General features: G+C 37.6%; 7 protein-coding genes across 14 annotated transcripts; 5 read left to right on the top strand and 2 right to left on the bottom strand.

The window, feature by feature from the left end:
• The first annotated feature begins 39,213 nt into the window (after positions 1–39,213).
• Positions 39,214–170,484, top strand: LOC122835809 (polypeptide N-acetylgalactosaminyltransferase 18-like). 3 transcript variants are annotated; one of them, XM_044125173.1, is made up of 11 exons: positions 39,214–39,690; positions 110,563–110,770; positions 110,842–111,008; positions 115,666–115,852; positions 121,860–122,057; positions 123,790–123,904; positions 131,130–131,315; positions 132,915–133,052; positions 140,764–140,859; positions 157,618–157,782; positions 169,045–170,484. In XM_044125173.1, the coding sequence occupies exons 1-11, from the start codon at positions 39,438–39,440 to the stop codon at positions 169,189–169,191; spliced, it is 1,860 nt and encodes a 619-aa protein (XP_043981108.1). In that variant the 5' UTR covers positions 39,214–39,437; the 3' UTR covers positions 169,192–170,484. The 3 variants fall into 3 exon arrangements, with proteins under 3 accessions (XP_043981108.1, XP_043981107.1, XP_043981109.1); XM_044125172.1 differs by having other exon boundaries at positions 157,615–157,782; XM_044125174.1 differs by lacking the exon at positions 39,214–39,690 and adding an exon at positions 104,075–104,220 and having other exon boundaries at positions 157,615–157,782.
• Positions 170,485–182,053: 11,569 nt separating this feature from the next.
• On the top strand, positions 182,054–183,929 carry LOC122835422 (protein preY, mitochondrial-like). The gene is made up of 2 exons (XM_044124489.1): positions 182,054–182,349; positions 183,212–183,929. Exons 1-2 carry the CDS (start codon positions 182,147–182,149, stop codon positions 183,351–183,353), a joined length of 345 nt encoding a protein of 114 aa, XP_043980424.1. The 5' UTR covers positions 182,054–182,146; the 3' UTR covers positions 183,354–183,929.
• Positions 183,447–183,929, top strand: LOC122835423 (phosphatidylinositol N-acetylglucosaminyltransferase subunit Y-like). The gene has a single exon (XM_044124490.1). It carries the CDS (start codon positions 183,447–183,449, stop codon positions 183,657–183,659), a length of 213 nt encoding a protein of 70 aa, XP_043980425.1. The 3' UTR covers positions 183,660–183,929.
• A 55-nt stretch (positions 183,930–183,984) lies between these two features.
• On the bottom strand, positions 183,985–186,120 carry si:ch211-176l24.4. The gene is made up of 2 exons (XM_044124488.1): positions 185,716–186,120; positions 183,985–184,500 (listed from the first exon to the last, which is right to left on the bottom strand). The coding sequence occupies exons 1-2, from the start codon at positions 185,956–185,958 to the stop codon at positions 184,354–184,356; spliced, it is 390 nt and encodes a 129-aa protein (XP_043980423.1). The 5' UTR covers positions 185,959–186,120; the 3' UTR covers positions 183,985–184,353.
• Positions 186,121–189,324: 3,204 nt separating this feature from the next.
• LOC122835405 (parathyroid hormone-like) lies at positions 189,325–196,888 on the top strand. Of its 3 annotated transcripts, XR_006371304.1 has the most exons (4): positions 189,325–189,348; positions 195,388–195,691; positions 195,876–195,973; positions 196,092–196,220. XR_006371304.1 is itself a non-coding variant. In XM_044124465.1 (2 exons), exons 1-2 carry the CDS (start codon positions 195,891–195,893, stop codon positions 196,333–196,335), a joined length of 327 nt encoding a protein of 108 aa, XP_043980400.1. In that variant the 5' UTR covers positions 195,825–195,890; the 3' UTR covers positions 196,336–196,888. The 3 variants fall into 3 exon arrangements, 1 of the variants encoding a protein (XP_043980400.1); XR_006371303.1 differs by lacking the exon at positions 189,325–189,348 and having other exon boundaries at positions 193,419–195,691; XM_044124465.1 differs by lacking the exons at positions 189,325–189,348; positions 195,388–195,691 and having other exon boundaries at positions 195,825–195,973; positions 196,092–196,888.
• A 2,462-nt stretch (positions 196,889–199,350) lies between these two features.
• On the top strand, positions 199,351–211,262 carry LOC122834944 (BTB/POZ domain-containing protein 10-like). Its single transcript, XM_044123523.1, has 8 exons — positions 199,351–199,673; positions 202,900–203,168; positions 203,260–203,575; positions 203,862–203,964; positions 206,894–207,014; positions 208,771–208,968; positions 209,438–209,548; positions 210,200–211,262. Exons 1-8 carry the CDS (start codon positions 199,546–199,548, stop codon positions 210,655–210,657), a joined length of 1,704 nt encoding a protein of 567 aa, XP_043979458.1. The 5' UTR covers positions 199,351–199,545; the 3' UTR covers positions 210,658–211,262.
• Positions 211,263–212,763: 1,501 nt separating this feature from the next.
• arntl1a (aryl hydrocarbon receptor nuclear translocator-like 1a) lies at positions 212,764–239,081 on the bottom strand. Of its 4 annotated transcripts, none has more exons than XM_044123520.1 (21): positions 238,940–239,075; positions 234,068–234,232; positions 232,000–232,181; positions 231,032–231,095; positions 229,236–229,383; positions 228,991–229,011; positions 228,804–228,836; positions 227,821–227,850; positions 227,262–227,419; positions 226,235–226,314; positions 226,054–226,146; positions 224,998–225,115; positions 224,463–224,612; positions 222,264–222,510; positions 221,246–221,352; positions 221,008–221,158; positions 220,833–220,912; positions 220,609–220,717; positions 217,583–217,676; positions 216,791–216,884; positions 212,764–216,699 (listed from the first exon to the last, which is right to left on the bottom strand). In XM_044123520.1, exons 4-21 carry the CDS (start codon positions 231,075–231,077, stop codon positions 216,542–216,544), a joined length of 1,917 nt encoding a protein of 638 aa, XP_043979455.1. In that variant the 5' UTR covers positions 231,078–231,095; positions 232,000–232,181; positions 234,068–234,232; positions 238,940–239,075; the 3' UTR covers positions 212,764–216,541. The 4 variants fall into 4 exon arrangements, with proteins under 4 accessions (XP_043979455.1, XP_043979456.1, XP_043979454.1 ...); XM_044123521.1 differs by having other exon boundaries at positions 232,000–232,175; XM_044123519.1 differs by lacking the exon at positions 234,068–234,232 and having other exon boundaries at positions 238,940–239,081.
• Between the last annotated feature and the right edge of the window lie 2,006 nt (positions 239,082–241,087).

The raw sequence follows: 241,087 nt of genomic DNA, 5'->3' as shown, positions 1-241,087 counted from the left end.
TTGGAACAATGTAGCTTTGACTGCTTGAATGATATCTGTTTTGCAAAAGAGTGAGGAATATGTGTGAATTCAATGAGAAAAGGCAAATTCATTTGCAAGAGGCGTCTTCTGGTCTGCTGGGTTTGTGATAACTGAATACAGCCCATTTCCTTAAGCAGATCTAAACAATCAAGAAAATCTGTAATTGGGGAAGTAACAAATATCCTATTATTCCGTTTCTGCTGACACAGTTTCACTGCTATTCACACAACAGTGACCTGTGTGAATTAAAAGTATGTGAGGTAAATCTTGCTAACGATATTAGCTTGATTTTGCTTTCATATATTTATTTTTTATTATTCTTGGCCACTTTAACCAATTTTATGAACTGCACCCATATAACTTAAAAGAGAATGTCAAATGACATTAATGAGGTTGTGTGCAGAAGTCACAAGAAATGAACAGGTTTTGTAAAATAAAGCTATCGATGCAAGTAGAGATCCGGAACCCGTACGAGTTGAGGCGGAAATGACGTCAGCAGAGATGCTGGAGGAGGAAGTGGACACTGAGAAGGAAGCGGAAGCTCGAGATGTTTGGACTTCTGTGGTGCCGTTTGTTGAGCTTCTGAGGAGGAATGCTGAGATGTGGATTTGTTGGTGTTGCTTGGCTGAGAGACTCTGGAAGTCCGCCGTGATCCGGGAGGCTCCTAACGCTCTGATGGAGGCCTACGAGCCGGCGTTGGAATGACGTCACCGGAGATGTTGGAGGAGGAAACAGACGCTGAAGAAAAGCGTGGGCGTGACCCAGCTCCCGAACTTAACACATTAACTGCATTTAATTAAAAGCAAAAATGTATTTCATTTTAACAATAATCAAGTCAGTGGCTCCAATGGGGGAAGAGACAGTCAATTTCAGCTGCAGATGGCCAGGTGTACTTTCCACTGAAAAATTAAAACAAATAAATACACACTAGTGTGGATATTTTTGTTCAATTCAAACATGACAACAGCCTACCCAAAATGGCATTTGTGTGAACTTCTTTTATAACTGGAGCAGTTCGCAAGCTCAATTATGCTTCTGTACACACATAAACATGTCCATCTATTTGTAATGTTAGGTGTCACTGCCTTCATCCTTTAATTGCAGTGAAGTTTGCATTGTTGCTAGTCGTAGCTAGTAGAGGGCAGCGCTAAGTTAGCTTCCCTATTCAGAGAAAAGCTTCAAATAACAGCAAAACTGACGATGATTGAGTACAGATAACACTGGTTTAATATATCTTCAGAACTCGAAACAAGAGGAGGTGTAGTGAATAGATAGAGCTATTACTTTTGACCAAAAAGTACATTTGGCATGTGGATATAGAAACGTTTTCTCATGGTCTTCTTCTAGGAGCTGTATGGCAAAACCCTCAGTTTGTTGTGTCTTTTAGAACTGGCACTGGTCTCAATAATTAGTGTACAAATCTGTTTATCTAGGCCACTGGTGTCAAACTCCAGTCCTGGAGGGCCACTGCCCTGCAACTTCTAGATGTGCCTCTGCTGCACCACACCTGAATAGAATAATTAGGTCATTAGCAAGGCTCTGGAGAACTGATCTACACTAGGAGGATGTAATTCATTCCAGTGTTTTGTACCTGTGGCACATCTAAAAACTGCAGGACAGCGGCTCTTGAGGACTGGAGTTTGACACCCCTGGTGTATAGCTTCCTAACAGCAAAGACCTAAATATTTTTTGCTGAAACTGCACAGAACAAGTCAAACAGGTGTCATATGAATTCTGTCTGAGGCACAAGCAGAGAGCTAACATCAAACTGAACCTAACAAAGCTACACTGAGTCGAACCCCTGCTGGCAGCTCAGGAGCTGACAGTCCATCCTGGGAAAGAAAGTGCTGTCAGACACAAGTCACAAATGTGACGACCGTTTTGTCACATTTTGTTTTGCGATCACTTTAGATTTCTTGACCACAAGACATGCAGAGGACAGAGTGCTGTTTGCTTGGCACTCAACATGTCAAAACTTTCTCACGCAGAGTTTTAACAATCAGAAAAATAACTAGGCCCACACAAAGAGACACATTTAGCATGGCCTATAAACATGTCAGGGTTCTCTCAGGTGGCTCTGTGGAGGAGAACGCTCTCTTCACTGTCACTATCAGAGATCTCAGCTCCCGAATTCTCCTCAATAACCTGGAGGTGGAAGGAACCCTCAGGCTAATGAGAGATTGTTGCTGTTGAAAAAACTTTGAGACAGGTTTGGTGTACGCATCTGCCTATCAAGCAAGAGATAGCAGGTTTTTTTAGTTTTATAACATAAAACTAAGATAAGATATATACTAAGATATATAAATAAATATATGTATATATAAATATAATAAAATTAGAATGGAAAAGAAATATACTTTATTGTTCATCAGTGTGGAAATTCAGATCTGCCAGCTGCAAAGTCATATGCAAAAGTGAAGGAAGCTGTGTGATTCACACAGGTAAAATATAGTAACAAAAGTAAGAAATGGAGACGGTAGAGTCAGGACAGGTCTGGAACATAAGTAAAAAATATTGCAGTTATTAAAAATAGCATACTCAGGTTCAAAGAAACAGGTAGCTGGATAGGATCATTTTTCTAGATTTCTTGTGTTCAAGGTGATAATTAAAAACGTGTACATGACATAGCAGCAAAATAAAAGTGTGAGGAAAAAATAGCGACACCCCTTTCAAACAACAATAGAAAAATCTTTATTAGTATTTTTATAATTGCTGGCTTTTTGCTTGTTTCTGCTGCCATTTTCACTATTTATTTTTGATGATGAGCTCCAAGTATTAGTAGTTGGAAGCACTCTCTGCCGACACCCTAATATTTTGCTTCAACTGCAGATTCTCCATGTCTTCAGAGAAAGATGTACACTTTAAGCTTTGATACTACATGTAGGTTCTTTATTTCTTGAACAGATAATGATTAATGTGCTTTTTGTGTGTCCTGGATGTGTAGGGGTGTTTCCATGTTTGGTAATAGTGTTTATAATATGCCATATTGCCAGTCAAGGCTTTGTGCTTGGGCCAAATGTTCAGTTAGTGAAGTGGATAATTATCTAGTAGCATCATAATCATTACTTGTGGGAAGCTGAAGCAATTACTGGGTGAATTTTCTGAGAAGGTTTTATGTTTGACAAAAGGCATTCTCTGCTACAACTGGCCTACTTTTTAAGAGTCTGTTACTGAATAAAGCTAGCAATGTTGCTCCATTTGCCTTTTCAGCTGATGTGATTTCGTTCAATGAATTTGCTTTTTCAGGCTGAAAAAAACCCAAGAGCTTATGGATTTTAAGAGTTTCCAAGCCCCAACCTTTTGCAAACTAAACAGAGTACAGGGGAGTCAGACTATATATATCCATCCATCCATCCAGCCATCCATTTTCTGTTCACCCTTGTCCCAAATGGGGTCAGGAGGGTTGCTGGTGTATGTCTCCAGCTATGTTCCAGGCGAGAGGCAGGGTTCATCCTGGACAGGTCGCCAGTCTGTCGCAGACTATATATAAATATAATTTTACTTGAGACATACTTGGAAATTTACTTTTTAGGACATTGGAATCTTTTAAACTTAAGCAGAAATATGGGTATTAGGACAGCTGAACACGAGTTTCGCTTTTTCAAAGTCAATACAATTAATGATTCAGTATTTTGATTCTGAAAATACTGAATAATTTTGATTAACTAAAAAGTGCTTCACTTACATACTATTTTGAGGTTATTTCAAGGATCACACACGCAGTCAGAATAATATGTATATAAAAGTTTTATTTTCTTCTAACAGATTTGGTGGATTTAAAGTTGGACTGTAGAGAAAGTGTGTTTCATTGATGGTGAAATTTGTTATTAAGGTTTTTTGTTTTTTTTTACTTCACATGACCTGGAATTTCAAACATTTTTTTTGTGGACTGTGATTTTATGTAGATGAGCTTGCATTTCACACACTCTACATCTGACTGAAAGAGCTGAAACAAAAGATTCCTGCCACCCACTGATAGTCACACTTGACCAAAATGTCATCTCTCTGAAACACTACTCTGTCAGGCCTGAAGTCACAACTGCTTTGTTCAGTCAAAAATATGGCTTTTCTGTTAAAAAAAAATAACTAAATAAATAAATCCCAGCCTTTTGCTGAGGTTTAAGAGGCTTAAAATCTTCAGAAGATGAAGGGAGATGAAAAAGTGCGAGGTGAACCCTCAGAGTCACACAGGGTTAGAGAGATGAAAAAACACAATTGAGGTAAAACTCTGAAACCGAATCCTTGTCTCAAGCAACAGCAAATAAAATAAAAACTCAACTGTGAAAAGTTTAAAGTATAGTCTCAAAGAAACATTTTTTCTCCCCATCCATTCTCCCCGCTGTGCTCCAGAGCTTCACCTCAACTGACAGCTCTTTCTTTTGAAGTGACATCTTGGAGCCGAGTAACCATTTCCGTCTCTTTTCTGTTCTGTTTATTTGTTCCTGCTTCCCTTTCAGCCTCGCCATTACTTTCCGGTCCCTTATTTGCGGCGCCCATTCTCTGCAGCTTTCTACCGGTTTCTCCCCGGTAAATGTAGGAGCGTGTCATGCAGAGTGCAGGGCGTTATCAGCATCTGCTCTTGGTGTCATTATGGAGCCCAGCAGCTGAATGACAAACAGACTCTTTACTATTCTATGAGCACATGGAGCTCATGTACTCTGATCTGCTGCAGACCATATAAATGCTGCAATAATTGTAGATGGTTCAAGGTTGGCATTGCCGTAACACCTTGGGTAATAAAAAGTCGCTAACAAATTAAACTTTTATTGCAAATGTAATAATCCAACACAGAAGAAATGACACATATCTGGACTTAAATTTAAGGGCATTTTTTAAGAAGGTTAAAGTGATCAAGACTTTAAAAAAATAAATAAATAAAAGTTGATGGCGCCAAACTCACTGACCTTCTCCAGTAATTCCTATAAAATAAATGCAACCCAAGCAATTTTGGTAATTGAAACTCTCCGTTCAGAAGACTCTAGATAAGTAATCTTTCTTTTTCCCTGGGTTGTAAACATGACATGGCAGAGACGCACTTATCCACACTTCTAAGTGCCAAAATGCCGCTGGGATTTTTACTGTAATTCACTTTTTATTTAAAGATAGTGTCAATTCACAACACATGCCATCTCAGGCACTTAACAGGCAAACAAGAAAAGTCAATTTGATCCAATAAGACGTCCATTCCAATTGATCTTAGTTATCAAACAATGCGGTCAAGTTCGTGTCATTAATAGTGATGGGTTTCCTGCTTCATACAGTCAGCTCTTTTGGCACCCAAATAAGATTATCATCTGTAGCTTCCAACTGTTGTACTACTACTGATATAACTTATTAAAAAATCAATTAAACAGCTGCAGCTGATCCAGAATGCTTCAGCTCGCATTCTCACTAAAACAAGGAAGACGGAGCAGATCACTCCAGTTCTTAAGTCCTCACAATGGCTCCCTGTAGCTCAGAGAACGGACTTTAAAATGCTGTTGTCAGTTTCTAAATCTCTGAAAGGTTTAGCACCACAATACATGAAAGATCTACTGTTGTATCAACCTTCCAAACCACTCAGGTCTACTGGTTCTGGTCACCAGAGATATTTATACACAAAAGCAAAGTTTAAAAAAGAAACCAAATTTATTTCAGGCTAAGGTTGGGGAAAAAAAAATTCTCCTTCGATTTTAGTCTTGCATCTCAGACTGAATTTAAATAGTTCATTTGGAAATAAAAAAGAAGAATCAGAAGCCTGAATCTAATTGTCTTCTATTCATTTCAAGAAGACGCGTTTGACACTGCAGGGGCCACCACTCTGTACATGACGATCGGCATATTTTTAGTCTCGTTAAAGGATAGAGACAGCAACTCTACCCCACCCAACAATGTCTGAAGCTATTAAACGGGGTTTCCCCTAAATAACTACAAATGAGGAGATCAGGAAGGCAGAGACAGGTCTTTTCGACTGTCAAAAGAATCAAGAAATGGAGGATTTTGCTTTACGTGGCAATTACTTTTTATACAGGGAGAGATTTATTTAGTCTTTTCCCTTAAATCAAATTGTAATACAAAAACTGCACTCTGCATTGACTCTGATTATCTTGTTTGATATAAAAATAAAAAGTTAAAACAAAAGAGATCTGGAAGGAAGAAAACCTGTCTGTGAAGATGAATTGTACTGACTGCACAGATACACCACAGACAGCAACAACATGATGACTGCAAAGTAAAACAATAGATTACTCAGAATCTGCATCTACAATTGAATGCATGACTAACTCGTACCTAAAAAATGAATGACTTTCTTGGTCTTAAATGTAATTTATGTGTGAATTTGCGCTTGCATAAACATGCAAAATTATATTTTAAAGACTTAAAACCCAATGAAACACACAAGACTACCTTTACTTGAACGTCTCAACGTGTCACCACAGGTAGAAGCCAAAAACTGCTTTTATATTTATCAACTGCTGAATCTCTTTTCTGCAACTTCTTGTGGAGTCTCAATCATTTTAAATTCCTCAGATTCAGAAAAGTTTGTATAACTTGATATTTTGCAAGGTTATATTCTCTGCAGTATTTCAGCTTCCAAATCAAGCACCTGATTGATAGTGGAACAGCATAGAGCAGCATAATTGAAGGAGATGTTTCTGGATACAAGGAACTGAGTACAAAGCTGTTTTTTTTCTTTCTTTGACCCAGTAACTTATCAAAACCTCAAAAAAGGTTAAACTTTTTGACTATAACCTCAACTACCATCACCGTCTTCAAGTCAGTATTCAGTGAATGTACCTCTATCTGCAATCATGACATGTAGTGTGTGTGGATGTGTCTCAATCATGTTTTTTCACATCTATGTAAACAGGAGACACAACATGGAGGATCCTCTTAATGACTAGTGACTAAGTGTAAAAACACAGGAGCAAGAAACAGGAGAGTCTGAATAAGTTAACATGGAAGAGCTGTGAGAGAGGCTGAACTGAGGCACTGAGGGAGAATAGCTGGGGACTTTGCATAGAAACAAAGTAAACACAACAAAGGAACACAAGGGAAATAATTGAACAAGATGACAAGATGAACTGAAACTGGAAAAACATGTGGATGATACAATAACCACAAAGCAGAGCGTGAGTAAACAAAATAATCTACTAAAATACAGCATAATACACAATGGCACTGAAATCAGTCACATAGTTCATGGTGTTGATACAAAATAGTTATTGTTAATAAAGTCCTCATAGTTCCGCTTATTGTCAAATATAAATGTACAGAATAATTGTTGTAATGTGTATGTTTCTTTGATCAAATTGTCCCATAAATTTGTAATTAATAATCCATTACTTTTTGTTTCTTTGGTGCCTATGCACATGCTTAAATGTTTTCCCCTTTCTAGTGTATTTACAAATCAAAATAATAATTCAATTAAAATATTTAACATTAAATAAGTGTTTGCATATGCTCATTCTTGTAAGTTACTGACCTGATTCAACAGAAGTCCAACCAGTACTCTCCCAATAATTAAATTGGAGATCAACTGAAGTGAATATGTTATAAATACACCTGTTTCTGGAAAGTCTGTTTACTGGTTAATCACTACTCCTGATATTCTTGTCATCTTGTTCAAAAGCATCAACATGCCAACAATAACAACATACTTTGCACACAAACACAGTTACATTAAGTCATGTGATTACCACCGCTTACGTTATATATTTTCAAACAGCTATGCCATATCAAAGTTTTAACACCACAATGTAGGTTGTCATATTGTTTCTAAGGAAACAGTGTAACGCTAGACGCAGTAATTAAACCCGCAACCATCAGCAGCCTTGCTTTTCTAGTAATGAATTCCCTCCTTTCAGGTGAATTGGACTGTCAACGTTAATGTGAATCCGGCGAAAACAGAGAAGAATGCTGGACAAAGAGAGCGAGAACGCCCACAGACTCAGTATAGGTGAATGCTGAACGCTCGGTGCCGAGTCATTGAGACTGAGAAAGGAGCTAAGCACAATCAACTCAAATGTGACAGCAAAGGCAACCCATAAACTTAGTGCTACTTTTAGAAAGTCCCTCAAGTGCAGTTCAGCCCCTTGATTAGGCAACCAATAACACATAATCATGCCCCTGGGATCCTGCACCTGTGCTAAGGGAGCAAGGAAAATAAGGACGTCACTGCAAGTCAAATGGAAAGTTACTGATCACTGCTTGAAACATTTTTTTAATACCTGGTTATATAAGATGCATTTATTTTAGCTGAAACAGATTTCTTTGAAGAAGTTTAAAAGGGCTAAATTTCCAAGGACAGTGAGGCTCACATTTTTCTTTGTATTTACCGGTCTCTTTGAACCCAAGTGCATTTGGCACAAAAAGTGATTGTTAACGCTCAAGTGTGAAACATGTATATTAATGTACAGTACTCATAGAAAGTACGCTCTCCCTTGAATGTTTCAACCTGCTTATTGCTTTTATAAATCAATCATAATGAACAGAATTCATTTTTTTTCTTTTTTTTTTTTTTACAAAATTTAATAACACACCCCTTAACATTAAAGCGAAAACAGATGTCTACAAAATGACAATTAAGTAAAAATATTCCACATAATAATGGGTTGCATAAATATTCTCCCCTTTTAAGGCGACTTACCTCATTTAACAGAGGTGTATACAATTTCAGGAAGCCTGAAAACAATACAACACTCCAAACGAATCAGAGAAAACATTATTGAAAGTCATCAGTCCAGTCCTGAAGGAACTGAACATTTCTTGGCTTTCAATTTAATCTTCCATCAGGAAATGGAAGGAATAAGGAACAATTCTTAGAACCATTTCTGTTAGTCTGCTGCTGAATGACTACATGTATTTAGGGTTTTCCTTCATCGTCATAGGGAAGATAAATCCCCATATTTTTATCACATCCTCCAGGTTTAAATCTCAGTGCTGCTCATACCTGCTACTAACAGAGAGCATTCAGAGTAACAGTCGAGGAAAACGAGGGCTGAACTTGCTTGGGAATATTTCCTCTGACAAGCTGAGGTTAGTGCCAAGAGACTCTGAAAAGCAATCAGTTTGCATGCTATTGCAGAAAGAGCACTGCACTCCGAAGTCATTGCATCCACCTATAGGCGGCTTGTGTGTGAATCAGAGTGTTTAAGGCATAATACAGTATGATGAGGAAACATTTTTAGCCACGCATGCTTCAGAGCTGCACCCTCAATCTGCTGGTACACTGTAATTTCCAAAACAGAATCCGAATGTTGTTTCCAATAATGTAACCAAAATAAAAGTGAAATATTTCACCAAAGTGGAATATTTATAAAAGTATTATAAGATTTGATAGTGCCAGTTGAGGCTTTTCTTCTCTTGTTTTATATAAATGTAGAAACTAGATCATTTCAAACATCATTTCTATGATTTGTATGGTTGACTGAATGAGGAATGTGCTTTTTATATGAGTTCATCAGATATAAATTCCTCAAGAGGGTATAGTGGTAGACAAGTGAAAATTGCCTTCACTTCTTATTTTATATTTCAACTCATGTTAGCAAAAAGCCTGATGTGCTTAATTCCAATCTTTGCTCAACCGGACATTTAATCAGTGCAGTAATAAAGCAATGTGGGTGAAAATAGCAGAAATATCCCTGCTAAAAAAGAAAAACATGTAGGCGAGCTATTACTCAACTCAAACTTTTCAATTAATATTCCCCACTCTAAATAAATACACATAAATACGAAGATGCACCTCACATTTATATTGGAATTACTGCATAAAAACCATTAATAATCTGTGAGAACTGTGATCCTGCTGTTGCCTTTATTTGAACAAGAAGGACTTTATGTCTTTTTTAAATGTATATAGTACTTATGTGTACTAATAGTTCAATATTTTGGAAGACCTCACAGCTTTTACATTACAATTTCTTGTTTCCTGCAGAGCTGCACAATGTATTGTCAATTTATTCCTATCGCATTATCATTGTGCACAACATGCAGTAGTTATGAGATTACTTCAGTTTAATTTTTAAATAGTTTTGCTAAAGCCAGGTTTTAGCAAATAAATAAAAAAGCAGTCCTTTCAATAGACTGGGTTCTAGGTTGTACATGACACAGTTTAAAGACTTTCAGTGGCACTGAAGCCAGAAGCAGGACATTTTTGAAAATGATCAAAACATTTTTTCAGCTCAACCCTATAGCACCCCAGAGTGGAAATACCAACATGGGATGATCTGTTCCCTGCTTTCAAGCATCACCTAAAAATCCCCCCCATCATGTGCTGCATTTAGAAAGAGTTAGAGGCGTTAGAGGCTCTGAGAGAGGCGGGAAAAGAAAGCAATGAAGAGATCAAATCCAGACAAACCTCTTCAGTTCTGGAGGCAAACTAATCCTGGAGATGTTTTCCACCTGAAGGCTGGCTGGAGAAGACAACTAGACCCTGTTGAACTGTCTTTCAATTTACAAATAAAAACTACTTTTACCACTCCTGACAACTTGTGTGAGTCAGTGGCTGCTGAATAGTGATATTGGGGAAGAAAACATTTTAAACATATTAAAATGGAGCACTTTTTTCTATCTCAAATTGAAAAAGAGAAAGCCACCTTTCATCCCTGTCACCTCACTCCCATTGATTCCCTGTCCTGGTTAAGCATTTGCAGCATCTGTCTTCCAGACAGATTACTGAAAGATATCCCGTACCAGCACACCACAATGTGACTTGGGGGTCATTTTTAATTTCAAAGCAGTGTGGAACAAAAAAACTTTGCCAATCCCAAGACTGACAACAGCAAATTACCCTCTCTGACATCTACTCCATCAGCTCCCAACCCAACAAAAGCACATTGTACCCTTAGAGTATTTATGCTTTTTTTATATATATATATAAATGGCTTTCATTCTTCAACTTCAAAACTTTAAGTGCCTGAGAAAAAACAAAATTCATCCAATAAAATCCTGACCTTTCACTTGTTGCCTTTGAGTTCGAGCAGCCACATTGGGACCTAAGATGTTTGTTCAGTTTTGTGTTGTTCATTTTCTGACGGCGTCTCTGTACATGTGAGATACATAGCTGACAGTCAAACTTGGAACATTTTCAAATATGTGATGAATCTTTTAGTCACACTGCACATTGTACTGCATCTCATTTATTTTGATAAAGTCATTCTGTAAAGAGCTTTTTGTTTCCTAGCACATAAACCTGTGATTCCTCAGAAATCACACATGATATCCAAGCAGTAAGGATGTCATTTTTTTGCCTTTGAGTAAGATATTGCAACATCTTGGTCTTGGTGAGTTTAGGGAGATGATGAGACTTCTCTGCTGCAGTATTGTTAGAATCTACTTTTAGTGTTTTTTTGTAGATAACATGTATTCTTGTCACTGTTGGGACAACACAGGTTAAGATAATACAGCAAAAGAGGGCCATCAAAAAGTAGCTGTCAACAGTCTTTGCTAAATGGGACACATAAATGGAGCAGAGCTTTTGGTAACGTTACACCTGAGGCAAAGGCACACAGCTATATTTAGGTATTTACAAAGTTTTTATTTTATTTTTTATTTGTCATATTTATGGGAAAACACATTTCCCTGGTTTTAAGTTTTGAGTAGAAAAGAGGGTGACTCTAGATTCCTGGCAGAATCAGTATGAGACGAGGAGAAATGTGCAGTAGACACAGTTTACAATGGAAACACGAAAAGGTGTGATAGTATTTCATGAAATGTCTTTGTCTATACAGAAATGATTGTGAAATATTCAGTCTACATCAGTGCATTTTGAAAAAAATAGCTAATTCTAAAAAAAAATTCTCAATTAAAATATAAAACTAAGCTAAAAAGCAGACAAGATGAAGTAAATATTGCTTGACTTTGATGTTTAACATATTATGAATTCCTGAACAGCGCCAGAGCATTCAAATCCTTCACTCTAAAAGCAGTCCCTGTCAGCTTGACTGTCTTGTTTTTCTTTCATCAGAATTATTTGTGACTTTTTAAAAGTCTCCAGATTTGAATGGAGTCAAGAAGGTGATATCGCTCTATGTCTCTCTATATTACATTCTCTTTTCCTTTTTCTTCCTCACAAAACAGATTCAGCCTCAGGTCACACCCTGACTATAAATCTCTGCACAAGTCAAGGACAGCAACTAATTAAAATTAGAACTGGGAATGTTTGCTGTCACGCAAAAGGATCTGTGGGTCTGTATGTTGAAGCAGTGCTTCATAATAAACACTCTCAAAAGCAGCTTGTGAAGATGAAGAGGTTGTCTTATAATGTAATAAACGGTCTGCTCAGTGTCAGTGAATGGTTGGAAACCCTTCACAATGGTTTATGGTGTTTTGTTCTGTTGACATTCTGTCATCAATGTCCTTGAAGAGCTTGAGCCTTTGTGTTTTGCTAAGAAGGCTTTAAAGTTAGACGACAAAAGAGACACAGCATTTAGATGTTGAGACATATAGTCTTTAGAGACTGAAAGGGATGGCTCCTTAGCTGTAACTTAAAATAAATGCAAATTATTAAACGACTGTCCACCGCAAGCTACAGCATTGTGAGGCAACAGATCCCAAATTCATTTCAGTCCTGCAATGTACAATCCTATGTAAACCACAGTACCGGTAAATAACAGGAGGATCTCTATAACTTGAAATATCATTGAATCTCATTGTCAGTAGTTTCATTCAAACTCATATAACTGGCTTAATAAAACAAGTTAAAGATACTAAAGTGAAATCAGCATCTCCATAAAGCTGGTCAGCAGAGAGATGTGTGAGGTGTTGTTTGGATTTGATAAAGCACTTTGGAATAAAATTAGCAGATTATCCCTAACAATCTTGCACTGGTCACACTTAACACTGGTCCATAAGAATCCTGGATTATAAGGTGCTCTGAACAGGAGAACCACATTGCCAGCAAGTTTGTCCGTCAACAAATGACTGCAATCAAATTGAAATGTTTCAAACTTAAATGACGATTCATGCTAAAAGACTGCTAGCAAGTTCATTTGGCAAATGGATTAGCTTGAGAAGTTTGTAAACAGACGCAGCTTATTGATGACTGTTGCTGATAGTGCTGAGTCAGGTACATTGTTACAAATACTCTGCTTGTCTAAAGTAATGCACTGTCAGAGCATCACATTAGCATACTTAAACAAGTCAACCTGGTGTTAGAGAAGCACGTTACAGCAGAAACTACTTGGGATAAACTGCTACTGCAAAGTGCAATAAATACAAAAGGCTGCAACATCCAGAAAATCACAAGTGAGTAAGAACAGTCTTAAATAGATACAGTACTAATGTAAACCATGTAATGCTCATGAAATGTGATGAGATGTCTTCCGCTCCTACATTCAGTGCAGAGCTGAGACAGTGTTGGTTCTCTACAGAGTAGGTGTGCATCACAACTGGCTAAATTTGATCTCAGTATAATTTTCAACTCTTAAAAACATGTTCTAAAAATGTTAAAGACTATGTAATTTTGTAGAACTAAAAAACTCAGACTTTTCATTGACATCTTTTTAGTTGGGGGTTTAATAGTCGCTTCATGTCAAAGCCCTGCAGACAATTCCAGTAAATGCTAAAGCTGAAAAGTTCAGTTTGTGTTTATAGTCTGAATTTCTCCATCTCTCTGTACTCACTAATTCATAAAAGAAGACAAACATCCAGGCAGAGCACATTACCACTCTTATTTCATGTGTTTTGTAATATATGCAGAGACTCAACTGACACTGAAATACTTTTTAATGAGGACAATAATGAGTTTCATTAATTACCTCATTAACATGCCAAATGTGTCATGTTTGGCATTCGGAGACATCGGGCCGCTCAGGTGATGCTGTGAAACTCTTCCTGCAAGTGGAAGCTCAAAGGTCACATTATTGACAGAGCAAAAGCAGAAAGCTGCTGTGATATCTGAAATCAATGTCTCCGTGTTAGGAACACAAATATTTCATATCAAGTTTACTGAGCATATTTCTCATTTGCCAAAGCTTGAGAGGAATTTTACACAGTTTGTTCAAGTTCTGTATTTTTTTTTTTTTTTTTCATTTTTTGCTTTCAGAATCGCTGCAAGGTTTATTTCTGTACATTTCATCAGTCTCCTTTGGTAATGTTTCACCTTTTAACTGTTGAAACAGGATCTGATTGATGATTCTTGCTTTCCTGTTCTACTTGTGGGGAGTATCTGTCTGGCGTTTCAGTACGTTCATTCCCTCACAAGAAAGATGGGGAATTAAAGATTATTTTTTTACTAATCTTTGGCAAACACTTTCTCTTTGGGTGTGGTTGCAAACTGTTAATGTGTCATTTTCAGTGACGTTGTTGTTAAATATGTCTTCTTTTGTTCAGGTTGTAGGTGTAGGATCAGACTTCAAACACATGAAAAGCTGAAACTCTCCACTTGTGAAAATAAATCTCCTTGGGACTCAGACAACAAGTCTGAGTGCTGCACTGCCAGATAGGACACAATAAAAACAAACAACAAACAAGAATGGCTGATAATCCTTCACTGATAATTACAATGACAGGAGGAATTTGTATTTTTAAAATAAAGGTATGAATTCAACCTTCAACCTCATTTCTCTGACAATACGACACAGGACTCCCTGAATATTATTTTCATCTGACCGGTTAGACTTTGTCCTTTGAGCTGCAACCCTTTGGGTTTTTTTTAACTGGTCAAAGTAGCCATCTGTATTTTCCACAACCCCAGCTTCTGCAGTGGTTTTGATTTCATAACTTCCAGAAATGACTGCACTGTCAGAACAGCAGGAACATCTGATGTTGAAAGTACGGGTGAGAACTACTCATTAAAACATGCTGAGTTGGTGCCTACTGCCTGTCTGTATTGACTGTGGAGAAAACGCAAAACAGAACAATCTGTCAGGTTCCATGTCTGAGTCTCTGTGTTGTCCTGTCTATTCCCTTGATTAGTTCCCAGGTGTGTCTCGTCCCCTGATTACCTCATGTGTATTTAGTGTCACCTGTGTCTCTGTGTCTTTGTCGGGTCCTACGTCTTTCTACGTCTCTACACGTCCTATGTTGTCACAGTGAGTTATTGTTCTTTGGCATAACCAGTTGCTACCGGCGTTGAGCCCAGGAATTAGCTCAGCCGTGCTGCCTGTAGACATTTTGGACTGTTTCCTCATTAAAATCACCACTTCATCTGAACCTGGGTCTCTAGCGTCTGCCTCACCTCCTCATACATCGTAAAACATGACACAATCAGGGAATTACGACAGAAAACATACAATAAATAATGCTCCCTTCCTTTTATTTGATTTTGCGGTCCCTGTCTTTTGAACAGGCACTATCAAACATCTTCACACAGATACACAAACATTTGTTAATCTTTTTGTCAAATCATTTAGAAGTTATCCATGAATAATATTATAGCCACGGAAAGCATCAATAAAAGTGAGAATAAACCTTTCTAAATAGGAAAGTTATTCTGTTTAAAACTAAAACCAATATCATTTAAACTAGCTATACAGAAAAGCTGCATGTGGAGATTTTCTTTTTACTTTCTTTAAAATCATGAGCTCTGATTACTTCTCATGGTTTTTGGGTGTATTGATTTGTAGTTTTGTTATGGGTTATTTATGGTTCATACTTTTTGCATTTCTAGTTTTTTTTTGGTTGATCTATTTTTCTAAGTTACCTTCCTAAATAGTTCATGTTGTGTTTAGTTCATTCTAGTTTGAATCCCTGACTTAAACAGGGACTTAACCTGCTGTTCTTGTTGTGTTGCTCCCTTTGGCTCCAGTTCCTCTGTTCAGCTATTATGCTATTATTATCCCAGCCATCGACCCCATTGAACTCACCTGCGTTTTCCCATCATAGTTATGTCACTCACCTGCTCCACCAGCTTTTTAGGTTCATGGCTTTCCAATTGTTCTTTGCTAGATTCTCTGTTCTGCTTAGTTCAGTTCAGGTCTGTTTCTTGACAAGTCTATTTTAGTTTGTTTCTTTGCTTTTGGTCATTTGTTGTTTTGAGAAAACAGATCTATCTCATGGCACTCTTCAGCATTTATCTGCAGTGTAATTCTGGCACTTTCCACAGTGCCAAAGTTGATCCAATTATGTTCGGCACAACCAGATCAGGCGTTGTGGTGTTGGCAGCATTTGGTTTTGTGTGTGAGCTGCATTCATAACAACTCAGCAGGGAATGTTTTCTAATTTTCACCCTGCAAGTATATTTTTTATTACCTCACGTCACCTTAATACAAAGTGAAAAGCTGTCGTTTCTTTTTTCTTAAAGAGTTTTGAAGATTTATTTGAACGACAAGTTGTGGCTAAACATTGTTAAACGGAACAATAAAAAACTTCAAATTGAAACTTAAAATAACCCAGTCAATATTTTTTTTAAATATATAATTTAAAGTGTACCAACTTTTCAATCAGATTGATTAAACACTAATTACAAATAAAAATACATTAAGCAAACGTTTTTATTCATATTTTTCTTTTCAAATTTCTTACAAAGTATAACTTAAGAAAATACTGTGAATAACCGTCTAAAATGGTTGGATGCTGTGTGATTTAAAAACAAGCTACACTTGCATGTCAAATGTAGTGACTTATTTGTTACCTTCAGCTATCATGCATTAGAATTAATTTATGTTGTGTTTATTGCTTAGGGAGCAGCTTATGATCTTCTGCATGAGTGCATAGCCAGCAGACGTGGTCACCTACTCAAACTCAATGTCTAGATTTACCACCAAATTACAGCGTACACATCTGACAGGCTGAGTTGATCAAATCAGTGACCTTCACATTTTATTTTGTGTGTACTCCTGTGTGTGTGGGTGTGTGTGAGAATGAGGGATTTCATGAGTGAATGCCAGACTGGAATAATAAAAATGTTCCCTCTCAGAAAATGAAGTACTTGTCTGTATCTAACTTAATCTTACTGTCCAAGATTCATAAACTTTGCTGTGCATTTGGCACATAGCAAAACTTAAGAAACATGAAATATGCAAATATATGCATAGCAAAATTACTTATAGTTTCATGGCATTGCTCTGTATATATCCAATTTAAATTTGCTTTTAATTTTTGAGATTTTAAAGTGACTCAAAATGAATTTTCTTCCAATCATAGGTTTATTGTGATTTGTAAAGCTAGTACCATTAAATCCCGAAACTCTACTTCTATCATTCATAGATCGGTGGTTCTTATGAATGATACCCAGGCCCAATACAGGCAGCATTAGAAACGGGGCCATTAACATCCATTGTGAATGTTTTTGTTTTGTTTTGTAGATGAAGAACTCCCAGTAAGTATAGTTATACATCATGTTTTCTATAAGTAGAAATACTCCCAACAGTTTAAATCATTACATAAGGATGACATGCCTTTTATATTTGTGTATAAAAAGCACAAATATCTTTTTATATTTGGATGAATTAAACACTTGGGTGACAGATTTTTAATTTAATGCGGCAATTAGTCGTTTATGTCTCAATAAAAGAAAGTATATATGTTCTACCCAAGACCAGAGCTGAACATGTCACATCTGTGTAAATATACCCAAAAATTAGTTATACTTTGCTCTTTTTTGTATGTTGTGTTGCCCCTCCACTCATTCCTTCACATTCTTTAATTGTTATGTCGTTATTGAAACATCTTCTATCCGTCTAATTTTTATTTTTAATATTAGGAGGTCTTCGTCAACCCCTGTTCTCAGACAGGTTGATGTGGAAGCATTCCCATCTGTTCTTGCTTGTGGTGAGTGACTTTACTGTAATGCATGGGTGAACTGGCCAATGGGGAGCAGGAAGAAATGATTGAATTTGGTCTGTTTGCAGAACTTCCCTTGATAGAAATGTTTCCTGATCAACTTACATTGCAATTTATTTTACAATAGACGGAGAAATAGGCAGAGCTCTAAGATAATGACAAAAATGTCCCTACTAGGATTTCATGGTCCATTAATGACAATTTCTGTGGAAATTTTTTAAGTGATTGCTGAACACAGCTACAGCTCTGATTTCAGACTGATAGGCTGAGAGGTAGAAGTAGTTTCAATATGCATCCTGCATAGTTCATGTAATTAGAGCTTTGTTCATTTTATGGATTTTCTCTTTTTCTTTTAGACTGGAAGGTTTACTTACTGTCTATGTTATTAGGAATAACTTGAGGCCTTGCTAGTTTTGGGTTCAGCCCTTTTCCCCTTTGACTGAAGTCAGGTCAAATTTACTGCTGCTGTAGCCCGTCTGTTTTAAAGTTTGGCATGTTTTGCTTTCAGAGAGCTGCATACTTTAGCGTACCCAGTGGTTGACAGAGCAACTGTTGCTTTTCTTATCCTGAGCCAGTGAGGCAATTCTCCTCTGACCTCTGACATCAAAAAGACGTTGCTTACTCAAGACATCTGAATTCACTGAATTGCTACTCGGAGACTGGATGATTGAACCACCAAAAGAAGATGCATACCCGATAAAGTGGTTTATATATGTATATTAAAAAAAAGCTTATTTGATCTCTTACAGCCTCAAGTTGTGCTTGGTTACTGGTGTGAAATAATAAATCCCATTTAGAAATATTTGTACTTCTATAGTCTTGAGCAGTGACGTGTGATCAGCTGAGGCAAGTGAATCAGAGCCTCACCTGTTTTCTCATTTTCCCGTTCAAATGCTCAGAAACGAAGCCAGTGAGGCAGCAGCGAGTTGAGCCTCACCTGGTATTGATCAACCTCTCGTTTACTGCACTGGCTGCCATTCTCTGGTAGCCTGTTCCTCCTGTCTGTACGTCGCCAATAAAATGGTTAAAAACATTTAATATATGAACTGATTTTTCATAACTTAGCTTATATAATATAATGTATAGTGCTTTTTGTCACCAACTGTGTGTGTAACGTGTTCCGTGTGCTGAGGAGCGATCAGAAACGGCAGAGTACAGATTCGAGGTGAGGCAGGCAGTTCTCTTGTCTCATGGCAGGGGGCGCTCATGATCCCAGACATTGTGACTCCAGAGATGCAGAGTAAGAGAATAACAATGAACTAGCCATGGTGCTAGCCATACAGTAAAGTGTTTTGATATATTTATAGTTTTCTCCTCGTACCACAGCAATCACTTATTAATAATCGCAAAATAAACCTTAAGCCTAAAACCATACTACTGCAACAGGCTGAATGTTCTGCTCTCTGTGTGGGAAATATTTCAGTGGGTTTTTTAGGGACGTTGTTGTCAGTTGCTATGGCAACGAGTCTGCGCGTAGTCTGGACAATGCAGAGAGCGAGAAAGTTGTGGTTTTGAAATGTACTTCAATAGTTTTTTCCCTTTGTTGTGGAGCACAGCACAAAAAGATATTATCTATAAGTCCAAGATTGATTGAGTTAACGGAATTATTCTACGGCGGCAGCGCGGCTTTGCATGACATGTAGAAGAATAGTATTTTTGCCCTCCAGCTTTGTCCGCATGCGTGGAATTTTCTTATGCAAACGATAACATGCAGGCGTTCTATATTTGTAAATATGATTAAGTCAGTGCCTCACCAGCTTTGCACCTCACAGCACGTCACTGGTCTTGAGAGGTGTGTTTTTGAAGACTGATGAGACTGTTGAAGTCTCAGTCATGTATCGCTGAAAAAGTTTAATCACATAAATTTGAAATGTCCAAAAGAAATGTGTTGTTGGCCATAGTGCTATTAATGGTTTATTTTTAGATGTTAAAGTTAAAGTAGCAATCACAGTGAGCGTGTGCCAAGGCATGACGAGACCTGTACGTTGATGTTTGGAGACAACCCCATCATCACTGTCATACTGGTGAGACTATTTTTAAGGACACTGCCACCCATGTTCCATATACTTATACAGTAGTTTTACTGGCATAAACTGTCACTGGGCCAAATTGAGAAAGTATGAAATTGCATCATGTAGAATGATTGGAAAATTTTTGAAAAGTTTTTGAAAGTTTTATTTCCAGAATTTATTCTTTATATGAATCTGGCTTCAGCTAGAAAAAAAGAGATAATTTTTCTCCTTTATTCTCCTCCTCGGAAATGTATTGCTGTCACAAAGGAAAAATTGTTTTTGAAGACTATTAAAAACTGTTACTACAATTATCACATTTATGTAATTTAATTATCACATTCGTACAATATTTATACAATATACATATCAGGTTTGTGCAACATAATTATCATGTTCTGTATGTACTTCGTACCTTGATCCTGCTATAATGCAGATAAGATACATCATAAGTTCTCTGTTCAAACCCATTTCTAAAACAGCAAAAAAGAAGAGAATGCTATTCATGCCATTCAAAACTACTTACATCAGTTAAACTAAAATTAAACACGTGGGTTGGTTAAAGTAGTTGGTAATCATCACCAAAAAACATTATTTTACATTTTTCTTGTTATTCAACAAGCACACAAACTGCCATACATAAATTGTCCTAGAGGGGGCAGGAGAGAGCTTATTCACCAGAAACATGACAAGCAGAATAGTAATATCAGTCTACCAACTATCAATTATATATTTATATTTGTGGGGATATTGTACAAGAATCACAAATAAAACAATTCTAACAAGCCTGATTTTCTTTTATTTTGTGACCTGTGACAAGCATTATATTAATATTGTTCTACCAGCAGACTTTCAGTCACAAATTACAGTAAACTTGTTTTGTATACCAGCTTTACCGTTCCTGACATAGACTTAGACTGCCTCTTTTTAAGGTCCTGTTTACACCTTCTAATAACCCAACATGAACCTGAGCAGGCATTTGCACTGAACCCAAAATATATAATGCCTATATTTTTGCTTCTTTGCTGACTGGCTGTCTGTAGTAATAAACAGCAATTCCTTGTGTACATTGCTGTTGCTGACCTCCATAGCAAAGACTCTGTGGGTCAGAGTGATGACATTAGCAGAGATTTGTGGGGATATTGGCTCCTCAAAGGCCACTGAAGGTCTTGGAATCAAATCTCAAACCTCGGTTTTATCTGTTAAAGTCAGCTTTAGCAGGAGATAAAAGCTAACATTTTTGGTTGTCAAGTAAATTAAATGCTTGAGTGAGTGTCCCAGTGGATTACATTTAGAAATGTTCACAAGAGTGCGTGCTTCAAAGATATTGCAAATAATTTGAGTCATTAACTAGTCAGATATTATATCCTGTTCCCCACAAAGATTAAGATGCCTTTTGAGTGTCTTACTCAAAAATGTCCATACATCCATTTTCTCTGGAAGTCAGATCTGGAAATGGTCCATCTGTAGTCCCCTTGCAATGGGAAATTCTACTGATTTATTTAAGCCTTATCACAAGGCTGATAACAATTTGGAATAAATGCATTTCTTAGTATTTTGTACAATAAAGTACTGTGGGAACAACTTCACAAATAGAGTATGTACAGTGCTATGTATTTTACTGTATGCTACAAACTGATTGTTAATGCAGCTGCCTTTACTGTACACAGTCAGAATTGATGGGAAACCACTGATTTAGGAAATCAGAGGTCTACAGAAGTTCTTCCAATGGACTTAAAACTCAGAATTTCTTACCATGCAAAACACCATTATCCTCCAAGTATTCACAGAAACACAACGATAGATTTATTCTGAGATAAGTAACTTAAACAATTATGTTTGTTTGGGGTTTTTTTTTAGCACTAATTAAGAATTACCCGTTTTTGGTGAAAAAACATGCCATTAACATAATTTGTCTTTTTAGTCATCATATTTAATTAGAATGATGCTTTCAGAGGTTTCCCGCTGAGACTTGTTTATGAGATTAAAAGTGCCTCTTGAAAATAACAACTTTTAGGCATGTATTAAGCATACTTTTTATTAAGCCTACATTTATTAAAATGTTTAGTTTTATTGGTCTGGTGTAATATTTTTTCATTCGGACATTCATTATGTGGAAATATATGTTTAAACATCCACATTCTTATTTTACTTGTAAAGCTGTTGAAGAGAAAATGCACCTCTGACTTTTTGCTAAAATTGCATATGAAGTAGGAAGAATATAATAAATCGATTCCTTTGTGTTCTTGAACTTCCTTTACACTCCAAAGAAATCCCAGATCTGAAAAGGCACACATTTTCCCTTTCAAATACAAAGCATCAAACTCCATATTAAACTCTCAGTTTTAAACTTTGGGTGGTGTTACACCACATCTTACGAAAGATAAAAATGTCAGTCAGGACAGATAAGGAGAGAAGTGATCCGCCACAAAAAAACCGGTTCCCTTCCACATCAAAAGAAACAACTCTTGCGGTTGAAGCATCTGTCAAGCATGCCTCCGGGATTCCTTCTAGGGACTTTGCAACATAAAAAAAGATCTTGGCACAGACCTGGGACACACTTCAGCAGTAATGTCTCTTGTCTCGCAGTAAAGTGCTTGAGGATGTGTCTAGCTGTGAGATGACTAAGTCATTATGTGCAGCTCCTTTTGGTACAATCAGGATTTCAAGGTAATGGGAAACTTTTGAAAAGAGAAAAATTTCGAAGTAGGTGCTGTATTTAGACATTGTTCATCTGATTTATTTGGCATACTCAAGAGAATGTCTTTATTTATGGTTAAAACCCCCCCAAAAAACACAGGATCTTTGAAATGGTCAGCTTGATCTTCACATCATTAATGGATTTTTGATTTGCTGTCTTCTGAGACTAGAAACATCAATAAATGTCGTTAATGAGCTACATCCCTGGGAGTGCCTCTCTTTATCTAGAAGCCCATTGATGGTGAATGAAGAGCAGAAATGAAAGTAGCAAGAGTTTTAAAAACAGATGGCGAGGGAGAGAGCGCTTTAAGGCGAACTCAGTCAGCCTTTCTCCAAGGCTCTAAAGTGCATCTCCTCTGACACACAGCGGCTGTCATTGTCAGAGCCTGGGGAGCTGAACAAGGGACCGTCACGTTTCTTACTGAAAATAAAGAGAATCAGAGCGGCGTAATCATTTGTGTGTCTGATGAGGATGGTGTGGCAAGGAGAAAGAAAAAGAAATCACATGTTCAGCATTTCCAAGAAAGACCCATGAGTTAAGATGAGTTAGACAGTTTTTACGCAGTGAAAGTGTGAGGAACAGAAAGAAAAATCTGCAGGGGTCAACACTGGGCTCAGCCAGCTGTGACATATTCTGAATGAAATTCCACAAGGGATTAAGCCCAGTGCCGTGCAAATGAGTTACGGGTTGTCTGGGGTTTGCTGCAGCATTCACTGAAGATTCTGCAGTCGGGAGATGTGACTCAGCTCTTTTGGTGGCTTTACTGAAGGTGTCTCACTACAATTGTGTGAAAACTTGAGAGAAGACAGAAAAGAGGCAGTCCAAAACTTGCAGGAACAATAGTAATTAGAATATATAAAGTCCCACTGGAGGCAAGAAGGAGCCTGGAGGAGACTGGTCACAAACAGAAGTGTCTGATAAAGACTAGAAATGGGCAAGACTGTAGGAAGAATGAACAACAACAAAAAATACATACCAAATTAATAAGAAATACATAACCGCAGGTCACAAGACAACTTAGAAACTGCCACGATGACTCTGGAAACAATTAAAGACACCAGGAATAGCAAGGTTAAACATTGAATATTGAACAGAAAAAAATCTTTTGAATGATCTTTCTGCAGCATAGGGCGAACACCGGGCTGCATCCTCACTTGACCAGAAGACAGGGAGATGATTCATAGGAGAACTGGTTATGCAGAGGAAGGAGTCAGGATTTTATTTTATGAAGGGGGAGGCGATCGAGCAGGGGTGCAGAGCATCCACAGATCTGGTAGTTGGCTGCTTGCTTGTGAGTCGTGATCGGTTTGCTCTATAGGTTCCTTGGTCGGAAGAGAGGGACAGTTTGAGGGTGGACAGGCAGCTGAGGACCGGAGGTGAGCCCAACAACCAGCTCACCGATCTGTGGATATGACAGGAACAGGGAAAACAAGTAAAAGACTAAATAAACCAACAGCTGCAACTCAGGATAGAACCCACACCAACACAGAGCACAAACACAAAATAAATGGAAAATCCGTCATCCCCTAACATTCTTCAAGTTTTGTAGAGGTTTATAAGCTGAGGACTGTGATTGGATACAGAGCACAAAGAACCATCAGTTCATCAGAATGTAGGATGAAGGCAAGATGTTCCAGTTCATTGTGGGTTGCTGGAACTGATCTGGACCCGATCTGGACCCTGGTGAAGTTTCCAGGGTTCAGATCAACAGGAAGGCATGGTTCCCTTGCTCCTTTGGTTTCTCTGGATCCTAGTCCCTGTAGTTTGCTGACGTCTGCCCAGTGGGATGGGGACTCTGTAGGGCAGGGGTGTCAAGCTCCAGTCCTCAAGGGCCGCTGTCCTGCAACTTTTAGATGTGCCTCTGCTGCACTACCTGAATAGAATAATCAGGTCATTAAGGCTCTGGAGAACAGATCTACACAAGGAGGAGGTAATTAAGCCGTTTCATTCCAGCGTTTTTTTGTACCTGTGGCACATCTAAAAACTGCAGGACAGCGGCCCTTGAGGACTGGAGTTTGACACTTGTTGCTCTTTCCCAGTCCAGGGAGGTTTTACTGATGGTGCCAGCTGTAAGAGTGACCAGGATCCTGGCTTAGCCAACACTGGGGTAAGTAGTTGTGGAGTTGGTTCAGGGGTGCATTGCACCACTCCTCCTGTGCCTCTTTAGCCTTGGAGCTGCTACTCCAGTGCAGGATGAGTTTACACGTGTCTAAACACATTTTTATGCTGGTGCATCCATACAAAGAGACATAGTCTTGTGTTGATTCACTTTAAAGTACTTCCCACAAAAGCACTATTTCATTATAATCAATTCATCATCCTTTTTTTTCCCTTTGTTTACTTCTGATTTGTGGTTGTGACGTGTAAATGATAAAAGTTTTCATCTCCTCTCTTTGTCTCTGATTGCTACAGGAAACAAAAACTCAGAAACGTTTGTTTCTGTGCTTTTGAGATAGTCTTAAGTAGAATTTGGAGATAGTCCTACTTAATTTTGTTTTAAAAATAATGTCCATGGCATCACTTTCACACAGTGTCTCTCAGGGCGGTGGGAAAAGAAGTACTATTGCTATTTCTATAAATTTTTTATTTTTTATTTTTTTTTAAATCTGGTCCAGAGCCAAATTTAGAGCAGAAAAGCTAAGTGTAATCTATCTCACAAAAACCGAAAATGATAGCAGAGTTATTGTACTTAAATAATATATTAATCATAACCTTCCAACAGAAACTACAATAAAATTAGCCATCCATTTGAGAAGTACAAATACATTGCTTCACTAAAATGTCACTTTTGAAATACACATGAATACACTAAAACTAAGCTTTCTAAAGATTTTACATATAATTTTTTTCATTTTCTTTGTTCATTTTTATGTAACTGGAGTAGAAATGATGATTCTGTCGACAAGCACAGAGGCCATCTGTAACAATGACTTTATATTCAAGTCTAGGAGTGACAACCTTAGAGGTCTGTATTTATTCAGTGGTAAATTATCTTTGAAGCTCTGTGTGTGTTAATTGTAAGGAGTAAAAATTGGATCCATTTTAGATATCTACTCTTATATCTGTGGTTTGAAGCATATTTAGGTTTGAAGGAAGAATGTTCTGTTACAGCTGGAAGAACATACTTAGTGCCCAAGAGAGTGCTACTGCTAGAAGTAATTTAACGCCTGGGCAGGGCTGTAGCACTAAAAAAAAAGAAACTGTAAATTGAAATACGATGGCATGAGGTGAACTAATAGCATAATATATAACACATTTAAACTGAAGTATGCATTCAGAAATATCAATCCATCAACGCATTTGTTGATGGACTTTATTGCTAACTTGTATTGTTAGAAAATATATTTTTAAGATCCGAGCTCAAGTTAAGCATAGTGTTTATAAACGCTGTGGGAATTGAGGCTATAAAGGTCAGATCTCCGGGTGCTCTGCCCCAAAGCATTTTTATTTCAGAAAATCCATCTTTGCTTTCAGTTGTCATAGGGTGCAGAGAAGATTTGGAGACCGTTTAACAGAACACCACAAGGCTTGTTTTGAGGTCGCTCTGTGACATTTATGAGAAAAAGTCGCCACGACAGCGAGACTGATTCTTTAAAGGTAAAAGCTAAAGACGGCTACTTCTTCACGCTAGTCAGATTATATCCACAGGACCCAGTACTACCAGACAGATTCAGAAATAAGGATGAATGCGAGGAAGGTTTGTGCAGGTAAGCACTCTACAGCTAGGATGAGGAGGAGAGTGAGGGGTGACATGCATAACAACACAAATTTGTACAGCAGCACAGCACAGATAAACATATTCACATAGATTCATGGTAATACAGCCACAAGCCAAGCATATCTGTATCTAATACATTCTGAGCAAATGCACAGCAGCGGCAACGAAAAATGGCAAAAAATAAATGAAAGAAAGGAAGACACAAAACAGAGGATAGAATGTATTTCTATCAACAGTTAATGAAATTTGTTCCATCTAAAGTAAAACTGCCACATCATGGTTTTATGTTGCTGCCAATAGTAGTAATGCTGCCATTTGTTATGTTCAGATATACAACACATTCTACAAGATGTTTTTTTTGTTGTTTTTTTTTTTAAAAAGCCTTGAAATAAAAATATCTTTTATTGCACTTGTGCCAAAATTCTTAGTTCCCCTTACAATTTTTTAATCTAGGCTTCATATCTATATATTTTGTATATAGATTTCAAATAATAAACGTTTGAATGAATGCAAATGGTGCGTGCATGTTCACTTCAGAGCTAGTCATTTAGGAGATTAGAGTAGGAAATCAGACTACATTTATCAGAGTCATGAGATAAAGATAAGTGAGATGTATAGACTGATTATTCAGTAATTAATTTAAGTCATCTTACTCATACATTCTTTGAACTTGCGCTCTGGTGTTGAATGAATGTTATTAGGCCATGTCAACATGTCCACAAGAGTTAATGAGGGTTAAAAGCTTAAATTAGTCCTCCTTAGTTTTAACAAAAGATAAGAAGCATCTTCTAGGCATTTTCCTTCAGCTGTACATTTCATGACTGCCTTCTCAAAGCTTTGAATTCATTTCTCCCCGTTTCTGAAGCCCTGTCCACACAGTTTTGCTTTTTTTTCTGAAACAGGTTGTTATTTGTTACAGTTGTGTCCATATGAAACCATTTTCAGTCATGCTTTCATCCACCCGGTAAACAGAGAACTCTCCCAGACCAGTAAGTGGCGCTAAACATGGCAAGCAGACAAAACATGCGTGGTGTCTTTTGTAGAGCTGGAGAACCACCACGAACATGTATTATACCATTATACTGTGGAAGTCAGCAGAAAAAGACGAAATAATGATTTGAGTCTTGTTTTATTCTCAATGTCTTCCACTCAAAACCAAAAGTAAAAGGCAGGACAACCGTCACAATAAAAGTATACCTTCGGGTGTGAAATATATACATTGATTACGCCACACAAGCCCCCCCCTGAGCACAATGTCCCAAACACAAAAACACATAACATGCGAAACAACATCACAAGTACGCAAAATAAAACACACACAAAGGAAAAACTAAACAGCAGCGGCAAACTTAACAATAGAAATACCTAACGGTAATGACTAGGGAGTTTAATAAGTCGGCTGCCACGGCTTCTTTTCACAGGATCAGGGGTTGAAACTGAAAGAGGCTCTCCAGATCGACTGCTAGCAAACTGTCCACCTGAGGTGGACAAACCAGCTGTAAGGAGAAGACCCGGAAGAGTGGCTAAAGAAACTGGGGGACGACCACGGCGAGGCGGCTGAGCCAACTCAACTGAGTCCCCTGGTAACATATGAGCTGGCTTCAAACGGTCCACCGAAATACTCTCCTGATTTCACCTCAACTCCACCAAAAGATCCTTAGGTCCCCTCTCCAAAACACAGAACGAACCATCGTAAGGAGGCTGAAGTGGCGATTGGTGTGAGTCATGACGGATAAATAAATACTCACCAGACATGGGGTCCCTTAGCACAAACACCTGTGGAAGGCAGTGATGTGATGCCAAGATCTAGATTCCCCATTTAGAACTGTTCTACTCCACTGGGAAACAATCAAACCCGCTGGACCCAGAAGGAATTCCCCAGGTACCTCAAAGGCTGGCCCAGGACCAACTCAGCTGAAGAAAACCCCAGGTCCTCTTTTGGAGGCCCAACAAAACCCAAGGCAGGTGATCTATCCAGCTATTATCCACCAATGACTCCACAATACCATTGTGGTGGTTTTGTATGACTTGTATGGAGTTACAGGTCAGGTTAGAGGTTGGGCTAATGCTTAAGGATTTTCACAAAAGATGCGTTTTTGCTGTCCACATGAAAAGACAAGGGTGAAATTTTCACTCTGGAATCCATTTTTAAAAAATGCTTTGGGCCTTTTGAAGTGTTGTTTTCTTGTGGACAAAGATCACAAAGAGTTAAAAAGCTCTTAGAAAATAAACATCAGTTTGTAGATGGAGTCTGATTATGAAGGACTCACAAAGTATTTTTTGTGGACGCAACTCCATTGTTTGAACTGCAACACAGACACCTAATCTAGAGGAGGTGACAGACAGCGTTGTTGGACTTTATCACATATTTCTGCATCTCACCCCACTAATCAGCCATATGGTGGTTGGCAACCACTGCACTACATTTTGTGATGATTTATGAGTTGCTTTACCAATTCACCTTCATCAAAACAAACTCAAGAAAAAAAGAAGATGGAATTAATTAAAATAGTTTACTTCTCAAACATTGTTAGCTGAATTCAGTGTTCTAGACCAAACAGCTTTAAATTCTTTTAATGAAATTTTTAAAAAGAAATAAGGATGGTAAACCCTGATTTTTTTTACTTTTATTTATTTATTTTTTTTTTTTTGTGGCAAACTAACTATTTCTTCATCTTGCTTTGTCTTCCTTAAAATCTCGGGGGCGTTCTTCAGTTTGTGCACCATCTGTGTGTATTAGACACTGAAATACCTGATGAAACATTGTCATAATATTACTATGCCTCAAAACATATTTGTACAAATTCAGCCAAGACAACATCAGAACGATTCGAACATCAAAACTGGTTTTGGAATGAACAAAGCAGGCGCATAATGATGACTTTCCTAAAACCTATGTATCTGTCAGATAGGTCAATCAATTTAAAATTACTATGACATTTCTAAGAGTAGAGTAGTTTTTTTATCCACACAGATTTATGGCAGAAAATTTACGTGTCATGATTCTGGTATCTGGATGTGAGTTTGTGTCTTTCCCCAGAGGATCTCTTTTGGAAGGAGTGGTTGGCCTGCTGTATCTGCCTGCAGCTACCTCACTATGGAGACAAAGAGAGCTGTTAGACAGCCAGGTGAAGATGATCATCAGGCGATCATCTTCGCCTGATGATCAGCCTTTCTGTTAGCGCCAGATCCATTGTGTTCCTTTTCTTTAAATATCTCTTTCATCCTTGGAAGAAAGCAGTTAAGTTGGTTCGCTTAAATTTTTAACTCAACTAAACATGTCTTCCATGTTGAAGACTTTGTTTATCTCAGTATTTGTCTTTCACCAACTGCTCCTCTTCCCTTCCATATGCTGCTGAACCACTGACTTGGAAGTCACTCTCAGTTTTTCATGACATTGTGTTAGTAGCTTTAACTTTATCATTCTGCGTCCCTTTAGTGGTTCTGGATGTGGGTCAGGAAATCCTCAGGAAACACGATACGATGGCCACAAAAAGTTCAAAGCCTCTTTGCAGTTTGCAAAGGGATACTTGCGAAAATATTATGAAGCATGTATGCTTGTGAACCTGTGCATATCATTTTGAAACTTCACAAATTCAAATTTGCACTCCCAATTCTATTTTAGACAAATCATTACAGTTGCTTGTGGCATAAACAAAGACGTTTAAACTTAATGACATACATGGTGAGTTTGAGCTGAAGTTTTGAGATTATCAGGTCACTGACATGAGATTCAAGGAGGGATGAAGTAAAAGACAAGGATTTCTTTCTGTTTTTCTTGAAGCTTTTTTATTTCTTTGCCCTTCCTGTGACTGAGCATCTTTTAGTTCCTGCTTGTCAAGTCTGTAGTTGCTTATATTTTTTTAGATTTTACACTGTCATTGTGCATGTCACCATGGCGACTGCCTATTCTTTCCATTAGCTCGGCCTTCAATGAAGATGGCATGCTTACCTTGAAGGTATCTTATATTTCAAAAGCTACAGCAAGGGTTTTTACCTTATTCAACAGCAAATTGAACAATATTTTTTTGAAAAAATGTTAATGGCAAGATGTCAAGCATATGGAAAATAAACAATTTAGCCTTACACATCATTTTTAGTTGCTATGGACCAAACAGTTTTTTATTTTATTTGTTTTTTTAGAATAATTTGCCAACTTCAAGTCAGCAGAGACATCTTTAAATATATATATTTTTCTACTTTTGACTTTTTTCTGTGCAATCAAACATTGGGTCATTCAATAGAAGCAGGCATTCGTCAAGGAGATGAAGATCTTCTGGAGCCACAAAGTTAGGTTTCAAATAGGAAGTATTTCTGTCAGCAGATACTCTGTCCAACCTGAGCCATTCAGCTTTGGGTTGTCTCATCGTGGTTTAAGGGGAAACATCTGGTTTGTGAGTTTTGCAAGTTATTTTAACCAATTCATCAAACCCCACCACTGTCAGTTTTCAGTATTTCCTCTCTGTCAATTGTCTTTTAATTATTTGCAAAGACGGTACACATCCTGTGCTAGCATCAGGCATTTCCCACCTAAAGGTTAATAAAATTGATGTTCATCTGCTTTGGAATATCAATGTCAGATGTGTGCTGGTAAGTTGGTCTCCATCTCAAGTATTAAATCTAAAGTATTAGTTTTAATTTCTGCCTCTTTGAGACATAAAAACAGACTGTCAAATGAGAAAGCATCCTATGATATTCCTGGACTGTAACTTCCCTGATTTCGAAAAGAGCTGGTAATAATAATTTGCTCTGACTGAGCTCAACAGATGGGTCTGGTTGTTGATTTGGGATGTATTGATTTAATGTGTTAAATAGTGCTTTGCTTTAAGTTTTGAAGTTAATTAAAAGTGTGAAAACACTCTGCCTCAAGGGCACTATGTAGTTAAATAAACAGCGTCAACAACTTTAAAAACAAGAATTAAAACAAAAAAACTTGCAGCAATGTAGAGAAATTTAATTTTTTATAATTTTGGTTTAATTTTAAGGGAATCATCACATTACATATTTGAACAACAGAGTAAAATGTTGTATGACTCAGGGAAGAAATAATGAGAAAATGCTGTGGAAAATAATTTTAAGACCCAAAAGAGAAACGGGTCAAAGAAAAGCAAAGTTTGACAGACTGAGACAAGAACAAACATGGCCAATCGAGATATGATGAAAGTACATTAACAAAAATCCCATTTCATATACAAAACTCACTGCCTAGCACCCATGCTAGAGAGTTAAATACCTTTCTAAAGCAAGTCTAATATCACACCTTTTAATGCTACTTCATTCATAAGTAAGATTCATAGGGGTAAAATTTGACAGGGTTTGCACAGCTGGTATTATTTTATGGTCTAGTCAAAATAATTCACATGTGCAGTTGCACACCTGTGCATGCATGCTGTTTTGGTAATGGAACAAAAGATAATTATTAAATATGCCCCGAGTCTTACTCTGTGAATAACCTGAGAGCCTAAAAGGACCATTGAATCCTTAGCAAACCTCCTGTTCATCTTGAACTGGTATTTAGAAGCAAAATGCATTTGATGTAAAGTGCAGCAAGTTATGAAGTTTTCTATTCAGCAGATTCAGAAATAACATGTTTAAACACAAAACTGCACATTTATAGCTCCGATAAAGTGAGACCTTTCGCCAAGCTCTGATAGTCAAACCCAGATGCTAATGAAAGAAAAGCCAACGTCCTAAAGTAAAGAAAAGGTTTGATATTTTCATCGTCCAACCTTCATGGTTCAGTTCTTCTTTGTCATTCATCTGAGCTTATAAGGTTATTAGCTTGCTGCACAGGGGGCTGCAGCTCTCATCCTTTCTACAAACTGATTTAATTAAGCCCTTGTTGCACTCGGGCATGGCCCCACATAATCAGCTCTATATTGTCGGAGCAATTCAGAGAAATGGCATCCGCTGCTATGAAACTGAGATGTCATGCCAAAATGGAAAGGAAATTTTGACAGTTCCTCCTCCGCAATTATCTTTCATTTCACCAGATCCAGATCTGCGCTGCAGCAAAAGCTCCTGCTTTTCAGCAAACTTATCAACAAAATTACATGACTGTATCTCACACTGCATCAGGTAAAATCAGCCAGCTGCATGTGGTTCTGTGACATAGGGACCAACCTATAGGGACCCAAACCAAATTTTATCTGTATCATTAAATCACTGCAAAATGTCCTAAATATGTTTCTCAAAGGGCATGCGGAAAGGTACTTGAAAGATGTGGACAGTGAATTAAAAAAAAAAAAAAAAGAAAAGAAAAAAAGCATTTCTATGAGTTTTTGCACATCTGCAATAGATGAATATTAAGATAAGCAAGCTAAAACTAAATGTAAAAGTAACCTTTTAAAGATTGTGTCGGTCTTAAAACATACATTCTTCCTAAGATAGACTCAATTGCTGCCTTCAGTGTGGATAGCAACTGAATTTATTTTCATTCTTATAGCCATTACCATCAAATGAAAAGACATATAAACTTGTTGAGAGGGCGTGTTTGCCCACTACCTATATGTAAAATCCTGGAAAATACTCGTTACAAGTGAAACTGAACGACGTTTGGAACAGCTGTGATGCCTCTCTCACAAAGGAAGCCTAGTAAAAACTCCAGCAAACCGACTCAATCGAAGTTATCTAACTTCACTTCTAAGGTGAGCTCTGAAGCTAGCTGTTGCGAGTCAATGGAGGAAAAATTGAGTTGAAAGAGGGAAATAAGACGGTTGAGACTGGTTCAGAGGCAATACTGGCTGCAATTGCAAACTTGAAATCAGATTTCTCCTCCAAACTGGATGGTATTTTATCAGCAATAGAGAATGTTAAAAAAGGATATCTGCGGCAGAGGACAACGCCACCAGTCTACAAGCTAAGGTCCAGGTCCTCGAAAATAAAAATAAAGAACTCGAAGGAAAAGTGTTGGACTTGGAGACCAGATCGCGACGATCTAACCTGAGACTAGTTAACCTTCCTGAGGGCGGGAGGAGGACGCTGCGCCTTTCTGGAAAACTGGCTACCGGAGGCTCTGCTTTTGATGTCATTCTGGAAAGAGTTGCCAGAAAAGCACATCTAACACCGCTGCACCAAGGACTCTTATTATGAAGTTCTTAAACTACAGGGATAAAGCAACTGTGATAAGAGCTGCCAGGACGAAGGACAGATCCTATTCAAGAACCATCCGGTGAGATTTTTGAGACAACAACGCCATGGGGATACGATACGGCATGATTCCTGCTCGACTGCTGGTGACACACAAGCAGTCTCGGATCTTTAACCAACCAGCTGAAGCAGAGAACTTTGTAAGGACTCTGAAAACAGAAAGTGGACCTGGGTGAGACAATGACATCAATACATCGCAGTAAAAAGGGATGGACAATTACAATACCTAAAGTTAAGTAAAATAAGTCAGAATTAAAAATTTGTTTATTATATTCCTGTTTGCTATCCCAGAGGCTCATTGGCATAAGAGGGAAATATTCACACAGTCGGCTGATCCTCACTGTGGACCAGCCTTCAGCTGTTAGATGGGTACCAGAGTACTAAAAGGGGGAGGAGGGTGGGCAACAGAGTTGAAAAGGGTTTACTGTTCAGTGTTCATCATTACCCTGGGTATAGCTTTTAACATTCAAATGTTCTCGGTTTCTATGTTTTTAAACAATTTGAAAATAATAGGAAGCCCATTGAGTGTTATACAGTATGTCTGGTGGATTAAGAATTAAAGTGTCTTCTTGGAACTGCAGAGGATTACAGAAACTAAAAAAAGTTAAGCAGATAATGACTAGGGTGAAATCTATGCACTCTGATATTGTGTTATTTCAGGAAACTCACCTGCTGTCTGGACAGGAGGCAAGGATTGGCAGGAGGTGGCAGGGCAGCATATATTCAGCACCTTTTACTTCCCAAGCAAGAGGGGTTATGATTCTGATTCATAAATCCATACCATTCCGTGTGACAAGGGTTATTAGAGACAAGGCTGGGAGGTACATTATTCTGCAGGGCACACTTATCTCAGAAAAAATAAATCTGATAAATATTTATGCCCCAAATGTTGAAAGTTTTTTCAAAATCTTTTTCTTACAATTTCATCTTTGTCTGGCAGCTATATTATAGCAGGAGATTTTAACTGCACAATGAACCCAGAACTGGACAGAAGTTCAGGTACTGACAACTCTCACTCTAAAAGTAGACAAACAATTCAACACTTTATGAAGGAACTTAATTTGATGGATATTTGGAGAGACATGAATCCAAAGAGTTTAAAATTCTCATGTTATTCAAATACACATAAGTCATATTCACGTATCGATTACTTTTTAATTTCTGCCTCTTTGAGACATAAAATAAGAGACTGTCAATACGATAGCATCCTAATTTCTGACCATGCACCAAATCATCTTCTCTATGAGGATTTAAGACTAAGGAGAGACCCTCCTAGGTGGAGATTTAAACAAAAATGGCTCTTGGACCCAGAATTCATATTTTTTGTAGATAATCAAATTAGCATCTATTTTGAAATCAATAGGGATGAAACACCACCCTCTTCAAGGTGGGAAGCCTTCAAGGCCTATATAAGGGGTCAAATAATTAGCTTTACGAGTCATAAGGCAAAACAAACTTATCAAAAAACAAAAGAGTTGGCAGCAGAGATTGAGCGGCTTGAGAGATTATTATCAAACACTATGTCCAAACACCCATAAAAACTTCTGATATTAAGAAAAGCAGCCTCACAACTTTTGCGTCTTTAAGCAGTCGTTCTATGATCAAAAAACCTGGAAAATTATTAGCCTGGCGACTCCGACAATTACAAAATGAGAAAAATATTACCTCAGTTGAAAATAATCAGGAGTTGTTAAAATCAATGAAGTTTTTAAGGTCTTTTTGAAAAACTATACAGCACAAGGAACAAGAGCAAATGTTTTCTTAGGATCTCTCCAAATGACCAATATTTCAGAATTAATGAGTACAGATCTCAGTGCAGCTATAACTAAAGAGGAAATATCTATAGCAATAGATCACTTGAGAACAGGTAAAGCCCCCCAGATGGGCTGCCAACAGAATTTTATAAGAAATTCAACCCCTTTTGACATGTATTTAGACTCATTTGAAAAGGGAATTCTTCCTGCCTCACTAAGAGGAGCCCTGATTACTTTATTACCTAAACCTGGCAAACCTTGCAACAAATGTGAAAATCTAAGACCAATAAGTCTTCTTAATGTCGATTTAAAGATTCTTTGTAAAGTCCTGGCTCGAAGACTGGAGAGAATATTGCCCGAAATAATTAGTTGTGACCAAAATGGGTTTATTGTAGGAAGACAGGGATTTCACAATGTGAGACGAGTGTTGGATATCATTTATAATATGGAAGAAAAAACAGACACTGCTTTGCTATCATTGGATGCCGAAAAGGCCTTTGATAGAGTCGAATGGCCCTATTTATTCGAGATACTGAAAGACAACTTCTGTCGATGGGTTAAACTTTTATACAATGAGCCTTATGCTGAAATAGTAACAAATGGAGTTATCTTTATTATTTATTCTAGCAATAGAACCGTTTGCCATTATGCGGTCCCATAAAACATAACTCAGACATCTAATTAATACAATAGGCCAACAGGAACATAGAATTGCTTTATTTGCTGATGACGTCATCCTTTTTTTAGAAAAACTGAAAGACTCTATTCTAGCCTTGTTAGATCTAATAAATACATTTGGAAAAATATCAGGATATAAAGTAAATAAAGATAAGTCTTCATTAATGTTACTTAATTCAGAAGAAAGAAACAGTGTTGGGAATCCTTTCCAATTCAAAAAGGTAGACTGTTTTACATATTTGGGGATTAGGATAGTACCACATATAAATGACATTGTTGCAGTTAACTATAACCCAATGATAGACTCAATTGCTGCCTCTGTGGATAGATGGAATCACCTACCTTTGTCACTTATAGCACGAATCAATGTCCTTAAATCCAACATAATGCCCAAACTTCTGTATTTGTTTCAGAACATTCCATTGCCACCTCCTGCCACGGCCCTAAAAAACATTTTCATCGCTTTCTGTGGAATAACAGAAACACTTTTGTATCTAGTATGATAGAGGAGGCCTCAGGTGCCCCAATCCACTTTGGTACTACTGGGCAGCTCAATTATGATGTATTATTTTACAGATAAATGTCTCTTGCCATGGGTGACTATTGAAAATTGTTCTGTTCCTCTCCACTACCCCAGTACATTTTCTCAGCAAACGTCAAAATGCTGAAAAAAGACAAAAACCCTATAGTCAGAAATATGATCATTTGGTATCAGGTCAAGAAGTATTTAGGTGATTCCTCCTCTCTATCACGCTTCAGTCCAATATGGGGTAACCAATCCTTCCCTCCAGGTAGGGCAGATCCTGGCTTTAGGAAATGGGCTGAAAAAGGTTTAAAGACAATAGGAGATCTGGAATGCAGATTTTTGATGTCATTTGAAGAGTTAAAGGCCAGGTATGATATCCCAAGCAAACATTATTTTAAATATCTGCAATTTTAGATCATCTCAAAATCAATGTGAGTCCATCCTCTCTGATGTCCACCTTGGAAATTGAAATGAAGACTGATTGCTTTAGAAAAGGAATTATTTCTAAACTATATAGCATGTTAGTGGAGGGATCCTCTGAGTCATCTCTATGGAAGCTCAATGCCTGGAGGGAGGATCTACAGGAGAACTTGCTTTTGGTGAATGGTCACATTCAAAGCTCAAAGTACTGCAATATCATTGGCTGCACAGAAAAGCACTTAATAAATACAATGGTGCCATCCCAGACTTGTGTATTAGATGTGAGAAGAGAAGGAACATTCTTCCATTGCATCTGGAAATGCAAGAAAGTTATACAATTCTGGAGGGAGGTAAAACAAGCTCTAGAGACGATACTAGGTATAAAGCTAGTTCTTGACCCCAAATTGTTCATCCTAGGTTTATATCCTGACAAACATCATATGTCCAGAAAAATTATTACTGCCATGGATTTATGTTTACTACTTGCAAAAAGGGTCATAGCGCTCTCATGGAAGAGTACCAGTAAACCACAATTCATTAAATGGATTACTGAAATATCCACAACCTTACCAATGGAAAAGATTTCTTTCATTATAAAAGGTAAACTATCGCTATTTCAAAATATTTGGGGTCCTTTTATGGAATATATAGAAAACATAGAGAGTTATAGTATTTGGTCTTCTGCAGTGTCCTAAAATAATCTTCTTTATTTGTATAATTGACTACTTTACTTTGAATTGTACATTTGAGCTTGTATTCTCTGAACCATGTACAATACTAAAATAATATGGGCTAACTCCTGGAAAATAGAGAAACCGTTATTGTTGTATTTGTTGTTTCTTCTCAGTTATCTTTTTTTCTCATATATTTTGTATGTAATAAGTGCTGCTCTAAAATATCCTATAAAAACTTGGCATGCAAGGAAAGAAGCTGAATATTGGACATTAACTTAACTACCCTGGACTTTCCTCTGATGTGGGAGCAGACAAACTGTACAGTTGTTGGTCAGAAATAGACTGAAAAAAACAAAACAAAAAAAAAGCAAAGCGCAGAGAGCCTTAATATTTCACATCTAATGCATTATTTACACCCTGGGCAAAGTGGCGGAATATGCAAGGGCGCTCTTGGGTGAATGGCGAGTTTTTCGATTCTGTGCCACGTGTGTGAATCTGCGAGGATGTCTGTCTGATCGGCGGAGCAACGGATGAAAGACAAAGATGAAAGCAGCAGCCTGGAGGGCCTAACTGCAAGATCCATCTGCTAGTGGTGTAAAGCTCTGAAGTTGCTCTTGCTCTCAGGTAATCTCCTTAGGTGGTCAGATCACAAATGTACAGTCAGCGTGTGTGTGCGTGCTGGTGTGTGTGTGTGCGCTCAGGAAAAGTCTCAGGAAGGAGAGCTGTGGATGCAAATGAGAAGGCACACCTTGTCTAATGAAGCCATGAAGGCATAACTTTTGTTTGACAGGACAGAATGATAATTGGTTTACATAAAGAAAAAACATCTTGTCTTGTTGCTTGTCTGTCAGATAATAAAAAAAAAAAAAAACTTTATCAGCCTCTCCCAAGTAAATCAAAACTATATGTCCAAGTCCGAATATTTTTTTCGGTTTTTCATTCAAATATCCTGCATTGTATTTTGTATTTCAAAATGTATAAATGGATTGCATATCAGTGCTAAATCAGAAGGTTCTACTATTAAATAAAAGCTGGGAGAAAATATGCAGATGGCTTTTACTGTAAGCTATTTAGTATGTAGAGATCCAGAATTTTAAATAGAGCACCTAATGACTTATAAAGGTTGATTTCAAAATTAGTAGCTATTGGTGGAGAACCAGCCTAAAAAGGTTAAAAAAAAACTAAGTAAATTGTGTATATTCATTTGTCATTCAAAATATATTTAACTTGTTTTAATTTTCCTAAATAAGACTAAATATGTTTCTGGTGAAAAGTATGTCGATACTTGTGTTAGTTGGGTCTTGAAGCACTTCTGCTGCAATGTGCACCAAGTGAATTTCCCCAAACTCTTGAAAAAACTTTGTTACACAATCTTCTCAAGGCTGCTATACTCTTTGTTGCATGCACTCCTTTTTTTAACTACCACATTTTTCCTTCCACTCAACTTTCCATTACCATGCTCTATGACTGGCCAGCTTCTTTAGCAATGACATTTTATTGCTTCCCATTCAACAGTAGTGAATATGTAAAAGAGAGAAACTAATAAACTTTTCTACAATAAGTTCGCGTAATGAGACGTTCCTGTGCTTTTGCTCTTTCCACAAGCCACCTGTTGCCTTTAAACTCACTCACTGTACTCTGTCTGAACTGCTTCCAGCAGTTCCGTATCTGCTCGGGTCGATTGCATTTCTGCGTCCATACATTACCCTCCTGCCCCTGCGCCTTCATCTGTGAGCTCCAGCTGTGAGTGGGACCGGCAGAAGCCAGCAGATCCCGCCTCCTCTGCTGCGATTGGCCCGACGGGAGGCAACAGGGGGGGATTTGCTGACTTGTGTTTCACATCTTTGCAGCGGCTGAGCGCAGCGTGGCTCTCCGGCTGCACAGCGTGGGCTCTCTCTGAATCATATAGTCAGATGACTTTCATTACGGCCGCGGAACGCAGTTGGAGCATTCTGTCAATGCAGCAGAGAGCGAAGAGCGCGGAGACGAGCTGAGCTGCGCGTTTGGACACATTTATCCCGAGTGCGTCTTCCGCTCGATCCACCTGCCGGCGCGCAGGGAGCCCGTGGAGGGATGTCGCGATGTTGTGCACAAGGAGAACTAAAACTTTGGTGTCAACGTGCGTGATCCTGAGCGGCATGACCAACATCGTGTGCCTGCTGTACGTCGGCTGGATCACCAACTATGTGGCCAACACCGGGGGCAAAGTTGCGGAGATCGGCGGCGGTGGCGGGGAGACGGACAGAAAGTTGGAGGAGGACGGCAAAGGGGAAACGCTGAGGATTATGGAGCGCCTGGAGCGTCTGGAGAGCGTCGTGAACGAGCACATCAAAGGTCAGTGATGTTCCGCTGAGGGTGTGAGCGGGTCAGAAGCAGCTCTGGTGTATAGATGGAGGTGTTTCAAAGAGGCCAGCAGTTTTATCGGCATTTAGATTAACGTTAGAAAAACAACTCGACATGAAACTTTGGTCTGTTCTTGCTTCTTAAGGGAAACTTTGCTGTTTTTTTTTTTGTCAAGTTCTACTATAGAGCTACTTATGTTAATTTTTACTCTTAAATGAAGCCTGTTAAATGTCAACAGTCACTGGCATCTGTTGTAGGTTGCAGCAAATGTACACCCTCATATCACAAAATTTATGAAGACTGTGTGAAGTGGGATTTTTAAGAGGCTGCAGCAGAACTATCCCAATAGAGCCCAGATATCCCTAAAAGTGTTTCATATTAATGCGAGTTAATGATCCCCTGCAGACATTTTTAAAAGGATGTGGAAATGCATCCAATTACCCTTTCCCCCTTTCTGAAAAATCCAGCCAATGGTCGCATAAAGAACTGAAATCTGACAAAAGTCCAATTTGTCTAAAATGATGCTTTAAATGAAAATCTTACCTGCTTGGAGAAACTTTGCCCCTCTGCTTACTGAAGTGAAAATCAGCTTAATGAATTAACTCAGGTTTGCATTTCCATCTGAAGGCAAGAAAGTATAAGGTGGTCTTACATGATATTTGGAATGATAGGAACAAATCTTACCAGCTGGAAAACCATACTAGCCAGGAATAACATTAGAACCACTGAAAGAATGGCTGCCACAGATCCCTTAAGGAATATCCATCCTGAATTCAAATGTACTTGAACCTATGAACTTCAATATTTTCAGTACCAAAACTCACCTATAACTTCTTTAAATTGTATATTGTTTTCTGAAAATGTTGTGAACATACTTTTTTCTATTTATTTAACTTTTGGTCCAAAGCCCACTTAAAGGTATTATTAAACATGACATATTACCCCTATTGTTTGGCGTGTCTTTAGCCCCAGACACGCCAAACTATCGTAACTCAAAGCAAATACAGTCTGGTGTTTATTAATTATTGGAGACTCACTCACATTTCCTTTACCCACAAATTATGACTAGAGGGAGGAAAATTACTTGTTAAAGCGGCTAAGAATTGATCCTGGAAAGGTTGATGGTGGCAGTCATCACCAGCTGTTTTTCTTTTGACTCGGGGGTGAAAACGTAATATGTAGAATTGCACAAAACATTGAATTTGAGTAGTCGTCACTATGTGCAATGCAGCAAAGGATGAGTTGGATTCAGTATTTGGTAGGATGCTACACTTTATAGTAACAAACAATCAGGCAATCACACTGTGCATTTTAATATTATAGCTTGCCAGTTGGACCATCTCCTGTTGCTCTGGTTCTGAGCAGCTGAGATGCTGTAGCTCACGGAGAGTGAAGGAACATTGTGTAATGATAAAGTGTTAGGAACATTTGTGTGGGAATTCTTAGCAGAAGTGTCACAATTAAACATTTTCTTAAAAATTCACAGCCTTAGCTATGCCGTTTTTCATGTTTATTTTTTTGTTTAAAAAAATCATCTTAGTTTTTTTTTTTTGACAATTTGAATTTTATATTTGCCTGTGTAGCTGTTGTCAAAGTCATTTTCTCTTTAGTACAAAGTGTGTTGGCTGTGTTTCTTGCTCATCCATCTCCCAGCAACACTGATACTGTACATGCTGGACCATCCTCCACTTGGAAAATCCTGAGCTCTGGCTTCACTAAGATTAGAACATCAACCTGGGTAAATTGACTTGAGATCATCCTCGTTCGCATTGAGATGCATGTAAAAGTACATTTTATCTCCCACCACTAAAACACGTTTTGTAGCTGTTTGTTAGGAAAACACATTTTGAATTCAGAACTAAATTTTTGCTGCGTTCTGTTTGAGATTGCATTTACAGTGACCTGTTGTGTTAATTCTGCTGACTGAAGAACCAAATTCATTGGTTACTGTCCTACTTTAAAGGACTATTTGTGATTGTGTCACTGGCCCATTTGCAGCAGTCTCTGACCAATTTCTTATCTAAATTCAGAAATCAGACTAGGTCAGTTCAGTTGTCACGCAGAATAGCTTTTTGGGACCCAAACAAGAGCTCAAACTGGTTTGTTTACTGTTGTCAGAAAATGATATTGCACACTGCTAAATTGTTTCAGTTATACATAGGCAGGCATAGTGCTTCCTCCTGGGTCCTTCATGTTTAATTACTCCCCTCCTCAGATCAGCACAGCAACGAGTCAACACAAAATAGGAAGTGGGACAGACTCTTCTTGTATGGACCACTAAATAGGACACAATACTCTAACCGAACGTAGATTTCAGTGAAGAGATGCCCGCTGTGGCAACGGCAACAGGATGAAAGCTCACGTTCTCTGGGGCGAGGTTTATTCTCTAATACTCCAATCATCATAAAGTCATTCATGGGAAAGATAAGAAGCAGAGAAACTTTGTTTATCCAGGATTATTATTATTTTTTTGTTTCAGATTAGCTTGCTGGGAACTGATTCTCAATCAGAAGTAAGACAGTGTCAAGACTCAATTAATACTCTTAGGAGGGAAACATCCTTTCCATGCAGAGGCCACCTTACAAGCATAGAGATCGCTACACTTCAGTGACTTGGTTCATTTGAGCAGCAAATTATGTGTTTCTAGTATAACAATACTCAAGACCTACTTTTTGCCCATTTTTGTTAGTTTTATTCTTTCATCACTTAATGAGTTGGAAGTGTGACGATTTTAAATGCTGAAACTTCACATAAAAGAATCCCTTTTAACAATGCTGGGAAGAATTTAACAGGTGACTCTTTGAGCAGCAGTTTCACAGACAAGATGTCTGTTGATCGAACAGACGCCTCTAAGAGGTATATCTAAATTAAATATTGGTAGATATCTAATTGTTCAGGTTTGGTTCAGTTTGCATCGCTCCTCAGAGATCTTGATCAGAGATAAAAACTCACTGATCATTTGCATAGTTAATTGCAGGCTGAGTTCAGGAGGCCTAACAGATTTTGTATGGATGTTGGGGTTAAAGTGTTGGAGTAAATTTAGCTTTATGAGTGCTTTCCTTACTCTCCTCCACTTCACTCGGCCATTGGAGTCGGTGCCAGATTACATGAGCAGCCAGTGGCTGATGTATTTATACTCTGTTACTGATATAAAAAAACCCGGCTTGACTGCAGCCTTATTATGTAGACGTAGGAGCAGAACAAATGTATTTAATTGACTGCTGTAACTTATGCTCACCAAAACAATGCTCATCAGAGGGATTTTCAGATACTGAATGATTGTTGCATTAACACATTACATGTGATATATGTACCGTATTTTTGGACTATAAGCTGCTACTTTTTTTCCCAATCTTTGAACTATGTGGCTTATAGCCCGGTGCGGCTTTTCTGTGGATTTTTCTTCAACCACTAGGGGGCTCTTTAGCAGGAAGTGAATCATTGGAAGTCAAAATTGGAAATCAAAGAAGAAAGTGCTGATTCTCATTTAGAACAAGCACATGCTAGCAGCAGGCAGGATGGAGAAATGCTTCCAAACTCATAGCCGGCTTCATCTGACTCATTTGTTGTGTGTACTTTGCATTGTGTGCTATGGCCAAAAGAAACCAGCAGACGAGGACCATGGGAGTATTGCAGCCAGCAGGGCAGCTTTATTCTGTTTAAGACAAAAATATATTCAGCACAGCAGTTCTTGGGCTCTGATATCCCCATATACACCTCACCTCTCCCCAGAGCAGCTCGGCGCAAACTGAGACCAAAATGTGTTTAGACCAACCAAATTCTCTTAATTGTTTACAAATGAACTAAAATCTTCATTCATTCAAATGAATTATGAATTTGGGGTGAAATATAACATTTTTTACACACTTGTTACAGATACATATAGTAGCAAACTTGCTCAGGAGACCACTGACATGTGAGATGTACTTCTTTTCTTGTTCTTGGGTGCCTCCCCCACCGCTTTCTGATGCCGCCCTAAGCAACTGCCCATATAGTATAAATGGTTTATAGTGTAAACCATATAAGTGGTTTACACTATAAACCACTTAAATGGTTTATAGTGTAAACCATAAAAGTGGTTTACACTGTAAACCACTTAAATGGTTTATGACATTTTACTGCCATCGGTCTGGCAGTAAAATGTCAAAGATACTCTCTATTTGTTTCTTTTTTATGTAGAAATTGAGTTTCTAATCTAGTAGGTGGGTAAAAAAAGACTCCTCGTTCTTGAAGTGCTTTGTTCTTTTCAGTGACAAATATTTCTTGTCTAATTTGTCTTGCCGGTGGATTGTTTTTATAGCATATTTTTTAGCATTTACACAAATATTTGTCCTTTTAGCTTAAAAATAATTCACTGAAGAAGGGTGATATTATTTTTACAAGTCATTTATAAGGTTTTGTGTGTTGCTCTTCAGATATTAAATATTTCAAAGACCAACAGGAACCAGGGGATTCTGTTGTTGTCGTGTAGAAGTACTAGTCGATGTTGAACAGAAAGCCAGTTTAATCAGAAACCAGATCTCATGGCTCTCCTTCGCTGTATCTGTTGTCTTGGACAGGTGACACCTTCCCCTGTTGCTTCAGAGAACATTTAGCCCTCAGAAATGTGCATATTTCTGCACATCCACAGGTGTTTGTTCCTACACTTCCGGACATGTGCGATGTCCATGATCAAGATAATTAATTCAAAATTATTAATTTCTGGTCACAGTTATTTTTCCGGTAGGGAACTTGTTGGATCAGTTCTCCTTTCCATCCTGCCAACCACACATTTTATTTTTAGAAGTCTTTCTATGAGTCAATGCTAGTTGATCTGTTATGACAGTCTTATGAGGAAGAGGAGTGTGCGTGGTAGGCGTCTGAGGCTCCGTGTGTGAGTCTCGGTGTAAGTTGTGTGTCTCCCATGCCATCAAAGATTCATGTCAGTGGTGTGAGAGCTGCTGTTGATGTTCCCGCCTCCTTATGGAATCTCTGTATTGTTGCATGAGCAATTCAGTTTCTGTTAACATCCTGACATTAGTCAGTTTAGGCTGCCATGACCGTGTAACACACAGGTACTGTGGGAGGAGAAAAAAACCCCTGTCTTCTTCTTTTGTTTGTTTTTGTTTTTTCTCTCCCAGCTGTACTACAGATGCCCAAGGATATTCTGATATAACACAGTTTAGGGGTACACCAGAGGAAGCAATGAAACACAGATCCACACGGATAGCCAGAAGCTGCTGGTTTGTTGAATATTACATTAAAAGTTGCCTGAGTCCCATTGAAGGTTTCAAACCTCTCCCCACCTCCCTTCCATCCACACTCACACCACCAACTTTCAAAGCAGAGTGGCAAGAGAGTTGTCATAAATTTGCAATGAATCCACCTTTACATTCGTCTTTGATCTGTCAAATGCAGGGAGGTGTGACACTCACAATTCTAAACGTGTCACTTTTAGCAGATTGAAGCCAGATGACTTTGTTGCACCTTCTCCACACACTTGCTTCTCTGTCAGTCTCAGATGGCAGCTTACAGTGTTTAAGTTATGCTTCAGCAGCGCTTACAGGTGTTGGCAGGTGACAAAATTAACACACGTTTATGCATTTTCTTCCTAAAGTGCAGTACATTTAAAGCACCAAGGGGGAATTCAACATGTATCAAGTGGATAATTTTGTCCTGATTTTGTTGCTGTTTTGCATGTGCAAGCAGACCAAGCTGGCTCTAACCATTTGATTGCCTTAGGTGAAATTTTGGTTTCAGCTGCACCGACATTCTCCCCACCACCACCATCCCCCTTTCTTATTAAAAATAAAATATGGATCCCTTTAGAAGTTATAACTCATATTATTTTCTGTCTCTATGGAGGTATAAGTAAAAAAAAAAAATCACAGCAATCATGCATGGATTTACATATGTGGCAAAAATGTCCTCCTGTCCAGGAGATTTGTAAAATAGTCTTACCTGTTGCTGAGCAGTTCAAACAGACCATTCAGCTGCAGCAGAGAGACTACTGGACGTGTTTTAATTAATAGCATAAATTAATTAGTAAAGATCATGGAGCTATAAATTAAAGGACATCGCAAAACACTTTTATAGTACCACAGCAGCAGTATATCCAGTATCATGTTTAGGCAATTGAGATTTTCTCAGACTAGATAAGTTAAAATAAAGCAGACCCTCAACATAAAACAACACTGAAGACTGAGAACAACTCTGTAGTTCTCACAAATGACTTCATAAATTTGCCTGTAAATGCTAAATGGTTACTTGACGAACTGAATATTTTTTGGGTTTTATTTGCGGTGTCCTTTGTTTTAACGAGGCTGCTACTTCTCCTTATTTTTATTTTCATCAGGCTTGGACACTGAGAAAAAAAAAACCGAACTCTTTTTCTAAACAGCACATGTGTTCTGCATTTAACCAAAAACTTTTGTCCACTGTTAGTCATTGCATAGAGAAACTGACAGTCAGCTCCATAACAAAGCACAGATGAAGCCTGACAAATTTCTGCTGCAATCTGGGTTTACTTTGACTAGGACTTTAGTGACAGAATGAACAACAGTGTTCCCAGTGTGAGTGAAATACTTTGACTCCCTCTGCCTATTAATTGCCCAAATAAGAGTTTAAGTACAAAATGGCAAACTTAAATACCAGATCAGATGAATTTTGTTTGGACGTGTCCTGCTGTGCTTTCATTTTTCTTTATGTAAAGGAAGCAACCTTCCTATTGAATTGCCTATTGAGGGCACAGAATGTTTCATTTATTTTGCAGTGGAAAAGGTTTGCCTTCAAGTCTGTCGGCCAGGAAGTTTCAGGAAGTCAGCTAAATCGAACAAAGGATTGTTCATTGTGTATGAACAACTTCAGGGCAGATCTCTCACCCAGAAGACAGTGGATCGATGTCTGCAGTCAAATGTTGACTGTTTCTTTTGTCGTTCTTTTTAAAGACTTTTTGAAGAGTTTAATTAAAGGGCATTGAACTGTAATTCTTCCAATACCTATTTTATACAAATTTCAAGAGTTTGTTACTGCTCTGTTTACTTGATGTACATTTGAATGCACATTATATACTGTTTCTGTAAGATGGAGGTAATCCTCAAAAATGTACAAATGAATTTGAGTTAAAAATTATCTGAATTTTATTTTGATATAGTAGAGTAAAATATAATATATGTATAAATGAAACGAAGCATAGGGGGATCACACCTGTGTCAGGTTAGGTGTTGTTACAGCTATACTATGTAACTTATATTTTAAAAAAAAATCAGTTTTTTAAAACACATTTGTTAAATTGTCACTATGTTGTGACGGTATGGTATGAGAAAATCTGTGAAAAATCAAGCCGTTACGCCTCCTCCCTGATCTGCTACAGCGATCTACAAAAATGCTCTGCTGCTGGTGAAAAACAACCAATCAGAGCCAAGAGGAAGGTCTTCTTGACACTTCAATCATGTATGTGCTGCTCAATGTGCTAATGTTGAAGAAACAGCATTTATGCTTCGTCGTCGGTGGCTATGCTAACTAGACTTTGCATTCATGACTCTGCTGATGGAAAGAGACTGTAGCCTGGCAGGGAGAAAAGAGGAAAGTGTGAGCAGTGTGTACACATGAATGATTGACAGCACTAGGCCCCTCCTCCTGACTCACTGATGGTTTTATGACTGAGCAGTGTATTTCTGTATTTAGTCCTGGGAGAACTGGGAGAAGGCAGAGGAGCTGAATTTTTATTCTCAGGTCTGTCTGTGAAAAAAGCCACAGACAGATCTGAGTCTTTGTGAGCCTTTAAGGACCTCACAATTCAGTTCCAGTTCTTTGAATCACTACTGGGTAGAATTACCCATGTTGTAAAATAAAATAGCTTTTTTTGTTGTTTTTGCATTTTGGATAAGCAAAACTAATATCCTGAAATCATTTTCAACTTAGGAGGCTAATCTCACTTGGCAAAATGTAATGGCACACTTTATACTTTAAAATTTCAGCAACTGAGATATTAATTGTAGTTTATCATGGGAGTGTTAAATTGTTAGCCCATCTTCTTCACTGATTTTGGACTTTTTCGACAAGCATCAATATTGATGATAGGAGATTCTTCTCTTTGATGAGATTCAAGCTGCTTTCCACAGAGCAATCAGTGTCTGCAAACAGGCCAATCACACATGAAATGACATGGGCTGATGTTACACCTCAGGCATCTGATGATCCAAAATAAAATCAGGGAAACACTGAATGTGTTTTAAAATCTATCTAAATCTAGCAGGCGACACTCACTACACTCGCGAGTATCACAAAGGTTTCAAGTATCACAAAGGTATTGAGCTTTCTCAGAAAATGCACCATTAGGTGTGGATAAAAGTGGATTATTGTAGCAGATGGTGATGTCTGCTTTATAGAAAATTACTAATTTAATAGCTTGAGGAGAAAAATTACTGCTGTGTATTGAATAGTAAATATGATATTTAGTTGGACAGGCTTTCTGGCAATTGCAGCTTGAATTTAAGGAACAACTTAAAGTTGTGGTATATTGCTTTGTCAACATTTTACAGAGTAATTCATTAGCAGAATGATATTAAGAAAAGTGTACCAGCTGCATATTGCTTTATATTTTCCAAGAAGCACCATTTTTTTCTATGTTTAGATTAACAGGCCTTAAATCTCATCAGGGACCAGTACTGTTATAAAAATCTATAATGCTAGCATTTACAATGGTTGACGTTTTACTATCGGCCACCAGGAGTGCATAAAAATTTTCTATTTGTTTGTTTGTTAAAGCAACATCCTGCACAACACCAATATTAAACATTACAAAAGTATGTTAAAATGCTTTCCATAGGCTACAGGAAAAGGTTAATCAGCAGATCATAATTCATTTTACAACTTGCGACATAATATCCACATTTAGTTTAAAACTAGTTATTGTTATGTCTTCCAGTAGAAGAAGGCTTGGTCAAACTGCTATTTGTAGCTTGTGCAAAAAGATGGAAAAAGCCCTGCATGTTTCATTTCATCCATTGGCCTATTTCATGCATGTTCTCATCAAAACTATTCCTGCTAATATTGTTTGTGTCTACGTCTTGTGAAGCACCAAATTTTTTACAGAACTATTTTGAACTTCCTGTTTTTGGTAAACAATAAAAAGATGATATTTGATTTTGGATGTTATATTTTTATAGCAGCCCTTTTGTTTTTAATTGTGTGGGCAAAAGCAATTAAAAACAAAGTTTCTCTTTTTGCTTCTTTTCACACTTCCTGCAGCAGCTTGCTATATTGCATTTATCATACAGTCAAACTATGCATTTTAGATGACGGCAGTATTGAATTGTTGACATCAGACTGAATATTATAATTGCAAATTGTAGCCACATTTCCCTTGAGATGCACAATATTCTGAATGAGAGTGAAAATTAGAGCTCAAACTAAAATACATGAAAAAGATCAAACTCCTGGAACCCAACATGAAAGATTTTGTTTAATCTCTGAGCCAAATCAGTCAGAACATGCAGCCTTTCTTTGATCAATAAATTCATAAACATAAATATGAAATCCCTCTTAAATCTAAAAAAAGAAAGCAGATTGTGTGCAAATCGGTTTTTCAAACGCAGTCAATATTGGCTATGATTTTTATTTAAAACCAGTCAGATTATGAAACAGTTAGAACCATTACATGGCTTGTGCCGGTTTTCTTTAAACTACTCCAATTCCTTATAATTCAGCCTTTCATCCAGAATAAATCCAGAGCATAAAAAGGTATGATTTTTTAAAATATTTTTTTATGCTCTGGTTTTTCATAATTCATATGATACATTTTTGTTTTGACTTTGGTGTCATAATTGTATGACTTTGTTTAATGGTATTTGTTTATTTTTTTATGCCACCTGTTTATTATGTAAGCTGAAGAATTATGGATAGACTTTTATGCCTATTTTCATTTTTCCATTATAAATAAATCTGTTTACAATGGAGCTAAGAGCCTGTTACCAAATTGTAGGCCCCTAGAGAACAGGGAGTTAAGTGCTTTTTGAAAACCAGTTGACAGCCTCAGTTTTCCACTCAAATGCCATTAAAATCATTGAAGGCACAACATCAAGGGGAAATATTTTAACAAATCCATAAACCTTGTAATCTTTATTAAAAAGTGAGCCAGAAAATTTTACATGAAACAAAAGTAACATGTCCTACACAGAAGTATCATTTTTATCAAAAATACATGTCAATAACAATGTGTCAACAGCAACCTGAAGATATGAAATAAGTCCATAATTTCTCATTTTCTCACTTTTAGCTCACGTTCAGTCAAAGCCACTTTTACTGAGTTGAATTCTGGGGAAGATTTTTTTGTGACTAGGAAAAAGTTATTTTTTCTTACTGGCTTCATTTAACACCCACAAGGTAATCATCACCATATTGTGTCACAAACTGTCAGAATCCACATTTGTCTTTCTCGCCTGGTTGCTCACACCTGCTCAGTATGTTGGAACAGAAACTTCTTGCTCACCATGTCACTTGGATTCAGGCTGTCAGTGCTGCAACGTCAAACTGACAACTGTAATTGGCAAATAATTACGAAGAAATTTGTGTTTTAAAAGCCAATTTTAGCTTCATTACACATATCAAAAACCTTGAAATTTGAAGAAGTCCTGTTATCTGTGTGGCTGTCACTGTGACACATACCATCCAACGAAGTATTGTTACAGATCATGTACATCGTGTCATGGAAGCAGTATTTCCTGGCCTTGTTCAGCACCATAATTCATCCTGTCACAGAGCAGAAACTGTCAAAGTAAGATCTGAGGATTACTACAATGACTTTGTGGTTCTGATTTTTTTTTTCCTCCAAATTCCCTAGATTCCATTGCTGAGATGTGGTGAACAAACATTTTTATCCATTGAGGCTCCTCTTTGCAGCTAACAGGACATGAATGATGCTACTGCTTTAAAGTTTAGTGCCAGATATTACAACCCATCTTCAGGAGCCAGCACTAAAAAGGTCTGCTTAGCAACAATTGACCAACAAACTACCAGTCTGGTGTTCATAATCTTATGCCCATTTAGTGTATAGGTTTTTTGGTTTTGTCGCCTTGTGGTCATATCTTTGGTTCCACTGTTGTCTGTGGGCTTTGGATTTTCTGTGGCTAAGTTTAGTTATGAAAGTTTTATTTTGAGTTCACAATTTGCAGCCTCCTGTGCTGTTGTGTTTGGGTCCTTCTACCACAAAATCATAATACAGAAAATTGTAATAAACAAGGAGGCAGAGAGCTGGTTAATTAGAACTCTTTGAGAAAACAAGTGTGGATTTAATTTCTTTATGAAAGCTACCATAGATCGTAAATCTAATTGGATCTCTAGATTATTTCCATTCAAAAAGACACAATTGTTTATTGAAACTGGGTGTGGGCATTGACAGAGGTCACTTCCAATCTAAATCAAACTAAATCAATCACTGCAGTACTTTCTAATCGCCTGGCTTTAATTGGATGTAAAGCCAATGCTTACATATGCTTACCTATTGAAGTGGTGTTTCTGTTATTGACATTTCCTCCATAAAAAGAGCTGACTTGATAAACACATTGTGTGCAGGTCTGGCCATGATATTAGCTTGTTGAACGTCTTTGAAGAAAAAGCACATCCAATCAGTCCAGCTTATTTTAATGGTTTCCAATTTAGTAGTCCATATTAGCTGTGTATACTGCAGGTGACTTGTTAGAAATGGAAAACATGCCTCTGAGTTCTGTGATGACCAAGGGCGGCGAACACGCTGCTTCATTAAAGAAGAAGCTGTGCTCATGGTGGCAGGTATCCACCCTGTGAGTTCACACGTGCATAAACACACAGCCGCACACTCTGAAGAATCCTCACCACAGAGACTGCGCAAGTAGTAATTAGTGGAGTGTGTCTCACATTTACATGCAGGCTGGATTATAAACAGAATGCACAAAACTTGACACTTTTTAAGTATAAGTAAAATACAAGGAAAGCAAGCTGCTCCAAAGGCCACCAATCCATACACTAGATTCATCCTATAAGAGAGAAATGCTCGGATGTGAATGTTTTTTGCTATGTTGAGCACACAAGCTATGCTGTTTCAGATTTCTTCATTTGCCAGAGTGATTTCCTCACAGTGGCAGGCTACATGATCGCCTCTTCAGATTTCACACACGGTGTGTCCAACAGGGAAACCAGCACTCTGTTTGGTTGCCACTGTCACTCACTGCAGCTAAACTCTGCAGCGTATCGCCCTTAGGCTGCAACATAACATTGAGGAGAGGCTTTCCTCCATGCTGCCCCACAGCTAAATTCTGTCAGCAATGCTTTGGGAGGGCTTTCTGAGACAGTCACCTTCATACAGTTGTCTTCTGGGGGCTGCTGGAAATGCTGCAGACAATTAGTTTTAGTCCTGTTTTTAGAGCGGTGGCTCTGCCATAGATAGAACTCGTCATAAGTAGTTGTTGTTTATTGCTTTATTGGTAATTTAGGGCTTTGATGATTCATTTTAACCACACTTTTTTTTTTAGAGTGAAAGAAATGGCAAATGGCAATAAAGTTTTGGAGAAGTATGTTGGATGTAAGATGTAAAATTATATGAGCTGATTCTTCTTTGCTCAACATAAGGATCAAAATTGTACATACAGATTCAAATTCTTATCAAACACTGGTTGTTAGTCTTTCAGAATCCCTTTTACCCTCCATTCACTTCCTGTATTAATTGCACCTGTTCGAATGTGTTACTTGTATAAGGGACACATTCAATCCATCAGACTCCAAACCTCTGCACCAATGCCAAGACCAGAGAGATGCTTAAGAACATTAGACAACTAGCTGATGTCCTGTGCAAGAAGGCAACAACCACTGGTGTAATTATTAGAAAATGGAAGAAACTCAAGATGACTCGGTCTCCCTCAGACTGGGATGCTCTGCAAGATCATGGAGTATCAGTGGTCATGAGACAGTTGAGAGATCAGTCCAGAGCTACATGGGAGGAACTGGCTAATGAACTGAAGAAGAGAGCTGTAACTACAGTCTCAAAGGCTACCATTAGTTATAAGTCTAGGCCTGCCTGAAGCTTACCAATGGACATCTGGATAATCCAGAGGAGGCATGGGAGAAGGTCATGGGGTCATAGGACACCAAAAGCTACAGAAGATTTTTGGAGGGAGCTGAAACTGCTTTGACCAGTGACGGCTTCAATACCTCAGAGATCTTGGAAAATCTGTATGGAAGAGTTTGCAAAAATTATTTATACATTGTGTGCAAATCTGATCAAGAAATACCGGAAGTATCACGCCTGTAGTTGTGAGAAAATGTGCCTGCACCAACTATTCAGTTCTATTTATATAAAATGTATAAAATGCTTCCAAAATGAAACTGCCACTTCATTGACATTTATAAGATGCTTTTGATGGATGACTATGACAACAGTAATTGCTTTTAAAATATATATATATATATATATATCACCATGTTTCATCAACAAGTATCTTTTTCTGCCATTTTCTTACATATTTTTAATCTTTAAGGTGTACATTGTATATATTATATTTAAATGTGACTTCCTATTGCATTTTTTTCACCCACCAAACCTGTTGCAGATATTTAAACAATTTTCATGATGTGGAGTCCATTATTGTACTAATGCCTTGGCATTAGTACAATAATGGACTCCACATCATGAAAATCACATGCAGAACTGAACAAGGTTACCAACGAGGTCAAGGGAGAAACTCCTGAATCATTTAGATGGCTCACATTCGAAGGATTTTAGCGTAAACATTTTAGAGTTGGACGATGTCTGTGCTCAAGGGAACATTCTGGACTTCAGCTCATATTATAAAGGGATTTTTTATACTCCTGATTGGTGCCAGTGGAGAACTGAATGACTTCACTGGACATAATTAGTTTCTGTCACTCAGTCTGTCAGCTAGCATCACCTCTTCAATCGGCTTCTGTGAAAATTGAGTTTGGACACAACTTCTCTTCCTGTTTTGTTCCTAAGGAGTATTTATTGATTCATTGCTGTCCAGTGCTTCCTGTTTGCCAGCCCAAAAGCAACCCCTGATGAGCCTCTAGCATCTGGTCTGGTTTTGATATTGAGAAGCAAATAAAATTTCAGCTTCACCTGTGTCTGTTTTGTCCCTCCGAATCTATCAACTTTGCTTTATGCAACATGGCGTTCTCTGCATAAAGTCCTACAGACAGCAGGGGAGTTTATAGAGCTCATAGTCTGTAGCTAAATACAAACAAGTCACATGCAGAACTGAACAAGGTTACCAACGAGGTCAAGGGAGAAACTCCTGAATCATTTAGATGGCTAGTGCTAAGTCAGCTGTTACTAACACGGTAACAAGTTGCATAAACACAATGTGCCTTAAGGTTACTCTTTATCACCTTACTGCAGTATTACAAAAAGAGTTCTCACTATCAGAGGGCACCACTGTAAGATAGGAATTGTTAATTTTTGTTTTCTACTCTAACCTAAGTTGCATTAAAACACGTGTGTGTAGAAGAAATAAAGAAGTAAAGGTTTGGTATTGATTCCAAAGGATCATCTGACCCTGTATCCATCCATCCATTATCTGAACACCCTTCTTTCCTAATGGGGTCGGGAGGGTTGCTGGTGCCTATCTCCAGCTGCGTCCCGGGCGAGAGGCGGAGTACACCCTGGACAGGTCGCCAGTCTGTCGCAGGGCACAGACTGGCGACCTTTCCCTGTAGGAAAGTTAAATTGAAATGCTATCAAAAATATTGAAGAGCTGATATAAGGCGTGCAAATTTTTGTTTTATCCTCTTTCATGAGGACACCGGCATGAAATCTGTGTCTCACTTTATGGCTAAAGATCACGTGTTTATAACTGGTCTATTTTGCATATCTACAAACCTAAGAGTGGTATGGATCATTGTTAGAAGGTCTAAGTTAAAATAAACATTAAAATAAAAAATTGTAGAGATTAGTGAATGAAACTAAAATGATTGTTTTTGTTTTAAATCCCTGATGGATCTTTGGCAATTTTTCTGTATCTTAGGGTCTTTTGCTGATGAGAAACAATTTGTATTTTGCCACTTTGCCGTGACCCTTCATAAAGCACGGGCAAGATTCCTCCTTTTCTTTTTGACATGACAGCATGGTAGTTACCAAGGCCATAAAATGGACCCCTAAATATTTTAGCATGGATAAGGGGATGAATAAGACTGGACTGAAATGTCGAAGCATATTATGTCAGCATGACTGAAATGTCCAAAGTGCTATAAATTGTGAGCTGCCGTAATGGTAAACATGGAGGTGATGCAGAAAGCTCTTTAGCACTTAGAATGATTGTAAGCATACAAAGTAATCTCTTAGCCCTGACCCAGATTTAAATGACATAGATTTTCTTTGCATTCAGAGAGTCATCTGAAGAAGCACCTGAGCTCTTCAACCTACTCCGTTCCGCTGCCGCTCACCACTGCTTTCTGTGTGGGATAATCTCCCAGAACGAAACAGCTGCAAGATGCAGAGCTCTGCACTACAAGCCACAAACTCAGCAGGAGTTGTTCCTGAGAGGAGACACTTGCCTTTTGCTTCGAAAAGATTATCTAAAATGAGTTTTCCACCCACTGCCATTCTCTGCCATTTGATGCCTGCAGCAGCCTCTGTGCGCCATCAACTTTCAAAGAAGTGCTTATTATCGAATGTCTTTGGCGTGAAGGATATCCTAAATAGCCATCTTTCACCGCAACTCTTACATCTTTACAGAGGGTCAGATCCAGTTCCACTGGATGGTTGCAGGCTGGAGGACAGGATGACGCTTTCAAATAAATTTAAAGGGCGACCATTTTTGTCAAAACACAATGGTCCTAAGCTACTGTACTCTGACTGCCTCAAATAAAATAAACCTGTTATAAATACTCCTGAACTATTTTATGTGATGAAACCATACTGATCTGAATCTTCACTTAAAATGTGAGATTTGATATGTAGAAATGTATTGCTCAGCTACAACGTAAGTCGAGGGAAGGGTTTCATTTTCTTTTAAAGCAGCTTTAAGTTCCTACATGTGTTTAAGTTCATTCTCATTACCCAGAAATGTCTAATATGCTAAGCTTAGCATGCTGCACAATATTAGAATATCTTGAAATGACTTTCTCAAGTGTGATATATGCCTGTTTCTTTCTTTCACTTCTTCCTACTCCTTGTGACCTTTTAGCATTTTTGACAATGTCATTTGTGTGTAGTGTGAGCTTCAGCTACTGCGAGATTGTGTTCTAGTGACTAAATATTGCAATAGCAATAAAAAACAACAACTTCAGAACTTGTAAAAATACATTGGCCAGCAATGTACACTCCAAGTCCTTTACAATTTCAGTATTACAATAACAATATTCACAATGTCTGTTCTCTACAGATACTCTGGATTCCTCCCACACTTCAAAAACATGACTATTAGTTAGGTTGGTCTCTAAATCACCCTTAGATGAATGTGAATTCATGCTTGTTTGTGGCTCTATATTCCCCTGTAATGGGTTTGTGGCTCCAGGGTGAACTCACCTTTCTCCCAATGATCACTGGAGGTGGGAACCAAACCCTGCACAGCCCTGAAAGTCAGTTTTCGGTTTCAAGGGGGAAAAAAAACCCTGATTTTAAAGAACTCCATTTCCAAAAACAAAACAAGAAAACATTAAACTCAGTCTTTGCGTCATGGCATTTGCGTGCTTTAAGTTTTTTCTGGGGATTTAATTAAAAGTAAAGTCAGTGTGGCGTTTTTCCATTTGTATGTGATGCAGACTGCAGTAATGTTTTATAGCTGCATCTCACTGTTAATCAGCTGGGAATGAACACTGATGGAGGGGAATTCTCCAGAACCTTTCCTTTCATTTAAAAGGTTGGAATATTCAATCAATCACGTTTATTTGTAAACCACATTTCAGCAACACGGCAATTCAAAAATGTTTTACATCGTGAAAACACAAAAATAATCATGTTGTCAACAGTTGCCTGTTGAGAACTTTGCTGTCAGAGCAGAGCAACACCAATCTATTTTATATATAACCTCCATCACACCTTGCCCTGCTGTGGTGTATGAAGGTGCATGACTTTAAATGAACCACACTCCAGCCTTTCTACATAACTCTTTATCTGGTGAGAGATGGTAATGTGATTTCCAGCTACGTCATGCTGCCACAGATTCTCTTGACATGTTGACAAATTTTGAAGCACGAGCATCATAACTCAGGTGCCACATGAAACTCCTGCAGCCCACTGCTGCAAAATGTATGCAAGTATGACTCAAATTACCTAATATCATGTTATTATTGGGTCATTTTGATATTCTGTCACATTCCATGACTAGAACCGTGCATCAGAATCGAAACTTTATCATTTTTAAAGTTGTAGCCATAATAATATTATTTATATTGCATTGATATACTGCGGTGAACTGGCGACCTGTCCAGGGTGTACATCATCTTTTACCCAATGACCGCTGGAAACTTTCACCAGCCCCCCTGTGACCCTGCAAGGATAAACGGGTGTGGAAAACGGATGGATGCAGCTGTTTATGGTTCTCTTCCTACTGTAAGTCCGATCATATTAGTGTATGTTATTTCAGGTAGCCTGTGTTTATTGGCTGTCCCACAGGGGTTGAGTCCCTTGATGGGTTTCTGTGTGACATTCTGTGCCCTGCAGCTGCTCTGCTCCACTGTGGAGATCTCCTGTTGCTGCAGAGCAGCTGCCTCTCAGTTGGACAAACAGCAAACTGCTGGGACATCGAGACTTGGGATGTCTCTCCAATCAGTTTTTTTCCCCTCTCTCTGGTGTTTTTTCCAGCCAGCCATTTTTTAAAACAAGGCATTTCCCTGGGCATTTTCTGCTCTGTATCCTAATTGCATCCGAGTCGGCGTTTGAACTGTGTACTTCTTTTTTTTCACATTAACATTTCTTGTGTTGTTGACAAGGTTTTAATGAGGAGACATTTTGTTCCATGAAACGATAGCAACACCGGAGTGGATGAGGTTACGGCCCTCCTGTGACAGATGAGTTATGGGCTGCCATTTAAAAAAAAAAAAAAATGTAATTACCGCAGTAATTAGCAAAGTAAGCGACCTTAGTAACCTAGTTTGGCATATTTAGTCTCTCATGGTGATTTTAGTGACAGTTTAGGAAGCCCCATGGAGCTTTTTTTATGTGGATATTTTGAAACGAATATTATCAAGAAAGTATTCTACAACATATAAATTGTTAAAATGAAGACAAAAACAATAAGATACATTTATATTACATGTAGTTAAATGAATGTTTTTAGCAAAGGTGGTTCATTGTAGAATATGTAAACATTAAATTGGTCACAGAACCTCGAGCCTCAGCTGTGTTTTATAATTAACAAAACAGACTAACAGATTGAAAAAGGCTGGAAGAATAATCCTACACTGAATGTAAAGTTGCAGATTTTTTTTTTTTTGTCATTATGCTCATTTATACCCAGACTTTGAAAGCCAAACAATTTTTAGCTTTTTATTCGATATGTTTGCAATTCATATCGTCGTACATGAAGCATATTTCAGCTAAAATTAAATTTGGCCAATAAATTTCATATTCACAATATGAATGTGTAGCAGCTGAATAATGTTAAGGAAAACTCTATCTAGCATGGCATTTGCACACAGCCTGATTAATGGCTTTGTCTAAGAGAGTGACTGGGTGACAGAAGCAGAAGAAAAGTTACATCCTCCAGCAGAGTAACTGCAGCTTGAAGCAGCAGAATAACGGTAGCTCAAGCTGTCATATCCAGCTATAACCTTTAACAAAAAGAAATAATTTTAAACCTTCCCTTATGAACCTCGAGCCTCAGCTGGGATTTGAATCAGTATTGGGTCTGATAATACTGATATTAGAACAAATCTGGCAAATCTGTAGGGTCCCATAAATTAAAGTTTTGAATAAGGTAATATTCATGAACATTTCTATGAAGCAGATGTCCATCAGTGATTTTAGATGGCAACATTTTTCTTTTATTAAACCAAAGAAAAGCAATTATTTACAGAATTCCCTGCATGTCCTTTATTTCAACTTATAGCACCAAGTTCATTGTGTTTTACTACATGCTGTAAAACAATATAAGGTTCTACAGCTGCATTATGAATGCTGTTGACGATTTAGACTCCAGTGACTCCTACATCCAACACAGATGAGCTAAATGGCCTGTAGCAGCATAATAACGATAGCTCAACACGACCTAAGCTGCATCTTTAAATGCACTTTATCACATTGAAATGACCCCAAAGCGCTTCATACGACATTCAGTCGTTCACACATTCACACATTCACACATTCACTCGCTGACGATGGCAAGAAACTGGAATTGAAATCCAACTGAATGAACCAAGGTTGCAGTTAGACAAAAGCTGTTCTGGCTGCATGCTGCTTCGTTCATTTCAGCCTGAGAAGCTGTCACTTTCCTGAAGAACTACAATGCAATCTTTCTGCACATATGGGTTTAGCATGACTGGAGTTTTCAAAGAACCTGAACCTGTCTTATAAAAGGCAGATTTATTCCAGAGTGAGGTAAATCAAATTTTTCCACTCCTGACGATGAATAACACAGTACAGGTGCGGTCACCTACAGATGATTGGAAACTTCACAAAAGATCATTAAGCAGGCTGTTCAGAGGGATTTTTACAACATTATATAGTGGTAAATGATTGAAGTCGACTTAGGAGTTTACAGGTGTATTTTTGCTGCTTACCAGTAGTCATACTGCGAGGACTCCGCATAGAAATGGTGAAAGAAGAGATGGAGAACTGGAAAAAGGAAACATAGGGAATAATGGATGGAGAGGAAGAGTAAATAACAAAAGAGTAATAGGAGGAGGGGAAGAAAGAACTAGCAGATTGAAGGAAACGAGATGCTGCAAGAAAGGAGGCATTGAGAGGAGTGAAGTGAACCCTGAGAAGATTCAGAGAGGAGATAAAAGGAAATGAAATGAGAATAAGGAAACTTAAGAAGTGGGTGAGGGGGTTTGAATCCGTCTCTGGAGAATTACCTTTGGGCTTGATGCTCTGGCTCAAAGATAATCAGGTGTTGCAATTCAGTTTCCCCAAGGATGTAGACAGAACATTCAAGAATAATAGACATCCACTATTTTTTTGGGGTCCTTTGCACACAAACATATTGAAATCGGTGTAAACAAGGCTGATGCTGCTTTGTTCATATTCATGTTCCAAATTCCTTAAGGAAAATATGAAAGAGCTTATTATATTACATCCACCTGCAACATACTTAGGTAGGCTAGAGTATTCGCCTGAAGCAGCAGCAAAAGAAGGGAGTCAGTTAGATGTGTTTTTATGTCACAAGGGATTGAAAAAAAATTATCCTGCTCAACCAGCCAAGGAAAACACGCAAACACACGCACAAACATGGTTTACTTTCTCAGCTTAAAAGACCCATTTTCACCTTGGAATTACTCGTGTTTGGATATCAAAACACAATATCCTGTCTGTAGTTTATGTACCTGGAGGCCATTTCATTTGTGGGGCACACTGTACCGTTTTTATGGGGTTTTTTGGTCCTTGTTAGAAATACTCAGGTTTCATAATGAACTTGTGTTGCTTTAATGTTCACTTGTGAGCCTTGAGGAAACATTTCTTTGCCTCTTTCTTCTTTTTCACCTCTTTAATAGAACTAATAAACATTAAAGTTTTTTTTTTTTTTTGCCCGTGTTGAAGCAGAAGTGTTAAAATTTCATGCTTGAATCAGGCAGACCACAGTTTTACAAATGAGGATGCTTCTCTTTCTCTGTACTTATAGTAGAATAGTAAGTTTTTAATAAAAAAAATAAAGAAAACCAGTAAAATGCACAATAGATTCAATCTCAACATTGCTTACTTTGTCTTTTAATTAACTGATGGCCTGTCTGTGTTGTGCCCACCTCTTGTCCAACTACTGCCGGAGATTAGCACCAGCTTACTTCAAACAGACGTTCTTATGTCTTCTTTGGTAAGATACAAGTTCAAATGTTTTATTTTTGTTTTTTTTGTTGTTTTTTTACCTATCTACTCTACAAATTAATTTTCTCTACATGAGTTGCAGTGTGTGTAATATTTAACACAATCTGTCCTTTTACTTCTTGAGCTCGTCCTACACATTAGAAATTCAGAAGCTAATAACTTTTGATGAACTCTAAATCAGCACTGCCACATAAAGAGCTTAGAGCAGTAAAACAATGCTGGCTTAAAGAAGGACGAGTTCATGAAAAAGGCCCGTCTCTGAACCATCATACCAGTCATCCTCACATATGCTGCTGACATTTTCATCAGTTTAAAACGTAGATTAACCTGAGAAGATGATCCATCTCTTCATCTGCTGAACTTGGTGCTGAGGTTCTGTTCAACTGACTCCTGTCAGCATCTGCAATGGTATCCACTTCATCCCCCTGACATAGCCGGACTGCGTGGAGCTGCTCTGGTTTATTTGGATGAAATTGGCCTGTTATTGCTGGGAGGGAGATTTAAAAGAGGATTTCAGGTCATTCGGGTCTTTTAATAAAGTTCCAGAGGAAGAAACTCGAGTCAGATGTGTTGTAGGTAAACAACCAGTCTGTGTCAGAGATGGTGTGTGTATTTGGATTTTACTAGATGCAAGTCCAAAATGAGCAAACTTCAAAAATAATTCATTCGGTTGTGGTTTTCTTTTGGCAAAACTATTGTAGAAAGCAGTGCTGTATATTAGTATGCATTTTTCCTTCTTCTGCCTTTTGTTGAATGCATTTAACCAATAAACACTTTCTGGTTTCTTCAGTAATTGGATAACTCTGGTGCATAATTTGGTAGCATACACAAAACCCATGAGCTTTAGGGGATTGTTGATTCTGTTTTTTTCATTGTCTCCCCACAATGTTGATTATAAGGTTTACAGCTGCTCTTGTTTCTTTAGCCCTTACGTGACAATACATTCAATAAATAAAGTGGTGATAAAATACCAAAAAGCAGATGTACTCCAAAGAACTGGACGGTAGTCCACAGGTTTAAATGTTTGCCAGTAATAGCTCTCTGGTCTGGGCTCAAAAATCCAGCCTCCAGGGTTCTTCAGATCATCTCTGTTACAAGCACTGTGTGTCAGTGCAGTAAGCAGCAAGCTGTGTGCGTCAGATCGAGGGATAGCAAAGACACACTGAAAGAGAGTTGCATGAAATCTGGTTGTCTTGGTAAAGAATAAACTAAAATATATCTTTCCCCCAATTACATTTCAAATTCTTGTTGAGGGCTAATATATTTTTACAATACCAGTGTATTTCCATTTATTCCCGTCAACTGCCATTAAATCCGGTTAATTTCCAATAAAGGTTTCCAGCTTTTCGACTTTGGGGAAATTTGCATCGCCTACAGAGTCATTGCAAAGTACAGGAAAACGGCTAATTACTGACAAAAGCTGTCTTTGAAAACGGCCTGTGTCTGTTTACTATGGATAACTTTTTTTTAATAAAACATAATTTTGCATTCCTCAGGTGACAATTTGATTTTTTTTTTTAGAACCTGCTTGAAATACAATTAGATATCCTTGACTGATTTAAGATAATGTTGGAAAAAAAGACAATCAATTTTAAATAATTCTCCTTGCGATTCAAGGAAGCAGCATGCTGATCGCATTAGTCACATCCTCAGGCTTGTCTGGCTTCAGCCAGACAAAATGAGAAGCTAAATCCTCCTTAGTCACATTTTCTTCCTCTTATGACAGAAACTCAATCTCCTGGTTGAATCGCTCCTTGGAAATCAGAATCCTCTTAATGCTCTTCTTGTATCTCCCATATTGATTCGTCATTCCTGCTTATGTTTTCCATTTTAAACATTTTTGTCAGGTTTTTACCTGACAAAAAAGGACTGGAGGAAGGCCAGGGATTTTTTTGATTTTTTTTTCACATCCAAATGTAATATTTGATTATTGTTTCTTTGCACTTAAAGATATGATTATATTGAAGCATAGATTTTCAGGCATCAGTTCACAGTAAGTTTTAAATACTTGTCACACTTGGTTTTTCTCTCATCAGGATGTAACCACCGTCATGCAGCTCTGGCAGAGCTGGAGAGGAAGTGATGACTGTTAGTTTGTCTTTATCCGTGTCAGATAGGCAAAGAAAAAAAAAAAAGAAGTAATTTTTCAAGTGCTTACTGCTGCCAGAAGATTTGGCGGCCCTGAGAGCCCCCCAAACAGCAGCATAGGAAAACGCTTAACAAAACGAATGTGCCAGAGCAGAGATTCAGACTTCTATTTTGTGGTACTGTCATAGGTGTCTGCTCCTTCAGTTTTTCACATTCTGTCTCCCATTTGCTCCATTGTAGCGCAACATCCATCCATCCATCCATTTTCTAATCACCCTTTGTCCCTAATGGGGTCGGGAGGGTTGCTGGTTCCTATCCCCGGCTAACATTCCGGGTGAGAGGCGGGGTTCACCCTGGACAGGTCGCCAGTCTGTCGCAGGGCAACACAGACACATTCAGGACACACAACCATTCACACACACACTCACACCTAGTGAGAATTTAGAGAGACCAATTAACCTGACAGTCATGTTTTTGGACTGTGGGAGGAAGCCGGAGAACCCGGAGAGAACCCACCATGCACAGGGAGAACATGCAAACTCCATGCAGAAAGACCCCGGGCCGGGAATTGAACCCAGGACCTTCTTGCTGCAAGGCAACAGCTCTACCAACTGCACCACTGTGCAGCCCTAGCGCAACATTGGTGTTCAAAAAATGTTTAAAATGAAACATTTTTCCTTTTAAACATGGCTTAAAGAAAAAAAACATGGCTAAGTTGTCTAAGAATAAGACAAGAACATCATAACATGTAGTAATAAGCATCAATATATTATGCTGCAGCTTAATAAAGCTACTTTTGTTTAGTCACACAGAGGAAAACAAGAGCAATATACTGATTCACATCTGGAGCTTTGACCAGAGCAGCAGGTGCAGAAATGGAAGGATGGAGATGAATTGTCTGCTCACAATAATCTGTTGTTGTTGACAGATGAGTACTTCTTCTTGGTAAAAAGGAAAGCGCCATCTGTGGAGATGATTAAGATGGTGACTCAGCAATTAACCAACAACACAAGCAAAGGCTGAGACAAAAAGATGCATATAGTAAACAGTTTCTTCTAAGATTCATAGGTATCATTTTTGATGGCTCTCTATGTACAGTCTCCAACTAAAATATATAACATATGCTCTTGGAGGATGTTGAATTATTTAGTTTAAATTGAGTGAGAATCAGTATTAGTTTAGAATAGTTTTCCATCGTTTATGTTGGAGGGTTTTCTCTGTGCACAGTACATGTTAAGGTGTGCTTTGTCCTAACATGTTGAAATATGAGTTGTGTAATGAAATCAGACTTACACAGCACTCAGAAATGCTTCGCAATGAAATCAGTCATTTCCATTCACACTCACATGCTGATGAGGGCAAGCCAGTGGATTGTAGCTGACCTGACAGAAACGAGGTTGCTATTTGTCGACATTGTCCTTTCTCATCACCACAAGGTTGGTGAAGTATCTTGCCAAAGGACACAGTGGTAGAAATGGAGAGGACAGGGGCTTGAACCGGCAACCCACTGACTGGAGAGTGAACTCCTTAGAAATTTTTTTTTAAAATACCTTTGATTTATTTTTAGGACTTCTGTGCCTGAATAGAAGCAGAGTAAATGTTTGAAGCGTTGTATATTAGATGTATGTGCGTTATCTTTTCACACACGCCACAAAAAAACACAACTATTGTGTATTCTACATGCTTTCCTCGATGTAAAGTCAGAATAGGCTCTCAAGTTGTAATTACTTCCCGGTTGGCCATCCATTAAACTCTTGGTGTTCAGACTCCATGCTGAGGACATGAATGTTCTTGTTTTAGGTCACTGCTTCGACTCATTTCCATGTTGTTCCGGTTTGTCTCTCAAATAAGTTTCTCTCTGTCGGGGCAGCAAAGTAATACTGTGATTTGCACGACTTGGTGCATGCTAATGTGGTTCGATCTGCTGAAGTGTATCACAGCACTGTATCTAGTTTCCAGACAAATTAATATCTACAGTGTTTAATGTCTGTAGCTTGTTTAGCAACAGCCTTTTTGATTTTGTGCATTAATGAGATTTGCTCTTTCATGACAAATGATTTTCTTTGTTCTCTTATGAAAACAACCATTCCTTTAGTTTGTTTTCTTCAGTGCTCTTGAGCAACATTTCTCTCTTTGTAAAGATCTAGATGATAGCGACTATTTGGCATTCTTAGGACTGCTTTGCTCAGATATTGTCTGACAGAGAGTAGCATGATTTTTCACGTTCATTTTTCTAACACTGAAGATTAAAATCTGGTAATATTCGACCAGATTCCTGTCTCTAAAAACTACCTTTCATTCAGACTTGACCACATGTTACAGTAAGAGGTAGATGAGAAGAAGTTATTCTATGCTGTATAAAATCATGTTTTGTACAAAATTATATTTGAAATAAACAAATTTACTATGTAGCAAATACTTTTTCTCTCTGTGGTAGTAAATAAGATACATTTTTTGAGAAATGATTCGGACACCCTGATGTCCAGCTCAGGTCTCCAAGGTGTTTTAGATGTCTGTGATTCAGCACAACTGATTCAAACTGATTTATAAAGTTCTGCAGAAGCCTGAGAAGGAATCATTATTTGAGGTGCACTAAACCAGGGAAAGAACTAAAACTGTCCTTAATGATACGGATCCATAAGGATTGACTTTGGACACAATTAAAAAACAAGCAAAAAAGAATTATGCAGTGCATTAAAACCATTGTGAAAAAAAAAATCTTTTTCACAGGATGGCAGTTATGCTTCTGACTGTGATGATACTTTGACATTTCCTGTGACATTTTCAGTGGACAGTTTTGATTGGGAGTGGATGGATCGCTTGAAATTCGTCACAGATGGGGAAGCCCTCTCCGGATGAAATTTAATCGCAATAGTGATCCTGTGACTTTCAATTCAACACCTGCATAAATCTCTGTGAGCATCCATTAGCAGGTGATCGTGGAGGGACTCCAAGAGGACTGGAGCCAATCATTTGACACATGAGAGAGTCAATCACTCTGCTGACATGCTAGATGGCAACCATTCACATTCACATTCACACATATTTGAAACTTTAGAGTCAGCAGATTAATCTAAGCTCTTTGGGTGGAACATGCATCATTTGGAAGCAGAAGTCTTAAAAGCCAGAAATGTCAGGAACATTTTAGAACGTTCACTGTGGCGTGCAGGTCTGTAGCTCAAAAAAATGATCTGTATTTCAATGTCTAAAATCAAGAGTCATGTAAAAGTCGTGAAAGAAAACACAGAGGCACCAGGTGTAGTCTTATAATCTTAGCGATCCTGGAGCCATCTTTGGCAGTCATGGCTCCAGTAACTGTTTGGTGTTGTTTCTTTTTCGCATAGCTTCATATGGTTCTGGTACTTAAATCCTAGATTCTAACATTTTCATAATCCAAAATGTTAGGCCAACGGAGTGGTCCCTTATTGTGCTTGACGCAAAACCCGTACTCTTCAACTGTTTTCATCCACATTCAGACATCTCTTTACATGATCGAAAGAAAACTCTTTTTGTATTTTATTAAATATAAAATGGAGGTTGGCACTGGAAATAAGACAATCTTTGTATTTTGCAAAGTTTAAGGCAGTGGCATATTTTAAGTCCCTATCAAGAATCGGCAACATTTATAAATTAAAAGGAAAAATCAATTAACATTCTACGGAAAGGAAAATCATTTATTCAGAAATTTACATGGTGCAACCAATTTAATTTCAATATTTTACTCCTCTGAGAGTTGGCATGGAAGTACAGAGGGGAGCAGAGAAAAAACCTTAGAGCACAAATGAAAATTCTTTGTATGTGTGATGGAAACCTCCAAAGGTCAGTTTAATTTGTGCTGTAAAAGAGACACTAGGGGGTCTCATGCAGGAGCCTTTAATGCAAAAACTCAGCTTTAGACAAGTCAACAATAATCCAAAAAGGAATGTAGATTTTTACTATTGAAGGTCACACACAGGTTATCTGCGAGAAGGTCAAAACTAAACATATAAATGGCTTTAAAAAAAACATTATGTTCTCAGATTAAATGTTATATTGATTTGAATAAAGAAAATCCATGAAAGCTTTTCTTGTCTGTTTTCGTGAAAATTGGCAATCAGTGAAAGTTTTAGTTTTCATTATTTGATTTTGCAGAGGTAATTTTGCTGCTTTCACAGAGACAAAGAGTGCCTGCAAAAAGTATTTAAAAAATGCTCACTTTTTTAGCACCAATAACGACAGACAACTATAAAGAGTACAGGATGCAGCCTTTATAAATTATATCAGTATGCTGGTTTTTGACTATCTGGAACTTTTTTTGTTTGCTAATATTTCCTATGTGGTATTCAGTCCAGGTCTGTGCTGATTTTGATACATTTGTGAAGTAAGCATGGAGCATCTGCTCAGTGATGCTTAACATGGAAAAAGCAATGTGAATTCAGGGCAGATCTACAAGGTTCTGCGAATATCACTGCCACAAAGTGATGGAAAAATCTCCTTAAAATCATGGACTCTACCTTCATCCACAAATTAATTTGACATTTGTAAAAGAATAAATAAATAAATAAAAAATCTGTTATGTTAGTCACGCCAGAATTAATTATCAACACATCACTTTGAACTGCTGTTTATTTGCTTTTTAGCTGATTAAGTCTTATGTTCCAACTTCTTCTAAGAAATCACACGAGCTCTGAGATCCAGGTTCACAGAGTGCAAGTAAGAGAATAAAAAAAACAAAATCAATGGCACTCAGGAGTATCTGTCAAAACTAGTCCCACATTTCCCAAATCTTCTCATCAAGACGATTCTCAAGACTGTGAATGGCAAAACTTTTTTGACAAAAATAAACATGGAGTTTTCTAAAAGCCGTCGATACCTTGAGCAGACCCTGATCTGCATGTTTTATCTGAGACCAAGCAGGTGGTTTTGGCTTAAAATAGAAAAATGAATGTATGAAAACCATCCTCATCTGTGATGCAGATAGTATGAGACATCTTGGTACGCATGACATCATGAGACCTTTGAAATAGTAGGACATCTTAAGCAAATAAAAACTGAATGGGTTTTCACTGGGTCTTTCGGGAGAATAAAATAATCCTAGATCCATTATACAGAAAAACACATAAATCTGTGATGCAATGGAAGAATAGAACAGCATAAATAGACTTTGTTGACCCACAGTGGGGAAATTTAGGCACATCAAGATCAGAAAGTGTCAGAAATATATAAAAACAATTTTTATGATAATAATAATAATATACTGTACAAGTTTATGACAAAAAATACTAGAACATGCATGAGCTGAGTAGAAGACAGAAGTGGTAATAACTTTGCGTCACTGATTTTATAGAAAATTATTTCTCAAAGGGAGATTTTGTTGTCTCCATTAAACAAATATTTTCACATTAAAGATTCATTGTTCACAACTTTTTCTGAAGCGATACTAACTGTTGAGAACGTTGCAGTTCTGCAATATCTAGTAAAACAGATTTGTGTCTGAAGTCTGATCAAACTAGCATGTTTAGGAGCTGTAAGCATTTTCTTTGGGACAATAATTTTTATCTAAACAGTTTTACATCTAATCGCTTGTTATTTTTAGTTGGTTTTAAAAATTCTTCTCCCCACTTCACACGCCACGTAGCAGTAATACAGAAACCTTTCTGTTTGGGGAAAAAAGAGCACTTGACATTTTATAAATCACCAGCTGCATATGACTTTGCCCTCTGCGCTGGTAAGAATGTTTAATCCCTCCTGGGAAACTGAACGTTTTCCACCCATCACTCCCGTGATTCACTCAGTTTATCAAACGACTCCTCTGCAAGTCCTCTCACTCTGTTGCTTTCTGCAGCACTGCTGTCTGCTTTCAGCCCACTCACTCAGTGAGTATATCAGAATGGAGATGTTTTTACACCTCATATTCATTTTTACACCTTTTGACTTATCATGGGGAACAAATTTCTGGCAAGAATAGACTTTGAAACACATGTGGCAAGTGAGATTTAAACTGCTACTTGCTCACTGTGCTTTGCTCAAGTTGGGAGACAAAGTTTGCAAATGAAATGCAAACCTTTTTGTTTGTTATGTGAAAACATGCATTACACACATTTCTATTTACTGGATTCGATGCAATCAAATTGGAGCCGCTGCGTCGGCCGGCGTATGAGGGAAAACAGTGAACAAACTTGCAGTGGCAAGAAAAATCAAAACACAAAGAAATCAAAAATGCCTTAGCTCTGTATGAGAAGAAAATAGAGAAAGATCTTCTGAGATTTCTTCCAATTGGGTACATTTCAATTATCCTTTCAGGTCAGTAGGTCTTAGTCATGTTTATTCTCTGGAGGCACAGAATGGCGGATCTTTCATGTGAAATCTCATCTGAGTGACGTGAGTCAAGCTTGGGACTTAAATTATCTTTAAGTTATTTCCTCTGACAGTTATTCTGAGGTTGTTCTGCCGTAAAGTCTCAGAAAACGGAACCAAACACAGAACAATAAATCCAGTAACTGGAAAGTCTTGATTTTTATTTATTTATTTATTTTTTATTTTCTTCAGTAATAAAAGGTACTTTGTCACAATAGACCAGAGGGCTGAACTGTATTAGGAAACCAGAGTGCTAAAAAGTCAGAGAACATGCAAACTCCATGCAGGCATCAGAGCTAACAACTGATCCACCATGCAGTCAATTTTTGTTATAGAAATAAACACAAACAACTCAAAATGGTTTCCTCCATCCTCCGTCTACTGTGCATGAGCATGTCCACAAAGTTAATTCAATAAGTTGATGTTTCTGGCACGTAAATAATACATCTTAAAACAAGAGTGTGGGCTTCAATATGCGCATGAATTTGAGTGCACAGTTCTGATTTCCTGGAAGGGGGCGCACAGCTTTTGATGCAAGATTGAATAAAAAGGACAAGAAAACAAGTTGACTATATCTGATGTAACACTTGTACAGGTAAACTATTACTTAATGAATTAAGAGTAATCTAATAGTATTATTGAAGTAGTCTTTTTTAATGCTGTTTTTTTAAATTAATTTATATTATCAATATTCCCACAAAAAATTTTTGTTTTTTGCGATGCATATAATTCATACGTAGTTATTTTATCATATTATTTAGTGTTTTTTTTCTGGTACAAAGACGAAAAATAATGAGAGTGATTGAATCCAACCACATCAGGTAGCAGCTGCTGAAGAGATTTGGTTTTCAACAACTGTTAGCAACATCTGTGTTGTACTGCTAATTCAATCTGGAGAGACTCAGACGGAGAAAGACAGCGATTAAAAAGGATTATTGACATGCATGAATTAAAGTTCTTTGGAAGTGAAATGCAGCAGTATGCTGAAATGCTGAGGACATCGAGCTGTGAATTACAATAAGCTCGGATGAGCATTCCCGATGCTGATTAGGAATGTCATCTCCCGGGGCCCGACACTGGTGGTGGAGGTCGGAGAAGGATGCGAGCCTGAAGAGCCGGGAGAGCCGAGGTGGAGAAAGGGTGGAGGTGGGTTGAGAGCAGCTGGATGGGAGGAGATCCTTATCAGTGGAGCTTGGTCGGTGATTGGCCGTGATGTGGTTTGGTCCAACATTGATAGGTCGACGACAATGAGCGAGACGCACTGATTGGATGATGCAGGTGGGGCTAGAGAGTCTTCCAGTATGAATTTATGCCAAGGCTTCATTTGTCTGTCTGTTGAAATGCCACATTCAGTAATATTAAGATAAAGTACTCTGTAATGTTGTGCTTTGTTTGCATTGTAGTTACATTACTTTGGTTTCAATTTAAAAGAAGGGAATTCAATGGTTTGTTTTTTTGTTGTTGTTTATTTCACTCTGACAAAGTTGTAATTTTTATCTTTTCTGAGGTTCAGAAAGAATCCTTGCAGTCAGTTTGAACTTTGAGTGAACTGAACTATCAACATGTTTCCAAAAGGTGAAGTCAGAGAGATGTCTAATGTCAGTTTCCAAACATTTGTCATTTTCTAGTGACATAATGTGGTGACTGGAACATCAAGTGCAAATCTTTTCCATTTTAAGGTTTATTTGTAGAATGATTTAGGAAGTTCAAGTCTGCCTTTCCAGGAACTGTGAAATATATTTTGGCTTTTGAACACATTTAATTTCATCTAGATCTAGAAACATGATGTGAATGTGCTGAAACTTTGTCTGCTTGAATCATCTCCTATACACCACCTATACATGAGTTCTCAGCTGTATCTATTTATTGTATGGTATAAGGCAAGATCATAGCTGATGACAAGAGTGTGTAGGTGTGTGTTTTTGTGCTAAGCTGGGATTCTCAGAGGCATGAATAGGCTCGGCAGGGGTCCCTGCGATCACATCCAGCATGTCAGCTGTCAACATTTCAGCCTCCAAATATCTGTTGATGAGATGGTCTCTGACAGGAAAGTAAGGCAACGAACCTTCATTGGACTGGGAAGATCTTTTTGTGTAAAACATGAGAGGAAAGGGGAGATTCTGTGGAGGAAACGGGAGACAAGGAGGAGAGATCTACTAGAGCTTGAGATGATGATGTGACAAGTGAGACGAAGTAGTGAAAAATGACTGCAGACATGCAGTGCAGGGAAAAAGCGGTTTTCCCCCTTTCAGTTTTCCCCTGTTTTTGCTTCGCTTGTGTATGTTGTAGATCTGCAGACAATAGTTAAGATCAGACAAAGACACCTTGAGTTTAAAAAAAGCAGCTTTTAGATGCTGGATTAACTTATAAAAGAAAGCAAGTAATAAAAGCTGAATCCAGTGTAAAAAACACAATTGTTCCCACTTAATAACTGGTTGTATCACCTGGCGACAGCGGTTGCTATCATCCTTTTAATATACCTGGCAAGGAGTCTTTTTACGTCACTCTGGAGGAATCTCGGCACACTTTTTGTGCACAATTATTTTATTCTTCCTAAACTGGAGGCTTGGAGGTGAGTGTCTGTAAACAAAGTGAAGATACTGCTGTAGAGTCTCTACTGTAAAAAAAAAAAAGGCTTGGCTCATAGCATTTAGAGGTAAAATCTGAACATGCCACACAAACTGTGGATAAAAATAAAAATAAAAAACAATTTGGACTGAAGCATGTATGGGAAGCCACGAGTTCCACAATTCAATCATATTTAAAATTGATATTCATGAATGTGCACTTTTAATTAAAACTGGAGATCCATGCATCAAATTAATAAATCTATCTCATGCTGTAAATTGTGTTAATTATTTTTGCTTTATTGTTCTGCACAGCATCATGAATTTATTTTTTTCCCCTCCACGTTACTGTAGATTTAGTCACTTATGTTCGACCTGACCGTGGATGACGGACCCCACTTTTCTGTAGTCCTAAAGATGAATAATGAGTCACACAGAAGGGAATATGGATTCAAATGATCTAGAACCAAAGGGGAAAACCTGGCAATAAATCTACGAGAGATAAATACAGAAATATAAGAAATAAAACAGAATACGTAGCTAGAAAACTAAATGCAAATCAATAAAACTAAATATGGGAAGACTTGTTAACAGTAACACAAACATAATTAACAAGGAAGCGATAAAAACACTAATGAAACCCAAGGTTCAAACACTCCAGGATCGTAACAATCTCATGTTGTCAGGTTCTGCTTTGATTCTTTTACTCAGGCCACAATCTGACCTGCTTGGTAAACTTGAAACTAGCTTTCAGAAAATACATAGTTTAACAAGAGCGGCAAATATCTTTCTTTCTCATAGTTGTTTTTTCTTTTCTCCTTAATAAACTAAAACAATATATAATAATACATAGTAATATATATATATATATATATATATATATATGTATGTATGTATGTATGTATGTATGTATGTATATATATATATATATATATATATATATATATATATATATATACATACATATATATGTATGTATGTATGTATATATATATATATATACATATATATGTATGTATGTATGTGTATATATATACATACATACATACATATATATGTATGTATGTGTATATATATATATATATATACATATATATATATATATATATATATATATATATATATATATGTATGTATATATATATATATATATATACATATATATATATGGGGTTAGGGTAAGTGTCTATATATATATATATATATATATATATATATATATATATATATATATATATATATATATATATATATATATATATATATATATATATATATATATAAAATGAGATGAATGTAAGAGAGAAACACAACAACAGAAAGACGATGAATAAAAAATAAACAGACTCCCTCGACAGCACTGGCTAATGAAAAAGACTTTCTCTCATGTCTTTGTGCTTTTATGTTTCATCGTTCCTGAGGATACCCTTTGATACTCTTCAATCAATATCTACATTGTGCTGCAAGAGGAGGAGAAACAATAATCTATATTTTATTTGTTATTGACAAATAAAATATAGACAGATGTTCTTTTGTCTGCGTAGAAACCCGATGGAAGCCCTAAGAAAAGTAAAATATAGTTTGGAGCTATGAAAAAAAACATAAAAAAACCATACAGAACAAAACATGACTTGTGTGCAGTCAGTCCCAGATTCAAGTGGTTTTGGAGTAAAGAAAAAAATATTGCTGGTCTTACATGCTGTTTATTCATGTAAACATTTTAGGGATTTTGAAGTCATTTCTTGGACAAGAAATGTGCTTCAAGATTCACAAGATTCAGTATCCAACAAATTTGTGTGCACAGATGAACATTGTTGAATAAGCAATTTACCCATCAAGCTGACAGAAAGTGAGTAGATTAGATATAAAGGATTATTCACAGATTATTTTCAGTGTGAAGGGATTTGGCACGGACTGGTATGACAGAACAATAACCTTAATTGGAACCTACTACATGACCAAATTGTTTTTGTTTACAGAACAGAAAAAAGCATAATAGTGTCATCACTGCCGCCTTGAGATTATTTATTGATATTATGAATATTTTTGATAGTCATATTTTTTAAGCCTATTTCTATTTTGTTCAATAAAATACATACAGTGATCTAAGGAACATGAGTTCCACTGTAAACCAGTTTAAAATCAGAAAATGCTATTTGATGTATATTTGACTGATTTCTATTGGTTGGTAGGAGATTTTTATGGTAAAATAACTTGAGCAAATTTTCATAGAAATAACACAAAAATGTGAAAGGAAAAATTGTGAAGTAACTTTTTATTTAAAGTAGCAAAGCATGAGTTGTTACTAATGCTGCAAAATGAAATATTTACTATGGTATACTTTTATCTATGAAATTTTTCTGTCTTTAGAGCAAATATAACTAAATAACACCTAAAATCTTAATTTTCAAGACATTGTTATGTAGAATATTATTTTACCATTCTGTTCATTATAGAGTAACAAATTAAGCCAATTTTAACTGGTCACTTAGTAAATTAGGCTGTCTGCTCTGGTAGCTTTACAGATATATTTCTTGCAGATTGCTAAATGTAGTTTAAAACTGCACTTCCTTAATAGATGGAGGTGTTTTGTTAGCTTCTATACAATACACTTTTGAGGAACACCATGATGGTAAACCTTGGCTCAGATTCTAGAAACTTTATTTTAAATATTTAATCCAATAAATTGGAAGAATCATAAAGTAGATGTCTGCTAAAAGGACAGAAAGCCAGCAGGTTTTATCTTTTTTTTAGTGTTGGAAGGAAAACGAATACAGAAAAAAAAAACACAAGATAAGTTTACCAGTATCTCAAAACTATGTTGTTGAGCTACTTGATCTATTTTGATAATGTACTGCATAAGGATTCCCAACAGCTTTTGTTTAAAAATACTAAGAAATAGAAATGGGAATCAGCTAATGGGTAACCAGCCATGACGGTCCATGTTTTTCCATCTACTCACTTTCATCTATTTTAAAAAAACAGAAAAGAGGAGGAAGTTTTCATTCCTTGTTCCATCATACTCAGCTGACTGACAGTTCACAGCCATTTTAGAGGGAGAGAGTGAGTGTTACTCTGTTATCTAAGAAAATTACATTTTCTGCTGTTAATAGGAATATGAGTGGCATTTATTGATGATGTTTGCTGCTAGAGATCTTCCCACAGATGAATACTTATGTGTTTTTAAGTCTTTTAATGTTACATGAAGACGTTCCAAACATTTTTGGAAATAGATGAATACGACTCATTATTTTTATTACTCAGGTATCTGGTAGGACTGAATAAAATTATTTTTTTTTCCATAACTTGGTAGGAAGCAGTTATTATTTGCTGCAACAGTTTCATCTCATGGTAAAAAAAAATAAAAATAATTAAAAAATCCAGTACACTGAACCAGGGAATTGATTTGACTGGAAGATGCAGAGGAACAGTGGGAATAGTAAAAAAATAAAATAAAATAAAAACTGGGTTGCACTTTTAACAAGCAGCATATTATCCCTGAGTGAATCACGACCCTTATAAAGAAAAGGTCACATTGCACTTCCTAGCATGTGATTTTTACAGTTTTAGTCTCTGATGATATCGGCAATGGCTGAAATTGTCTCGCTCGATTTGATAGTAAGTAATTTTGTTCAACTTTGGCACCATGAAAATTGGGTGACAATATGCACTCAATGGCCTCTTTATTAGGTACACCTCTAGCTCTGGGTTGGACCCCTGGACACCCTTTAGGATTGGCTTAGTTCTTTGTGACATTGATTCAACAATTTGTCAGAATCAGTTGGCTCCTTATTCACATGGTTGCATCACAATGTAAGTGTCCAGTTCTCCCACATCTCAAACACGCTCCATTTGATCGAGATGGAGTGACTGTGGAGGCTAGTGGAATATGTAACGGCTGTAATTGTGTAGTGTCTCTTTAAAACAGCCGAAGTTATTGCTAGTGATGTCACAAGTATGCGCCACTGCTTCTCTGTAGAGAGCGTGGGAGAAACTTGCTACAGATGTGAGCTTTATCTCCCTAACTCCAGTAACATTACGGGTTGTTTGACCTCTGCTTACTTCATGTTTGATAGCATGAAAGCCGTTTAACTGGGCTTTGAAAGGTTGGTACAGAGTCTGCTTATTAAATGATCCTTTCCCCATTTAGCTTTTTAATGGATGAGGTTGAGGAAGAGTCAGTAAGTTGAATTCATAGATTCTGTTTATTAAGATTAAAATGCAGCTCTGGTCCATTTTCATGCTATCCTTATGGGCTAACACAGCAAAATAGCCCCTAACAACAGTTTCTAATTCCTTTTGTTGATCTCCATCTGTAACCAACAACGATGCCATGTTCAAAGCTCCTCATACTCTCTTCCTTCCCCATTCTAAAACAGTTTGAATTTCAACAAGTCGTCCTTACCAAAGCTAGATCCCTTGCCATGATCACCTGCGTTGTTATTCTTCCTGACCTGAGGTTCTGTACATACTTTTTTAAACTGCATGTTCCTATTAGCACCAGGACTGTGGACTTGTATGGGAGCTTAGTTTACTTTGTCTGTCGTCTGTTGAATGCTGACAAGTCATGAATATGTGTGTTTGTGTGTGGGCACTGGGCCCCTCACCCATCTGTGCCAACCAGATTATTTTTTTGTAATCGTAATCCCTCTGCAGGCAAGCAAATACTGACCCAGTATCTGCTTCTCGGTTCTCATTACTGCACTGTTTTTATTTCTACACACTGCTGTGGAGTTATTTGGCAATCAGAAACATTAAAGCAAGTGGAAATAATGCAAATTAGACCCAAACAATGCGACTAGATTACCTACCATCTGCCTTTTGCATCACCTGATAGAAGTCATTTCTATTGTCACATTTCAAATTGTTTTGTTTATGCATTGTGACATGTCGCATTTCTGATAAACGCATCTAGGCTTCTGTGCAAACACTGTGTGCCGATGACCCATCTATTTTGATTTTCAACATTGAGGCTCCTGAGATTCAGGAGTCTGGAAATGAAATGTTTTTCATGAATGCAGCCTCTCTCCCCGTACATTAGGTTCCCAAGGTCATCCCTGCTTGAATAACACCGTTACTGTGTCGTAGAATAATTTCCTACTTTTTTTCCTCAAGACTTTGAGGGGCTGCTGAAATGCAAACTTTGAAGAAGATGGTGTCAAGCACAGCGAAGCAAATGGTCAAAAGTAGCTCGGCAAACCCTGATGTTGTGTCTGAAGCAGAAAATGTTGATTTTCATTCACCCGAAGTAAAGAAGATGCAGCTGAGATGTCCTTTCAGCAAATAAAGTCAAGAGGCAAAGGCAGCAAAAGTGATTTATTGTACTGCATCTTTGCCTAAGCAACACTGGCTTACTGTTGTTGTAAAAGCTTCTCGACACAAAAATAAAGTCCTGGGTGCGGACCCATCCACACTAACACAGACATGCTCCAATTACTTGCTGGATCTCAAACACATGTAGTCTGCATAAAAGAGCATCATCCATATACTGCCTGTCTTTACTAATCTAGCTGCAAATGCATCACAGGCTTGGTGGAAGTGATTGCAGACAAACCTAATGTGGTTTGTGTCTGGGAAATAATAGCATAAAACCTCCCAACACATGTGTATTCAAAGTCCTGAGGGTGTGTGTTTATTTTCCACTCATTATTTTAGCTTTCATTGTTCACACTCTGGCTGTTAAAAGAAAAAGCTTTCTGCACCGGTTCATATTTAGGCCAAAAATGTGAGAAAAATACCTGAGTTTGATTAAAAGGTGCACACATTACGCATACCCTGAACAGCTAACGGCAAATGTTTAACCACACGCACACACACGCACACACACACGCACACGCCCACACACACGCACACACACACCCAGACGCGCCTACATATACACGCACACACAACATACTGGGCACAGAAACAATGCAGCATAGTTCGTTTTCATGACTAGTGCATGACTTTTCTATTAAGTTTAACTTAAACCAATAAGAGAGTCACATACCTCGACAGGTCCCTACAAAGATGTTGGTTCAACAGCCATACATGCATCTTTTAAGGAATTATATGTTCAGAAGAAAATGCTCACTGAAGCTTGAATGCCATATGTACCGGTAGTTCTCAAATTAAATACTGCAAAAAATGCAAAAGGCTTTTTTCAGCCTTTTTAGATAGTAACACATTACGGATGTGTTGTTTTTAACTAGCATTCATCTTACCAATAAAACGTTTCCTGCAAGTTTTAATTGTGAAAATGAAAAAAAGAAGCTTCTCTTTTCTTTGCCTGTTGTTTTTCTTTTTAAAGCCATCAGCCAGACACATCTCACTAGTTTCAGTTATTTCGAAAGCACCTCCCATTTCTCCTTCTCACCTCAGGGGGTTGTGGGTTGCCATCTGCCCAGGCCAGGCTGCTCTCTACTGGGCTTCCTCGTGTATAACTTCAGGACTGCCCCGCTCCATGTGAGAGGGGCAGAAGAGGTTAATGAGCCATAATAGCCACCTTCTTCACAGTTGAGATGAACTTCTGGGCGTGATTCTGTTGAGAGTCTGGCTTGACAGGTTGCACAAATGCAGTTTTAGAAATAAAGAACATCCTTTGGACCATTTGAAGTGAGAATGGAAGTGTTTGCATTTTTTGTGTTGATGTTGTGTTGATTTAACTCTGCTAAGCTTTGTCCAGTAAAAGAAAGTACAATGAAACAGGAAAACCTGGATGTGAAATAATCTTCAAATTAAACCAGACTGAAGGAGAGAGAAGTACAATTGGTCCATTTTGTACATATCAAAAAGGGTGAAAGACGATTTTGATGTCGGCAGTGTGAGGAAGAAAATAAGAATCTACTGAGGTAAATGAGTAAAGAGCGAGTGCAATGAGACATGCAGCAGACAGGGGCTGTCTTGAAGGCATTAAAGGTGATTGACAGAATTGGAGCTTGTCTGGAAATCCAAGTCAGGGTGTCATGCCACTGAAGAGGAACTAAAGGCTGGAGAGGGAGGATGCTGAGCGCCCACTCAAACACAGGAGGCTGCTGTGTGCTTATCCTTGTCCTGTGAAAGCCTACACATGCATCTCAACTTATCTTCCAGACTCTGTTTGTCTGGGAGTCTGGAGGTAATAGGAGTTGAGGCTGTTTAGAGAGGTTCACATTGAATTTCCTTGATAGTATTTCTTTCACCCCTCCACAGCATTTCCTCATTCTCTTTGATACCATTCACACAACTCTCAATATGCTTTGGCTTTTATTCTGGCCTGAACTACGTTTTTCACATTTTCAGACGGTATAGCATCAAAGTAAATGATGCCCATTTGGTCTGTTCCTGTTTGATCAGGCCACAGCTTGTGTACTGGTATTTTTTCCCTGTGATGTTTCTGATGGCTTTCTTCCCTGTGTGGTCCTGTGATGCCAAAGAGCTTGAAGGCTTGACAGAGGGATTGGCAGCTGAAGAGTGTGTAGCTATCCCCGTTAGGCCCACACTTTGCATGCCTTTCTGCATCTCTCCTTGCTATTAGTTCTGCATACACAGCTCTTTTCTCCAGGGGACAGTCAATTCCACCTGGATATCAAGTTCAAGTATGCTCCTTTTGTAGTCTTTGCAATAACATATAAAAGATAAGCTGCTGGTGAAGTCAGCCTTTAGCTGGCAGTCTCAACTTGTGCCAGGAGACTGAAGCGAAAGGAATTGCCTAATGGTTTATTTGGTGCAAACAGCTGCCGGTGTAATGCCTATGACGACAATTTCTCATGTGGCCTTCAATCTCAGGGTGTTAAAATCTTAGAACAGAAATAAAGTAAGCTTAGATTAACCTTTCAAAGAGGGGGAAAAATAACCTCATAGTTGATGCCTTGATTTTAATCCTGAACATTTTGTCTCGTAGGGGTTCTGTTGAGCCTAAAAAGGCTGGAATCTGCATTCTTCATTTTCTGTATCTGTGCAGTAAAGTCCCATGTTTTACAATTAACCAAACAACATTTTTGTTGCCATCTTACCTTTTTAATTTAATCTCATTAGGCCTGTCACATTAAACAATAAATCAATTAATCGCGTGATAAACTAAAACAAACGTACACATTTTCTTTTGCTTGATTTATCATTTATCTTTTTTTCTCTGTCTTTCTACCAAACATTTTCTTCAGACTGTTGCTTTGTTCTCATCTATCCCATTTTTGGAAATACAATTTTGTCAACAGAGTCTTCATAATTCATTTTATTTGTTGTCTCTGTTGTTTTGTTTATTTATTTTTTTGATATTTAAAATGTTTTCCAGTTTCAATGTTTAAATGATCATCAGATTTTAAAGTTTATTGATCCTTAAGAATGTGCTTTTGCATTGTTTGTCCATTATTACTGTTATATTACTTGAAAATTTTCTCAAAACAACAATATTATCGGTTATCGCAATAGGTTTTGGGACAATAAATCATCTGGCAAAATTTGTTACTGTGACAGGCCTAAATCTCATGCTAGCTAGATCATTTTAGGCCATAAGAAATATTGTTTTGCTAATATTTTATTGCAAGGATCATGTAGCCAGTGTAGTTCTGGCTATGTGATGATTTCTAATTTCATAGAGTTTTCCTGAAGTATTCATACACTTTGAAACTGTTTACATATTAGCAATTTGAAACGGCTCGAATTCAATACGTTCTCACCCAATAGAAAATTTGGTGTGAACACAAGACAATGTTAAGTTTGTAGTTGTCTTCATTTTTAAATACCATATTTGATTTTGATGACAGCTTGATACAAAATGCATTATTTTACCAGCTGGTGAGTCACAAGCTGATGAGGCAGATTGTTACAACCAGCAGGCCCAACCAACGCAACTTAACGTTGCAGCACGGAAGTTATTCAGCTGGGAAAACTTTGACAAAACAGGAGTCTTTGTGAAAGTTTAAAAGATATCTGCTGAAGTGGCACACATTTTTAGTTAGATGAAATCAACGGAGGATTTATTGCAATTGCATTGCAATATGATATCTGCCTGCTATGGCTAAATTAAAAATTACTGATAAGATATTTTCCCAGAAAAATCTAAACTATCATATGAATCCGTAGTTTGTCTGGATGGTAAATATGAAGCACTATAAAGCCACACACAGCCCCTGAAACGAACAAACACATATATAAACAGCCTGTTTACTGTTTTTAACTGTGGAAATAAAGTGTATATAGCCTTATATTTGTGGCTGCATAGCTTTTAATCACAACTGATGTCAGAACTATGATAAAAGGTTGTCAATTTTTCTAAGAGAACATTTTAACTGCTAAACCTCTTGAATAACTAAGACCCAGAGGACCTTTTAGGAATAAAACTACCTAGACTTGAAAGAGTTGTGACATGTTGTAGCCGGTGATATCGCCCTACATATTGCTCCTGGGACTATTTTACAGCGGTTGCATTAGAGTACCTTTAATATGAAATCAGCAAAGTGTAAAAAAACACACAGTATAAAAGGGACAACTGAGAAGCGGCAGTAGGTAGATATCCAATATAGCATCCTGAATGTCAGAATCATAAAACGGTTTTATAGACAAATGAGATAAACTGCTCTGAAAGCGAGTTCCAGTACTGCAATCACAGCAGGCAAACAACAACACAGCAGGAGCCCACTGTCGGCTTCATTAAACGCTCCTCTTGTTCGGTGGATAGAAGTTTGGGATAAACACTCCTGTTTCAATAACCATGCAGAGCCTTTCAGGATTGGTAAGGTCAGTGTCCTCACATGTAGGCGTAGAGAAGCTTCTCTGGTATTGCTTGGAAACCATATCTGCCTTATCTGACAATGTCACTTTGTAACCACGTTGTATTCTTTGTGATTTAGCTAAACATGACTCTCTGATTGGTATAAGTGGGCAAAAACCTGGAACATCTGTCTGTGTGTTTCGAAAAAACAACTCTTGTGTAATTTTTGATTACATATTTTAATCTAACCAACAAAAAGTACAGTTTCAACCAACTATTTGCAGCTGAAGGTCTTTTTCAAGGATTTCTACCATTTCCAGGCTATGAGAAAATAATCCCTGTATTCATTTTATGTAGAATAGACTCCTGAAACACTTTACGCTTTAGAGTTAGCTGGTAGACTATCTGTCACTAGTCTAAAATGCTCCAGCGTGACCCCAGAGAAATACACACTCACAAACACATCACATCTGTTTTGTCTTCTTTGCATTGATTCCTTGTGTGCTATGAAATTAATTTCAGACATTTTTGTCTTTACAGCATTATTTGGACTGGCCCCAGTTTACCTCTCAGACTGTGCACACTCCTTGGCAGCCATTCTAGCATAGAGGAGATTTGTCTTTAAATGTTACTGTGACCTAAACTTTGAAACCACAGGCGACTTCATATTAAATTTTTTTTAATTCTCTGCACTTTTAAAAGATGTTTTACAACTTGGTTTTTACTCCTTGGCATTTAAACCATGCTGCATTGTGATATGCCTGGGCGAGCCTTGACTAATAGCCATGAGAGCTATCACAGTTCTTAAAGGTACAGTCCCACATAAACTTTTAGACACAAAACAAATTGACAAATGCAATTAGGGTTGCCAATGTTCCCTTAAAACACATAGGTATCCTGTCTGTAGAACTGAAGAGGTTTTTCCATGATAAACCAATCCAAATTGCTTTTCATTCTGGATTTTTAAATATGATTGCAAATCTATTTAACCATGACGATGTGGTAAAGTCGCATCTCAGGCGAGAGACTCTGAGTCTCAAGCTGTCTGTTACATTTCTCATCATCACATCAAATTCATCACTTGTGTGTTAGTCATGGGTTGTGTCTCTAAAAGCCTCACAACAGCTCAAGAGTTTTAGAAAAATTACAATAATACATCAAACGTTTAGTGATTCTTAGAATTCTGGGGGAAAAAGCAATGATGGTTATATAAAGCAACCTGAAGAGAATAAAAAACATGATATTATTATAACAGGACTTTATGAAAGATCCGCAGCCAGATTGCTTTGTCAAACACAATGCTGCAAAAAACCTAAGAAAGCACCAATACATCACACACTAATCATTAATCGTTTTTCTTTTTGCTTTGTTTTTTCACACTAAGACAGACTAAACCTTTTCTTGTTTTATGTCAGAAGTATCGAATTTATTTCTGTTTGCTAAATACAATAGTAATAGACAAGATAATTTATGTTCTTCTCCTTCAGATGTGGTAAAGCTGCTTTTTAAACTTTGTGACTTGTTCAGGCATTATGGTTGTCCTTCCATCTCAAAACAATTTGAGACCCATTCCTGCTGATCACATTCCTGTAACTCAGTTATACCTGTAGGCTCCATCTATCTGCAATCACAGATAGATAAAATACCAACAAACAAATAAATATTACTTTTTTTAATCTAGGTATTGAATGCATCAAAACCAGGAACTCATTCTATTTTTAATCTATAGCATTCAACAGCAATAGGGATTGCTATTGTATAATTTAATAACGGTCAGCTGAGATTTAGAGATTATGCTTTGATGCATAATCATTAATATTTTTCTTTTTGGTTTTAAGACTACTTTCTCTGTCAAAAAAAAAATCATACACATTTTCTTCCTCTTAAAAGATGTGAAAGAATTTATGAAAGTCAGAATCACATCAACTCAGCTGAAGTCTGATCGGTTTCTCTCTTTATGTAAAAAAGTATTTTTAGTATTTTTGCAAATTTATCTATGGGGATTAAACTATCATACTACTCCAGTTGTTTATTAATTTATTTCCTGTTGGTTTTAGCCATCTTTCACAGTGTCTGAGTAATCTTTTAAGGCCCTGCAGCTATTAGGATGTTAAACTTTTATAAATATGAAAACATTTCAGTCAACAGATGGGATGTTGAGCAGAGGCTTTATTGGTCAAGGGATTATGTGTGTACTCAGAGCATTCCTCCTCTTGCTCTATGCTTCCTCCGACTTGCTTTCATTGTCCATTAATCCCTGCATCTCTTATTCCGTTCTTCCTCCTCCATTTCCAGCTCACCTCATTTCTTTCAATCTCTCGCCTCCTTCCAGTTGCAGCCTTTGGCTCACTGCCTCGTTCATGCCACCGGTAGGTCACAGCTGACAGATGGCAAGATTGCAAGGGCTGGGGCTATAGGATGGCAGGCAGAATGAAAAAAGACGTCTCCCATACACTACATGACTCAAGGCTGAGGCTCATTTTTACCCTTTATTTATGTGGGGCCGGCTGACAGAGAGCTCTGTCTGCATCCGGGCAAAACCTTCACGTCTTTTGCTTTGGAAGTGCTGTGACATTTTTGATTCTGTTATGCTATTTTCAGACGAGAGGGCACTTGACATATTCTGGGAAGGTACAGTACATTCAGGCAGTCTTGTTTTTGTTGTTGTTTTACAAAGTTTGACAGGCTTCTGAGGAATATCAAAAACACCTTAAGAATTTTCTCTTCTGCTCTGACGAGGCCTTCGTCATGTAGCTGTCTTAGATCAAATAGAATCCCTGCTTTCACTTTTTTTGCTTAGTTATTATGAAAATCATCCACACACACACATGCATCCTTTGATACAATCTGTCTCAATAAAATGCATGTTAGCAACCCTGTAAATGTTTCTTCCTGACAGAATACTCATGATTTATGGCATCACTGCCTTTGCCTCAGTGTTTGTTTCAGTGAAGTGCAGAAGTATTTACGCAGCTTGAACATTTACACATTTTGTCGCATTGTAATCTGAAATGCCAATGCCTGCTAAAAGTAGCAGATAACGGTACAGAAGAGAGAAGTCAATATAATTAAGAAACATTTTTCAAAACTGGGACATATTTTAATCTTACCAACATAGTTCTTCTGCTCTCACCCAAGATCTCAGTAAAGTGGTTCAAAATTTGTGGTTTTTATGTGAAGAAATGTGAAAAACTTCATGGAATATGAAAAGATTTTGACACCACATTCATCAATGGATGCATTTTGACATTTTTGCATTAACTCTTCATGCAGAGTATTGTCAGCAGCAATAACACCAGTGCTGCAATCTTGCTAAGCTTTGAATCACAAATTTTTACACCGAGCTACGAGGCCCTGCTCTTAACTCTATCTCCTCCCACCATTCCCCTGCCCATCAGCTGTACTCTCACCCAAAGGCACAAAGCAGCCCAGTCAGGCAGGCATAATCCAGCCCTAACCCAGCTCAACACCCGACTACCCCATAAACCATAATCTGTCTGTCCCATACACACCAGCAGCAAACATTTGCATGCAGCTTTCTGAGGGAGGAACTTTGTAAAAGAATTGTATTCTTAAAAATAAGACATTAGCCCATGTTTCATAGTTTTCACCTTTTTTATGCATCTCTTGCACTTCATAATCAATGGGGTTAAAGGTTTGATGTTCTTGGAAGGATATATATCATGTTTTCTTTTTTTATTATTTACAAACCTAGCACTGCATTTTATTTATCTACCTAATTGCAGTACAACCGCTTTATCTATATATATTTGTATAATACATAAAATGTACAGAGAGCATTGTAAATGTTAGTACCACCTTCATAATTATGATGTTTTGGAACTGCTGCTGCTACAAGCTTGAGTCGGCATGCAGAGCTTAACTAGCAGTGCTGCGTTCAGGAAATCTTAAAGAGGTTAGGTGAACAAAACAGCTTTTACTGAGTTTTAGTTGCAGTGACAAGAATATAATTGTACTGGTCTTTGCTCTGATGTTGGAAGACTTAAAAATATAGATGAATGGCAATAACATTTTTAAAACATTCAAATAGGATATTAGAGTGATTTTTGGATTGAACATATTTCAACAGAGAAAACACATTTGCAGGCTTTTCATCTACAACGCTAATGTCTTTGTAAATATGGCCCTGAAAATGGGACATTTTTAAGGGTTAAATGCTGTAAAGGACCTGAACCCTTCCCCTTCATCACAGAAGCAATTAGGACGGCGTAGCTCCTGACGGGAATGTTAAAATGTAAGGTTAGGTTAAAGCCTCAAGGAAAATTGGGTGAAATGAGCTTAGGTCAAAACTATTTACTAACATTTGTCATTTCAGTCCAGTCATCAAATCTCTATTAAAGGGAGCAGGGACAATTTTCATAAACCTGCGTTACTACTGAACTATAAACTAACCTTAGGAAATGTTACTTGGAGATAATGGTGATAATTTTCACCCAAACAAAAGAAAAATCTGAGTTTACTGGATGAAACAACACAGATTATCTTCTTAACAGTGACTGTTTCTATTACCAAATAGTACAATTAATATTACTATTAATTGTTTGTAAACTACTGTATATTACCTTTGACCCATAATAAACTTGGGACTCGGTTGTAATCAGTTATAATATACTTTTCTTCTTAACCAAAACAAGAGCAGAAAGAAAATATTAGCATCATGAACAACTATTACACTGTCCATTTTATTTTCTTATCTTCATTTCAAATAATGCATACGTTTGAAAACGTTACTTTCAAATAAAGTTCCAATAAAATTCCTTCTGATATTTTCACAGTATTTTCCATATCTTTATAGTCTTTTTTTGTTTATGCATACATACACACATCTTGCACAAGTTTTAAGTTACCCAGCTCAATTGCACATTTCTTCAGTTATGAATATGCTATTTGTTTGAATATGTTTTATATTTGCCTCATACATTATACTCTAGTATTATTTCTCTGTTCCTATATTTTTACTGTGGTTGAATCTGAATGCTTCCATTTACCTATATTCTATTTCTATTTTTTATTGGAAATACTGTATATATATAAACTATATTGCATACTATAATGCCTTTTAATAAAAAAAAAATATATATATATATTTAATGCAGCTTCAGACTCTCCTATTTGAACTTTGTAAGTTCATTGGTTGGTCAAACTTTGAGAACCGACTGTGATCTTTCCTGTAATTTTAAAATATAATTTCCGTAACAACAGTCCTGTCCAACACACAGCACTAACAATTTTACACTATTTGTAAAACCCAAGCAAAAATATTTCCTGTAGTTACACTGTTCGGACAAATTGTCCAATGGAAAGGCAATTACAGTTTTATCTTTGATCCAGCCTTGATAACAAAAAGCATTAGACTGCAGCAGCTGAGGATCTGCTGATGTTGCCAGGTGCGGATCATAAATACACCAGCAGGCCTGTTAAGGCAGCTAGGACTGAGAGCCAGGGTTTGAGTTTACACATGTGGAAGGCTTGAGCGTCCTACTGCATCATTTGCCTTGATGTGTTGCGTCACAGGGCTTCTAGCATCCCGTCTCCGAGTGAACACACACACACAGCCACATACTGTACCGAACTTCATTTGGTATCAGAGGTACACTTGTTAATTAAGTCAGCTGGAGGAGGGTGGCAGGATGTCAGTGTCAGCCAATCTATAACGCTGCATGAGACTGAAACCTGGCAGATGATGAGGAGCAAAAGAGAAAGTAGCTCAGTGTGTTTTCATGCTGCAGTTTTATTTGGGAGAGAGCCAACTTTCTTCATCAAAATGAGTGGGATTTTGAGGTAGTAGAAGAAAATAAGAATGTTTCCTCAAGTTGCTCATTGGTGTGCAAAACCACTGCTTATTAAGGAGGAATTTCTTGCTCCAATTTACTTTTATAGGTTTATCCAGCCAATTAGCCATCCACCCTCTTGTCTACATGTACTTATCAGTCCAGAGTCACAGAGGTGATGGCTCCAGTGGCCATTGGGCAAAAGATGGTGCAACCCAGTGCATCAAAGGCCAAAATGGAAACCCACAACCAACCATGCACACGCTTATACCTAAGGACAATTAAGAGAGTCCAATTAACGTAAAATTCATGTCTTTGGGCTGCGGGAGGACACAATCAGAGAGAAGCAGCACATCCCATGCAGATAAACCTGGTTTGGATTTGGACCTCCTTGATTCATGGCAACTGTGCTAATGACTGCTCCAATGTGCATCCCCAGTTTTAATGCTATGGAAAAATAAAAATCCTTCCACTCAGACATTGCAGTGAATGCAAGTTAATACTTATGTAAGAGGCAAGTGAATGGCTCCTGCAGTTAGATAAGTTACTTTCATCCTGCCTTGATTTAAAAGATAGTTTGGCAGTTATTGTACCACTTATAGTCAATGGCAATGATTTATCCTGATAGGACTTTGGATTTATATGATCTAAGATGTCTGCAAAAACACAAAGCAGTCAGTAAATCTAAAATTCCTTCCTGCCTGAAGTGTTTTATTCACTGTTGATTTCAGAAGCTCATCATTGCATTTGACAAATATGAATGAATGCAATTATTGTTTGATGTTAAGTTGTATAGCTGGACTATTTATTGTAACTGTATGTTCAGCAAATAATTTACTGACTTCTTTGGGGAGTTTGTAGAGCATTAAAAATGTCTCCTTTTAAATTCAGTTGATTTGTAGATATAGGAAACCCTTGATTCCACCCTTGTTGCCAGTACACATGCACTATTCAGGACTGGAGCGCATCAACAGTGACACAGAAAGACATGACAGGACTTGATATTCCTCAAAATCCGCTTCATGCACGCAGTGTTAGATCTTTGAAGCTGCTGTTTTTTGATATGCCAACACACGTGACAAGATAGGAAACAGTTTGAGAAGCGGTTAAATAGCAGGAACTGCAAAATTCTTAACACTAAAAACCAGTCAGTGTTCGTGAGTCAAACATAGCTGGTGAGTTGCAAACCATATTCTTATTAGTTTGCAGGGAAAGTAGATCTATGTGAATAAACTGTTCCCCTGAAGAAATGTTCCTCTTTTTAGCTTCTTGAGAGCTTGAGGCCAGCATAGCATGCAGTGCAGTTAGAAGATCCAAGCATAAGAATTTTTTAACGTCAAGGATGGAAAAGAAAGTGCTGAGGCCAAAGCATAACTACAACAGGAGCAGTGGGACTGACCCAGTGGGGTGACTGTATGCTAGGAGTGCAGACGATGAGTCAGAGATGTGAGATAGTTTACTGGAAGGTCTTTAAAGTGTCGCTAGAGTTCAGAGTCTTCAGGAGTTGTTCCAGTTTTTGCATGAATACCTAAATCTGGGGTAACACTTTAAAATCGCTGAGGAATTATATTATTTATTCAATCTGGGTAAGCTGTAGCCAAACATTTTTTTGACGTGCAAAACTAGTAGGGACACACCAAAATAATCACATCTGTAATTTCAGCAAAGGAGGGCTAAAGTGGCAGAATGTAACTTTTATTAAAAAAAAGTGTTTGTTTTTTGTTGTTTGTTTTTTACTGTCACTGTCATGAAAAGATCAAGCTCCTTCCTGACCTACTAATGTTGACTGACGAAACGCAACACTCCCAGTCAAAAACAACCAATCATAGCCTTTCAATCATGCTCACTCATTGCTCCAGGGAAACTTTTGGGTTCATCTGACATTATCGGTGGCCATGCAAACTAAACTGAGAATTCACGACTGGCTCTGCTGCAGCTGTGATGTGACTACATGAAGCAATTTAAACGTTTGTAATTTATGCTCAGCAACTTTTTTTTAAGTGCATTTGAAAATCAGCAAGCGCCTCAGGACTTGACGGAATTTCACTTACTTGCAACTCTGTCAGGACTAATAGGGAGAGATACATATGAGAGGTGGGACCATTTATGAAAGCTTTTACTCTCTATCTGATGAGAGTAAATGTTGTCAGTAGAAGAAAAAACAAAAGTCTTGGTAGTGTTAAATAAGGGAGAGTGGGAGGACAGATGCATAGTGACATAGTGAGAGGCAGAGCCACTCTGCTCGCAACAGGAAGACTCAACTGGCTGGCAGTGCAAGAAGTCGCTTCGTTACTATCAATTCATTTTCTCAGATATACAGGAGAGCATTGTTGTTGTCCTCCTCAGCATTTTCTTACTCTTTCACTTACTTTTTCAGAAAAGAAAGTCCATGCAGTTTGATTTTTTTTATTTATTTATTGTCCTTTGCAGCAAAGCACCTTGTTACACGCAGTGTTAAGTGGTGCTTACAGAAGAACTTGGTATACTTGAGATTAACCAATGTTTTTCAGTCGAGTGCTTCTGAACACCTCAAATCTCTTAAAACCTCTTAATATCAGCTAAATAGCAAAAGCAAAAGGTGGCTCTGCCCTGTGGCACTCCTAAATAAACTAACCTGTCCAAGCCGAGACCTCTCCACCTCACCGACGAGCGCTAAATGTGATCCGGCAGCGAACATGAATAATATATGAATTCTTATGGAGCTGTGGTGATGCTCTATGTCTGCGAGAGCATTGTGTATTGACTGTCCAGTCACATCCTCTCCTCCTGCTATTGTAACTGCTGAGGTTATCTGTGTCTGAGCTCCCCCCAGGTCAACACATTATCTAAATGATTTAATATCACTGCAGCCGCCTCGAACAGCTCCTGTCATTGTGCAGTGCAGCGTGGAAACAAAGCTCTGTAGGATGAGTGCTGAATACCTAATTGTGTTTTTATTTTTTTTTCTTTGAACGAAAGTTATCACCAATGATCATAAACACACACACTCACCGAGATACACAGGTTAGTAAGAGAACAAGCTTCAGAACAAAGTGTGAAATAGCTCATTAAACAAAGTTTGGAAAGATTTTTTATTTTTATTTTTTTTTTACTCTGATTGTGTCAAACAAATATCAGTCAGGTTCGGCTCAAACTACAGAGGATAACTTAAGCATCTTCTCTTCTCTCTTTTCTTTTTCATTAGATTCCTTTTTGTATTGATTTAATTCGCAGCGCAGCAGCCAGGAGAAGAGCCTCTTTGTTGTTGGGTTTTCAAGACGGTGGACACAATCCAGGATTTCACACAAAGTCTAAAAACATCTAAAATACTTTTCAAGTAATTTCTATATCTGGAGAAAGGAAAAAATAGAGGACGACAGGTGTATGTGTTGGTTGGATATATCTATCAAGTTTTCTTTCCTTGTCATTTTGACGTAGGAATGTTTATGAATCTCAAGTCTCATTTATAAAAAATACAATCAAATGCTTTCTGACTGCATATATGCAGAAAATAATTATATGCACATTTATTGTCTTACTCTTTAGCTTCAGCATCAACATCCTTTTTTACAATTACTCAGACTACATTAAAGTGAGATTGCTAATTGCTAAGTGCTGTAAATGTTTGAAGCTCGGACTAATTGCCCGAGGTTTTCAGGTTTGAGGTTTTTATGTGTACTTTAATAGTGCCTCTAATACCTACTTTTACTTAACAAAAAGTGCAGGACAGTCCTTGATCAAAAAGATTATTTCCAGTTCTAATTTGCAATTGCAACTTTAAGACTCAAAATTAGCATAAAACTGCAGTCCAAACAACTCCCAAATGCAAAATCATATCCTTGCTAACAGCAGTAAAGTCCATATTGATGCTGCTGATGCTATCATATGCTGGGCTCCAATGGTAGAAATGTCAAATGACCCTTCTCTGGTAATTCTAGTGTTAAACACCTTTCATATTTGCAAGATAACATAAGGCTGAGCAACATAAATCACTGTTAAGCTCTACAACCCAAGCAAAATAAAATCACAATGTTACAGTTTTGGGGAACAAAAAGGCTTTCAGCTGGGTTTTTTTATTATTTTATTTTATTTTTTATTTTTTTATAAACCTCCAGAGTCAACAAAACAAACACCTGAAGCAAACCGTTCCACAGTTTAGGAGCCACAGACTGAAAGTCCCTCAGTTTTCAGCCATGTACTTTGTCATATATTTTTTTAAATGTGTTTTTTTTTTTTTTTTTTTTTTTATTAAACATGAATGAGAAACAACTGATGTGTAAGTAAAGGTCTAATGAGGAGTCAAAGTAGCTCCTAGATTTTTAATTGGATTTAGTTGCTGGACCTTAATTGATTTTAAACTGCAGGTGACCATGAGCTATTATCAAAATCTTTATCTTGTTTGAGCTTAAAATCAAAAAATAGCTGAAGAGCCAATCACTAACCCAAGATAAACATAAGGACAAGGGCAGGTTATCTAGCGGATGCGGTTTCAAAGGTAAACACAACTAGATGTCCTCTTCATCGATGTGATAAGAGATATTAAAAAAGGACAAAATAATGCCAGCTAGTGGAAGAATGTGAAAAGGAAAAATTAAGGGTTTCAGGGCTGACTCTTGCAGATCTTAGCTGGTTTCCTACAGCTTTGTTCTAGTAATTTCCTGAGAAAAGGCGGCTTGGAAACAGGAACAAAGTTGCAAATGTTGTTCTTACTGTGAGGAGAGACAGTTTGTCCATCATTCATCATATTTGTGAAAAATAGTTGAGACTGCAAACATATTGTAAATAATGAAGGACACGTTCTCCTTGCTCACAGATGAAGTTGCAGAAATTCCACTAGTGTACATTTAGAGAGGATCACATGAGTCGCAGCTCAAATTAATGATTTGAATAGCTGCTGAGAACTAAAGGAAAACGATCTGCCTGAGCACAGCAGGGGAGTTGGTGGATGTGGTTAAAACTAGGACAGAGCAGGACAGGATAGAAGCAAGCTCCAGCCATCCTGAGGAAACTGATTTAAGTAACAAAAACACTAATATCCTTCTCATCTAAACATGCAGATAAGGCCATCTTCATTACTTCATTGTTGATACCCTAAACGTGTTCTGAAGGAGCTTTTAGACTCTCTCAGTCTTTTTGATTCTGGTGGTTTCCACCAGTGACACAATGCTGCCCCGAGTATTTTCCTCTTCGTTTTCCTCCTCACTAGCCCAAGGCTCCCTCCGTCTCACACTCAGAGACACAGCATACACACAAACAGTGGAGAAGCGGTCCAATGACCCGCAGTGGCTGTCAGATATTGCCCGTGTCTCTCATGCCGATGAATCAGAGAGAAAGAATGTGGAAAGACGGAGACGAGCGAGGAGACAATTTGAGAAGACAAGACTTATTTCTGAGTCGCTGGAACAGAAACTTCTGCGGGCGCTGAAGGAAATCTGTGATGAACAGCATTATACAAGTGTGCTGCTGTCTCAAGCTGGTGATCAGTGAAGATGACAGAGAAACCAACAAAACTGCGGAAAGTCCTTGGAAGAAGAGAGGAATGCGAAACGAAGAAAGGGCAGTCCAGTTGCACAAGTATTGAGTTGAGTGCATTCATAACGAGATGGTATTTTCAGAGAGCCAGTAACAGTCACCTTGTCATTGTGCATTATGTCGCTGCCCAATATCCTTTAAGCGGCTACTTGCATCACTTAGGGAAACAAAAACAAGCTCAGAATGTCCTTCACAACGCTGCTTTGACTCTGGGCATTCACCTTATAGAAATTGATGCGTTCAGTCTGTTTTTGTGTTCCTGTTAGTGAAACTCTGATTCACAATACAGCATTTTTAATAAGCTCAGCCAAAGGCCACATGATTCATTTGGAGTTTTTAAAAAGCTTCTAAATTCATTCAGAAAGATCAATGGGAAGGTGTAAGACTGTCGTTTAATACTTACCTTGAGCAAAAGTTCTACAGTATCACCAAAGGTACACAAAAACTAAACCAATCTATAACTAGGGTCACATTGTACTTTCTCTAGCATATCATTTATGGCTTTTAAGCTAGGAACTTAGTGTGTAGCTTTTCTAGACTTTTAGGTATCTAGTGTGGAACAACAGGAGCCACAAGGTTCTTGTGTCTGCATAGAGAAATCACTTTATGTTTTACACGTTGTCTGTAAGCTACTGAAGTCATGATTATTAAAAAATCACTTTTTGTAGTAACTTGTTTTCGGAGCCAATCATATTTCGTCTTGTTTTATTTATTGCTTGACATAAAGAAATTATGAGGGTTTGAAAACACTTTAACCTACCAAGACGAAATACGATTGACTCCAAGAACAAGTTACCACAAAAAGTGATATTTTTAATAATCATGACTTCAGTAGCTTACAGACAACATGTAAAACATAAAGTTAAGGTTATTCTGCTTGGTGTGGTTTCATTTTGTGGAATATCTTTTTTATTATTATTTTGGAGTAACTTGCCTTTGTAAAAATCTGGATGTTTAGGATTTCCTGCAATAAAATTCAAGCACAAAGTCACAAATAACACGCTCCATGTATTGATTTCCCTCTATAGATTTAAATGGGTTCATAGCACCAGGAATTGAGGACCTCTGTCAAACGTTTTAATAGCCCCCAGGAATTATGCCATATGCTGCCTTAAATTTATCTCCTCATGTGGGAGCTGTTACAGCAATGGGTGTAGCTCATGTTGACATTTTATCAGTCTGATGATGATGATGCTGCGATGGATGCTGTGTTTGCTTCAGCTCAAAGCCGAACTACCAAACAGAAAATCTGATTTGATATTATGATCTGGTTGTGAAGTAAATAAACAAAGATAAATGAATAGTGAATGGTTTCTGTTTTTAGGCAAGTTCATGTTTTTCCTTTTGGGATCATAATGCTGGATGTTTTCTTTTTTTAATAAATTATAATAGAATCAAATTTTATTCTAGTTAATATGATGACAAGTTGCTAAAATAAGTACTTAGAAAATTACATAAAAGATCTTTAGACGGATGGTTTTGGTTTGTGAATTATGAAAATTGAGATCTGAACCTAAGGCTGCTGCTGAGTCTGAGCCGTTTTATCTAATTTAAAAAAACAACAAAGGATTTGCAGATTTGTGTCAGCCAATGGGTAAGTTGCCAAAAGGTACAAAAAGCTGCATTTGCTCTTTTCCAAACAATGTGCAGAGGTATTCTGAAGCAGACTGGGAAATGTATCAGTCACCATGCAAAACCATAGAAAACAAGTAAAAACGTTGATTCTATCCAAAACAAATGAGGCGCTTTCTGTTAGGAAGCAGTCACCATTATTTCAGTTTTTTGATGATGCTACTTTGTAAAATTATTTATCCTATTTAGACAAGTCAACCCTTTGTACAAGAAAGGACTTGCAGTAATTTTCTATATTCTCCTCGTGGTTTGTTGTTATGAGGGCAGAAAAATCACATCAACCTCTAGAAGGTTGCTCAGAAAATATGTATCTTTGAAGAAATGTAAACTGTTTTTATATTTGTTCTTTTATACAAATATAAATTGTTTGTTTACAGAAGGTAAGCATTGCTAGTAAAAGATGAAATGTCAATGCATAGAGATAAGACAGGTGTTCAAACAGCAAGCTGACCTGATACCAGATTCAGCACAAAAGGTGCTATTTTCTATCTCCAGAAGGTGCTACACCTCTATTGTTGTTGTGTGTTTCATTTTACCATAAAGTTATAATTCTTGAGTTTCAAGTTGGAAAAACAAATCAAATATTCCTGGAAGTCAGGAATAGGAAAGGCTGAAGTCCCAAGTTCAATAATGACTGTGTCAGCTGTACAGAGAAAACAGAGGAAGTTATTTATTTTTACTTTTGATGTTTTTTTATGTCATTAAACTAACAATGTTCTTTAGTTTAGAACACAGAGTGGAGAGAAACACATTAAGAACCAGCTGTGTAACGATACATAGAGCTCACAGGACAAGATGGTGCATGATGGTGGTTCACAGGAAGGAGGAAATCAATATTTTGAGAGAAACAAAAACAAATCTCAATTTTTTTTTTTCACAAATAAAGTCGAGGCTGTTCAAATCGCAAACTGTTTTTTTTTTTTTTTTTCAAACCCACTTGCTACAATGTAGGATTTATTTATAAAAAAATTTGTCATGTTCCCTGGGTGGTTGGGTGTTTTGTTTTGTATGTTTTGCCATATTCAATGCTATTCTTTGTAATTATGATTGTTTGTTGTTAGGTAATCCTTTTATATTTAGCATAATAGTATCATCTTATGTCTCTGAAATTAATACATAAATCTCTGTTATATTCTGTCTGAATTCTCATTCTCATTTAGCAAATAAAAATAATGTTAATTCTAAATTGAAACATGAGGAGAATATCCTGATGTACTTTTAGTCAGCAAGAGAAAAAAAGTTGTTTAATTTGATTCACATAAACTTCTAGTTTCAGCGGATATCTACTGTAGCCTTGATACCACCAGTCCTCTTTGTTACCATTTACCTTAAGTTTTGTGAGAGTAAATCTCCTCTCACAAGAAATCTATTGGATTGTTTCTTATAAAATAGATATAATATATTAGATATTAGTGTTTCTTATAATTGACTCTACAAAACACTAGCCGTTTTATTTTTCCTTGTCGACTTCAGGGTCGTTTTTGTCTTTAGTGAACATGCATGTCCGTATGTTTCCATGATTATCTCCCAAAAGCAAAGCACGTTGAGTTGTTAGAGCAAACAGACCAAATGCAAATGTCTTTCCAATCTGTTTTGCTGAATATTTTAAAGGATGGCAGAGCTGCAGTGGCTGATGTATATTTTAAGGACAGAGTTGTTCTAAGGGAAGTAATTTATCTGCCTAAAAATGACATTTCTCTGTCCCTAACTTGCTTATTTCTGTTTACCAGAAGAGCACTTTTGTTTCGTTAAAGGTCACAGAACAGAACGTGGCTGTTGTTTCTTTTTCCTGGAGCAGTTTTTACCGTGTGCCGTTTGCAGAATTTTAATATTTGAAAATATTTCAGTGGAACTAAGAGAAAATAAAAAACAATAGAGAGAATGGTGACAATGCTGAACCTCCTCAGTGAAGTATGTAGAAATCCTCTGCATGTAAATAGTCAACTAAATAGCCACAAGAAAACCTAAAAACAATTTATTCTATTGCTATCTCTTTAAAGGAAAGACAGCTTCTATGTTTACTTTGTGTTATCTGACAAAATATTAATAAAAGAAGAGAAAATATCTTTTTGTTTCCATTTCAGTTAAACATCCCAGAGCCCCATGTTATGTGCTTTTACTGGTGAATTTTTGGATTTCTGGGACTTTAGCCATCAGGTTTGTTCATAAGCTCTAAGCTCTAATTAAATTTAACTTGTTTTGTGAGGTTTCTGTTTTGTCTTGTCCTCGTTGAGAAATGTTTTGAGTGGCTGTCAACAGCAAGACTTCACCGCTTTTAATATAATTAAAGTGCTTTAGCAGACATTTTAATTAAAATCTTCCTTCATTCTGAGGACAGATGTATTGCTCTTACAGAGCTTTTGGTAAAACATAAAGCCTCTAAAATCACAAGTCCTCAACACTTTTCATATTTTAGCTCTTCATAAACTGTTCTAGTGTTTATTGTAAGCAAAACTAACAGCAGGAAAATATCCTAATGCTTAAAAATAACAAGGTCTTTAATATATGTATTAAACTGTGACCATCTGTCTTCTTCAGCAGACTTTTATTCTTTTCAAGCTTAATTGAACTTTGAAGTGAAAGCATAGCCCTGTCTCTGACTAATTTCGAAAAATTTCAGTAAATTGGGGAGAGCAAAGTGACGGTGAGAGCCACGGCGATAGTGTGGGGATGAACAGGAGGGCTGAGCAGAACTGTGGTCAGAAATAAAAAAGCACTTTTTCTTTGCTATATTTAGCAACTTTCCAGCCACCTCTATCAACTTTTTATTAGAAAAAAAACACAAGTGATAAATCTAGTGACTTTTCTCGGTGTCGTTAGACTTTTATGGTGACAACGCTCTGCAGGACTTGCTGCTCTGTCCTGAGCAAGCAGCGACTGCTCCTGCTAGGCCCTCCAGAAATTAGGTTGGCATTTCCCCCTGCGAAATATTTTAAGTGTCATTGTGCAGGATATGCATCACATTAAAAGTGAAAACAGATTACAAACGATTTAGAATGCTTTTCTTTTCCATATGTTTCAAAAAACCTCTTTCTGACCTTTTATCTGCGTTTTAAGATCCTCCGGTTATTTGGATACTTGGAACAACAAACCAGATTTAGCTTCATGAAGTGCAACATTACATGAGATTATTTATCATCCAATACAATCTCCTGCCTCTCAGTATAACTGGCATAATCTACTTTATTTAGTCTCATCATACCAGAGTTGTTTCTTCCCGATTCAGCAGAATGAGAGCCACTGAAGAGACTCAATTATCTCTGATAGTAACCCTCCCATTGTTGTTTAGTTTTTTTTTACCTGTCTCCTCCTTTCTCTTTAAGTAATGTCTTGTACCGCAAAGACATTGTTTCCTTGCTCATTTGCTTGGATGAGACAATGAAATCTTATCAGCTGAGCCGTAACGTAATTAGTGAAGCCGTCTGTTCCAGCAGAGACCAATGTGGACTCACTCAATCTGTATTGATTTCTAAAAGGGAGACGTTTGGAGAATTCAAACTGCAGAGGCGCTGCAATAAGGATTACGTTGCACTGCTTGAGTAAGCCTGGTGAACCTCAGAATGCAAGCTTTGCTTTCATTGACTTCTTTGCTAAGTTTTTGAAAAATCTTTGTATGTGTTTTCTGAATGCTGTGATGCATTATGTTTGTGGGATGGCAGAGGAAAGGAATCAATTTGCCGTCCTCTTTAACACAGGCACATAGAGAGAGAGAGAGAGACACAGGGAATGATTTTTATCTCTGAGACCATCGCGCTGTGAAGACAGCAAGATGAAGAGAAAATGATGGCTGATGGATTTAAAAGGTTGTTAAGAAGGGGAAATGGCTTGCTAATGGAATCTACCGCTCTAATGCTTAATCTGCAGCAGGGCTGACTTTCTATTGGAGAGAAAAGAACACACTGTGTTGCTCAGCATAGTAAACCACGACGTCTGAGTTATCGACACAAGCGAGTACAAATTTAGATAAGTTGAGTCACACAAACAACAGGTGGAAACAATGCAGGACATTTTTTCATATACGTACATGTGTGTGTATGTTCATATACATTTCTGGATTTTTTTTTTTTGTTGTTTTTCTGATAAATCAGTCAAATAATAGCGAATTAGACATCAGTACAGGGGGGGATGTGAGCCATAAACTCAATACAGCAGCTGGGAAAATGAATCTATCTGGGTCTAGATAAAAACTCATTGTGGTTTAAATCTGGATGCCAGTTTCTCTTTTAGGGAACCTGGGCCCGGTTACAAAGAGAAGCAGAATGAATCATTGCTTTCACTTCTAAAATCAGGAGAGATTTTTATTTATTTTTTTCCACTCAGTTGTTTATGATTAAGTGTTTGGCAGATTTTGTTTTTCCCAAAGCAACCTGGAAATGACAAATGAGGACACAACAATATTAATATTATTGTTAATGTACAACACAGTTATGTTTGTTAACTTTATTGTTAATATAATCAGTCTCCTATAGAAAATGGTTCAGGGTAAACACATGCACACATGCCTGCTTTTACGTGCTTTCTGACATCATTTTGTCATGAAAAGCATCGGCGTTAAAACATGAAAATACATTTTCCTTTAAGGATAATAACAGGCTTGTCTGGTTTCATAGAAATTTGCCATTAATCTGCTTGTCAATACTCTCAGCCTTTATAGGTTGGTAAATAGGGTTGTGTTGTTTATTTGAGTCCATGGTTAATGATATTTATATATTTCCAAGCGGGCTGATTTAAACATGTTTATAAAAGTCAGTGATGCCATTACTTGGATTACGTTTTGGGCTCAGAGGAGCTGAGAATGCTAATAAATTGTGGCAAACGCCAGAGATGAAAGTCCATGTTATCATCCTCAGACTTATCCTCCGTCAGTGAATCAGGGATTTTGACAAATCTGTTTCATCTTGTAACATACATGGAGACTGAGCAAGTTTCTGAAGATTTATTTTGGTTGTTCTTTGAACTAAGAGCCTTGTGAGCTTTATTTCTTCTGCATTCAGTAATTAAGATCAGCTTGGCTGAATCTGTTCTGCTTCTGGCTTTGCACAGGACATGGCATTATTTCTAATCCTCTCCTCTCACATTAGGAAAAAGCAAACAGGTAATTGTCTCCCCTAAATCCCTTTAAGAGGAAAGAATACACCCCACTTTTAGTCTGTTTTTCATCTTTGTAAGGTTCCTAAATGCATAATCTATTCTTAAAGACAGTAAATAAGCAGCTTCAGTTCTCTAAAATGTTATAAGGAAGGGACCTTAGCAGGCTTCCTTTCTGACTTTAGATGTGTACGTAAAAGATCAGTACAGTAGACGGCTGTAAAACATTTGGACTGAACAATATATCACTATAGTTGAACGTCCGATTTATGTGGCAATATAATTTTTAGGAGAGTTATTCACTTAGCTGTTTAAACAGCCAAAAGTCACAAAATGATGGAAACACAGATGAGAAAGAGAGAACAGAACAAAATCCATAAGTGGTACTGTAGTGGAAATTTAGAAACTGATGTCAAAATATTTACCATTATCATTATCATCCCAAGATATCCTGCCATCATGCAGCCCCATATCAGATCGGATTGTATGTATTATGAATTTGTCTTGCATTTTTGTCTGGCGGGACATTTCACTGTGAATAAACTAAAAGATTTGAAATTCTTCAACTATAACTTGATGTGGTCAAAATAGTTATTAAATGCATCGTTTTCCCCGTTTTAAATATTTTCTTTTGGACCGTTGACATAAAATTTATACAAACTGCTGGCAACTACTCAAGAACAGAAAATAACAGAGCATATGTAGCACCCTAACTTTATTTATATGAACTCTGCTAGTACAATATGCTGTAAAACAGCCCACACCATCATGTTACCACTTACAAACTTCACTTTTGGCATAATGTTTACGGGGAGGTGCAACGTTAAGAGTTCACGTTTGTTCTGTCTTACATTTTCACAGCATGTTACTGGTTTACCTAAATCTTCTGCAGCAAACTTCAAACAGTGTGTATCATTCTTTTCTTTTGCAGAGGAGTCTTGTGCAGTGAGTGTTCATAGATGCCATTGAGTGTATTGCAGTGAGTTTTGCGACAGCAAGTCTTTTCCTTGAAAGTCTCTTTTCCTACCAATTGTATTACCTGTTCAATACTTTTGAATTTTTATTTTTTAATGAGACACCTTTTTGTAAATCATCAATTAATAGTAAACCAGCGGCTTTTCATTAGCAAATAGCCGCTAGAATGCTTTCTAAATGCTGACAGATTTTAAATATCTTCTTGGCTTTATATGGCTTTTTGCTAATTTGTTTGTATCCAACCAACTTCCTGTGTCTTTTGAATTGTTTACCTTTACCTTCTTTAGTGGACAAGTTTGCTGTGACTTCTTTGCATGCATTGATTACTTGGGTTGTTGTAAATATCTGTGTTGCAACTTTATGTCAATTACCCATTTAGAAATATTTAAACAAAGAAAAATAAATTATTAAACACTTATTTTACCTGTATTGCACTAAGTTTTTTTTATAACTTTCATTAACTAAATTTGGCTTCAGCTATTTTTGTTAGCTTCTCATTTGGCTCTACTGTGGTAAACAATGCAGTTCAATGTTTATTAAGTGACTTTAAGGTGTCCACTGCCAAACAAGCAGTTTGATTTTCTGCACACATGCTGATGTGTTGTGTTTAAATATTTCTACTTTAGGCTCATTTATCCAAAAGGCACCGCTTCAGTCAAGTCACGGTGACATATTGTTTTTAGAGAGTGGAGGTGCGCTCATGTTTCCTAACAAACTCTACCTCTACAGTTTTTATTTCTTACTGTAGTGCCATTGACATTAACATTTAATACGCTAATTGAGACTTTTAAAGTCATAAGGGTGCTAATCATATAAATAATTATGTAAATTTGGTAAGCGCTCCCTCTTTAATCCCATGGTAACAACAAAGGTGAACTCCTCTGTACAAAAAGCTGTTTTTACTCAAAGCCGTTCCATTTTGGCGTTCTTTCTTTGATAAATAATAGGGCTGCAATGTTCTGTAAAACAAGCTTTTGTTTAGTGGAAGTTTCAACAAGACTTAATGAATGACGGTTTCTAAGAATTCATCGTTTTATCTCTGTTCCCTTATGTCAGAAGCAACAGAGAATGGATGCAACAGCACTGATGTTGCTATCTGATTTGACGAAAAGGGACATTTTGTTTCTAAATATTCAGGATTGCAATTGTTCAGCTTTTGTCTAAGATCTAAGACACTTTAACTGGTCAAACCTAGCCTGAATAAAAACCATTCTGAACTGTGCAGATAATCTTTCACACGTTTATGAAACTATAAGTGCCTGTTTATTTAATGATAACCCAGTTTAGCTTTAGCCAGTCCCTTTGCAGCATCCGTTCTACTGTGATCTACATTTAAATTACAATGAATTTACAATCTATTATTTTCACTTTTTGTCTTTGTTACGTTTCAATGGGATGACTGATATAACCTATCAAAGCTTAAAATGGCATGTAAGTACAGATGCTGTGCACATAGGTTTAGATTTGTCATTTTCAGCACATGCAGCATCTATGAATAAAATCACATAAATATGTTTTTGGGCATATTTTGGGCGATAGATGAAAACAAGTTAAAGTCTGGGAAATCAACCCTTTCTGGTGTGTGTTTGTGTCGCTGTTCAAAAAGCAGCTCAAAAGGTGTTGAAGTCCCGCCGGAGAAAAACCCATGAGTTTTTGTTTTGCCCACTTGAGAGCATCACAACGCTTTACAAATGACTCTTGAGGGAGCGTGATGTTCATATGGCATAAAACCGCAAAAAAAAAAAAACAGCAACTGAAGAGCTTCTTTTTGTGACTCATTGCTTGTTGTGTTTTGAAAAGGAGCTGTTGTGCAGTTTAAAGGGGGCTCGGAGTGGGTACAAAAGGCAAATGAATCGCCTGTGTTTTCCCTGATGCCTCTTTAAATACTGAAACACAAAAAGCTTTCGGAGGGAGATAATGTCACAGGGCTTGCAGAGCAAATGAGATTCTCTTCGCGAAAACAAATTCTTTCAAATCCTCGGGTGTGTGTGGGTGTGTGTTTGTGTAGCAAGTGCAAAGCCTGCTGGGATCGGTTCCTGCCATGCAGCAACTGTTTCAGTGCGATCTGACGTGCGACTTGAAAGTGTACGGAGGATGTGCAGAGGTCTAATTGAGCGGTTTGACATCCGCGCTTTGCTGTTTAACAAATCAGCCTCATGTCCCATTTAATGTCTTAAACACTTACAAGCTGTTTGTGTGAATCTGTCCCACACACAAATCAATACATGAATACTTATCGGGATGCAGATTTTATGTGTAGACGAAATGCAAATGCAAGCACTATAGAGTCTACTTCTGGGAAAATCCGATATCTATACTTTCTCTCCGTTGCACTAAGGCCAACATCCTTGTAAGAAAGGAAAGAACTGAGTTAAAGTAAAAGAAGTTCAACTTGCTGGCACTTTCTTCTATCGCACCTCAGACATTTAAAGGCCCAGTTCTCCTCAGAAGATATTTCTAACACTTTGTTTTGAATTGTTCTCAGGTAGTGTGAATATATTTTTTTTACTGTGATTGTTTGTGAGTCAGTGTTTAGTTGGTTGACTGACAGTAAAAGAAAAAAAAAAAAAAGAAGCAAAAACAGATCTGTGGCTCGCAACTACATTCTGCCCTCACACTGTGAGATACTTGGATTTTTTTCACAGCTCAGTGTAGACTTTAAATTTATTTTTAAGGTTTCAGCCTCCTTCTGCATCTTGCTTGTCATCTCGCACTTTATCTCTGTCTCTACCTGCCAATCACAACTCCAGTGACAGCTCAGATGGTGAGCTCCCACAGATCAACCTTTTACCCAGTCAGCGCTTGACGATCAGCAGGGAGCCTGGGGTGTCAAATCAAATCACACAGAAACCACATCTATTCTTGACAAGTAAACCTAAACTGAATGGTATTGTAGGCCTGTAGGCAGAGCTGATGCAGGGAGAACAAAGTTGCATTTATTGCCGCATGAGCTTTGGCAAAAAAATTTAAGCGAGAGTTTGGCTCATCATTTTCACAACTATTCCTTTTCATTTGTATAAGGCATGATGGTTATGCATTTTCATGTCTGAAGTTGTGTGAAAAAAAAAAATCATGAAAGAACAAAGGAAGCACAAAGGAACGGAGAATCCAGGCGGAAGTTGCCAAAGAGAGGCTTTAGTGCCTATCACATTGCATATCACAAAATAGTGATAAGGTTTCAGCTCCAGTTTAAATTCATAAAGTGAAAATTTCAGAGTTTGTCCAATGAGTAGGAAAAAGTCGAGGAGAAAATGCTGTCTAGGAGTAGCTTTCAGATTAAACAAACCCAGCTGCTGGGATCCTGGCAGCAAGGAGATTTCTGTTTTTTGTTTGTTTTGTTTTGTTTAGGCGTTTTTATTACAATCTTGGGTTGTTTTGAATTCCTTAGAAAACTTCTTTTTCATTAGACCAGAATTGCTTGTTTTACTTTAACTCAGTTCTTATTTAGTGATTTCAGTTGTGTATTTCGTGTCTAGTTATTCTTTGTTACTCTGGTTTAATTATGTTTCTTAGGTCTAGTTATTATTTAGTGTTAGATTTATTTCCTAATTCCCTGTGAACTCTCCCTCGCCCCCTGTGTCACTCTCTCTCTCTTGTCACACCTGCAACCTGTTTCTAATCAGCCATCTGTTTCTTGTTCAGTAATCAACCTCTTTAGTGTACATACAACTCATTCTGACTGGATCCTACCATCTAATCCTGTTACTTTTTCTGGTTTGTTTGTTTTTTTTCTTTTTGTTCTGCATTGGATTCTTGTGATATTTTTTTTGTTAGTTTGTCTTTTTTCATTTTTCTATATGATCCATGCTCCCATCTCCAATCTGCATTTTGGTCCAACCTCAAACTCACACAGCATGACAGATTTGTTTAGCGTTTTTTGGGGGCATGCAGAGGAAAACAAAAGCAAAATAGGTACATATCACATTCTTTCAGCATTGTCATCTTTCACAGACTGTGTAGAAGATTCTGATTTCTTTCCTAGTGTTTTTCCCTTTTGTTCTAGGTGAAAGATGTAGGTCACAGAGGTCAAACTCCAGTCCTGAAGGGCCACTGCCCTGTTTGGAAATGACCAGGATATTATTTTTAATATTAATCAAAGTAATTTTATGGAAAGTTGTTTTTATTTCTTGCCACACAGACTTTTCCTTTAAGTGCGGTTGTCTCATCGCATAAAGATGCATTCTTGTAAAAATGTCAAAAATCTTAACCTTAAAAAATGCTATAAGTGTCTTTTTTATATATATATATTTATTTCTTACAACAGTTGTTTTCTTAATGCCTGACTGTTCTACATGTCAGATGTATTACCTCGGAATATACTCTGGTCCAGCATATACTGACATTGTGACATTCCTGATTAAATCTCGCTTTGTGGCACCAAACCTCCTAAACCTAAAGCCCCCGTTTTGCAGTACTAGTTCTTGGTGTTAGTCATGATTAATTCGATCCAGCTGCAGCAGTCATGATTGCCACCACGCCACAGTTCGGGCTCCGGGGTTGAAAGCTGTTTCACAGCGTGCAGCCTCCAACCTGCTGAGCCAGTAGCTTGTCAATTCTTCGTCAAATGACTTGTGGACAAGGTGAAACTCTGTCACCCGGCCTGTTTTGAATCCATTACGTCGTGGGTAGCCTGGACTTGATGCTCCTGGATCTACAGGAGGGATGTGTGTGTGCATGCGTGTAGACAGGGAGCTGTCTTGGTGCCTGAGCTTATAAAAGAGGGTGTCTCTGCAAGCTGATGTGACGGAGCTCAGAGTCGCCGGGTTTACAGATGCCTGGAGATGAATACCTTCTGTCACAACTGCTTTATTCTCCTGTTTTCTTCGTCTCTCGGCCTGCCGTTCCTCCTCTTCGTCACTCCCTCGCACCTCCCTCAGCAACCTGTCGGCACTTTTATTTTGCTGCTCTCCTTGATCCTCCGCCTTTAATTCACTCATTACCATTTTGGTTTTATTTGATTTGTTTGTTTGTTCTTGTGCCTCCGTTTTTAATTATTCAAATAGCATTGACGTCTCATTTATTATGCTCGGCTATATTTTCCGGTCCTTTTGCCAATGAGGAAAGCTGACTTTGTCGAATTATTAAGATTTATTTCCAGGTTTTTCATCTCGGTCTTTTATTTGTGAGGAATTTGCGCGCTCCATGTGTGCTGTGTGTGTCTGGATGTAAATACTGCTGAGTAGACATTGATGTGGAACGCATTTCCCACCCAAGACTAACAGTCCACGGTCACACTGTTTGCTGCCACAATGCAGTCCAGACTGCTGTTAAAGTCGACCATGAGCAAGGTGTTCTTCATCTATAAAAAGTACATTAGATTTTTTTTATTTTCTCTATTTAAAGAAAAATATCAAGGCAACTGTAAAGAACCAGAGGAGGTTACTTATTTATATAGCACAGCTCAGGAAAATATCAGAGTGTACACAGGCACAAAAACTCAAACCAACATACTCTAGATGGGGAAATCAGATTTATAACACTCTGCATGCACATATCTGCAGGCAGTGTTTCTTTTGTAAATCACTGTGCCACTGGAAATGTGCACTCATGAATCAGCCTCATCTAACACTCTTCACACCCACACATTTATTATACAATGCAAAGCACCTCATGAATGCTGATGCAAACACATGAGCTCGCTGATCTGTGATTCTTAATGTTGGATCATACAAAACTGAGATGAAGACCAAGAAAAAGAAGAGAAATGTTTGTGGTTTTTTGTTGTTTTTTTTTCCTTTTTCCCAGGGACATAATTTGAGTTTCTTGTGGCTTAAGTGCATCTTAGAAAGTGCGTGCTTATATCTACTCTGTATTTTGGTAGAAGATGAATGTATGCAGTAGGAAATAATGCTGTTAACTTGAGAGACAAATAAAATGAAAATGATCAGCGTGCATTTTAGTACATCAGATATATATAAAACCACAGTTCCTAAGGTTTGAATGATACCGACTCTTTATTTAGATTTCAAAAAATGTTGCTTGAACAACATTAAAAGAACTAAAGCAGTCTAAATGACCATCTCAACAGAAATTTACAGTTTCCAATTGATCTCTTATAGATGCTGTTGGAAAAAAAAAGTTACTTCAAGTGAGAGGCAAACCAATATTAACATATTCCCAGTTCTTAAAAATAGTTGGGTTCGGATCAGAAATGGCTGATTTAGAGACTTCCTGTTGATCTTTCTAAAATACAGATTTATGCTCCTCAGACTCTCTGTTTGGAAAATTCATCCTCAGATGTTTTTCTTAGTCCAGTTTTGGTTTTCTTTTTCTTTAAGAGAATCTTCTGCTGCTTTGACCTTAGTTTTTCTTTTTTTTCTTCTTTTTTCTTCAAAATCGATCAAATTCCGCTGATATAACCTGCTACCCACAATGCATTTCTAGACTTCCTTATTGGCTGGGGTGCAAAGCAAATTTAAACATAACATTTATTTGTTGCAACAAAGCTATATAAAGTAGTTATTAGGAAAATGTAAAAAAAAATAAAACTATGTCTTTACACTACTGTGACAAATCTTATCTATTACGAGTTTTATTTATTTATTGTATTACATATCAGTCACACTGAATTCAATTAAAAATTTTTTATAGTTGATAAAGTGTCCGATAAACTAGAAAGTGATGAAACAGACTAGAAAAAGCTAAATATCAATATCACTATTAATAAACTCTAATTGACTTTGCAGCAAACTGCTAATAATTAGGGAACTATTTACACCAAGTCTTGTTTTAATGAGGTCTGTTTGAATGTTTTGCATGTAGACATTACTACTTCAGCCTTTACAAGCATTTTGCATGCATTGCAATACGAGTGGAGAAGCAAAACTTAAGTCTTCTGGTTTGCACATTTTACACCAAAAACATTACAATGTGAAATGATTTTTGTACAAAAAAAAAAAGACATGTTTACGTTTAGTAACTGCAAAATATATTATTCTCATTTGATGAGTAGAGATTTTCACTTTCATGTCTGAACACCTATTTCTTCAAACTCTCCTGAAGGTGCAGTACAACGCACACATACGACTTCAACACTTTCCCCCTTGATTCCTCCTGACTTCTACAATGTGCCCTCCAGATATGTGAGGAACTTAATCCTGGTTCACATAAAATAATAATGAAGTTTGTTGGACACATGAAGGCAAAGTTTTTTTGTTTTTTTTCTCAAAAGCACAATGCATCAACTAAAAGCTTCATTAAATATAAATGGCTCATATTAAGTGAAAATGCAGGACAAAATAGAGCAGCTTAGAAGTCCTTAAAACTTTTAGTGATTCGCTATTCAGAGAAATGGAGGACCAGCCATTTGCAGAGCTTTTAGGATTCTGATTATGAGACTGCGAGGGGCCTTCGAGGGAGGTAGCATTTCACACAGGAGAGCATTAAGCACGTCATTGGCAGAGGTGGAAGTGCCTCTCTTCAAACTAATAAAAAAGCCATTGAGCTTAGAAAGGGAAAAGGCATTTTGCAGTCATGGCTGAGGGCAGAAAAACTAAAAAAGAAAAAAGGATGTGAGGTCTGATTTAAGTCTGAACCTTAATATCACATACAAATTAAATTTAAACTTTAGGTTTAATTTATTTCATTCTTAACAGTTACTTAAGCATATCTTTCTAAACAGTTGTTGTTGCTGTTTAATGCACTAGAGTAGTGGTCCCTAACCACCGGGCCGCGGACCGGTACCGGTCCTACCAATTGGTAGAAATAATTAAATATGTCCGTTCTAAGTATTGATTCTGGAGGAGCTTTTATTTAGAAAATCCTAAACCGGATGCTGTCTGTTACGTTTTGCGCGCCAACATGATGCAGAATGAGTAAGAAACAACTTCATCGGCCTCGATCCTTACAACGCGTACCCCCTCTCACCTCCACCCCCGTCCGCAGAAAATTTACGAAGGGTTGACCAGTCCGCTGTACTAAAAAGGTTGGGGACCACTGCACTAGAGAGTTTGCCAGCATGTTGTTCATTAATCTGGTCGGTTTCAATTTAGGCCCACATGCACAAATCTGATATCGGATTTTCAATCATAGTTGCTGACATTGCTGAATATAAGTTTAACTCATATCACCGTCCTGTGAGATTGATTGCTGCTGACTTTTTAAATGCTACGCATTTGTTTTTCATTTGTTTTTATTTTACAAATCAGACTGAATTGAGTACATGCAGATGCATTACTCCCCCTAATGGGAGTAATGTTCACGTATATGTGTCTTGTTGCAGAATTAGAAAGACACGCATCATTTTGGTTCCAGTGTTAGTTGTGCACTGTTGCATACAACAGAAGATTCAAGCTGGCATGAGTTTAAAATGATACTCTTGCTAATTAAATGCAGAAAAAAAAAACAAGCACAGCTGTCACTCCAAACTGCTGGGGTCTTGTGAACGACACAGAAGTACATCACTTAATTTAATTTCTAAGTAGCATTCATGTTAACATTATACTGTACATTTTCAAAGCTTTCATCTTGGCACGTAACATCTGGTCACTGGATCTTGTTGAATCTTATTCCTCTGTGATGCTGTAGCAGTAACAAAATTATGTGTTGCGCTAATGAAATGTATCGGAAGCCAATTCTGCTGTGAACATTATCATTATATCTGTAACTGCATATGAAAAGTAAAGCAGATTTCCAATAACAATTTTATCACTCATGAGATGTGCGTGTGAAAGGTTTTCATGCTGCCTATTGTTACTGTTGGTACTCAACAGATCCATGCAAAAATCCATATAAGTATAATCCTAAACTGCTTATGAGTCAGTGTTGGTTAATTAAAATTGTAACAGGATGAAACTCCTGGACTCTTCATTTTCCCTCAAACCACAAGTGTTCATTATGATGTAGTTCTGGGGAGAGAGGTTGTTGATTTTATGTCTAGTGAACAATTTTTGCATTGATTTTGGCTGCATAATTTGATCTTTTTCCTATAGTGATAACCCATTGTCAGTTTTCTAAAAAGATCAAACAGATTTTTAATTTTAAAGGTCCTAGAAGTCCATGCCATCCTTCTCTCTGGGTCTCCAGGACCTATGGAAGACAAAAAGGCCAGCTGTTCCATCACAGATCCTCACTCATCTGCTTCACCTGGCTGACATGTTCTTGTTTCTTTGCTGTGGTGAAAAGGCACTAAGAGACATTCATTACCAGGGGAAGCAGAAAGTTTTGGATAACTAAAAAGTTCCAGAACAAATCATTAAGAACTTAAGAAGTGTAAATGAGAAAAGCGCTCCAGTTTAAATTTATATTACATGAATTCTTAAGGGTGCCATTAAAAGTTGCAATGAGCTTGTGATTTCATAAAATATCAACCAAAAGAATAAAGCTATGCTTTTAATGTGGGTTCCCCACAGAATAAATGTGCCAAAATTAAAGGATGTATTTGTCCTTAAATTTTTAAGAGGGTATAATGTTGTTTCTACTGAAATAAAATGGCTTTGTGGTTTTTATTCAGTCAGCTTTTCAACACATTTCCTGTGACTGCATCAGTGCTCTTGTGTAAGAGGTTTCCCCGTGTCTTAGTTCTTGAATATTCACTCTCAGATTATCACCTTTTTCCAAAAATAACAAACCACAACATTCAAATTCTTCTAACACTTGCCTGTTTTTTTATTTTTTTATTTCTGCCAATCCCCATGTTTGCTACCAAGTAATGTGCTAGAATATCTCCAGGCTGCTGTTCTCTTTTCATGCTGCTATTTTTAACCAAAGCATGTATAATATTAGAAACTACCTAGTAAGCTCTGTTGGATTTGAAATTAGCTGCTTTCATGGAGGATTTAAGCATTGTTTGTGATTTTATTGTTCTTAATCATGTAAAGTAAACAGCTTACTGCTTCACACATAGCAATGAAAATCAGGCTTGCAGTGCTCATTAAAAAAAAAGAGGTATTACACTGGTCATGTTAGAGTTTTTGTGTACGCCTCTGCACAAATAGACCTGCCAACGTTGTTTGTTGTGACAATGAAATTCCCTGTCACCTCAAATTGCATTTGGGTTTGAACATTTTCCCTCATGTTGCTTACATTATCCCTCAAGCTCTAAGTAAGCAGGTTTTCATGAAAACCACAAAGCCTACTTAACGCTTAGTCAGAATATTATTCTCCCATGGAGGCATCCCTAATAGAGCTGAAAGACATTTATTTTTCCAGTCAGTTCTTAACACTATCTTACAATGCTGAAAAAGGCAGCAGCTTGTATGGACAAATACGTTGTTAAAAACATGTTAAAAACTTTTTCCTTGTGTGTTTCCACAGAAACCCCCCCGAAGGACGGTGAAGAAGCAGCGTCTTCCTCAGACTCTGCCGCAGACCCCGCCGCCTCACTGTTCAATCACTGGGGTCGTGACCTGGGCCCAGAGAGCCGACGCGTCGCGCTCAAAAAGTTCCGTTACTTCGGATACAACGGCTACCTGAGCGACCGCATCTCCCTCACCAGGCCCATTCCAGATTTACGACCGGACGGGTCAGTCCACCTTAAATTGTGCTGTTATTCAGACAGTGAAGCATCTGAATCTCTGTTTTCCTTCTCTTCAGATGCAGAAACATGTCTTATTCGTCAGACCTTCCTCAGCTCAGTGTAATCTTCATCTTTGTCAACGAGGCGCTGTCAGTTTTATTACGCTCCATTCACACGGTCATCCAGAGGACACCGTCCTACCTCCTTAAAGAGATCATACTCGTGGACGACAACAGTAACAGCTGTAAGAATCCTGAACCTCTTTCTTGATCTTCTTTTTGATATGCTCCATTTCAGCAATAACATTGTTTTTTTGGTTTAAAGACAGAATGTCGACTCATTTAAATCTCTGGTCTGCCTGGAGGCCCATTATGCTTCACATAAGAAGATGTCTTGTATTTGGATAACTCTGTTTGGAATGATTTTCTTTGTCCTAAAACCAATTATTGTGAGTTAGCAAAATACACTTTACAGCCTTGCCAATATTTCTTTGCTGACATATGGATTTATTGCACTACTTTATATCCAGCCCGTGTGCTTGTAGTTGCGGATGGTGGAGGATGGGTTATTCTTCCCTCTTGTACTGTTATAACTGGGTAGCCTCAGATTTCCCAGGAGTAACTGGCAGGAATAGCAAATAATGACACAGACCGTCTCCCTCATCCTGATGTTGGAAGGATAAAAATGTGGAAATTTTTGCAAAGAAACATGAGTTTGGACTACTTGGACTGGGAAAAAGATTAATTTCCCCTCTAGAATTGATCATTATTTTCTCATTATACTGTAATTCCAATCTAATTGGTATTCACATAATTAATTGGAGCTGCATGTGGATAGCCACGATGCCTCACAATGTTTTGGTTTGTTGCCCACTATCCTGACTGCCCACACATTCAACACAGTCATCCGTGTCGAAGTGTGGAAGTGGTGCATTAGTAAGAAAGCAGCTACTTTGCAATTAAAAACAAGTATTGTGTCAAAACATTTTTACAAGTACTAAAAGGATAAAAGTGGATTCTAACTTTTACAATACTGCAATTTGTTCACTTCATTTCCTCACAGAGAGTACAAGCCAACCAATTTTCTCAAAGTATTTATTCCTGTGGAGACAATTAAAATCATCTTAACTCCCTAATTTGTTGGTCAGACATAGATTTATGATGCAGAGGAATCAAACATAGTCTGGGCCAGTCCATACCTGGACATTTAGAACCATTTCAATTTGGTGGAGAAGAGGGACAACTAATGACCTCCTTTTTTAAATTGTTTGCTTATTTTTACAGTGGACTAAAAGTAAGCAATGTGTAAAAAGTTAATTCATCCCTTCCTTATTTAAAAACAATGGGGAAAAAAATGTCTGTTCTGAGTAGTAAAAACAGAGTTTGGATAACTCTTTCTCTGAATAAGCTTTCTGTATTTAGTGAAGGTTAACAAGTTAATTAAAAGCAGATTTGGGTGCATCAAAGCCTGTTTTTCAGTAAAAGTCACTGGCTAGTCGTGATCCTATTTACTATGAAATTAAATAGACTGTGGTAAAAGATGACAACTTTGTTCCTAACATTTTCCATTTTACCACAGTTTTAGAATATCTCCAACAAGTTTGCCTTAATTGAAAATAAAATTCTTCCTCTAAATTAACCGCCTGTGCTGGAGTGCCAAATTAGTGTCATTTTTAAATTGCAGCCAGGAGCCGCACAGAATCTGTATAAGGGTGACAAATTGCCTCTGGGGCACACTTAGGACACCCCTTTGGCACTTAGGTTATACAGTATAACAGTGATCCAAAGCACTAAAACAGGGGTCTCAAACTCCAGTCCTCGAGGGCCGCAGTCCTGCAACTCTTAGATGTGCCTCTGCTGCACCACCTGAATAGAATAATTAAGGCTCTGGAAAACTGGTCTACACAAGGTGGAGGTAATTAAGCCATTTCATTCCAGTGTTTTGTACCTGTGGCACATCTAAAAACTGCAGGACTGTGGCCCTCGAGTACTGGAGTTTGAGATCCCTGCACTAAAGCAAGTCCACCTCTGGATGACTGAAAAATAAAATAGTGTTAACAATAATAAAAGATGAATGGCTAAAAAAAAAAAAAAAAAAGAAAGAAAAAACTTTTTTCTAATGCCACAGAATAGTCTTTGTAATCCACAGACGAACTTGCAGTATTCCACTTAGCATTACTGCCAATGCATAATCAAACAGAAACTGATTAAATCCCCCCCAAAGAAATTAAAGACTTTATTGTCACATTAAAATGCAACGATCCAGTCCGTGAGTCCAATTAAGTGCTGGCTTCTTCAGGTAAGCTACTGCAACAAAGTTTTGTATTTCATTTAGTGATTATTGTATTTTCTGCTTTAGGCCATGTGCTAAATTAGGACATGAGTGGGCATTAGCTTCACCAGTAGTGTGTGAAAACATAAAAAAAACTTGCTAAGACAGTTGCAGTCAAGGCCTGGATGTGATGTTCAGTTTCTGGGCCAGTGTTATTAATTGTTCCACGTTCTGTGGAGCATATTGTATTTCATAGCTGCCAAATCTATAATTACTATTATGAGAAATCTGTCTCTGCTACATCGCCTGCAGATTTTATGGGTCTCCCACTGCCCCTCTGTTCTTCTGTAATACAATATATCACGGTTTAGTTATGGTAGCTGCACATAGCTGAATGCTGATTAGTGTAGCAACTGGTGGGATAAATACGTTCATCAATTTCCTCAAATTATTCTCTACTAATTCATTACAAGTATTTATAATTCTCTAAGAAATGTGACTTAATCATCTTGCTTTGCAGTCACTTTCAATTGGATGGTGGTAAGTAACAATCAAGATAGGTGAAGAAAAGTGAGAGCTTAAAAATAAATTCTGCTTATTGATCTACATGGTGTAATTAAGACAAATTAGCTAAGGCTGGTGGAAATGCAAGAGCACTTACTGTGCACTGCCAAGTAAGTAGTAAATTATCAAGGACATTAAAAAACACTTTTGGAATCACAAACCTGTTTGAAAAAGATGCCTTGTTTTTTTTTCTTTTTCTTTTGTGTGTGTGTGTGTGTGTGTGTTGAAAAGCTTTGAGCTGTCAGTATTTTACCAGCAGCGGTCAACAATCCTGGGTCTATGAAAAATAAAGGATTAATTGTCATGGGGGAGTCAAGTGTTCAGAGTACAGCCAATCCCAGTTCATATATTTTCACCTTAAGATGAGTGGTTTAAATGCTGATGTTGCAGTTTCTGGCTTAGCAGCACTAAAATTAATTTGTTTACCAAAAATATAAAGAACTACAAAAGCAGCAATACTAGAAAATGCTAGACATGTTTTTATAATTTTCCAAATCAAAATGCCAGAAATATTTTGATTTGGAGTGTCTTTGGATAAAGTAAATTTGGTCAGGAAAAAGCTCTGATAGCAAAATTATCCACTTATGTCTAGTGATTCATCTCAGTTAAAATATAGTGGACAGGCTCAATATTTTTCACTTAATTCATAAAGTGAAATCAATAAATTATGTACTGATTTCAATCTACGATGTGTCATCCTGCAGTGTGAAACATTTCAAGCATTTTTTGTTTTTGTTTTTGATGATTGCAGCTCACAGGTGATAGAAAAGGGTTTCAGAAATCAGAATATTGTGAAAAAAATGATTGGAGATGCATAGTACCGATCATTAATCAACTAAATGGCCCTCAACTGCAAAAGTTTTACAAACCTGTGCTACACAGGAAAAGGGATGTCCGGTCATTGACGCCTCCTACGTAGGGTAACCTGCAAAATTTCTCTACTAAAGAAGCTTATTGTTTTATAGAGTGCTGTATTTATAAAAAGTTTAGAGGGAAAAAAGCAGAGGTAGGAAAAGTTTCACAAGGAACAAGAGACCACAAAGTGTCATTTTTTCAGATGTAAATTGCTTTACAGGAGAGAGACAGAATCTATGTTGTTTGAAATTCAGTGTGCAGTTTCCAGTCAGTCATGATTTGTGGTACCATGTCCTCTGCTAATGTTGGACACCTGGGTTTTCTGAAGTCCACTGTCAACACCGTCATCTAGCAGGACATTTTAGAGCACGCCATGCCTCCTGCTGAAAAGCTTTATGTTCTCAGAAGATAAATCCTTCTGACGTCATAATAAAATTAATTTGATTTAAAAAAATATATATATATATTTAACATTAACACTCTGGCTTTTTGGTATGCAGTCATCTGTATTTATTACTCCACTCCAATCTACCTTGTGATTTTGAACATCCAACACTTGCCACTGTCTGGCAAGTAAAACTAAACATAGCATTTTATTTTTATTACTATCCAAAATTGTAAGTGATAATTTATTTTTCTGTACCTTTGGCAATGGCAACTCGGAGTTTAAAAATAGAGTGCATTACATTTACAGTTAATCTGAATATTATATGTCTGGGAGTACACGCACACAATGAGGCGATTCCTGTGATACTCCAATCTCTTGCAATGGATCCATGTTACTTCCAGGTCAGAAACACACGGCTGCTCGTTAAGGCAAGGACATTCTGGAGCTTCCAGGCTGATGGTATTAACGAATACAGAGAATATGACAGCGACCATAGCCTGTAGGTACGATTACACTGAAGAATCATAACTAGGAAATGAAAATATTCTGTGGCCAGTGTGTATATGTCTGTGTTTTTCAGTGCCTGTGCATTATGAAAACATGTATGAAAAAAGACCCCAATAATGATGTCAATGACAGTGTTTGTCATCTCTTCTTTAATCTCTGTAGATTGGGGCCGGAAATGTTGTGTTTTAAGATATTTCAGCCAACCTTATGTTTTGGATTTATGCGAGTCAATAAAACCGATCAGATCGGTGTTTAAACAAGGTTCAATAACTTCAGCCTGACGTCAAGGTATGTTTCTGTATTTCTGTCTTTTTAGTGGAGCTGAAGGAGCACTTGCAGAGCTTTGTGGACGAGACAAACGCTCAGCATGGCCCGGGGTTCATCAAAGTGGTCCGCCACGCCAAGCAGGAAGGACTGATCCGGTCCAGAGTCAGCGGATGGAGGGTGGCCACTGCTCCTGTGGTTGCTCTATTCGACGCACACGTAGAATTCAACACTGGATGGTGAGCAGAGGATTTCACGGAAAGGGAAATAAATCATTCTTTGTTTGGCTTAGCCATTCTATTTGAACAAATTGAATCTATTAGAGTTTATTATCTGTAACTGTCCACCTGGATCAGGACAGTCCTATGAATGACTTGACATAAGATTTTTTTCACCTTCCACATTGATGGCTCTTCTGCTCAAAGGGTTGCACAACAGATAAAGATCATGGATGAAACCAAATGTAGCAGAGAAGAAACAGAACATATATTTCAAGGAAACAGTGGGAGATTAGTGGGAGACTTATAGGAGTGGGATAATTTGTCGTACAGGAAACAAAAAGCAAATACGTGATGTTCAGAATAAATTCTTCTTGTTCTGAACGCTTCCTGAGAAGATGGTAGAATAATACCAGCCAACCGTACCAAGACAAGGACGATGACAGAAAGCAGGAATATTTCCTAATGAATCCATTAAAGACTGAATTACAAAGCAGTAGTTAATTACTGCCCCTATTAACATTGCTTATTATGTTTCATCTGTCATGGTGATGAGGCTGCTCAGGCTCTCTAACATTTTAAGTGCCATTTTCTCTTTCCACACAGATTTCATGTCGGTTTCTTTTTACTCTGGCACCATCTTCACCTCGGGGTCCCCCCTTGAAAATACTCTGCTACAACAACAGGGCTTTGTCCATGTTAATCAGTCTGACAGCCCAAAAAATATCACACTCTCATGCTCGAATCAGAGTAACAAGCATGCACACAGTTTGCTCCCAAGCACACTTGTGCAAGCAGAGCAGGCGTTCTCGCTCGCATTACATTATAGTGTCTGGGTTCGATCCAAAAGAGCATTTGTTGGCTGCTGTGTTCCAGATTAGAAAAGAGACACTTACAAGGTTCCTAACCCTGCTACTCTAACACCCACACAAGCCCTTTATCCCTTACTCTCTCCCTCTGTATACGCACCTCTTCATACACACAGATCCCACGCGAACCTCCTACATGGCGCTACTGTGGGGGTTCTGGTCTGTGACTAATGAAATCCTTCTTGGCAGAGACGCAAAAGAGCACAGCTTGATTATAACACTTTTAATATGTCTTTTAAAAAGAAATTGCGCTGAAATATTTATTGGTTTGGTGCCGATTGTCTGCGGATGAGTTGGAGCTGCGTTCGTGCCAGCATTATTAGCAGTCAAACAAACACAGCCGAATACACGCTGAGGAATGAAGAAATGGTGAGCCCTGCCCCTCGAGTTCTTCTTACTTTCATTTTTCTTCCTTTGCTAACAACTTCGTCTTAATCCTTCATCCTCCATGCTCTGAAGCACGCCCACTCCCTCGCAGATTTTGTATTTACTCAGAATTATCACTTTTTGTGGAAATTGAGAAATTGCTGTATAATTAGCCTCCAAGAACTGATTGCCGGATCTTCTAATTATCTTTTTTTCCCCTCATTGTAATTATCTGCAGTGTTGCCTATTCTGAGTCAAACACAAGTAATTACAGGGTGTTTTGTGTCAGAGTGATTGTCTAGCTGTTATCACGCTAATCCTCTATTATCTTCGATGCTTTTATCTGTGACTCTCCTGTCATCTTAACAAATTTTCCTTATGCAAAATAGGATGATAGCACCATGAGATACAATAAGGTGGATGAATATGTGGGGTTGGAAGCAAATCATTGAAAAGAAGGAACTTTGATTAATCTGCATAACTTGGACCTAGTTACCAAAACATCAGTTTTAAACATAATCATAACAACTGGACACTTGCTATTTTTCAAAAAATAGATATTTCAAAGTAATTGTGGTGCCTGTTTTCAGTGGGCCCTTAAAATTGGGTCATAATCCAACAGCAAGTTTTGGAACTCCATGAATCAGCTTTTGTGACGATTTTCAGATAATATTAGTTTGAAAATTGATTGTAAATACATACAGCAGGAAAAAAAATAGGCCATCTTGAAAAAGTTAAAAATGTTTTGCCATTCATTTCAGAAAGCGAAATGTATATTTCTTGATTTGGAGGATAATCAGAGGTTTACAGAGAGTTTTGAGTACATCAGTCAGGAGTTGTTTTTTGTTTTTTTTTCATGGTGATGAATTGACGTGGTCCTGAGCAGCATGGAGGGAAGTGTTGCCAGTGTACCATTTTAATGCAAAAAAAGAAAGTTTAGCAAACTTACACATAATCCTTGCTCGCTCAAGCATGACATTCGTGCCTGTAGAGTCCATAAAATTAACAGTTCAGTGTGTAGCTCATAAAGACGTACTGCAATAGAGTTACAAAGTGACATAACATAGGAGGGTTGTTGTGGGATGGTAGACTAGGGCATCTTGTCAAAGAAAGATATAAAAACCTGTCTGTCACATAGAGAAAGCAGAGAAGTGTCATCTTTGACTTTCAAATTAGCTGTCATCCAGGGACAATCTGATGTCAATGTTTCAAACAGGAATCAAATTGGTTTTGAAACTCTCTGGTTTTAAGTTTGCTGCCTGCAATACGTAATGCGTTACTTTGTCTTTCTAAACTGCCTGTCTGTCTTAGTGTCATGGTGATTGCTGATGGGTGGATGCTAATCATTCATTCTTGTTTTCTTTTCATTAACTTGCTAGGAAATGTTGCATTTGCAAATAGTTGGACAATGATCATTTTACCTCTTCACACTGCGGTTTTTCATTAAAGTCTAAAAAAAATATTCATCTTCAGATTCAAAATAGAATACTTTGATACTCAATATTGTAAAAATCAAGTCCATTATTCTTTTCTAAAACATCAAATAAAGAACAAGAAAGAAGTATGTATAAAAAGTTTAACTGAGCATATTGAAATCCTGGAGTTTAAAAATGGAATATCATGTAGAATTTACCTCAAACTTTAACTTAAAAATAAGATTAAGCTAAAAATGTCAAGCAGATGCAAATTAATTCAAAGACTTTAATTAATTTGACAAAAAAAAAATTTTTGAAAGTTTATCTTTGCAAAAACTTGCTTGAAGACATCATTGCTCTTGGGTAATAAATATAATTCCATTTTCTTTGCAATAAATTGGTTGATAATTAATTGGCATTTACTGAGGCTACGCTTCATTTAAATTAGAGTTTCCCAGAGATTCGAAGCACCAAAGACTTTTAGCATTCAGTAGTGAGGAAACCGTCTTTTTTTTTTCTAAAGCTTTTAAGCCTTTTACGATTTCTTAATGTGGAGGTCTCACTAATTGTTTCCTCATTATTATGTTTTTTTTTCCCCTCTGACTTGCTGAAAATGCTGACCATGTTTCTGTTTTGCTGTGTAGTCGTATAAATATCCATTTCCAGAGATGAGGTTCGTCTGTAAGGAAAAGAAAGAACAACACAGGCGGTTTCCTCTCATCTCTAATCGCAGAACATCAGAGTATTATTAATAATCCGTCCATACTTATTGGCCCTCTGGGTAAATATGTGTAAAAGTCTTTATTTGTTGCAGTGGCAAAGTCTCACAATAATAATAATGCTAAAATTGTGCATCCCCATGTTTTTTTGTTGGACAACATTTTGTCCTGCAATGTAAGACTTCACAGGAATGTACCAATCAGAGAGAGCATCCTGACTCTTCTCTTCTACGCAGCTCAGAGTTTTTTTATTAGAATTATTTAGATCTATTTAGATTACTTAGACTAAAATGACAGTGGAAGAGGTTTTATCCTATATCTGCAAAGCACCTTTTGTGTTAATTTTATGCGTATTTTGGAGAAGGACCCAGTGATTACCTAATTTCCATTCAATCCAAAAAAATGCTATCCGAAATATCCTGATACTTCCTGACACGGCTTCGCCACAGTGGCTATGAGATGATTTCCACATATTCACCTTTATTTTTATGCCTGAGATCTCTGAGTTAAACCTCTGTTATCCAGTAAAGTTACTTCATTTGCTTAGGTAACTTTTTTCCAGACATGCTTTACACACAACCTGCTAAAGCATATATAAACCTCTACCTTAATCCGTACTGTAGTGCAATATTAACTGCTCTTTCCCATTTCTGAGAGAGACTAAAACATGAGACTTGTTTCACACAATGTTTAAGCCCGTTTATTTTATGCATTAAATTTTATAGGAATTATTAGTAGTGTAGTGGGTTACTATCAGTGACCTGGCTTTCTCATTAAACGCATAAACAAGAGTAATTACACTATAAACAGTTAGTTCCCTCAGCAAACATTTAAGTACACTTTGCGTTTTTAAACGACAGCCCTCATCAGCAAGCTCTCCCATAGGACGAAAGATTGAGATTTGTTTCTCCATTTTATTGGCTTCATTCCAGTTTTTCAGTATAAATGTGCAGCGATTTCAGTTCCCTTTTCATTGCCATTGAACATTTGATAAACATTTTATCCATGAGAGAACTGTGTTATCTTGCGAGGTTTAAGCTATTTAAAACTTCTCAGTTGAGGCATGATGAGGCTTTTGGTTTTCCAATGTATCTTTTTTAGTGAAAACCTTTAGGAAATAAAGTGCAGATCTAGTAAAAAGAAGACAAGAAGTGATTTACAGGTTTGCCTTTAATCCTGAATCAAGGTTGAATTTTGCTTCTATAGATGACAGCTGAGCCTGATGCAGAAAACTTGATTACTTGTCTAAAAATGCTGAACATTTTCCCCCATTTTTTTGTGATATCTGTCCTTGTTAAGCTAACTGGACCCGGGTGAATACTAAGTCATCTCACTGTTCCTGCAGATTTGCCTTTGCATCCCAAGCATCCCGTATTATCTGATTGTGACCTGATCCATAAATTTATAATCTCGGCTCTGCTCTTTGAAGTCTGCAGATTTTCCCAGATCCATGTTTGACTCCCGACCTCTTGAACAAGAGTATCAGATTTTCCCCTTGCGCCCTCAAAGGGTTAAACAGGGTTTAGACTGATCTTCCTGGGAATTCATATTCTAGACACCTAACTTATTCCTTTCTCTGATGGCACCCTGCCATCTGTAAGGAGTCAACACCTCACCTCTTGGATTCAGTTATGTTAAAGGTGGATCTGACCTTTCTAATCTAGACTCACTCTGCACTATCGATTCACTGCACACAATAATTACACCATATCGGTTTATGGATATTCAATAATGGTAAGAGTTGTTCTTTTTTTTCCAAAAAATCCTAATAAACATGAAACTGATAAATAAATGGCAAAAAAAATATGAAAGCATTCATGATAAACTTGCTTCAATCTCGTATCGCTTGTAGACAAAGTTTATGTAGAACAAGTGCAGTTGGCTTATTTTGCCCGCTATGACTAAAGTATAGCTGTCAAAAATTAAGTTAGTCACACAATTGTGTGTCTAAAGGTGAATTAATGAGTCCTCACCTAGAAGAAACATTATAAATCACTTGCACAATTCAAGAGCACATCTATCAGGCTCATAAAGTTCAAATTAAGTTTCTCTGTATAAATCCCAGATGTTCTTAAAACTTAATGTTGTGAGACTAAACCAGACCTTTAAAATGTCATAAATCAAAACTGTTACAGATAATGGAGACAATAGGTTCAAACAGCTTTAGAGTTGGTGGGTATTTTTTTTTTTAAATCACTTTAAAATAACATAAAACAAAATTAATTTGTCTCTGTAAGTTGTTTAAATGTTAAGAGCCATTTAGTGGTGCCTAAACACCTGCTTATACAGGGACTGACTGTGGGACACACCTCATTTGAAGAAGAGTGGAAATAAAACAGAGCAATTATTTATGATGTTTATCATTTTGTTTATTCTATTATAAAAATTAAATGTGAATTAAAATGCATTTTTAGCTGTTTTGGGTCAATAAAAAGGGAGGCCAGAAACAGGTTTTGTCTGCTGCTTTTAGAACAGGGGGAGCCGTTCTTCCACTTCAACTATTCAGGTGCCTATTAAAATAATTAGAATCTATTTCCAGCCACCAGCTTTTTTTTTCTCTGTTCATTTACACGCAAAAAATATATTGAAGTTCTAGAACGATCCATTTTGACATTAAACTTTAAATGCTAAACGTTGTCTGTGCTCCGTCGCCTCACAGGGCAGAACCGATCCTGCAGAGAATAAAGGAGGACAGAACCAGATTGGTCTTGCCTTCCTTTGACAACATCAAGTATGACACATTTGAGATTGAGGAGTACCCCCTGTCTGCTCAGGGTTTTGACTGGGAGCTTTGGTGTCGATACCTCAACCCACCAAAGTCCTGGTGGATGCTACGCAACCACACAGCTCCCATCAGGTAAGCAGAAAACGTTCTGTGCATTTCTACTGAGAACATCCCAACAGTATTGGTGGGGGTGGGGGAGGAAACTCTTGGTTGTATTAACAAGTGTTAAGTAGTGATAACTTCCCTTAAAGCATATTGAAGTGTCTTTGATTAGATCACATACTAAACTCAATTTTACGTTATGATGATTGAATTCTAATTCAAAAACACTTTAATCAAAATTCATCATGCATAAGTAGTAACTCACTGAAACAAAATTGCAATATAGAAAAATCATGCAATTTTACAAGGCATTGCAGGCATATTACCAGAAATTCAATAGCTGTGGCCTGTATGATTAATATGGGTTGCAGGGACTGACTTTAGAAATAAACCCCGCAATGAAAGCAAAGTTGCTTACTCACCGATATCTGCAAAAACCTCTGCAGTTTCAAGCAAACAAACATAATGTTTATAGATTATGACAAAAAGACATGTCTTCAATATTATGACCAAGAAAGATGAATAGCCCCAACTATTTACTTGTCTATATGGCAATATGCCTGAGAGCAAGAACCCTCCAGCTGTTTGACAAAGTGTTGTCTGAAACTGTGCCTTACCTGAAAGGAAATAGTTGACTAGCTGATTTTCAGAGTAGAGACAAAAAAGACATTTAGAAATTCTTCCATTATTAATGGAGTGGTGAGAACCCAAATGCAGAATCAAAGCATGCAGTATGCAGCGTAAGAAACATGAAACCAGCCAGAAAGATACCAGAGTGCATGGGAGGATGAGGATGATTTGAGCAGTGGTGATCCAAATTTCAGCTGCTTGTGTCCACAACTTGTGCTTTCAGTCGTGACTTTTATCTGACAACATCGTGTGACACTTAAAGGTAACAAGACCAGTAAATTAGTAGAGTCATGTTTTACACTTGTTAGCTAAGCTATGTTCACTACAACTGGCTGTGGCATCACCCACATTACTGCAGTCAATCCTATTGTTGGTCTTTAAAAATAAAATATTGACCTGAACTGCTTCATTTGAGGCAGATACTGACCCCTGATCCAGAGGGTGCTGTCTTTCTGGTTCAGAGCCATGACCCTCTGACTTTTTATCATGGATTTTTCACATGGCTGCACATTGCTCCGGTGGCAGCTGACTGTCCCTGAAGATGCCAACAGAACTGCATCATCTTGAAAAAGCAAAGTTCTCCACCTCTATTCACAGATAGCTGTGCTATAAAAACGACCATGGTTTATATAAGAGCCGTGATCTCAATGTGATGTTTGATGTTGAAACCTTGCCGTGGGAGCGCTCTCTGTTTGCCAGTCTGTCTATCCTCGGGGAAGAAAAATTCCCCCCAACAAGTTGTTTTTGTCAGTCTGTTGTATTACATATTGATATGAGGAGATGTGTGGGACTGACGGGATGAATACTAATCGGAGTTATTTTTCCACTCCTGTTGTTTCAGTTTGATGTTGATCCCTCCTTTTGACAACTGTGCCGTTTGTTTGTATGATGCCACATAGGTTGAGTTTGACATGCTAAAACATTTCTCCAGAGCTTCGACTATGTAACGTTCTTGGGATAAAAACACAGCTCCTCGGGGTGCGATTTCCAGTGTGGGCTAATTGTGGGTTAGAATACGGATTTTTGTATGTGGGCTTCAGAGAATATTTGCATTTAAGCTCCCCTATTGCTTTGCATTTAAATCAAATTTTTTTCTGACACCTCTCTTTCCTCCGTTTCCTTTCTATTTCAGGAGTCCTGCCCTGATTGGCTGCTTTGTGGTTGACAGAAAATACTTTGAGGAGATCGGCCTGCTCGACGAAGGGATGGAAATTTATGGTGGAGAAAATGTGGAGCTCGGCATCAGAGTAAGACAAATTTCAGCACCCGATGATGTTCATAATATCTGTTGCTTGGTGCCATCTGGAAAAGTGTCTTGCAGCCATTGTCACTGTCTGAATTGAAGTAATCTTAATTGTAGCCTCGTTCCTCCTGCAAAGGCAGACAAATGATCTTTCCTTTGACATAATGGGAGCTTTATCTGTCATCCACGTTTTTCATTTAGCCGGACTCAAGCAAATCGAGCCGATTATTAATTATTTAACTGCAGCAAAATAAAAATGTAACATCAAAGTTTTAAGAGAGTGTTTAAAAGGACAATGATATAATTAAAAATCTATAAAATAAAGTATATTTTACCATGTATTGCCATGAAGGTGCTGTATTTATTTTCAGAATAACACCTGCTTTTAGACTTTTTGATTTTAGATTTATGCATTCACAATATTTATTTAGATATGACTGAGACTGTAAATATCTGCACCATATTTATTGTGTATACTTTTTAATGGATCCTGTAGCTCAGGCAGTTGTCTCAAGTTAGACCCATAAAGATACAAATAATTTTACACGGTTCAAAGGTACAAGCAGACAGCTTTAAACAAATTTTACGTGACGTTGAAGCAGGTAGTCTGATGATGATCTTTTTATGCTACTATATTTTTCAGTTCATCACTACCACCGACTGTGAAATACACTTTCACCATGACAACTGTGTTTGATGTTTCAGTGTTTTTGGGTTTGAAATGCTCACCTTTACTCCTTCAGAGATTATCTTTGTCATGGTAGCCAAACAGCTTAATCCTCATGTCCTTTTATCATAAACTTTACTCACCATGAAATTCTGCTTGTTCATGTGGCGGCTTGCATTGTCAAATTTGAGTTCATTTACTTTGAAGCAGGGACTCTTTATTTGTTGGTGATTTCTTAATTAAATGTGATAAACTAATTTGGGGTTGGTTATGTCGGCTGCAGGAGCTTCACCTCTCTGAAACAAACAAAATTAAAAACGCATAAAATATTCTATATAATTTTGACCGTACTGTGATGGTATTTTATAAATTACTTAAAGGATCATAAGTTTAAAAAAAAAACACAAAAATCCACTCTCACTCTAGTTTACATCAATGGTGGACTCACCCTTAACATGCAACTCCAGTCTGAGCCAACTTTGGTACTCAGTTTTGAGAAATCTTTAAATGCCTCTGTGAAAATGAGAAAATGTATTTGACTTTTTATTATAAAATTCCTGGAATCCCATTGATCCAAATAAACCCCCCTCCAACACCACCACTGTACAGACTAATTATCTGAACACTGATATTAGCATAAATGATTATTTGCTCAGTATCAATTGCAGCCCATGGACAGACATCCTCCCTGCAGGAGAGCTCTCAGTGTTGCAGTCACGACCCTGACAGTGTGTTATGTTATGTTGTGTTATGAGTCAAGTCAGATGTTCCCTCCAGCTGCTGGCTGCTCTGCGCAGAATCCGCTTCTGCCTGTGCGCTAGAATAGGGCTCAGAGTCACGCACAACCCTCTGAAAATAAAAATAAAATAAAAAAATGGTGACAAAAGCAGAAAAGAAATGCTGAGGCTCTTCAAGCTCTTAGTAAACTTACTGCTTACTGTGCTGATCTTCACATGTTTGACATGTAAAATAACGGGTTAGGTTATTCCTCTGTGTCTATGGGCGTTGCAAGAACGCACACTAAATAGCTGACTCAATTACAGGTGGACTGCTTAATACTAATTTATTATCATTTAAATGCCACATCTGACCTAAGCACTGTTATCAACCATGTCCACTGTCTTCTGATGACTATTTCAGCACAATGCACAGCGTCCTGAGGTTTAGATCTTCTTAAACACATATTTTCAACTTGTCAATGAATCTGAGACAAGCCTGGTAATTGAGAGGTCCGCCTCCTCCTTAGAGCCACTTAAAACCTAGGACATAATCCTATATAGTAGATCAGATCTCTAATATATAATAAAACTTCAAAATTCAGGAATTCTGTTTTTAATGGGGAAGCAAATATTTGTCAAATAGGTCATTTTCTTGTACTCTCTTGCTGCAGCATTTTGGACCAGCTGACAGCTTTTATTTTTGGGAGTGGGGGCTTTTAAAGAATCACAATTATTTAATCTTTAAAAATTAAAGACATGGAGTAGTTTTTCTGCGACATTATGGAAAGGTTGTCAACGTTACGCAGGTGAAAGACGGATCTTGAAAGCACCTAGATTTAATTTAGATCAGTCAACTTGCTTCAAACATTACCAGCGGAGGATGCAGCTTTTTGTGGACAGCCCAACAGGATGCACGTGGACACTAATTTGATTTGTACAGGCCAGAGCACATCTCATTGTGAAGAAATTAGCTGCTCGCACTTTGTCCTCTTCTCCATTGTTTGGAAAAGGTGATTCTGTGATTTGCCAATTCTTCTTATAGGAGATATTGATCCTTTTCAACCTTACTAAAGCTGAGATGCTCCAGTCCTTACTCTTTAACAGAATGAAACCCATTGGCAAAAATCTAAACTCACGTTAAAGAAAAAACTGTTGTAGATTTCAACTGAGTTTAATATCATTTTATTTTTTTATGTGTCTGTTGCTGTAATCCATTTAAATGGTTGGTGCAGCATTAGTATTGGCATGCCATGGTCCCACGAAACATGAGATCAAATGAAATTTTAACTTGCCTGTTTTCGCAGAAATATATTATTCATCGCGGCTGTTTTACCAAAACACATCAGGAATGATGGAAAGAATCAATATCTTCATTCTTTTGCTGACTTTGCACCATAACACTGTAAATTGCTCCTCTTTTAGATCAATGATTATGCAAATGAGCGATGATGTTTTGACAGAATCAGTTGTCCTTGTGTCTCAAGGGCTTTTCTCTTATTCTAAATAATTCATCGCGTGTGAAGTTCAGCCCAAGTTTTAAGGCAGAGAACAGCCAGTTTGCTCTATTTCTATCTGTGTCTTACCAACCAGAGGCGCCTTTTGTTATCATTGAGATTTATCCCCCCCACACACACATCATTTCTTATGTTTTTTGCCGAAGCATTCAGTATTTCTGGCCCTATTGTGATAAAAACTGCTTTCATGAAGCTTCATCTGCGCCTCGGCACGTTATGATGCGCATTTAATCCTCATTGTCTCAAGACAGCTTTTCTTTATCGCTACAGGCAGTCTTTGCTTGATATGATTTATAATACGCAACTTCACTTGTTGTTTCATTATCTTCTCATTAAAACTTCTGAAAGTCCATAAGTACAATTTGGTGAACATCAACCAAAAAAAAAAAACGAAGTGGAGGACTAAGAAAACAGTTACGCGTTGTGAATGTTCTGCATGGCTGCTTTCCCCCGGAGGAGCAGATTTTTTGTTTGAAAGAGAAAGAAACAAAGCCCACCACCTTCTATTCATATTTTTATCCCCTCTCTGTAGTTCCCAGTTTATCTCCCTTTGTCACATTTTATTTAATGTTTCACCCAATTTCTCCTTTTTTTTCCCCTCTTGTCTTTTTTTAACATTTGTCTCTATCTCGCTCTGCACACCCACTTTCTCAGACACTGTTTGCTATACTTGAAGAATATCTCCTCATGCTCTAACCCCGTGTTGTAAATCCTGGATGGAGAGACAGCCGAGGTATTTCTGCAAGTGGCATTCACCACCTCAGAGTTTGGCTCTGGTTTTATGCTCCTGTCTGGGCTCTGAGCCAGTACAACAGTTTAGTTATTGCTCTGCAGCAGCTCTTTGCTTTGAATGGACACAGGCAATGAGGCAGCCCTGAAGGAAAGATTTAACACACAAACACTGCAAGGGTTGCTGTACAAATGAACAAAAACATCCATGAAGGTCTGAAAACGCTGAACCTACCAAGAAACACCTTTACAGGAATTCGTATAGGTTTACCTCTTAAATTTGTATGGGTAACAAAGGGACCTTTGCGAAAAATGCTGTAAAAGCAGCTATAAAAGGGACAGTTTTTGGAGAATATTAATTCATGTGTTTTCTAAGCTTGGTTTCTGAAACTGAAGTACTTTCAGTTATCTTTTCCCCATAATCTCTTCAGAGCACCGTTGCCATACATCTACACAGCTCATAAAAACTGTGCAAACTTCTGTCTGACTTCCTGGGGTTTTGTGTGACAGACCAACACAAAGTAGGGCGCTATTGTGAAGTAGAAGAAAAATTATATGTAGATTTAAGAAAAAAAAAAAACATTTGACAAAGTCTGTTGTGCATATTTATTCATCTCCTTTTACTCTTATATCACTAAATAAAATTAAGTGCAGCCAACTGTCTTCAAAAATTACCTAGTAAATTGGTTTTCAGCAGTGTGTTACAGCCACATAGATTCATTAGAGATCTCTAATGGACAATGCTGCAGATAGTTAGGGATAAAGTTATGGAAATATCTAAAGTGGGGTCCACTTACACTTTCAGGTCGAGCAAGGAGAGTATAAATTAGAAAATCATCTGAAAGGAGCATTGTAACTCTGGAGGAGCTGCAGAGATCCAACATCAGGAGACTGAATACGTTGACAGGACAATGATGATTAATTGAAGAGTGACAAGATTGCCTTTTCAGCTTCCCAAAAGCAATGTAGAGCCACACATGCATGTAAAAGAAGGTTTTCGGGTCAGATGAAAAAGAAATTTTACTTTTTGGCTCATAGGCAAACACTAGGTATGCAGGAAAAGTGAATACACCACACACACTGAGGAAAACAGTGCTGGGATCATCATGCTGTGGGGACACTGGCTGGTCAGAGGTTATAGGAAGATGGATCAAGTTAAATACCGTATATTAATACAGCATACTTGTTAAAACATGCAAAAGACATAATAGTGGGTTGAGTCAAGATTGAGATGTTGCTTTAGATAAAAGCATACCCACGTATTAGATTTAAGCTAACAGAGAGCTTTTGGTTAGAAAAATATTTACAAACAGGAAGAATAGCTAACAATGTCAGTTTCTATGTGTGCTTATTGATATCAAAGAAACTTGCTTCTGTAATTGCAGTGAAAATTGTTTTCACATACTATAACATCAGGGGGCAGAATAGATGTGACTCCAGACTTTATTACCCTTTTCTTTGTGAGAAGTTTTGGGGGGGAAATATATAATTTCCCTTCCACTGTACAATTGTGCTGTATATTGTGTTGGTCTAGCACAACAAAAGAACAAAATCTATTGACATTTCTGGCATTTAGTTGACAAAATGTGAAAAATGTCATTACTACTTTTACAAGCCTTTGCACAAAGACATTTAGAGTAAAAATCAGGACAGGAACAAAGCTGGTCGTTCTTTATTTGTTAATCAGGGTGACCTTTCTTTCCTTATTATTAGTTCCCTGAAAGAAAACAGGATGATGACCCCAGCCTTTTTCTGAACGGTTTCCGTTTCTGACAATAAGCATTCTCAGTGTTTGGACAAAATGATTAAGTGCTCTGACATTATGTTGAGGCTGCTACGTCTTTTATAGGGAGGGGTCGCAAATCAGCTATTATCTTTGTGAATAAGAAAAGACAAAGTTGCCAAGTAGCTGTCAACCTCCAAAACTCAAACGACAGCTGATGTGTCATTAGATGAGAAAGTTCAGCCAGGCTTGGAGATGATGGTACCCACAAGAAACTATGACATGCCATTTGAAGAACTAAACCCAAGTATTGAAATTAATTAAGGCTGTGGCTGTGGTACAGTTTTGACATTGTTTTATTTTCCTAATTTAGTATTTGTATCTGGCCAACTGGAGGCTAAAGACAATAAAGTAGTCTTTATGTCTTAAATATTTTTTGGCATATTTACATTGTATGCTCATCTGTTTATTACCCAATTAGGTAATTAAAATTAAAATAACAAATTGTCAAAATATTGGTTTGAGTCTGCCCTGAGAAGCAGCACATTAGGACTAAATTTGTGCTTGTGTTCACTTTCAATCATAAAATCCTAATTGTTCAAACACCTCAGCTGATACATGTTAGTCTAACAGGAAAATATTAATAATCTTTACAATCCAAGTAGATACTAAACCTTACTTGGCTCACAACTAGTAGACCAGTTAATAAGATAATTTTTTTTTATATATATAATTTTATTTATTTGGGAGAAGTTATTTTCATGTAGTTCTCTAGCTCTTTTTATTTTGTTGCAAGAGAAGCATTTACATTTGGTTTGACATATGACCTTTAGTCTGTCCTGTTATTGTCTTCAGTTTTATTTTGAAGTGTAACACTGGTTTCTTTTTGTACCGCTAGTAAATAGATGTGTAAATGAAGACATCTACGGTTGAGGTATAAAAACGTTTCTAAAGGCCGGTCTATACTGTACAAGAACAGATAAATGTGTTCTCTCTCCCAGGACTGGGAGAACTACAGTAAAGGACACCATCCTGTTCCTGTAGTCCTGCTTTGGGAGTTTTCACAGCTTGTCCTTGACACGTCATCTTCTGCTGCGACGGCTATTATAAACAGATGCTGCAATCGGAGGAACGCATGCAGACTCCCAAGAGTTCTGCACTTTACTTTTTATTAAGTTTAGGATATCCTGGCCAGAAACAACTTTGTTCTTGTTCTTTCCACCTTGAGTAAAAGTAGAAATTGCTCTGTTCCTGTAGGTTATGTATTGGCCTTAAGCATATGCTTAAAGTCAGATGAAACTGACTTTAAGCATTTTTATTTTTTTAAGCAAAACATTAACAAGATTTATGTCAATGATAATTACTGACTGACCCTAAATATTATTCAAAATTTGTGCACATGAGGCACAGACACAGGACGTCAGTGTTTTTATAGATGGATTTGATCTGAGTGAGAATTCAGCTTAGATAAATTCCTTCCAAGTTAATTTGTGTTGTACAAACAGGGACTTATATTTACCTTCTTTATAGTTTTTTAAGTAAAAAAAAAAATCTATTATTGAACCTCTGGTGGACTGTACATTCACTCTTATTTTTAATGAACTCTGCATGAAGCTGTCGTAATGTTAGTTCGGCTTTGCTCACATATTTGACAGCTTTCCACTGTCAAGGTGTAGAAAGGTATAAAAAATAGCAACGCACCTAGATGAGCAATCTCAGCATGGTCTTACAGTTCTGTTACGCTTCTGTTAACAGGTTGAGTCAACGCATTCGAGTAGTTAATCTGCTTCTTTCAACTCACTCTGACTTGGCAGGTGCAGAAAACACCTGCTGTTTTTCATTTTGAACTTCCAAACAGCCTCTGATTCTCCCCACAGGTGTGGCAATGTGGGGGCAGCGTGGAGGTCCTGCCCTGCTCCAGGATCGCCCACATCGAGCGTGCTCACAAACCCTACACAGAGAACTTGACAGCCCACGTGCGCCGCAACGCTCTGAGAGTGGCTGAAGTGTGGATGGACCAGTACAGGAGTCACGTCTACATGGCCTGGAACGTTCCACTTCAGGTGAGCAGCTGCTTGGCGTGTCTTTCTCATGTTGTTTGTGGGTGAAAGACTGAGGGTTGGTGCAATGTGTGCATGTGCTTATTGTTTGCATTGAGGAGTCTTCTTGCAACCACACTTAAACCAGATATTTTTTATTTATTTTTTTTTAGTTCTCTCATATGCGAGCCAAGCACTGGCCCATTCCTGAGTGAAGTAACTTTTTCTTACATGATTAATGAATAAAACTTTGAAAAGTGTGATTTATTGACAAAACATTTGGGGACTAAGTTTGCAAAACTTCATGAATTCCATTAGATTATAAAATCTTCCAAACCAAGCCTACTTTTTCTTAATAACATTTGCAATCTTTTTAAAACAAAAAAAGCTTTTTAAAACAAACGGTACAGCACGTTCAGCTTCAAATACATCATCTGAGTCTGTTCGACTAAAACCCTCAATGCAAAGCACAGATTTGTAATGTTTAAAAACTTTCTATATATATTTCTATATATAACCTCTAGACTTTATACAACACAATGAATTCACATCAAATATCCATTTTCTAACTCTTCTAACAATGAATTTACATTCTCAGGCCAATGAGCTGGACCTTAATTTGACATCACAGCTGCCTTAATTCTAACTGACTTAACAAGATGTCTGAAACTGAGATTTTCGTCCCCAAATAGGTTGCAGTTCCCCTCAATTGCTGCATAATTGCTGCCTGCCTCTCAATGGTGTAAATGTCCATTTCCCCCCCACACACTTCCCAGCTGCTGCTATTAACTTCATGTCATCTAAAACAAGTCCCCAACCTTTTCTGTTCCAATGTATGACAAGGCATTTCTGTCCTAACAGCTGCTGCTTACTGGATATTTTCTCTGTTTTGGATAATTGTCTGCAAATCTGAGATTGTTGTGTCTGCAAATCTCAGCAGACCAACAGTTTCTGAACTATTCAGTCCAACAACGGTGCCACATTCAAAGTCACTTAAATCACCTTTTGCCGTGTTACAAATTACTTCAGAAAGTAATTTGTAACATGGCTAGATGCATAAATGCAATAAGTGGGGATTGGTTGATTTGTTATTTGTTTCAGCAAAGCAGCTACCGATCAAAGAGCTTTAATGTTTTATTCAAGAGTAATATGAAAAACGTTTTCTGTCAAAATTGGACTTCAGTTTGCTTTTCTAATTTATGGCGTATGCTGTCAGTTTTTAACTCCATTCTAAAAAATTTAATCAGAAGGTTATCAGAATACTTTATTTGTTAGTTAAGGCCCCTTAACCATCTGCTGTTTAATAGCTTTCAGGCATCATTCTTTCTTTTCTGACAAAAATTGGTCTCTTAAATGAATGCCATCCCACCAGGACTTTCCTCTCCAAACATATATCGTCCTCTTTGGGCTCCTTTATTATTTAAGGCTCTCAAGTTGGCCTCGTAGATCTGCTGCAGAGCTGGAAGGAGCCAGAGGCCCTGAATCCAGCTATGTGATTACTGCAGCATTTCAAATCTAAGGATTGAAGCACATTGTATTTTATTGCATTGCTTGAGGTTGTGGAGTGTTAGTGAAAAGCTAAAAGTGGAAAACTAATGTGCTTGTGTTTACTCCTTCCCCTAGAACTCAGGGATAGACATCGGGGACATTTCTGAGAGGAAGGCCCTGCGGTCCCGACTCAGATGTCGACCGTTCAGCTGGTTCCTCTCCAACATCTACCCAGAGCTGCGCTCGTACAGCGACACTGTTGCTTATGGAGTGGTAAGTTTCCTTTAGCAACCCTGATTTCAGTGAATTATAGTCTGTATGTGAATAATATTTGAGGATACAAAGACTCCCCACAAAACGGTTTCAAAGACTTTTGGATTAAATATCAAGGGAGCACAAAATCACAGCAGTGCACCATAATTTCCCTCCTCCTCAAATCCCAGAGGTTTATATTCAGCTCCTCCAAACAGGAAATGAAGTATTTGGTGCTATTCACATTTATAATGAAAAAGTGGCCATTTTTATTCTTGTTATACATTTAGACTCTAATACTTTCAAATCAGATTTTGTCTTTTCAGAGACCCTTTTTTCAATTAAAGACATTTAATTAAACAGTTTAATTAAATCTATTGGACTCGTACAATTAAAAATGTCCAAATTAATGAGTCTCTGTTACATTCGAGCCTTTTATAAATGGGTTGGCACACTGCCGATGACGCCTATAATTCTCTCTGCAGTCCGCAGGATTCTCAAGTTTTATTTCTGGAGTCTTTGACCATGTTCCACACCACTCAGCACCCAGTATTTTTATCAGTGTTTTTTAATGCCCATACTGTTAATAAAGACTTTTTTTATAGTGATAGTACTCTACAGTGTCGAGTTGAAACCTTGAGCTTTAAGGTTGAGGGTAATCGCAACTTTGGTTTTACGCTGACTTCCTAGGAAAAGAGTTTAGCGGGAATCCAGAAAAGACTATACTTTTTGCTTGTGTGTTTTAGGTGTCAAATAGCCTGGTTGAGAAAATCTTTAATTCACAACAACCTGCCCTCTTATCTGGACCCTCAATAAAGCTGTAAAAATAGCCCAATATTTAATTAATCTCTTATTGCCAGCGAAAATGTTCATTCTGAAAAGCTGAGAAACATCCAATCTTGAAGTTGCCACATCAGTAAATAATTGTTTTAACAGTGGTCTACCACAAATGTTTGCATCCACAAAATAAATGAAAATAAAGTATATTTTTAATTTGAACTTTACCTTTTTAAATTAAGAGTTTCTAGAAACCTTTTCTTTTTTTCAGAATGAGTGACTGAGCTCTGCTTCATGAGATAAAAATAAGGCGTGACACAATAGCCCATTAATCTTAACCCTGACCACTACATCAGACACACACTGTTGTAGCAATATAGTAAAAGAGAAATCCACAAGACGCCTGCAGCAAAGGATGGCTTCTTGTGGACACCAGTTCTCCATAAATCACAACATATCATATGAAAAGTCAATAAAGGTAGTTGCATTAATAACTGGTTTACATCTGTTTGGTTCCTGTAATTGTACCTGCTCCTATAATTACACAGGAACAGATTAGACACGTCTAAAACTGGGGCTGAAAATAGACCTGTAAATAAATGATGACCAAACATGCTATTCAAGCAACAGCAATTAAACTGTAATCTTCACATTCACAACAGGTGGAACGCCTGAAATGACATGTAATCAATGCTGTTCTCCCCAATCTGGATTGCCAGAGAGTGGTATCAGAAGCTTAACAACAGGTTTTATGTCTATTGATTTTGCTCTGCTGATTTCTTCAGTTGTCTGTGTTATGTTTTTTCATCACTGAGAAGTGACAGTTTTTCCTCTGGACGTAAAATATTCCTGACCTGTCTGCTCACAAGATATTTTTATTGCTGTACAAGAATCCTGGTTTTATCTTAATTGTTATAAACTTCACAACAGCTAAAAACCTCTTACTACATGAAAACAGTTCTTAATGCAAGAATAAACTTTTTATTTTAATTTTACCTATTTATCCCATTTTGTCTCTAATGAAAATGTTGTGGGAGGGCAAAAACACTGGTAGGGTTTACATATTAGCAAAAATTAACTGCGTTTGTGCAATCAGACTTTGTTAAATGAAAACTTTTAAAGAACCAAAGGCTTACTACTTCAGGGGCACCTGGAGTCAAGCCTTTGTCCCAAGCAGAAATATGTGTTATAAGTCAAATGCAAATAAGTCTGGTCATAATCATTTTTAGTCTGATTTACTTCAGATGTTGGAGACAAAAAATTTTAGTTATTGTTTATCTGTGTCCATGATGATTTGATATAAATTGTGTACTGAGCTTTTCTAAAGTCTCTTCCTGATCATGGTGTTGAATATCAGCATATCAGTCAGAGACAGGAGGGTGACTTTATAATAGGGGTGCTGATGAAATGAGTCGTAGAAGAGTTGCCTAAATACAAATGTTTATTTTACTGAACAGGTTGCCATGTGGTTTCTTTTTTTTTTTTCTGGCCTTGCATCATTCATGTTCAAACATGCTTTCAGACAATAATGTTTCATCTGGGAGTCATAACTTTAAGTCATCTTTAAATTACCAAACCATTCCTCCACCAAGAAAAAAAAATCATATCCAAATAAAACATTGGCAGGTGAACTTAATATTTGAAAGAGAAAAATATTGGTTTTATACTTTTTGGAGATTTTGTGACCACATACAGCCTTCGGAAATTTTCCAAATAGTCTGTTTTATAAGGTATAAACAAATTGTCTGTAGGTTCTGCCAGTGTTTGGCTGAAATGTTAGAAGTTGAATTTTAAAAGAAATGTTTCCTTTGAGGCTCACTTAGCCTTAGTACCTTTGAGCAAGAAGTTGATTTGCCAACTTATGTGTGGACTTGAACTCTGACATGTGCATGAAATGGAGCAGGAGTAGAAATCCCTCAGGGGATCAATAACGTATCAGATTTTTGTGAATTGCTTTTTGATATGTGACACCAACATGAGACATTATGAGATAGAAAGCTGAGATCAGCCCTCATAAGCTCGAGCACTACGCTGAAACCCCTGCAGGACCATATGTGATATGATTGCAGAGGAGCACAGAGAGACGGTGGGATGCCGTAAGAAATCTGAAGCAGAGATGAAGTCGTGATCTTGGAGCTTTAATGATAACTTGTCTAGAGAAGGAGAAAAAGAGCTCCACCTAGGACAGACATTTGCAGTAAGTGAAGAAATGTCATTTGAACTACCCACTCATCTAAAACTCTGAATTTTGCACTTAGGGGATCTGATTTAGTAGACATTTGATTCATCTCAGAATCTGAATGTGCATATGATGCTGTCCTTTATGAAGAAGACGAAAGGTCATGCCAAAGATTGTGAGGGATTAAACAGGCATTTGTATTCAAATCATCTCTTTTAAAAGGTCACTTGTATGACAGAGTTAAGACGGATCCAACAGACTATTTACCATTCTCTGGATGTAAATAAAAGATTCACAGCAAATCCTATGGAGGGAATCATCGTTTTTACAACTTTTCGTCAGTTCCGTTTGGGGCTGCGTGTATAACTTTGTAAAATGTGTTAAAAAGCACAAAAGGAAAGATGGCAAGCTCAAAACAGGCTGAAACACAGCTGGACACAGGCAAGAACGGATGACAGCATGTTGGGAACTCAAGACTCTTACATGAATGCATTACACAATGGCTATGTCGTAAGAAATTAAAAGCAAAGTCTTCTATTCAAATCAGTTTACAGATACAGCATATCAGCATCCAACCCTGGCATTACATACAGGGGCACTGCCAGGAATCTTGGGTCCCATGACAAAATATTAAATTGGGCCCCTCCCCCCGCAGCTGCTGTTGCAATTTTTTGAGTCTATCTGACCCATCAAAAGTGTCACAATTTTAAAGGCTTGCAACTGCCTTGGTTTCTTTGGTCCAATACTGATAACTAGCACAATATTTAGTGCTCATAAATTTTACATCCAACAGTCTGCATACAGCATGCAAGTAAGTTGCTTACATTTTTTCTATTAGTCTTAGATTACGGAAATGTCATTTTTACTGCTAAGAACAATCTTTGAAAATACAATATGATGAATTTTGTAATTGACAGGGCTCAAATTTTCTTTTTTAATTTTTATGGACAAAAAATAAATAAATAAATTGTGGAGGGCCCCCTGTCGGACAGTGGCCCTTAGAATTGTCATAACTTTCCCCCTCTGTATGGCGCCCCTGATTACATATAATCTGTTTGCATCTGATTGTAATTGACTACTTTGGTGAATGACAATTTGGGACCAATTCCAATTTAAGAGGGTTAAATTCTAGCACCAACAGTAAAGTAGATGTACTTTCTTATCCGTTTCAGACCAGTTGCTCAGTTGTATGTTCTCAGTAAAATCTAGAAACAGTGAATAGAAGCAGCTGAAAGTCTCGCATTTTTGCACATAACTGGTTCATGTGTTACTCCAGATGGTTTAGTTCTGCTAAGTTTGTCGTAACATATCACTACCACTAGAAAGTCACCAAAGCCCATGACTTCTGGTGTTTTGTAGGGAAAGTTCAAGAAGGAAAGTACGTGAAGGAATGTGGATTTGGCTCAGACACAGAGAAAAAGATGTCACTAATGCAGCCAGTTATCCAGGGTCAAAACTTGGAAGAAACATTTAGAAAAAGCAGCTACTAAGAATTTGAATTGAATTTGAGTCAATGAAGTGATCTGTGAAAATACCAGCTGGCAGAGGACACCCAGAAGGCACCGCTCACTGGATCCAGTCATCTCCTATAACCAAACCAAACTTGCAACCATTTCTCCGACAACTCAGTGGGGGCGCTGAGCGTTTCTAAAAGTCACAGCCTGCCTGTGTGTTATATCCTACCACATCCATGCCTTTTTCACCACAGAAGAGCACATTTGAGATGTTGTGGAAAAGACGATTTACATCGTTGATCAAGTCCATGTGGACAAAAGTGTCTGAAAAAGGTTTTCAAAGCCTTTCTGAATCTATGTGGTGGGTGTACATGAATGAGAATGGCAGTCTGAGATTATGCGTGGCAGTATCTGTGCCTCAGCAAATGTTCTCATCATAGCCAAGGTTGGGCCAGTACAGTATTGCTCAGATGTTTTCTTCTTTTTAAAAGCATAAAAGAAATCTGCCTTTCATGCTGCACCTGAGGCCATCTTTTTGTTCCATCACAGGCTTTTCCCAGCTCAATCCACTCTAATAACAAATATCTCATCAGAGTTTGAAACAAGCTGTTGGCAAAAACACGTACTAGTAAGGACAAGGCAGGGAACATAAAGACCAGCAGAATCACATCCTGCTTCCTTTTGATATGTTTTTTTTTTTTCCCCCAGATGTATAATTGATCTGAATGTAAAAGTCTCTTCAGTTCATTTCCCACTTTTTCTTTAATTACACAGCTTTTTAGCAAACTGCTTCTATCATTTAGATTATCTATACACTTGTTTAAGGCAATGGCAAAAATGACACTATTTCTGAAATTAGGGAGAGTCATTTAATATGCCTTCTTTCTTTGTCTGAAAAAGGAAAAAACAAAGCAGAAAATTGTGCCTGAAGGTTTGCTCTGAGCAACAATTGAAGTAATTTGATCAATTAGTTTGCGATCTTTTCTGTGGAGTACAGCCAAGCTAAATGAACAGGCTGCAAATCCAAATGGTGATTTTTCTTTTGAAAAATTTCTGTAGAGCTGCCAAATAAAAAGGTGAAGGTTAGTTGAAAGTGTCTGTGTGACTTTCTGCTAGCAGGCAGTAATTATCCTGCACCGATTCCATTTATTCCCATTTTAGCCACCCACTTAGAGCTTTGTAGTGCACCGTTCTGCCTTAATGGGTTAATTATTTTTGTCAAAGCATTAAAGGACAAAACAAAAGAAAGACAGAGATGCCACAGGAGGCAGTTTTTTTTTCTTTTTTGTGTAATTAAAAAAAGAATAAAAGTAACATCTTAAAGTATAAAGTTTAAAGGAACATTTTTACCCAGATGTTGAGTGTTTGAGAGGATTTCTCTTATTTTTGAGTTTGTCAGGCATGCCTGAGATCAGTCAGTCTGCCTATTCTATATTTATTCATCCATCCATCTTTCCCAGGGGTCTCCAACTCTGGTTTTTAACATCTACTGTACCGCCAAATTTGATGGCATGCTAAAGAGGTTATTCAATCACATGATTTAGATTTGTTAGCGTAGGGTCGCATCTAAAACTTGGAGGACAATAGATCCCAAGGACTGGTGTTGGGGTTTCCTAATATACCCTTTTTGTCTAGCATGTATCCATCTGCTTGTCCATCCATCCTTCCATCTATAAGAAAATTGTCAAAAAGTCACTGAAAATTAAGAGTTATGAATTTCAACATAAAGAACTTGAGGCAGCTCAATCTTATAGAGCAACTGTAACCAGCGAACATGAATAAACTATTAGTGCTGTGGGAAGCTCCCCTGTTGCTGTGCTTTATATAGCAAATTAGATCATGACTGATTGTTTCTCTGTGCCAGGCATCATTTAGAAATTAATAAGGTTCCCAGTGAGGCAACTCATATATAAATGTACGCACAACTTCGTTCTCTTTAGATATAAACACATAGATCATGTTCCTGTACCAAACAGCAGGTTATTTATTAAAGGTATAACTTTTAAATAAACGACTCAAGTTTTTAATATTTTACTCAATCCAGTATTTACTGGAATTGCACGAAATTTAACATCACTTTTTCCAGAATGTATGTATACCGGTGTGCTTTGATTTGTTTTTGTTTTTTGTTTGTTTTTTCACTCTTATTTGCTGCTGAGTTACAAACATTTCTCTACCAAAGGACGAATAAAGAATTTTCCATTACACACGTGGACAAAAATGTTTAATTCCCTCTGATAAAGACCAAAACCCCACAATAGTCACTGAAATAACTTCAGACTGACAAGGGCAATAGAAAATAATTTCAATAGAACAGCTGAAAATTAACCAATGAAAATCAGACCTTGCTTTTGAACTGTTTCAACAAAATAATTTTTTTAAAAGAGTCACGGAAACAGGACTTGGCAAAACTTATGGTACCTTGATAAAAGACTGAAAATAATTTGACTATGGGGCCATGTTAAGCTAATCTGTGTCTACTAATTAGCATAACAGGTGTGTTCAAGCTTTTAATCAGGCAGTCTGTCAATTTAAAGGGTGACAAGGAGTCAGTTTTCTGTTTGGTGACATGGTGTATACCGCACTAAACATAGACGACAGGAAGGAAAGAAAGGAGCTGTTCCAGGAGATCAGAAAAAAAAATGTTAGATCAGAGCCCTGATCAAAATCATGTAGGAATGTAACATCTGGAGGAGGCAAACCTGAGGCAGATGGAGCAGCGTGTCATTTTCTATCTATCCTTACATCGACTCCGTTATACATCTTTTTGGTCACTTTGGCCAAATAGCTCAGTCTTTGTACCATCTTTTCACAAAATGTTCCCCCATAAGGAAATTAGCTTGCACATGTGGGGAGCTGCAAATTTCAGTCAAGCTTGAAGGTGTCAGTTTGGGAGCAAGGACTTCATTTTTGGTTTTTCACAGTGAAATGTATTTATTTGATCCCTTTTGTATTTTATTAAGAAAATTATTTACTTTACTAAGAAAAAGGCACAATAAATTCACAATTTTGCACTTAGTTTTTGCAACTATTGTGCAGGGTGTGTATTTCCATCTGGAACCATTGGTCATATAAATTATTTATATCCTCAAGAAGTAATTCATTAAGCATCAACAGAAATAAGACGTGAAGGTTCTTTACCATTCAAATCAAAAGCAGGACTGTTTTTTGTTTTGACTATTTTTTTTTTACAATTTTGAAATGTACTGATGTTGTCCTCCACAATGCATTCTCCTTTTTAAACATGTTCAAACATTATTACTGTAATTTTTTTTCCCCCTTTTCCTTTTTTTTATTATTTTGATTTTCTTTCTTTTTCCAGTTAAAGAACAGTCTGAGAGATGAGCTATGTTTGGACCAGGGACCAGACTCTGATAACATTCCCATCATGTATCTTTGTCATGGAATGACACCCCAGGTGAGTGAGTTTTTGTTCCCAAGCCTTTCTATTCTCATCTGTCAATTCGATCTCCTGAAACGGCAGCAAACACCGATCACACAGCGATCCAAAGGGAGGTGGTCTGCAGCTGATAGTAGGAGGAACTTCATTGTCCGTGATATTTTGAATAGGGGGTTTAGATTGAGCAACCTTTGCAGAATGTTGCAAGTGATTTCTGAGTAAGGTTTTGGACTCGTCTATCCAGAGAACATTGTTTCAGCAACCTGTGGCAACGTGTGTAAGAGGTCCTCCTAGCACAATAAGAAGTAAAACTTTAAATAGTAATAATTTCAGAGTTTTAAACAAGTAAATCCTCTTTCAAAGTGTTGAAATTAACAGCAAGTGCAAATTTAACCCATTAAAGTAGGAACATATGTTGAGGTGTCCTAATTTGTATCACAGCACAAATTAAGTTTATTACTTATCAGAAACAATTATATTTTTTTAATTCATTTTATGTTTACTTCTTCCTTCCTCAAGGGTTCTTCCTTGAGGACAGCTGAACAAAAAGGCATTAGATTGATTTATTATTGTTCTCTAAGTTTTTCCAGCTCTTTAGTTGGTAAATGGTCGATTGCACTTAACAGCTGGTTACTAAATTAGTTTGTCTGTTGCCTGCTGCCAAAAACAGCCCTGAGGACCAGTAAAGCAAAACGATACTAAAAAGCTGTGGAGTTTCGAGGAAGTGCATATTTGAACTTTATTTTATTTATGTTTTATGGGCCTCCTAGTTCAAGTAAAGTGGTTTAATCTTACATTTGGTCACAGATGATTTGGAGTGGAAAAAGTCACATTGTCATTGTGTGAAAGTTGGCCACTATGGGAATAAAAATTTTTAAATCTAATTCAAACATAGCATATTATTGAATCATCATGATGTGCTTTGGCTTTTTCAGTTCCGTTCAGCCTTTTAGCTCTTCCAGCTGAAGTAGCAGAAAAGTTATGAGGGAGTAAGCGAGGCCAGTCATCTGCTCTATCAGCCCACTGCAGATTTAGACCTCTTAGTTCCAATGTGTGACTCTAGCTGTGCTTATGGCCTGCCTAATGGAGACTTCAGAAAAACAATTTAAAAACCAACCCACGTTTTCATGACTCTTTAATGGCCTGCAGCATAGAGAAAAGAAAACTGTCCATGTTGCATAAATAGTGCTACAAATTAAGATATAGACTTCTATATGTTGCAGGCCTGGTATCTGGAAGAGCTTTGTCTCCTTTGTCAGGAATGTTAATAGCTTTGACCGGCACATTGACATCTGAAACAGCGGTTTGTGCATTAATGTGTCTCTCCTTTCGTTTTGCCTCTCACATGTACTCTACTCTGCATAATCAGCAGGTACTGATAAAGGAATTGACTTGTATTGGTCAATTTTTCCTCCCACTGTCATTGCTGTTTACTTCTTCTATGAATGCATGAAGCATAGTTTCTTAAGCTCCTTGCACTTTCTTTTTTTCCCTCCAGGAACAGCTTCTTTTGAACGACTTTACTTAGTTTGACCCCAAGTAGATTCATACTTGAAATGTTTTCATATCCACCTCATGGATTTGGTTCAGGCTCATTATGAATCGGACAGACAGAAATCCAGTAAATGTATTCAGCCTCTGGCAGAGCAGACTGCCTTCATTCCCAGTTAACTAAGACCTATGGGCCATCTTTGTTCCAGTTCTCTGGGGGACCAGATGACGCATTAATCTTCATCTGACCTATGAGATGATTATGTGTCAAATTTTGAGTGGCTGTTTTGCCAAAACAGCTATAAGGCTTCATTAAAATTGTATTTGAAACCATAAATGTTCTTAATTTTTCTCAACAAACTTAAAATGTTCCAAACATTCAATTTCTTATCAGAGAGCAAGAGAAATAGAAAACAGAAAAGTAAACCCACTTTATTGCAAATAATTTTTTTCTATATACAGTGCATGTCTGAAATATGATCATGCAAAATAGCACTTTTCAGCTCCTGATGAAAATGTGTAAAAAGTCTTAAAATAAGTTTATAATTTGTTGCAGTAGCGCAAGTCTGTTCTCAAGTTTTTGGGGAACTACAACCTTTTATTTTTAGAATTTTCTTTTTAGTGAATGGAGGAATAAACAGATTTTTTTTGTTTGGTTGGTTGTTTGTTAGTTTTTTTTCAATCAATGGAGCCAAAACCTTTGGAAATCTTTTTTTTTAATGGGGAAATCAGAAGGCCATCTGTCATTTTGACAGATTACAATGCACACCCTTGACCACTTTGTGCAAAGGTTCAACTTTATACACAGAATATAGATAACTAAATCAATCAAAAAGAGATCCATTATGAAAATCTGAGCATTGTTAAAGAGTTGTAGAGGCTTTGGAGTGCAGCTGTGACACCTTCAGGTCACAAACCAATGCAGTTGAGTTCACAAAGTTCACTGTTGGGGAACTGGAGCAAAGAGGGTCATCTTGGGGTTTCCAAAGCTCCATAACAACCATTAGGTTTGAGTATACTCCAAAGTAACATCTGGAAAAGTACCACATATCCATGATTAGGTATGGAGGATGATGTGTGATGCTGTGGGCATATTTCTCTTGGGGAGATTTCTTAGAGCTCAAGGTATCCTGAATTACTGGACTTTTTAAATACAAGTATTGTGGCTTCCTCCAGAAAACTGTGAAATGGTCCCTTCTGAGTGTTTTAATTGGATAATCCAAAATATGTGGAGAAATATAGGAATATATTATTATATTCCTTTTGAAAATAATGTGCAATTTGTAAAGTTTTATTGGACAATAATTCATTACAGAACAATATAGGAAATTATGCATATTTCATCTCAAAGATTTATTTGGGTTTGTTTTGTCATAGATCATGCTACTGCAAAAAATAAATAAGTAAATAAATAAATAGAAGAAGAAGAAGAAAAATAATTTATTTCAAGGCTTTTTAGACATCTTTACCATGCACATCAAGGCCGCTGTGTGTTGCATGAGTTCATAAGTGTTTGGACACAAGCTGAGCTCTGCCTCTTCAGTTTGGAAGTTAATATTTTATTTACTGCAAATTAAAAGATCATTTTTACTTATATCTTTGGAAGAATTTCAGTTTATGCGAATGAATTACTAATTCAGCCGCTGCACTCAATCAGGCTTTCAGATAACAAGGATTTCTAGGTTGTTTGAAAGGTGTCAAGATATCTGCAGAATTTCTATTGCACATTATGAAATCATCGAGGGGAACTAATCACTTTAAAAACTCCAGCTCGTTATGGTATATGAATCAGAGGTGCATGCATTAAACTAAGCATGAATGAAACAGGGGGTATTTTTTGAGCCGTACCTTCTGCTATAATAAGAGACGGCTTAGAGTAGAATAAGTAAAATACATCATCCTTTCTGCATTTTCCTCTTTCAGACTGCCACTCCTTCATTTAGCCTAATGAAATTTTCTGCTCCAGTGACAATCTCTGCTTTGACTGACAGGCAGTGAAACAATTGGCAGCCTTATTCTTCATTAAAAACAATACTTTTAAAACCAGAGTTTGTACCACAGAGGTTTAAGCTGAAAGTGTGCAGCTGGCGTAATGCTTCATAGCTGATGTCAAACTCCCTGACAGCTCCTCTGGTGTTTTCACATCTTCACACATTCATTCTTTATTCATGAGGAATACCTTTTAGCAGTTTTACTCTGAACAGTACCAATCCCCATTCTGGTCTTTTTCCCCCTGGTTTTTCCAGTGCTAATGATTACCTCTGAGTTGTCTCTTCTTAGACAGAATGACTGAACAGCTACGTCCAAGCCAGTGCGGTCAGAGCCTCACCTGTCATAATGGAAAAATATAATAATACATAATTTATATTACTATTTTCACCTTGTGGTTTGTACTGTAAAGTATTTATTTTTTATTTAGCTTAACCAATTTTGATTATTTTTTATTCAAAATTGCTGAATTTTCGCATTTTCCCGTTCAAATGCTCAGAAACGAAGCCAGTGAGGCAGCAGCGAGCTGAGCCTCACCTGGTATTGATCAACCTCTCGTTAACTGCACTGGCTGCCATTCTCTGGTAGCCTGTTCCTCATGTCTGTACGTCGCCAATAAAAACATTTAATATATGAACTGATTTTCCATAACTTAGCTTATATAATAAAATGTATAGTGCTTTTTGTCACCAACTGTGTGTGTAACGTGTTCCGTGTGCTGAGAAGCGATCAGAAACGGCAGAGAACAGATTCGAGGTGAGGCAGGCAGTTCTCTTGTCTCATGGCAGGGGGCGCTCATGATCCCAGACATTGTGACTCCACAGATGCAGAGTAAGAGAATAACAACGAGCTAGCCATGGTGCTAGCCATACAGTAAAGTGTATTGATATATTTATAGTTTTCTCCTCGTACCACAGCAATCACTTATTAATAATCTCAAAATAAACATTAATCCTAAAACCATACTACTGCAACAGGCTGAATGTTCTGCTCTCTGTGTGGGAAATATTTCAGTGGGTTTTTTAGGGACGTTGTTGTCAGTTGCTATGGTAACGAGTCTGTGCGTGTGTAGCCTGGACAATGCAGAAAGCGAGAAGACGTGGTTCTGAGTTGTACTTTTAACGATTTTTGCATTTGCTGTGGAGCACAGCACAAAATTAATAATATCTACATTTCCAAGTTTCATTGAGTTAACGAAATTACTGTATCACAGCAGCGCGGCAATGGATGGTATGGATAGTCTTTTTGACCTCCAGCGTTGTCCAAATGCACGAAACTTCCTTATGTAAACAATAACATGCAGGTGGTCTACATTTGTATATCTGATTATGATTAAGTCGGTGCCTCACCAGCTTTGCACCTCACCGCAAGTCACTGGTCCAAGCCGACGGGTGGATATGGGCTTGAATACTTGATGATCCCCTGATCCGCAGTGATGCTTGATTGCTATTCGGTTTCCTTCTCACCCTTTCACATCGATAAGAGGAGAGATGGTTTAAGAGAAAAATCAGATGACGGCAAAAAACTGAAATGAAGCAGAAACAGTGGAGTAGACGACATGTAGTGGGAGTCTCATTGAGGTGCTTTTTAGAAAAGCCTTCTTTAGATGCGCTGTAGCTGTCGCACTCATACTGTTGGTGTCAGATCAGCTTTCTGCAAATGAAAAACCCCAGGGGAACTCTGTTAATCATAGTTTCAGGCTGGAATAATCTGACATACTTAAACCTAAAAAGATTCTGCAAGCCACACATTAAAGTGTGTGTGTGCGCATGCGGGTGTGTGCGTGTGTGTGTGTGTTTTAAATCTGTTCTCCAAGCTGATAACTTTGTGGAATTCTGCGAGGATGCTTTGAAACCTGCAGAAGAAAATCTGACTCATACCTCCACTCTTCCTCAATTGTATCTTTCCTAATTGAAGTTTGCATTTCTAATATTTGGTTTCTGTTGATTGAATCCAGATGAGATTTTTTTTTTTCTTCATCAGCCTAACTAGAAATCTTTTGTGATTAATGACAGGTAAACAGACTTGGATTCTTGAGGGCCTCCAGCAAATATTATCATCACTCACTGATATTAGTTCTAAATAAGAAAGATTTTTCAAAATGTCTCTTATCTTTCTGACTCATCATGTTAACACTTATAAATACCCATTGCTTGTGAGAGTGTGCTTTGATCTTCATTTGGACTAAAACCATAACGACAAAACACAAACAATTAAAGTTTTACATGTTTGTGTTCATGGTTACTAAGTAATTGCACCCTCACACTAAAATGTTAAGGTGGTCATGATTTTGACCTACTTGTGTGAACATGCAAACTTATGAGGGATGTTCACAGTGCTTTGAAAAGGGATTCTTTTTGCTGTTGTCACATTACAGCAACAAACATAATATTTTACGTAAAAGATTATTATTGGGAAGTTCAAGGAAAATGATTGTGTTTTTATGGTATTCAAGTCTGATAAAGAAAAACCTAAAAAGTTCTGCCCAGCTTGCACTGACACCCATGAATAAACCCATGCAAATTTCATTTAGAAGTCATTTAATAAGTAAATAAAATTAATTTGGGTAATTAATCAGAGTTTGCTATACAACATCACAGAGTAAACATTTTGAAGAGCAGGAAAAACTGCAGACAGCAGGGAGAATGCTGTGGTAGTGCTTAAACAGGAGTATGACATGAAACAAGATGCTAAGATTTAAACATCTCCTGGACCACCACTCAATCCATCACCTGAAAATGAAAAGGGTACCGCACAACTGCAACCTACCAAAAGATGGCCGTCCACCTCAGCTGACAGGCTGGGAATGATGAGTATTAATCAAAGAAGCTGCCAAGAGGTTGTAGAGCTGCAGAGATCTGTATCTCAGTTGGGAGAATCTGTCAGCAGTTGTACCCTTGACAAATCAGGCCTTTATGGGAAGAAAAAAACAATTAGACAAAAGAAAGTTAGAAAAAGGCACCATTTATAGATTAACAATACACTAAGCAAACAGATGGAAGATCAATACGTAACTTCATCAGATTAATTTTGCAAGGCATTGTTTATGATTTTATTTGCAAGCCGTTAACACGGCACACATTTTGAATTGTTAGATGCATGGTAAGTTCATAAATGCACTGATCAACTCATTATTTGTTGATTGGAAAACTAGTTTAGAACGAAGCAAAACGTGGGAGTGTGCCTTTGCTGCATTGGAGGAGGTTGTTTACCTTATAACTGCCTGTTTGTAGCTGTAATGTTCAATTTGCCTTTGCGATCAAATATGCAGTGATTGTCTCAGTATGTAACTGAAAAAGAGTCTTAAAAATGTGCAAATGTTTCATGTTTATATACTGAAAAACATAAAAGCTTTTGTGGGTTTGTTTGACACCTGTCTGGAGATGAAATCTTGCTGGTTGATGAACAGGAACAAACTATTTCCACTTTACTTCTTGTGATTTTTAGAAAATGCATCCAATGAACCAGAAGCAAATTTCAGGCCACTTTCAGCAGTATGGATGGTGATATTTCTGACAAACTAATATGGAATTGCTTTTTAACTCACTCAGGTAATAGAAATTTTATCTGTGCCTCAATATTGTCGCAGCTCCTCTAAGAAAATTGGTTCGTGGCTTGATCAATATAGTCTGAAAATTAGACCTTTAAGGTTATTTGTCAGGAAAACACTGTTCCATGTTCCTATATGTGTTTATTTCACAGTTCTTAAGACCAGATAGAAACTTACAAGACCACGGATTGTTTCATCTTTACATGCTTGTTCTAGGAAATGACTATGTCGTAAGGTGTCTGATGCTGATCTCCTATAAAAGCTCCAGACTGAATTGTGTCAGGAAGTGCATTAGCTGGCCTTGGAGCCAGAGAGGCTGAGCAGCGGTAATTTACCAGGATATTGAACTGGTGGGTTCCAGTGCAAATGAACAAGCTGCCAGAAATCTTGTAGCTCCATTTGCTTTATAGGAGGCTAAAACCAAGCAGCTGAACAGGTTTAATATAGCCTTACACTTTGAAACAGTGTTTCTTGGGGTAGAGAGAAGTGTTTCCCCTTTTAGACCATTTTTGTTATAAAGAGTTAGATTTATCATTATACATGCAGACAGGTAGATACTGCTTAAATGGAGTTATTCCAATGGGGAGTCAAGTTTAGTGTTAAGTCTCCAAACTAGAAACTTTTCCTCTTCTTTGAGGAAAAAACCCTAATGACTTTCTAAAAATGTATAGCTGACCAAGACCGACTTGTTTTTGTCTTTTCATTATTTGAGAAAAGAAATCCCAATCACAGCCGCCACCTGGCCATCCAACTCCTCTTTTATTCATACAGAATCTGACTTTAAAAACAAATAACCTTCGTAAAAATCTTTCGTACAGGCTTACTGAGATTTAAAATGAAAAACAGCCCAAGGCATAGCCAGCAGTAAAATATACAAAAACGCAGTTGGTTAATATTTGAACCCTTTAAAATGTACATTTTAGAAAATGGAAATATTTCAGGCGCTGAAGTTATGACTGAAGGGATGAATTTCCAGCCTGACAGCCTCTGCAAGTCCAATATGTTAGTGAGAGATGCAATAAAAACATCTCCTGCGATGTTTATCTACGTGGATATATAGCCACATATTCCTTTCACAACATTTTGTTTACAAATTTACATTGGATGATTTTACATTACAATTCTAAGTACATGGCATTACACCACTGATGTGTACCATCACCCATCTTACAATGTATAGATTCTTTTAGATGACCTAATTGACAAATCAAAGCTAAGGTGTGTGGAGTCCTCTTTGGTTGCCAACTTGGAGTCATGTTGGTAATGCCAAGATTAAGCAGTGCATAGTTGTGAAGTGGGGGAAGAAATATGACATGGTCTTTGTTTTTATTAGCTTGGCATTTTTGCACTTAAAAATGTGAAAACCGTGGCTTGTATTTGGGTTGCCCACCCATAAGATTGTCAGTTTATTTATTTATACACATAGAAAATTTGCATTTGGCCCATTTTTCTTTGTGACATAGCTCAAACTATGTCAGGTTGGACGGAAAGCATCGGTGAAGAAAATGTCTCAAGTTTTGATAAATTCTCAATTTATCAATTTAGATCTGGACTTTGACCAGGCCACTCTAACAATCTCTGCTTGATCACTGCACGGATATATTGACATCTGCATTGGCTGATGTTAGTCAATTGTTCACTTCAGTTTCGCCTCAACAAGTAAAACGAGGCTAATATTAATAATCTTTGTTTTCATCTTTTGCAATTTCTGTTTCAGAATGGAGAAGGGAGGCAGATGTCAATGCAGCATTTTTGGGGCATGTAACAGTGATTCAGTGCAGGATTGTGGGCAATGTCAGCAGCGTGGTTGGTTTTTCACTGTGCTAAGAGGGCAATGAATTATACAAATAATATACATGGATATTGGTAAGTATCATCCAGATCAGTGAGATTAAATATTAATATTGACCCTAATTTTCATAATGGTGCATGGTAGAACAAATTTTTGTCTATCTTGTAAAAGCTCAATAAAGCACATTGAAATCTGTGCCTGTAACTCGACTAAATATTTAGAGGGTGTGCATAATTTTGTTAGACATTATAAATGCAGGTTAACATCTATCCCTCCCCAGCCCTTCTACTCCCTCTAACTCCTTTCATTCAGATCGAGCTCTAATTATGTTCTTGGACATTCTTGTATCCATAATGTTTCTGTTGTCTCCTTGCCATCACAGCAGATGGTCTTTAGGCAAACACCTGCGCTTTGTCTCTCTCGACATTTACAGCTGGCAATAATAAGCTTACCAGCAGCCTCAGACAGGGAAAAGTCACTCTCACAGCAAGAAGCAGCAGCAGCAGCAGCCACTGCTGCTCTGTCTGGCCACATAGGCTCAATTATCTCATTATCTGCAAGGGAGCAGAAAGGCAATGAAGTGTGATGGTGATTTTCATCTTCTTTTCCTTTAACAAAAGTCCAATTCTGTTCCATTTAACAAACGATGAAAATTAAAACCCTGACAGTAGATCAAGCACAAACCCAGAAGGACAAACAAGAAAGATAAGAATGGAAAAATACCCTCATAAAGGTTTCTGTCTAGGAAGAACCAAATAATGCTCCATTACTGCAAGCTAATTTTAATTTAGGAAAGACTGAGGTTTGACCTCACATGGCAAATTCTGCTTTTATTTTGTAGATATACTTTGTTGTAAATATGTCAGCAATAACATTGTACCACTGGTTCTGCTAAGTACATCAAATTAAATATAGGGTATTTTTATTTTGTAAATGCCAGTACGTCAGACAAATCTTAGTGGGTTGGGGGGTTTTTTATACTTTCTTACACATTTACATACCTTTTCTTTGTATTTGGTCACATACGTCCGTTTTGGAAATAGTTCCTTCAGCTTGTCACAGTAGTTTGCTGGAATATAAAGAACTTGTTGCCTCACTCACTCGCGGCGTTTTAGCTGAACTTCTACAAATTTTCTATTAGATTGATTGTGGTTGGTTGAGATGCCCACTGATGCCATTTTGTAACAAATTATCAAGCGCACTTCGGATGGAAGACCTGCTGGCACCTAAGCTTAAATTTTACCTGCAGATGTCTTGAGATGTCGCCTAAACATTTTCTCATAATATCCTTTAATTACAAAAGTGCAAATATCTCTGTAAAAGTTCAGGAGCAAACCATCAGCACAACATGATGCTAACAACTCCATGCTTCACAGATGGGTGGTTCTCTCTGGCTTCCACCATTTTCCTCCGGATGTAACGTTAGTTATTACGGTCAATCACCAGACATGGTCTCCAAAAACTAAGGTCTGTGTCCATGCGTGAATTTGTAAACAGTAATCTTAGTGATATGTTGCTTTGAGTATCCATCTATCCATTCATCCATGGATATTGACAATCTTTTACCAACCTTGGCTTAGCTGTAATTCGACTAAACATTACCTTATCTGAAGTTTCCTTAAAATTCATCCACAGGGTTGTTACCAGTTAATGTTTCCTGCATCGTACCTGGATTTTCCCAAATTGTTTAAAGGCATTGAAATTTTAGTCTTAATGACTTTTATTTTAGGTAGTCAAAAAATGTGCCTTGTGTCTTTATTCAATCCATGTTAATATTTGGTTTCAAAAATATGAAAAGTAAATTACCTGGTTTTTAGTCTGGTAAAAATCAGCCCCTTGCTTTGTTTTGTACAGCGGGTCTGGATCCTCGGTATTGAGAGGTGATTGCTTGCTGGAGGCGTGGACTCTGTCCCAGACAGAGCACCGAAGGGAGAGGAGAACCCAGCAGAACTGCTTAGGCAGGCAATGGCCAGGCTACCTATTTTTACGAACTTGGTTCAGAGTTCTTACAATCTGCTATTTGGGAATCCACAAAAGTCCAAAAGATGCCTCCACTTGATATAAGCTTTTAGGTTTTTTTATTTTCATGATTTTCAATCTCTTTACATTTACCATCATTGGCAGAAATCAATTGTAACTTGTGTAGCTTTTGCAGTTTTTACAGCAGTTGTCATAAATTCTCTGGCTGCAGAGTGAAGCGAGTCTACAGAGAGGTGGAGAATTTGTTTGGAAATAAAACAGCACAGAGCAGGGCTTCTCCAATCCAGTCCTCAGGGGTCGATGTCATGCAACTTTTAGACGGTTTTGCTTCAGCACACCTGAGACAAATAATGAGGTCATTAGCAAGATTCTGGAGAACTTGGCTGCATACTGAGGAGGTAATTCAGCCATTTGATTCAGGTGTGTTGGACCAGAGGCCCATCTAAAAGTCTCAGGACATCAAACCTTCAGACCTGGATTTGAGGACCCCTGTCATAGACGGATGCACTTAAATAATTTTTTGTGATTTTTATAAAATTGTATCTTACTAATACTGATTTCACCTGATTATAATTACCCTTTAGGACCAACGATATAAAACCCTTTTAGACTGACATTTAAAATGGCTTTTTTTTCTGGCCTTGTGAGCAGAAAATGTTTTATATTTAGGAGCACAGTGAGCGTGTGGGAGTGAATACTGAATGCTTTAAAACAGGATATTTACTATGTATACTATATTGCAAGATCAGACTTTTGTTTAAAAAGAACTAAAAGCAAATTCAGGTATTGTTTGACTTTCATGTTGTGGGAGTTGGCAGCACAGTCAATAATAGCAGAAGCCATTGTGGTGCACAGCCTGTGGGGCCAATTTAAGAACTTTTCTTGGTTCAACAACTTAAATGCTCTGTCAGAGCTGTGATGCTGTCAAATCTGAACATGCCTTTGGAGGGTTCAGGCTCCGAATCATCACAGTTTTCTTCAGTATCAAAGCAATCCAGTGATGGCTGTCATTGCAAACAAAAGCTATTAAAAGATAAGTCAGCATAGCTTTGAAGCAGCTTTCCATGTGGTGCTTTTAAATCTTTCTTGATGTTTTTGTGTCTACTGTTCTGAGGAAGATAAAAATTTGTTTTCAAACTGACTCCAACCAGCACGACCTCGGTAGAGCCATCTGGAAGAATAAACTGTGTTTTGTAATCCCTTTCTTGAACACAATGAAAAACACCAATATTGTGTATTTGCCTGAAATCAGGTTGTTCTTTTTCACAACTTTACCTTTTACTGTTACAGCTAAAAATTATTGTAATAAGGGGAATGATTAGAGTTAATGTTAATATTACTAATGTTTTACTATGATTTTAGGGTCTGGGTACTTGCATCTAAAGTTTTAATTCCAAGCCAGCGTAAGTGTTGTTGGGATCCCACAACAGCAAGGCCCGAGTACAAACAAGGAATGTTCATATTTTCATCACACAGTTGCATAATTTTCTATTTTTAAATAAAAAGGTGAACACCAAGGCAGCTGTAAAGGGTGTATTTGTTTTAACAATTCAAGCCCCTTTCACGCTTAAACTGGACTGCTGCTTTCCTCATAGAATTATGCTGCCATCTTTGGAGTAGCGCACACACCTCCAAATTGTACCCGTGATCGAATATGCTACTTGGTGAGAGACCAAAGGATGTATTCAGTGAAAGCTAACAAAATGAACCTGTCGATGGAAAAGCCTTTCCATTGATGAGGTTGGGGAAAGATGCAGAAGCGGCTCCTAGGATTTATAATAAATTTCCTATACGAAGGGCCAGCATCAATAATATAATTCAGGCTGTGTGATTACCTCACATTGATCAGTAAAAATTGTCTATCCTCAAATCCTACCTTATTTTGAATAATTCAGGTATAGCGGAAAGCTTCTATAAAACATCTTTCATTCACCATTAATGGTCTCGACAATTTCAAATAATTTATGCTGACACCTTGACCCTGATGGAGCCCATTGGGCTGAAACTTTAGGATGCATTTCTTTGAAATGGCCTGGAAATCAATGTGTGAATGAGAGATTCTGCTGATTCATCTCCTTCAACTACTTCACCTTAAACCTCAACCCTGTATTGTTGGAAAATATCTTCTGTTTTACACCCAAGCAAACACCGACAAGAATTGCCAGTGCATGACTCTGCAGGTGCTGTTGCACAGTGTAAGCCTGATGCTTGCGAGGTATGGCCACTCGGTTGTAGGAACCATGAAGCAAATGCAACTCTCATAAAATAATTTAAATAGCCTGCTATGTCACATTAACATTATTTTAGGGATGTAATATAATGTTGCACCTCTAAACATTATTTACATTACATTAAAAAATGATGGTTTAAATAAGGTCCAGGACATATTATACAACTTCCTAGACTACAGAAATACAAAAACTAAAAAAAAATCTTCACATCTTTTGCACTTTGACATTAGAGCACCATAAAACCCCCTCGAACAATAAATACTTGTTCAGTCCAATAAATTCCAATTTCTTATAGTCAGTCACCCGAGATTGACCAGAAAGGCCAGATTAGATCATCAAACTGTAAGTCTTTTATGACTGCCGGAAGATTTCCCTTTAATCGAAATGTCATCTGCTCATGTTGGACTTAAGCACCACAAATCCACCTAAAGCTGACAGCTCCTGTGTTGTCCACCCTTGTTAACATGTACATCTGTCAGGGGAGATTGTTATCTGTCAAACAAAGCTCTGGACTAATCTTTCTATTATCAGATGTAAGTCACTGTGACAGGAGAGGAGATGGACGTAAGCTTCCCGTTGGATCTATAGAGAGAAGCAAGCTTAATCATCTGCATCAGCAGCACACATGCATACACCATGAATTAAACCCTTCTTCAAAGTCATTCACACATTCTTAGCAAACTATGCACATTCAAGCAATCAGATTCATTGGTGTGAACTATTGTCTGTCTCAAGGAGTTTTTAAATCCAGGCAGAAAGGTTCTGTGGCTGTTTCACAGTGCAATAATGGCTCCTATCTAGAAAAGTCTTGTTCCTGTAAGACGGTCATCATTCTCATCAATTACCTCCTGTGAGCCCACACACACACTCCGGTGGGAGCACGCACACACACACACACACACACACACACACACACACACACACGCAGTCAGAGTTTCTGTTTGCTCTGTTCTCTGTCACCTTTCTTCTTACTTTTTCACCCCGATTTAAACTTTTTCCACTTGAACAGATTTCATGTTGTCCTTGATCCTTCTCTGTTCTCGTTACTCATCTTTTTTTTTATGGCCGACTCAGCTAGATGCTTCACATATCTCACTTTATTAATGAAAAGCTTTCAAGTTACCTCTCCAGGCTTGAAAAGTGGGTCAACACTTGCATGCATATTGTCTCCTTATGTTTCTTTTTTTCCAGGCATCTAAATATTTTCCCTAACTAATTTTTAGTCTGAACCTACTTTTCTCTGCTCACTCCTCCACCCTTTTACCACTCCTTCTTTTTCCATTCCTTTTTGTTCTTCATCCTAATTAGAAAGGATTCTGGATTTTTGTTTATTTCTCACAACATGAAAAGTGGAAATAATGTGGAGTATGTTGGTTAATTTTGCAGGTGAAAAGAGAAACACACAATTAGCATTCAGAAATTAGCCTACTTTAAGAGAACCTCCTGTGATTAACATTGATGAACCCTAAACCTCTTTAAAAACATGGGTTACTGCAACTTTATTCTTTTGTGCAGTGATGATGGATGTGATCTTGGTTTAATCTGGTGCCTACAATTTAGCAAAATGTATCTTTTGACAAGCAAAGCTACCAAAATTATCCCTTTGTTTTTGCTGAGTAATAATTTGAGCCAACCTGGAATTGATACTGAACTGGATGGTAATTATACATTTCTTTCTTTTTCTCTTTTTTTTTTTTTGTTAAAATTAGGAATCCAGAATGCAAGTAAAACTCTCTGATAATTTGTAGATGATTTTTATTGGTGCACCTAACATTTTACAGGTCTTTTCAAGCAAAGACATTAATGTTTTCCGCCTGCAGGGTCACACAACCAGAAAAAAAAAAAACATCTTTTGGAGAGTTTTGTTAAGCTGCCTTCAACACGTTTGTCCTATAATATAATCGGTGTTCTGAAGGGTCTTGTGTGTCTGTTTAATGTGTTGCCATTTTGTCAAATTTATTGGACTAGTGGCAAAAGATTGACAGCCTGCTCTCACATTGCAAAACTACTTAAATATTAATAAGACATATTTTTCCTGAAGGCCTCTGGCGAGCATTTGCACTGAGTTGAAATGCACTCCTTTATAGAACAGCCCAGATAATGCATATTTTGATATTATGTGCAAACCTGGCCATGATTGCCTGCCTGCCTGCCTGATAAATGCTATGTAGCCACACCTCAGTCGCCCTAATCCTTCACAATAGGGGCTTTACACATACATGCTAAATATCAAATGTGTATTTAAAAACTAATAAAATTTGGACCAGAAAAATGATTTTTTTTAAATGAAAATACAGTATTTTGTCCCTATTAATTACCTCTGGTAAAGGAAAGTTGATCAATTCAAACACATGCCTGTCTGCTAATTTGCATGGTCATTTCTTTCTCTCCCTGACTATGAGAAAGTGTTTCATGCTTTGATTTCACCCCAATCTGACAACTTTGATGGCTTGTGTTTTGGTGTTGGTCATCCTGTGAATTCATGTCTGCAGCTTGTTGAAAAGTCTCCAGCTCAACTTCTGACAGGAGCACGAACAACCCATTGTTGTAGCTCTTTTGTACTGGCTACCTCTCTATTTATTGTAGAAATACATATAAAATTTTACAGTTTTGACGTCATTAGATGGATTTCCTCTCTCCTACCTGTCAGATCATAAAGCTCATCAAATTTGAACCAGGAAAATGAAGTCTCAAATCTAAAAACAGTCTGAGGTTCTGGCAAGCAGGTGTTCTTGGATGTAGCAATAAGCAGGTCAAGGCTTAGAGGAGCTTGTAGGATTACAGTTGTTTTCAAAGATGCCTTCACAGTTTTTATTAATACAGTCATTTTTGCAGTTTATTTTTGCAGTTTTGTAGAAGGTAACTAAAAACACAAACATGTTTTAATATGTTTTCTTTACACTTATCACTGTAGAATAAAATACACTTTTAGCGTTAAACCGAACAAACTTTGCTCACTTCAACTGACTGCCATTTCGTCTCCATTGCATTTTCATCCATAGTTAAACTGAACATTACTTGCTAAATTTTTAACCTGCTCTCAAGCAGCGTTTATTGTGCTCTGTGTCACCATAGATGTCTGACTAACCTGCGAATATGGTTTCCATTATGCCTGAAGTCCATGTTGTGTTGTTTTTACCTTCATGCTGGATTAGCAAAGCTGTGAATCCATGAGCGCCTGTGTATTTCTCTCAGTGCTGTTGCAGGAAATGGGACGGTTAAAATGCACTCAGGCTGCATCCCTGGAGAATAAACCAATGCTCAGCAGGAAAATGTAACTTTATAGCTGAATTATTAATACAAATAGATAATAGATGCTGTAGATGAGCAACAATACTGAATTCTACAAAACTGCAAATTAAAATCGGTGTGTTGAATTTTTTTCTTAGTTTTGCTGCTCGTGCGATATGTCTTTTTTTTTTTCCAATTCACGACATATTTTTTGACCGATGTGGTAAATGTGGTGCAGCTACGTCTCTAAGGAGATGGATATAAATGCCTTTTCAGGTGGGCCTTATTGTTGGGTTTTAGATTTTGAGCAACGAGCGTGACAAATTTCAGAACTGCTGTGTGGGACAACATTTCCCAAGAGTGCTTCCAAAAATGCTTCAAAAAATTCCAAAAATAAAATACGTACGTATTATTTTTATATTTGAAAGGCTTAGAACAATATCCCATAATTAAAAATATGTCCAGCAAAAAGTCCTGCCTCCTGACTCCCAGTCGTGTCTGTCTCCCAGCAGAATGTGTACTTCACCAGCTCCCAGCAGATTCACCTCGGCGTTCTCAGTCCAACCATCGATGACGACGATAACAAGTGTCTGGTGGATGTGAACAGCAGGCCCAGGCTGCTGGAGTGCAGCTACGCAGCCACCAAACACATGAAGCTCACCTGGACTTTTGCTCAGGTGAGTCTCAGCACCAACCCTCAGATTTCTACATGGTTTAAAAAATGTCAGCTCCTTCATTTAAAATGACCACTGTGCTTCATCTGACTGAATTGCTTTCTGGCACTTTGCAAGAAGCTGTTACTTTCGGTTTTCTGTCTGCTTTGCCGAGCAGTGTTAATGCTTTAAATAATTAAATTGGATTCTGGCCTCTTCCTCTCCAATTTGTTTCCGACGCGAGGCGCCCCCCCGGGTTTGTCAGAGCACAGATCATTCATCTGCCGTTTTATGTGACAGGCATTTTAAAAGCACATCTGCCTCCGCTGGATAATGAGCTTCCACACGTCCACGGTTCCCTGGCTTATAATAACCCTCTCTTATTTTATAATCTTCACACTTTTAATGTTGACTTAAAGTGTGACATATTAGTTGAGGGAGCTGGATAATTAGTAACAAGAAGAAATGGCTACATTCGAGCTCCGGGCTTCTTCGGGTTGTTTGCACTTCTGCACATTTTTCTGTATATCTGTGCCTCATTTTTAGTCTCAGACTAAAGGCTTATTTTACAATCATACCAACATTTCATCTCTTCCCCCAACTGAACATCCAGCATCCTCAGAGAATGATACGACCTCACCTTTCTCCAGCGCTTTAGGTCCTTCAGCTTCTGTGGTTTCTGGGCAGACCTGCAGGGGAATCAGCCTCTAATTAGCATCAGTCAGCCTGAATCAGAAAGGTTCTCTCTTTTAATTCACGTTTGGAATCAAAGAACAGAGACCCATTAGGCAAACCCCCACAGGTCTTTTTATTTAAAAGAAAACTCCATTTTCTCCATGAAAAGTTTGAAGAAGTTAAATAACGCCCTGAGATGGAATTAATTCCCAAAGAGCAGATGAAAATTTAGATGTCTAAAAAGTTTAAATGTATAGGAGGAGTGCTACGAACGAATAATGTGAGGTTTGACCACTTTTACCTTTGTAAGTACAAAAAACCTTTCCTTTGATCTTTTTTTTATTATTATCTGATTGGAAGAGCTGGGCCAAATATTGTGGGTTTTTCTTTTTCCTTTTGTTGTTACCAGATGTTATATTTTACCAATAACTACTAAGTTATTTCACATATTTTTAGTTTTGTAAATAGAAAAAGGTTTTGTCATTAAATCAGTTGCGCTTTTATTTTTTTTAATTTATTTTTTTAAATCGAAAACTAAGCTTTAATTCAGTTTTTCTTATTTTTTTTTTAACTTGGAACAAAATGAAAGATTATATAAGAATAGAAAATAAATTCTACTTTCTCCCCTCACGTTTGGCCAATTTGTGTCCTACCAGTCTCCAGTTGACCAGATGTGAAATTGTCAGCATCTCTACAAGGATTCTTTTCATGGTCGTCTTTTTCTTTGCCTTTTTTAAAATTTTGTCATCAATTATTAAACTGGAGTTCTATAATCACCAGTACAATGTAGCCATGGTCAATCACAAGCATAATGCTCAGCCACAATCAGCGATTACCTGGCATACTCTCATTGTGGAAGGCAAGATTTCCTTTAAACATGAATCACAGGGGCGTCACGCAGCGCAGTAGTTGCAGGCGTAGCAGGCGTCCCATACATAGAGGCTACAAACCTTGACCTGGCGGTCCCAAGGTTGACCGCCACGTAGAGGCGGCAAAGACACGCGGTTCCTTTGCCCCTTCCCTCTGCCCCCTTCCTATTGGATTACTGTCAAATAAAGGCCACCAGTCCCAACAAATTATTGAAAGAAAGAAAAACAATCACAAAAGGTCAAACCAGACCAGAGCATTTCAAAGCCAAATTTATTCTGTTTATTTGGAGTCGGTCCTGAATTGCCCTCATCAGGTCAATGTGAAACAAAATCTATGGCTAAACAAATCATTTCTAATTCGGCTTATAAATCTCAGTGCCTTTTCTTTCAAGGAGATCATTGTGGTTCTTGGCTAAATCAGCACACTCATAGCTGTGTGTGTGTGTATGTGTGTGTGTGTGTGTGTAAAATTAAGCATCACTGCCATTTTTAAAGCCCTGTTGCTTTTCATTTCAATAGAATAGGAAGATTCACTGCAAAAAAAGACAAAGAAAATACTGGTTGCATATTTAACAGTGTATCACGCACAATTTGATTACCAGACAGTAAAATATTTTACCACGTGGCCACTATTGTTCCCATGTGCCAAGAATCCCTCAAATGTCTTTATTGTTATGGATAGTAGAACAATTCTGACCAAAGTGATGAGCAATGATTCTATGGTAACTTTAACTAATTAATTACATTTCAGTGTCCAGGCTGGTCACTCCTGCACTATGCTGTCTGCATTAATGTCAGTCAATCCCCTTGACTTCCCAAATTCTTGAAATTGAAAGTGAAACTGACAGGTTGACATGTGCCATGACTAATTTAGTCAATAATTATCCGATCACTTGAGGGCACATGTGCAGTGTTGGAATTTCATTCCCAAGCTTTTAGATTATCCTTACAAAGGCCCTCAGGGGACAAGGGTGAAAAACACAAGACAAAAATCTCGGTTTGGTTTGTTGCGTGCATCAGATACGCTTGGCAGCCCAAACGTAGACTGCTATAGAGCAATGGTTCTCTCAAAATTATTAATATGTACAAACCACTGACCCCAGCATTCTGCATACCCTCACCCGATTTTCAAAACTGTTGTCATAAAATAGTTTTGTATAATAAAAACATTATTTTACAGAGCCCTACAGCTGGTCTTTAGGCTGCAGGTGATGAATAGCAGCTCTGCTTAAAAATGAATGAAGCCTATAGCTAAAAGAAATAGAAGTTGGGTGGATTTCTGCAGACAGAGGAGGAGGAAAGCTAAAAATGGAGATAAATGTTTGATTTAAAAAAATAACAAAATTGTAGTGTGTGGGCATTGAAAAAACAAAACAAAACAAAGGTTTTTGACTGTGATGAAAAAGAAATGAAGCAAGCCAGACCATGGGCAGCATCTGATTTGAAGCATGCAGTCTGAATTATTAATAAATAGATTTTTTTAAATATTAAAGTCAACTTAATTCTAACAGAGCAGATATCAGAAGGGGATATCTGAAAAAAGGGGAAGGAGCCGAGAAAAAATAAATTCAAGGAAACATTACAGAGAGTTGGGTAAATCCTCTAAATTGTACAAACTAGAGTTTACTATTGATATGATGCCCATTGCATCTTAGTTGTTCTGCTTTTATTAGGTTGTTAATGGCCAGAACCTACTCTTTGGACAGCCAGTAAAATGTTTCATTTCACAGAGTTGAGGAGTTTGTCACTATTCATTAGATTTACAAGAGAGTAAAGTAGCAGAGTCAGGGGTGCACCATCAGGCTGACCTACATGGAGCCTAATCAGCAAAAATTGTCTGCTTTCAAACAAAGTCGAAGCGTTTGCGTCAAGTGAAACAGCAGTTTCTATTCTCCTACACTAAATATGAGGCAGCACTTAGCATTTTCCTGCTGCAAATCTGACATCTATTATCAAATATGGCTTAAAGTGCAAAATCAGTGCTCAAGCACACTTTTTTTAAACGATGAACACCAACTCTTGCTTTCTTAACACTGCAAATACAACAGTGGCTAAAATCAGAGGCACTGTTCTTACTGAATATCCATGTCTCCACTCAATCTGTACTGTGACAGTAGTACCACATGGACCGAGCTTTCACTCCTGAGGTTTGACTGGACATCAGGTCAGGTGATATAGAGATCGGGTGGCAGTCATGTGGGAAGATCTGGGTGTGTCGAATTTCTGCATTTATGCGAAGGACAGATGGATTGTGGCTTTGCTTGCAGTAATCTTGGCAGAGCTTCAGTTTGTCCGGGCAAAGACAGACCCGGACTATAAAAAGGATTGGTCTCAAGTTACCAATATACGTACAGATGATGACAGAACGAGATCCTGGACACATCCATGGCCTTAAAGATAGGGAGGGGAACTCAGTCCTCCAGTGGAAGAGTTGCGTCTTTTGAGCATCAAAGGTCTGGTTCAAGAACTGTCAGAAGTTGGGGGTTTTTTCTGTGAACAGGCAGTCATTCCTCTCCCTTTTCTCTACATCCATGCAAAGTATAAGGAACTGCTGCAAAATTGACTTCATACAACTAGCTAGACTTCCTTCTGACCTAATGTTCATACAGTCCTTTAGTCTTCGAGGTATATGACAAGTGGTTTTCTCAAATAGTTCAGGAAGAAATGCGATATATACAGGACATCAATTGAACAGCAAAAATTTTATTTCAAACTGCATCTCTAGCCAGAGTTACCAAATCATGAGGGAATCTTGGCCCAGCTGTAGAAATCTCTGTTGTGTGATCAAAGAAAACACCTGTTTGCATGAAACTTGGTAGCTCATTGTTTTTGGAATATTCCACCAAATATACCAGCAATCAAAAATAAGGCTTTGGTGGAAAATCACAAACTATCCAAACATTACCTTGTGCGTGTTACTTATTTTCAACATCAGGCTCAATGTATGATAATGAACGTCTTTCTGACTATATATGACAAAAATGATTCTTTGAAATGGTTGCTGAAAACACTTTAAATCAGGGTACACTTAAACTTAGTTACAAAAATTAAAACTAAGAATGTTGGAATGTAGTGAAGCCACAATATTTCTGCATTACAATAAATTATATTATGCTCTTTTTCCTTTAGTCTTATTTAGCAGGTAGGTAGGTTTATCTCTCTATAGTAATAAGTTTATTGTAACATAAAAAAAAATAGAACAGAGTTTTTGACTTTACTTTAATCACTTTTTAGCATTCACTTAATGCATGCTGCTCCACTGTTTTCTACTTTGTCTTCGCCGGGTCTTTTCGTTCAGCACATCCTTTAAGCTGAGTGACCTGAAGATTGAGTGTCCGGTTGACAGATTGCCTGACTCGCCAACCCGGCTCCATCGCCAGCCCATCTGATGGCTCCCTGGCTGACTCGCTGTCTGAGAGGCTGATTAACAAGCGCTCCCACCTTAATAGCAACGAATCAATAGTGCAATCCAACTCTGCACTCTGCAGAATGACAGGAGAGTTGACTACAGAGTAGAGGAAAGTGCGGTGGATAAATGCCAAATGGTTTTCTCTATAGAAATGATTTTTAAATTTTTTTTTTTGGTATTTTTTTTTGTAGCATGTGTGTTCCAGTGCAGCTTTTAACTTAGCTTGCGTGTTTATTGAGATGAGCCGACTTTTGAGAAAAGCCCTCAGGTAAAGCACAGATTTTAGTGCCTTTTGTTGAAAGTCTGTCAGGAATTCACACATTTTAAATAATCTAGTTTTCTGGAGACAAAAATACAAGGAAGATTTTTGTGATTATTTTACTTAGTTGAAGTCTGACTCTCCTTTATTATAATCTCTGAAGGAAATGGCAAAATCATGGAGTCCTATACTTCTATTATCTCCCTCTAGAGCTCACAGCATCACGTTATGATTAACATGGATTGCTAAAGCCAGTGCTCGAAAGCTTTTAAGGTTTCTGGAACCAGCTGAGGATTCATGTAATATCTTTTTTTATTATTTAGGTAAACAAGGTAATATGATGTGAGCTATCACAAATAAATTTAGAGGGCTTTTTTTTAGAAATCCTTGTTACTTTTTATTTTGTGTTCTTTTTTTTTACAAATGTGTCAAAAAATGCTGCGTGTGTTTTTTACACTAACCTAAATAATGCATTGTAAGAGGCAGTAGATTTACGCTTCTGCTTATAGCAGCATAAATCTGAGTGTAAATGTGCAGGGTACACACTTTTACTCTGCATATTGTTGTTTGATCTCTTGTATTAAAGAATTAATTGAGAGCATTTTCAGTACTTTTATACATATTTCAACATTTGCAAGGCACTTGACCTGATTGGATACACTAACATAACAAAAAGCTTTCCTCAATTAAAAACAATCACTCACCATTTAACACAGCATGTTTCATTAAGAAAGTCATTTCAAACAACAAATTTAATAACTGGGAATTTCTGAGCCTGTGACCTTGTTAATAAATTGATTATAAAAGGTGTCACGCTGCTGACGCCCATATAAGTGATTGATGAGGGAACCACAGTGACCTCAGCCTGAGTTGGTTCTTTGCCTAATCCTAAGCAAAGTTCACAGAAGTTTTTGTACAATAACCGATGAGATATTACTGACAATAAACTGAAGTCTTAAAATCTTACAGTAAAGGCGTTGAGCAAGATCACCATGTGGCCTTTAGAGTCTCCATGACCTTTGAAATAAAGCCAACACCTGTGAGAGCACAGATATCACAGTTAATGAAGTTTCCTTATAAATGAGGGACATTTGTGAGCTTTCACCATCCATTTCAGTTTTACTCTGGAGAATGACACAGCAGTTTCTACTTTCATAATTTTATCAGCTGCTCAAGAAAGTGCTGATGAAGGGACTTTGCAGCTCTTCTAGAGATTGCTATTTTGCACAAAAATCATAATCTGATCGGAAAGAATCATGAACACAGATCCCAATATCTGTGTTTTATGGATCTGAGCGGATTGGTTAAAAAACACACCAACGTCCTAAAGCTTAACGTTGTTTCATACGAGTCACAGAAATGCAAAAGTTATGTGAGCTGCAGCCATTAATTTGGATAAGTTATTCCTTCTGAATGTTTTAGAAAATCATCTTCCCTGCAGAGTTACCATATAAAAGAAAGCCAGAGGTATTGGCTTTCACTGATAAACAAAAAATATTATTTTAAAGTTCTGCAGTAAGCAAAAACATTTTAAACAGGAAGCTTTCCTATTTAAAATGGAAAGCTTTTCCCATTATAGATAGGAAAAATGGAAAAACTGGTAAGTGTTTTATCCATAATGTTTACTAAGGTCATCCAATCAACTTCAAATCTTGTTTTTTGTGCTGATCCTGTTGCCCACTGCTATTTTCCTGTTGTTCTAATTCCTTCACACAATGCCTGGGGCCTCTGACATGTACATTTTCCTTTTAAATTGCAGGCAAAAGCATCAACAAAGTGGGAGGTGTGTGTGTTTCTCCCCAGCTGAGAGCCCTATTCCAGCTAAAGCGCTACTTATACCAATCTTTAAATGAAATGGACCAGATTATGACATAACATATTCACAGCAGTCGCAGTGCCAAAAGTGACAACAATGTAAAATGTGCTAGCCTTACCGTCTGCGACAGCTCTGAGTGACCATTGATCACCTCCAGGGTGATCAATGAAGGCCTGCAGTTATCTGTTAACACTATTGCTATTAAAAGATGTCTATGTACAGACAAGTTATTTTTAACTAGCCCACTTATAGAAACATTGAATTTAACCCACGATATACTGAAGCATGGTGACCCAGGCCTATCTACTGCATTATTATCAGGGTTCATATGTTTATGAATATATCAAAATGCTTTCACAGGTCATTTTAACTTAAACTGAATGGAAAATGCTGTAATGGGTGCTTCAACCTTAAATACCCCAGCAGCATTTTGGTTCCAGACCATCAAGATTAATGCTATGAAGTGGCCAGTGTTTTTTCTGGTCTTTAATTCAATAGGAAACGTAGGCAGAATATTTAGCATTGTAGGTTGTACAGTAAAAGATTTTAAGTTAGTGAAGAGGGTGTAGCCTACATCGTCTTCACCATTACATAATCAATAATGTCATGTTAATTATTCTTTTGTTAAATTTGATTTTTTTTTTTTTTTCATGTGTTGCTTGACGTTGAAATGCCCATTACAGCATATACTGATGGTCATTCTATTGAGTGTGTGTGTTTTTGTTTTTGTTTCCTTGGACGTGGGTGAGATTTTTAAAGCGCGCTGCTTTTAGTGGAAAGCAGCTCTCGTGAACAGCACAGCGAGTTTGACACAAATGAGTTTCGTCTTCTTTCTCACGGGGCCCAAGCTCATTAGAGCATATTACTGTTTGTGCCAAAAAAACGAAGGACCTACTTTGGTTTCCAGCCTGTTGTTGAAGAGAATAAAATGTAAAACACATGCATACGCACAGGAGAGAGAAACAGGCTCATATTAAGTGAAAGTACAGTCCTTATTCAAAGGCGTATTGTGTTAAGCAATAACTACGATTACACTAGATAACATTAAAGTTCTCCGCAGCATATTTATTCAACTTTTTTGACACTACATCGCCTTAATTGCTGTCAAACATCTTAATGTTAAACAAATGCATGGTGTCATATAAACATTAACCTTCCTCTTATGTTGCGGGTCAATTTGACCTGATTTAAAGTTTTTTTTTTAAATTTAAATAGTTGGAAGTATTTTTTTTGCGTGAAACTTTTTCTGTTTGTCTTAATAGGTGTACTCTACATATAAATCGAAAATTTATTCATTTTACACCTTTGCAACCCCCCCCTGCGTCTACTTTTACATAGATACTGTTCGGGTCAATTTGACACGGTAGTCAAGTTGAAGGTTAAAAAAGATTTTAAAAAATGTCCAAATCTATATGTTTCCTTGCAGCTATAAACCATATTTTAAATTGACCCACAAACATTATTGCTGTACCTCAGAAACGAAGATAACAGGAGGGTTAAGCTTGTAATAACAATAACAATTGATGGGACCAAACCGTTTTGAGGAATTTGAGATTCAATGCAAATAACAATTATTTGTGTTTGCACATATGCCAAAGTTTAACTGGCATAATCAATAATGTCCACTTGTTTTCTGGAGTCCATTGAACTCCTTTAGTTTTCACTAGATTGGATGTCTGAACTCATTGCAACTGTGACAAAAATAAAAAATCTCTGAAGCTGAAATAAGTGAGTTGTTGATAAAACTGCTTTAAAATTAATAGACAACCAAAAGAAACAAAATTCCAATCTTGGAGTGTCATGCAGTCATTTAAAAACCAATAATGAAAGGTTTTAAGTACCTCCTTTTAGGATTTAAGTGGAAAATGGCAGCTTTGAGCTGCTTATTGAGTGCATTGATTAACTGGTCTAGAGCAGCAAAGCACCAAAACTCCTTATTTATCTTAAAGTGGCCACACTGATGATGATCAAACAGGTGTGTGCTAACACAATGCTAAGGTGGAAAGATGAACAGCCTTAGAGAACAACTAGTTCCTTCTGATCAATCTAGGAAGGATTTTAATAACCATTTCAAAACAATTTGTTGAAGTTCATCACACTACAGAGAGAGAGAGAGTGTGTGTGTGTGTGTGTGTGCATGTGTGTGTATGTGTGTATTTATGAGCAGAAAACATTTTAAACAGTTGCCAGATTGGGAGTGATGTGACACTTTGCACACAGGTGAACTTAATTTCATTAAGCATTTGGTTGCATCGGAGTGTTATCGGGGCTTCATAGCAAAATTATATGTGCAAAAAACGCACGCAGCTCAAGTTTATATTTTTATATTTTGCTTATTTTAATTATGCAAAAACTTTATTTAGCATAATAAATATTTAACATAAATATTATATATTAATACAAATCTTAAATATATATTTTTAGCTCAAGTTCTTGAAGAGTGAGGCACCTCTCATAACTCAAACCAGAAGAGCGGCAGAACTTTTGCCTCCTGTCCTTCCATGTTCTGCAGTTGTAAACTGGTATTAATTTGTGATCACAGCCTGTGAAATTTCAAACACAAGGTCAAATGAATGTTGGCTATGGCTGACAGCTACCTATTTTTCACAGCACATATTTAGCAGCTGGTGGGCTGCCTGTTGGAAAAGATCCCAGAAGTTAAGTGTTAATTGTGTGGTTAATGACAAGGTTAATAGTAGGATGAATATCACCCATTGATGTAAATTGATTCACAGCCATTTACCAATTATAAGGTTTATTTTGTAATGCATGAAGCTGCATTTTGTTATGTGGTTGTTTGTTTAATCAGATTAATTAACATTATATAAGCAGGTGTTTACTTCTGTGTTAGAGCTTATTCTGCTCCCCATGGTTTAAAGTGTTTGTGTACCCTTGCTGATTTTGAAATGTATTATAATATTTACAATGTACCTCTGAGCAGTAAAATGTGAATACATGTCATTACCAAAATTTAAATCTAAGGGTTATTAAAAAACACAGTACAAGACCAGCCACATTTGTGGACTTTTAAAAACTATGAAAAATAATTGCTGTAGCTATCAAGGAGGGTAATAGTGCATGTATTTGCGCCCAGCTACTATTGTACAAACGTCATTTGCATGCACATGCAGTCAGATACAGAATGTTGTTTTGTATGTTTCTATGTATTTTATGTGAGAGTAAATAAACTACTCTCAACCAAAACAATCCCATGACAGATGGTAAAAGTGATTGCCAGCATCTTAGGTAACTTTATGAATATAAACCACAAAGTTTGAAGCCATAAAGTCTTATTTTGAAAAGCCTTGTACCATTGGTGACTGTCTGTCACCTAATTAATCAGCTAATGATGTTTCATCATAATCTGCTTTAGTTTCATAATAATGATCACACGTGTGTTTTTCCAGTTGAACGCTATTCTCTTGCTCCCGGATTATCAAAAGCACTTCCTGTTGTCTTCATTAGATATTGGCATTCTGTCTCATTCTCCCTCCGGACAACATCCAACTTTATTATGTTGTAATTCAGAAATCTTAAAGCTTGACATGAATTTGGTAAAAAATGGCTTTTAAGCAAATGTGCCTTTAAGGTTTTTGTTTTGACCTAAGTTTCCTTAGGGAAAAAAAAAGCACACTTATCAAGTCTGATGCTCTCTCCTGTGTTCTTCAGAGCTCCAGCTTGCAAAATATCTGTGTCTATAGAAGCATTCCTATTTGCTGTTTCTAAGTTAATCAATACATTTTATTAAAAATATACTTGCCCTCCTCATTTGAACTATTGAACCATTAAGTGTGTTTTTTTTTTCCATATGCAGTTTTTGCCATTTTTATTAGTTTGTGTCAAGTAAACATTACAGCTATATTGCATTTAATGTTTTTATCTCATAGTGTTTACTTTACAGCCCTTCTGACAACCAGACGATGTCTCATTATGTTCCGTTACGCAAATTGTAAAATACAAAACGTGAAGTTCTTTCTTTTTATGTATCTGATGGATGACAAGGATATTTGATAACCTCCATCCATGTAAATGTAAATGGGCTGGACATAAATGCAACTGAAAAATGTTCTCCAGTCAACATTAAAGATGGGGCTGCTCATGTTTACAGAGGTAAACGTGTTCGCTTCCAAGAACAGAAGGGTATTAGAGGAAGCTGAAAACATTCATTACAAGTGGGTCGGTGGTAGATTATTTATTTAGGTGCCAAACTAATGTCTGCATTCCTTCATCTTGTTTGTTTTTTTGTCTTATTCTGCAGGGGGGAGCCATCCAGAATATTGAGTCTCAGCGTTGTCTGGAGCTGGTGGAGAGCAAGCAGTCAGCGTTCACCTTCCAGCTGGCCATTCAGGACTGCACTGGTCAGAAATGGACCATCACAAACATTTTGACTGTCCTACCACAGTGAACTCTGTCAGGGTGGCGTTATGACACACATAAAGAAACTATTAGAGTCCAAACATGCAGGGGACTTTAAAAAAATAAAAATTAAAAATTAACTCTGGATGAGTTTTTACCCAGAAACTGGACAAGAATACACGTGCTTCAATCATGGCCGGACCATCAGTTACTTAACAACCTTTTTCTAAATGAAATGAACAAGGAGACACTCACAGATGGAGCAGATGCTGTCAAAGCTATTAAGCCTGCCATTAAAATGAGATGTATTATGGTTTGTTCGAGGGGAAAGGCTCATGAAACCATGGAAGCAGACTGTTTATTGCAGGAGCTTTGTTATTTTGGGTCCCTGTCAGTTTGAGATGGTGCCTCGAACCCCATCTGTCTCTTTGCAGAATCAACAAAACAAGGTGTATGACCATAATTCCAAAATGTCTGAGTGTATAGATAGTTGGGGGACTGAGCAGAAAACCTGCTAGAATGCAAAGCAGCTGATGTTTTTGCACAAATCAAACATGGAAGGCAGTCATTAGTCGTTATTGTCCTGTTTGACGTAAGATTGAAGACATCAAAGAAGCTCTAAAGTCTGTCTGTAACACAAAAACTTGACAAAGTGTAATGCTGAGCAACGACAGAGTGATTTAAACTCGCAGCATGATAGAAACTCTGCCCCCTCAGACGTTTTATAGTGCATTTCAAAACTAGATGAAAGTCCTGCAGGGACCGCACACGTGTGGTCAGAGACAAAGACTTTGATGCAACTTTATGAAACATCTGGGTAACCCTGTTGTGATCATGAAGACCAACTCAATTGGAAACTGGGCAGCAAAGACCTGAACTCATAAGGATTTCAGAAAAAATAAACATTTTATGAAGGACCCAATTTTCTCTCAAAACTGGCCATAAAAAAGAAAGAAGTTACACTTGAAACAATGAAACTTTTTATTTTGTAGCACTTATTGACATAAAATGTCAGAGGAGCTAATTTTTATTTCAGTAATATAATTTCACAGTGAACTTTGTTTCTGACATACAACTTCTTCATTGTGGAACATTATGCAGCTGAATGACCAAATGAAAACCCATTTTCAGATTCATGGTATCGGCCTCCTAATTTTTCTTTAGCAAGATTCTTTTGGAAGAGAAACATAATCCCCACCTCATGGAGCCCACCCATCAACAGTCACTGAACAGTTCCATCCATCCATCCATTTTCTGATCACCCTTCGTCCCTAATGGGGTCGGGAGGGTTGCTGGTGTCTATCTCCAGCTGCGTCCCGGGCGAGAGGCGGGTTCACCCTGGACAGGTCGCCAGTCTGTCGCAGGGCAACACAAAGACATACAAGACAAACAACCATTCACACACACACTCACACCTAGGGAGAATTTAGAGAAACCAATTAACCTGACAGTCATGTTTTTGGACTGTGGGAGGAAGCCGGAGAACCCGGAGAGAACCCACCATGCACAGGGAGAACATGCAAACTCCATGCAGAAAGACCCCGGGCCGGGAATCGAACCCAGAACCTTCTTGCTGCAAGGCAACAGCTCTACTAACTGCACCACTGTGCCCCCACTGAACAGTTGCTTTTCCATATTTTCATTCCAGATTCTTTTGCTTTAAGCCAAACCCAACACAATTAGTGGTCCCAGTAGTTGTCAGCCAGCGGCACATGTTGAAGTCATAGAATAAAAATGCTTTTCCCTGACATGACTTCCAAAAAATGGATTGGCATATAGATGACATTTAATAATTTTAATTTTCAAGAGTAGCTAAAAAGAAAAATACCAATTTGTCATTTCTCCTCCTGTGACAAAGTAAAACGTCCATGATCAATTAAAATAAAAAATTTTAGGTTGCAAAATTCTGATTCTTTTCTCATATATATATATATATAAACTATTTAAACTGTGATCACACAGTTTAAATAGTGATCACTTATTTAAACTCACAACATTTATTTCCTCTATAATTTTTTTTTTTTTTTTTTAGGGAAAGTTGAAGCTGAATTTACATTTAATTTGTAGTTGGTCAAACTCAGAATTCTGAAACATCAAAAACATCAAAATAACAGTAACAATTATTTTCTAAAAGAAATTTAATGCCAGGCCGTTTTTAGCATCTTTGACCGTCTGATAAGTGTCTGTATCCATTAACAACTCAAAGATGCGCAACAGAAGACTGAAGAGGAAGTTATTATTTCCTCTGCAGGAAATAAAAAACCATATATGTAAAAAACTAAAGTAAAAACTTTGTAAAGTCCTCAGGTGCAGGAGTGTTAATTATTTTTAGGAAAGTCTGAACCCAGATGAGGACTTCAGACTAGTTGTGAAGTGGATTCTAAACTTAGCTCTCCTTCAGACATCAGTTTTCACTGACGTGTTTCTTTGATCAAAGTCAAAATGCTCTGAGCCTCTGAAGTTCAAGTGTTGCCTGAAAATTACAGCAGAAATGTGGATATATTCTAGCCTGCACTTTGGTTCGACTGATGCCAGACATCCGTTAAGAAGAACTCTGCATCCTGCCGACTTAAATTAAACAAAGCTAGTGATTAACACATGATATTAAAACGACTTCAGAAACTGGAAAGATGCAAAGCTGTGAGCTGATGTTTGGTACATTTCTTTTCTTTAATTATCCCCTGATTCAGTCAGTTACAGCTCTACAGCCGAGTGTCCAACATCAATAGACTTCACAGATAAAACAAATTTGGAACAGAACATGTTGGCTCATCCCTCAGCCAATTTAAAAAACCTCAGTGAAATCACAATTTTTACACCCACCCTCTGAACAGTTCGTGGCAGATTTTGCAGACTTGTTTGAAAAGTTAAGAATGTAGCTTTTATTAGAGATTGTAAATGTACAAGTCCCTTTCTATTTCCAAATATCGTCCTCTTAAGACCTTTAAAAGCAAAAAAATTGAATATCTATGAATTAAATTGAGTACAAATATTGACCACTGGTACTTAGAATTTTTAGTTTCCTAAATTGCAGACACTTTTGTGCTCCAGAAAACAAAGCATGAAAAATGATTGACTGCTTGTTACAGAGGATGGCATAGGAAGCAAATAACTGATTGAGTAAGGATGCACTGAGCTGAGTGTTGCTTGCTGACGGAGGCCTGACAGCACAGCTGTTTGCCTGGCATGGTTTAAAGTTGACTTTTGATCCACAACCGCACCACCGAATGTAGCTTCCTGCTAACATTCAACCCTTAGATATCACAATCGGTTATTTACAGCAGCAGGGGGACACAGCCTTCAAATAGGAGACCGCTGTGTTTTTGTTTTTGACAAAACCAATTTTGTGTCCTGATGACAAGTGTTTCAGCACTTGTCTTCAGGAAGTGTTTCTGAGACCAATGGAATATTACACTTCATAAATGATTTTTAGATGAAATAGAAAATGGACCTGCCGTGAGCCATTAGGAGTCGTTTTAAGTGTATATTTTTATGTGTCTGTCACAGTGACAGAAGTAGTCAGTGACAGAAGCAAAAGTCACTGACTACAGAAGTCCGTCAGATATCGCATTGATATATCAATGCCAATATTGCTGATTTCAACTGGGCATATTAATAATTAAGGAGTAACTATTTGCCTTAACTTTTGTATGGCCTAGTTTTAAGCTTAGCTTTTCTTGGGTATCTTTAATTGCACCCCCTCCAGTGAGTGACTACTCCAGTTAGACACAAAGATAAGACTTCTAGTACAATCAGCTACAATAAGCCCTGGCCTTCTGCGTTTCCATGCGACACATTGTCACTCGATATATGGTTGTGCAGATTCTGTTGAACAAGAACCCCCAGAGGTTCTCACTTTGCCAGGGAAATCCATTTTAATTTACGACTCTAAATTATGTATCTGCTTTACAAAACAGTGGAAAGATCCATTGTGTTTTATTTATATTAGTGCCGTCTTTTTTGTGGCTTTTTTATGCCAATATTTGATTAACTATGCTTTTTAAAGTGGCAGCATATCTGCATTTGCAAGAAATACAATGAGATTCAATATTCGTGGCTGTGGTGGTGGTGAAGGTTAAACAATCTAGATGAATAGGAAATAAACAAAGATGTGTCGGCAATCAATTTGTTCACCATAAAATCTAATTTCAATGTCAAAAAAGTAGCTTCTAATCGTTGTAAACACTTTTGCTGTTGCTCATACACTAAATCAAAAATGTTCTCATTCATTTAGCTTTGGCACTATGATACAAGACTGCGTTTGGCTGCTAATTAACTTTTGTAAATCTGTGTAGGAGTTAATCTGCAATCTGTTAGTGGATGAATTATCCATTCACTACTTGCCTCTGTCCAGGCATGAGACTGCAGCAGCTCAGACCAGTGTGCCTCTCTCTTTTCCATCACAACATGTTGCAGAAAAGAACTAGAGGTTAAATCAGACACGAAAGAGACACACTAAGCAGATAACATGTTATAGAACTTTCAGACACTTTTATTGTAACTTTCATACACTTTAATATTTTAATATTTGATTTAATCTCCCTTAGCAAAATTAACCTTGAAAACATGTTGTTTTTTTTGTCACCATTACTTAGGATCGTTACTTCATATTTCAGCCTAAATGTTCACTACTCTTATCAGAAAAATTATATTATTCATTCCACCTCAGAATTTCAGCTCACAAATCTTTTCTATGTTACTTGTGGCCAAAGAAAATATCAAACAATATCCTCATCCAGGTGACCATAATAACACAAGAGCATTTTTAGTCTTATCTTTTTTCTTTATTGTCAAAATGCTTTAAAAAGCAGGATTCTTTGGAAGAATCTAAACACTAACAGCTAAATTAATATGTAAAGAAGTATTTATTATGTCCATAAAACAATTCTGCCATCATGTCTTGGTTTTTCTGTACAAGTAAAGGCATGTTTTTTGTTTGTTTGTTTGTTGTTTTATTTTTGCTCAATGGGCATTTGCTGGTTATAAAATCTGTTTTTGCTGGTCTCAGAAATTAGGCATTGCCATAAAAGATCTGCAATCAACCTCTCAATTATTTAAGAACCCAGACTTCAACAACCTGAGTGAATAATTCATCTTAAAAGCTGGATGAGTTTTAATTATTTAAGCCATTTGGATATTGGAAACTTTTCATTGTCAATCATTAGTCAGATGGTGGAGGGAAAAGGTTTTGTTGAAGACTGGACCTCGACTGTGTCTGTTGGCTACTGTGTAGCATCTCTTACCAAATCTTTTGTTGACCCTCAATTTCTTTCTTTCTTTTTTTTTTTTTTTTTGACTCAGGTTTGTAGATCCTGAATTTTTGGAAGTATCTCAATTTTTGGGAAGCTTTTACAATGTCAAGTCATGAAAATTGTCCAAGCTATTTTATTTGTGTATTTAAACAAAAATATTTATAAGTACCAATAATAAAAATGGATGATGTCAACACTTCTTCAGTTTGATTTTTTTTTCCAACATCATTTTTTTTTAATATATGAGTGTCAAGGCAGTGTACCTACTCATTTTAAGAGCCAAAACAGAAGTTTCTCTCATAAAAACATATTTTCCTTAAAGATGTTGATTCATTAGACAGACCAGGTAAGACTGTATCTTTATAACTAATATTATATGGAGTATGAGAATACTGGACAATCCTAGAAAAGCTTCCAATTTTTTTGTCGCATCATGTGTAAGGCTGCAGGATATTAGCATTTCTTCAAGAAATTACTTGTTCCAATTATCAAATCCCCCAAATCAGCATTTGTAGAAAAGGAAAGTAAGAAAAAACAGGAGCAGACGTCACTGACTACAGGAGTGACAGCGACTTTTTTAAAGATATGTTTAGAGATACGTTTGTTGTCTTGAAAATGCAAATAGCACTGGAAATGATAAAACTTTGATACACGCAAAATGATCACAGCATGCTTAAAAGACCAGAAGAAGAAGACACAACACAGCACAAGTTCAAAGGTGCAAATATGATTTTGAGCATAGCATCGGTGCATCTTCACTGACTGCATAAATGTTCAACAATGGGCAGATTTTGCTTTGCCATACCAAACAATTAGAAGAGGCCAAAACATTTGCTTGCAGTTGTTGTGTAAACGGGAGCTACATCAGGTTTCCTTTTGCTTTAAGGGTCCTACCACCATCTTGACTCCCAAGAAACGCCCCATCACAGGATTAAATGTGACAGACCTCTCACACCCTGACATCTGTGATCATGAAATCTTTCGAGCTGCTAGTGCTGGAGCATTTGAAGAACATCACAGACCCCCTGTGTTTCCTCTCGCTGGGCCCCCTGCAATTTGCTTACCAGGCAAAAAAGTCAACAGACGATGCCGTCAACTCGGGGCTACACTTCAGGCTACACCACCTCGGCCTCCCAGGCTTCGTACACCGAGATCTTGTTTGTAGATTTCAGCTCAGCTTTCAACACCATCAAGCCAGACAACCTCCACCAGCATCTGGGGCAAATTCCTCATAGACTACATTATAGGTTTTTTTTTTTGGGGAGGGGGTTAACCCTGAAGATGACAGCAGGCAAAATTTTAGTGGACAGTCTGCTTTTTCTGATGTCAAAGCTCGGGGTTTAAAACTCTGATATCAAAGCAGGCTAAATAAAACTTCCTTAGGGCAGTTTGTCCTCTGTAGTGCAGATGTGCCACGGGCAGAACAAGGGTGGGCCTCTTCAGTCTTGTATCCTGTGAGGACACTCCAATTATCACCCTCGTGCAGCATCCTACTCTCTCGTTAGGGTGCTGAAAAGCTGGCTGGACTCGCTCTGTCTCTCACTCTGTCATTATTATTTTTTTCCTCTCCCTCCTTGCTCCTCTCGCTCTCCCTCGCTCTTTCTCTCTTTAATTCCCCTTTCCTCCTGCTGCCATCCCCTCTGTTTTAATAGGCACCATTATGGAGAATATGCATCTTTGCTAAAGAGAAACCCATCCTTTCACACACTGGCCTCTTAAAGAGCTACAGTAATGCTCAGCAATCAAAACATCCTCTCCATAAACAGCAAAGCATCCCCTTGGATAATTTGTCACGAAATTGGAATCTATGTGCTTGTATTGTTTGAGGGAGTTAACCTGAACACCTCATAAACAAGCCTGAGACCTTCTAACATCAACGGTGTTGTAACCCAGCACTGTCAATGAGCCATGAGTGTGCACAGTGATCATCGGGCACAGATTGGTTGCACTAAAAGCCGGCTGAGTGATTAAAGCCGGTGCAGCAGTCTGAGGCCTTGAAGCGAGCGTTAACAACGCGGCGCCAGCCTTCGCTCACACATCATTGGCCCAGGCTTCTGCTGAGTAACCACTGCGACTTAATTGAAGGGTACACTTCGTTAACGGCGTTGCCAGGTGACCAAGAGGGGCTTAATTGAAGGCCAACGCTCTATTGGATCTGTGCCATTCCATCAATCAGGTGCATTAGCAGGAGCCAGGCTCTTTGTCTTCGCTGGCAGGGGAATGTGCTGACTACGAGAGGGAAGGAGGAGGAGCAGAGAGAGAAACGTGGAGCACAGGAGCAGGAGAGGAGGGTCCATGGGAGTATGAAAGTCCTAGGAGAACTGATTATCAGATTAAACCGCAAATGCCACATCAGCAAAATTATTAAATGGGAGGGAAAAAAAAGAAAGACCTAATCTTCTTTTTGGGTAAAATCTTTGCTGAGCAGAGAAAAGATCAGAAGCTGAAAGGAATGACAGAAATTCTTTGGCTCTGTTCAACTTAAAGCAGCAAGCCTGGTTTGGTTTCTGCAAAACCAAAAGAACTTACTTTAGAAATATGTTATCTTCTACATAGCAGTATCAGTTTTCTTTGCTATTTTATTAATAACCAAGACAAATTCCTCCCAAGAAGTTTCCACAAAACATGCATCTGATGAGATCAAACAAACCAACATATCAGAGATCTTTTACATTTTTTATTTCTCTTCTTCTTCATTCATGTTTATATTTAAACTCATTAAATACAAGTTGAACTCAGTTAACTTGTATTCTGTGACTGCTAAAATGACGAGTGATGGCCACTCTAAACATCGACTTTCTTCTCTTTTATAATTAATTTGGTGATAGTCATTGTCCATTTGGAAAATCTAAATGTATCCAAGCTTTAACTTTCGGCTGATATCGTAAGATGTTTCCACACAACATTTCCCCACATTATGTTTCTTCCCCATGATTTTGAAGTGCACCACTCCTTCCTGCAGCAAAACACCCACTTCACATTTGGGATGGTATTCCTCGGTTTACAAGCTTCACCCTTTTTCTTCTTAAAACAATAATGGCCACTGCGTGCCAACATTTCAATTTTATCTTCATCAGATGATAGGAAGTGTCTTTAAAAGTTAAGATGTCTGGATGTAGTGCCTTAATATAAGCCCACAGGTGTGCTTCCAATTTTCTCAGCTGTCATGGACAGAAACATATAAGGTTATGTCTTTATTAGGCTTTCAATAAATTGCCTTAAGGAGTGTTGCTCAATTCCAGTCATTTTAGATGTGTCTCTGCACTCCTGATTCAGAGGATTACATTATCTCCTCTGCATGCCATCAAGTGCTGCAGACGCCTGTTAATCACCCACTTAAAAAGTCAAGTATTTGGCAGAAGGGATACACCTAAAAGATGTAGGGTAGGGATCCCTGAGGACCAGAATTGAGAAATATTGGCTTAAAGGTCCAGTAATCTTCTAAATTCAAAAAAGAAAGAAGAGAAAATTTAAATAAAGCATTCTGTCATACCCTGACGTGTAGCATCTAGAAATGTGTGGGTATTATCTTACTGACATGAAACAAGAAAAGTATTGTCTGATTTCTAATTTACACCAGCTGGAGGAGTAAGAAATCCTATTTGTTTAGCACTCAGTCGTCCTAGGCAGCATCTGTGTCAAAGTACTGGAAATTTATGCAGCAACTGCAGATTATGAGTACAGAATATGTCATTTTTTTCATTTTGTGAGGTGAATTTGCACTCTAACAAACCAGACAGAAAAGTTTCAACATCACTCTAAGCCATGTACAGCACTGTTTGCTTCGGACTTAATAGAGGTTTTTTCTTCTTCTTCATTGTGCTTTTTTACATTTTTTGAAAGCCTGCTGTTGAAAGCCCATCTATGTTTTCGTGTCAGAATAAATTCATTTGAAGAAAAAAATTCCAGGTAGTATCTTAAAAAATACACCTGATTTAGAGTAATATGGGCTCCTGTGGACCATTTGATAATGTTAATTTTCATGGCGGCAAGGACAAAACATTGGCTCCTGTGCAAACAACAAGGTGAGATAACAGAATTTGAAAATAAATATATTTTATCTCGATGGAAAGTCTTGAGAGACATAATTTACCACCATCAAACACTCAGTATTTAGGTCAGGGTTAATTAAACTAATGAATGCAACTTATTAGGAAGCAGAGGGAGCTCCCATGCAGGTCTGCAGCCTGAATAGATTCAACCTGTCATCCTGGAGCATGCAGGATTCTGTCTGTTTACTGTGACAGTTTTCAAACTGGGGGACACAAATAATAAAATAAAAAGATTTTTAGAAACCCCACCATACTGTAAAAAGCACTGCCAAGGACACACTTGACTCTGAAGAACCTTTCTGCACAGCACACCTGAGGAAGAAGCTGTCACCGACAACTCCAATGCAACTGTGAGAGACCCCTAAAAGGTCAGCAGCGTGGCGCTTGATGAAGGATGTCAGAAGACTCCCTGCAGGTTGGAAGATGTCTGACACTCTGCTCTGTCTGCTGCGCGTCCTTCCATACACCGCTCTGCCTCCCACACAGACATACAACCACAATACAGCGAGCGTTGTGTAACTGTGTCTGGTTACCTAATGACTGTGAGGAGCATCTAACAAATAGACATTCTTCCGAATCAAAACACAGAGCTTCATGCATATAGCCCTGAAGGTGCGATGCAAAGTACCGCTTCTCGTGAAGTGGAGTTATTTGTGCAGACAAGTGAGAAGTTATGAGAAGTTCTTCTCTGGGCCAGAAATCTCTTAAGTTATTAGTGTTTAACAGCGTGGGAGAGACTCTCTGCTGCCAGATCCAAACTGCTTCTTGCTGAGGGGGCTGCTCTGTCACCCCAGAGGCACAAAGCCAGTGTTTTTTATTCTGTGTTGCACTCCAAAGTTGTACTTTTAAAAAAAAATATTTAAAACTTATAACTTTCTGAAGAATTTTACAACCAGTGAATTTACAGAATTTTGCTGTGAGTTGCTGACTCCAGAAATATGACTCGACAAAAAAAGTAAATCTTTAGCAAACAAAAAAGCAACTGATGGACAACAAAATAGAAACAGCTGAAAAACAGCAACGAAACTCAACAACAATCAGTATTGTTTACAAAAAAAATAGAAAATAAATAAAGGACATGCAATTCAGCTCAAAGTTATTGACACACCTGGTAAATTAAGCCACACTTTTTTCATGTCAAAGTTTGTAACTTTCCCCATCTTATGTTATTTTTATTTTTTCTACATTATACTTTCTTGAACCAATGTTGGTCTATTAGTTTTTTCACTTCTTTTCAGTTCCAAACATTCTCATAGGTAGATGTTTTGTTTCGGCAATTTAAATCGGACCTACTACTCGTTTCCGTATAAAACAACTCCTATGGGTTCGAGGGAAAAATCAGCATAGGGGCGACGCGTACCAGATTGGTAATCAAATATTTCTTTCTTAAAATTGGATATTTATACCAGTTGCTTGTTGTAAAGATGTATGTCTGCATTTCATGAGTTAACTGTGAAAACCCCCAACCATAACAGTTTCACATAAATACCAGAAACCGTAAGAAGCATCTCTGGTCTCAGGTTTTTGCTGATTTTTTTTTTTTTTTCTCATTTCAGATACTGTTTATCCTCTACAGAGATGTTCTAGACTGCAGTGATATTGTTCAAAACCACTTTAAAAGATTGGAAGTAAGTCTTGCTCCTTAGAAGTAGAATATGAAGATCTGAGGAGTGATTTCAAACTTTTGCTCCACACAGACTCTCTTTAACCTCACAATCTCAGTAGTAATCCTCCATTTCTGGGATCAATACAGTTTATCTTATCTTATCTTATCTCATATTGTCTTGTCTTGTCTTGTCTTACCTTGTCTTATTCAGTTATATTTTCTCTCCATGTAAACAACTGGGGATTAAACACTCCTTATAAACACTCCTTCTTGCATTTTCTGTTTTCAGTATAGACAACTATTTGTAACATAACTTGGTAATAACTATTGTTCTGCCACACCTGGACTGTGAATATGCATTAAACCTGTGCACATTATGGCTACCGGTCATCCTCTACACAAAATCCAGATTTAAAGGAAGAGCAACAAGAGCAAAGCCATTGTTGAAGGAAAACCTTAAGCAATCCTGCAAGCCATCAAGAGGATAAGACAAACATATCAAGGAAGTTGTTTTAGTCAAATGAGAGCAAAACGGAACTTTCTGCAAACAAGAGGTCATACAATGACTATACAATGCTCATGCAATGGTCGTTTGCAAGGTCACTATGCAAAAAGCCCTGTGACATAAAACTAACACACACTGAATGCATAATCCAAACTTTTAAACGTGGTGGTGATAGCATCATGCTACTCAGTGTGACTGAGTTCTAGTGATTTTGCAAAGATCAATGGACAACGGTTTGAGTCTTTGGATGTGCCAAACTGGTAGAGACACAACCGTAATTTATGATCCAGTTTGCCTTGCTTCTGAAATCTTCAACAAATTCATAGATGTTTTAAAAAAATGTTTTTTTTTTATACTAAATTTCTTCATCAAATTGTAAAATCGCTTACTAGATATTAGAAACTCTTAAGATTTATGTAGCTTCAGTAGCTAAAATGTTTTAAAAAGTTAAGTATTGTATGATTGATTTTATTTATTTATCAGACTCATGGTCCACAGAGGAAACATTGCTTTCAGAATTTTATTTACAGGTTGTTTGTTTTGTTTGTTTGTTTTTTTCTTACTGTTTTGTTTATTGAAAAGAGAAACTCTGGCTTATTTATAGCAGGAGTCATATTGAGGGTGTTTGGTGTTATCTGCACCATAGTGTTCCACAGATCTGTCAAAGCGGAAGGATATATCATGAGTAAACAGGTCCCCACCCAAAAAAAGATAGAGTAAACGTGTACAGCTCTTCAACAGCATTTTCAAGACATCCCATGGTGACTGGAAAAAGAAAAAAAGAGAGTGTATTAGCAGGTCTGTCATGTAACAAGTGGCAGGATATATTACAGCTGGAGGCAGTTTTAAAACAAGTTGGAGCCTTTCCAGGAAAGTCTCAGAGCAATATCTTCAGTCGTATGGCTTGGAAAAGGCATTCTGCTGCTGCTGCTGCTCTGGCAGCAGAGTTACTGACAATATTTAATTCTGTATAGATTTTACCTGCTGGGAAATCATTTCACAAGGTCTGTGGGGCTTCAATAAAACTAGAATACAAATGCCAGCTGTTGTAAAAGTCCACAAACTTTGTTCTACAATAGTTTCTTCCAAACAGCAGATGTGACCTGTGTGATTTTTCACTATAATAAAACAAAATGTAATTAAAAGTTGTGAGTTTCAGATATTTCATAAGAAATTACATTTATTAATAAAAAGGGAACTCTCATTAAATGTCATTTGTGTAATTCAAATGCTTTTAAAATAATCATGGCCCAATTCTAGACAATTGTTCAACAGAGAAAATGGGTTCAAATAAGTGAAATGAAAGAGAAACACTGCCATCATGTGGTAAAATGTAAAAACGACAAATACTAAACACAAAGACTAACATAACTAATTGTGTAGTCATTTGTAACATTGTAAATTAAATTCCACACTTACAATTATTCAGCAATAGTTATTAAGTCACATTTATTGTGCTTTAATTAGAACAGTCTTTCAGCGGAACCTTTCGGAGCCGTTCATATGTTGCTAGTCGGACTTGTATTCCAGTTAGACTGAAACCAACCCTACTTGCTGGAGAGGAGCCTGCTCAGCGTAGTGTTTTGGTCATGTTGAAGAATGTTCTGAGCAGGTTGGCGACACAAACGGGTCGTGTTCACCGTCATGTGAATCGCGCTTCGTCCATACAGACGCTGACAGCCTGCCGTGTGTCGGTGAGGAGCTTCGCCGAGGTGAAGGACGAGGTGCAGCTTTCTTTCGACTCCTCCCTGCTGGAAGTGCTGGTCTGTCCGCTGTCCAAGAAGCCACTGAGGTAAACAGGTGACTGAGTTTCTCTTTGAAGGGCGTCAGGAGCAGAAAAGGTGCATTTGAGATTGAAACAGTGAGATTAATTAAACAGGACGGCGCTGACGTTGGCATCCGACTTGATCAAACGACTTTTCCGCTGCTTTTAGCGGCCCTGCACGAACTATAATCTTAGTCCCCAATCTAAAATGTTAACCTGAATTCGACTATAGATAAACGCAGTTTTTTAGTTGCTTTATTTTATGTGTGAATATTAAAAAACTACTTTAATTATTGAATTTATCTTGAAAACACCTCAGTCAGAGGGTAATCTGTAAACTGCCCCCCAAAAATAACCATTAAAAAAAACATCTTATAGAAAATCTAGGTTTTTAATTAATTAACCCGTACTAAATGTATATCTCAAAAAGAGATATTTTTGGGAAGGCTTTTCACAATCCCGAATAGAAAACTTAAACAACTTGTTATATGCAAATTTTCCAGTATGCAGTAATAGTGACTTGCGTATTTAGTTTGTGAAAATTCAAGGTTGCTATAACTCATCTGGCTTGTCACCGATTAGCTTTCAAGCTCAAAAAGAAAAGAAAAAAAACTTTAGAATTTGCCTTTTTGTAATCTGAACCCAAACTGCTACAATATAAAACGCTAAAACATTTAGATCCCACATTTCACTGCATAAGATTGCAAGCAAACAAGTTATATCTTGTTTTCTGAAGTCATTCTGTGGTATTATTTTTACACCAGGAAATAAGCAAATTGGTAAGAAAATAAAATGAAAGGATTCTTGTAGAATGCATTCATAAAAAGTTTCTCGCTTGTGTATACTAGCACGTGGTCATGGCAGAATAACACGTCTTCTCTATTTTCAGGTACGATGCCAACACCAACGAGCTGATCAACGAGGAGCTCGGCATTGCATATCCCATCGTTGATGGCATTCCAAACATGATCCCACAGGAGGCCAGGCTGATACAGAAAGACACTCAAACTCCAAGCACACCTGCAGAGTAGAATATCTTTGTTGGACCAAACTCTAACTAACATTCATCTATCCTCTGACTTAGTGATTTGAATCCAGCGGTGGGTTATTGTTGAACTGCCAGAATGTTCTCCCTGTCCATGATGGTGGGACTGGTTCCCATTGTGTCTCTGTGTGGTTTGTTCTTCTCTGCCGCTGTGGATGAGAACTTCCCTCAGGGCTGCACCAGCAGCAACAGTCTGTGTTTCTACAGCCTGCTGCTGCCGGTCACCATCCCAGTCTATGTCTTCTTCCACCTTTGGAGCTGGATGGGGATCAAGCTCTTCAGGCACAACTAGACTATTCTCATTAAATGTTCTCATCCATAAAAATGTAAATATTTTCTGGCGTAACTTGGGATTTTTCAGCTCCTCGATACATATTTTTCAAACAACAATGCAGAGCTGTTAGAAATCTGCCAAGATGGAGGTATTTTGCTGTATTTTTTAAACTGCAGGTAGAAATATGTACCCCTGCACTAGTCTCAGTGTAAATGTAAAACACCTGTGAATACAACCTAAAACTTCTGTTTCTGTAGAGATTAAACAATTAAATCTCAGTGCTAAATATTTTTGAGAAATTTGTAGCCTGTTTTTATGGCGAAAGGAAGTGAACCACACTATCTTCTCAATAAATTAACTTTAATAGATAAAAGGCAATTTTCTCACATAACAAAACGAGGAACTACAGTTTGATGTAAGTTTTGTCAAATATAAAAATTGGTGTTAGAGAATTTTTCAAACTTCAAAGCATGTAACAAAATAACTGCAGAAAATGTAACATTGACAGAATGAACTAGAAATTCATAGAAAGTTTATGGTTGGAACTGCAAAAGGCAACTGATTTTTAACCACTTAGTGTAAGTTAAAACAATAGTACCCGCTAAATTAATGTTGACAACAATGGCTCCTAAGCTCATGTCACAAGCATGCTGAGGGAAATCTAGATGTTTTAAGCCCTCTAGCTACCAAAATGAGATGAGCTCAAACTTAATCATTTTCTTCCTGAACGGCACTTCTTGGATTCTATATCTCTTCCCTGAGTGAGTTTCATCAGTGGCGAAATTGGACGAGGCGACTGCCCCTCTCCCTTCGTCTTGAAGAAGAAGGGTTTGTTGAGTCTCAGCTGGACCACTCCGACCTGAAGTTCAAGCAAAAGACAAAGATCAGCAGTGGCACAACCATCACAGACTCTGTTTTTGTGTAAACATAATAGTAAGATATCCAACTGCGAAACACAGTATGGAAAGCGTAGAAACTGCTCAGAGTATTTTCCAAGTCTAGAAGAGGCAGAAATGATTTTCCCTACCACCTTAAAGGAGAAAGGCAAATTCTACAAATTGTGCATTGAAAATGTATCTACAGTCAATTAAAAAGTATTGAAATATCTCTCAAGTTTGATTGTGAATGAGATATTTTTTGCTAGTCTAGTAAAACAATTAAAACTCCTTACTTCGATACAAACTCAGAAACAAAAGGTGGCAATATATTTATCTAAAGGTGAATCTTGATAAACCAGAATGTAATTGAAAAAAATTTCCAGAAGAATAATGTTAACTTACTAAATCCAATTTGAATTTGATGAGTGTTTGTGCTCAAGCATCCAATTGGGTCAAGGTTTCTACCATCTACCTTGAAGCTATGACAGGAAGTTTGTTTGGAGCAGCCAATGTGAACCTTTTCAACCTCATCGCTCACACATAATGCTGTTAGTGGTACTGGTGCAGAAAACAACATTGATGCTCCTTGGATGTTTCTTCCACTTCCCTTTGAATGGGTGTCCCAAGAGTACAGTGATGCCAAACTCGGATCACAGCTAGTTTCAACTGACTCCACCAATAAAATACTGAGCCCAGAATTATAGCAAAAGGTTGTTAATTTGATATATTTGACCTTTTATGTAAAATGTGAGCTTGTCTGGATTCAAAAAATAAATAAATTCAAGCTTATGAACGTTGTGCTTGTTTTTAAAGTAAAAGTTGGGTAATTATTCAATGCTGGAAAATAAATGGCTCAAATAAGTTATGAGAAGCCCCAAGTTAGATTCAAGGTTCCTAAGATGAGTCTGTTCAAATTGTTCACCAAAAGTGTACACCATTAGCGTTAGTAGGCAGCACACACACCAATTATTTTGCACGCATTTGTAGTATCATATAAGATCAACTAGAATTTCACCTAAAGTATAGAGAATTTTGTTTTTACAGCCAACCAGTGTATTAGTTTGCACAAATCAGCATTTTTTATTTTATTTTTATTTTTTACTGTAACACAAAATACAGAAACAGAGAGACTTTATAAATCATTTGCTTATTTTTCAAAAATATTATTGTGAATGCCTGCGTTTAAGTGGCGTCACCTGGCTCGCATCTTTCTTCCCAGCGTGGCAGTGGTGGTCGTCCTCACTGGAGGTAGTGGTGTTGGCCGACTTGGTTTCGGCTTCCGACTGAGGGCTTGGAGTTTCTTCGATCGAGGGTTCCTTCTTAGCCGCTGGTGCATTCTGCTCAAGACGTTTTTCTGCTTTGTGTTTTCTGTAGACCTCAAGTGTCTTCCCTTGCTCTCCCCTCGCTCTCTGTGGCAAGCTAAGATCCAAAGGTTTCATGTTCTGAGATTCCAAAGTGGCTCTGTATTTCTGGGAGAAGCTGAGGTAGGAGGAGAGCTCGGCGGTGAAGAAGTTTTCTGTCTGAGTTGAAGTATTTGCTAAAGCAGCACACGGGGGCAGCTCACCAATGTAGGGACGGTATGAGCAGCATTGTTTCAGATAAACGCATGTATAACTGTATCCAGAGATGTTATCAAAATTCTAGAGTAGTTTTAATCAGTAGTTTTGAAAGCTTTCAAAAGATTTGTTATATTCCCATTTTTTTTATAATTGAAAAAAATTTGAAGACAGATGCATGTTCAAAGGTGAAACATGTTACAAATACTGAGATGAAATCGAGTGAACAAAACACCCGGGAAATGTTCCACACTAATCTTTAAAAATCAGACACTTTTTTCCTGTAACTTGTTAAACAGTAATAACTGCTCAGAAAATTGTCAATGTAGCCTTTATGTTTATTAGGATATCCTGTATTCAGGATATTAGCTTAGCCTGATACAGCAGCTAGTGCTTCGGAAGCACTTCAATGACAAATATTCAGTATTGCAACATCTCCTCAAAAAACGTTCCACATAAAAAATACTTCTAAGACGGAACTAATATAAAAAGCTAACTGCGAAATGTTGCATATTAAAAAGTAACAACTTAAATATCCGCGGTCTAGAGAATTACCAATCACAAACAACATCGTACAAAAAAGGAATATTTTTTACACATCTAGTTTATTCTTATACCTTAAGCTCCCAAAGGTTTTCCAAGCTGGTAATTCAACTGTCTCCTGAATATTTTGACTTTTTTTTACGAGAGAACTGCTGGTAGTAGTATCTATGAGATAAAAAGGATTTAGCAAACTCACCGGCTGAAACCAAGACTTGGCGTCTTTGGGACCAAGTATATCTTCTCCTTTTTTGCTTCTTTTTCAAAATTCTATGCTTCATACGCGTTGAAATTTAGGTAAAAACGACATAAAACGCTTTCTGATATTATAATTACCCCGAAGAGAAGTTTCAGTGGCCCAGTGAGCGATTTTATTTCAAAGAGGCCGCCGGCGCTGCTCGTGGTGCTTTCAAGTACACCACGTAAAGCTGGTGTCTAACTATTTGCATTTTCACTTTTTAAATCTAAATTTAGCAATAAGTTTTATTTAACAATAATTTGAGGAAATTAAATTTGAGTTTTGTTAAAATATAGTTTTACTCATGAGTGTAAGACTTTAATCAATGCTTAATTTCCCCTGAAGGAGGCTAATCTTTTCAATTTATGTTGTAAAAATAGTTTGGACCACTAGATGTCGCCATGGGCGCTTAATATGTGCATTTACAGTTTACAAGAAATTCACTAATATGTATACACACAGTTACCTTCAATAAATGCTTTCGGATGAGGCTTACTTTCCACATCAAAGACGTCTTATTAAAATAACCTTTAAACATGCTTTTTATGAAAACCATATTTTTTGTACCATCAAATGTTTTTTTATAGGTTTGATGTAATGTTCTAATTTTATGTTATGTTTTTCTTTCTGAACCCCCCCCGCCCCCCCCAAAAAAAAAACAAAAAACAAAATCATCACGATAAAGAGAAATGAAGTTTGGAAAATACCAAGAACTATAGGCATGTAGATCCTGAAATAATCTTTTCAATAATATTCTGACTTATTCTGAAATCTTAAACAATCTGCTAACAAGAGTCTTAGCATAAAAAAACAAGAATTTGCTATCTGTAATTAGCTTTTTGCATTCGCACATTATTTCTTTTGAACTGCGTGAATAATCCAAATAAACCGTCTGCCTCCACTCCTCCTACTCTATATGATCACACTCACTGATATGCTGTGACTCAGACTTTCTCTGCAACTCAGTTAAAGCTTGAAAACTTTCTCTGACAGAGACCGCCTGGGGGTGATCCTGAGTGGGCTAAAATATATTTTATACTACACAGCAGCCTGTTTTTAGTGATATTGTTCAAGCCCACTGATTTGTTTGTATACCAATAGGCTGCTAATCTGATCCAAAAAGTCTAACTTCTTAGAAAACTAAAGCATTTTCAAAAGCTTCTTTTTGTTGTTCTGTCTAAGGATATGGTTGTGAGTAATGAAATTTTACTTTAAATTACTAAGTTACATCCTATCATTTACTATAACAGACCTATTGCACATTTACAGTGAAGGGGTATCTCCAGTCTATCTCCAGCCGTCTGTGGGCCAGACATAGACACCCCTGGACAGGTCACCAGTCAAAACACTGTAACACAAAGATACGTAGGACAAACAAGAATGCATGCACTCTGAAGATCACACTCTGCACAGCAATTTAGAGTGATTAATTACAGTGTTATGTGCATGGTTTTGAACTGTGCGAGGGAACTGGAGTGCCCAGAGAGAATCTAGGCATGCAGAGACAAAATACAAACTATACAAGCCTCGACCGGGATTTGACATTAGTGGTAGCACGTGCATCCATGTAAATGTCTTTTTCAATCATTTAACCCAATTATTTTCTAACTTTTATAATAAGTACCATCTCAGTAAACACTACATTTTCTAATCAACATTTACAATCAATATTTAAACAATATGCTACAAGACCTGGATTTTTCGCCCATCAATTATTGTCTGACTTCCTGAGACTGAGTTGCTAGGGAAAGAGATCAAGTAGAGAAAACTATCTCATTCTTTTGGTCATGTTCTACATGTCCAAACGACCCTGACCCTAACCTATGGTCAGAACCCAGACAGAGCAGGAAACTGACAGCTTTTTGTTCTTTCTCCAGCACAACAATCTGGAAAGTGTGAGCATTACAGTCGTCACAGACTAGGCGTCAATCTCTCTATCCATCTTCCTCTCCTTTCTACCATCATTTGTGAACAAGACACTTGAACTCCTTCTCAGCTGAGACCAGCTGGCTTCAGACAGAGAGAAGCAGATTCTCAAAACATGATGAAATTAAATTAATTTACTTTTTTAATTTATTGTGATATAATTTTATTGAACTCCAAGACACTGGTACTTTTATTTTTTTTACATAGGCATAAAAGGATGCAGAAACTGCATCCACAAAGGTTAGAAAACGCCACATATGGTGAGTCTATCGAAAACTGAAAATAGGACCCATTTAAATGTCTGGGTCGTTGCAAGCTCTCAGACATATTTGGCCTTGCTGATGTGCAAAGAGAGACTGAATAGATGCATTAGATTGTTGTCAATTTTTGTATAAACTCGTTTGTCTCTTGCCTGAGGTGTTGAATTGCACATTATGACTTGCAGATTTGTACCATCCTCAAGCCCCTTTCTTCTTTTTCTGCTTCATTTATGCAGGAAGGTCAACTCTGCCGACCTACCTGCCTTGACTGTGAATTCAACCTGAAAAAGTTCAGCAATTTCTCCATGGGTAAAACACTTTGGGTACATTTTTTATTTAGTTTAATCCTAGGATGAGAAAAAATGAACAGATAATTTTTTTACTTAATCAACCAAATTTTATTGAAAAATCTGGTAATGTTACTTATTACTTAACTAACATTAAGTAATAATGTTAGTAGTTAAGTTATAACTTAAGTAGTTAAGTTACTGGTTAAGTAATAACTTAACTACTTAATGTTGTTGGAAATATGATTAGTTAAGTAATAACTTAACTACTTAATGTTAAGTTATTAGTAATAACTAATAATGTTAGTTATTACTTAACTAACATCACCAGCCTTGTTTCTAAGTACGGATAAATGAAAGTATTGTTCTTATCATACCTGCCATCAATTAGTGTGAAACTGAAGAACCTTAAATAATGTCCAATAGTTCTTGCAAGTTTTTTCTGGCATTGGCATATTTGTATCTTTTGGATAAAGCTTCAGTTTGTGGAATAGTTGCAAAAGTTACAAGAAACCGACAAGAAACCTCCTACAAAAAATAAAATACACAAAAATAGAACTAGTGTCAAAGAATAAAACATGAGAGGATGGTAATTTTACATGAACATTTCTACAACTGTGATGAAGAAAGCTGTAGAAATGTTATGCTGTCAACTTCCAGGATTAAATAAATAAATAAATAAATAAATAAATAAATAAATAAATAAATAAATAAATAAATAAATAAATAAATAAATAAATAAATAACATCCTGGCTTGAGTAAAGTCTCCCATAAACTTGTGATAACTTGTTACTGTCTTATGAAACTATACTCAAACTTTTGGGCCACAGCACCGAAAGCTCTTGCACTAAAACATCAGTCCACCAAACTCACAGTGTCAACCATCAGTGAAACATGATGGTAGCAACGTTATGCTCTAAAGTTTTGCTGGTTTCTTTGCCAAGGATGTGATATCCTCACAATCATAAATCTTTGGAGAGCTTTTATAATGTAGAGACTGTAAATACTGCCAAACCAAGCAATTATTTCTGATAGATGAGACTGAATGCTTATATGTTTTGAAGATGCATGAACCAACATCGCTGTTCATCATCTGTGGACTTTTATAATGCCAAGCCAAACTGCAGTGAAAAATATATTGTCTATTTTTGATTTGAAGTCATAGTAGTAAAGCTTCAGATAACCACAATAACTCTGAGTTGGCTGCTGTGTGATGAATATATGACTCAGTTTCTCTCTTTCTCTCCCTGTCAGTTAATTATAGGATGAAAGAAAAAAAAAAGAGGCATTACAATAATTGCTCAAATAATTTGCACTGAAAGCAGCTGTGTGCTTCTTGATCATCTAAGATTAGCCCATTTAGAGCTCTCCTAGTGCAATTTTGTTGTTGGAAGTATGATTTAAAAAATCTTATAATCCTCCAGCTTTATGGGTTCATTATGCTCCCACATTTATGGTTGGGGTCTTGTAATTTTGCCTGTGGGGAGATTTCTGTTGCCATGCCGATGGTATAAACCTGGAAATAATCCTCTCAGATTGATTGTGCTTAAACATCCTCTTCTTTTTTTGTAAATGAAAGCTGAAAAATGAGGTTTGCATATATTGAGCTACATTATTAACCAATAATTTCCCTGACACAACTTTTCCCATGAATTAATTGTTCCTAGGATTTTTTTTTTTATGTATGCTGCAGTTGTCACTGTCAAATACATTTTTGTCAAATACCAAACTATGACTTTTCTGACTTCTATTGGTTTGAGCTATCGGTTTTAGACAGAGAACTGAATGCAGCACAGTATGACTGTGTTTAGCAGCCCGTTAGTTTCTTGTTAAACTTTCTTTCAAATGCAATTTTGTCATCTCACTGCAAATCTTCTTTTTTAAAATACGACCTGCAGTAGCACCAGTTGTGTTGTTTAAAAAAGAAATATGACTCTAGCAGTGTGGTGTGGTGGTGCCTGGTAGCAGTAAAATTATACTGTACTGCCTTAGGGGGCAGTCTGCAGTTACGGGAAGAAGGGTCAGTCAGGGTTGATGAACTGCATGTGAACGTCATCTCATCAGTCACTGTTACTCCTCTGCTTACAGTATAATTAATGTCAACAACCAGCTACAAAAGTGTCACTGTAATACATTATTGTAAAAAGTAAACTGTATTTAAATGATTGAAGTTATTCATTTATATATATAAAAAAATACTTTTTTAACATAAAAGCTGTTTTCATTTTTTAATTGAAGTTGAATTTTCTGTATGAAATAAAGTAACAGAACAATTCAAAGGTCACATTTCTTCTATTGACAAGAAGTCAAGAAACAAGGAAATGTATTGACTAAATAGCTACCTTTCTATACTATATCTAAATATATACAGACAGACAGATATCTATCTATCTATCAACCCATTCATGCACCTACCCAATTTTCTCATCTTTCTGCAAATTTTATTTTTTTTATTTTTGTTGAAATTGCATACTTTTCTTAAAAACTCTGAGGCTTTTCATAATATATTTTGTAAAAGTAAAATTTGTTTAATATAAAAATCAACAACAAGCCCACTTGTATTAGTTCTATTTAATCTTGCAATGAGTTTACTTGTGTGGGCCCCTTGAGATCAGATTAAGCTGTATGCGGCCCCTAAACCAAAATGTGTTTGACACCCCTGAATTAAAGGCTTTGGTAGACTTCTTTAGAGCTGAATGACTGATGTGGGGATTCAGCAATTTAATTGAGATGTATAAGAATGGGATAAAAGTTGCAGGATAGTGGCTCTTTAGGGCTAGACTCTGGCATCTATGCATTAAGAACATAATCAAAGATGTGTCTTTAGGTGAGACTGTGCAGAACTTTGGGCAGCAGCAATTATTTTCTGTTTTCTTTGTACATGTCTGCAGATTTTCTTCTCAACAGCTCTGATCATGTCTCAACACAACTATCATTTGTCATTGCAAAATTGTTGCAGGAACCTTTACTGTGATAGCTGTTAACTACTAATATCAATGTCCTAAGCAAAACAAATATCGAAAACGACCGAATACACTGACAACAGTAGAGTGTAACAAGTAAAGGCCATGACTTTCTATGCAATCGCTATGTAAAACATGACTTAAAAGAAATTCGACTTCACCATTTAACACCTTAAAATTGGACCTCCGTCTCTTTATGAAGCTCCTGCTCTTTCTGTCTCTCTGCCTTCACAACCTTTCTCTGTCAAGCCTTTAACAAGGTTTTTACCAGTGTTGCACTGAGAAGTCGCTCATATAATGAGCTCTGTGGATACCCAGTTCCACCAGGTTTGCTAATTGCTGCTGTCGCTAGTCTGACAGAGCTGAAGGGATCATGGGGGTGACTCCCATTAAATTGTGTTTTTACATCTGACGCAACATGTCTTTTTGATTATCATTTAAATGTTCATTTCTGATTATCAAAAAAAAGACAGAAAGTAAAACCATGTATCCCATATGTGAAACACCTTCTGTTGATCTATCACATAAATTCTCAAAAGAAACTTTTGAAATTATTGGTTGTAATTAGAGCTGAGCAATTAAATGATGGCAACGCATACGGCAAAATAATTTTTTGCCTACAGATAAATGAGAAAGGGTTATTATAGACCTTCACTATACAGAAAAGATTACTAGTTAGTGAGATAAAATGTAAACGTGGCACTAGGTACACATATATATTTTTGCAAGAGACTTTGCAGACTTGTGAAGGTCTTAGTTTAACACTATAAGTTTAAGGCAAAGTAACATTATGTACTTGGCCAATCTCAGTTGCTGTTCTCGTTCTTATACTTTCTTCTATCTGATTTGGGATGAACTGCTGAAGTTACTCATCCCAAACATGGAGCCAAATATTTTCAAAAAGTCAATGTGTAACCTGAAAATAGCACTTCCCTTCTTTACTGCCCACCAACTATTCTTGAGTCTTGTTGAGAGGCTTCCCCTTCTGGTGTACCTGACCAGGAGCAGCTGTGGATGTCGGGATGTCCGGGTGCTTCCCGACATGTAAGCAGGGAATCACCATGTTGACAGCCCCACTTTGCACTACAGTTTCAGTCATCTCACATTATGTCTCCTTGTTAATTCATGCTTGTCACTTGTCACCAGGGAGGATGAGGCTGTTGGGACTTCTTTGGATGTCAATATGGGATTACTGTCTTCTTAAGACATCCCATCCATCTCACTGCTTTTGCTTGCCGCAGGTGAACCCCCTGCACATTGAGGGAGCATGAGGTAATAAGAACGACAAGCTGTAGGACGTAAGCAAAGGTTGGAGGTTAATGTCTTTGGCAGATGAGCTCTCAACAAGCTGTGACCCGTATTGTCAGTAATAGTATCACAGAAAAGCAAGAAGAGGCTTTTAGGGGTTGTGCCGATCAACCACAAATTGTGCCACCATGGTATGTAAACAATTTTATCTGTTGTCCAGTCAAGGCAATTATGTGAACACTTGACTACTGGATGATAAATGCCAATATTTTTGGATGGTTGTAATGCAAGAGTGTTTGCAGAACTCATTCTGAGGCTTCTGAAAAAACACTGGTTTGGTATTTTAGAGCAAGACTTTTACTTTCCTAGTAGTCACTATAATTAGATCAAACACTCTAGAACCAATAGCGGGAATGTCTAATTGACATTTCTCACCCTTTTTGGTTAGGAATCACCTCATATTTCAAAGCTTGCAGAACATAAACAGAGCCATACCCTGCTCCTGCTATATTTAGAAAACTCAAACCACCACTGTTATGTAATATGGAATGTATGCGACCAAAATAAGAAGCTTGGGGCTTCTTTTCAGTGTGAGCTATTTGCTGCTGCAGATCAGTGACCTTTGAGGGGGAAACCTGCCTGAAAGCTGAAGAGCTACAGATGGGCTTAACCCAGATGATCATATGACAGACATGAAGTGAGGAATGGGGATGTTTGCTAGATTAATGATCATTCCAATTTTATAAGGAGGAGTGTTGATGGCTTTCAGATGAAAAGACACATTGTGAGGTAAATTTATCCACTGAACATCTGAAAGACATAATGTATTTTTGTGGGATTAATGCACATAAGCTGAAAAAAATAAAGCAAAGAAAGCAAACAATCAATCATTTAGTTTTTCAAGGTATATTCGTTCAAGCATTCTTAATAACTTCAGGGTCATTGATGTCTCTGAGCTTTCGAAGTTCTCTGCCTCTTCATGTAACCCCAGACTGACTGATTGACTGATGTTCAGACTGAGGTTTTTCAGGGTACATATCTGTTGCAGATACTTTTGGTCGCCGAAGATAGAATTTATGACTGCCTGTATGCTTAAGCTCACTTTCTTGCAGCAGTTTTGAACATACCTCATCTGCACTGCAACGTATCCCAACTGGAATTTGAGACATTCCTTTAACCTTTTCAGTAACTGTTGCAATAAGATAAAACGTATAAATCAATGTTAAACCTATGAATACCTGATGTTCAGTGGCCCTGAATGACACTCATGTACACAAGCCCATCAGTCATGCCTACGACAGTGACGACAGCAGCGTCGACCAACAACACATCTCCCAAATTCCCCCTTAACCTTGGATTCAAGATGCTTCCTCTGACGTCAAGTTGGTATAAAAGCTCTTTTTTTTTGAGAGGCAAACTCATTAAAACAATGTTAATTCTTGAGTTTAGTGTCTATGTAACCGGGGAGACTCTCTAATAGTCAATGAGAGTCATAAATCCATCCAAATGTTGCCTCCATTGTTGTTAGGCATGCTTGGAGTGAGACAAAAAAGGTCACATCACATGTGGACCAATTGGTATGAGGAGTTCTCAGAGATGGAAGAAAAAAAAAATCCAAGGAAGGAAAAATGTGGGAAGAAGTTTTAAACACACATTTTAAGATAGGTGGAAAAGTTTAGTCCAAAACTCAAACAAAAGAAACCTCCAATCATTCTATGGCTGCTTTTGTTAGCGTAATTAACATTTAACATGGTTTTCTGGGCTTTGAAGAAACTTTATAATAGCTTAACATAAAGCTTCCTGTAAAATTCTCAGATTCTCTGTTTGGACATGTTTTTTTTTTCCCCAGTCGCCAATGTTTGAAAGCATTTGGGTTCAAAGCCATTCACTTGATGCCATATGACAGCAGAGAAGAGGAGGTGTTGTCGTTTGTGTCCTGCCCCCTCCAAAAGCTGGAGGTATGACATCAACAGCAATAATGAAAGCAGCTCATCAACAACTGGATACCGGGGCTATAAAAGGAGCTTGTGGAGTCCAGTGCTTATCATAACTAATAGGAGCTAACCACCAAACCAGACTGGCTGACTTAAGAGACTATAGCACCATATTTTATCTTTCATCACACTGAGGAGAAGGAGGCAACTCCACCACAGGTATGTTCATTTCGACCCGTCAGTTCCGAATCAAGTGGAAGCCAAATGCCTTAAATCCAATAGGGTTACTCTTTTGTATCTAAGAACAATAATGCTTTGTATTTCAGTGTATGATATACACGTGAAGCTAATTCTAAGATTTAGGGGAAAGCATGGTTTTGAAAAAGTCTATTTGTTTCAACAGGTTGTAAAGGTCAACATGCAAAACATGGACTTTAAAGTTCTTGTAATCTTCTTCTGTGTTGTACACCTTTCCATTTACTGCCAAGGGCGTCCTCTCAGGTAATTGCGCCGGTTAGTTAAAATTTTGACCCACATGATTAAAAATAGTATAAAACTTTTTTGTGCACTGACAGACTATTACTGGAATGTTAATGCTGCTATTATGATGATTCTGCAGTAAAAGGACAGTGAGCGAAGTGCAGCTCATGCACAACCTGAGACACCACCAGCAGGTGCAGGAGCGCCGCGAGTGGCTGCAAACCAGGATCCAAGACATCCACAATGCTGCGGGCCGGCCCAGCAGTGGAGACATGGAGGGCTGGAAGAGAAGATTACATCCTGAGGAGTTGACCGAGCTGACACCAGAGGAGATAAAGGAAGCTTTGGACTTTCTGGAGAACCTCCTCAAATCAAAGCAGTGATGATTTTTTTCTTTATCTATTTTTTTTATTATTATTTGACAGCATTCACATAACATTTCCAACATCTTAGTTATATTCTGCTTTTGAGTTTATTTCTTATTTTATTATTTTTTTTACCTGTTTTTTATTGCTTATTTATTCAACTTTATTTATGACATTTTTATTTATGTGCCTCTGTTAGGCAGATCTTCTGCTGTAGCTGCACTTTTATTGAACGACTTGTTTTTTTTTAAAAAAAAAACAACATGAAGGAGTTAGTCTGAACTGGACCAATTATGGTTTTGGTTTTTTGTTTTTTTGTTTTTTGTGTATTTTGCGCAGACAAAGCCCTAATGTTGGGTTTATCAAGGTTAAATGTGTAGCATGCATGTTTCCTACTCATTAAATGTTTGATATGCCATCTGATTGGGCTAAAACATAGTTAACCCACTGTAGATAGCCTGATAAGCTGTACTTAAAAAAAATAAAAAAATTTGTATTTTTATATACTATAACAATGCCATTGTAAAGCACAATGTTGTGTTTAAAAGATGAGTCTATAGTGATATGAGAGAGGTAAAATAAATTTTTTAAAAATCGTCCTTTGTTTGTTTGTCAACCTTATTTAATTCATTTATTAGTTGAATTAGAGGCAAAAAAAAAAAAACAAGAACAAGAACAGGCAAGAGCCAAGCAACTGAAAAGGAGTGCCTTTCAGAGACTAAACAAATTTCTCGCGATATCTTAAACGTGAATTTCACACCAAAACAAATCTACTAGCAAATAGTAGTTGGTGTAGGCGACGATTTTCAGAGGAAAACCCTGAAAATTTTGTCTTCTCCGCATTTGAACTGATGGATTATTTAGCTGTTTAAGTAGCCAGTAGATACGTCAAACTGGAATGTAACTGCAGAAGGTGAGTAAATGATGTTTTTAACTCTTCTTTATAGTAGCAGCTAGCTAACGTTAGCAGCCTAACGGTTGTGAATGAAAGCTTAGCGCTAATTTAAGCTAGCAAAATAACACAAAAATCCTCTTATCTGCTGTAAGGTTTGTGCAAAATTTGAGGCGAAGTATTTTTTATTTTATTCTACTCTCATGATAAATTTACATCTAGCGAAAGAACGCCTACATTGTTTTCTATTGGACAACTTCAAGCATAAGAGGGAATGTTAGCATTAAAGCGGATATACAATAAAAAGGTAAAGGAAAAGTCAAAAAGGACAGATCAAAACGTATACATATCCTTTTCCTCGATGTGCTGCCTCATATTTGGAAGCAGCTATAAAAGCGAGTTACTTTCCCAGATAAAATGTCAGAGCTCATCGTTTTAACGGAAACATATAAGACAAAAATATTCCATCCAAGTTCGAAAACACATTGTATCATCTATTGGCAAGGAAATATGAGATGATGGCAAAAATAATAAAAAAATAAGCAAATTCAGATTTCAGTTCAGGTTGTAAATTTTTTTTTGTTGGTAATATTCACTGTATTTTTGATCATTTTAATGAAAAGCCTCTATTTCTGGCTTTTTCAGACTGTAAAAGCTTTGACAGACTCTTCGTTTCTCGATGTTTCGCAAAAGTCATAGAAATGATTCTTTGTGACTTTTGAAAGGTTGTCTTTGAGCTTTTCCTATTTCTAGCCCTTACGCTTGATCATATATAGCATATTTTACCTAGTGTACTTGGAAAAGTTAGAAAAAATATGCAAGTGGAGGACAACATAATTTTGAAACCTGCCAATCTATCCAAACAGTGCTTAATATGGGCCAAAAAAAGTTGTTAGTGTAATACCAGAATTAATTAGGCATTTTAGAACACGTTTTTAATTAAGACAACAAACTATTTTGTGTCTGTTAAAGTGTGTTACTGTAAGCATTTTATCGATCTGTCCAAGAGAAATTAGAGTAAGTAGTTTGTTTTTGTAATGGGCTGCTGTAGCAACCAACTGCTTAAATAATGTTTAACTTTAGAATTGCTTATTTGGTTTGTGTAGATATTAAAGGTTAAGGAAATTCGTCCATCCATTGCCCATATTCACTTATCCATGTAGGCTATCTTCAGCAGTCATTTGATAAGATGCAGTCTCTGTACTCAGAGGATTCATGTCGAGATTTGTGCTAATCTCCTATCTAACATGCAGCTCTGTTTGAGAAATAATATATTATTTTAAAATTCGGATGGGCAAGAACTGGACTAATAATAATACACGTGAATTTATTTGTCAGATATAGCTAAGCTTTCTGTGACCCTGCTAAATGTGCTAACTTTAACAGTAATGTTGCCTTTCTTTTTGTGGGAAATCTTGCAATTATGAAACCTTTTACAAAGTGACCAAATTACTGGCATTTTGTCCTTGTGTGCACAATTATGCATGTGCACATGGATACATATTTACACAATCATGCATAAGGACAATTGTGTGCTTCCTTGTCATTTTATTTTTTGCCCTCTCTCATCCTTACTTCTTTCCGTATCTTTTCTTTCCTCGTTTGCTTTAAAAATGGAAGTTTTATCAAAATCTTCTATAAACTCAGAGTGAACTTTTCTATTGTGTATTTGTTAATGTACATAAAGGTGTGAAATCTTTGGAAAGTTTAGTCTAACAAATTGTAGTTTTATTTAACATGTAAAGTGTATAGCTATTATACTCAGTGCTATGAGATGGTGCCATGTGTGGCTAATTCACTACTTTTGTTGTCAAGCAATAGTACCTCATGCCCCTTTAGCTCTCTAAGCATAGAGAACACTGATTTAGCTAACGTGGTTCTACATGTAGTCAGTTTTTTATTGTATATTTGTACAGCCTTTTAGTCCTTTATCATGACACTTTTCTCATATAAAGGAATTTATCGACTACCTCTGTACGATTACTTAAATAATTTCACATACAACATAGTTCACAATTTATGCTGACCTTCCACATATCTCTCGTTCGATTAATCAATATTTACACGCAGCTGCAATAAAGCGCCCCAGGAAGACGCAGAAGACTCCGAAGCGGCACTTTACAAAGAGTCCGTGAAGGCAGCATCGTTCTGATTCAGTCTAGCACGCGGCCATTCACAGTTTCGGGTCCCTACGGTGACTTTGATTGACCAGCCGGAGCGTCTCCTTCGCCTCGCAGACCTAAATCAAGCTTTTTCCGATTAACCCGGTGTATTGTTACCAGCCAGTTAAAGTCCGACCTGTCCGCTCTAAACGATGCGGATGAAGTTGGAAAGTAATGAGCGATGATGCTGAAACTGCTGGCAAGCCCGCTTTGTTCGGAGGAGCGCAAGGCTTTTGTGCCGCTGTCATCCCGCAGCTTGTTCCCTGCTGCTTTGTCTTCTCGTGGCCCGGTGAAAACGACCGGTACGTGCACGCTCTTTTCAAAGCACGGAGTTTTTTTTATTTATTTTTTTATTATTATTATTTAGCTCTGTCATTGCAGGATGTGTTGCCAGCTGTTAGCGGACCGCTCTTTGTTTGTGAATAACTACAGGAGCGACCGATGGAGAGCCAGCGACCCGAATCCCATCCACCACGGGACTCTCTTGCTTTCTCTGTTGTACAGCAAGATGGATGATTCCATAATGTGACAAATTTTGCTTTGGATTTCTTTGTGAAAATACATTATTTTTGTTGTTATTTGCAGTTGAGAAATTGATAAAATCATCCCCATTCTGCCACAGAGCAGCCTCTTTGCCTTTGCCCATTGCTGTGTCAGTGTCAGCAGCCCCTAAATAATTGATTGGACCCTCAACCCTCATGACTCTCACCCTTGTGCTTTTAATAGACTGCCTGGGCACTTTAAATCTTTGTCTAAGATATTCTGTCTTTAGATAAGTGTATGAACTTGCTCTACCTCAATCCATTGCCTTTTAAAGCACCTGACCTAACCTTTTTGCAAAAAGAAAACTAAGAGAACCAAAACTGTCACGTCTTTTTTTTTTTTTTTTTACCCAGCAGTAAAATATTAGAAAGAAGAAATGTCTTTTTCATTCTGGCAGTTTGAAATCTTGGCTGCTGGAGACACACAATGCTGTGTGAAAGATGAGAAGATCTGCATGCCCTCTGTGGAAAACTACCTCTTCGGTTCCTTTGTTTCCTCCGTCCTGCTGGTCCTAACTGCAAGATCCGCATGTTTGGTTTGCCTCAATTTGGGATAAAAATGCATTTATAATTTAGAAGTCGTTATGTACATCATCACATTCTATCACTTCTCTGTGTCAGTGATGAAAATGATGCAAGAAAAGGTACACTTTTCATTATTAGTCTCCTTTCAGAGGCTTTACCTGCATGGATCATAGCACACGCTGAGGTGCCTACATGTTTTTGTGATCAATCTTTCCATTTCCTTTTTCATGTTTACCCTTGCCTTCAAGGACAAGCCAAAAAAGAACGCACTGTCTTGTTTTTTGTTTTGTTTTGTTTTGGGGTTTTTTGCCCAAGATTAAATGCTGCCATTGTGAATAGAATTTGGATATATTTTAAGAAATGTTCAACAGTAGTATTTGTGGCTTACTTTGTCTTAAGCACTGAAAAGGAATGTGGTGAAACGAATAAAACTCTGTGTCTTGGACTGTATAGCAGCGGTGCATTGTCTCTACGCCGAATTGTGGGGCTTTTATTTTGTGATCAGCTTGCTGATTTTGCTTCATCACAGTTTTTTCCTGTTACTGTTGTCCGCGTCTGCTCACCCAGACAGTTAACCAATTAGCCTCTCGATCAATCTGGTATCCAGTGCTCAGATGGTTCTCTCAGCAGCAGCAGCAGCATCCCAGCCATCCAGCACAATTAGAAATTCCACAATATCCAGGAGGCATTTTTCTGTTACTTAACTAGTCTTTCAGGCTCAGTTGAAACATACAGGTGCTGCTTAATTAGTTGGAATAACATGAAAATATTTTTTTTTACATAATAAATTATTAACAAACAACAAAAAACCCACTAAACATTTAGCCTACTGATAACTTTAAAGCATTTATTTCTGGTAATTTTAATGATTGTGGTTAATAATTAAATCCCCCAAATTTACTGCATCCATGTACTCTACAGTATATGAACTCTGTGATAATTTTTTTCCTCTCAGATTTTCCTTCAGTGATTATCCTTCCGCACTATGATTATCCTACCACAATTTCTTCCTTCCACTAAACTTTGTATTAATACGCTTGCATATAGCACTCTATAAACAGCTGACGTCTTTTGACTACTGTTAAATCTACAATCTCAATATCTATTAGATTATCAGACATAACTTAACATTTCTGGGATTAAAAGTCCATGTTTTGGTCTCATGTTGTATTCAGATTTTTTACCCAAATTTGAACTTTTCCTTAGCTATAAGTGCTAATGAAAACGCGCTTATTGATAATAAAGTTCAAATTTAACATAAGTGCTTGAAAAATGTCATTTTGTTTATTTTTGTGTTTCACGTTTGGAAGTGAATTACTAAACTAATGTTTAAAGACTAGTCTCATTTGTTGAGAATCACCTGACAATGGCTAAAGTTGAAGCAAACTTCTGTTGTTTTTTTTTTTTTTTTTATGCAGCTACTGAACATCTTGCATGTTGGGAAGTACTATTTTTCTTTACTGTGCCTAACGCGTGATATTTTGGTAATTACAAAAGTGCGTTTATTTAATACAGAGATATTCACAAGTAAAGTAGGAGAGTTCTGGCTCTGTATGCCCCACACCTCACGCTGTGTCCATTTGTCGTCTCCCCGGTTTCCCAGTAGATAGTCATCATATTTCATTGCAGCGTTTCCCATGAGAGCCAGCTTCTCTTCATTACTGAGACCTGAATGTGTTTCTGCTGTAAAAGCCCTGTACTGCTGATTAAATTATCAGCTACGCTGTTGCACGGATGCTGAACAGGATACACTAATTAACACAAACACAGGAAAGTAGTTTATTATAACAAGATAATTATATAAATGTTTTGCATCAGAGTACACCTCCTTGTAAGGTTGCTGTTTAATACAGACATGTTTGGTTTTACTATGAGATGCCAGATTACAAGCTAATATCTGGTAAGTGTTGCAAATATTGGAGTAAAATGGTAATCGCATACAAATTGCTTTTGTTGGACATGCTGTGTTAAATTGGAGCTGCACTGTTTAGTCATTCGATGAGTCCTCAGAAAATCAATTGGTAACTGTGCTCACATTGACATTTTTGGTGATGGTATTTTGCAAGTGGACATTTTCAGCCTCCATTATGTGAGGATTGTGTGTCCATTTTAGCTTGTTTCTCTTTCTCTAAATGATTTGTCTTTAGAATGATGGTTTTCCACAACAAAATATTTCAGAATTCCTATAGAGAGGATACTGCATGTGCAGTGAGCCCCTTTGAATAAAATATCTGTGAGTATTTGGACACAAATCATAGTAGAACAAGCTCCACTTGTGATTCGTGAAGCTGTGCGTATAGTGACCGATCATTGTTTAAAAACAATCTGGTGTTGATAAGTCTGTGAGCTAGAAACAATTTTAAACTCACAGTTTCATCGCACTATTTACTAATATTGCAAGAATTTTTTTCATTGAGCTCTAACAGGGTTCCTTTGTTTGTGTACTCTTTCTCCCCACAAGTGAGCAGTGTGGTTTGTCTGGGTCGGACTGCGGCCGCCGGTTGCAGTGCCATCAGGTCAGGACCATGAGTCTGTACGGGGCCGGTGCCAGCGGCGGGGGGATCAGCGGGTCTGCCGGTGGATCCCGGGAACGGGGATTGGGAGGAGCAGAACATTATAGGGAACAGCGACGACGCTCCAGTGATCGCTCACGGGACTCGTCACACGAGAGAGGGGAGAGCCAGCTCACGCCATGCATCCGGAATATTACTTCTCCAACACGACAACATGGTAAAAAAGGAAACAAAAAAACCTGAAATACCCGAGAATACTCAGTAATGAGTGGCTTTTCCATCATTATTGATCCGTTTTCCTCCCACAGATCGCGAACGCGGTGACGGAGGCTCCTCCTCCAGATCATCCAGCCCACGTCCCCCCAGAGTATCTCATTCTTATCCACATGTAGGAGGAGGTCTGATTGGGGCACACATACCACGGCCCCTAGGCCCCTCTGGCGTAGACCACCACGCCAAAATGTTAGTCCCAGGATCCTGCGACATGATCGTGTATGACCTTGGTGGCAAAGAGCATCGAAGTGGGCTGCGACCAGGGGAGAGAGTCACTCTCATTGTGGACAATACAAGATTTGTGGTGGATCCTGCTATCTTTATAGCTCAACCCAACACCATGCTGGGCAGGTGATGACCACAAGACCAGTGCAATAATCTGTGTGATGAGTGAAGTCGGAAAAGGGTTGCTAACCATAGATGATGCTCAATTAAGAAATGTAATACAAGCACACTTTTATTTCTTTGATTTGGTAATTGTCCATTTGAGCACATCATATTTAAAAATCTCAATATTTGGTTGTCCTTTTTTTTCTGAGTATATGAATGAGATTTCATTTAGATTCTTTTTTTCCCCTCATGTTGGTGTTTTATGAACGAAGCGCGTACTCTATTTGAATCAGCTCTGTGCTTTCAGGATGTTTGGTTCCTGTCGGGACAACAATTTCACTCGGCCCAATGAGAAAGGGGAGTTTGAGGTGGCTGATGGCATCAGCTCCACTGTGTTCCGCGCCATCCTGGTGAGACTTTATACAGAATGTTCTGCTTTTTCTGCCTTACTTTCTGCTTTCCACTTTTCTCCTGCGTTTCCTCACTTTCCTTTTTTTCTTGTCCTCTACTGCGTTCCTATCTTCTATCATGTTTTCTTTCCCATTAACTCGACTCCTTCTCTCTCTGTCCAGTTGTCTTTATTTCCTGCCTCACCAGACTTTGTCCCTTTTCTTGCTCCAGTTCTCCTTAAGATATCCCAACTTTTATGTATTTTCTTGTTCTCCCTGCGGGGGAAAATGAGTTCCAGCTCATTCTGCTGGATAGCCTCTGATGTTTTATTCACGTACATCCGTTCATTCCTTCTATCCAGCATCACTTCTTTCTTATATAATGGTCAGTATAAAAATATATTTTGTGTTAAAAGCCTCTTAGTGATGGACATATGTAACTATTGATAGATCAGATTATTTATTTTTCATAGTTTATTCACAGAAATGTCTAATTTCAGACTTGTAGGGAGATCTGATTGGGAACTGGGTGACTTTTCTTGGAAATAATGTCTGAAGACATGCAGTCTGTGAAAGCTGTTCACTTCTTTGAAGTGCCATGGTTTGTCAGACTTTTTTTTTTTCTTTTGCCAAAAAGTGTCAGATGAATTAAGTGAAGCGGTCATTTCTAATTCCAGAAAACAAATGTTAACATCATACAGAGATACCCAGATCATATATTCAGTGCAAGTACAATCCGAGTTAAAATTTTTTTATTTCTTTCCTTTTTATCCCTTTTCCAGGAAAAAAAAGTCTACATCCGTCTGGTCCTATGTTGAAAATGAATGGTCCTGTAAACCAAATAACTGATTGTGCCACGTTTGGCAACAACCATCAAGTATTTATGATAGGTGGCAATGTCTCTTTCACTTTTTCTGCCCAGAAATGTAAATGTATTCTTTTGTTTGTATCATTGTTTTAATTCAGCCATATTAGAGGGGTTTTGAGCACATTTGCCAAGGCATCACAGTTAGATGCAAGTTAATTTTGTCCCTTTCAACCAATCAGAAGTGCTGATGTGCATCAGACGAGGACATCAGACCTTGTCTTGCTAGCATTAATGTTAGGACTAACACTAGGGTTGTGTTAGGGATAACCACAGGGTTAGGGTTAGCTCTAACCCTAGCCATCAGTTCGTGACCTTAAGCGCTCTTGGTGGAAGTAGTGTTAAGACCTGGGTCTGCTTTGCAGCTTCAGGACTGGATGACTTGCTGTAGATGATGAAACCATGAATTCTGCTTTTTAGGATTAGACTTAGCCTGTATGATTCTGATGGTTTCATCAGTAAGCAAGTCATCCATTCCTGAAGCAGCAAAGCATCCCCAGGTCTTAACACTACTACCAGAATTTGTGACTGACTGTATGTTAGTTTTAGTCCAATTGTAATTAGACTACATTTGGACTAAAACGCCCTCCACATAGGCGTTGATCCGATCTACCGAATATTTTCAAATGGTTAGTATTATTTCTTCATTCTGTCCCAAATATACCATTTTTGTCTGGTCTTCTTTGTGTCTTTTTCTTGCGCCTGCAGCAGCAAAGAAAGCTAATTGGTTCATGTCCATCATTATGAATGAACATAGAACCCATCTGTCAAAAAATGCAGCACAAAGAGGCAAAAAAGATAAAGCCACATAAAGAAAAAGTTTGTCCTCAATCATTTCTGGTTGCACATTTGATTTAAGATTCACTCATCTCTCTCACATTAACATGCCTCAATAAAACACAAAGCATGTACGCGGTCGTACAGTTTGAGATGGAGCTGCAGACAAGTGCTGAAAATATCATTAAGTTTTTGTCCAGCATGGGCAAATAAGAATCAGTCACTTTATGACGACTTTGACAGGATGGAGTATTTTTTTAATTACATTTTTGGTATTGACTATATCTTACAAAGATGTGTCCCAACTTCAGAAATTGTTTAAAGGCTGGTCATCTCAGCATATGACAACTTTGGACTTAAGATTGATTATTTCAACAACCCTACAGTCTGCTTCATGTTGCTAAACAGGTTCTCCTTCAACAAATGGAGAATACTAACAGAGTAATGTTAGTATACTACTAACTGTTAGTAATGGTAAACACATTTGCATGGATTGTGTCCTATGGTGACGTGGAGAAACAAAGACATTGATTTCCTTTCCTTTCTTTTCCATGATGTCACACAGAAGGCGTGTTTGAGGTGTTGAACATAGCAGAAGCTTACAAAGCCATGACCTTGTCCCAACTTCAGAAATTGTTTAAAGGCTGATCATCTCAGCATATATAAACTTCAGACTTAAGAGGCAGAAACGAAACGTAATATTTATCTGCTGTAATTATTTTTGGCGTTTAGCGAACAGAAGTAAATTCAGTAATCCTAGTTGAGCTAAAACGAAAAAAGGTTTTGTCTGATTTGTTGCCGGATGGCGAGGGGCAAGGTTTGTTTTTTTTTTTGTATGATCTTTGTAAGTATCTGGTTTAGCTGGGAATCTTTAGACTTTAAGGAAAAATAATGAGGCACATTCAAATGAGTGAGGCAGAGCAGGAAGTGGGTTGTGCCAGAGCTTTGTGTCTTGTTTGCCCGGAGCGTCTCCTCTGGTTACCATCAGTAGAAACTCCTGGGAGAGTCTCACTGGGAGCAGGAAGGGCATAGTGACATCAGCAGCTTTTGCTTTCATCATCCCCCTCTTTTTTTTTTGCTCTCTTTAGACCTCCTCTTCTCTCTCTCTCTCTGTGACGTTGCTTTTTTTTTATCACTCGCTCTCCATCCCTCCCCCCTCTTATTTCTCCCTCTGTTCTCTCTCTCTGCGAGCCAGCATTAATAATGGCGTCTTGTTTTCCCTCCTCCGCTCGAGTGCGCGCATGACCGTCCTCCTCACTGTGTGTCATTATTTCTCCGTGCGCATGCTTGCGCTGGTGAAAATGGCAGGATTACTACAAGTCGGGGATAATCCGCTGCCCTGACGGCGTTTCCATCCCTGAGCTCAGAGAGGCATGCGACTACCTCTGCATCTCCTTCAACTACAGCACCATCAAGTGCAGAGATCTCAGTGAGTACACCACCTCCTCATCCTGCTCAGATGTTTCCTTGTGTGCGTAAAGCTGCGGAGTAATATAGTTTCTGTTTTTGTCCGTGCGCAGACTTCGGTGAGTCTCTTGATCCTTTTGTAGTTGTCGTATCCTCGGGTTAAAATAGAACTTGTTTCTGTGTCCGACTCGGATGTCATGAGGTTAATCATGAATTCACTATGAGATTTATATCTATATTTAGTGTCTGATGTTGTGGACGTGCGAAATTCCTTGCTTGTGTGCACAAACTTGGGCAAAAACAGGTGATTGATCTTAAGAGTACCAAAGAACGAAATGAAAAGTCAAAACAAATCTGTTTCTGCTTAATTGCCGTCTGCTTGCATGCACATTTTCTGCAGCTGCAGCATCCCACATGTACATGGAGATGTCAGTGGGATATTTTGGTTGAGAAGGCGCTCGTCAGTGCTGCTTGTTTGTGTGCGAGTTACGTGGGTGGAGCAGCTTCAGCGCTCTGCTGCTGTTTGCGCCTCTTAAGTAGGCCATGATTAGCTGTGAGATTTACTGCTTATGTGGGCCAAAAAAAAAAAGCAATCCATATTTTTAAAATTGGTTTTAGTTGTGCAGTGTGATCTCATACTCTGTGTTATTGACATCAGTTTCTGATCTGAATATTCACACTGAGATTTTCTCAGAAAACTTTCGCTTCTGTTTTTTTTAAAGATATTCAATACTTACAAGGAAATGTAGCAGTACAAAAAAAAGGAAAAAAGGCAGGATGTTCTGAATGTTAAAATGGACACAGTCACATTCAAGCAGATTTTATTTGGGTCAAAACTGCAGTCCTTCCAGAAGGTTCCAGTGGTTAGCAGATCCTCTGAAGATTTTCTAACAGTGGATTTTTACAGTGAACCTTAAATCACAGCTGGTGTTCATGAAACATTAGGAAGCGCTTTATAAACAGTTAGAAAGGTTAGTTATAATCCTGTCTGTTCATCAACAGACAAGGTATAACTGTCTGTTAATGACAAACAGTAGTTTAAAGCAGTACTTTCTTTAAACCACTGCGATTTTATGGTCAGTAAATAATTTTTTGTCAAACTGCCTTTGGTATATTTGTTTTTCCATAACCATAAATATACAATATAGTGTAAATTGTCTTGTCCATAAAGCCTTTTTTTTTTTTTTGGAACATGGATAATTTATAATTTCAAGTCACTTTAACGGTCAAAATAAGGATGTCCAAGAACTGTAACAGAATTATTAATAATATTTGATTGGCTTGCTGTTCCTTTTTTTTTTTTTTTTTTTTCAGAGCGATTGTAAATCTTTTTATATATCAAGCATAAAAATAATATTATGATGTAACCAAATTTTCATGCTTGTTGCTGATCATCATGGCACTAAAAAACAAACAAATTTTTGAAAGTTTTTATTTTATATTTTGAAAGTTGCATCAGTTACTTTTGCTTCAAAGTCCAAAGTGTTTAGTTTCCACCAATGCTCCTGCTAAGGTCTTCACAGAAGTCCTAAATGACTACAGGAAAACATCCAAGCAGTTCTCTTAAATAAGCAGGAATGCACACAAAGCGGACGCCAATTAAACAAACAAACAAAAAAATCCTATTTTTCTAAATATAAATAAATATATTTAACAAAAAAAACCTAAAAGATGCAGTCATATTACGTTCACACAGTTTTGGTGTAATGTGATCCTCTGGGTGCATTTTAGCTGCTCGGTAAAGGATAATCTAACAGACGTGGCATTGGTCCACTCAGGCGCCCTGATGCACGAGCTGTCCAACGACGGAGCGCGGCATCAGTTCGAGTGTTACCTGGAGGAGATGGTGCTGCCGCTGATGGTCGCCAGCGCCCAGAGCGGGGAGAGGGAGTGTCACGTGGTGGTGCTGACCGACGACGACGTGGTGGACTGGGATGAGGAGTACCCACCACAGATGGGAGAGGAGTACTCTCAGAGTAAGATATAGCCTCCATATTGTTACTGCCGGCTGTGAGAAGGATCTGTTAGAGGTCACACTCAGAATTTAAACTATTTTACAAGTTAGTAAATTCTGAGTGTGACCTCTAACAGATCCTTCTCACTAATTCTGTTAACTTGCAAACTAGTTTGTAAACTAGTTTACTAGTTAGCAAACTAGTTTGTAAACTTGTAAACTAGTTTGTAAACTTGTAAGCTAGTTTGTAAACTTGTAAACTAGTTTGTAAACTTGCAAACTAGTTTGTAAGTTTGTAAACTAGTTTGTAAACTAGTTTGTAAACTAGTTTGTAAACTAATAAAGAAATGCCATTGCTATTGCTGTTTCTATTTTTAATCTGTGCAGTCACACACACATCGAGGGACACATTTGGAAGTTTTAGCTGTGTACTTTAAAGGGATGATTGTTAAATCCTGCTGCTTTAATAAAGTCGTCCATTCTCTCTGCAGTTATCTACAGCACCAAACTCTATCGTTTCTTCAAATACATTGAGAACAGAGATGTGGCCAAATCTGTGCTGAAGGACCGAGGACTGAAGAAAATCCGCCTGGGAATCGAAGGTAATTGACTTTTATGGGAAAAACATTTTTTCTGAACTCACTGTTTCTTGGTGAATTTATGGGACTTTTTCAAACTCCTCTGCTGCAGACTCGAGCAAAACCATTATCGTGCAACGCTGAATGTAGAAATGAACTACTTACTGGAGATTTTTGGTATAGTTTAATGACTTTTAAACTATTAGTGTACTACTGGTGGAGATCACTGTGCACCATCTGTAGCTGAACCATACAAAATTCAATACATTTCTCTAAGTCTTGCAAAAACGCTAGATCTATCAGACTATGTTTTGATCTAAACCATCCTACTGTTGCTGTGGCTGCTGGCTGTATTCAAACTCATTTCACCTGCTTGTATTTGTGTTCTCGTTCTGTCGATCGCTAACACAGCTAGTGACCATAAATGAGGATAGGAACGTAGACGAGCGTTAAGCCGACAGACCGGCACAACGCTCACCTCACAGCTCCACAAGTCCTGTTTTCTTTCATTTGTGAACAAATGAGACACTTCAACTCCTCCACTTGGGGCAGGACCAAGTGGAGGAAAATCCAAGAAGTTCAACTGGTGTATAGAATTTTTCAACATGAGTGCATTTTTCCTAACATGCTGAACCGCTGCAGCAGTGGATTTAACTCTGCCTCGTTCCTCACCAGGATACCCAACGTATAAGGAAAAGGTGAAGCGACGTCCCGGGGGTCGCCCCGAGGTCATCTACAACTACGTGCAGCGTCCCTTCATCCGCATGTCCTGGGAGAAAGAGGAAGGGAAGAGTCGCCACGTGGACTTCCAGTGCGTCAAGTCAAAGTCCACCACCAACCTGGCGGCCGCCGCAGCCGACATCCCTCAGGACCAGCTGGTGGTCATGCACCCTCCTGGCCCGCAGGTGGACGAGCTGGACACTCTGCCCCCTCTGGCCAACGAGGCTCACCAGCCGGCGACGGGCCAGGCGCCGGAGAACCACCCAGGAGCCCAGCCGTACGAGGGCCCGCACCAGCAGGAACACCAGAGCCAGCCCCGCGCCAACCAGCAGCCACACAGCGGCGGCGGCGGTCACTGTCAGCCGACGTACCACTATGACCCGGACCCCGACAATCCGTCCCCCTCAGCGTGACGCCGCCCGCTACCACACAGCCACGTTCACTACAAGTGCTTTCGTCACACAGCTGCAGCCGGCGCCGAAGGTTCGACTGGAACCAGGTTGCACAGTGCAAGTTTTCAACAATAAAAGCACCTCTTAATGTGAACACAGACTCCCATTCCTCTTCTTTCTGCTGAGAGGCAAACCGGCACTTTGCCTTCTGCTGCAACACATCACCCAAATCAAGCCGAACTCTGGAGCACATCAGCAGACGCCCTCTCTCGGTCTCAGCTGTTTATCTGACCAAAGGAGCGGCGGCGTGTTAACGCGAAGAGACAAGAGGCTCGTTTTACGTTTTATCGGAGCGTGCGCGGGACCTCCGAGTGGTCGTCCCTGCACCTGATTGGTTCATTTGTTTTCAGTGCCTCATCATAGTTTATTTAATATTAGATGTGAAGATTCCTTTTCCCCTAAATATTTAAAGGCCTTTCTAAAAACCTGTTTTACAGCGACGAGGTTCCACTCCTGTTAACGGTATGTTGTTTTTAAACTCGGCACAGATTTATTGTCACTACTGTGGGCACACAAGATGTCAGAAAAGATGTACATTTTCTAAATAAACTGGATTCCCAAACTTCTGGAAATGTTTATTGAAATAGTTTTTGACCTCAGCGTGCAAACAGAAGACTCTAGAACGTAATTTAAAAATTTTTTAAAAGACTAAAAGCAATAGGAACTGAAGGTTTATAGATTAAAGTGCAAGAGTAGGTTTCAGAATATAAGTACCAGTTATAAATTTTAAGATAAACTTTAAAGAAGTCAGCATGTCTTTTGACTCATCAACAAGACATGCTCACTATCGTATCTGGAAATGGATTCAGGTTCAATTAGAGATCTGCAAAAAGAGGATGGACATTTATTCCCTATCGTTGTTCCTGAGGCCATTTTCTAAAACTGTTTACAACTCCAAAAGATGTGAAACAAGTTACCCAAGTAAGTCCAAATGTCAAAAAAATAAACATGTAGAAAAAAAATTTGCCATTTACAACATAAAACAAATTAGAATCCAACTAAAAGCCCAGTGTTGTTTCATGACTATTAATTTTTTGGGGGGTGGAGGAGGGTTGTATAAACTGCAGGAAATCTAGAAATGTTATTGTAGGAAAAGATGGCTGTTTAAAATATGAATGCCTGCTCTACACAAATTTATTTCAGCCAGTACTAGTGTTAGTCACACACTACTACATTTTCAAATACGGATCCTGCAAAAACCTGAAGAATGACCAAAGGACATATAATTAGGCGGATAAATAAATGGATGACTGACTGGAAGGACAAATGGATGATGGACAGATGAAAAGATTGGTTGTGAATAAATAAACTGGACATATAATGGTAAGACCAATAGGATGGGCACACTGATGGATGGATGTGGATTCACTGATGGTTAGATGGACAAAGTGATGAATAGATTTTTTTACCATTTTTACCTCAACTTGAGAGGACTTTCTAAAACATCTCCACCAAAAGGTGCAAAGAGGCAGATCGATTTTAAAAAGAAGCTAAGCAAACACAGTTTTAGTCCAGTTACTGGATTAATAAACTGTGATGTCAGGATAAGCAGCCAACATTACTCCACTTTAAAACAGCAGCTGATCCGGATGTTCAAACCCCCAAAATCTGTCCTGAAATTCAAAACCGATGGTCTTTATTCTGCCGTTGAGTATAAATGCTGAAACAATTTCAAGTCGGAGTTTGATTCGGCAGAAGATAAAAGGAATGCAGAAAACTGGGAACAACCTGCTGAGGAAATGTAAATCTGCCAATTAAATATGCATAAACAGATCCCACTGAAGCCTCAATTATTTAATGCACCAGTTCAAAGTGCTCACTCAGGCTTTAAATAACTTTCTGGGTCATAAAACGAGGCACGGAAGAAGCCTGCTGGATACTTCACTATTTTGCTTTTACCTTTCAACATCCTCCACTGATCCCCACTCGGCTCATCGCTTCTTTCTGCTCCTCGCTGAGGCGGATCTTCCTGCCGCTGGATGGCAACATCATTTAAAAATACAACCGGGCCGCTCTGATTGGCTGACCGAGGCCGTCGGGTAGAAACCACGCAGAATACAATCCGGCTATGACAGAAACAAATAATTTTTTTTATTTTAAAAATATTTCACTGCTGATACATACAACACACTCATCATACTCATATATATTTGCATAAAGTATACTCTTAACATGATAATATTTAAAGATTTGATACATTATTGTCAGGTGGGGAGAGTAATATAAACAAAGGGAAACACTTTCCTGTAGTGTGTAGAGTACAAACACTGAATCAGAAACCGAGTGGGACAGAAACGGAGGGCGCCTCGCCAGCTGCTCTCTGATTGGAGGGAGGAACGGGTATTTAAAAAAAAACAAAAAACAAACAAACAAAAAAAAACAAACTTACAAGAACTGCGAGGGTTTCAGAGTTAGGCATCAAAACGTACCGCCTGCATGAAAAAATTACGCTTGTGACTCATCTGCATCAGATTGTATAAGCCTGGATGCCATATTTTAATCATAGAACAATGTTGGCAGTAGATGAAACCTGGATAATCTTGAGATAAATAACTTGAAGGGTTACTGCTGGCTCTAAAAGGTAAAAGCATTTAAAGAGGAATGTTTTAATTTGACCATAAAAATAAGTGCTATGCACTGTATGAATCGTTCCAGAGGACGGCTCCCCGCTTCTGGGTAAATGTTGCGTTTTGGTCGCCTCCACGGCTTCAATTATGAAGCAATACATTTTACAGTACCGGTAAAACAAATATTTTGAAACTGCAGGGTAACATGAACACCTAGAAGAAGAAAAAGAACCCCCCGCCCCCCGTTTTAATTTTCTGCAATTATTTTTCAGTGATCTGGGAAAATTTGTCCCTTCTCCAATTTGTATCTCTATTATTTAACCGTGTTCTTAAACCATTGCTATCCGTTGATTTTTATTTACAGTGTTTTCATAAGCAATGCAGACAAATGAGCAAAACAAACAAAAATAAGAGCTCATAATTGTAAAAACACACTACTAAACCGCAGTTTCATTTATTTTACTTCCAAAAACCGCTTGGACACCAAACTGCTGCTCTAAGCAGGATAACCAAATGTCTTTGCACTGAGAGATATTGGAGCCATCATTTTATATCCCTTGTCACATTAAACCTGGTTTCATTGTTGAAGAAAGCCATACAGAAATAAATATTGAAACACTGAAGGAAAACCTTCAGGAGGATTGACGAAAGAGCCGAGATTCACCAACATGGAGCCGGAGCTATAACTCAATTCTTTCCATTAAGAATCTGCGGACAAAAAAAAAAAAAAAGAAGTATTGATTCGTCTGAGATTAATTTACCCCTCATCGGATTTCTATTTGAAAAAAATATTTGGAGCCAGACAAAATGTGACTGAAGTCAATGGGGTATGACTATGTCTGCAAGGCACAGTTTTCTGACAGCAGAGTATAATTTTCATCTAAAAAACAAAAACAAACTTAACGTTGTCAAAGCAACTGTGTAATCCTGACTCTGACGTACAGATAAACACGTTGCTCCGAAATTTCCAGCTAAAGCCGGACCAAAATTGCCAAACGATGAGGAAAAAAATTAATAAATAATCAAAAAAAAACATTCTCCACTATCTAAAACTGAACAGTATTTACTGTGTTCAGTGCTGTGCATGTCGTAAAGTCCTCTTTTGAATTAAAAAGCAGGCTTCCACAGTATTTAGCATTTCTTAGTTTAAATAATCCCATTAAAAATAAGGGGAAAGGGGAAAAATCTAGTTTAAATAATACTATCAGAATACTTAAAAAAATAAAAGCCTTTAATATTCTATGTTCAATGCTTTCCAGAAATAAGCCACGTTTATTTGCAGAATCCACTTTTGTTTTTTCCCCCACACAGGCAGGTGTCAAGATACTCGAACCTCTTCTACGTAAAATAAACCCGTCTCGGTGGCTGCGTGTGATCTGGCGAGGCGACGTTGAAGACAGCCGTCACGATGGAGCAGAGAAACAGACACCAAAACTTTACTCAGAGGCTCTAGGCGGCCGTCTGTAACGGTGGTGGTTATTGATCACCGATTGGATCAGTCTCAATCAGCAGGTAGTTTGATTGACAGCACAGTGCAGCCAACGCAACATCAGCTCACTTTTAGGAGTCAAATTGATCGAATTTAAGACGGTGAACTGCTTTTTCTTTTAACTTCACAAACTAAAGTTGTTTCATCAGGAAGGTTATGAACGAAGTTTGAGCCAAAATCCGTCGAACAGAACAGAGTTTCCTCACATACAGCCTGAAGTGCTTCTTTAGAGCAGATGGAGGATGTGAGAGAGCAAACCCTGTGACCCATAGTCTATTACTCTTAAAAAGAGTTAAAATACAAATATAGATATATAAAAAAAACCCTGACTCTATAAAGCTTGTTATTGGATTAAGGTCTGTTTCTTTGCTGCAGCACTTTGGAAAGCAGCGCTGCGGCCTTCTGATGGCTGAAACAGTAGCGGTAGCAGTAGGTCTTCACAAGTCCCCTTCAGGTTTATGAAGGAGGATGTCATTCCTCCGCGTCACACCGACAAATGAGTCCAAATCAACATATAATTGCTTCACCTGGAATAAAACTATTGCACCTGAGCTACAACCAAATCTTTGAGGCCGGAGGGTGACGACGTTGGAGGGCCTGACTGGAGGGAGACGTGACAACCTCGTGACTTTAGCAGAGCTTTTAAAACGTTGAAAAAGCATCGAAGGACTGGCTTCCATTGTGTTTTGGGGGACCTGTTACGACGTCTGCTGAGCCACATCGATTCTAGGATATCAATTTATGGTTTTTTTTTTGTTTTTTTTATCACCGTTTCATTACGTTCCACGTGAAGCACTGCAGGCTGTGTTGGGTTAAATGTTCTGTTTCTCATCCGTTTGTCAAATCGAAGGCAGAATAGTTGGGGAGAAATCCCTTTTTTTACGTACGTATTAGTTCAGGAAACGTCAGCAAGGCGGCTTTTTAAGAAATGATGCCCAAAACTAAAACTGCACCTAGCTTATTCAGAGTAAACTTTCAAATCGATTTAAGTTTGCTTCCAGCTGGCTGGAACAGCAGTCTTTAGAGGGCGGGCGCTTCATTTGTGCACAGTTACAGGGAAACCTGGACATAAATGACCGCAGCGTGGAGCGGAAATCAAGCGTTCCCCACTGAACGACACTTGATCCCACAACAAACTGCAGTCTTTGAACGCGTCAGGAGTCCTGGGTGGGTCATTTTCCTGGGAGAAGGTGCGGGATTGGTTGTTGACCTGTGTTTGTTGGTGGTGGTGGTGGTGGGAGTGGAGGTGTCCCAGAGCCACTGTTGGACAGGGGTCAGTCGGAGAAGGAGCATCCTCATGTTAGCACCACAGTTCTGTAACGTATGCTTCCATGATCTGGACGACTCTGCTTCTCGCCGCGCCCGCCTGACGAGGCGCCCGATCTGCAGGCCACCAGCACCGGAAAAATGATGCGTCGTTTTGGGGCGCTTTGAACCCCCCCCCCCCCCCCCCCAACGGTTTGTCAGGCCCACCTACGGGGAATGATGAATCAAAAGAGTGGGCGTGAAAGTCTAAACAACCGTCCAGCCTGAACTGGAGACAACAACTCTTCTGGGAATAAAAATCTTCAGTATTTACAGACTCAAAATACTCTTTTTCAAGACGCCACTCTTTTTTTTTTTTCCTCTCTCTCTCTTTTCCGTGTAGTTGTGTACAGATGGCAGGAAACAGGAGATCCGGTAGAGGATGGTGGGACAAAAAGAAAAAAAAAAAAAAAATCAAGAAAAAAAAAATCTGAATGACCGAACTCTCTCCATCAGTGGCTCCAGATCTTCCCTTCCGGATTCCTCACAAAGGCCAAGGTAGGTCGCTGAAGTCGACGGGGCCGCCGAGGCCGGCGTCCGCCTCCAGCAGGGACATGATGACCGCCATGGCCGCCTCGTCGTTGCTGGGGCTGCTGGAGCCGGGCTCGTCCATAATATCTATGCTCAGGTGGGAATTGTCACCTAAACAGACAAGCGGGTTAATGAGGAAATTATGTTCAGGCACAACAACACAGCAGCCGTCTAAAGTGTAAGTAGTAGTGTCGCCACTCACTCATGATGGACTGGTTGGAGTAAGGGTAGCCCACAGAATCAGGTCCAGGGATTAGCCCTGTGCTCGGCAGCTCAGGGGTCCCACCGTTCTGAATCTAGAGAGACCAAAACTCAGGTTTAATGTGAAAGTAAGACAAGATGCTCTTCAGAAAGACTCCTAAACGTATATGTAGATTACAACGTCACAAGGGAAAAAAAAATTTCACTCAAATTTAGGCATTGTGCTCTGTTGTGTAGACTTGGAATGCTGTTGGACAAGAAACGTGCATATAAACTCCCCACAAGCATTCAACACCTAAAAAACTGACTGAGTCCAGATCTCTGTGAATTACTACACCTGATTATCCTCAAAGTAGTGAACGGTTTTCAAATTTTGGGGGCGTGATCTTTGCAGCACTGAAAATGTGCTATATAAATACAACTACCTTACCCTACCTTGTAGAGTCTTAAACATGTCATTTTTATTACTTTTGCAGAAAACGTTATAAAAAAACAAAACAAACAAAAATAAAAACCTGCCTTGCCATTCCCTGTGTGATTACATATAGAAAAATTGGGATTCTGTGTATGAATAATGATGTGAAACCAAAGTCTCAGGATTAAAATGTTTGCATATAAATTTTTACTTTATTCGTTGGCAATAAAGGAAAAATAAACTGAAAACATACCTATAGTAAGTAATCCTATAATACCATCAACAAGTTTGAACTTTTTTTTTGTTTTGTTTTTTTATTGTCCGGCTCTTGCAGGGTTAAATTAAATCTCTGCCATGATATGCGTTATTTTCCGTTACCTTCTTGCCCCCCGGTGAGCAGGTGTCGGGCGGAGGGGTGCTGGTTATATTCAGAGGGCTGGAACCACAGCTGGAAGGAGATGAACCTCGAATCCTGAGAGAGAAACAGACACCTTCAGTGCTCCTGAAATAAAATACATCCCCAGACCTCAAAAGAACAAAAAAAAAAAAAAAAAAAAAAAAAAAGATTCAACAGTACAGACGACCTGAGATCGAAAGCCACACAAACAGCTGCTCGTTGTATTAGACACACATTGCAGAGGGAAATAATGAATCGCATTTTACTTGTATAAGCACAGCTTGCAAAGCTGAGTTTTGCAAGCTGAATATACCCAGAAAGACTTGTAAGAATGCATAAAATTACATTTTTCATGTAATGGGAAAACAGCATCTGGTGGCCAAAGCCATTTCTATTTAATAATTCAGCATGAAGGGAAAACATACGCCGTCCGTCAGGGTCACGCTGACTGGTCAGTGTGAGGAAGTCCCATCACTGACCTGTCGAGATGCTTTGGTTGCTTTCATTTACATCCCAGCAATGGAGTCAGACTGACTGACTGGAGGGAAGATTAGTTTTAGATATCCTGCCAGAACTTTACCAGTTGACCCAGCATGCTAGTGAGGTGTTGGCCAGAAACCTGGGAGTAGTGATGGACTCTGACCTGAAACTTCAGAGCCACGTAAAGACAGTCACAAAGACGGCCTTCTATCACCTGAAGAACATTTCCAGGATTAAAGGACTAGTGTCTCAGCCAGATCTAGAGAAACTCATCCATGCGTTTATCTTCAGTCGTATTGATTATTGTAACGGCGTCTTCACAGGTCTGTCCAACAAATCAATCAATCAGCTACAGCTGATCCAGAATGCTGCTGCTCGCATTCTCACTAAAACCAGGAAGATAGAGCACATAACACCAGTTTTAAAGTCTCTCCACTGGCTCCCTGTAGCTCAAAGAATATACCTTAAAATACTGTTGTTAGTTTATAAATCACTGAATGGTTTAGCACCACAATACATTAAAGATTTGCTGCTGTTGTATCAACCTTCCAGAACTCTCAGGTCTTCTGGTTCTGGTCTGCTCTGCATCCCCAGAACCAGAACCAAACAAGGAGAAGCAGCATTTAGCATCTATGCACCAAAAATCTGGAACAAACTTCCAGAAAACTGTAAAACAGCTGAAACACTGGCTTCCTTTAAATCTAAACTAAAAACCCACTTGTTTAGAGTTGTATTTGAAACGTAATCAATTGCAAATTTATTGACGGAATCTGACTATGTTGTGTTTTTATTGTTGATTCTATGTTGCATTGTATCTTTGTGTTTGATTTGATGTAAAGCACTTTGAAATGCCTTGATGCTGAAATGTGCTATACAAATAAAGTTTGAGTTTGAGTTTGAAAAAACAAAATGCAGTTCAGATAGTTACTGAGTCTTGCAGGGTAAAAAAAAAAAAAAAATTCTGCTGTTATCCCCCACAAGTCACAGCCAGCAAACTTTCCATAGTAGTCTTTAGTAGAAAACCGTCTTTGTTCCATTAGATTAATCAGTTTTCCAGCTAAGTGTGAGTCAGACACTAAAGCAGACATCCGACTTATAAAAATATCCCCACAGTTCTTCCAAGTTTTTAAACTGTCATACAGTTTAAAAGCATTAGGCGCTGATTGTAATAATGGTTAACTGCAGAGAAGACCTGTCCCATTTGAAAGACCTAAGACCAAACGGAAACGTTTTATGTGCATCCAGCCCGAGGAATGCGTCGTAAAAACTTGTGAGGTTTAATTGAATTTCACAATGCCGCGCTGTCTCTTCCATCACATATTCATGGAAAAAATCAACAGTTTCCATCTTACTGCACATATTTTAATTATAACTCAAACGTCAGTTTTTAACCACACATGGGAATCAGATATTTAGTAACTTTCCTTTTCTACATTTCTTCAAAGAGCCATTAGCCCTCTTAAGAGAAGATATTTTTACTCTGTGCGCGGTCCGGAGGGGTCGAGATGACCTGGCGTGCGGTTTTATGAGTTTTATTTCTGTGCGTCGTTTCAGGAACTGACGGTCTGACGGGACAACGTCCCTCCACGCTTTCCCGCTGTCCGACCGTCATTTGCAGCACAGGAGGGTTAAAGTTAGTTACAGCTGATCTGCAACCTTTTACAACAAAAAGCAGAGGGACTTAACACCTAACAATGTACGAATAGTCAACTTATGATGCAGTCAAGTTCCACAGAGCAACTGAATTATTGGCTTCAGGTGTGTTGAAGCAGACAACAGTAGCGGGACATCATCCATTGAAGACAGGAGTTTAACGCCCCTGACCTAAAGCATTCTCACTCACTCCACTCTGCACCTTTTTGTGGACACCATGAATGATACCAAAATCTGTTGTCTAGGCAACCACAGAGGTGTTTATGGCTCCTCCACCACCTCACATTTGTTCCCATTTACAGTGAGATGATAGTTTCCACACCATTGAAACAACACACAAACTCACTCACCTCAGACTCTTCCTAGAGTCTGAACCATCCTTGTAGGAAGGACCAAAGATTTTTTTATGTTAAAATTAACCACTGTAAATTATAAAACCCAACTTCTGAAATATGTCAGAGGAGGAAATTTGACTCCACTAGGCTCTAAATGTGAACATGCCACTGATTTAGGTCCTTAAAATAACGTCTCCAGATGAGTGCAACATGTTATCCTATTTCTCCCTGTACTCACCATGCGATGACTCCCCATTTACCTCATGGTTGGTATTTTTTATATGATGAAGAATGATTCAGTACAAACTGTGTGAAATTACATACCAAAGGTCAAATTCTGTTCACAATTTCCCCACAGATGCTCCCGTACTGCCAGCTCGAACAGAAGGCTTTTAATAGCGGTTAAATCGTGCCTCGGCTTCACGTAACCATCTGCCTTACGAACCAGGCCTCACTGATTTTCCATTACAGGAATATCGGTGTTTTCCTGCTTGATAAGGTTTTGAAAAATGGCACCGGCTTGATGTGCTCCCTCTCACCTCTGAATCTCCATCACTTCCTCCGCTATCATCCGTCCGATCTTCCCAGCTCCCGCTCTCGTGCCGCCCGGGATGCCGGGAACGGTCTGCAAAGCCCGTCTCCCCCCACCTGAGAAATCGGCAGGAAAATAGGAAATATGTCATTTATACAATGCAACAACACATAGAATCACACCACAGGGTACGCTTCCGCGTTAGCATGTTTCTCTTTTCAGCCGTTTTACCCTCTGAGGTTAGAACGCTGTCCATGCTCTGCGGAGACGCAGCCGACTGAGGGTAATCCGACCCTTCCATTATCGGACACCTGCAGGGGGAAAAGCACAGATGGGAAGATGATCCGCCTTCCAGTGCAAGGTCTGCAGAGCTGAAGCTAAAGCTTTCGGGTGTGCGGATACTCACGATACGACCGTGTTAGTAGAAACGATGTACTCCACCTCCTTGGTCCAGGGGTTCATGAAGCTGAACCATCTGCTCCTCAACGTGATGAAGGAGCCATCTTTGATTTTGAATTTGTAACAGTTGGTGTTGATCTTTTCTCTCATCTGCAGCACTGAGGACACAGAAACCACGATTTATGCTTCCCCCCTCCTCCGATGGGATTATTGAGTCATTACTCCGCTTCACTTTCAGACGATACCTTGTCTGTGACACTCGGCCAGGTGGCTGATGTCATCCTGGTGAAAATATTCGTAGAAGGAGGTTCCGAGCAGCTCTTGGGGCAGGTAGGCGAGGATAGCTGTTGCTCTGGAGACACGGAAATCATTGACTTTATGTTGATGGTGTTTGACTTTTGACAAGTTTAATGCAGAGAATGCAGAATGCTTTTACACGCCCAAGAAAATATTTGATGACTTATTTTTGCCAGTAGATCTACTGGCATTAGCTGCAACTTTCCGTCAACAACGAAACTAAGTACACCAACCAAAACATCTGCTTCAGAGAGCAGTCTGTTTCAAAGTTAAAAATTAATGTTTGTGAACTGTTCAGGAGTTGTGGAGTAACTTCAAGCTTTAAGTGATTAATGTTTCTTTTCTGGTTAGATTTTCGTTCGGCAATTTCCTGCTGAAAATCCCCTTCAGTAAAGCACTGATTGGCAATTATCTGACTGGTGCTACAGCAGGTAAGTTACTGGGAATTACCAAATGTCTCTCTAAACGCGTCAGAAAGAAATGAAGCGCGTCAAAGAAATCAAGTGTGATTTGATGCACTTGATTTTGGATTTAGCAGAAATCTGATAAAGGTTGAGCACAACAGAGATTTATTTATAATTCAAGGCACAACAAAGTGCTATTGTGAAAAGTTTTCTGCCCTTTGAAACGATGTCACTGTCATTAATAATATTGTTAACAAGCCTTTAAGGCAGCCACAATTAATGATTTGCTCTTGTCAAAATCCATCAACAATCACAAATTTTATCTAAATGACGATCATTAATCCTGATTTTTTTACTTAACAGCTACATATTAACTTGTATCGTCACCATATCTGTAATAGTCCTTATAAGAAAATGTTGCAATAAGACTTTGATCTTTCAAAATACATGTAAAACATTTAGGCATAAAAACCAAGCAACACAACTATAAAGTAAAACCTACTTATACATACATTTTTTGGGTCCTTAAAAAAAAAAAAAAAAAAAGACTCCCGATTCTCACCTCTGGTCGACAAAGACAAACTTGCCGTCAATGGCGTGTCTGGAGACGTATTCTGTGGGCTTCACCCTGATGTCGGCTGGGCTCGGCTGGGGGACGATGTGGGGGTGTAGGCGGCCGATGGCCACCAGGCAGCTCAGGTTGCAGCCCTCATTGTCGGGCTCGTTGTCTTCGTCCAGCCCCATCTTTGTGGGTGGCCAGCTCTTTAGGTACCCTGTGCTGTGGATGGTGCAGAAACTCTTCCGGTCAGCTGAAATGAGACGGAAGTAAAAGAGAGAGAGAAAGAAAAATAAATGTAAAATAAATAAATAAATCATTCCTTTGCTTAAAGGGTTGAAATTGCATATTTCAATTCAATGAAGTTGAAATCAAAATGCTTGAATTATGATAATAAATTCAGACATGAGATGCAAAATCCAAAGTTGGATATTATTACTATTATTATTCAAAGGCCACAAAAAGCTATTAGAATCAGGTCAGACAACTAAAACAATACAAAACAGTCAAGGGAAAAGAAAAAAAAATCTGTGTCAAAGGTCAAACCCTCAACATATTTTAGTGATTTCTGAGGAATTTCATGTGAAGATATATGTTTTTATTAATGAAAAGAAACTATTTAAAAAGCAATTATTTGCTTATTTGTCATGCCTTGAGAACAAAATAACAAAACTATTTTAATTACTTGTGTTAGCATGAAAAAAAAAATGAAAAAAATCACAGACTAAGGAAGAAGTGCAGATTATTTAGTCTCGTGTAAGAAATGGACTTTCTTACTTTGCTTATTTGAATTGTAAAATTTGCATTAGTTCGCTCAACCTCTATTCAAAGCAACAACCACTGAAACACATTTCCTTTAACCAGCGCATGACAGAAGCTTTCTGGTACCAACGTGGAACAACAGGAGGACGGCAAAGTGCATCACATTAAACTACTCAGTGGAATGTTAAAAATAAAACAAATTTACAGTGGCTTTATCCATTGTGCTGCGTGACTTTACTCTAAATATGTCTTCAGAAATCAATGATGCTTCAGCAAATCCCACCACTGACTAAGCCGGGTCACACACAACCATCTGAGTGACTCATTTGTCCTCAGGCCTCCGCAGCACAGAGATCCTGTCCCAGGAAAACCCTCCGATGATCGAAGGAGGATTTTGTTTTAAAAGCCAATGTGTAAAAAAAAAAAAAAAGTATCTTGACTAGATTAAACACACATAATGGTGAATGGAATACACTCGAAAGTGAGGAATTTAAGTTTTACTGAGGCAAGATTCCTGCAGGTTGGTCGGCAGTGGAAATGCAGAATATTGACTATAAAAAACACCTCATTCAGTTTTAGCGGAAGGACTGCCAACGCACTGGGTGCTGCAAAATAACACTTAAAGAGTGACTTCGCTGTCAAATACCAAGCTTCACACATGAAGGTCATAAGTTCAATTCCAGGAAAAGAACCTTTTCAATGTGGAGTTTCTATGTTCTCTGTGAACCACAGTCCAAAAACATGCACGTTAAATCAAGTGTTGTGGACGAACGCCTCCATGAGCTGGACTCACACTTTTGAGGAATTGAAACTGAACTTAAGTTTCTAAGAATGCGTTCTCTTTGGGGGCGAACTAAAAAAATTACCCTTTGGTTCCATGGCAAACGTTGCATGCACCACAAAAAGAGTGTCAGCTACAATCACAACTAAAAGTAGTTTTACAAACTGGAATCAGGGGCAGCTGGATAGAAATGCACACCGCACTGTTCAGATTTTAAACATATAAATCTGAAAATCATGCAACAATTCCCTTTCATTGAGTTATTTTGTGTTAAAGTATCATAGGAAACAACTGCAGTTAGTGCTGAAGTGGTAGAGAACGTTCTATAAAACCATAGGTGAACAAATTCAAGCATGCAAACTTCCTCTGTTTTCTAATGGAAAAACTGATTTGTCAACCGAACTGTGATTCCTTTTCTTAGCTAAAGAGGCAGCTAAAAATAAAAACCCATCAGAAAATAGAAGCTTTTAGTTTTGACGCAAAACTACATCTTATGAATGTGAGGTAAAGTGAAGAGAGAGCTATTGGCAATATAAAATGATATAAACCAAAAAGTAAGTTATGAAGGCAGAACAAGAAGGCTGCAGGTGTTGCTGTAAGAAACCTGAATTCATTTTTGGTTGACAGTAGTAGATGTATGTTTTTTTTTTATTTCTTGCTACCTTTCTTCTTGGAGCAAGTGGAGGGGAAGTCTTTCTCTTCTACTTTGACAGAAGGTCTGTTGCACTTCATCCTGCAGAAGAACGACCGTCTGGCTCCAGAACAGAGTCGAGATGGACCGGGAGTGATATCCGTCTTCACAGGAAGACCGGCTGAAATTACAAACAATTAAGAGTTAGGACAAAAGCTTTGAAAAATGCTATTTTTTCCACTTTCCAAAAAAGATCTACGAATTAATTGTAAAGCAATCACTCATCTAATATTGTTGAGACAAAATTCAGTTGCTAGTTTTAGCTGTTGCCCATTTTCTGTCACTTCTCATTCATCCAAATAGGCTTTGTAAAATTTCTGATCTTTTCTTCCCCCCCCCAGAAAGTAATGAAGTTGAACAGTTTGTTTCTTATGCCTGAATATTGCTGACTGCGGCAGGGTTTTTTTTTTCCCCCCTCGTGGGATCACAAAGCAGATTAAGACTTAAATTCAGAGGGAGGATCTGAAGCTCTGCAAAACAGATGATATGTGCTTGTCCCTGCTTACTTTTAGCGTCAATAAGTCTCTCTCGTGGCGCTGTATCTGAGGACGACAGCTGTTCTTTGACTTTAGCGATGTCCTTGGGGTGAAGGTAGTCAAACAGACTCTGACCTATCAGGTCATTCTTGAGACGACAGCAGAAGCAGATGACATATAAAAACAAACAGAAAGAACATATGCATAGATTACCAACACTGATATATTTGTAAGCTCTGTGTAATTCAGTTGTTTTACTGACGACAACATGCAGCGAGTTGTACAAATCGTATCTTCCTTTTAGAAAGTAAACGCGTCAGTTATGCTACTGTATCAACATTGAAAGCAGAAAATGAAGATATTTTCTTGAGAACATCAAATATATCTTACAATTTACTTACTTCTAGTATATTATTGCTTTTATTGATAATGTACAGGCTGTGTCTTATGGCTGCTGTTATGCTCTGCGAGCGAGGCTAAAAGTTATCTTCATCGGAAGAAGTCATGCTTGTTTTGTTTTGATTAGCTTCATCATCTCAGATGAACAACGTGGTTAAGATCTTGAAAGTTGTTTTGTCTCTAACGTTTTCAATATTATTTCCACTTTTGCTTTATAACTCTGTGTATAATCACTTGGAATGTTCTGCATATTTCTGAGCTTTTAACACATTTTTTTATGTTTTTAAAAATTTGATATGTAGAAAGGTGAGGAAACAAATGTTTTTCAATACTTGACTTACTCCCCCCCCATTATTTAGTCTTAGAAAATACCAAAGGTAATTCATTTTCCCCCACTTTAAGAACCATATCCCCGTTTGTTAAACAGCTCGAACTGCACTCCATTTTATTAAAATTATGTTTCCCTCTTGTTTAAAGCATACATTTCCAATAAATGATCCGTTTTACAGTACAGTGATTTGGTTTATGATGCTACTTGTAATCCAGCAGTGATATCTTATGAAAAGGTTTCTGAAAAGGAACAGCTTCAACAAAAAATTTGCATCATTCAGTGTATTAAAAACTCAAAATTGATCATACATGCATATATTTCATCCACACGTCTCTCCATTTTACATGTCAGCATACCTGGCTGTAGTTCAGAATCTTGTACACAGATTCGGAAACAAAAAGGATTTTGCCACGATCGCAGCCGACCACAAACAGGAAACCATCAGCAGCCTGCGTCATAAACGCAAAACAACACAGTTATAGAGACAGCTGTTTAATGTAAAACTGTAAAACTGCTGCAGGAGCATTACTCACTCACCCTTAGTATCAAATGCTTCAGTTCATCATCTGACAGAAAGGAAGGTTTGTAGTTTGCCTCTGTGTATGGGTTAGCCGCACCTGAAATCAGAGCATCAGTGGATATTCAAACTGCACCTGCGCATGTAATTGTTTCCTTTCATGTAAAAGTCAAAACCACTTCTTTTTAAATCAGCTAACAGCAACTAAACGTCCTTCTTACAACAAATACTGTTCCATATTTGAAGTAGGTCTAATTAAAACTCGCCCGAACAAAAGTGAACTAAATGTTTGCGCAGCTGCTGAAATTTCTGGCTTTCATAACCAATTTTCCATCCCCTGATCAGTTTTGGAAAGAACACACTTTGATAATCTTTAGATTTTCCAGCTCTTTGGAAATGGGAGATTACAAATGACCAAACGTTCTGTCCTTGTCAACAAGAGCGAACGCCCAGGAACTATGTTGTAAAAGGATATTCCTGCCAGGTTTCCAGAAACTGATTTTATCATATTAAAAAAATAAAACTGGTAAGAAATGATTGATTAAAAATGATATTTTTTTCCCCCCCCTCCTTGAGACCAAATAAAGGGTGAAATCCTACAAAATTCTTACTCTGAGCAACAATTAAAGACATAAGAAGACTTGACATATTCCACTGTATCAAAAGAAATTAGAACATTTTAACCTACTATAAAGTAATTTTATAGTTGTAATAGAAATGAAAATAATGATATCCTGCTATTTAAAAAAAAACAAAAAAAAAACAACTACTTCCGTATTTCCATTCAAAAATGTGAAACTCATTACACAAAATATTTGGGTCAATTTCAAGCTCAGGCCTAGAAGAAGCCCAGTTAATAGTGACCTTCAGATACTTTACACTGAAGCCTCTGCTGTTAATAATGATATTTTAAGTTTTCTAGATGCACCTTTGTAAATCAACTGTACACATCCAGATATCCAGTTTTTGTTTTTACTTCCCTTGTATTAATAACAGAGACATTACTGTTGATATACCACCGAAGCACATTTTGCCACTTATGCTAACCTCTGAGTGTCTTCATGTGCTGCACCGCCATACGCAGGACTGTGAGCTTATCCAGTTTGCGGGACATTGCATTACAAGTGGGCACAAGAGAGGCCAGCTCGTCGATGAAGCTGTTCATCTTGTCTCTCCGACGTTTCTCAATCTGACTGTGAGCCTCTCTGTGAGGGAGGAATACAGAAAACACAGTTACTCTTCTTGTCAAAACAACTAAATCCAGAATTCAAAGAAGTGAACGAATTTTCCACAGAGCTGAACTGTTTTCTTGTACTGTGAATTAGCAAGAAGATATAAAAAAGAAAAAGTCTTCAGGTTTGCAATTCATCCTTGATTGTAAGAAAGACTAAAGTTGAGGAAAACTGACCAACTTGTCTGTTCTGCTTTCACATCAACAGCATGCTGTATCAGATTCTAATTAACCATTAGATGTGCCCTTGCAGGGCTTTCTTTCCTAATAACTACGTCTTACAAAGCTCTGTTTTCAATCAGGCCAGTGGCACTGAGTCAGCGAAAGAGAGATTGGATGGTAATGAGAGAAAGGAAAGAGGAGCAGGGTTTGTACCTGGCATTCTTAATCCTGCCCTGGTGGTCACTGCAAGGACAAGAAGAAGCATTAAAAAGGAAAAGAGTGATCCTGCAAAAAAAACATTACGGTTTCTGTAGGTGCAGAGACAAAAAGGTGAAAATGGAAGAATTTGGCCCTCAGCAAACCTAACAGGTTCTGTAACCTCATTTTATGAGGTCAATGGAAGATTTTATTCAACTGTACAATCTGTCGAGCCCGCTTCACTTTTTCTCTTTAAAAGAAGGCGCAACAATGGGGACAATTTCCACTCCACCCAATTCTTCCTGCTTAGAAAGAGGTCTTGATTTTGTATTATATATATATATATATATATATATATATATATATATATATATATATATATATATATATATATATATATATATATATATATATATAAAATCATCCTAAAGGGCTGGAATTTATGTTCCAACAGTACAAGACAATTACTGACACTTATTAAAGACATCTTAAGGAGCAAAATAAACCAAATGTCATTTGTGGACCCCACAATACTTATATAGCAATATTGTTGGGGACCACAATAATACTAATATTTTCTAACCACTATGTACCCAAAAAAACAAGAATAATCTAAAATCCAAAACAAGCTTTGTTTACTACAGACTTCATAGTTGACAGAAAAAAAAATCATTGAGTTGTTTATCTGAGTGTCCTGTGAAAGGATTTGGACACATTGGCAGCTTGTAAAACATTAAAGGAAAGTTCTGTGTGCTCTGGGGTAATGGTGACAAACTTTGATCCTGGATGTAAGGCATCTGAAAATGTTTAGATGTGAATGATGTAAATAACAATGGGTAAGAAACTGGCTTAATATATGAAAGAAAAACAAAAAAAAAGATCTAACATAATAACCTAATTCAAGAAAAGATTATCCATTTCAAATATCAATGGAGAATAATTAAAAAGCCAGAACTTTACAAGAAAAAAAAAAGAAAAAGAAAAAAAAAGAGTCTTACCTCCCCAGTTTATCCTTATCTGAATCCATGTCACTAAGATGGAAGGGAAAAAAATATTTCACTGAAAAATTTTAAAACAGCAACAGAATTTCAGTCTAATTAAATACCACCATGGAAAATAACATTTGGTTTATTGATATGTTCAGACTTGTTATAAATAAATTAACAGAATATTGTTTGAACTTACTCAAATGAGAAGCCATCAATTCTGGAAAAAAAAAGTAAACAAACATTTATTAATATCACTGAAATGATGAGAATGTCTAAGATGTGAAGACACACAAGATGCAGGTGTTTCATTTCCTGTGTTAAACAAGAGCTAACAGAAACAGATGAGACGGAAGCATGTTTCAGTTCACTGCTACGGTCTGACTATTTGCTGCTGTTTGAAAATGAACAAATGACAAAACTCTGTGGCGTTTGTATCCTTACTGGTAGTCCGTGCTGCTGCCTTTCCTCTTGCGGTTGTAGTCCATGCCAGGCGTGCTGATGGAGCTGGAGATGAGATCAGTGGAGCTGGGGGACATGAAGTCAGTCATTGTAGACGAGATGTCCATCCGCTGGTCTGCCATCAGGTCATCTGCATGGCAAAGACTGACCGAGTTAGAGCAGAGAGGGCCTTTGCATGCATATGAAATTATTCAACTGCAGGAGTTAGAGTTCCCAAAGACTTTAAAATATTCAAAAATGATTTGGGGAAAATAGAACTCTAGCTGCTTTTAGCACCAAATAGTAGATGGCTTCTTGCTCAGCATCTGATTCCCTAGCATGTAAATCACCGTCTGTTCTGAAATCATAATGTGCTGTGAGGTTTGCACAGTCAACCTGGAGCAATGTAATCAGATAACAAATGTTGAATTACTGCTGCAGCTCACATTAGAATGTGATTAAAATAATATTTTTTTTTCCACCAATCCAATTCTAAACGTGGAACTTGGACAATAAATGGATTCATCACACACAGAGTGATGTTTTAAGTGTTTATTTCTATTAATGTGGTCAAAAATGGTTTAAAGCTGATGGAAATTGGACCTTTTATCAAAACTTGACTCTGAATATTACAGCATTAGAAAAAATAGATCAAGGACAAAAAAGTACATCTTGGCCATTTTACAGCCAACACAATCCTGAGCGCTGACTTGTCAGATGTTGAACTGAATGTTACTAAAACTATACATAGCAAGGCTCAGCCATAAGTAGTCCATTCTAAGAAAGATGGTTGTTAGTGTTGTATTTAAAATATTAAAGTCTGATTAAAGGAACAAATACAATTTTGTAGAAAAAAAAAAGGTTCATATGTAGCAGGAATGGAGAGCTTTGAGAGGATTGTGAAGCCACAATTAACATGACAGCATGCCGCAGGCTGACTGCCTCTGTACAGACGACATTTATGCAAAAAGAACACCAGCAAAGTATTGAATACACAAACTGTATGTGTACATGGCTATTATCAGGCCAAGAAGTTATTTAAATTTTCTGAGGAACTACATTCTGGGTTTTTATTACTTTTACATAAATGAACGAATTAAACAGAAAAAAAATCATGGCCACTGTTCACTTTAATTACAGAAATAAGTCTAATTTATTAAGTTCTGCCTTTCTAGATGTGGGTGCTCTATTATCAAAACTCTGCAGATTTGCACAGAGCCTCTGACAAACAGCACTGATAACTGAGGTCTAGGTACTTTTTGCAAAGGCGGTAATTTACATAAATATCAGCAGTTTCTTGTCTACATCTGCGCATGAAACCTCAGTTATATATGAGCACAGTGTGCAAGTGAAAAGAGATAGTAATTGGTCACCAGAGCTAAATTTGAATTAGACAAATGTGCAATCTGTAAATTGCTGCGATTTACTGAGTGCAAACTTCCTGCAACGTTTCTGTGAATCAAGCTCTGAAGATTTAGTCCTCATCACATGCACTCCAGAAAGGAATAAGTAAATCGTGCACAGGTGAGTCAGACCAACGGCAAAAGGTTCACAGGAGCGATGATTGTTATGAGTGAGCGTTCACATTTGCAGGCACGATGCTGAGTAACAAACCACAGCATGTGCAGGACTAGTCATGTTTGTTCTGGCTGCAGAACTCTCAAAATAATGACGTTTAAATCACATCAACTCTGGAAATATCTGCAAAATCTTCCAGAGTTGAATGAAATGCTGCATGCAAAGAAAACTTAAAGAGTTTTACAGCTAAAAGCCGCAGCGTGTAAAGAGGTCACACTCACCACAGATGTTCATCACAGCCTCTGTATTAAAATCATCTCCTTCCATCCACTCTTGAGCCCTCAACTGTAGACACACAAAAGGATCAGTTTTAAGACCTTCAGACAAGAGATGTGGGGCTTTTACAGTCAAAGTAGAAAGACTTTACCCTTTAGCAAGTCAGACTTTCTAGTAATCATAAGATAACCAGAAGCAGCAGGGTTCTTCAATTACTAATACAGTCATCAGTAAAGGAGGAAATCTGTCAGTTACAGCCAAACAAGCGAGTAATCTGTCAAATTAGCTCATTATTGACTGCTGACTCAGATTTTAAGACATTGAGGTGATCTGGCTGCAAATTGAGCCCAGAACTTTACCATTTCACCATTGTGCTTTAATGTCAGTAGGACCTTTCATGCTAACTTGCTGTTTTCGCTTTTCTGTAAACCTGCAGATTGGTAACATAAACATCTGCGTTTTGATTCGGTTTTTACACAGAACATTGTTCCAAATAATAATAAAAAGACTTTTGTTCATATGAAGCTTTGAAAATTGGTAGCCATAACAATAGACTCTTAAATTATTGGGAAAATGACTCACAAGTCTTCAAAAAATTTTGTTTTTTTTCTATTGCTCTGCATCACTGAATTAATATGCTGGCAAATGGTCATACCTAAAGAGATGTATATTTGAACTGAAAATAATTTACTGCTAACCTTCAAAACTTTGTAATGCAAAGTTTTGAAGATTTTACAGAAACTCAAAATGGTACACAATCAGTTCATGCTTGTGTATGAACGGATTAGCAATACAGGATGATGCTACAATGTAATGATCTGTATGATTTGGGTTTTGTGATCCATCTGAGTAGGAACATTTCAGACAGAATCACCAGGTTTCCTTCCTTTACCCTCAGAAAACATCTAGTCCACATTCGTTGTATTTTTAGAGGGAACCTGTGACAAGTGGAAAACAGAGCTGCTTCAGATACCTGGAAAGGAAACTTGAACAGGCTTCCTGGACACGCCCGGTGTCGTCTGGATCAGTCTGGTCCACTTTGTTCTGATCTGCTCCGAGTCTGGTTCGATTCAGTCTGACCTACTTTCATCCACTTTGATGTGGTTTGCCTTAATATGATCTGATCCTTATGCAACTGGTCTGGCCTCTCTGCATCTTAAGAGGGGGGGGGAGGGAAAGAGAGACAAAAAGTAATCTCTTGTAAAAATACATAATAAAAACTAATCTTACTAAAACTTCCATGACGACAAAACCAGATGCTTTTGGAAACTTGTCTGTAAGGTGTAAACACTCGTTCAAAAAGAAAGGTGGCTCAAGCTAAAAAGACTTCCAAATTATTTTTTGCAGTTTACATTCAGTCCTTGTGTTTTGGAGAACACTATCTGAGAAAGCCTGCACATTTTTTTTTATCTTAAAGCAAAAGCAAGCATGATTTCTAATTTCAAGTCCAAGACAGCGGCGCCATTTCAGCCAACTGGTTTCTAGGCAGCTACATACAGAATGCCAGTAAGGGCAAAATTTGTTAGATTTTAGGGGATCGCAGTTATAAAACATACCCTACTTCCTTAATTCATATAATTATTTACCCTTCATCAAATAAGTCTATTCAGAACTTCAAATATTCATTTAAATATGGTCGATAAAAAGAGAGTTAAAGTTGGGGAAAAAGGTCTCCCAAGAGTCTAAAGAACTATTTTTGAGAACCACTTTAAAATGTTAGAAAAAAATATCTGCCTCTTAGCATGTAAAAACTGAAAAAATATATTGGGGAAAACCGTGGCACTAATCAATATCATACTTAACAGGAAAATGTTTAACACAGTGAAGAAGAAAAAACAAGTTCACAAAAAGGCATTAAAAAAAAAAATCACAGGCTGTTAATAAGAGGTAAATGCATGACCAGAGCGCCCCACTACAGGGACAAAGCAGTGATCCAGAAGGGGGGGGGGGAAACCCACCATGTCATGACTGAATACTAAAAGGAACTGGTGCTGGAGTGGAAACTGGGTCACTCAGTCTCTATGGTCTCAAACCAGTCAGCCTCGATTTCCATCCACCACCTACTTCTACATCATCAGTGAGTCAGCAAGACATTCAGCTCTTTTCTCCCTGCTCCACACTCCACACCCACTCAGAAATCCACGAGCAGCCAGCAGACCTGCTAATGAAACAAGGAAGGATCCTCAGAGCAAAATGGCTGCTGGAGCTTCTCAACGCTTCCACTTCAATCGTGACGGTTTTTCAGATTTTTTTTTAACGGGTGGAAAACAATTTAATCAAAACATATCTGTTACATGGTCGACATGTTTTCACAAGGGCATTGTTGGGAAATTTTGTTGACAAAATTATACATTTCTGGGGGGGAAAAAAAAAAGATAGAACCTATGTGGAATTTCCCCTTTATAATTGTCAGAGGACACAAGCTGGCCTAATCTCCTTAGAAATAAACAGTTTCAAAGCTTTTCTGGGTCAAATTACACGAGTGTTTAGCAAGCACGGGAATGAGAACAAGGTAACATCTACACATCAATTAAAAACAAGGAGAAGATGGATTACAGCCACAAAAGCAAAAAATGCATATAGAGTGGCAGATGAGACAAAGATATGTTTTAATAAAAGAAACTCATCATTACCCACATCAGCCAAATAAAATTAAAGCTACTGACAGGTGAAGCAAACAGCTTTCATCATATTAGCCCAGTAAAATGTTGCTTACTGAGATTAAAGATGTTACAAATGTTATCCTTTCAAGCACCTTGCAGGGCTACGTTTTTTTAATCCCCTCGCACAATGTTTATGATCAATCCCACTCGGCCCCATCACTTTAACTGATCCACTTCCTACTTCAATTTCACTGAATGCTTTACTGTAGTTCAACAAAAGGACAATAAATCAAATATATCAGATAAAAATCATAAACTGAGATTGAGGTAAAAAAAAAAACAAACAAAAAAAACAAAGACAAACAAGTTTTAAAACGTTTTAATATTTTTTAGAACTTTCTAAACCACATGCAGTCTCTGATGATGAATTGGACTCACTCTCAATAAATCTTGAAAGCTTTGACAGCGTCAAAACATAATCCTAAAACATAATTCCCTTATGTTTTAGGACCGAGTTGTCCAAACGTCTAGTACTGAGGAGTCATCTTATTTCTTCATCAACAGACTTTGGACCCAAATTGATGGAGGAATCTTCCGCCTAACCTGAAAAAAATCAGGGGCTAAGAAAAGAACAAACTGTATGCAATTTTTGTGTTTTAATAGAGCTAATAAATTCAGGCTCGAGCCATTTTAAATGAACTTGAACTTAATTTCCACAACCGAGTGACATGAAGATTAGATCCATTTTCATGTCTTTAGGGTCTCATTCATGTCTTTTTTTCTATGCGATATTCCATATTTATAAACCACCCATAGAAAAAAAAAAATTAGCATGCATCTTTTTGCAAAACATTTATTTAACTTTATTTTAAAAGAAAAAGTGATACTATCTAAAAAGGACTGCAAGTGTCTTATTTCAGACATTTGTCTAACATGATAAACTTTCTTTTTACAATGTTGTTTGTTTGTTGTTTTTTTTACAATGTGGACAGAGGGCAAACATGGCACTTAGGATTGTAAGGGCTGCAGACCACAGTCCTAAACACAGGCTTCTTTTAAAAACAGAAGTCCACAAACAGATTTGAACAGCAATGTCCTCGTTTTCAGCGTCTCCTTTGCTAGAAGAACATTGGGAAATACTAAATATGCAAAGTGAATAGAGTTAATGAATAGTTTAGAAAAATATTCAACTTCACCAGACAATTAAAAAAACCACACATGATGCTATTTTAACATCTGAACTCTGGCAATAAAAAAAGCCTGTGAAATAATCTCTAAATGACCAGACATAAGTCAATGAGTTCATCTTGATCAAATGTGCATGTGTCATTCTACTCTGTGTACGAGTACAAAAGGTGAAAAACCATGTTCAACATGTGGAGAAAAAGCATATGGTTAATAAGGAAGGTTCTATGCAGACCTTGTCAGACACAACACATCAGAATAACATTATGAATTGTTTGACTTTGCAAAACTTTCTAGTTGTGATTGCTTACTGGTGGCAATCAATAAACACTTTCAGGTGTGTGGGAGGGGAAGCCTTGTTGCCGATTTGCAAACACCTAATCAACAATCTGATCTCTGGTCCTGGAACATGTTTCTGATCAAGATATTTTTGAATGATCAGTATCAGAACGGGCCATCGCCATCATCAACCGACCATCTTTGGTCGCACATCTGCTGTCAAACACTGAGCAGGAACCTGCCACCATGTCTGTGGTATGGAGCTGTTATAGAAAAGAAGAAGTAGAGAAAGAGCCACTTAACATTTTATGTGAAGTTCAGGTCTTTTTTTTAAAAAAAACAAACAAAAAAAAACAATAAGTTGCTTGTAATACAAGTATTTTTGCTTTAGAAGCACATTGACTTTAGTAGACCTAGATTAGTCTTTGTACAATTTATCTGTTTGTTTACAACTTTTTTATGAAAAAGTGGAAACCCAAACAAGCAGAATGGTTGGTGGGTGTGTAAAAAGCCGCAATCATCACTGTAAAATTTTATTTGCTTTAATAATTTTATTAGCATGTTTTGATCTATACGAACGTTCTTTGCAATGGTTAATGCAAGACCTGAACAATATCTCTATGTAATAAAACATGTCTTAAGGAATGCTTAAATCCATTCTTCAGCAGGAAATATATGAAATGTAATACGTGGAAACTTGGCACATTAATAATATAGAATAGAATAGAATTCAACTTTATTGTCATTGCACTGTCACAAGTACAAGCAACGAAATGTAGTTTGCATCTATCCAGAAGTGCTATACAGTATATAAATATTTATTTAAAGGTGTACAAGACTAAATATAAATATGGGAGCTATATGCACACATTATACAGATAATATATTTGTCCAGTTGGTTGGACAAACTACTCTTAATACCGTCCCCTGATTTACATCTTTGGGTGCCTGAGATGCTAAAGTTGAAAGTTTGGTGAGGACATTGTGCATTGGTAAAGAAACATTTTGGTTAATTGCCATCATCACAACTTTGAGCACTAGTATGGCAAATAAATATTTTTCTTGTGTTTTGCTAAAAGACATAGGAGTGACATTAATTGAACAGGGTTTAACTACATTCAGTGTTAAGTGGCAGTCTTGAGCAGCAACAAGGAGACAGAAGTGGTGACTCAGCATTTAATTCCATTCAGAAAGAAATGCAATAAAAACAGATAAGTAGCTCAATGTGATACAGAGTTTAATGACGTGATGATAACTTCAGTGCATCACTGGTGGACTTGACGTTAGAAAATGCAGACAATATGTGAAAATCAGAGGGAACATTCAGACAACCTACAAAAGAAAGCCTTCCACTTCTCTAGCCACAAATTTGGCCTTTCTGTCATAATTATACACAATAAGTCATAGTGGGGCAACCAGGCTGACCACAATTTTTGTTTCTGTCGCACCACCCACTGTCCTACTTTTATCCTTGGCCGTCACTTTGTGTTTTTTACAGAAATCACTAATTGTCTTTGTAATCGAGTCTTTATAGTCAACAGGTTTGGCAAATCAAAACAGCAAAATATGTTATCACATTGCCTTTGAGGCAACATTCCAGCACAGATAAGCACTCGTGTGTATTGCTTCTTGTTAAGAAACAAAAAGAACACGTGCAAGTCTGAAGTTCACCAAAGAACTCATTTCTGTCACGAAAAGGTTAATACATAAGCTGCTGATAAAAATAAAGCCACAAAATTAATGCTTATATAAAAAAAACAAAAGTTGTAGACTTTACAATCCAACTAGTGTCAGCCACACAGTCGAAATAAAACGACAACGATTTTATTAAAAATCCATTTTAGTTTACACGTTTACAAATTTAATGTTTCAAATTGGAAAACCAGAGTACAAAGGTCCAATGAAACTAGAATTTCCAGCTGGAAATCCATACGTTTGTATGTTTCTTCCCAATCCTTATCTCAAATGCCAATATGGCCGCCTGCCACATAAAACCAAAAGCACCATCAGAACGATGTTCAACACGTTTGTTTCTCATTAAAAACTTTCACACAGTAGAGCCACCTTCACTGTTTACAAGTTCAAAATCCAGGGAAACTCGTTACTAGTTTGTATTGTTATTATGTGTTAGCTCTGTGAACTAGCATGCCGGTTATCAAATTCCACTTAACTGGAAAACCATTACGTTTCATTTGAAATCTTTAGCAGAGTCAAGCTCAAACTTTACCAGTAAGTTGCCACCAGCACTTTTCCTGGTCATCACACACTGCAGGTAGTGCAGAGTTCTCAAGATATTTTTACTTTTCTGTGAAATATATATATATAAATGAAGTAAAAAAAAAACTAAAGTGTTTAAAACTCTCATTTTTTGTGTTGATAACTCAAACGGTACCAATGGTACTCTGACCTCTTTATTGATGATTACACTACTCACTTAAGTCACCTTAAAAAAAACAAACAAAAAAAACAACTTTCATTTGCAATTTTAGATAACAGTCGCGAGAATTCCCAGTGGCCACATAAATACACAACAAGCCTCTGTGCCACTCTATGCCATTATCAATTTTGCAGATGGGGCTAATTAATGATGTTCTGGTTAGAAACCTGTAAGACAATCAGATGGTTTTTTGATCATGTAGCTGTATAACAAAAAAACAATCTATTCAAATCATATCCTAATTAATCCACAAAAGATCCAGTTTCAAGTTCCATGAAAAAATAAACTACTTATTTCCTAGTTGTAGGGTTAAGATGTAAGGTGAATGTTTTGTTTCCAGGCAGAATATTACCTTGTGCTGTTTTTAAATATGAAAATATCAAATTATGCAGATATGAAAGTGATCTTTTGTGCTAAATAAGAAGTCCGTGGCAGATCAATTGGGTGACATTTACTTGAATGCAGAACATTCATTCACGGCAGTTTGTTGTCGCACTAATATCTACAATTTATTTCAATAAGGATTTTTCCATTAATTATATTGGGTCGTAACTTTGTAAAGGCTAGAGTTTAAGCAACAGAAATAATCTTTTATCATTTAAATTTTTTTGTTCTCCTACAGAATAAACTGGCATACATAAATACATCTTTTACCACAGCAATGAATTAATCAGGGTCAAGTCCTCGTGTAAACAGAAAACAAAAACAAGCTCAAGCTCAGAATATTACAGTGTACATAATATCAACTATTTATTTTGAAGTTGGCGAATTTGCATTGATTTATCACCCTCGCGAGATTATTAAGAGTGGTCGCCACATTTTTATTATTAAATATATATCTATATATGTAGCCATAATCAACACCTATGATGTGTCATGAAGTTTTATAACCTAAAATACGAGCCTGCCTTTTCAGAGTAGCGTGTCCTCACTGGTTAGGGAGTTCAAAAGTTATCGCAGCAGGATGGATGCTCTCGAAGACACGGTGTACTAGATACCCACCAAGGCCTGTTTACATTGCTAGCGTGCTAGCAGCATTGAAAACTGAGGTCATGCCTGGCTAACATTTCAACCGGCACATACCTGTGCCAGAACATAATTAAAGTCTTAACAATTTCTGGCAACAGTTGAAACTATCTCCCGGAACAATAGTGTTGTATTCATCTTTTCTCCACAAGTACAAATTGTCTCATTGGCTAATATTAGCATTTTGTAACAGCTAGCAGCGGAACGCAAACTGTTATGACTTGGCCAGTGAGCTAACGTCCTTCCTTCTGCTCCACAAAACCGCACTGACATGACCACAGAGCTGGGAAAACATCGACGATATCCATCACGAATAAAACGCCCGATAAAGCCGCAGATGCTTGTTATTGTTAAGCACAAAATCGACATCATATTGTACTTACGTGTGCGATAAAGTCCGTCTGTCCATTGAAACTCGCTCGTAATATGTGATAGCAACACGGAGAACTGTGACATAAACGATTTTCAATCGGTGACCCAGTTTCTCTTCGCCGTCATGCCTGTCGGACCACTAACCTAGTTTTTCAACCAATGGAGTTAGCCATTCCGCCGTCGGCGTCTCTCAAGCCAATCAGATGCAAGTTCAGGATGGTGGATTGTGACGGACGCGGTAGCTAGCCAATGATGGTGAGATTTGAACGGAACGCAGAGGCCAATTTGTGTGTGAACGTGTTACGGAAAAAAACACAATGCAACAGGCCATTTAGCTGGCGCTCTGCCCGATAACCCTTATGATTACTTTAAGTCCTTAAATAGATTTATTTGCAGTCTTTTTGTATACTTCTATTTAGTGTGGATCAAATGATATATTTTATATATATTTAAACATTTTTATTATTCTTTATTTTACATTTTGTTCTCAGTTTAGATTTTTTAAAATCCATTTTAGATTTAGAATTTCATTTATCATTTTAGTGTTAAGTTGGAATGCGTTTTTTTTTTTTTTAAATGTGTGTTGTTATATTTCTCAACATCTAAGACTTCAAGAAAAAAGTGTTATTATTTTTCTTCCGTTTTGCACAATTACACCTCCTGCTGGGTATAGGCTATATTCATACATGTGATCTCTTGCTTACGTGATTTTTTATTTATTTATTTTTTATGTAGTATGATTTTTGAGGTTTTATTTAAATAATGACACACCCATAAAACATAATGCACACATTTCTGTTTAACCCTGTCATAATTTAATGTTAATATAATCATGAATATACACCATTTTAATGTATTTTCCTCTTACCTACTAATAGAGTTTGTTAATGATGCTACTTAGTTATTTGATGCATTACTATATTCCATATTATACATGAAATTTTTGTTTGAAATTCTAAATTTATGATAGACAGTTCATATATAATCTGATGGATATGTTTTCAGCAACTGGAGTCGGATAAAGCAAAAATGATTCATGCAACTTAAAAATGTGAATTGGAAAAACAGATTTACTTTTTGGTTGCTGCTTGCAGATTACAACTCCATCCGTTGTCACGTATTCTAGAAGAAATACTTTTACATAATTCACACCTTGGCAAAGAGGTGACATCAACTTCTGCACAGTCTTCTGAACAGACGATCTGCAGTTTTTTTCAAAGTGGCTCTCCGCAATCCTCTTTTCAGATCTGCACTGAGCTCCTTAAACCTATCTACTGAATGATCCAGTGGCTGCTGTCAAACATCGTCTTTTGTAACTGTGCACAGAAGCTGCAAATAGTTAGATGTGATCTGTGCTGGGAGGTTAAGAGGCTTTGGCAAGTTAAAACACATTTTGGAACATCCTGTACTATTACAACGGTGATTGCAAATATTTATGTTTTTTTTTAATTTGTGCCCATATTAATAATTTATATCATGTTGTGATTTCAAAATGCATGGAATTACAATAGGATTTATACCCCTCTGACCATTTCCTTTCTTGATAGAACCATGACTTTCAATGAGATTTTATGTGATGTATCAAGAAAAAGGATCTGTGTAAATGTGTGCATAGGAAAATGATACATAGTTTTCATAAGTAACAATTTAAATTTCAGTTAAAATAAAACTTGGATGTAGGTTTAAAGGTTTATCTTTGGTCTAATCTCTGTGTACATCATTGTTTGTGGGAAACATTCTTATGGATTACTTCTATGTCCAATAGCTATTCAAAAACAATCTTTCAAAAATTAGGATTTCACAATATTATATAATTTTGAAGATATATATTCTAGCTAACATATTATGAAACAAAAAATAGTTCATTAAAATGTAATTACGTGGAACGGGAACAAAAACATCCTACAAATGAGTAAATATTACAATATTTAGCCGCCTTGTCAGTGAAAACAAAACTGACATTTCTGAATAAATAGCATCAGCAGGCTTTATGAAAGGTAAAAACTAAAGTGAAAAGCCAGTAAACACCGTTACAGTACAGGTGGTTTCAGTTCTTTTATAGTGTCACTAGATGGCAATGTCTACTAAATCGATTCAATACGATAGTAGTAATTTTTCTTCCCATGCGCAAAATCTAATTATTGAGTCTAGTTAACGAT

Source organism: Gambusia affinis, linkage group LG08 (assembly GCF_019740435.1).
Source record: "Gambusia affinis linkage group LG08, SWU_Gaff_1.0, whole genome shotgun sequence".
NCBI classification, from domain to species: domain Eukaryota; kingdom Metazoa; phylum Chordata; class Actinopteri; order Cyprinodontiformes; family Poeciliidae; genus Gambusia; species Gambusia affinis.
This window is presented reverse-complemented; position numbering and strand designations above follow the sequence as displayed.

Coding starts and splice junctions, on each gene's coding strand:
- LOC122835422 (XM_044124489.1), top strand. CDS start 182,147: ATGTTGAAGAATGTTCTGAGCAGGTTGGCGACACAAACGGGTCGTGTT. Junction 182,350..183,211: donor CTGTCCAAGAAGCCACTGAG/GTAAACAGGTGA, acceptor CTCTATTTTCAG/GTACGATGCCAACACCAACG.
- arntl1a (XM_044123519.1), bottom strand. CDS start 231,077: ATGGAAGGAGATGATTTTAATACAGAGGCTGTGATGAACATCTGTG. Junction 222,511..224,462: donor CACTTGCTCCAAGAAGAAAG/GTAGCAAGAAAT, acceptor GTCTCATTTCAG/CTGACCGGAAGAGTTTCTGC. Junction 221,159..221,245: donor GGCCGAGTGTCACAGACAAG/GTATCGTCTGAA, acceptor CTGTGTCCTCAG/TGCTGCAGATGAGAGAAAAG.
- LOC122835405 (XM_044124465.1), top strand. CDS start 195,891: ATGCAAAACATGGACTTTAAAGTTCTTGTAATCTTCTTCTGTGTTGTA. Junction 195,974..196,091: donor TGCCAAGGGCGTCCTCTCAG/GTAATTGCGCCG, acceptor ATGATTCTGCAG/TAAAAGGACAGTGAGCGAAG.
- LOC122834944 (XM_044123523.1), top strand. CDS start 199,546: ATGAGCGATGATGCTGAAACTGCTGGCAAGCCCGCTTTGTTCGGAGGA. Junction 203,169..203,259: donor TTCTCCAACACGACAACATG/GTAAAAAAGGAA, acceptor TTCCTCCCACAG/ATCGCGAACGCGGTGACGGA. Junction 203,965..206,893: donor CTGTGTTCCGCGCCATCCTG/GTGAGACTTTAT, acceptor TGAAAATGGCAG/GATTACTACAAGTCGGGGAT.
- LOC122835423 (XM_044124490.1), top strand. CDS start 183,447: ATGTTCTCCCTGTCCATGATGGTGGGACTGGTTCCCATTGTGTCTCTG.
- LOC122835809 (XM_044125172.1), top strand. CDS start 39,438: ATGTTGTGCACAAGGAGAACTAAAACTTTGGTGTCAACGTGCGTGATC. Junction 122,058..123,789: donor AACCACACAGCTCCCATCAG/GTAAGCAGAAAA, acceptor TTTCTATTTCAG/GAGTCCTGCCCTGATTGGCT. Junction 133,053..140,763: donor ACACTGTTGCTTATGGAGTG/GTAAGTTTCCTT, acceptor TTCTTTTTCCAG/TTAAAGAACAGTCTGAGAGA.
- si:ch211-176l24.4 (XM_044124488.1), bottom strand. CDS start 185,958: ATGAAACCTTTGGATCTTAGCTTGCCACAGAGAGCGAGGGGAGAGCAA. Junction 184,501..185,715: donor GGAAGAAAGATGCGAGCCAG/GTGACGCCACTT, acceptor CTTGAACTTCAG/GTCGGAGTGGTCCAGCTGAG.